General features: G+C 45.4%; 2 protein-coding genes across 2 annotated transcripts; one reads left to right on the top strand and one right to left on the bottom strand.

The window, feature by feature from the left end:
* Positions 1 to 84,638: 84,638 nt before the first annotated feature.
* Positions 84,639 to 198,051, top strand: TMPRSS9 (transmembrane serine protease 9). Its single transcript, XM_073545109.1, has 19 exons — positions 84,639 to 84,783; positions 96,600 to 96,727; positions 103,714 to 103,781; positions 115,608 to 115,780; positions 125,645 to 125,686; positions 142,722 to 142,835; positions 143,499 to 143,670; positions 152,208 to 152,482; positions 154,434 to 154,570; positions 158,598 to 158,934; positions 159,396 to 159,567; positions 160,163 to 160,434; positions 160,648 to 160,784; positions 160,861 to 161,290; positions 167,739 to 167,852; positions 175,374 to 175,545; positions 175,706 to 175,971; positions 178,539 to 178,675; positions 196,751 to 198,051. Exons 1-19 carry the CDS (start codon positions 84,639 to 84,641, stop codon positions 196,910 to 196,912), a joined length of 3,453 nt encoding a protein of 1,150 aa, XP_073401210.1. The 3' UTR covers positions 196,913 to 198,051.
* On the bottom strand, positions 197,614 to 211,165 carry TIMM13 (translocase of inner mitochondrial membrane 13). The gene is made up of 3 exons (XM_073545121.1): positions 210,980 to 211,165; positions 203,686 to 203,754; positions 197,614 to 198,432 (listed from the first exon to the last, which is right to left on the bottom strand). The coding sequence occupies exons 1-3, from the start codon at positions 211,106 to 211,108 to the stop codon at positions 198,334 to 198,336; spliced, it is 297 nt and encodes a 98-aa protein (XP_073401222.1). The 5' UTR covers positions 211,109 to 211,165; the 3' UTR covers positions 197,614 to 198,333.
* Positions 211,166 to 288,358: the final 77,193 nt, after the last annotated feature.

Raw genomic sequence — 288,358 nt, 5'->3', positions numbered from 1 at the left:
ACAGAGAAAAAAACAATGTTACCAACATGCAAAAATTTTGGCAATGCATTACAACAGAGTACACAGTATCAGTAACTCTTTCTTCCCTTTATGGGAGGCACTTTACTTGAATGTTACAAATATCTACTTCCTAAATACAACTTTAATAAAATCATTACCTATCTAGAATGGTACTAACAATAAAACTTTTCTATCAGGTGCCATTTACCATCTGTAAATATGAAAAATAGCTTTATCATTGACATAAACTTTCTGAGACATGAATTATAACATTACTAGCAATAAAACTTTTCCTATCTAGTGCAATAGAGTTTAGTGTATTCCTGAACTGAGGTAGTCTTTGTCTTTTCTCACGTGCAATATGGGGGAACCCATCTCAAACCCCCAACGTAGGCCCTGGGATTGGCTACAGGGCATAAGTGGTCTCCTCTTTGGACGACGTTTTTGGCCACGCCAGACGGTTTTTGTTCTTTGGTAAAGTGCAAAGGATAGAGTGCCATCACCGCACTCTAGAGGTTTTGTGTAAACCCAATAAGGAGCACCTTAAGAAGTGCTAACTATTTACAAGGAAGTTCTGATCACTCACTGTCCATGATCTCAATATCTATTAATTTCAATAAGGAGCGAAACCTAACCAGATAAATTTAACTATATACAGTTACATTCGGCCACTTATTTACTTTCTTATTGCTACAGCTTTTTCCAGGGTAGTACCAGGGACATAAGTTCAGGTTGTAGCGGAACTGCCAGTAGGTTCCCAGTGTCTGTTATCCGGTCCCAGACTACATCTATTATTACCTGTCCGGGTTGTAGGGTCAGCGGTGGTTCTAGGGGCCCCACTTGGGACTCCGCTGCTAACTGGGAAGTGTCCATACCTGCTCCTCCAGTGCCGGTCTTCTCCTCCTTAACCTCTGGGGTCAGGGACGCTGGTCGCTGGATGGAACGCGGCTCCTCTAACTTCCTCTTCTGCAGCAGGGCCGCTTTCCATTTGCTCACCGTGGCCAGCTGCGTGTTCAGAAACTGACGGCTCAGCTCCTCCACTTGAGCTCCAAGGAACTCTGGATCTATGGCGGTCAGCTGGTCCGGGTCCTCATCCTGTCAGCTGGGGGAGTCATTGGCTGCCACCCCACACTCCAGGTCGCCACAGCTCGCCATCTTGTTTTCCGGGTTCCTAGCAGCACCTGCGTGTTGTTCCTGCTCTCTCCTTCGTGGGTGGGCCTTCTTCTTCTTGTTGTTCCCGCCATTCCAGATCAGGGGGCAGATCTCTTTCCTAATGGACATGTTCTCGTTGTATAGAAGTATCTGTAGTGATTTTTCGCGCCCTGCAGTCAGATTCCGCACACGACGACACACCTTTCTCTTCCTGCGCGCCGTGGGTCATAGACATACACTACCGTTTAAAAGTTTAGGGTCACTTAGAAATTTCCTTATTTTTGAAAGAAAAGCACAGTTTTTTACCAATGAAGCTAACATTGAATGATTCAGAAATACACTCTATATATTGTTAATGTGTTAAATGACTATTCTAGCTGCAAACGTCTGGTTTGTAATGCAATATGTTCATAGGTGTATAGAGGCCCATTTCCAAAAACCATCACTCCAGTGTTCTTATGGTACTTTGTGTTTGCTAACTGTGTAAGAAGGCTAATGGATGGTTAGAATACCCTTGAAAACCCTTGTGCAAGTATGTTAGCACAACTGAAAACAGTTTGGCTGATTAGAGAAGCTATAAACCTGACCTTCGTTTGAGCTAGTTGAGAATCTGGAGCATTACCTTTGTTGGTTCCATTAAACTCTCAAAATGGCCAGAAAAAAAGAACTTTCATGTGAAACTCGACAGTCTATTCTTGTTCTTAGAAATGAAGGCTATTCCATGTGAGAAATTGCCAAGAAACTGGAAATTTCCTACAGCGGTGTGTACTACTCCCTTCAGAGGAAAGCACAAACAGGCTCTAACCAGAGCAGAAAGAGAAGTGGGAGGCCCCGATGCACAACTTAGCAACAAGACAAGTACATTAGAGTCTGTAGTTTGGGAAATCGATGCCTCACAGGTTCTCAACTGGCAGCTTCATTAAATAGTACACGCAAAACGCCAGTGTCAACGTCTACAATGAAGAGGCAGCTCCGGGATGCTGGCCTTCAGGGAAGAATGGCAAAGAAAAAGCCATATCTGAGACTGCCTAAAAAAGGAAAAGATTAATATGGAGAAAAGAACACAGACATTGGACAGAGGAAGATTGGAAAAAAGTGTTATGGACAGACGAATCCAAGTTTGAGGTGTTTGGATCACACAGAAGAACATTTCTGAGATGCAGAACAAGTGAAAAGAAGATGGAAGAGTGCCTGTCGCCATCTGTCAAGCATGGTGGAGGTAAGGTGATGGTCTGGGGTTGCTTTGGTGCTGGTAAAGTGGGATATTTGTACAAGGTAAAAGGGATTTTGAATAAGGAAGGCTATCACTCCATTTTGCAACGTGATGCCATATCCTGTGGACAGCGCTTGATTGGAGCCAGTTTCATCCTACAACAAGACAATGACCCAAGCACACCTCCAAATTATGCAAGAACTATTTAGGGAAGAAGAAGGCAGCTGGTATTCTATCTGAAATGGAGTGGCCAGCGCAGCGACCAGATATCAACCCCATTGAGCTGTTGTGGGAGCAGCTTGACCGTATGGTACGCAAAAAGTGCCCATCAAGCCAAACGAACTTGTGGGAGGGGCTTCTGGAAGCATGAGGTGAAATTTCTCTGGATTACCTCAGCAAATTAACTGCTAGAATGCCAAAGGTCTGCAATGCTGTAATTGCTGCAAAGGGAGCATTCTTTGATGAAAGCAAAGTTTGAAGGTGAAATTTATTATTTCAAATAAAAATCTTTTTTTGAACCTTGTCAATATCTAGACTAGATTTTAAATTAATTTGGCAACTCATTTGATTAATAAAAGTATGAGTTTTCATGGAAAACACAAAATTGTCTGGGTGACCCCAAACTTTTGAACGGTAGTGTATGACCGGGATCTAGACTGATGGAGCATCTTGCACATTTGAGGCTTAATTACTGGACTTACACAGCATTGGTTGACAATTGCAGAGGCTTTGAGGTTAAATTTTTTTTAAAAAAAGAAAAGATGACCAGTGGCAAAACTAGAGCACCATGGGCTTCGGTGTGAAATTTGGAACTGGGCTCCCACCTCCATGTTGATCAGAGGTAAGGGCCTTTGTAGTGTTCCAGATCCTCTAAAGTTATATGTGTAATAGTATCCTCAATATGACACCTTCCTGTAATAATGTCTCCCATCCTGGTCCCTTTCTGTAATAATGTCCCTATCCTGTTATCTTTCCATAATATTGGTCCATCGGCCCCTTTCTTTAGTAATGTCCCAAGTCCCAGCCTTTTTCTGTAATAATGTCCCCCATCTTGGCCTCCATCCTGTAATAATGTCTCTCATCCTGGTCCTCTTCCTTGTATAATGACACAGCATTTTATCTTAATTAACCTTACATCTATTTTCAGTAAGCTAAGAGTCATTGACTGTTACCTATATGTTGAATGTTTGAATTTATGTGTTTTTTCTTCAGTTGGTCAAGAGACTGAAATGTTGACTCTTCTTGTAGGTTAAATTGATATTTTTGAATGGCTAAAGTTTGCATCTAATATTAGCTCCCACAACATATTGTCTGCTATCTTTGTAAAACAGTCATGCAGGGTCATTGAACAATGATATTTGCTGATATGTTGATTACACATTTTCCAGGGCAGCCAGTTTGTTGACTTGCAAATTAGAGGAGGAAAAATTATGCAAATAGATTAAGTAAAAAATACATCAACAAACTGGAGCAAGTTCAGAAAAGAGCAACCAGAATGGTGACCGGTCTGCAAACCCTGTCTTATGAGGAAAGGTTGCAGGATTTGGGATTGTTTAGTTTGCAAAAGAGAAGACTGAGAGGAGACTTAATAGCTGTCTACAAATATCTAAAGGGCTGTCACATTGTAGAAGGATCAACTTTATTCTCATTTGCACAAGGAAAGGCTAGAAGCAATGGGATGAAACTGAATGGGAGGAGAAACAGATTAGATATTAGAAAAAACTTTTTGACAGTTAGAGTGATCAATGAGTGGAACAAGCTGCCATGAGAAGTGGTGAGTTCTCCTTCAATGGAAGTCTTCAAACAGAGGCTGGACAGACATCTGACTGGGATGATTTAGCGAATCCTGCTTAGAGCAGGGGTTTGGATCAGATGGCCCAGGAGGTCCCTTCCAACTCTACGATTCTATGATTCTATGATAATTAAACAATGCGTGTTGATTTCCGCACCATTTTTCCTCTTTACCTGTAGATACTTGCTTGAAGGACAGTTGTTAACTATAAAAAGAGGATATGCATCTCTGTAACATGATTCAGCCAAGTCATCCAGACAACCAAATATCCAAACAACCAGAGACTCTTTACAAAACCACAGCCAGGAACATTCTGCAGGGTAGATGTCAGATCATGGCTCAATTTCCAGGGACACAGATTTGACATTCTACAGGATGTCAGCTTAGGAGACTACTGACCCAGCTGAAAGAATACAGATCTGCTCTATTGACCATCGCTGAATCATTGATACGTTTGGGGTAGTCAGGATTTGAGCTTACTGGTCACCTGAGCCCCATGGTTACTTTTGTTAAAGCCAGGAATGGGACCCACCGATCTCCAGGCTCCATGGAGATGTTTGGAGAAGCCAGTTTGTGTACCTTCAGTCAACTGGCCTTGTTCCTCAATGGACTGTCATCTTCCTAAGCTTGTCGATACCTCCTTTCTGTGTGTGCCACAGGGGGGTTAGTCGGCCCTGGAAGCTATGAAGTCACAGCTGTTCTTATCCAGGCAAGTCAGCGAAAGGGTGAGATTCTGCACTGTTTCACCATTTTGAGAATTGTTCTGCGACTGCTCTACGTGTTATTTGCCTGTTTTGTGGTTCAATAAAGTACTGCCACACTGCTTAACCTTCACCCTGTTGTCTGAGTAGTATTATGCCCACGGTAAAGCGAGAGCGGGTGTTCAGTGGAATGATCCCTAGTCATGTAGTTTCAGGTAGTGGACTAGGGGACCCGCTGATCCCCATGTCTCCAAAAACCTCCATCATGGTCCCCTTCTTGGAATAATGTCTGTTCTGTTTTACAAAACAAAATTAAAATAAACGAGTATTCTCATCTTCCTCCGGTCCCACGACTTGCGGCGTCCTCTTCTGTAGCCGGCAGCTGACTTCAGGGTGCCAACATATGCAGCACATGACGTCATTGCCATACACCTCTAATGACTGGCTTACCAACGTCAGCTGCCAGCCTTGAACTGGCCAGCAGCATGTATTGCAGCACAGGGAGCCAAAGGGTCCTTGCGTTGCAATCCATTTTAGCTGAATATGTGTCCTCGAATGCACATCCAGCTTAAGAAGGTGCTGGCTTCGGTTATATTCCACTGTATCTGTATCCAACAAGACCTCCTGGGATATTGTGACAGCTCTCCAAGTCTATAGCATGTTACAAGTCATGGTTTGGCACAGTAACATACAGCATACCATTATAACCTTGTAAGCAGGTAAGAATATGTGACTGTGCTTTACTCTTCTTTGGATTGAGATATTTCTGATGGTAGCCCTGCTGAACTTGCTACAGATTCTGATGGGTTTCTTAGTGGTCTGGGGGCCACCATGAACAACGTGTATTTTCATTTTTGATAATCTGGATTAGTTCATAGCATGTTTCACTTAGAACTGAACATTCTCTGCTGCACATAAAATGAACAAGATGTACAAGGATTAGCATTTTCAGATGTCCTGTGTTACACTCATAATCCTTAGGTATGCTTTTAGATGTGCCCAGGAACACTGTTTCGGGGATTGAAGTTCATTTTTGCTATGCGACAATTAAGTGTTACGCATAATACTGACAACACTGGTCCACTTTGTCCATTAGACGTGTTGTTTTGGGTACATTACGGGTATATTCATATGTGATTGTTATGCTGCAGATTCTCTGTCCAAATCTTCAGCACATTACTGTAAGACAGTGGGGAACTTCTGGCCCACAGGCCAATGTCCTTTTCTCCACCACTCGGGCAGATTCACGGGGACTGTAGTGACCAGGCCAGTGGCTGTGTAAGAAGAAGGAATGGCGCCGGGTCCGGAACTGTCAGGGCTGTCACCTTTGTTGTCTGGGGGAAAGCTTAGAAACCCGGACCGACCATTCCACTCAACAGCAGGAGGAATAGATAGGCTAAAAAGGGCATAGCGTGCGAAAAAGCAGACAGTCTTGGCGAAAACACGCAGCGCGCAGCATGGGAAGTTTGGTGCTCCATCCTCTGAGCACCGTGGCAGCGCAGGGCCGCGCTATAGAACCCCCGCTGCCACTTACTGAGACTGTGACCAGAGAACTGCCTGTTGCCCGGTGGCTCCCGCAGCTGAAGGTACCCAATGCTCCGGGTCAGTAAATACCGTGTGCGTGCCGCATAAGAAAGATCGGGTGACTTCTGCCGAGCTTCGTCAAGCTCCGGCAGTGTTGGAGACTGCGCTTCACTTTGCAACCTGCATCCTGGACCCAGGACTCTGCACAAGATGTCGAGGACTCACCGTCACTGCCAGGAACTGGATCATCAACGCGCCCAGGACGACACCGGATTCATCACATGCTAACAGCATTGGCACCACCGTTTGAACCCAGGACTCTGCAGTCAGGAAGCTGTAGGACTGATAACTTAACCCTTAATGAACAGTTGCTATACTTATTGCCATTGTTACCTCACTCAGCACCCCTATTGTGCTCATATCGTCTGCCATACCCCTGTCTCTCCTTTCTTCTCCCTGTGTGGAGTATTCCCTTGTTCAAGTAAAATTAACATTAACCCTTGCTCTGCGTCCTGTACGTTACTGCATCCCGCAACCTGCTCACAGTTGTATATGCCTCAGCGTCTCCCGTGATGTACACATGTGGTCAAAATTGTTGGTACCCCTCGTTTAATGACAGAAAAATCCACAATGGTCACAGAAATGACCTGAATCTGACAAATCAAAAATATATGATAATGAACAAATGAAAGTCAGACATTGCTTTTCAATCATACTTCCACGGAATTTTACCGTTTATGCCCTGGAAGTCTTCACATGCAGGACACACATCCGGGGCATAGACTGCACTGGAAAATACTGGCACATGCGCAGTAGCGATTATAGGTTTCGCCCACAGTTGGACAAAGTATACTACGCAGGTGCCGGTGGCCTTTACAATGTGCAAGCGCGGAAACCAACGTTATCTGTGCTATTCACAGATGAAGATTACGTGCAGCAAGTCGAGGGGGGGGGAGAAGATGACGAAACCACGCCCATTGGACCGGACCGCGGCGATTTACATGCATCCCCAGCAACATAAAAAGGTATTTAGCCTCCAAGGTGCAGGGTCGGGGGAGTCAAAAGCGCTAATAGAATCCTTATGGGATGCGCAATTGGGTGATATCTTTACATGATATCAAGAAATATAGGTGACAGATTCCCTTTAAAGCTCTACACCCCAACAGAAAACAATTCCATAGATGAGTCCCTTGTAAAATTCAAAGGAAGACTGCACCTCAAGCAATTTATTCCTGCTAAGGTTTTGAATAAAGCTCTACAAAATGTGCGAGAGTTCAACCGGATACACATCTGCTTTTTGCATTTATCAGGGGAAAGATAGCCAACTAAACCCACCAGGATGCCCTACTTATCTGGGGACATCTGGAAAAATAGTTTGGGAGCTGATAACTCAATTTTTACAAAAAGGCGACAATCTGTATGTTGACAACTACTACACCAGCATACCCCTATTTAAAAGTCTGGTTGAACATAACATAGGGGCTTGTGGGACCATGCGCAAAAAACATCAGAGGGTTCCACAATCATTGGTCAGCGAAACATTCTGAAAGGGGCAGTCAGGGGCTTTGCACAATAGAGAGCTGCTTGTCCATAAGTATAAGGATAAAAAATATATTTTTATCCTGAGCTCGATCCACACAGTTGCCACAAGGGCCACTGCAGATCAACAGTGATCCACTACTCCAAAACCTGTGCATGTCATTGACTACAACAAATATATGGGGGGTGTGTTCCTTGCAGATCAGGTTCTACAGCCATACCAGGCATCAAAAGAATCGTATACCTCGTATAAGAAGTTAGTCATTTATTTGATTCAGGTGGCCACATATAATTCCTTTGTGTTATACAAAAAAGCCAGAAATGCAGATACTTTCCTTGATTATCAGGAAAAGGTAATTGAAAATCTTGTTTTTGAAAATTTTGCCCCCGCCCATCCTTTATAATCTGAAGATGTCAGAAGACTCACTGAGCAACATCCCAGTAACAGGAATAAAAAAAGAACCCCCAGAGAAGATGTTGTGTAGGTTCCAAAAGAGAGACAAGGCATGATACCCACTATTATTGCCCACAATGCCCATCATTGTCAGCCTTATGCCTCCATGACGGCTTTAAAATCTTCCACATAGAACAACGTTTTTAGAACTGTTTTGACATTCAAGCATTTGGTTTATTTAGTGACAGACAAATTTGAGTAGAGCTGACTTAACAATTTCCGGGGGGTAGGTGGGGGGATGTCTCCAGAGACACAAGCTGGGCACAATATATTGGGCACTACAATGACATTTTTGCAATGTTTCCTCTAAAACTTCCACTTTGTTTCTGGAAATCATCCATTTAGTGAAAATGGTCACTATATCCATATTTAAATTCCCAGAAGGGTGTCATTTCCAAAATGGTCTCAATTCAGCAGGAATTCTGTTGTTCTGGCACTTAGCAGCTCTCCAAAGTGCCATAACAACCAAGAATCCCCCCTGAAGTGACCCCATTTTGGAATTCACACCCCTCTGCAAATTCATCTATGGGTGTAGTGATCATTTACCTATCTACCTATTTTCCAATAAAAAATCTGGGGTTAAAACAACATTTTAGTGGTAAAAATGTCATTATTTTTTCTTGACTGCCCAATGGTATAATTTTCTATTGAACATCTGTGGTGTTAGTATGCTGCACCACTAGAAGAATTCATTCAGGGAAGTATTTTGTAAAATTCAGTCACTTTTGGGGGCTTATTCTGTTCTGGCACCTCAGGGGCTCTGACAATTTGACATGTCACCCACAAACAATTCCCACAAAATCTGCTCTCCAATATGGCGCTCCTTTCTTTCTGAGCACTGCCATGCGCCCAAGCAGTGGTTTATGTCCACATATAGGGTGTCAGTATACTCAGGACAAATTGCGCAACAACTTTTGGGGACTAATTTCTCCTGCTACCCTTTGGAAAATTAAAAATTGAGGTCGAAAAGATCATTTCATTGGAGAAAATATGATTTTTGATTTTCACACCCTACGTTATTAACTTCTCTGAAGCACTTGGGGGTTTAAAGTGCTCACCGCACATCTAGATAAGTTCCATGGGGGGTCTAGTTTCCAAAATTGGGTCACTTGTTGAGGATTTCCACTGTTTAGGCACATCAGGAGCTCTCCAAACGCAACATAGTGTCCGCTATCGATTCCAGCCAATTTGGCATTCCAAAGGTCAAATCGTGCTCCTTCCCTTCCGAGTAGAGATGAGCGACTTTGCCTTTTTTTTGGTCGAGTCGGGTTTCATGAAACCCGACTTTCACAAAAATCGGGTCGAACGAAAACGGCCGATTATCGTGAAAAGTCGAAGGCCGACTGAAACACGAAACCCAATACAAGTCAATGGGGAAGCAAAGTCGGCAGGGAGTGGAGGACAGGAAACACACCTACAGTGCCCTTTTGAATGCCAAAAACATCAATTCTGATTACTGAAGCTTGTCAACCTTAATTTACTTCATAATACTAGTTACGCACTGAAAAATGGGAGTTATTTGGCTAAATTTGTGGGGGGATAAGGCTGGCTCCAGGTTTTCATGTACCCTGGGCCAAAGAGCGCCCCTTTAACACATACCACAACTCATGATGCTCCGATACCGCAGAGAAATAGCGGCATAGTACAATGAAAAATACTTCACTTTTTACATCTCATGACTGATATCCATTTTTAATAGCTCCAAAAACGGACAGTATATTACTCCAAACAGTATTATGGCCACCGCATAATGCGCTATACAGAGTAATGAGGCCCATATATTTCTCCATACAGAATCATTGGTCCCAAATAATGTTTGAAACAGTATATGATGAGCTCCACATAATGCTACAGTATATGTTGGTCCCCATGGATGAAGCTCCACTGTTTTATGGGCTCAAATAATGCTCCATATATAATGGGCCCCATTTCTAATGCTCTAGTGTATAATGTGCCCTGTAAATGCTGCTCCAGTGTCTGATGTCCACCTTTGGAATGCTCCAGTGTATGGTGGGCCCCATATATAATTCTCCAGAGTATAGTGCTCCCCAAAAATTGCTGTCCCAACATTGAAAACAATTAAATAAGTCTCCTCGCTATGGAATCCCTGTACTAGTCTGGACTCCTCGTCGTCCCCATTGTCCATCTCACTGCACTTGGCTGTTTAGGCAGAGGGCGTACAGATGTGATGTCATTGCGCTCTCTGATCAGACTATCACTGTCAGGAAACGAGGAAGACGTCATGGCGGTGGAGCAGGGAGAGGTACTGTAAGTATTTCAACTTTGCAAGTGTTGTGATCCTGTGCAAGCAGGGGGGGCCGACTCGTTGGCGACGGCAGTGGCACAGGGCCCCTCTAATAGTACGGCGGTGTGTGGCGGTGTGTCTGACGGTGGGTGGGAGTGGGAGATGTCTGACAGAGACACTTTTGCATACTATGAGGGGCCCTGTGCCAGTGCCGTCGCCCATGAGTATGCCCCCCACCAGCTCAAGGAACCTGCACTTTCATCTGCACCTTCCTCTTTGTCACCGTGTAAGGTGGTATAGTATGCGGGAAGGGGAACCTGAGTTTCCTCTGGGTCAGATTCTGGCTGTGTAGAATGTGAGGGGAATGTAGTGGTCTGGGTCAATGTACCAGCAGAATCATCTAGCAGTGGCTGAGCATCAGTGGACTTGTGGCGTCCCCAGGAGTACGGTCGCCACAGTGGCATTACCTTCCTCCTAGGGAGTGTGATGTCATGCTTGGGAGCAACGAAGGATCTCTCTAGCAGTTAAACCAACACACAACACATTTCCCACTCCACGCCAGCAGGGAGACCTCTGAACATGACTGCTGAGGAGCTGCTCTCTGTGGTCGGGAGGAGGTAAGTTAGGCCATTCTGTGCAGGGAAGGGGAAGTGTGTGGACGTGAGAAGGGGAGCTGGAGGATGAGCAGAGTTAAGGCTCACTCCTAGCTGGAGCGCATGGTCCGGATTCCGGTCTCCAAATTTGTAGGGACACTGACATTCCTGCAGCAGAATCCGGAGGAAGTAGCAGCTGTAAATGCTCTGTACCCAACTGAGGCTCGGAGGCCCCAGCATCGACGTGTGTGAGCCAGAAGGAAAAGGCTATGGCTGACAGCCATACGAGAAAGTTCCAAAAGAGAGTCAACAGGGGGAACTTCATTGAACTCAGCACTGCGAGTACCTCAGATAAGCGCTAGAACGGAGGCCACACTACCTATCTGCAGAGAGAGAAATCCAAATTGGCTTCCAGGCTGACCAACTCCTTCTCCATCTGTACTCTGGGTCCTGGACAGCACCTACCAAGTACAGGTAAAGGAACTGCACGACTGTGTCTGTCATCTTTCTCCTGCGCCTGGCGCACGGCTCAGCTACATCCTGCACTGCACACCATCTCCCAACTCTTTCATCTGCCCTGCGACTACGACCCTACCTGTGCAGGTCTTCTACATCTTAGCTGCACCACAACATCTGTCCCACAGAAGCGACACTGCAGCGCTGGTCAATCTAATCAGAAACCAGAGGTGGCATCACGTATCATTCACCTATAAACGTAATTTACCCCTTTGCATGGACGCCCAGGGCCACGGAACGGGTCACCACCACCGTGACACATCCCTATGAGACACCGGCCTGGTACCGATTAACCCCACTGCCCTGGCTGGCCACCCACACTCCATGTCAGATTCATCTTGGACTGGGGAATTCACGATTTGACTTGATAACCCAGGCATGGTATGATAGAAAGAGCTACATGGACTAATGTGAAGTGTGGCCTGCTGCCTCATTCAGTTTGGGTGGGGGTGCAGGACACAAGGAAAAGGGTTCTTCCTGACCAGGAGCCAGCACTTGACCACTCAGTGCTTGCATTTTTTGAAATTTCAGAAGAGGCGGGCATATTTGATGGAGTCTGTTTCAGCAATGTAAGCCAAAACCAGTTCCTCATGCTCCGCCTTTAAAAGCGGTTAACCTACTCCCAACACCTCCTGCCTTAGCTGCTATTGTGCTTTTGCCACTACCAGCAGATGCACCACCACCATCATCACCAGCTGGCCCCCCCGCACCCACGTCCGCGGCCTCTTCCACCAAAACTTCAAAATTTTGCACAAAATAGACACAAAATAACATCAGATATATGGCACTGTATCAGAAATGTACAGCTCTATTCAGTCAAAGGATAATCGTCAATCTCCATATATATTCCATCAGTCACACAGAGATGCTCACAGGCTCAGTATGGATTAGACAAGAATATAAAAAGTAGACAAAGTGTACAGTATCATCAGATAGCAGGTATATATAGCATAGTTTAAACATTAACAATGTACGTCTATATATCAGGAGTAGTGTTGAGCCACCACGCAAGTGTTTTGGTTTGTCACACAGGAGGCAAGTTCGTCGAATGTTTGTCGAACTCCATTGATAACAATGGCAGGCAAACACAAACACATACAAACACATAGAAAAGAATTACAAAACACCTTAAAAGGTGTCCCAAAGCAGAGAAAATGCTCAGAAGACAAAAATTACATATGGAAAAGGGCAACTACATTTAGAAAAGAGGTGGAGGAGTAAAAGGAGGAGGTGGAGGAGACACAGATATAGGCTTGTCATTCCCTTATGAAGTCAAGAAAGGCTGGAATAAAAATGTAAAATACCAACCAAAAAAAAAAATTCTGAAATCGAGCACGATCATATACCGTCGGACTTCCCACCAATAAATTATGCCAGCTGGCGATCGGGCAGTGTTATTCCCACGAACCTCCAAACAGCATCCATGAAGGCAAAGTGTTTGCTTTCTGGGGGCAGTATGATTGCAAAGCTGAACCTTATAGGAATGTCCAAAAGGGCACCACCAGGAGTGGAGCCTGCGGCTTAATTGGACTCCACCCGGGAAACCACAACCATGCCACCTCAAGAAAAGATGCACATATTGAAAGCTTTGTCGATTGTGTGTGTGTGGTGTGGTATGTCCGTTTGTAGTTGTGCTAGCAATTTGTCAGCTTTATTCCGTTAATGAACGAGACTCCGGCATGCCCCCGCGGTACGCGTCAAGCTTACTAGAGGGATACGCGAGGCTCTGGCACTATCATGGTCTATCATGGCGTTACATGTCCGGGGCTGCATGCGCGCTACACTGAAAGGACCAGCTTTTGTCGCTTACAGGTGCAGATAACCAGCAGAACACCGTTAGTGATGGGGATCTGTGATTCCAATTATTCCCAGCGAACGATGATTTCCCAGTATGTGCAGGTCAACCGCAATTCCTGAATTAGGCCTAACCGGCATTCCTGAAAAAATGCAAAAAATTACGTGTCCAAACCACAGTTGCTGTAGCTTGCTTAACAGCTTGGCTGCTGTTCTCAGGCCCAGTATGGATTCAACAAGCAACAAGACTCTAGAAAGTTGATAAAGGGTACAGTTTCACCGGGTAACACGTATATATGTAGCATAGTTTACACATTAAAAACCTATGTCTATATATCAGGAGGCAGGCTCAGACGGTCTCAGGCCCAGTATGGATTAGACGTGATTGGACAAAGGTGAGAAAGGGTACCGTATCACTGGATAACAGGTATGTATAGCATAGTTTACACATTAAAAACGTAGGTCTATATAACAGGAGGCAGGCTCAGACGGTCTCAGGCACAGTATGGATTAGACGTGATTGGACAAAGGTGAGAAAGGGTACCGTATCACTGGATAACAGGTATGTATAGCATAGTTTACACATTAAAAACGTAGGTCTATATATCAGGAGGCAGGCTCAGACGGTCTCAGGCCCAGTATGGATTAGACGTGATTGGACAAAGGTGAGAAAGGGTAACGTCTCACCGGATTACAGGTATGTATAGCATAGTTTACACATTAAAAACCTATGTCCATAGATCAGGAGGCAGGCTCAGACGGTCTCAGGCCCAGTATGTTTTTGACCAGCTTGTACAAAGTTGAGAAAGGGTACATTATCACTGGATAGCCGGTATATATAGCATAGTTTAAATATTTAAAATCTCCATGTTCTCAGTATGGATTAGACAACAGTCTAAAAAGTAGAAAAAAGGAAATGTATTTGAAGCGTACACCAGTATACACTTTTGGTGGTATTTTTAAATCTTCATATATATTTCTGTCTCAGTAAGACAGTCCAGACTCTCCGCAATAGGAAATGAGATGCATACAATTACTAGCATAAATTCTAGTGATTACAGAAATCTAGGAATTCCTATTCACAGGATAAACTTCCATCACAATTCTCAGAGGTGATGCAGACCCTCAATTAATTAGTGTGTGGAAACAGCGAAAATCTTTCTTTGTGAAGAAAGTGTTGCTGTATCGCAGTACCGTTGATCCCATCGCCATTACTCATATCCATATAATTTTGATCACAGGGAGAGATGTAAACATGGTGCTCACTGCCTATCATGCTCTGTCACGTAACTTTGGAGTGCAAAAGACAGAAGCCACAGGCCGTAGGCGATTCATTTGGATTGGCATGAGAGGGCACATTTAAAAATGTGCGCTGGAATGTCACACGTCTATGGGTAGGAAAACTGTGAAAGCTGATGAACAACCACCAATGCATCTCATTGTGAGTCGACGTCCATAAAAAATGGAAGCCATTGATCATCTGAAGCTAGATCCCGGCCAACAGGACAGGGCATAGCTACGTTTTAACCATCATCTTCTATCAGTTCACCAAATTTGTAGTGGCAGTCCCAGTGAAGGATTAGACAGCCCAGACTACACAGTGGAGGAACAGGGAGAGGTAAACACTGCAAATGTTGGGGCCCTGCCCAAGCAAGGGGGGCCCACTCGTGGGCGTCGGTACTTGCACTGGGACCCTCCTAGTACGGCAGTGTGTCTGACGGCGGGTGTGCACCCCCACCGTCAGAGACACTTAATTGCACTATGAGGGACCCTGTGCCAGTGCCCGCGCCCAAGAGTCGGCCCACCCACCTGTCCAGGGCAACGGCACTCGCACGGTTGCGTGCGCTAGGTGGTGACCCCGGCCATGGGGGGAGGAGGCAGCCCAGTTAGGGAGGTTTACAAAATGGCATATGTTGATGTGGGACATTCACCAGCTGCTAAAGGCGAAATTGGTCAAGTCCCAGGAAGAGGCGGACCAAAGAAAACCATTTTTCTGTCAACCTATGTGTCATCAGGGTAAGGTGTGACAAAATTCTTGGAAACCCATGCATGGTTCATTTTAATGAAGGTTAGATCATCCACATTTTGGGTCGACAGACGCGTCCTTTTTTCTGTCAGGATTGATCCAGCAGCACTGAAGACTCTTTCCGATAGCACACTTGCAGCAGGGCAAGCGAGCTCCTGTAAGGCATATTGTGTCAATTCAGGCCAGGTGTCCAGTTTAGCTGCCCAATAGTCAAATGGGAATGACCTGTGAGGGAGAACATCGATATGGGAGGAAAAGTAGTTTGTAACCATAGTTGACAAGTGCTGTCTCCTGTCACTTTCAATTGATGCAGTATTACCAGTCGTGTGAGCAGGACTTGAAAAATCAGTCCACAACATCGTCATGAAACCCCTGTCTCCAACGGCACTTCTGATGTGTGCACCACCAACACCTCTTCCAAGTTGCCCCCGGCCCCTATGGCTCGTGTGACAACCATCACTGCTGCTGTGTCCTGGGAATGCCTCAACCAACTGGTTTACCAGAGTTGCTTGTTTGATAGCCAATATTAGGTCAAGGTTCTCCTGTGGCATGATGTTTTGGAATTTGCCTTTATAGCATGGATCCAGGATGCTGGCCAACCAGCAGTCATCATCGTTCATCATTTTGGCAATGCGGGGGGTCCCTTTTTAGGATCTGCAAGGCATAATCTGACATGTGGGCCAATGTTCCCGGTGTCAATGATGCACTGCGAGTGCTGGGTGGAGGAGCACTTTCAGGCAAATCCACATCCCTCCAGTCACGCACAAACCCAGTACCAGACCTTGCCATGCCAACATTTTATCTTGCCCCACGAGAAGCATACCTCCTCCCCTAAATAATCATCCCCATTATCATCCTCCTCCTCCTCTTCTTCCTCCACCTCGTCCACGACAGTTCCCCGAACAGACAATGGCTGACTGTCATCAAGGCATCCCTCCTCCTCTTCCTCATCATCCTCGGCTGCAGATGCTTGCTCCTTGATGTGCGTCAAAGTTTGCATGAGCAGACGCATAAGTGGGATGCTCATGCTTATGATGGCGTCGTCTGCGCTTACTAGCCGTGTGCATTCCTCAAAACATTGAAGAACTTTACAGAGGTCTTTCAGCTTTGACCACTGCACACTTGTCAACTCCATGTCTGCCCTCAAAGTGCCTGCCCGTGTATCCTCCCACAAATGCATTACGGCCTGCCTCTGTTCGCACAGCTGCTCAACCATGTGCAGAGTGGATTTCCACCTTGTTGCAACGTCGATAGTTAGGCGGTGCTTGGGAAGGTGAAGCAATCGCTGCAGCTTCTGCATACGACTGGAGTGTACCGGCGACCGGCGGATGTGCGAGCACAGTCTTCGAACCTTATGGAGCAGGCCTGTTAACTCTGGATAATTAGTGAGGAAGCACTGCACCACCAGGTTCAAGGTGTGAGCCAAGCAAGGTATGTGTCTGAGTTTTGAAAGGGCTATGGCTGCCACAAAATTCCGGCCGTTATCACTAATTACCTTGCCTGCCTCAAGATGTAGACTGCCCAGCCATGACTCAGTTTGTCGCTGAAAGTAGTCGGCCAGTACCTCCGCCGTGTGTCTGTCGCCCAAACAGATCATCTGCAACACAGCCTGCTGACGCTTTCCACTAGCTGATCGATAGTGGGTCACATCGTGTGCACCACTGTCAGCTGCGGATGCAGTGCTCGTGCGACTGCACTCTGTGGATGAGCTTTCGCTTCTGCAGGAGGAGGAGGAGGAGGGTCGAATGCCTACAGCCAACTGTTTCCTATACCATGGGCTAGGCAGCACTGTGCTATCACAGCTGTCCCCTGTGGACCCTGCATCCACCACATTAACCCAGTGCGCAGTGATGGACACGTAATGGCCCTGGCCATGCCTACTGGACCATGCATCAGTTGTGAGGTGCACCATTCCACTCACTGAGTGCTTGAGTGCATGGACAATGCAGTCTTTCACATGAAGGTGTAGGGCTGGGATCCCTTTGCGAGAAAAGAAGTGGCGACTGGGTAGGTCATAGCGTGGTACTGCGTAGGCCATGAGTTCGTGGAAAGCTGCGCTTTCAACCAAGCGATAGGGCATCATCTCTAACGAGATTAGTTTGGCAATGTGGGCATTCAAACCCAGTGTACGCAGGTGAGAGTATGTCCTACTCATAGTCTCTGGTAGGGTGAGCTGGACTTGAGAGCTGCATATGGTGGAACTAGCGGTGGACATGGCAGACTGAGAGAGGGTTGATGATGGTGATGGAGTTGGTGTTCTTTCTGATGGCCTAGATTCAGTCTTTTGTTGCAATAGCAGTGTGATTCCCTGACTGATTTGCCCTTGCGACGACAACTCAACATTTGCTGCTGGTGGTGTGCTAACCGGTGGACTTACAGTGGGGGAAACAATGTAGCGTTGCTGACTACCTTCTTTGGGAGCAGTTGCACATGTGGTACGTGAGTTTTTGTAGTCCGTCCACGCTTGCAAGTGCATGGTGGTTAAATGTCTTAGCATGCAACTGGTATTCAAATTTCTCAGATTTTTCCCTCGGCTAAAGGTCTTTGCGCACTTCTTACAGATAACCTTTGCCTGATTATTAGGATTTTGTTCAAAAAAGTGCCACACTGCACTCTTCCTACTATGGAAGACATTTTGAGGCCGTGCACGCTGTGCTATTTTGACCATCTGGCCAAGCTGTCCTGCAACTCTTTTGGTTTTTGTAACCCGTTTTTGGACTGCTCCGGGCCTGCCAGATAACAGCTGTTGCGATGTCGATGCCCGCTGCGGATGCTCCTCCTCCTCTTCTGAGCTATTGGCCGCGGCACCCTCTACCCCCAATGGATGCCAATCTGGGTCAACAACTGGGTCATCCATCACCTCCTCTTCAATGTCATGTGCACCTTCCTCTGTGTCACCGTGTATGGTGGTATAGTATGCGGGAAGGGGCACCTGAGTTTCATCTGGGTCAGATTCTGGCTCAGTACACTGCGAGGACAATGTAGTGCTCTGAGTGAATGTACCAGCAGAATCATCTATCAGTGGCTGTGCATCAGTACACTCCATGTCAGATTCATCTTAGCCTGGGTAATTCACGATTTGACTTGATAACCCAGACATGGTATGTGAAAACAGCTCCATGGAGTAATCTGTAGTGTGGCCTGCCGCATCCTTCAATTTTGGTTGGGGTGAAGGACACAAGCAAAGGTGTGGTTCATGAACATGAGTCTCCAATGATGACTCAGTGCTTTTATTTTTGAAAACTTCAGAAGAGGAGGCGATAGAGCTGGAGGCTGAGTCAGCAATGTAAGACAAAACTTGTTCTTGAAGCTCCGGCTTTAAAAGCGGTTTACCTACTCCCAGAAAAGGGAGCCTTCGAGGCCTTGTGGAGCCAGACGATGACGCAGGCTCAACACCTCCAGCATTACGTGCTATTTTGCTTTTGCCACTTCCAGCAGATCCACCACAAACACTAAGGCTGGTTTCACACTTGCGTTTTTTTTCGCGGGATTTTAGCGCTAAAAAACGCATGCGATTTTTTTTCCTATACTTTGCATGGGATGCGCTTATGTGCGCATACACACGCGTTTGTATGCGTTTTTGCGCGCATGCGTTTTTTTGCGGTATGCGCTCGGGCGCACAAAATGCATCCTGTTGCATTTTTTGGGCGTCCGACTTGCCTCAAAAAAACGCATGCGCGCGCAATGCGTTTTTTTACAGCAAGACACCCATTATAAGTCTATGGGTGCGCATATGTGCGCATTGGCATGCTTATGTATGCGTTTTTTTGCACATGCGTTTTTTTTTGTTAACCATGGAATTTAGGGGTTTGGGTTAGAGTTAGGGTTAGTTAAGGGGGTTTAGGGTTAGGGTTAGGGTCAGGGTTAGGGTTAGGGTCAGGGTAAGGGTTAGTTAGGGTTAAGTATGGTTTGGTTAAGGGTCAGGGTTAGGGTTAGGGTTAGTTAGGGTTTAGGGTTTGGGTTAGGGTTAAGTATGGTTTGGTTAAGGGTTAGGGTCAGGGTTAGGGTCAGGGTCAGGGTTAGGGTTAGGGTTAGGGTCAGGGTTAGGGTTAAGTATGGCTTGGTTAAGGGTTAGGGTCAGGGTTAAGGTTAGGGTCAGGGTTAGGGTTAGGGTCAGGGTTAGGGTTAATAAAGTCATGGTTTGGGTTAGTGTGAGGGGCCACCTAATGTTTGGAAAAAACGCAAACGCGGTAAAAACGCACTAAAAACGCATACAAACGCATGAAAATGCTGCATTTTTTTCATGCATGCTCATAAAAATGCTTGAAAAAAACGCAGCAGTTGTATGCTTTTGTATGCGTTTTTTCAATGCGTTTTTTTGCGGGAAAAACGCGCTGCAAAAAAAAGCAAGTGTGAAATTAGCCTAACACCATCATTACCAGCTGCCAACCCCCGCCCACTTCCACGGACTCTTCCACCACACTTCCTCATTTTTGGGGAAAATGTACCCAAAAAACCACCAACTATATGGCACTGTAAAACAAGGTACAAGGTGTATATAGTAGTGGGGAGAATTGGAATCTCTGTAGACTTCAGGACACAGTTGGATTCTGTCAGGCCCTGTTTATTTTACACCGCAATGTGACAGGCAGATTCTGGATGGTGTAATAAAGGTTGATAGAGGTCTGTGGAGAATTGGAATCTCTGTAGACTTCAGGACACAGTTGGATTCTGTCAGGCCCTGTTTATTTTATACCGCAATGTGACAGGCAGATTCTGGATGTTGTAAGAAAGGTGGATAGAGGACTGTGGAGAATTGGAATCTCTCTACACTTCAGGACACAGTTGGATTCTGTCAGGCCCTGTGCAATGTGACCGTCAGAAATTGCCTAGTGTATGACAAACTACAAGGTGTATATAGAATTGGGCAGAATTGGAATCTCCCCAGAGTGTAGGTCTGTAAGAATGGACAAACTCCTCGGCTTTTCCTTACAGAGTCACACACTTATATAGCTTCAATTTGGCCGTGATAACAGCCTTTTACACGGTACTGAGAGAGGAGTGTGCACATACACCGCTGTACGGTGTATGTAAAATTGTCAAGCTCCGTGTTTTTGTATACGGACTGACACGTTGTCTCTCTCTAGTTTTGAATGTAATCAAACAGCAAATATACTAAACTGTTTGAAAAACAGACAAAACTATAAGGTGTAGGTCTGTAAGAACGGACAATCTCCTCGACTTTTCCTTACAGAGTCACACACGTAGATAGCTTCAATTTGGCCGTGATAACAGCCGTTACACGGTACTGTGTGAGGAGCGTACACAGCTGTACGGTGTGTGAAAAAATGAACGCTCACTACCTCACCAGGACAAAACAATACAATTTGGATTGCTTTTAAAAAAGCAATTTGAACACCAGTGAGCACAAAGCAATGCAGCTAGCCTTAAAAGGCAGGCTAATCACCACCAGCGCTGCTGCACAAAAGCAAAAATCTTCACCTTTCACTGCACAGTAACTACTGTGAAAAGCGCTAGCAGCAGAAACAGTTTTTTTTTCTTTTTGCCTTCATAACGCTCTCCCTACAGAATCAGCAGCTGCACAGCTCTCCCTATTCTGAGATCAGCATGAGTAACATGGCGGTCGGCGTCCCCGCCCTTTTATACCCCCTGTGACGCCACACAAAGCAAGCCAATCACTTGCATGCCCTTCTCCAAGATGGTGGTGACCGCTGCCTATGTCATCACATTGCCCACAGTGTCCGTTCTTCATGATTGGCTGAAAAAGGGCGCTAAAGCATCTTTTGAAACGCGACTTTGGCGCTAAAGTCGCCGACCTCATGCTAAGGTCGGGTTTCGTTTCATGAAAGTCGGCGACTTTTGAATTTTTTCGACCCGTTTCGCTCAACTCTACTTCCGAGCACTGCCATGCGCACAAACCATCGCTTTCCATCACATATGGGGTATCGACGTACTCTGGAGAAAATGTACAACAAATTTTATTGTGTTTTTCCTTTTTTCGCTTGTAAAAATGAAAAATTTGCAGTTGAAGTAAAAGTTTTGTGGGAAAAGTAAAACTTTCATTTTTTCATTCCACATTTCATTAATTCCTGTGAAGCACCCAAAGGGTTAATAAACTTCTTGAATGTGGTTTTGAGTACCTTGAGGGGTGCAGGTTTTAAAATGGTGTCACTTTTGGGTATTTTCTGTCATATAGACCCCTCAAAGTGACTTCATATGTGATGTGGTCCATAAAAAAAACGGTTTTGTTAATTTTGTTGGAAAAATGAGAAATCACTGGTCAACTTTTAACCCTTATAATTTCCTAACAAAAAAAAATGATGTTTCCAAAATTGTGCTGATGAAAAGTAGACGTGTGGGAAATGTTATTTATTAACTATTTTGAGTGATATGACTCTCTGATTTAAGGGAATAAAAATTAAATTTTGAAAATTGCTAAATTTTCAAGATTTTCGCCAAATTTCCATTTTTTCCACAAGCGCAAGTCATATCGAAGAAATTTTACTTCTATCATAAAATACAATATGTCATGAGAAAACATTCTCAGAATCACCGGGATCCGTTTAAGCGTTCCAGAGTTATTACCTCATAAAGTGACACTGGTCAGAATTAGTGATGAGCGCGTATACTAGTTGATCGGGTTTTCCCGAGCATGCTCGGGTGGTCTCCGAGTATTTTGGCGTGCTCGGAGATTTAGTTTTCGGCGTCTCAGCTGCATGATTTGCGACTGCTAGACAGCTTGAATACATGTGTGGAATGCCTTTTTGCTAGGGAATTCCCACATGTATTCAGACTGTCTACAAGTCGCAAATCATGCAGCTGAAACAACGAAATCTAAATCTCTGAGCACGCCAAAATACTCAGAGGACACCGAAAACCCGAGCAACAAGTATACTCGCTCATCACTAGTCAGAATTGAAAAAATTGGCCCGGTCACGAAGGCAAAAATAGGCTCCGGCGCGAAAGGGCTAAATATGTCTGAGCAAAAGGTCTGAATACTTCTGACCATGTGATATTTCAGTTTTTCTTTTTTAATAAACTTGCAGAAATTTCTACATTTCAGTTTTTTTCAGTCAAGATGGGGTGCAGAGTGTACATTAATGAGAAAAAAAAATGAATTTTCTTGAATTTACAAAATGGCTGCAATGAAACAAAAAGTGAAAAATTTAAAGGGGTCTGAATACTTTCTGTACCTACTGTATATACCCCAGTATACCCTCTTGTGTTGTATATGCCCCAGTATCTTCTCTGATGCCTTAGCGTCTACTGTGAGGTATCTACTCCTTCCTCAGTGTCTCCTGTGATGTATATGTCCCAGCTCCAGCATCTCCTATCATGTATGCCTAGTGTGCAGAGCATTGATGTCACTCATAAAAGGAGAAGAATGGCACTTGACACTGGAAAGAACAGCGGTATGTGAGTATAGTAATACACTCACACTACATTACTTACACATATACACACATAAACAGAAATTGTCCCTCCAACATATTCCCTGCACACAGGTGCTCATAGCCATGTGCTAAACAGTGATACAAGACCTGCAGTTTTCCATGCAGTGGGTGGCGCATTGATCTGCATGAAAAATCTTAGGTCGGTTTCACACTACTGTAAAACACAGTCCGAATATGGACGATGACATCAGGATCTGCGAAGCGGACCTACTAAATATTCAGTGTGAACATACCTTTATTGTCACAATCTTCAAACAAAACTTGTCTCTAGTTATAAAGTAACAGACAGCAGCCATTACCCTCCCCACTGTTCTATTTGCATTATGAGACCAAGTAAACTAAAGTGGGTTTTACACATAGCGATATCGCTAGCAATATCGCTATAACATCACTGATTTTGTGACGTTATAGCAATATCGCTAGCGATATCGCTATGTGTGATACTTACCTCCGACCAGCTCCCCCGCTGTCCATCGCTGATCGCGCGAGATCGCGCAGCTCCATTTCTCGTCGGGCACTTCCTGCTGGGCTTCCTGCTGGCACCGACGAGCGACGCGTGGACACGGACGGGAGGACATCAGGATCGCCGCGTCTGAAAGGTAAGTATCGTCCACTGTATCGCTGCTGCATCGCTGTGAGATCTGCCTGTGTGGCAGCTCACTAACGATCATTTAGCGATGCACCAACGATCCTGACCGGGTCGTATCGTGGTCGGGATCGCTGGTGCATCGCTAAATGTAAAAGGGCCTTAAGGCAAGAGTAAGGGCCCTGTCACACACAGCGATCTCGCCAGCAAGATCGCTGATTTTGTGACGCCACAGTGATCTCGCCATTGAGATCGCTGTGTGTGACAGGCATCAGCGACCGGCCCCCCTGCCGGGTATCGCTGATCGTGCTCCATCGTCCTGGGCCGTTTTTTGATCGTTGGTCTCCTGCTGGCCAGCGCGCATCGCTGTGTGTGGCAGCGAGAGACCAGCCATCAGCGACGCTGGGCGCTGGTTTCCAGGGTAACCAGCGCGTATCCAAGGGTCGCACGGCTCTTGGATACCCACTGTTTACATTGGAAACCAGCTTGCTCGCTGGTTCTGATCGCTGGAGGGGCTGTCTATGTGACAGCTCACCAGCGATCAGCATAACGATGTCCCATGTCGGATCATTGGTGGGATCGCTGGGACATAGTTATGTGTAACGGGTCCTTTACTCAGCGACTTTGCAGGCAATATCTATCGCACAGCCAAAGTTTGCAAGGTATCGATGCTAAATTGCAGCACAAGAGTAGGGAATGGGATCACACTGAAGCCCAATGTTACGTTCCCACAATGAGCTTTTGGTGAGTTACTGATGTTGCAGAATGTCTGAAGCATTTCTGTACCTGTTAGGTAAATTTGTAAATGTTCCAAAAAACGCATGTGCATTTTCCGCATCTAATGCAAGTCTATTTGGAAAATTCACACAGAAAACTTGGCACCCAGAATTGTCTCCATGTGTAAATGGTGTTCTAGCTCCGGAGTTCCTGCATGCCACCGCTCACCTCCCGCAACAGATCCACCAACACACTCACCACCCATCTCTGTGGTGCATGGGCACGCCTAGCAGGTCTCCTGGCAGCGTTCTTAGGGCGCTTGTGTGCATCCCCGTTCCTTTGAAGAGATAGTGTGCACTCACGTTTTGTGTCCCCAGCCAATAGTTGAGAGACACTTACTATTTAAGGCACCTTCACCTGTTGGGAGGTGTCTGAGCAACATTCTAGCTAGTGCATTTCTAGCCTGCCTCTTGTTAGGTCCCCTTTGTCTGCATTGTCTGATATTGGTCCAATGTTTGTTAACCTGCATCCTGTCTGCTAGCCTAAGCCATACACTTTGCACCATTACTAAGTGGTTGTCCTGTCTGCTATCTTGAGCTGCACAGTTTGTACCTGTACCAAGTGGCTGTCCTGTCTGAGCCGCACAGTCTGTATCAGTACCAAGTGGCAGTCCTATCCGCTATGCTGAGCTTCACAGTCTGTATCAGTACCATGTGGCCATCCTGTATGCTATTCAGAGCCAGACAGTCTGGACTAGTACCAAGTGGCCGTCCTCTCTCCTATCCAAAGCCGTACAGTCTATACCAGTACCAAGTGGCTGTCCTGTTTGCTACTCAGAGGTGCACAGTCTGTACCTGTTCCAATTGCCCATACTGCCTTGTCTAGGACCTTCTATCTGAACTAATATCTCCGACCCTTGGTATCAGCTGCTACTGCTGGACACTACCCTGGAGTGGTACCTGGCAGCTATCTGCCGCACATGCCTAACCACCATAAGAGGCTCCAGTGAACACCAATTAACTGCTTAGTGACACCCCTCCAGGGTAAGCCCGTAGCGCAGTGGGTCCATTATTCACTAGTGTTATATTTATGCACATGAACGGGCACCACACGGAGCAACTACCATTCTTAGCCAAAGTGACATGCACAGCAATCTGATATAGTTAAACCTGTCAGCAGGATTTTGCTAAGTAAACTACAGATACTGTCAGGTTGGCAGCGTTAAACTAATTAAAGTGATACCTGGGGTGAAGAAAACTGTCTTGTGGTTCTCATGTAATCAGTGTTAGGAGTTTTCAGTTAAGTTTTCAGTTAACGAGATTCTCATGCTTCCAGGTAGGACTGCAGGTAAGAGTCTTATCTTCCAGCTCTCAGCCAGAGAAACCAAGTAGAGACGTGCCCACAGGCCTGCTCCGAAGCACAAACACTCAGTCTCTATGACGAGGAACATGTGCTTTAGGCGGGCCTGTGGGCAGGTCCCGCCTTGGTTTCTCTGTCAGTCCCGCCCCGGAGCACAGGCTTATCATACTTTAAGCTGAAAACTTCTAACACTGGTTACACAAGAACCACAAGAGAGATTTCTTCATCCCAGGTATCATATTAATCAGTATAACAGCGCCAACCTGAAAATGCCTGTAGTTTACTTAGCAAAATCCTTGTGACAGGTTCACTTTATACTCTGGTAGATCAGGGAGCCATAGTCTCCCTACATAACTGCTCTCCATTCTGTATTCTGCAGGTCACTTTAGGAGTGCGGCTAATGGAATTGTGTAAGGAGATAGACCGGAACGTGGGTACCTGCATGCCGGGTCCGGAACTAAAACTGCATCATCTGTCCTCTGCCTTACACTCTGAAAATGAAAACGGTGGAGGCCCACAAAGCAGGAGAAGGCTATAAGAAGATAGCAAAGCGTTTTCAAGTAGCCCTTTCCTAAGATCGAAATGTACAGTAATTGTGACGGAGTCAGCTTTCGCTGAGTCATTTTCAAGAGTGGACCCTCTGGGTCGTGGCACCCACCCACCGAGGGTGAACTAACCTTGTGAGGAACCACCCCCTATACAGGGAGTGTCAGGGGCAAGACCAAGAGGGTGAGCCACCACAACTGCTGGAACCAGACGGCCGGCTCAAGGAGACACAATATGAAGTGTCTGGCGACAAGGGACGTGCAGGAAAAAAGACAAGACAAGGCGTGGGTTCAAGTTATCCTCATTAAGGCGAACTCAGGGTAACAACAGGTGCAAAGCATGATAACAGGAAAACACAGCAAGGTCCATGGCATGGTACGTGCTAGATGGCACACCTAGGTACAAGCAACGCTTGATGGTATTGGACGCCGGACAGCTGGCAACGATCGACAGGATAAGGGCATCAGACTGCGGACATCAGCTCCGGACATCAGGACGCAGTCGTCAGGCTTACGATCTCTGGCAGCGATCGGCAGGTTCCAGGCATCTGGCAGGCAAAGCAGAGTTCAGGCAAGGAGGCACGACAGAGCTCCAGACATGGTGCGTGTTAGGGAACACGCCAAGGTCCAAGGCAAAGTTCAAGGCAGGGTGCGTGCTAGGGCACACCAGGGTCCGAAGCAAGGTGCAAGGCAGGGTGCATGCTAGGGACACGCCAGGGTCCAAGGCAAGGTGCAAGGCAGGGTTCAACACACTAGGCATGGTGCGTGTTTAGGGGACACGCCAGGGTCAGGGTTCAAGGCAAGGTCCTGCACGTGCCGAGGGACATGCCAGGGTCAGGGTTCAAGGCATATTCCTGCATGTGCTGAGGGGCACGCCAGGGTCAGGTTCAAGTCAGGGTGCATGCTAAGAGACACGCCAGGGTTCAGGCTAAGGCAAGGGCCTGCGTGTGCTAGGAGACATGCCAGATCTCAGGCTAAGGCAAGGGCCTGCGCGTGCTAGGAGGCATGCCAGGATACAAGCTAGGGTCTGTGTGTGCAAGAGGGCATGACAGGGTACAAGCTCAGGCCTGTGCATGCAAGAGGGAATGACAGGGTATAGGCTAGGGCCTGTGCATGCTAGAGGGCACGACAGGGTACATGGCAAGAACTGCGCGTACTTTTACAGAAGCATGGGGAGGTTTGCCAAGGGGCAGGCTAGGGCCTGCGCGTGCTATTAGAGAAGCACACAATGCACAGTGCGGGGCAGCGTGGGTGCAAGGAACCACACAGCAAGGCTGGGGCACTGGCTAGCTGGTCGGGCTGAGGCTCAGACCGGCGGCCAAGACTGAGGTGAGCACGGCTGAAGCACAACAGGCGGACACAGCTTAGACACTGGCCGATGAGCACGGCTGAGGCACAGACAGGCAGGCATGTATAGCGTGGCACGGCTGAGGCACAAACAGACGGGGCGAAGGAAGGCGGGGCACGTGCAAAGGGCACGTGAAGAAACAAGGCAAGGCTAGGCAAAGTACAGAACAAGGAGCGAAACGTAGGCAGAAGCACAGAGCCAGGTCAGAGAGAGTATAGGGTTAGCAGTGGAACGTAGGCCGAAGCCCAGAGCCGGGTCAAGGCAGAACCTTGAGACTAGACATGGAATGTGCAGGAAAGCACCATAGGGCAGAGTAAGGAAAACCAGGCAGAGACAGAGAACAAGAGAAGTACTACAAGGCCAAGAATAGCAAAGGCAAGATATGGCGAAAACAGGCAAAGGCAGAGAACATAGAAAGTACTACAAGGCACGGAATAGCAGAGACAAAACATGGCACAAAGGACAACACAAGATATGGCACAAAAGACAACACAAGAAATTGCACTAGACAAGAGACAGAGTACAAGCACAGAGTGTGTGCAGAGATGCACAACAGGGCAGAGTGCAGGGGCACAGAATACAGGGAGACCGAGCAGACCAAGCAGCCATGCAGGGAAGCACCACGATACTCAGGCCCTTACCATAGGAAGGGGCGGTCAGATATAGGGCATTAGAACCTGTACTTCCGGGTTTGGACCAGGAGAGAACTTCCGGTTCAGAACCTACAGGATCATAGAGAGACTAGCTAGATCAGATTCTGCTGGACCATAGAGAGGGTCACATGATCAGGGCCTCCAGGATCATAGAGAGGATCACTGCAGGCAGAGCAGAGACGGGTGGTCACCCAGCAACGGTGTGCAGCCATGAGGTAAAGCACACATGCGCACTGGCAATGACGGGCAGCCATGAGATGAGGCGCATGTGCACACTGCTCCAGGCATCTTGCAGCACAACAGTCACTGTTCCAGGGGTCATGCGGCATAACAGACATAGCGGGCATCACAGTAATTAAGAAATGGCAGTTAACAGAAAAAGTGGAAGTCCAGAAAAGGTCTCCAAGCAAATTTCTGTGAGAGCTGCTCATAGGGATTTCTAGAGAGGCAAATCAGAACTCCTTCTTGACTGCAAAAGACTTTCAGAAAGATTTTGCACTCTGTAGTTGTGGTACATTGTTATACTGTTCAGAGACTCCTACTCAAATGTGGCCTTCATGAAAAAGTCATCAGAAGAAAATCTCTCCTGCATCCTCACCTTAAAATTTAGCGTCAGAAGTATGCAAAAGAATATCTAAACAAGCCTGATGCATTTTGGAAACAAGTCCTGTGGACCGATGAGGTTAAAGTAGAACTCTTTGGCCACAATGATCAAAAGTATGTGTGGAAAAAAAGGGAACAGAATTTCAGGAAAAGAACATGTTCCCAACCATTAAGCATGGGGGTTGGATCAGTCATGCTTTGGGATTGTGTTGCCTGAAACATTTCACGGGTAGAGAGAATAGATTCAATTAAATTTCAACAAATTCTTGATGCGAATATAACACCATCTGTAAAAAAGCTGAAGTTGAAAAGAGGATGGCTCTACAAATGGACAATGATCATAAGCACACAACAAAATCCACAATAGACTACCTCAAAAGGTGCAAGCTGAAGGATTTACAATGGCCCTTAATGTCCCCTGTTCTGAACATCATTAAAAATCTGTGGCTAGACTTCAAAATAGCAGTGCATGCAAGACGACCCAGGAATCTCAGACAACTTGAACAAAATCCCTCAAACAAGAATTGAAAGACTCTTGCATGGCTACAAAAACAGTTTACAAGCTGTGATACTTGCAAAAGGGGGTGCTACTAGGTATTAACTATGCAGGGTGCCCAAACTTTTGCATCAGACCATTTTTTTGTAATTTTGAAAATGAAAAAATATGTTTTTTCATCTAAAATACAAAGGAAATGTGTCATCTTTAATTTTAGCCCTTTTAGAGATCGTTTCATCTTCAACTTGTTTAACTGTTCACAAAAGCAGCAATTTAGACCAGGGGAACCCAAACTCTTCCATGCCACTGTAACTATTGACATTATGCTGACATACATATTCAGTAAAAATAACAACTTATAGGGTATTCCGGAGCAGTGGAACTATTTCGCTTCTGAGTCTAGTCAAACGCTCGCTGCTCAGAAATAAAGAGGACGCTTTGCATGTGGACCAGGTGTAGATGGATGAAGAAAGTACACAGGGTGATACTACCCAGCCCAACCTCATCTCATCTTTTCAGCGTGGATTGAGTGAAAATTAAGAGGAAGAGGTTGAGGAGGAGAAACAGGAAATGGTTGCCTGGGCAACAGAGGGTACTATCCACACCAGCTTTATCCTATCTGTTCAGCGTGGACAGGCTGAAGAGGAGGGGGATGAAGAGAGGGAGGGGAAGGAGGAGATGGAGAGTTCTCCTCTTGGTGGGGACAAGAAAGTCTTCCCTGTTGGGAGTCTGGCACACATGGCTGACTTTATGTCCCACTGTCTTTCCCATGAACCTCGCGGTATACGCATTTTGGCCAACACTGATTAATGATAGTTCACCCGTCTCGATCCACGCTACAAGGAGAACTTTCCATCCTTCCTGTGGTGGAGAGGGCTTGTAAAATGGTGCAATACTTGAACAATTAGTGCAAAAATTCACATTTGACAACGCTGATGGCAGAGATCATAGATCCTTGGGCAACCAAGGAGGAGAGACGAGGGAGAGACACACCAGGTCCTACAGAGGCAGGGGAACACTATCAAAAGTCTGGGACAGTTTCATTAGACCCTCCCAATGCCAGGCTCTGATGCATGGAGTAGTCTGACAAAGAGGGAAAAGTTTCAGAGGATGGCGAAGGAGTACCTAGCCAACCGTATCAGGGTCCTCAGTGACTCCACTGTGCTGCACAACTTTTGGGTTTCTAAACTGGATACATGGAATGAACTGCCCCTCTACGCCTTGCAGATACTGATCTGCCCTGCCGCTAGCGTTTTTTCAGAGCGTGTTTTTAGTGCTGTCGGGAAGAATACCTGAAAGGTGCATTCACCTGTCAAGTGAAAATTCTGACAGGCTGACTCCTATCAAAATAAACAAATCACTCTAAATCTTTATAATGTCATCAGGCAGTCCTCAACTAAAAACTTTTAGAGGGTCATCCATACTCATATATAATATATGTATACCCCCCAGGAGTAAGTAGTTTTCAGCCCTTGTACTTTGTACATAGGCTTTATGAGTCTAGGAGTCCCACTACTTAACAATTTTAACAGAATGGGTATGGGGCCCTCCTTTATGTCCAATACAGGGTGTATCAGAATCCCTCTTCCTTCTACTATTTTGCAGTTCTTGCATTGTCCACACAGGCTTTGTGAATTTGAGTCCTTCCTTCATAAATTAAGCAGGTTGTGTCTGACCATGTGACACACATCACATGCCCAGATAAGGTAATGTTAAAATTGCATTTACCGGTGAATACCTGTTGGTGTAGTTGTATTTCACCCTCGACTATGTCATCTATTGTAGTCATAGGTGACGAGGAAAAATATGAGGAGAGATGGTCCAACTATTAAGGGGTGGAGGAGGCGGATTTTTTTCTTCTCTTTTTAATTTTACCTTATATACAAGTCATTGTACAGGAAATGTTTGATTACATTTTTTCCTGTAAAATCCATTTTATCTTTTGTTTTGTATGTTTTATTGTCAGTTCGTAAAAGTGAAGTAATACTCTGACAACATTGTCCCCGGCATCTACCTGGGAGTCAGAATTGTGTCCAGGCATCTTCCTCATGCTATTCCCATTCCATTTCAGAGCTGTTTCCATCCATTTCAGTGATTTTCCTTCCCTCCTGTTAGGGTCTTCCCATTGACTTGCATTATACTCATTACTTGAGTCGAGCCCGTCCGTGCGTCTAATGTGCTCAATTTGAGTACTCGAGCATTTTAGTCTTCGATCATCAATATTTACCAGGAATTTGTGGACATATTTTCCAAATATTTTTACAAAACTGCGTCACTGGCCCTTTGACTGTGCTATATTTCTTCTTGTTGGGACAGAACCTCCAAAAACCACTCCTGCCAGAGAGAAGCAGCAGTATGAAACGTGTTAACTCGCAGCACTCTTTAAAGTACAGAAGAGTAGACCAGGGCATTGGAGGGCCCCTCAGTACCGGCGCGGCGGCAATGACCCGGTCTGTGGCCCTTGGCGTCCATTAAAATAAATGAGGAGGAAAGTTTATAGGGCTATCCGTGATGTCACCCATGGTGTTCAGCAATAAGGGGATGGCCATCACTGCCTAAGGAGACCACTGGGGGCCGTTGGTGATGCAGCAGATTGTTACAGCTCTCCACCAGTAGAGCTAGGCCCCAGGGCAGTTATAGTTCCAATAAAGGATGGTGACGCTAGGGTGCAGGACTGAGGGAATAATGAATAACTGCAGAAACATGAACTGTAGTTTCCTTTACCTTTACTTGATGGTTTGGAATGCAGACCGGAGCGCTGTTAACAGATGGAAATGGAGTTCCGGACAGCCTGGAAGCAATTTAGGGTCCCATAAGCCAGATAGAGTTGGAGGCCTCCTTGCTGAGCTATCCTCTGAGGTCCTTGCTGCTTAAAGCTATGCTCGAGCATCTGTTCCTTATTGTCCTCGTACTTGTCCGTATGGCAGCCAGCTTGAGCCTATTGTAGGTGTCGCTCCTTTGTGGCGGCTCCTGGCTCTGATATGCTGCTTTGCCCCTAGTGTCTGATGGGCCAGGGGACCTGCAGTTCCCTGCCCTCCAGATTTAGCTGCTGGGACTGTTGGCCCGTGCAGCCACAGACTCCGGCGTCCAGTTCTAGCGCTCTGTTCTGGGGTGAGCTTGGTCACAGCTCCACTCCCCAGCTTTTCCTAGACTTCTCTCTTCCTCTATAACTCTTCTCTGACTCAGACTGCAAATCTCCTCTGGGGACGAGCTCCTCACTCTTCCAGTCCCCATCACTGACTGCCTAACCCCGCCTCCAGGCCAGAACTAATAGGGAAGCTCCCCTAAAACAAGATTTTGAGCTCCCCCTTCTGGTCTGGAACCAGGAAAAGTGTTGAATGCTGATGTTACCTGACCAGAGAACTCCTTCTTGCTTACAAGCATGACATCACCCCCTGTGAGGGAGGCAATGCCACAGTGGCAACCAGACTCATGGGGTGCCACATTATTATCCTGTTTAATGCCATAAGGTCCAAGATCCAAGGAACTTACTTGGATACAGCATACACAAGAAAATAGTAGACAGCGTCCGGCAGGTGAAGAAGTTCAGAACATCTTTAATTAATCTGCTATTCGCCAGATGCAACATTTCTACCTGTCACAGGTCTTTTTCAAGAAATTACAGTATGTCTTCCTATATTAAGAAAAATTTGTAGGGGGTTTTCACCCGAAAATCCACTTTCCTGCACAGGTTTTTTTCTTTATGAAAAACAAGTATGGATCCCTCAGGCTGTGCATCAACTAGTGGAGTTTGATGAAAATCACAGTGAAGGATAATAATTACCATTTACCCCTCATGTCAGAACTGTAATGAAGACAGCATTCAACACCTGTGACCATCATTACGAATATCTAGTAGTGGCTTGGTCTGTGTAGCTCTCCAGGCTCGTTCCAGCTCTTTCAGAATGAGGTTTCCCTAAATATTCTAATCCTGTATGTTCTTGTTTTCCTGGACAACATTTTTTTCCAAAGATTTTAACTTTTATTGCCAGCATATTTCTTCAGCATTACATAGACTGTGACAAAATAATCTGCCTGCAAAACTTGAACATGGCCTGTTTCACATTTATTTGAATGCTAGGAGTTGCCATTTCTGAGATATTTAATTTCCTCTGGAGGAACGTAGACAATGTCGGACTGGGGTGCTAAGGGCCCACCTGTAACTTTGACTTGGGGGGGGGGCATTTTTCACCTGCAAACAAATATTACACTGCCCTCATTCACAAATTTACCTATATCTATATATAACAATAAACTGGGTAGTTTGATAATGAATGATGAGATGCTGCTTTTTTCTGTACAGAGTGAATCAATTGAATTATGCCAAGTACTGCCATACAGTGAGGTTGGGGGCCTAGATCTGCACAGAGGCCCACCGGGCGATTACCCTGTTACCCTATGGGCCAGTCCGAGCTTGAACGTAGATGGATCCTGAGAAAATTTTGGCAATTTTGGACAGGATACAAGCTGTGGGTCTCAAAGCTCTCCAAAGATTCCTTGGCATTGGTAATTTCTGCTGCCAGTTTATCAAGAACTATTCCCAAACACTTTGTCCTTATGATTACGATCCTTACTTGGAAGGACACAAATTCTCAGAACTGGCTTATCCCTGCAGTTTAACCCATTAGCTCATAGATAAAACTCCTTATGGAAAATAATCACTAATTGTGATTAATGAACTCAGTTTCATGTAGGTGAGCATGAACAGGGATCTACAGTGTATAGGAAGTATTGAAAATTATATTTTTTTTGCCAAATGTTGACCTACAAGCATTCAATCACTAAACTACTATAGCATAACGGATTAGATATTTTGGAGTTTCCCTTTACTGTGAAGACACTGATTTTTTTAAGTAGCCAATGACTGTTCTAGAAAGACCAGGTTATGTATTTAAAACGTAAAACTGTTTGTGCATCAATTTTAAAATGTAGCTCCCACTATATTTTTCTTCTGTGAAGTTGGATTCCCCCCCCCTTCCATCTCCTGCCCTGCTTCTCAAGAATTGATGAATCTGCTACAGCCCCCCCACCTTCCCCTCAACCATCACCCTTTTTTCTCAGTCTGTGATAAAAATCAGCAGAGGGAGAAGTCTGGAATTTAGGTATTTCCACTGGACAGCAAAGGTAGACTGAAAATCTAACAAAGAGCCTATTGTAGTACCATATTCTGCGCCTTTGCCATTTTACATTGTAAAAACAGCCTTTTTAATGTACAACAGGGAAGGTCCCACATATGTATGCTGAAAGGAAGCATAAAGATGTATGTAAGAGTGGCTTCAATGAGATTAGATTTTCTTCACTGGTATTTTGCTTTTAATCTGATAGAAAATCTATTATGCAATTTGTACAGGTAATTGTTATAACCTATTTTCATTTGTGAAATACTTTATGCATTGCTGCCATAATATTATTTTATGTCACCAGAAGTATGCACAGAAATGTCACACTGTATTTGATACTGTTAACAAGGTAATCACAACTAGTATAAAATACTTAGATCTATACCTTCATTATAGACAAAAATTAAAGGGAATCTGTCATCTCATTTTTCGCATATAAGCTGCGTCCACCGCCATTAGGGGCTTATCTACAGCATTCTGTAACCTGAAAGATAAGAAAACAAGTTAGATTATACCCAGGGGCAGTCTGGTGCGGTCCAGTTCGATGGGTGATGCAGGTCCAGGTCCGGTGTCTCCCATCTTCATGCGATGACGTCCTCTTCCTTGCTTCTGTCGCGGATCCTGCGCAGGCGTAATTTGCCCTGTTGAGGGCAGAGTAAAGTACTGCAGTGCGCAGGCGCCGGGAAAGGTCAGAGAGGCCTGGCACCTGTGCACTGCAAAACTTTACTCTGCCCTCAACAGGGCAAATCAGTACGCCTGCGCAGGAGCCGCGACAGAAGAAAGGAAGAGGATGTCATTGCATGAAGATGACCTGCGACACCCATCGGACCGGACCACTCCCCCAGGTGAGTAAAATCTAAAGCCCCCATTACACTAAACGATGTCCCAGCGATCCCACCAACGATCCGACATGATGAGATTGCTGGGACATCGTTAGACAGCCCCTCCAGCGATCAGGACCAGCGACGCTGGACGTTGGTTTCTAATGTAAACGTCGGGTATCCAGGAGCAGAGCGGCTCCTGGATACCCACTGTTTACCTTGGAAACTGGTGTACACGCTGGTTTCCAAGGTAAACAGCCTGTATCTAGGAGCTGCGCAACTCCTGGATAACCGCTGTTTACCTTGGGAACCAGCGTGTACGCTGGTTTCCAAGGTAAACAGCGGGTATCCAGGAGCTGCGCTGCTCCTGGATACCCGACGTTTACATTAGAAACCAGCGTCCAGCATCGCTGATCGCTGGTCTCTCGCTGCAACACGCAGCGATGCGTGCTGGGCAGCGGGAGACCAGCAATCGAAAAACGGCCCAGGCCGCTCGAGCACGATCAGCGATAACCGGCAGGGGGGCAGGTCACTGATCCCAGTCACACACAGCGATCTCGCTGGCGAGATCGCTGATGTGTCACAAAATCAGCGATCTCGCTCGTTACGGGACCCTAACTTGTTTTTCTTATCTTTCAGGTTACATCAGGGGCTTATCTACAGCATTACTGAATGCTGTAGATAAGCCCCTAATGGCGGTGGCCGCAACTTATATGCGAAAAATGAGGTGACAGATTCCTGAGTCACTCCATATCTCAAAGTAGTACTGTACCGCCACATATGGGGTATTTCTACATTCAGCAGAAATTGTGGGATAAATTCTGGTGCCATTTTTACCCATTTCCTTAGGTGAAAATGTAAAACTTGGAGCTATCACACAATCTTGGTGGTAAAAATGTATGGTAAATTATTTTTTCTGCACTGACCAATGATGTAAAAGTTTGTGACACACCTGTGGTGTCAATATAATCACTGCACCCCTAGTTGAATTAATTGAAAGGTTTAATTGGTAAAATGCGGTCACTTATGGGGGATTCTGCTGTTCTGGCACCTCAGAAGCTCTGTCACAGTGACAAAGCACCCTCAAACAAGTGCAGCAAAATCTGCACTATAATATGGCGCTACTTCCGTTCTGAGCTTTGCACTGTGTCTTAAAAGTAGTTTTCGACCACATATGGGATGTCAATGAACTCAGGAGAAATTGCACAACAAATTTTGTGATCTATTTTCTCCTTTTACCCTTGTGAAAATACAACACTTGTAGCTAAAACAGATTTTTGTGGGAAAAATGTAATATTTTTGTTTTTATTTTCACAGCTTAACGTTATAAACTTCTGTGAAGCACCTAGGGGTTCAAAGTGCTCAATACATATCTAGATAAGGTCCCAAAGGGGTCTAGTTTCCAAAATGGTGTCACTTGTGGGGGGGTTTCAACTGTTTAGGCACTTCGGGGCACTTCAAACACCAAAACATGACATCCGCTAATTATTCCAGCATATTTTACTTTCAAAAAGTCAAATGGCACTCATTCCCTTCTGAGCCCTACCGTGCGCCCAAACAGTAAATTTCCCCCATATATGGGGTATCGGCGTACTCAGGAGAAATTGCACAACAAAATGTATGGTCCATTTTCTCTTGTTACCCTTGCGAAAGTAAAAAAAAAATAGGTCTAAAGGAAAATTTTTGTGAAAGAAAAGTGTTTATTCTTTCCTTCCAATAAACTTCTTGAATATGGTTTTGAGTACCTTGAGGGGTATAGTTTTTAGTATAGTGTCCTTTTGGGGTATTTTCTGTCATATAGGCCCCTCAAAGTCACTTCAAGTGTGATTTGGTCCCTAAAAAAATGGTTTTGCAAATTTTGTTGTAAAAATGAGAAATCGCTGGTCAAGTTTTCACCCTTATAACTTCCTAAAAAAAAAGATATGTTTCCAAAATTGTGCTGATGTAAAGTAGACATGTGGGAAATGTTATTTATTAACTATTTTGTGTGATATGACTATGATTTTAGAGCATAAAAAAAATTCCAGAGTTAGGCCTGTTTCACACTTGCTTTTTTTTGCAGCGCGTTTTTCCCGCAAAAAAACGCATTGAAAAACGCATACAAAAGCATACAACTGCTGCGTTTTTTTTCAAGCATTTTTATGAGCATGCATGAAAAAAACGCAGCGTTTTTATGCGTTTGTATGCGTTTTTAGTGCGTTTTTACCGCGTTTGCGTTTTTTTCCAACATTAGGTGGCCCCTCACACTAACCCAAACCATGACTTTACTAACCCTAACCCTGACCCTAACCCTAACCCTAACCCTAACCCTGACCCTAACCCTAACCCTAACCCTTAACCAAACCATACTTAACCCTAACCCTGACCCTAACCCTTAACCAAACCATACTTAACCCTAACCCAAACCCTAACTAACCTTAACCCTAACCCTAACCCTGACCCTAACCCTAACCCTAACCCTGACCCTAACCCTAACCCTAACCCTTAACCAAACCATACTTAACCCTAACCCTGACCCTAACCCTTAACCAAACCATACTTAACCCTAACCCAAACCCTAACTAACCTTAACCCTAACCCTAACCCTGACCCTAACACTAACCCTAACCCAAACCCTGACCCTAACCCTTAACCAAACCATACTTAACCCTAACCCTGACCCTAACCCTGACCCTAACCCTTAACCAAACCATACTTAACCCTAACCCTGACCCTAACCCTAACCCTAACCCTAACCCTGACCCTAACCCTAACCCTAACCCTAACCCTTAACCAAACCATACTTAACCCTAACCCTGACCCTAACCCTTAACCAAACCATACTTAACCCTAACCCTAACCCTGACCCTAACCCTAACCCTAACCCTAACCCTGACCCTAACCCTTAACCAAACCATACTTAACCCTAACCCTGACCCTAACCCTAACCCTAACCCTAACCCTGACCCTAACCCTGACCCTAAACCCCCTTAACTAACCCTAACTTTACCCAAACCCCTAAATTCCATTGTCTAAACTAATGGTAAAAAAAAAACCGCATGTGCAAAAAAACGCATACATAAGCATGCCAATGCGCACATATGCTCACCATAGACTTATAATGGGTGTCTTGCTGTAAAAAAACGCATTGCGCGCGCATGCATTTTTTTGAGGCAAATCGGACGCACAAAAAATGCAACAAGTTGCATTGTGTGCGCCCGAGCGCATACCGCAAAAAAACGCATGCACGGTATAACGCGTACAAACGCATGTGTATGCGCACATAAGCACATCCCATGCAAAGTATAGGAAAAAAAAACGCATGCGCTATTTAGCGCTAAATTACCGCGAAAAAAAACGCAAATGTGAAACCAGCCTTATTACCTCATAAAATGACAATGGTCAGAATTGTAAAAATTAGCCTTGTCATGAAGGTGAAAACTGGCTCCGTCTCTAAGGGGTCAAATTTGATAAATCTCAACCCAGTTTTCATATTTAACTTTTTGAGTGTGTCCCTTAATGAAATGCACGCACTGCGCAATAGTTGGCGGTGTATGACTGAAGGATATTGGCTAAGACCCAATGTAGATGTAGATATAACCATATCTGGAATCTGGACCTGTTGAAGCGTGTGTTACTGTCAAACTACTGTGTTTTCTCTTTTTAAATCGTAATGACAACCCAAAACATCCAAATGACCCTGATCAAAAGTTCACATACCCCATTTCTTAATACGGTATATTGCCCCCTCTAACATGAGTGACAGCTTGAAGTCTTTTGTGGTAGTTGTGGATGAGGTTCATTATTTTCTCAGATGGTAAAGCTGCCCACTCTTCTTGGCAAAAGCCTCCAGTTCCTGTAAATTCCTGGGCTGTCTAGTATGAACTGTGTGCTTGAGATCTCCTCAGAATGGCTCAATGATATTGAGGTCAGGAGACTGAGATTGCCATTCCAGAACCTTCAATTTGTTCTGCTGTAGCCAATGACAGGCCGACTTGGCCTTGTGTTTTGGATCATTGCAGGGCTTTTTTTGTAAAAAAATATTTGCCGATACTTTCTTGCACGACGAACAACCGAGCTTCTGTTCACAAACGTACAGCCAATTGTACTTACTGCAGTAATTATTCTTCTGGTCTAGAGTCCAGCATGTTGGCCAGTCGGGAACCTTTGAATCACCAGACGACAGCAGCTTTACGTCATCCGGATCATTAACACTAGCTGATGCAGGTTCGATAGTTGAAGAACCGGTGGCCACGTTCTGCTCTATCATCTGATTTGTTTCTGTCTCCACATCTGTTCGGGGTCTTTTGCATGCCAGAAACCCACCGCCCGAGAAATAGTGCGTTATTTTATCCATCTAAGACAAGTTTCACGAAACAAAACAATGAACTCGTACAAAACTTCATAAAACACTAATATAAACGACGATCTAAATGAATCAAACCAAAACAGACTGGCCCCCCATCAGTGGTATACAGCCCCCCCATCAGTGGTATATAGCCCCCCATCACAGGTTACAGCCCCCCATGCTGCCGCACACCTTAAAATAATGAACCATTCATTCTTACCCTCCGCCACCGCTGCCAGTCCCTGCTTCTTCCTGCTTTCGCCGGCGTCATGTGACAGGCGCAGAAGCGATGACGTCATTGCTGCTGCGCCCGTCATAGTCGGGTACAAGCAGGGACTGGAGGACGGCAGCGGTGACAGAGAGACAGAGGGTAAGAATGAATGCTTTATTATTTTAAGGTGTGCGGCAGCACCTTCAGATTTTCAAGTACGCCATACTGACGTGTACCGGCGCAAAAAAAGCACTGGATCATTGTCATGTTGGATCGTCCAAGTATGTCCCATGCGCAGCTTCTGGGCTGAAGATTGCAAATTTGCCTCTAGTATTTGCTGATAATGTGCCTCATTCATGTTTCCTGCAACTTTGACCAAGTTTCCTGTGTCTTTGTAGCTCACACATCCCCAAAACATCAGTGATCCACCTCCGTGCTTTACAGTAGAAATGGTGTTCCTTTCATCATAGGCCTTCTTGACCTCTCGCCAAATGTAACGTTTATGGTTGTGACCAAAAAATTCAATTTTGGTCTCATCACTTCAAATTACCTTGTTGCAGAAGTTTTGAGGCTTCTCTCTGTGCTGTTTTGTAGGCAAGAAACTTTGTGGCATTTGAGCAGTAATGGCTTTCTTTTGTTGACTCGACCATGCAGCCCATTTTTCTTCAAGTGCCTCCTTATTGTGCATCTTGAAACAGCCACACCGCTAGTTTTCAGAGAGTCCAGTATTTCAGCTCATGTTATTTGTGGGTTTTTCTTTGCTTCCTGAGCAATTTTCCTGGCAGTTGTGGACAAAATATTTGTTGGTCTACCTGACCGTGGTTTTGTTTTTACAGAGCCCCTGATTTTCCATTTGTTAATCACAGTTTGAACGCTGCTGACTGGCATTATCAGTTCCTTGGATATCTTTTTGTATCCCTTTCCTGGTTTATACAGTTCAACTACCTTTTCCCGTAGATCCATTCACAATTGTTTTGCTTTCCTCATGACTCACAATTCAGAAACGTCAGTGGCTGGATGAAAGATGCAAGAGTCTGTCTGGATCCCAGAAACTCACTCAGCCTTTATGCACACACAAAGGTTACAAGCAAACAGGTCACAGATGAGGATGCTAAACCTTTAGTAGCTATTTAAATGTATTTGTGTCGACGTCTGTGCATGTTATCAAAATCACCAGGGTATGTGATCTTTTGATCAGGGTCATTTGGATGTTTTGGGTTGTCATTATGATTTAAAAAGAGAAAACACAGTAGTTTGACAATAACTAGCTTCACCCAACCACTAACCACAAGTGGAGAAAAGGTTTTAGTGTTATCATTCATATTCTCTGAAAAAAAGGCCAAGAAAGCAAAAATTCTGCCTGGGTATGTAAACTTTTTGAGCACATCTGTATGACAAGTAATATATATTTATACAGTGCGCACAATATCAAGGGTGCAGCTAGATCTAGGTGGCAGACATGTAACTAAACTGGGTGCAGGGATTGCTGTTGCACCAGGGCCCTGGAGCCTAGAAGGCAACTTGGAGCCTACAAGGGGCCAAAAAGTTATTTTGGCCCATAAGAGTCAACCAATACTATTAACGCCTTCATGAACAGGCTATTTAGTGTTTTCATTTTTTCTTCTTCCACGACCTATAGCTTTTTTATTTTTTTGTCGACGTAGCCATATGAGGGCTTGTTTTTCAAGCGACAAGTTGAAGTTTTAAATGAAACTGTTCATTTTACCATGTGCTGTACTGGGAAATAAATGTGTGGAGAAATTGCGAAAAAAGTGCAGTTCCACAATTGTTTTTTTTTTTTTTTTTGACAATGTTCAATGTACGGTAAAACTGGAATAAAAAACGGTGAACTGAATATTTGCCCTAGGTGAAAGAAAACCTAGTTCCAACTATGTTCAGTAAATGCTGTAGATTTCATCCCTGACTATTAGTGCTGTGTGGCTGCTTTCCTTGCCGCAGAAGCAGTTATTGGAGGGTACAATTCCAATTCCTGACTAATTGATCTACATTTTTGATACTTTTCCAGCTCATTCCTGTTCCATTATCAACTGGCCTATTAAACTCGGTTTTGTGATGTGAGAAATTCTCTTTAACAATTCCACATCAAGATCTGCTAGTACCTAATGCGCAGATCCAGCTCTTTGGATGCACTTACAGACTAAAACATAAATAGGACCCTATGTTAGGATGATATTCAGGAATAGACAACCTAGGCAGCTGCCCAGGGACCCAATACAAACTGTCACCCTCAAGGTATTTTTCATTTTAAAAAAAAAACTGCTTTTATCTGCTGTCAGAGGCGTAGCAATCTCGGTTTCAGAAGGTGCTACCGTGATCACGTCTGTGCAGAACGGGGGCTTCCTGATCCCAGCGCCTATTTCAGCTAAATGTGCGTCCTCGGACGCTTGGATGCTTGAGTATAATGGAAGTCAATGGGAAACTGAAGCATTTTTCCAGAAGACCCTAACAGGAGAGTTGGGGAGACAGGAAAATCACTGAAATGGCTGGAAACAGTGCTTAAATGGAATGGGAACAGCATGGGGAAAACACGTTGATGCATCTCTAATTCCCAAGTCATTGCTGCGAACAATATTGTCAGAGTATTACTCAACTTTTATGGACTGACAATAAAACATGCAAAACCGAAGATAAAATTGATTTTACAGGAAAAAATGGTAGGATTGCAGCATTTAGGGAACTAAAAAGCTAGCAGCGGTGCAGGCACTGCTCCTGGCTGTGAAAGCTTGGTCTAGGCTATAAGGTAATGCAAGATTCCAGTGGTGATCACATGGACGCAGCTCCTGTGCCCGCACGATCACCATAACGTACCCATACATCAAAGGTCGGACATCCCTTCCCTTCTTTGACATATGGGTTCATCAAAGGTCATGAAAGGGTTAATGATGCAATGTGTTGCTCCCTGACTGAAAAATTTCTGTTTTAATGCATATACAGTACATATGCAAATAACCCTTAAATGCTCATTAAGTGCTCACTATTAGACAAGCAGAGGAAGGTAGGGTTGGGTGTGGAATAGATCCGAGGAGGCAGAGATTGCGAAGTGCTTGCATAAGAAGGGTTACACCAATTAGTATCATGCCATCACGTAAAACCACTTATTAGAATTATGTTGTGATCTGATGTTCATTTTGGATTATTTTGGGATAGTATGGAATCATGCTGTATTTCTGATCATGACCATGTGTGAAGTTTTTTTGTATGCTCTTTATTTGGTATATTTATTACTTCAGGTATAGTCTTCTGCTGACAATTGATGCAAATATTCATATTATCTACATATGATCGTGTCGTAGGCAGTGGTGTAACTAGAGTTCAATGGGCCCTGTACAAAATTTGGTACTTGGCTCCCCACCAACATGTTAGTCCTATGTATGGGCCTGTGAGGTAGCGCTGTCATTTAGGGTTGGGGGACACTCGCTTGCAGCGATCAAAAACACATCCGGCACAGGATTTTCCAACAAATCATAGTCCATGAGGTTTATTCATCCTTCATAAACCTCCAGCAGTAACATGCAACAGTCTTATAGCAGACAGCAGGGTATCTTCACACTGGAGCTCTGCTCCCCTATAGCCCTCATAGTCACACAGGCTGTGCTTCATCTAGCCAGCAGGCTATACAGTCTCTCAGTAGTAGTCCCATCTCCGGGTTACCTTGCATGCTGCTTTACACTGCAAACATTCCTTCCCTCTCCCTGGGAACGGTCAGGTACACATCGCCATTAGTCACAGCGTCCACACGTGCTGTTAGTGAGGAGATCCTTCTCCACACGGGACCTTCCAAACTGGACCAATCAGGTCCCAGCATTCACCCCATGTGACCAGACCTTAGGTACCTTATATGGTCCATAACCACACCCACAGGTGATCACATGGCTATGACCTCACCCAAGGTCCTATTGCACACAGCCACACACAGGCTTCCCTGACACATTGTAACAGAACGTACTACTCAGCAGTACCTCTGCTGATCATTATGATCTTTCAGTATCCTACACCTATCAGGGCAATGGAAATGCTTATACGGCTGTCCTGGGACACCCACACAGCGCCCCCTAGCGGACACACTGCACCACATACCTCCACCCTATGTTCAAACCTGTGGGGTTGAACACACAGCATAACCCCCGACTCTCGAGACTGGGCACTCACTACACCTTGCCCACCAGGTCGAGAGAACCGTCTCCATTTGTCATACGGCCTCATCTCTACGTTAGGCCTCCCCCGCTCCCAGTGGTCATAATACCGGTCATTGTCTTTGACCCTCCAGTCACGGTTTGTCTGCGTCATCAGACACTCTCTAGTCTCCATCTGTCTACAGTACGCTTCGTCACCTGATCTTCCTCTCACTGACCGTCTCTCTCGGTTGGTGCGGTCATAAGTCTTAGTAGAGCCTGCTGTCTGGTCTGAGTCTGACTCGGTCATCGTCTCACAGGAACTATGGTCTTTCAACGTCATCCTGCCAGTCGAACTACCCCTTGCTGACACTCTTCTGCCATCTGCCCTGTCACTTCTTGGAGGAACCGTTCGGGTCCTTACATCTTGAGTTGGAGGCGGCCGCCACCTGGTATTCTGCATTTCTTTATTAATTCGCCGACGGTCCAGCCTCAACTGCTCAATTTCTTGCAGGTACTCCACGAGCATCCGAAAGTCTCTCAAGCTTTCCACGGAGCCAACCACCATGATGGAAATCCTATCCACTTCCCTGGATACCTGGTCATCATCAGGAGGGATCCTCACCCTCACCACACCGGACATATTCACAAGGTCTTGCATTACTTTCCCGGACCTTCCAATGATTCTCCCAATCAGAGCTTTTGGTACCGGAACCACATCTTTCCTCAATCCCAACCGATCCATAGCCTCTCTTGCTATCTCTAGGCGTCGAGCAGCCTTCATATTACTCTGCCTAACCAATTGTTTGACACGTAGACACTGCAAATGCATCTCTTTCAGGACAGCTACTCGGTTTGATGTATCTTCCCTGGCTGATACTATCACCTACTGCCGAGTCTCAGGTGCCCAGTGCACCTCACACGCTTTGACTGCCTCTTTGAAAGCCTCATGTACACCTTCCTCCGCACAGGCTTCTTGCATGTCTTCAGGTACCTCGATCACAGATTTGAAGGTCGTGGTCTTGCTCTCTCCCTGGACAGAAGACTCTGGCTTTGCCACGGACACTTCCCTCACTACAGTTGACCCGACCGGGTGACTGTCTTCTTTGGCTCTTTGTTCACCAACTTCAGGAGATTTTATCTCTTTGCGAGCCTTTGCCAAGATAGGTACCGGCAGTCCCGTCTTGCTATCATTCGAACCCAGCCACTGCACATCTCCGTCGAAGCTCTTCTCCCGCAGAAGACCTTCTACTACTCCTCTGAGTTCCTCCATCTCTTCCTTAAGGCTCTTGTTCACACTTTGCCAGGTGGACATGTGACCTCTGAGCTCCATGACTTCTTTCTCGAGCCCCTCCACCTTGTGCTCGGCCAATTGTCTCAAGATTCTTTCTTGTTTGACATGTTCTTCCACTGTCTCTTTTATTAGTTGTATCTCCTGATCTTGTTCTCTTTTCGCCAGCACGTGTCGCACCACTAATTCTTTAATTATATCGTCAAAGGGTACCACTGAGTCAGTCCTATCAGTCGAGTGAACCCCCCGGTTACCCTCTGACTGTGTTTCTATTCCCGTTATCTTCTCGATCAGGTTACCACCAGTCCTGTCACGAGTTTCAGTCAGCACAGCATTAGATTCTGTCCTAGTGGTGGCTACTGGCAATAACACGTCACAGTCACACCACACCGTACGCTGAACCCCCAAGACACTCTCTATCCATGTGTCAGCTCCGCTCTTTTTGTTTACCACACCATTCTCATTCACACTGTGGTACGCTTCAGGTGACATCAGGTCAGTAAATTCGTCTGACGCAATTCTTTCTCCGGTCGCCCTTACGTCTGGCCTGTTCACGTTAGGAGGCATCAGCGTCTCAGTGTCTGCTAGCCCTACAGTGGAAACGTCTCTATCGCCCTGCCCCACATCTTTAAATATGACAAAGTCCCGGCGCCTCTCAAAGGTATGCACTAAGTTTGGTGGCATACTACCACCTTGGCACTCCCCCTTTGTCATCTCAATCAGGACTCTGTCCACTTTATAATTCACAATGACCCCGTGGACGCAGCGAACTCTGACGTTTTTCTCGGTCAGAGCTAAAACGAGTGGAGTTCCTGTCAGAGTCACCTGACTCTTTGAGTCCAGCCTACCAGGGACTCCTTCCCGGAGCAGCATCACGGTACACACCTGTGGCTCGCCGTTATCAGGAAAAGACACACCGCACTCCTTCCAAGACATGCACTCACCCTGCGGTTCCCCAGACATACCCACTGAGTCACCCAGCGCTGTCATTCCTTCAAATTTGGCCCCTTTCTGGACCACCACCCCACTTTGGGTTGCTGCCCCCTCCCGGGACTCCACCCCTTTTTGGGTTACCACCCCGCTTTGGGTCACCGCCCCCTTCTGGGACTCCACCCCCTTTCGGGATCTCCCCATGTCTGTTATACCGGCCTTCTCTGACCACAGTTCACAAAACACAGTTTATGTCTTAACGATACCACACAAGTCCTTGTTGGCACCACCACAGCTCCTGCTGTCACCGATCACCGACACCACCGGCTGCTGTTCACACACACAGCGGCTGGAGTCCCTGCAGCTCCTGCTGCGCTGTCTTCGTGGACCCGCCGATCCACCGGAAGCCGCTTGTCCCCTTCGTAACCCCGCCGGGTTACCGGAAGCCGCTTGTCACCTTCGAAGATAAAAGAAACCACAAAAGCACACCCATAGGGCCTTACCAGTGCAGGTATAATGGGTATAAAGAAATAATACAGGGTACTCACCCTTAATAGTTGTGTAAAGCCACAACTACTGCATCCGCTTAGTCACATGCAATGAAGCTGCAGCAGGATGGTGTAGACAGACAGCGTCTGCTACCAATGCTCAAAGAGGAGATCCCAAAAAAGGAAAAACACCAGGTCCCTGTGCTGCGAGACCTTCGTGACCCCACTGAGCCACAGCAAGCACCTTCAGGTTTTTTTTGCAGAGGAAAAAGAAAACACATGCACGAAAAAACTCCAAAAAACTCACATATCCTGTCTGTGCGCTATTCAGGACGTACCGTCTCCGCCTGAGACCGTCCAACACACAGGGCACACCGGGTGCTATTCAGGGAGCCGACCCTCCTCCCAGGGTCTCCCAACACACCGGCCTCAACAGGTCCAAGGTCATATCACGTGTTCCAGGGATCCGATTCCTCTCCCAGAACCTCCCAACACTCACCCTCCAGGACCTTGCTCACTGATCCAGGTCAGTACCACAGCGAACACCTGTCTGTTACCTGTGTCAGGCACACAGGTCCTCGGGTACCTCTTATCCGCAGAGGCACCCTAGCAATCACCAGTCTCTTTCACTGAGCTGCTGTCAGTATACGGCTTTCACAACAGTCAGCCCTCCTGGCTCAGCGTTGCCAGCACTGCAACATGTGCTGTTGGAACCGCAGCCCTTAGCAACAAAGTTTTTTTTTTTTGGCAGTCCTTTTCCGTTGCCCCCAGCAACAAGGCTACTATATTGCCCTTAGCAACTCTCCACCATTTGTGAGGTAGCGCTGTCATTCAGGGTTGGGGGACACTCGCTTGCAGCGATCAAAAACACATCCGGCACAGGATTTTCCAACAAATCACAGTCCATGAGGTTTATTCATCCTTCATAAACCTCCAGCAGTAACATGCAACAGTCTTATAGCAGACAGCAGGGTATCTTCACACTGGAGCTCTGCTCCCCTATAGCCCTCCTAGTCATACAGGCTGCGCTTCATCTAGCCAGCAGGCTATACAGTCTCTCAGTAGCAGTCCCATCTCCGGGTTACCTTGCATGCTGCTTTACACTGCAAACATTCCTTCCCTCTCCCTGGGAACGGTCAGGTACACATCGCCATTAGTCACAGCGTCCACACGTGCTGTTAGTGAGGAGATCCTTCTCCACACGGGACCTTCCAAACTGGACCAATCAGGTCCCAGCATTCACCCCATGTGACCAGACCTCAGGTACTTTATATGGTCCATAACCACACCCACAGGTGATCACATGGCTATGACCTCACCCAAGGTCCTATTGCACACAGCCACACACAGGCTTCCCTGACACATTGTAACAGAACGTACTACTCAGCAGTACCTCTGCTGATCATTATGATCTTTCAGTATCCTACACCTATCAGGGCAATGGAAATGCTTATACGGCTGTCCTGGGACACCCATACAGTCACTGCACCACAGGGCCCTTGAAGCTTTCTAGATCCTATAAAGACATCTGGTCATTTCATGTCACCATTAAAAAAGCTACGCATAAAATACACTGCTAAAAAAATAAATTGACCACTTATACAAAACAATGTAGCTCCAAGTCAATCACACTTTTGTGAAATCACCCTTTTCAGTTATGAAGCAACACAGATTGTGAATCAACTTCTCCTGCTGTTGTGCAAATATCACAGACAACAGGTAGAAAAGATAGGCAATTAGCAAGACAACCTCTAAAAAGGAATGGTTTTGCAGGGAGTAACCACATACCATTTTTCTGTCCTTATCCTTTTTGTCTTTTTTTTGGTAGCTTATGCTTTTGCATTTTGTCATTGCTCTCATCCCTAGAGGTACTGTACAGTAGCATGAGGCGATGTCTACAACCCACAGAAGTTGCTCAGCTCATACAGGATGACACATCAATGTGAGCTGTGGCAAGATGGGTAGCTGTGTCTGTCAGCACAATGTCCAGAGCATGGAGCAGATACTAGGAGACAGGCCAGTACATCAGGAAACATGGAGAGGGCAGTATGAGGGCTCCTTTGTGCAAGGAGGAACAGGAATAGCAGTGTCAGAGCCCTCCAAAATGACCTCCAGCAGGCCACTAATATCCATGACCGGTTTGGCAGTGGGTCACTAATGGTGTGAGGAGGCATTACTTTGAAGGGCCTCACAGCCCTCCATGTGCTAGCACGAGGTACCCTGACTGCCATTAAGTATCGGGACGAGATCCCCAGACACACTGACTGTGACACCATATGCAGGTGCTGTGGGCCCTGGGTTCCTTCTGATGCAAGACAATGCACGGCCTCATGTGGCTGAAGTGTGTCAGCAATTCTTGCATGGTGAAGGCATTGGTGCTATGAACTGGCCTGCCCGTTCCCCAGGCCTGAATCCAATCAAGCACATCTTGAACATCATGTCTCGCTCCATCCACCATAGACTATCCAGGAGTTGACTGATACTTTAATCCAGGACTGGGAGGAGATCTCTCAGGAGATCATCTTTCTCCTCCTCAGTAGCATGCCCAGGCATTGTAGGGAGGTCGTACAGGCACATGGAGGTCACACACAGTACTGAGGATCATTTCCTTGTTTTGAGTCATTTCCACTGAAGTTTAATCAGCCTGTAATTTGTTTTTCTACTTTGAATTTGAGTAGCATTCCAAATCCAGACCTCCATAGGATATTAATTTTGATTGAAATTGTTAATTTGTATGTTTCATTGTTGTCAACACAGTCCACTATATATATATATATATATATATATATATATATACAGTGGGGAAAAAAAGTATTTAGTCAGTCAGCAATAGTGCAAGTTCCACCACTTAAAAAGATGAGAGGCGTCTGTAATTTACATCATAGGTAGACCTCAACTATGGGAGACAAACTGAGAAAAAAAAATCCAGAAAATCACATTGTCTGTTTTTTTTTCATTTTATTTGCATATTATGGTGGAAAATAAGTATTTGGTCAGAAACAAGCAATCAAGATTTCTGGCTCTCACAGACCTGTAACTTCTTCTTTAAGAGTCTCCTCTTTCCTCCACTCATTACCTGTAGTAATGGCACCTGTTTAAACTTGTTATCAGTATAAAAAGACACCTGTGCACACCCTCAAACAGGCTGACTCCAAACTCCACTATGGTGAAGACCAAAGAGCTGTCAAAGGACACCAGAAACAAAATTGTAGCCCTGCACCAGGCTGGGAAGACTGAATCTGCAATAGCCAACCAGCTTGGAGTGAAGAAATCAACTGTGGGAGCAATAATTAGAAAATGGAAGACATACAAGACCACTGATAATCTCCCTCGATCTGGTGCTCCACGCAAAATCCCACCCCGTGGGGTCAGAATGATCACAAGAACGGTGAGCAAAAATCCCAGAACCACGCGGGGGGACCTAGTGAATGAACTGCAGAGAGCTGGGACCAATGTAACAAGGCCTACCATAAGTAACACACTACGCCACCATGGACTCAGATCCTGCAGTGCCAGACGTGTCCCACTGCTTAAGCCTGTACATGTCCGGGCCCGTCTGAAGTTTGCTAGAGAGCATTTGGATGATCCAGAGGAGTTTTGGGAGAATGTCCTATGGTCTGATGAAACCAAACTGGAACTGTTTGGTAGAAACACAACTTGTCGTGTTGGGAGGAAAAAGAATACTGAGTTGCATCCATCAAACACCATACCTACTGTAAAGCATGGTGGTGGAAACATCATGCTTTAGGGCTGTTTCTCTGCAAAGGGGCCAGGACGACTGATCCGGGTACATGAAAGAATGAATGGGGCCATGTATCGTGAGATTTTGAGTGCAAACCTCCTTCCATCAGCAAGGGCATTGAAGATGAAACGTGGCTGGGTCTTTCAACATGACAATGATCCAAAGCACACCGCCAGGGCAACGAAGGAGTGGCTTCGTAAGAAGCATTTCAAGGTCCTGGAGTGGCCTAGCCAGTCTCCAGATCTCAACCCTATAGAAAACCTTTGGAGGGAGTTGAAAGTCCGTGTTGCCAAGCGAAAAGCCAAAAACATCACTGCTCTAGAGGAGATCTGCATGGAGGAATGGGCCAACATACCAACAACAGTGTGTGGCAACCTTGTGAAGGCTTACAGAAAACGTTTGACCTCTGTCATTGCCAACAAAGGATATATCACAAAGTATTGAGATGAAATTTTGTTTCTGACCAAATACTTATTTTCCACCATAATATGCAAATAAAATGAAAAAAAAAACAGACAATGTGATTTTCTGGATTTTTTTTTCTCAGTTTGTCTCCCATAGTTGAGGTCTACCTATGATGAAAATTACAGACGCCTCTCATCTTTTTAAGTGGTGGAACTTGCACTATTGCTAACTGACTAAATACTTTTTTTCCCCACTGTATACAGTTGTGGCCAAAAGTATTGACACCCCTGCAATTTTGTCAGATAATACTCAGTTTCTTCCTGAAAATGATTGCAAACACAAATTATTTGGTCTTATTATCTTCATTTAATTTGTCTTAAATGAAAAAACACAATAAGAATTGTCCTAAAGACAAATGGGATATAATTCCACACCAAACATAAAAAAGAGGGTGGACAAAAGTATTGGCACTGTTCGAAAAATCATGTGATGCTTCTCTAATTTGAGTAATTAACAGCACCTGTAACTTACCTGTGGCACCTAACAGGTGTTGGCAATAACTAAATCACACTTGCAGCCAGTTGACATGGATTAAAGTTGACACAACCTCTGTCCTGTGTCCTTGTGTGTACCACATTGAGCATGGAGAAAAGAATGAAGACCAAAGAACTCTCTGAGGACTTGAGAAACCAAATTGTGAGGAAGCATGAGCAATCTCAAGGCTACAGGTCCATCTCCAAAGACCTGAATATTCCTGTGTCTACCGTTCGCAGTGTCATCAAGAAGTTTAAAGCCCATGGCACTGTGGCTAACCTCCCTAGATGTGGACGGAAAAGAAAAATTGACAAGAGATTTCAAGGCAAGATTGTGCGGATGTTGGATAAAGAACCTCGACTAACATCCAAACAAGTTCAAGCTGCCCTGCAGTCCGAGGGTACAACAGTGTCAACCCGTACTATCCGTCGGCGTCTGAATGAAAAGGGACTGTATGGTAGGAGACCCAGGAAGACCCCACTTCTTACCCCGAGCCATAAAAAAGCCAGGCTGGAGTTTGCCAACACTTACCTGAAAAAGCCTAAAATGTTTTGGAAGAATGTTCTCTGGTCAGATGAGACAAAAGTAGAGCTTTTTGGGCAAAGGCATCAACATAGAGTTTACAGGAGAAAAAAAGAGGCATTCAAAGAAAAAAACACGGTCCCTACAGTCAAACATGGCGGAGGTTCCCTGATGTTTTGGGGTTGCTTTGCTGCCTCTGGCACTGGACTGCTTGACCGTGTGCATGGCATTATGAAGTCTGAAGCCTACCAACAAATTTTGCAGCATAATGTAGGGCCCAGTGTGAGAAAGCTGGGTCTCCCTCAAAGGTCATGGGTCTTCCAGCAGGACAATGACCCAAAACACACTTCAAAAAGCACTAGAAAATGGTTTGAGAGAAAGCACTGGAGAGTTCTAAGGTGGCCAGCAATGAGTCCAGACCTGAATCCCATATAACACCTGTGGAGAGATCTAAAAATGGCAGTTTGGAGAAGGCACCCTTCTAATATCAGGGACCTGGAGCAGTTTGCCAAAGAAGAATGGTCTAAAATTCCAGCAGAGCATTGTAAGAAACTCATTGATGGTTACCGGAAGCGGTTGGTCACAGTTATTTTGGCTAAAGGTTGTGCAACCAAGTATTAGGCTGAGGGTGCTAATACTTTTGTCTGGCCCATTTTTGGAGTTTTGTGTGAAATGATAAATGGTTTGCTTTTTGCTTCATTCTCTTTTGTGTTTTTTCATTTAAGACAAATTAAATGAAAATAATAATACCAAAGAATTTGTGTTTGCGATCATTTTCAGGAAGAAACTGAGTATTATCTGACAAAATTGCAGGGGTGTCAATACTTTAGGCCACAACTGTATATATATCTTGCCATTCCTGGACAACCGCTTTTAATAATCAGGTGATCACTTAATGCAGCCTTCAGACTCTTTGGTTCTCCTTAATCTGAATGGATTGATGCAGCATTCAGATATGCCAAAAGCAATAAATCTAGCCAGTTTGCATAATCTTAAAGGGGTTGTTCTGGAATGTGATAAAAATGGACCTTGTCACATTTCAAACTGCAACCCATCCTTGTCACGTGTCAGGACAGGTTTCAGACTGAAGAAACATAGCTAGAGGAAGGTGACAACTGTCAGAGGAACAGCATCATGATCAAACATATGTCAGTCACTGGGCAGGGCTGTGACATCTCCTTGCTGACTGAGCACAGAGGAGAGGGGTTTTTTTTCAAGCCTTATTCCTTCTGCATGCTAAGTCTGTCTCCATTTCTTGCTACAATGCCATTTGGCTGACTGAATAGAATGAGTATGCAAATAAGCACAAAGGCGGATGAAGAAGGAGAAAAAACCACTTATGCTCAGTGTTCTGCCTTCATACACGTTGACACGGTGTGCAATCTAGCATACAGCATAAACCACTTTTCTGTCTTCCAAATAAGAAGACTATTCTCTGTAGTCTAACTTGTTTATTGATGAACAGTATAGAACATGCGGTAAAATTATAAGAATACAAACAACTAGAGTTGAGCGAAACGGGTCGAAAAAATTCAAAAGTCGCCGACTTTTGGCAAAGTCGGGTTTCATGAAACGAAACCCGACCCTAGGATGAGGTCGGCCACGAGGTCGGCGACTTACGCGCCAAAGTCGCGTTTCAAAAGTTTGTTTTGCGCTCTTTTTCAGCCAATCAGGATCCACGGACACTGTGGGCAACGTGATGACATAGGCACGGGTCACCACCATCTTTCAGAAGGGCATGCAAGTGATTGGCTTGCTTTGGTGGGCGTCACAGGGGGTATAAAAGGGCGTGCACGCCGACCGCCATCTTACTTCTGCCGATCTTAGTATAGGGAGAGGTTGCTGCTGATTCTGTAGGGAGAGCGTTAGGCAGGGAAGAAGACAAAAAACTGCTTCTGCTGCTAGCGATTTAGCCTGCACAACACACCAGTCACTGTGTGTGCAGTGCAAGGGGAGGCTATATAGTGGTGTATCAGTGGTGTTGGTTGTTGGGCTGCCTTTTAAGGCTTCCTGACAGGCTGGCATTGCTGTTTACCCACAGCTCCGCAAACTGCTTTTTTAAAAGCAATCCCAATTTTTTTTTTTTGTCCTGCTGAGAAGAAAAAAAAACTGCTTCTGCTGCTAGCAATTTGGCCTGCACAACACACCAGTCACTGTGTGTGCAGTGCAAGGGGAGGCTATATAGTGGTGTATCAGTGGTGTTGGTTGTTGGGCTGCCTTCTAAGGCTTCCTGACAGGCTGGCATTGCTGTTTACCCACTGCTCCGCAAACTGCTTTTTTAAAAGCAATCCAATCTCCCTTATCCTCTAGTCACTTTTGTCACAGCTGTGCCATCGAGCCTGTCACATAGCGCTCAGATATTCATTGGGCCTCACACAATCCAAAAGTGTCCAGTGTCCAAAAGTGTGTGCAGAGATTCAAAATCTCCCTTATCCTCTAGTCACTTTTGTCACAGCAGTGCCATCGAGCCTGTCACATAGCGCTCAGATATCAGTGGGCCTCACACAATCCCAAAGTGTCCAGTGTCCAAAAGTGTGTGCAGATATTCAAAATCTCCCTTATCCTCTAGTCACTTTTGTCACAGCAGTGCCATCGAGCCTGTCACATAGCGCTCAGATATCAGTGGGCCTCACACAATCCAAAAGTGTCCACTGTCCACAAGTGTGTGCAGAAATTCAAAATCTCCCTTATCCTCTAGTCACTTTTGTCACAGCTGTGCCATCGAGCCTGTCACATAGCGCTCAGATATCAGTGGGCCTCACACAATCCAAAAGTGTCCAGTGTCCAAAAGTGTGTGCAGATATTCAAAATCTCCCTTATCCTCTAGTCACTTTTGTCACAGCAGTGCCATCGAGCCTGTCACATAGCGCTCAGATATCAGTGGGCCTCACACAATCCAAAAGTGTCCAGTGTCCAAAAGTGTGTGCAGATATTCAAAATCTCCCTTATCCTCTAGTCACTTTTGTCACAGCAGTGCCATCGAGCCTGTCACATAGCGCTCAGATATCAGTGGGCCTCACACAATCCAAAAGTGTCCACTGTCCACAAGTGTGTGCAGAAATTCAAAATCTCCCTTATCCTCTAGTCACTTTTGTCACAGCTGTGCCATCGAGCCTGTCACATAGCGCTCAGATATCAGTGGGCCTCACACAATCCAAAAGTGTCCTGTGTCCAAAAGTGTGTGCAGATATTCAAAATCTCCCTTATCCTCTAGTCACTTTTGTCACAGCAGTGCCATCGAGCCTGTCACATAGCGCTCAGATATCAGTGGGCCTCACACAATCCAAAAGTGTCCAGTGTCCAAAAGTGTGTGCAGATATTCAAAATCTCCCTTATCCTCTAGTCACTTTTGTCACAGCAGTGCCATCGAGCCTGTCACATAGCGCTCAGATATCAGTGGGCCTCGCACAATCCAAAAGTGTCCACTGTCCACAAGTGTGTGCAGAAATTCAAAATCTCCCTTATCCTCTAGTCACTTTTGTCTCAGCTGTGCCATCGAGCCTGTCACATAGCGCTCAGATATCAGTGGGCCTCACACAATCCAAAAGTGTCCAGTGTCCAAAAGTGTGTGCAGATATTCAAAATCTCCCTTATCCTCTAGTCACTTTTGTCACAGCAGTGCCATCGAGCCTGTCACATAGCGCTCAGATATCAGTGGGCCTCACACAATCCAAAAGTGTCCACTGTCCACAAGTGTGTGCAGAAATTCAAAATCTCCCTTATCCTCTAGTCACTTTTGTCACAGCTGTGCCATCGAGCCTGTCACATAGCGCTCAGATATCAGTGGGCCTCACACAATCCAAAAGTGTCCAGTGTCCAAAAGTGTGTGCAGATATTCAAAATCTCCCTTATCCTCTAGTCACTTTTGTCACAGCAGTGCCAGCGAGCCTGTCACATAGCGCTCAGATATCAGTGGGCCTCACACAATCCCAAAGTGTCCAGTGTCCAAAAGTGTGTGCAGATATTCAAAATCTCCCTTATCCTCTAGTCACTTTTGTCACAGCAGTGCCATCGAGCCTGTCACATAGCGCTCAGATATCAGTGGGCCTCGCACAATCCAAAAGTGTCCACTGTCCACAAGTGTGTGCAGAAATTCAAAATCTCCCTTATCCTCTAGTCACTTTTGTCTCAGCTGTGCCATCGAGCCTGTCACATAGCGCTCAGATATCAGTGGGCCTCACACAATCCAAAAGTGTCCAGTGTCCAAAAGTGTGTGCAGATATTCAAAATCTCCCTTATCCTCTAGTCACTTTTGTCACAGCAGTGCCATCGAGCCTGTCACATAGCGCTCAGATATCAGTGGGCCTCACACAATCCAAAAGTGTCCAGTGTCCAAAAGTGCGTGCAGATATTCAAAATCTCCCTTATCCTCTAGTCACTTTTGTCACAGCAGTGCCATCGAGCCTGTCACATAGCGCTCAGATATCAGTGGGCCTCACACAATCCAAAAGTGTCCAGTGTCCAAAAGTGTGTGCAGATATTCAAAATCTCCCTTATCCTCTAGTCACTTTTGTCACAGCAGTGCCATCGAGCCTGTCACATAGCGCTCAGATATCAGTGGGCCTCACACAATCCAAAAGTGTCCAGTGTCCAAAAGTGTGTGCAGATATTCAAAATCTCCCTTATCCTCTAGTCACTTTTGTCACAGCAGTGCCATCGAGCCTGTCACATAGCGCTCAGATATCAGTGGGCCTCACACAATCCAAAAGTGTCCACTGTCCACAAGTGTGTGCAGAAATTCAAAATCTCCCCTTCCCTATAGACACCTTGTACCTTGTTTTACATTACTATATAGTTTGTTGGATTTTGTCTACATTTCTACCAAAAATGAGGAAGGCTGGTGGAAGAGGCCGTGGAATTGGGCGGGGGTTGGCAGCTGGTAATGATGGTGTTGGTGGTGGATCTGATGGTAGTGGCAAGAGCAAAATAGGACCGAATGCAGGAGGTGCTGACCCTGCGTCATCGTCTGGCTACATAAGGCCTCGAACGCTTAGTTTTCTAGGAGTTGGCAAACCGCTTTTAAAGCCAGAGCATCAGGAAAAAGTTTTGTCTTACATTGCTGACTCAGCCTCCAGCTCTATCGCCTCCTCTTCTTCAGTTGTAAAAAGTAAAAGCACTGAGTCGTCATTGGAGGCTCATGTTCATGAACCACACCTTTCCTTGTGTCCTTCACCCCAACCAAGATTGAAGGATGACGCAGGCCATACTACTGATTACTCCATGGAGCTGTTTTCACATACCATGCCTGGATTATCAAGTCAAATGGTGAATTACCCAGGCCAAGATGAATCTGACATGGAGTGCACTGATGCACAGCCGCTGATGGATGATTCTGCTGGTACATTCACTCAGAGCACTACATTGTCCTCGCAGTGTACAGAGCCAGATTCTGACCCTGATGAGACTCAGGTGCCCCTTCCCGCACACTATACCACCATACACGGTGACATAGAGGAAGGTGCACATGACATAGAAGAGGAGGTGATGGATGACCCAGTTGTTGACCCAGATTGGCATCCATTGGGGGAAGAGGGTGCTGCTTCCAATAGCTCAGATGAGGAGCATCTACAGCAGACATCGACATCGCAACAGCTGTTATCTGGCAGGCCCGGAGCACTCCAAAGACAGGTTCCAAACATCAAAAGAGTTGCTGGACAGCTTGTCCAGAGGGTCAAAAGATCACAGCGTGCTAGGCCGCAAAATGTCTGCCAAAGTAGGAAGAGTGCAGTGTGGCACTTTTTTGAACAAAATCCTCATGATCAGGCCAAGGTTATCTGTAAGAAGTGCGCAAAGACCTTTAGCCGAGGGAAAAATCTGAAAAATTTGAATACCAATTGCATGCTTAGACATTTAACCAGCATGCACTTGCAAGCGTGGACACAACACCAAACCTCAAGTGCCACATGTGCAACTGATCACAACGAAGGTAGTCAGCAACGCTACATTGTTTCCCCCACTGTAAGCCCACCGGTTAGCACAGCAGCAAATGTTGAGGTGTCGTTGCAAGACCACAGCAGTCAGGGAATCCCACTGTTATATCAACGAAATACTGATTCTAGGCCATCAGAAAGAACACCAACTCCATCACCATCATCAACCCTCTCTCAGTCCGCCCTGTCCACCGCTACTTCCACCATATGCAGCTCTCAAGTCCAGCTCACCCTCCCAGACACTATGAGTAGGTCAAGAAAGTACTCAGTCTCTCATCCGCGTACACTGGGTTTGAACGCCCACATTGCCAAACTAATCTCGTTTGAGATGATGCCCTTTCGGTTGGTGGAAAGCACAGCTTTCCGCGAACTCATGGCCTATGCAGTACCACGCTATGACCTACCCAGTCGCCACTTCTTCTCTCGCAAAGCCATCCCAGCCCTCCACCATCATGTGAAAGACCGCATTGTCCATGCACTCAAGCAGTCAGTGAGCGGAAAGGTGCACCTCACAACTGATGCATGGTCCAGTCGGCATGGCCAGGGCCGTTACGTGTCCATCACTGCGCACTGGGTTAATGTGGTGGATGCAGGGTCCACAGGGGACAGCGGTGGTGGGACAGTGCTGCCTAGCCCACGGTATAGGAAACAGTTGCCTGTAGGCGTTCGACCCTCCTCCTCCTCCACCTCCTCCAGAAGCGAAAGCTCGTCCACAGAGCGCAGTCGTACGAGCACTCCATCTGCAGCTGCCACTGTTGCACACGATGTGTCCCCCTATTGAGCAGCTAGTGGAAAGCGTCAGCAGGCTGTGTTGCAGATGATGTGTTTGGGCGACAGACACACCGCCGAGGTGCTGGCCGAGTACTTGAAGCGACAAACTGAGTCATGGCTGGGCAGTGTACATCTTGAGGCAGGCAAGGTAGTTAGTGATAACGACCGTAATTTTGTGGCAGCCATAGCCCTTTCAAAACTCAGCCACATACCTTGCTTGGCTCACACCTTGAACCTGGTGGTGCAGTGCTTCCTCAAAAATTATCCGGAGTTAACAGCCCTGCTCCAGAAGGTGCGAAGACTGTGCGCGCACATCCGCCGGTCGCCTGTACACTCCGTTCGTATGCAGAAGCTGCAGCGATTGCTCCACCTTCCCAACCACCGCCTCATTATCGACATTGCAACAAGGTGGAACTCCACCCTGCACATGGTGGAGCGGCTGTGCGAGCAGAGGCAGGCCATAATGCATTTGTGGGAGGATACACGGCCAGGCACTTTGAGAGCAGACATGGAGTTGACAGGTGTGCAGTGGTCGAAGCTGAAAGACCTTTGTAAAGTCCTTCAGTGTTTTGAGGAATGCACACGGCTGGTAAGCGCAGACGACGCCATCCTAAGCATGAGCATCCCACTTATGCGTCTGCTCATGCAAACTTTGACGCACCTTAAGCAGCAGGCGTCTGCAGCCAATGTTGATGAGGAGGAAGAGGAGGAGGGAATCCTTGATGACATTCAGCCATTGTCAGCTCAGGGACCTCTCCTGGACGAGGTGGAGGAAGAAGAGGAGGAGGAGGAGGATGATGGGGATGATTACTTAGGGGAGGAGAATGCATCTCGTGGGGCAAGTGAAAATGTTGGCGTGGCAAGGTCTGGTACAGGGTTTGTGCGTGACTGGAGGGATGTGGATTTGCCAGAAAGTGCTCCTCCACCCAGCACTCGCAGTGCATCATTGACACCGGGAACATTGGCCCACATGTCAGATTATGCCTTGCGGATCCTAAAAAGGGACCCCCGCATTGCCAAAATGATGAACGATGACGACTACTGGTTGGCCAGCATCCTGGATCCACGCTATAAAGGCAAATTCCAAAACATCATGCCACAGGAGAACCTTGACCTAATATTGGCTAATAAACAAGCAACTCTGGTAAATCGGTTGCTTGAGGCATTCCCAGCACACAGCAGCGGTGATGGTTCTCACACGAGCCGTACGGGCCGGGGGCAGCTTGGCAGAGGTGTTCGTGGTGCACACAGCAGAAGTGGCGTTGGAGACAGGGGTTTCATGACAATGTTGTGGACTGATTTTTCAAATACCGCTCACACAACTGGTAATACTGCATCGATGGAAAGTGACAGGAGACAGCAGTTGTCAACTATGGTAACAAACTACTTTTCCTCCCATATCGATGTTCTCCCACACAGGTCATTCCCCTTTGACTATTGGGCCGCTAAACTGGACACCTGGCCTGAATTGGCCCAATATGCCTTACAGGAGCTCGCTTGCCCAGCTGCAAGTGTGCTATCGGAAAGAGTCTTCAGTGCAGCTGGATCAATCCTGACAGAAAATAGGACCCGTCTGTCAACCCAAAATGTGGATGATCTAACCTTCATTAAAATGAACCACGCATGGGTTTCCAAGGATTTTGTCCCACCTTCCCCTGATGACACATAGGGTGACAGAAAAATGGCTTGCTTTGGTCCACCTCTTCCTGGTACTTCACCTATTTCGCCTTTTGCATCAGCTGAATGTCCAACATCAACATATGCCACTTTCTAAAACTCCCTAACTGTGCTGCCTCCCCCCCATGGCCGGGGTCACCACCTACCGCACGACACCGTGCGAGTGCCGTTGCCCTGGACAGGTGGGTAGGCCGACTCTTGGGCGCGGGCACTGGCACAGGGTCCCTCATAGTGCAATCAAGTGTCTCTGACAGTGGTGGTGCACACCCGCCGTCAGACACACCGCTGTACTATGAGGGGCCCAGTGCCAGTACCGACGCCCATGAGTGGGCCCCCCTTGCTTGGGCAGGGCCCCAGCATTTGCAATCTTTACCTCTCCCTGCTCCTCCGCTGTGTAATCTGGGCCGTCAAATCCATACTGTGCCTGACACCGTCTGAGCCTGCCTCCTGAGACATATATTTTGAATGTGTACGCTATCCATACATGTTATCCAGGGATACGGTACCCTTTCTAACCTTTGTGCAATCACGTGCAATCCATACTGGGCCTAACACCGTCTGAGCCTGCCTCATGCTGTATAGACATATATTTTGAATGTGTACGCTATCCATACATGTTATCCGGGGATACGGTACCCTTTCTAACCTTTGTGCAATCACGTGCAATCCATACTGGGCCTAACACCGTCTGAGCCTGCCTCCTGAGACATATATTTTGTATGTGTACGCTATCCATACATGTTATCCAGGGATACGGTACCCTTTCTAACCTTTGTGCAATCACGTGCAATCCATACTGGGCCTAACACCGTCTGAGCCTGCCTCATGCTGTATAGACATATATTTTGAATGTGTACGCTATCCATACATGTTATCCAGGGATACGGTACCCTTTCTAACCTTTGTGCAATCACGTGCAATCCATACTGGGCCTAACACCGTCTGAGCCTGCCTCCTGAGACATATATTTTGAATGTGTACGCTATCCATACATGTTATCCAGGGATACGGTACCCTTTCTAACCTTTGTGCAATCACGTGCAATCCATACTGGGCCTAACACCGTCTGAGCCTGCCTCATGCTGTATAGACATATATTTTGAATGTGTACGCTATCCATACATGTTATCCGGGGATACGGTACCCTTTCTAACCTTTGTGCAATCACGTGCAATCCATACTGGGCCTAACACCGTCTGAGCCTGCCTCCTGAGACATATATTCTGAATGTGTACGCTATCCATACATGTTATCCAGGGATACGGTACCCTTTCTAACCTTTGTGCAATCACGTGCAATCCATACTGGGCCTAACACCGTCTGAGCCTGCCTCATGCTGTATAGACATATATTTTGAATGTGTACGCTATCCATACATGTTATCCAGGGATATGGTACCCTTTCTAACCTTTGTGCAATCACGTGCAATCCATACTGGGCCTAACACCGTCTGAGCCTGCCTCCTGAGACATATATTTTGAATGTGTACGCTATCCATACATGTTATCCAGGGATACGGTACCCTTTCTAACCTTTGTGCAATCACGTGCAATCCATACTGGGCCTAACACCGTCTGAGCCTGCCTCATGCTGTATAGACATATATTTTGAATGTGTACGCTATCCATACATGTTATCCGGGGATACGGTACCCTTTCTAACCTTTGTGCAATCACGTGCAATCCATACTGGGCCTAACACCGTCTGAGCCTGCCTCCTGAGACATATATTTTGAATGTGTACGCTATCCATACATGTTATCCAGGGATACGGTACCCTTTCTAACCTTTGTGCAATCACGTGCAATCCATACTGGGCCTAACACCGTCTGAGCCTGCCTCATGCTGTATAGACATATATTTTGAATGTGTACGCTATCCATACATGTTATCCAGGGATACGGTACCCTTTCTAACCTTTGTGCAATCACGTGCAATCCATACTGGGCCTAACACCGTCTGAGCCTGCCTCCTGAGACATATATTTTGAATGTGTACGCTATCCATACATGTTATCCAGGGATACGGTACCCTTTCTAACCTTTGTGCAATCACGTGCAATCCATACTGGGCCTAACACCGTCTGAGCCTGCCTCATGCTGTATAGACATATATTTTGAATGTGTACGCTATCCATACATGTTATCCGGGGATACGGTACCCTTTCTAACCTTTGTGCAATCACGTGCAATCCATACTGGGCCTAACACCGTCTGAGCCTGCCTCCTGAGACATATATTTTGAATGTGTACGCTATCCATACATGTTATCTGGGGATACGGTACCCTTTCTCACCTTTGTGCAATCACGTGTAATCCATACTGGGCGTGAGAACAGCTGGCGAGCTGTTAAGCAAGCTACAGCACCTGTCCAGACAAGTACAGGGATTCCCTAGCGAGGAGACTTATTTGATTGTTTTCAATGTTGGGACAGCAATTTTTGGGGAGCACTATACTCTGGTGAATGATAGATGGGGCCCACCATACACTGGAACATTCCAAAGGTGGACATCAGACACTGGAGCAGCATTTACAGGGCCCATTATACACTAGAGCATTAGAAATGGGGCCCATTATGTTTGGAGCATTATTTGGGCCCATAAGACAGTGGAGCTTCATCCATGGGGACCAACATATACTGTAGCATTATGTGGAGCTCATCATATACTGTTTCAAACATTATATGGGACCAATGATTCTGTATGGAGAAATAGATGGGCCTCGTCATGAGATGTAAAAAGTGAGGTATTTTTCATTGTACTATACCGCTATTTCTCTGCCGTATCGGAGCATGATGAGTTGTGGTATGTGTTAAAGGGGCGCTCTTTCGCCCAGGGCACATGAAAACCTGGAGCCAGCCCTCCCCCCCCACAGTTTGTAGCCAAATAACCCCCATTTTTCAGTGCGTAACTTGTATTATGAAGTTAATTAAGGTTGACAAGCTTAAGAAAGAAGAATTGATGCTTTTGGCATTCAAATGGGCACTGTAGGTGTGTTTCCTGTCCTCCTCTCACAGCCAACTTTTATTCCCCATTGACTTACATTGGGTTTCGTGTTTCGGGACGACCCCGACTTTTCCCTATAATCGGACGATCTTGCTCGACCCGACTTTTGGAAAAGTCGGGTTTCACGAAACGAAACGCGACCCTAAAAAACCAAAAGTCACTCAACTCTATAAACAACATGGATCAGTATTGGGCAGATGATCACACAGCTAACACAATTACAGGGAAGTATACAGTGTGATGCAAACTTTACATGGAAATACACAGGTTTCTAATTACATCTACTGTGCACCGGCTGCTATACAGTTAATAACATTGCTGTACAACACTGCATTGCAAGAAAGATATTAATCTTACAAGATATGCTTTACCAGGATAGCAAACTCAAGTTGGGGAGTTACAAGAGGACAAATAAACACGTGTGTCCTATGAAGTACACAGAAGAAAATGGCATCTTCCTCTTCCCAGTATACATTGCTTCAATCCTACAATGCAACACTCTGTCTGCTGTTAAAGACACAGGCTATAAATGCTATTAAAGACACAGGCTATAAATTCAGCCACCACTAGATGGTGCTAACAACAAAAGTAGCACATAATACAAACATTTTGCCCTTTATTCAGAGGACAGAACACTCAGTGTGGAGAAACGGGGGTCAGCGGGTGCTCTAGGCCGCTAGCCGAAACCGCAAAGACCAGGGATCATTCCACCGAACGCCCGCTCTCCTTTTACTGTAGGCATAATACTAATCAGACAAAACTGGGAGAGGTTAAAACCACAAAACAGGCAAAAACACATAGAACAGTCCCAGCAAAATACCCAAGATAGTGCAGTATTACAGAGTCTCACCCTTTCGTTGACTTGACAAGATAAAAGCAGCTGTGATTTCAGAGCTTCCAGGGCTGACTACTCCTACCTGTTACAGAGAGGAGGTAAAGACAAGCTGAAGAAGCTGAGAGTCCATTGAGGTACAAGGCCAGGTGACCAGAGCATCACAGCCTCGCTTCTTCAACATCTCCATGGAGCCAGGTGACCGGTGGGTCCCAATCTTGGCTTTCCCAAACATATCCATGGGGTTAAGGTTACCGCTCAATGGAGCAGATCTGTATTCTTTCAGCCGTGGCCATTCCCTAAGCTGGCATCCTGTAGAATGTCAAATCTGTGTCCCCATGATCTGGCAGCTATCCTGTAGAGTGTTTCTGGCTGTGGTTTTGTAAAGAGTCTCTGGTTCTTTGGATCTCTGGATCTCTTGGTTGGTCTGTTACAGAGGCATATCCCACTAATATAGCTCACAACTGTTGTCCTTCAAGCCAGCATCCAGAGGTCAAGAGAAAAATGTGATGTGATTAACTCACATTGTTTGACTATTTAATCAATTTGCAAAGTTTTTACTCCTAGTTAGCTGTTTTTACAAGCTAGCTGGCCTGGACAATATGTAATCAACATATCAGCAAAAATAATTTTTCAATTTTACCAATGCCTTCAACTTGTGCCAGTCATTACACTGGTTACCCATCCACTCCAGAATCCAGTACAAACCAAACTTATTACTCTCACCCACAAAGCACTCCATGGCTCAGAATCACCATACATCTCCTCCCTTGTCTCAGCATACCACCCTACCCGTGCCCTCCATTCTGCTAATGACCTGAGGTTAACATCCTCAATAATCAGAACCTCCCACTCCCATCTCCAAGACTTTTCCTGTGCTGCACCAATTCTTTGGAATTATCACGATCCATTTCTTGGATCTGTGTCAGATCTGGATTTCCTCACATTTAAGCTTTTTTCCTTTTTGGCCATCGGGGGTTAATGTCAGTTTTTCCCCTCGGTGGCCGCTGGTGTTACTGCAACTTTATTTAGTCTGCTGGTGAGTTTTTCCCCCCTGGTGGCCGCTGGTGTTACTGCATTGTGATTAATTATCCATGCAGGTGGGTGCCACTCCCACCTCCCTTTATAAGGCCACCTGGTGCAGCAGATCACTGTTGGTTATACACTTGCTCTTGGGAGACCAACCAAGCTGGAGTTCAGGAGCTGACAGAGTTCTGTGGTGCATCAGTTGTTTGCTGTTGTCAAGTGGCTAACTCTGCTGTCCAGGAGCATTGCAGCAGAGCAAGCTAAGTGTTGTTTTGCTTTATGCTGTCTGTTGAATCTTTCCTTTGGGTTTTTGGTGCAGTACACTTTTTCCTCCCTGTCTCACCTCCTGGGGAGGGGGTTGGGGGCTTTAGCTCAGGACTAAACAGGAGACAGGGACAGGTCAGGGACTTGGGCCTCACTACTATTAAGTGTACCCCCAAGTTAAGGAGAGTCAGGTCCCTCTCTTAGCCTTGGGGCAGTTCAGGGGCCCTTCTTCCACGTCACCTGTTTTCCCCTTACTGCCCCGTGACACTGCCCCGTGACAGGAATGCACTACCCAGGTTGATACTATTAATCCCCAATCCCCACAGTTTTAAGCATGCCCTAAAAACGCATTTGTTCAGACTGGCCTACCGCCTCAACACATTAACCTAACTATCCCTGTGTTGCCCATTCAAAAATATTTTACCATAAACAGGTTCCTCGTATCATGTTCTCACATGCTGTATGCATTTAATAGCCCTCTGTGTCTGTACTGTTATATACTTAGGCTGTTAACTGGTTCATGCAGCATTACAGGAACACCCGATTCATACACTATGGCTGGTCTGAACAATGAAAGCAATTGTTACCATCTACCTTTCGTGTCTCACCTTTTTCCTCATAGATTGTAAGCTTGCGAGCAGGGTCCTCATTCCTCTTGGTATCTGTTTTAATTTGTGTTTATTGTTATGCTGTAATGTCTATTGTCTGTCCAAGTCCCTCTATAAAGTAAAGTGCTGCGGAATATGTCGGCGCAATAGAAATAAAATTATTATTATTACATTATTATTATTTCAATTACACTGTGTCTTTGTCATCCAGGATAATAACACCATATGTTACAACAAACGTTAACTTTAAAGTCATTATTAGGCCAGGTTCACATAGCGCTAATGCAGTCCGTTCAATACATAGCATTGACGGACTGCATTAACGCTACTCACATAACGTGATCGCAATATGTGAGCCCGCTAGCGCAGATGCTTCATCTGCGCTAGCAGTGAAGGACCCCCGGACGCTGCAGCCCGCGTCTGAGGGTCCGTCACAGAATGACGGCACATCTCAAGCGCATGCCAATTTATGGCATGCACTAGCAATGCGCTCCTAATGGGAGTGAATGGCAGCCTTAACGGATTGCGTTACATCGTGTTATGCCGCGGTGTAATGCAATCCGTTAAACGGACTGCATTAACGCAGTGTGACCCCAGCCTTACAGGCTTATATTAACAAAAATCTGTGTTTTCTTGGCAAACCAAAGAACAAATATATAAATTCAAAAGTTAACATATAGATAACAGTCTGTTCTTCCTGGTTACTGAAAATAGACATCTGGTTGATTAAGATAAAATGCTCTGTCATCACACTCAGTCAGCAGGGAGTAGATTTATCATAGCCCTGCTCTGTGGCTGAGTGAGGAATGTGTTGTTAAGATAATGTACACTAGTCAATTTTATTGCTTCACCATTATCTGCATGCTGTATCACCCCATAACAAGGAGAACCAAGTAGTCTGAAGAAGGCAATAATTAGTCATCACCTGATCATTAATAGTGGTAGTCCAGGACTAAGACATGAAATAGACTAGAGACCTTAACTACTAAATTTAATATACTCTAAGGCTATGGGTACATGACATCTTTTTCAGTAAGGTCTGCCTGAAACTCACCTGAAAAAGCACCCAATAAAAAGAACATTGTGCACATGTTCCAATATATAATTTTATATCACTTATAGTAGACCCTTCTTACTGCAGAAAACCTTCAGGAAATTTGGAACAGGACATCATCAAGGGGAAACGCTGCAGTTACTTACTGAAGTTACTTGCATCACTGGCCTCTGAAGATGTCCTAGATCCATGGAGATAGAAGCTGTGGGTGAGGTGAGTGTAATGCCCAATTCTCTTTCTATCTCCACTACTGCTGTAAGTTTTGTGAAAGAAGATGTCGTCAAGAGGGAGATAGAAGCTTCTAGCTTCGTTTGACGGTGGTGAAAGAAGCCATGGGTCGGCACTGGTGTCACTCAATGCTTTTATTTCGGCCCTTGAGGACATCTCCTTTCACAGAACCTATAGCAGTGGTGGAGATAGAAGCAGAATGCAGACAGCCAGACACTACCTCTCCCACAGCTTCTATCACTATGGATCCAGGACGTCATCAAAGGGCAGAGATGCAAGAAATTGCTTTAAGTAACTGCAGTGCAGTCCCAGCCTCCTGTGACATTGTGTGCTTATGTGGCGCCCCTGAGGCTCAGTCGCCACAGAGGTACTGCACCTTCTCCTAAGGTGTAGTGCCCTACCATCCAGGTAAGGTGGGAACTCCTTTCCACACTCCAACGCTCGCACCCCACACAACAGGGTAGTTCTGCATAACCACATTGCGGCTCCTTGCTCAGAGGGTAGCAGAGCACCTTTGGTGGTTCCCTGCTTGGAACACTGGACGTGCTGGGAGGTGGGTGGAGTTAAGATACATAAAAGAGTGGGAAAGTGTAGGAGGACAGGTCAGTCTGACAGAAGGTCAGTCGGGTAGGAAGTCACTCAGACAGGAGTGAGGATCCCTGGAAGAAGGGATGGAGGAAGGAGTGCTGCAGCTGCCTCAGTGATCTGAGCCAGCTGGCACGGGAAAGGAAAAGAAGGAGAAAGACGTAGAACTGAAATCTAAGCTTCCATAAGAAAGAAAGACAAATACGGAACGAAGGAGTAGAGAGAACAGAGAGGACGTGGGTTAGAGGAGGAACCCTGCCTATAGGTTCTCAGTGCAAGGCCGGGGCCCGGTCCCCGAGGTTCTATGGACACTTATGGTTCTGCAGCAGACACCGGTGGAGTAGTTGGCTGTAAAAGCACTACTCCCATCTAAGACTTGGGGCACAACAGCAAATGCATAGAGAGCCGGGACTCAGGAGAAGGGAGTCCCCGAAGCAGGCTTCAGCTGTCTGCCATACAAGTAGAGTTCTTGGGAACATCTGACAGGAGGAACTCCGGTGTAACTAAGTACTAGGAGATCTTCACACTTTAAGGCGCTATAGAGGAGTCGTTCAGAAAGGTACATGTTGGCGGAGTGTTGGAGGGGAGAATCCTAACTTGCCCGGAGGTTGATTGAGTCTCTGACCCGGAGGACACAGCCCGGAGGCAGGCACCTGTGTGTGTACAACGGACTGTGAGTAAAGCTTTGGAACTACAAGCCCCGGTGTCCTCCATTCATTCTTGCGCCAACCCGCTCAGCACCGCTACATCTGAGTACCATCCTTTACACCGCCTGCGACTCTCCTCATCCATTGCAACTACACGGCCCTGGGGCTACAGCTTCACCTGTGGGGAGCTACACCATCTATGCTGCAACACACCACCAGCTCCAGAGGATCTGCATGCAGCGTCGGCCTAACATCTCACTTGCCGAACACCACAGGTGGCGTCACAAACTATTCCACTTAAACTACATTACAAACTCCCATTGATTTTTGGGCGCCCAGGGCCATGGACCAGGTCACCGCTGCTGTGACACATCCCCCTGATACCGGCCCGGTACCGAGTACCCCACGGCCCTGGGAGGGCAACCTAACTAGCCTCCTCTCAAACAAAACATTACGAGAAGTACGGTAAAAAAAGACATTTAGGGATTAAGTAGATAGAGAGAAGTGTAACGTATCGCTAAAGGGCCTGTCACACTAAGCGATATCGCTAGCAATATCGCTATAACTTGTGACGTTATAGCGATATTGCTAGCGACATCGCTGTGTCTGATACTTACCTACGACCCGCTCCCCCGCTGGTTATCGCTGCTCACTCGAGAACGTCCTGGACCGCTTCTCGTCGTCAGCTTCCTGCGGCGCTTCCTGTGGAGAGACGAGCGACGAGCGTGGAGCCGGGCGGGAGGACGCAGGATCGCCTAATGTGACAGGTAAGTAGCGACCCCCGTCCCCAGCGATGTTGCTGGTGAGATCTGCCTGTGTGGCAGCTCACTAGCGAACACTTAGCGATGTACCAGCGATCCTGACCACGTCATATCGCTGGTCGGGATCGCTGGTACATCGCTAAGTGTGACAGTACCTTAACATTAATATTTTACTATGTCCCTTGTATCATACTTATGCACACACAATGGGTAAAATCATTTAAAATTACACATTAAAAGACAAAAACAGACTGCACCCCACATAACAATGTGAAAGATCCATAAAATGATGTGATACAATAACAATATGAATAACAAAGCACAGTGGATAATGCGCTCATGAGAATTGTATATGGAGCCTCCTACATGTTCCAAATAGGTTTTCTGCATGAAATATCCATATGTTGTGAAGTATAGCGTGGCACTGCTGCAGGGTGCACAAGTAGGTTGCCCAAACCAAGAAGTAATAATGAAAATAACTTGGCACTCAACTTCTAGTATTCATGAGATTGGAGAAGAATTTTATTTAAGCAGGAAATTGACACATCCTTTACTACACTACCGCCTTACCTAATTATCTTAAGCAGTCAGACTGACGAAGGCCAGGTTGTTGGCCGAAACGTTTTTGCAGACTGCCTAAATAAAATTCTTCTCCAATCTCATGAATACTAGAGTTGAGTGCCAAGTTATTTTCATTATGAAATATCCATATGGACACACATTACAACAAGATATAATGGCTAAACTCGAGAGGCACAATAAAATAACATCTGGTAAAGTCAGGTATATAATGCTTATAGCAAACAGTGTTAAATATAACTGTGCAGTTCCCTGTTGTCCCCAGGGAAACAATAAGGTTTCAAGAGGGAGGCTAATAAGACCTGAGCATGTGCAGAACACAAAGAATATGAGAGGGGCCCCTGCCCTACACAACAAGCTACAATACACATTGGAGTAACATACCTATAGGAACCAGAGAGTGCGAAAGAGGGGTGCGGTGTCAGGCCCACGCGTATCTCTGCGAGCTGCTTTGTCAGGAAAAGTGCAGTACAGGAGTCATCTTGAAGCTGTCATCAACAACAAAGTTTTCGTATGCAGTATTAAATAAATTTCAGTAAGCGTGTTCAATAGAGTTGAGCGACTTTGGTTGGATCGGGTTTCATGAAACAACATTTTTTTCAGATGAAACTGGTCCGACTAGGGCAAAAAAAGTCAGAGTTTCGTCCGAAACCCGACTCCAATGCAAGTCAATGGGGAATAAAATTCGGTATTGAGCGGATGACATTCATCCACTCAATGCCGACTTTTATTTCCCATTGACTTGCATTGGGGTCGGATTTCGGACGAAACTCTGATTTTTTTTGCCCTAGTCGGACCAGTTTCATCTGAAGAAAATTTTGTTTCATGAAACCCGATCCGACCAAGGTCGCTCAACTCTAGCCACAAGTACTACACCACATGCCCCCTAGAGGACAGTGGCGGAGTACCAGCACACAGCCAGCAATCACAGAGGGGATTAACACCCTGCGTCACTACTATGCACTATGGGCTAAATGCACATGCCAGCAAACATTCACCATATAAACTGGGTGCCAGATGTCACTAGCAAAATTCGGGCCTTAGGATAAATTTATCTCATATACTTCATACAATATGCAAAAAGGAACATACAACAATCATTGGGAAGAGTTTCTATCCAGGGATTCAACTTTTAAAAATAAAAAAAGAGCATTTAGTCATTATTAAAAAATCAAAAAATAATGAACCAAAATTGGCTCAAATAAATACAAATCATATCAGAGTACAATACAAGAAGAGAGATCTATAAGGGTTTATACGGGAAAAAAAAAATGTAAAAACTTTTTTTTTTTGTATGTACCTTTAGTAAATTTGCACACATTTTATTGCTTACAAATGAAGTCCCTTTGGCAGGTGCACTTTCCATCTTCAGCAGCTCCAAGCTTTTAGTGAATCTGTCACTTCTCCTTCTGAGAAGTTCTGGCAGCTGCCTGACCCATGTTAACATCGGCCATCGCATCATCCTCTCCCCTCCCCCCACCTCTGTACCAGGGATGGAGGCAGCTACAGGGGGGAAGTGGGGAATGGTGTGATAGCTCATGCCAACATCGGTCAGACTGTTCAGGTGACAGAACTGGTCAGAAGGAAGGAGAGTTGTCAGATGTACTGACTGCTCGGAGGATGTTCCCAGCTGCAGTTAGAGGCAGTGAAGAAGCACAGCCATACTTATCAAGCCTGTCGTCCTGCCTGTGCCTGAATGGTGAGAAGTCAAGAGCATGTTTTCACACATTCGCGGTACAAACTTCGGCAAAATTTTTAAAAAAACACAGTGCTTTTTTCAGTCAGACACTGCGGATGGCAGCGAAAAGCACATGGTTTATACGGATTGTCCATAAATTTATGGACAGTTGGCAACCCATGTCAGGTCCTGTTGGGTTGTAAGGGGCTGATGAGCTTCGTCACAATATAAGGCACTAGTGAAATGGTTTCCTCTGATTGTGTAATGTTATTTGATGTGGATGTTTCACACAGACGTCAAATAACCTCAGATGACATTGGAATCCTAGATGTAATGCATGAAATTTGTAAAAAAAAAGAAGGTGAAATTTATAGTCGAGCAGGGAAAAGCCCTGAAATGGAGGTCACTGATGATGCATTGATTCAAGGAGGGGAAGAGGCTGCAGCAATGGCCACAGCGTCTGCTCCCAGCATGCACTGAGATTCTCAAATGAAGCATCATCAAAGAGAAAGTAGTAAAGAAAAAAAGCAGATAGTTTAGTGAGGGAATGGTTAGGACTTTTTAAATTAAAGTATTGTAAGGAGGCTAATGGCTTTGTAGTCAATGGGACGTATGTGTCGTAGAGATGGATGCTCCCTGCGATGCAGCCCAGAGTATTTTGCTTTAGTGCACGTAAGCACTAAGATGTCGTTTAGTCCACCTGGGTCCGGCTTGCAAGTAGCTATGAAAGATGGGCGGGTCTGGATACCCACATACCTCACCTGTGAGTGTGGTTACAGCCTACATAATTGAGGTTGTTGTTTGGCATATGGTCTGTGTGCAGAGTAGGAAAAGCCTTCTTGTGTATGGCTCTCCAGACCGAGCCTGCGTGCTGGACATTGTCCAGCTTGTGTGACCACAGGCCTGAGGGAACAGAACCTGGCTAAGGACTTTTGTGTTGTTTTGTCTGCTCTAAAGGCCGTGTACCCTTTTGTTGCTGCTTAGGGGTTTATGGAGCAAATAAACCCGCACAGACTTTTATTTAAAGAAATGCGCCTCCTGTCTTACTCCTGCAGAACCTGAGTGAGTACGATTCCTATAATTGGTGCTAGACTGCGGCCATCGATCCAGGAGGTACCTGGGAGGATTTCAGCAGGCGGCTTGCTGTGGATTGGCAGGTCCACAAACTCCGGGCGGCTTGCTGTGGATCGGCGGGTCCACGAACTCCGGGCAGCTTGCTGTGGATCAGCGGGTTCACGAACTCTGGGCGGTCTGCTGTGGATCGGCGGGTCCACAAAGTCTGCAGAGTGGAGTTATGCAGAGCTGCACAGAGCCTGGCAGAGCAGTGTGGAGCCTTGCTGTGCAGAGCCTTACGGAGCCGAACAGAGCCATGCAGAGAGGTGCGGAGCCTTGCTGTGAAGGAACTGATAGGGCGGATAGACTGCTGTGCACAGGCGGTGAAAGGGCATAGGGAGTCCACGGCGTGCACCCCAAGGAGGGATGGTTGCCCGAAAAGGGGTGGAGTCCCAAAAGGGGGTTTATCCAAACGGGGATGGTTGCCAAAAAAGGGGTGGAGTCCCAAAAGGGGGTGGTAACCGAAACAGGGATGGTTGTCCAGAAAGGCGTAGTCCCAAAAGGGGGTGGTGACCCAAAAGGGGTGGAGTCTCAAAAGGGGCAGTGTCCCAAATAGGGGTGGTGGCCCAAAAAGGGGCAGCGGTGAATGCGCCAAAGGACTGTTGCCGCGAACAGTGTTCAAACAGCGCGTGTCTGGCATATGTGTCAACTATACATCTGACAAGACGTCACAGAGGTGCTCTGTAGAAGTCAATGGAGAGAGCATGACTGGACTTCTGGACTCAGGGAGCTTGGTGACTCTGGTGAGCGCCACACTCCCTGTCTGTCTGATTCCTGGAAGGAAGATGGGCATCCACTGCGTCCATGGGGTCCCTAGGGATTATCCGGTGTCCAGGGTAATCATTGAGACACCCACAGTTAATACAAGCCATGATGTCCCTTTAGTCCTGGACTTGCTGTATCCTACTGTAATCGGTCAGGACTTTGAATTGTTTTGGGACTTGAATTGTTTTGGGAGGAAATGTGAGTGTCTGATTGCTCAGGGGGAGCCAGAATTACCCTAAGGGTTTAGTGGTTCCTGGTGGTGAGATGTATCAAGAGGAGGAGGTAGCACACCCTAAGGTCGATGTACCAGAATTAAAAGTGACCGGGGAGAAATGTGAGGTGACCAACAGTGTGACCGTTAAAAACGGAGTAGCTCCAAGAAAGGGGTCCAACACCTGTTTAAGTGGGGACTTGTTGTTCCAGGGTGACTACCATGCAGATTGTGACGCAAGGGAAAAAGAGTGCAGTAAAGTGGGCCCTGGTACAGATGGCAAGTCTTCCTCTGGTCACCGGGGACTTGGTGGCAGCAGAAAGACAGGGTCAAGGGCAAACAAAGTTAATGTCCTTGATAAGGAGGTCACTTTACCACTGACAAACCCCAGCACTGACTTAGTCGATGACGTGGGGAACATAAAACTGACCCAGGGTGGTGGTAGGGATCCAACAGCTAAAATCGCAGTTGGAGAACAACTCCAAAAAAAAATTAAGAGCCTGCAGGAGAAGCTGTCTGATTCAACCACTGTCACCCAACAAGGAGAGGATCAAATCGACAAACTGCAAAGGAAATGTGCACGAGGAAAGAGCGAGCCGACAGGTTCCGCCAGGTGGAAGTGCACATCCAAAGCTTGGAGAAAAAGCACGACGATGTCTGTCAATAGCTGGTGAACGAGAGGTTGAAGGTGTCGAGTATGGAAGCCGACAACTCTGCGCAGCAGGATCAGTTGCGTCACCTGGAGTCTGAGCTCTTGGCAGCCAAGGTTCAACTTCGAGAGAAGGAAGGGCAGGAGCAGAAGCTGCTTCATACCACCCGCTCCACCGAGGAGAAGCTGCGCTCTGTTCGGCAGGAGGTCACAGAACACGTGTCCCAGCTGGAAATGACCTGCTGCAACAAAGCACAGGAGCTCCAGGACCTTGCCAAAGAGTTTGTTCGTGAGAAGAAAAAAGTTGCAGATTTGCAGACAGAACTAAAGCATCTGGAAGAGCAGAAGACTGAGGAAAGTGTGGCCTTGGAGTCAAAAATAAGATCAATGTGGAAAGAGAGGACACAACATGAACAAGCCCTCCGGGAACTGTCCGCAGACTTGGAGGAGATGAATGCATACATCAGAAAGGCCAATGAGAAGCATCAGCAGGAGCTTCACCAGAGAGAGGACGAGCATCGCTGTCTGGCAGGGGAGTGGGATAAAGTTCTCCAAGTGCTAAAGATCGAGCAGGAGGCTAAGCAAGAGGCTAAGACCCAGCTCCAGAAATACATGGACGGCTGGAAAAATGAGCTCTCTGTTCTACAGAACGAACTGTCGCTCTCTCCCAATCTGATCGCATTGAAGGGGAATGAGCTGGAGAGACTAACCAAAGAAGTGGCCTCCAGTGAGGAAGAAATCCAGCATGGGAAGTGCCAGGCAGACGGCCTCACAAGGGAGGTCGATGTCTTGAAAAACTGCTCTGACTCTCAGGAAGAGGAGAGCAAACACTATATCCAAAAAGGTAAGACTTTGCTCTTCCAGTGCTTGGTAGAGGTACCCGAGAAAGTGCGAGAAGCGTGTGCCAGTGAGGCCATACATGAGGCATTTAGAAAGGCGGTGTAGGTGTGCAGTGTGAACTGGGTGCCAGAGACTCATAAGTTGGTTATACTGTCGACTAGAGAAGTCACAGTGAAGCGGGTGGCTCTCCTGACTGACATGCACCTACACTGTCTCCCCACGAAACAGATGATCCTGTTGAGGAATAAGGAAGCCGCTCGACGTCTGGAGCATGCAAGGAAGGCTTAAAGTCGGCTGGGGTTTGTGGAAGACATCATTCAAGTGCCCAGAAGTCTGGTGAGGAAAGTCATTGGGAGATTTGGACAAGTGATGCAACAAATTGTGAATAAGTCCGGAGTGGCGAGTGTGAGGATCCCAGCTGACATCAAAGCCCAGGTAGCTGGTGAGGTTGGGATGGTTCCATTCTTCGTTGTCAGATCAATGGAGAGCCTTAAAATATTCAAATACTCCTTGAATATCAGTTGGTGTACCTGCGAGATGTAGAGCAGCTGAGACGGGACAGACTGCAGATTAAGGTACAGCTGCAGGAAATGGAAAGAAGGTGGCGACCACTTCCAACCTGAATTACGCAATCTGAAATTAAAAGGGTTAGAAGTAGTGACTCATCTGTTAACTCAGTGCTCAGTAGCATAGGCAAGGAAACCCTGTAGCAGACGGTGTGACAAAGGGTTGGACTCAGACCAGACAGTATGCTCGACTGTAAGGGAGTCTCGCGGCCACACAAACCAGTGGAGGCAATCAGGGAGAGAATGATCTGGAAAAGGGGCAACTCTACTAGAGGAGGTCACGGAGTCAGATGATATATTGTTCCAAAAAAGTTCAGTGACAGGGCCAAATTTTGACAGCCGGGTGTACTATCAAAGGCGACCGAGAGAGGTCTCTGGTCAGGTAATGGAAGGTGCCAAGCCCCACGGCTTTAGGCAGAGGAGAGAGGTATGTAAGGAGGCTAATGGCAGTGTAGTCAATGGGAAGTATGTGCTCCCTATGATGCAACCCAGAATATTTTGCTTTAGTGCACGTAAGCACTAGGATGTCGTTTAGTGCACCTGGGTCCGAGTTGCAGGTAGCTATGAGAGATAGGAGGTTCTGGCTACCCATATACCTTACCTGTAGGTGTGGCTACAGCCTATATAATGGAGAGGTTGTTGTTTGGCACATAGTCTGTGGGCAGAGATGGAGAAGCCTTCCTGTGTGTGGGGCTCCAGATCAAGCCTGCGTACCATTTTGTTGTTGCTTAGATGTTTATGGAGCAAATAAACACGCACGTACCTTTTTTTTTTAAAGAAATGCGCCACCTGTCTTCCTCCTGCAACACCTGAGTGAGTACAATCCCTACAGTACATTAGATAAGAGATTAGATTTCACAATAAATAGATAGCCATTTAGTATTAAAATTAATCTGTGTTTCGGACAACCCCATTATTTATTCTGTGCCCTGCATCTACACTGCTACTTTCACTTTCCCAACACAAGTGCATAGTGGCTCAATAATTACACATTAACCCCTTAAGAAGTGGACAATTTTTCATTTTTGCGCTTTTGTTTTTTCCTCCCTTTATCCCAAGAGCCATAATTATATTTTTTTGTCGACATAGCCATGTAAATGCTTTATTTTTGCAGGATGTGTTGTACTTTTGAATGATACTATTCATTTTTCATATGATGTACTTGAAACTGGGAAAAAAATGTCAGTGTGGTGAAATAGCAAAACAAATGCAATCCTGCCATTGTTTTTTTATTTTTTTATTTGCAGCATTGATTTTATGTCAAAACTGACCGAGCAATATGATTCTCCAGGTCAGTACAATTACACAGGTACCAAACATGCAAAACTTTTGTTTTATTTAAGTGGTGAAATAATATTCACACATTTTTAAAACAAAATTTGCTTGTTGCCACATTCTGAGAGCCATCAAATACGTAGGTATTTTTTATTTCTTAATTTTTAAGGGGATGATTTGAAATTTTATATTTTTAATTTTTTCATATTTTTTAAATCTTGTTTTTACTTTTCACAGTATTTGTTAGAAACACTTAAAAAACATCAGATGTCAGTCACTAATAACAAAATATGTGCCAAATTAGCATGAGAGAAATAAAAAACATCTGTTGTGCAGGAAAGAATGGCAAACCATTCGGAAATATTAAAACCAAAGAAAAGCCCAAACCAGAAAGGATTAAAGGACAAAATATGGAATAGGTTAAAATACCTTTATTAATGACGGTAAATACTACTATAACACAGAGGTGCCTGCACTAAAAATATCATGACAATCATCAAAATTATGATAAAATTACATTAATAAAAAGAACATCACAACACCAGGAAGGATGATAAATTAATGGAATAATTGTTTAGTAAAGAAGAACCAGTTCCCCATATGCATCAGCCTAAATATACATTAGTACAGTGACTTAAAAGTGAAACGTTGTAAAAAAGATCAATTGATAATTACTGGCATAAGTATAACAATCAGTGAATAGTGCAAACCAACAAAATAAGAAAAAATTAAATAACACACTAAAAAAGTATATATATAAAGTGCTATGTGCAATGATGATAAACAAATAAAAAAATAACACGTCACCATTATAAGGTCTTCAGAAGGGTGTTTCTTTTCTTTCCACACTCTTACAGGGGGTAAGGAGGAACCCTGTCTTTGTGTACAGCTGTAGTGAGGACTAGTTTTTCTGTAGGTCTGGAAATGGCAGTACAGTACAGTCCTCAGTTTGACTGCATTAAATAGTCCAAGACTTCTCTAACTCTTTGTACTGGATCCTCACAAGACAGACGTGCGCCATTTCTTTTGGGGGTCCCCCTGTAAACAAACCAGTAAAGGCTAAGTAATCAGCTGTGAGCTGTTATTAATAGCTTGGGAACATTTAGGGCTAATGGTCCATCTCCCATGGACACACAAATGCCACATAGATGGGACACACTAACAGTGAACAGATACATGGATGTCACATGCGTACATACGGATGGCACACAGACACGGATCATAGATCTCACCAGTACTGGTTTTCCCAGTACAGGAATAACCAATACATGTGAAGAGGGCCTAAAACAGAAAGAAAATCTATCTCTTAGCATATCTATGTATGCAAGTGAGCACAATATATTGCTGAGGTCAATACAGTATATTATGACGCTATCAAAGTACAGATCTATGCAACGTTCTATTATATACGCCATTCCTATTATTTAGAAGTTAAACAACAGTTACTGCCTTTATGTTTTATCTCAATGGAAGTCAATTTCATTACTAGGGCCTTAAGCATCTTATTCTCTTTAAGTGTCTCAGATCGTTACACTAGCCCTAAAAGGGGTTATCTTTATTTCCCGCTAGGCCGAAAGTCCTAAATATATGTGAGTCACGTGGAACACAGTGTGCTTGTTGTTCACTGAAGCACTGCCCCGGCCCACACTCTGTATCGTATGTCTACATTGGAAATAATGGGCCACAGGAGCAGTCCTCCACTACAGGAGGAACGTCTCTCGATCCTGGTTCGGCTCTGGTCATGTTCTTCTATTGGCACGGGTCACGGTCTTCTACTGGCGTGAGTCACTGATCTTCCTCTTAGCTCAAGTCATGGATCTTCCTCTCAGCTCAGACTTTCTGCGGGTTCTGTCCGCTCTCGGACTCTTCTGTGGCGATGGTGGCTGCAGGCCCCTTTGCGGCCACATGGCCTGCCTGGTACAGGTTCTGGCTCAACTGCCCCTTCTCTGTCCAGTCAGGCCATTTATATTTAGTAACTGCCACACAACTATCACTTGACCAGGAATCGTCTACAATCTCCTCTCTATGGGAACATGCACTTCATTCTTGGGTTCTTACTAATACAATTCATTTTCTTTTTACTTTCACTTTTTCTATACCCTCAAGTTGAAGCGCACTTGGGTTATGTAGCAGGACAATGATCCAAAAGACACCAGCAAGTCCACCTATGAATGGCTTCAGAAAAACAAAATTTTTGGACTTTGAAATGACCTAGTCAAAGTCCTGACCGTAATTCGATTGAAATGCCGTGGCATGACCTTTAAAAAGCGGTTCATGCTCAGAAACCCTCCAATGTGACTGAATTACAATAATTCTGCAAAGTTGAGTGGGCCAAAATTCCTCCAGAGCTTTGTAAAAGACTCATTGATACTTATCGCAAACGCTTGATTGCAGTTGTTGGTGCTAAGGGTGGCCCAACTAGTTATTAGGTTTAGGGGCAATTATTTTTTAAACACAGGGCCCTGTGGGTTTTAACCCCTTACCTACAATTGACGTAATATTCCGTCCATGTGACCATGGACCTAATTACCATGGACGGAATATTTCGTCATCGTGATCAGCGGCGCCCACGTGGTGAGCGCCGCTAATCGCGGCCGAGTGTCAGCTAATTATCATAGCTGACACCCGGCACAATGTGTCAGGGGCGGTCACGGACCGCCCCCGACACGTTAACCCCTTGCACACCGCGATCAAACGCGATCGCGGTGTACCGGGGGTTAAAGGGAAGCATCGGCAGGGAGGGGGCTCCCTCCGTGCTTCCCTGAGCCCCCCACGGCAGCGCAATGTGCAGCGCTGCTGCGGGGGGCTCTTTCCCTACAGGCCCCCGGATCCAAGATGGCGACGGGGGCCTGCAGGGAGCTGACTTCCTCACTGCCTGCAAAGCGCAGGCATGAGGAAGTCTGCAGCAGTGCCTGTGACAGATCGCTGATCTGTCACAGTGATCTGTGATGTGACAGTGACAGGACAGTGATGTCCCACCTGGGACAAGGTAATAAAGTAAAAAAAAAAAAAAAAGTGTTAAAAATAATTTTAAAAAAATCGCTAAATAAATCAGTAAAAAAAAAAAAAAATATTCCCCAATAAATCCATTTTTTCAAAATAAAAAAAACAAAAACAATAAAAGTACACATATTTGGTATCGCCGCGTCCGTAATGACCTGCCCTATAAAACTGTCCCATTAGTTAACCCCTTTAGCGAACCCCTTAAAAAATAAAAATAAAAAACGAAGCAAAAAATAATGATTTATTATCATACCACCGAACAAAAAGTGCAATAACGCGCGATCAAAAAGACGCATATAAATATGCATGGTACCGCTGAAAACATCATCTTGTCCCGCAAAAAACGATCCACCATACAGCATCATCCGCAAAAAAATAAAAAAGTTATAGCTCGCAGAATAAAGCGATACAAAAATAATTATTTTTTATATAAAATAGTTTTCATTGCAAAAAACCGACAAAACATAAAAAAACGACCTAAATGAGGTATCGCTGTAACCGTACTGACCCGAAGAATAAAAACGCGTTATCAATTTTACCGCATGCGGAACGGTGTAAACGCACCCCCCAAAAGAAATTCATGAAACGCTGGTTTTTGTTCATTCTGCGTACCAAAAATCGGAATAAAAAGCGATCAAAAAATGTCACGTGCCCGAAAATGGTACCAATAAAAACGTCAACTCGTCCCGCAAAAAATAAGACCTCACATGACTCGGTGGGTCAAAATACGGAAAAATTATAGCTCACAATATGTGGTGATGCAAAAACTATTTTTACAATAAAAAGCGTCTTTTAGCGTGCGACAGCCGCCAAACATAAAAACCGCCATAAATCGTAAATCAAACCCCCCGTTATCACCCCCTTAGTTAGGGAAAAATAATAAAACTAAAAGAAAATGTATTTATTTCCATTTTCCCGCTAGGGTTAGGGTAGGGTTAGGGCTAGGGTTAGGGTTAGGGCTAGGGTTAGGGCTAGGGTTAGGGCTAGGGCTCAGATTAGGGTTAGGGGTGTGTTGAGGTTCGGGTTGGAGTTATAATTGGGGGTTTCCACTGTTTGGGCACATCAGGTGCTCTCCAAAGGCAACATGGCATCTGATCTCAATTCCAGCCAATTCTGCGTTGAAAAAGTCAAATGGTGCTCCTTCCCTTCCAAGCTCTGCCATGTGCCCAAACAGTGTTTTACCCCCACATGTAGGGTATCAGCCTACTCAGGACAAATTACAAAACAACTTTTGGGGTCCAATTTCTCCTGTTACCCTTAGGAAAATAAAAAATTGGGGGCAAAAATATAATTTTGCGGAAAAAAATGTTTTTTTTATTTTCACGCCCAGGCGTTATAAACTTCTGTGAAGCACTTGGGGGTTCAAAGTGCTCTCTACACATCTAGATAAGCTCCGTGGGGGGTCTAGTTTCCAAAATGGGGTCACTTGTGGGGAGTTTCAATAGTTTAGGTACATCAGGGGCTCTCCAAACGCATATGACACCCGCATACCATTCCATCAAAGTCTGCATTCCAAAACGTCACTACTTCCCTTCCGAGCCCCGACGTGTGCCCATACAGTAGTTTTCTCCCACATATGAGGTATCAGCGTACTCAGGACAAATTGGACAACAACTTTTGGGGTCCAATTTCTCCTGTTACCCTTGGGAAAATAAAAAACTGGGGACTAAAAGATGATGTTTGTTGAAAAAATACGATATTTTTATTTTCACGCCCGGTCGTTATAAACTTCTGTGAAGCACTGGGGGGTTCAAAGTGCTCACCACACATCTAGATAAGTTCATTAGGGGGTCTAGTTTCCAAAATGGGGTCACTTGTGGGGGGTTTCCACTGTTTAGGTACATCAGGGGCTCTCCAAACGCAACATGACACCCGCAGACCATTCCATCAAAGTCTGCATTCCAAAACGTCACTACTTCCCTTCCGAGCCCCGACGTGTGCCCATACAGTAGTTTTCTCCCACATATGAGGTATCAGCGTACTCAGGACAAATTGGACAACAACTTTTGGGGTCCAATTTCTCCTGTTACCCTTGGGAAAATAAAAAACTGGGGACTAAAAGATGATGTTTGTTGAAAAAATACGATATTTTTATTTTCACGCCCGGTCGTTATAAACTTCTGTGAAGCACTGGGGGGTTCAAAGTGCTCACCACACATCTAGATAAGTTCATTAGGGGGTCTAGTTTCCAAAATGGGGTCACTTGTGGGGGGTTTCCACTGTTTAGGTACATCAGGGGCTCTCCAAACGCAACATGACACCCGCAGACCATTCCATCAAAGTCTGCATTCCAAAACGTCACTACTTCCCTTCCGAGCCCCGACGTGTGCCCATACAGTAGTTTTCTCCCACATATGAGGTATCAGCGTACTCAGGACAAATTGGACAACAACTTTTGGGGTCCAATTTCTCCTGTTACCCTTGGGAAAATAAAAAAATGGGGACTAAAAGATCATGTTTGTGGAAAAAATACGATTTTTTTATTTTCACGCCCGGACGTTATAAACTTCAGTGAAGCACTGGGGGGTTCAAAGTGCTCACCACACATCTAGATAAGTTCCTTGGGGGGTCTAGTTTCCAAAATGGTGTCATTTGTGGGGGTTTCCACTGTTTTGGTACATCAGGGGTTTTCCAATCGCGACATGGTGTCCGATCTCAATTCTAGCCAAAAACGTCAAATGGCGCTGCTTCCCTTCCGAGCTCTGCTATGCGCCCAAATAGTCATTTACACCCACATATGGGGTATCAGCGTACTCAGGACAAATTGCACAATAACTTTTAGGGTCCTGTTACCCTTGGAAAAATAAAAATTGGGGGTGAAAAGATCATTTTTTGTGGAAAAAATATGATTTTTTAATTGTACCGCTGTACGTTATAAACTTCTGTGAAGCCCTTGTGGGTTCAAAGTTCTCACCACATATCTAGATAAGTTCCTTGGGGGGTCTAGTTTCCAAAATGGGGTCACTTGGGGGGGTTTCCACTGTTTAGATACATCAGGGGCTCGCCAAACGTGACATGGCGTCCGATCTGAATTCCAGCCAATTTTGCGCTCCTTCCATTCTGAGCTCTGCCATGCGCCGAAACAGTGGTTCCCCCCCACATATCAGGTATCAGCGTACTCAGGACAAATTGCACAATAAGTCTTGCAGTCCAATTTCTCCTGTTACCCTTGGTAAAATAAAGAAAATTGAACCTGAAGTATTTTTTTTGTGAAAAAAGTTAAATGTTCATTTTTTTTTTAATATTCAAAAAATTCCTGTGACGCACCTAAAGGGTTAATAAACTTCTTGAATGTGGTTTTAAGCACCTTAAGGGGTGCAGTTTTTAGAATGGTGTCACTTTTGGGTATTTTCTATCATATAGACCCCTCAAAGTGGCTTCAAATGTGAAGTGGTCCCTAAAAATAAAATGGTGTTGCAAAAATGAGAAATCGCTGGTCAATTTTTAACCCTTATAACTTCCTAACAAAAAAAAATTTTGGTTCCAAAACTGTGCTGATGTAAAGTAAACATGTGGGAAATGTTATGTATTAAGTTTTTTGTGTGCCGTATCGCTGTGATTTAAGGGCATAAAAATTCAAAGTTGGAAAATTGCGAAATTTTCTAAATTTTCGCCAAATTTCCGTTTTTTTCACAAATAAACGCAAGTTATTTGAATGCAATTTTACCACTAACATGAAGTACAATATGTCACGAGAAAACAATGTCAGAATCACCGGGATCCATGAAAGCGTTCCAGAGTTATGACCTCATAAAGGTACAGTGGTCAGAATTGTAAAAATTGGCCCGGTAGTTAACGTGCAAACCACCCTTGGTAGTGAAGGGGTTAATTTCTTTTACCCTTAAAAATAAAGACATTCATTTAAAAACTGCATTTTGTGATAACTTATGTTATCTTTGTCTAATATTTACATGTGCTTGGTCATCTGAAACATTTAAGTGTGACAAACAGGCAAAAGATTAGGAAATCAGGAAGGGGGCAAACACTTTTTCACACAACTGTATATTTGTAATGCAGTGTAGTTGTGCAGTCTGCGAGGAAAGCTATACTAACAAGTGCAGGAGAAAAACCTCTCATACATACAGTATATATTAGTCAATGCCACAAAATCATGTCCTCAACACATCTTATAAAATGTACGGTAGATAAACTAGAACATTACTTCAGAGAAAAAAAAATCACATATGTTGTTATTCACTTTGCAAAGTGTTGTTATTATATTTCGGGAAATGATCGAAATAAGAATAAAAGAACAAGTAAAACAAACAAGCATTGCATATAAATGGAATTTTTCTTTGCCAAAAATGCTATTTTCTTGCAGATATAATTGCAGGTAAATAAGATTTAAATCGCGTCTGCTACGCTTACTGGGAGTGGACCACAGGCTGTCAATCAATGTGCAAGGGAGTGATTACAGCGAGCTCCCAGAAGAGTAAGCACTGACTGTAACCGCTTTCTGCTCCCACCTAAATACTGAAAGTGAGCGGCTGCATGGAAAATATAACTTAATTTTCTTCCTGCAGCCGTTGTTTCAGTAAGGCAGCAAGACATGATTTAAATACTAATTACTTACAGATATCTGCAAGTAAATATTTTCTGGAAGTGACAGGATCCCTTTAAGTGTGTGAATTGGAAAGTTTTTATGATAATGCCTTCATAAAAAGTACACCTCTATACTGCTGACCTTAGTGCCCTACAATTTTTTTGGGGGGAAGCATTACTCTCATATTGTGAAAGTGGCATGACACTTGTCTACTCTCTACAGCTCTTTTGTTACAATGGCAGTCCAGCAATGTGATGATACACTGCCTGTTTTAGATGTGGACAAGGTGAATTTCATACACACACGATGCTGCAAATGGATATTGGCCTCAATATTTCTTGGAGGCACGGCCATCAGTCTCACAGCCGGACTATTAATAAGTAAGTGTGCATATTTTTTCTTACCTAAACACTAAAACTCTCTTTAAAAGTGGTATAATAGATGACAGTATTTACTGGAGGAAATCCCACCTAGTTCTTGGTTAAATGAAGCATGTCATGTTGAAAATCTGTATGCATATGAGTCCAGTGGGCAGTCCTATCCATACAAACACCAGAGATTTCAATGAGCAAAATACAAGTTACACTAAACCTTTTCTAACAAAACCATATCTCATTCTGCTCATCTTCTCTATAACAAGCTGTTCACAGATCAGACGGCAAATACATCAAGATAGTTTCCCTTTAAATGCTTGGTGTAGCATGCCTATAGATATGTTCCCCTTTGGCTCTCCACTCAAATTGTTTGCCCCATAATTCTACTAAATATAAGTGCTACTAAAGTAATATGATCAGTTATTATATACAACAAACAAATGAATTCCATTTTGATCAGAATAAATAATTAAAGACCTTTCACTGGATTTTATTATTAACCGTAAATATGACCTGAATATTTTAAATTAAATCTGAATATTTACTCCAATTGCCACCGTTTCACTGATTCTGGAACAATTTGTCTTCTTTTTCTGTGCCCTTCCGTTCCAAAGTTATGCCCCCAGTTATTGTTTTAAAATAATTGGGCGTATAACACAGAACCTCTATGTGGGTGTTTACGATTGCTCTTCTATGATGCTGGCCAATCAAAACAAGGGCCATGTCGTAGATGAAAATTGTTCCAGAATCCGCGATACAGTGCCAATCGGAGGAGGTATTCAGTTTAAAAGGAATCTGTTACCACATTTGACCTATCTAAACTATTAATATGGGCATATGTCCATTGATGAGATGAACACTGAAGAGGAGCATTGGAAGTCAGAATACGCAGGCTTGGGATTTCCAGCCTGACGTCACAGGACAAAGTGATGATGTGGGAGGATAAAGTTAGGATAATGAAGAGACAACAGTATTTTCCGGGCAACATCCTCCCCATAGCATGGGAGAACTCAGTTACATAAAGGGATTAAGGCTGAATTTTCCACAAGACATCTGATATGAGACATACAGGTAGGGCTTTTTTTCAGCAGTCTATAACCTGTATGCCCATATTAATAGGTTAGATAGCTCAAATGTGCTGACAGATTCCCTTTAAATTAAAAAAATCAGTGAAAGATTCTCTATGACTCACTGGTAGCATCTCTTTTAGGACTCGAGAAACTCGAACGAGTCTCGCACGTCAATACCCGGCACTGCCGCTGGCACTCGTTTTGGAGAGTTCAGCTGCATAGAAATACATGCAGCCGCACACTCCGGTCCTGAGTGCTAGGTATTGACGTGCGAGACTCGTCCCAGTTTCTAGCATGTGAGTATGAGCCCTTACTCTTTTAGTCTTGATAAATAATATCGAGTTATCATATTAAGGCAGAAAATATGGCACTCTAGAATGCTTTCATTTGGCGATTTTCAACTTTCATTTAGTGATTTTATCAACATTTTTATAAGTATTAGTGGTGGCAGTAGTAGCAGCTTTTTGTATGGCATAATATGGTGGTAATACATCGTAATAGTTACAGAAGATTGTACAGTTGAAATGAAAGTATACCAATGTATACCAGCACAGCTGATGAAACATAGTTGTCATTCATGTTTAACGTTTATTTTACTTGCTTATATAGCACCATTAACTTCCAGAGCACATTACCGTCACTGTCCCTATTAGGGCTTACAATCTACATTCACTATCAGGATGTCTATGGTGTGTGGGAGGAAACTCACGCAAACACCGGGAGAACAGCCAGCTCCTTGCAGATGTATTTCTTCAACACGGAAATATCAACATTTTTATTAATATTAGTGATGGCAGTAGCAGTTGCATTTTACATGGAAAAATATGGTGGTAATACAGAAGTGGACAAAATTGTTTGCACGCAGCTGTTAAAGTAGGAAAACCCACAATGGTCACTGAAATAACTTGAAGCTGACTAAAGTAATTTTCAATTGAAATTTACTCAATACCAACTAATGAAAATCAGACATTATTTTTTAATTTTGACTCAATAGAAAAACAAGCTTTTTGGGCAATCACTGCAAACAATTTCTATAAGGCCAGGATCACACATGCGTGAAACTTGGCCAAGTTTCACATATTAATACCCGGCACTGCCACCGGCACTCAGGAGCGGAGCATGCGGCTGCATAGAAATACATGCAGCCGCACGCGCCGCTCCCAAGTGCCAGCGGCAGTGTCAGGTATTGAAGTGCGAGACTCGTCCGAGTTTCTCACTTGTGCGATCCTGGCCTAACAGCATGTAAGCCCGCATCAAAGGCAGGGACATGACATATGACATAAGTTTCTGTCATATGTCATGAAGGAGGGGAGTGTGCTGCGGCATGTATTGCTATGCGGCTGAACACTCCGATCCCGAGTGCCAGCGGCAGTGCCGGGTATTAACATGCGAGACTCAGCCGAGTTTCTCGCGTGTGTGTTCCCGGCCTAACCCTAAGACTTCAGCACCTGTCCACAGGTATTCAGATCCACTCCTTGAGAGCAAACTGCTCCAGTTGCCTCAGGATTGAATTGTGTTTTCTCCAGACGGCATGTTTCAGCTCCTTCCACAGATGTTCGATAAGATTTATATCATGACTCATAGAAAATTCACTCCAGAGCGTTGTAAAAGACTTCATTGATAGTTATCGCAAACGCAAAGCCCTACTCTGTGTAGCACAGGCAATCAGACGATTACAGCTTCAAGTCTCATAAGATAACTATTGAAGCAAGTAAAAAAATGCTTTACAAATTATTTAAAAAATGCAAAAAACATAATTCACCCCTTTTGCCCCATGCAGAATAACACAGTTAAAAAATACACATATTTGGTATCACTAACTTCAGAAATGTCCAATCTATCAAAATATAAAGTAAATTCAAAATACCAGAATTACGGACAATAAAAACATCATATCCATGCCAAAACTGTATCAATTAAAACAACAGCTCAGGTCGCAAAAAATAAGCCATCACCCAGCCCCACATCCCAAAAAATAGAGATGCTTCAGGTCTCGGAAAATTTTTGCATTTTTTTCCCCTTACAAAGACTGGATTTTTTTTTACTACTTAAATAAAAAATAACCTATGAATGTTTGGTACCTGCGTACTCGTACTGACCTGGGGAATCATATTGGCAGGTCCGTTTTAGCATTTAGTGAACATGGTAACTAAAAAACCCAAAAAACAATTGTGGAGTTGCACTCTTTTGCATTTTCACAGCACCTGGAATTTTTTTTCCCATTTTCCAGTACACTATATGGTAAAGTCAATGGTGTTGTTTAAAAGTTCAACTTGTCCTGCAATAAATAACCCCTCACATAACCATATTGATGGAAAAATAACAAAGTTATGGCTCTGGGAGGAAGGGGAGCAAAAAACGAAACCGAAAAAGGTTGTGAAGGGGTAAATCTGTTTGGAGGTTGTTCTGGACTCTTTGGTTAATATTTGTATTATCCAGCTGATCAATTTTCCACTTATAACCACATGAGAGGTTGGCTACAGCCCTAGTCACTTTAAACTTTTGAATAACATGCAACTGTAGTAAAAGGAACATAAAGCTATATGGAGATAGTCTTTTAGCCTTCACCTTTAACATGTTTGTCTATAATTTTGTTTAAAATCACCTTAGACAACTCTCTCCTTAGCTTTCTTTGGTCTATGTTCAGTGTGTTTGTGTTAGGCTGGCGTCACACTTGCCGTATGAAAAATCAGTCCAATTTTCTCGGCCGAGAATCGCAGGAGTGTTCTCCGTATGTAATCCGTATGCAAAGCGATGATGTGATTTCCTCGCATCAAGTATCCGTATGAAATCCGTATGCAATCCGTATGCAATGCGATTTTAACATGAGCTTTTACATACAGCAGTTCTCTGTCCTTTACACATCGTTTTAAAACAAAATAATCTTCAAAACATATATATATATATATATATATATATATATACACTGCCTTGCGAAAGTATTCGGTCCCCTGGAACTTTTCAATCTTTTCCCACATATCATGCTTCAAACATAAAGATACCAAATGTAAATTTTTTTGGTGAAGCATCAACAACAAGTGGGACACAATTGTGAAGTTGAACGAAATGTATTGGTTATTTTAAATTTTTGTGGAAAGTCAAATACTGAAAAGTGGTGCATGCAATATTATTCGGCCCCTTTAACTTAATACTTTGTTGTGCCACCTTTTGCTGCAATTACAGGTGCATGTCGCTTGGGGTATGTCTCTATCAGTTTTGTACATCGAGAGACTGAAATTCTTGCCCATTCTTCCTTCGCAAATAGCTCGAGCTCAGTGAGGTTGGATGGAGATCGTTTGTGAACAGCAGTTTTCAGCTCTTTCCACAGATTCTCGATTGGATTCAGGTCTGGACTTTGACTTGGCCATTCTAACACCTGGATACGTTTATTTGTGAACCATTCCACTGTAGATTTTGCTTTATGTTTAGGATCATTGTCTTGTTGGAAGACAAATCTCCGTCCCAGTCTCAGGTCTTTTGCAGACACCAACAGGTTTTCTTCAAGAATGGTCCTGTATTTGACTCCATCCATCTTCCCATCATTTTTAACCAGCTTCCCTGTCCCTGCTGAAGAAAAGCAGCCCCAAACCATGATGCTGCCACCACCATGTTTGACAGTGGGGATGGTGTGTTCAAGGTGATGAGCTGTGTTCGCAAGGCACTGTATGTGTGTGTCACTGACATCTATTTATATATATATATATATATATATATATATATATATATATATATTCTTTGCTAACCTGTCAGTGTGATTTTACTGTACACCGCACATGAATTGCCAGCTTTTCAAAGGACACCGATGCGTATTTCTCGCAAGTCACACGGATGGTCTGTGTGGTGTGCGATTTTTTTCTCACACCCATAGACTGGCATTGGCGAGTCTCGGCCGATATACACAGTATAATATGGCCGAAACAAAAAATGGTGATGAGAGCTGCCCCATAGATTAACAGCGGTCCGAGTGCTATGCAATGTTTTATCGCAAAGCTCTTGTCCATATTCCTCGCTAGTGTGACTCCAGCCTCACACATCATGATGACAAAGAGCACAGTGACTCCTTTTCAACCTTTAAATATGCACTTACTTTTTGTAGACACCTGTGATGCTAATTACAGGACACAAATTAGTTTCACATGTCCCTATGGTCAAATTATTTTCAGGCTTTTTTGTCCAAGCGCGTTTCATTAGTTTATTTTTATTTTTCTGTTGAACCCCAATTTAAAAGCAATGTCTGATTTTCATTAACTGATATTCAGTAAATTTATATTGAAAATTACTTTTGTCAGTTTCAAGATATTTCAGTGACCATTGTGGTTTACTCTTACTTTAACAGAAGGGTGCCAAAAATTTAAATTGTGTCTATATCTGTACATTGTAATAGTTATAAAAATGGTGCAGTAGATGGCTACACTTTTTTATACCGTTGAAAAGTTGGTATACCAATGTATACCTGCACAATTGAAGAAACATTTTTGGCATTCAAATTCATCATTTGTCCCACCAAGGACAACATCTGCAAGGCATTTGTATGTTCTCCCCGTGTTTGCGTGGGTTTCTTCTGGGCACTCCTGTTTCCTCCCACACTCCAAAGACATACTGATAGGGAATTTAGATTGTGAGCCCCATTGGGGACAGCGATGATAATGAGTGCAAACTGTAAAGCGCTGCGGAATATGTTAGCGCTATATAAAAATAAAGATTATTATTATTAAATTCCTTGGTGGAATTTGACCTCAGGACCTAAGAACTATAAGGCTAAAGTGCTAACCACTAAGCCACTTGGACCTAAGAACTGCAAGGCTAACGTGCTAACCACTGAGCGACTTGGACCTAAGAACTGCAAGGCTAAAGTGCTAATCACTAAGTCACTTTGCTGCCCAACATTGGTCTCAAACATTTTACAAACAGATCAATGAATGTGACGTCTGTTACCTATAGACAATGTACTTGTGTATAGGAAGTTGGTGGGATGGTAACAGAGAAGGATTATTGTGGTGACAAAGTGGATTGTGATGGAGGAAATATAACAAGTTCAGTGTAAGTTTAATTTTAGGAATTAGAAAGATATAAAAAAGGAATTGGTTGACAGACAGTCAGGAACAAAAGCTAGTGGGGTGTGATTTTCTGGATTTTATTTTTGATATTCTATCTCTCAATGTTAAAATTAACCTACCCTTAATATTTTAGACTGTTCATGTCTTTGTCAGTGGACAAACTTACAAAATCAGGAAGGGATCAAATACTTATTCTCCCCACTGTATGCAATTGGCTAACGTGTGATGGACGAGACCGTGGCTGCTTCCACTACTTGGCTGGTTATTGCGGAACTGTGAGTGTATGGAATATACACCTCTGATTCCAAAACATGGAATATATTTATATACCCTCCTTACAGTCTTTACTGGTTTGCTTTATTTTTCACATGATGTTCTGTATTTAAAAAAATAATTAGAAATCGTGACATTTTCACACTGACTACTGGGACTATTTTATACTCATACTTCTTGCTCTTAAAAAAATACTTTTCAGGAGTTTCATTATCATCACAGATAGGATTACAATGAAAAGTACGGTAACTCCTTTATATACAATAGATAACACGAGATACACCATTTGCAGCAGATGCTGTCACATTCCTGCTCCCCTACACTTCACATCTTTAGTTGCTTTTCAATACAGTGAACATGGTGTGGGCTACAATATTGTTGCTAAGGTTCATGTGGATTTTCTGAAAGAACAGGAACAACAAGTCTAGAAAGTGTGAATATTGTTAATATAGATTTTGATATGAAAAATAGAAAAGAATTAACAAAAATGTTTTAACCCCTTAACGACCAGGGGTATTTTTGGTTTTACATTTTCATTTTTCCCTCCCCTTCTTTCCAGAGCCATAACTTTTATATTTTTCCGTTTATATGGCCATGTGAGGGCTTATTTTTTGCGGGACGAGTTGTACTTTTAAATGACATCATTGCTTTTACCATATCGTGTACTCGAAAATGGGAAAAAAATTCCAAGTGCGGTGAAATTGCAAAAAAAGTGCAATCCCACACTTGTTTTTTGCTTGGCTTTTTTGTTAGGTTCACTAGATGCTAAATCTGACCTGCCATTATGGTTCTCCAGGTCATTATGAGTTCATAGACACCAAACATGTCTATGTCCTCTTTTATCTAAGTGGTGAAAAAAAATTCCAAAGTTTGCTAAAAAAAAAAAAAATTTGCGCAATTTTCCAAGACCCGTAGCGTCTCCATTTTTCATGATCTGGGGTCGGGTGAGGGCTTATTTTTTCTGTGGCGGACTGATGTTTTTAATGATACCACATTTGTGCAGATACGTTCTTTTCATCGCCCGTTATTGCATTTTAATGCAATGTCTTGGTGACCAAAAAAAACGTAATTCTGGCGTTTTTAATTTTTTTCTCGCTACGCCGTTTAGCGATCGGGTTAATGTTTTTTTTTATTGATAGATCGGGCGATTCTGAACGCGGCGATATCTAATATGTGTATGTAGGATTTTTTTTTTTACTGTTTTATTTTGATTGGGGCGAAAGGGGGGTGATTTGAACTTTTAGGTTTTTTTAATTTTTTTTTATTTTTAAACATTTTTTTTTTTTACTTTTGGCATGCTTCAATAGCCTCCATAGGAGGCTAGAAGCTTGCGCAACCCGATCGGCTCTGCTACATATGGGCGATGAGCAGATCGCCCATATGTAGCAGATTTACTGGTGTGCTTTCAGTGCCGACCACCGGGTGGCGCTGAAAGCCATATGCCTGGAACAACCATAGAGGTCTCATAGAGACCTCTGGTTGTCCAGGCAACATGACGCCGACCCCCGATCATGTGACGGGGGTCGGCGATGAGGTCATTTCCGGCCCGGCGGCCGGAAATGCTATTTAAATGCCCGCTGTCAGCTTTGACAGCGGCATTTAACTAGTTAATAGGCGCGGGCGGACGGCGATTCCGCTCGCGCCTATTGCGGGCACATGTCAGCTGTTCATAACAGCTGACATGTCCCGGCTTTGATGCGGGCTCAGCGCCGGAGCCCTCATCAAAGCAGGGGAGATGTCTTATGACATACTGTGCACGTCATTGGACATTACAATACATGTACATACATGTAACATAAAAGCCTGATTTAGGAAGTAGGTCATTTTTTGATGACACTTTCATTTTAAAGGAGATCTTTCACCAAATTTTTCATGCTGAACTGGACACACAATGTAATAATGGCTGTAGAGCAGAATATTCCTGGAGTGTAACTAGGTGTTATCAGAGACATTCTGAGGGAGTATACGTCTTCCTTCTGTTTCAAGTTGACCAATCATAAACAGGCAGCAACATACAGGAGAAAAAGAACATGCCCCACAATAGCTTAGATCAAGTTTCTCAGTGTGTAAGGTACAATGACAGAGAGTCTTGATTAGAGATGAGCAAATTTGTTCGGATTTTGGCCCCGAATCTGATTTTGACATATTCGGACCATATTCGAACACTATTCGTGCCGAATGTATGTCTTATGATCGATTCCAAACATATTCGGTTATTTCTCCTCCCATTGACTCTAATGACCTTCGGCTGTGTTCGAGGACTATTGCAAAAACAATATTCGACTCCGATCGTATTCGGAACCAAATCCGAACAAATTTCCTCATCTCTAGTCCTGATCTCTTGGTCTTGCATGATATTACTGGAAATAGAGCATATATGACTAACCCCTTTCAGATAAGGGGCAGCCTAACTGAGTTTAGCCATGTCACATTACAAACCTTTCTATTAGCTCTTTTTTCATAGTATGGTCATATCTGCTATACTGTCCTGTCCAGAGTTGAAAGTTCAAAGGTGTCAGCAATCACACTTATGACTATGGTGCTCACAGAAACTTGGCAATTTGTACTTAGCAGACAGTAAGCGCAAAGCATGGTGGGGCATGTTTTTCTCCCATGTGTTACTGCCTGCTTATGATCGGGCAATATCATACAGGGGAAAGAAATTCACACCCCAGTGAAAACTCTCTGATAAAGCCTACTTGGACTTAATGAACATTAACTCAGTAGATGCCAAATACTTTGATTACTAATATTGCCGCATCAGAGATGCAAAATAAAATAAATATTTTCTCGCGCTCTGCAGCCGCGGTCACATTGTGTGTCCAGTTCAACATAAAAACTGGTGGCAGGTCCTCTAAAGATCAGTGTTGTGTTAGTATTAACACAGCACCTAAGGCAGCGTGCCCACCAACAGGAGTAGCAGCATTTTGGATGCAGCATTCTACATTACAACCACAGAACCAAGAGAATTACAAAGGAGTTTGCAGTCCATAATAATATAAAAATATCAATTTATTTAACATATATACCAAAATAAGTAACAATACACATATAAATAAACGAAGGATGAGATAGTGATGTAGTGATGGCTAAGGTCACTCATCAGAAATCATATAAAGTGCTAAAGTGCCAACATTATATATACAATTATGGGGATACAGTAATAGATATCATGCCAGCACAATCATATGCACGTGCGCCCAAATATAGGCTGGCATAAATCAAATAGTACATAAAATATACGCTAAGTGCTTACCCATAATATGTACACACTGGATCAAAGCCCCTCGCCACCGATGCACGTTTCGCTGCTCTTTTTCAAGCTGCGATACACCTTTTTGGTGGATCTCTAAATCCTCTTCTTGTGCTGTATTTGACATATCCACTTTAATCACATCTTGCCACGTTTATTAAAGTAATTGTCACTTGGAGAGTGTAATGAGCAAAATATTAATCTACCTGAGCTAAAGGGAATCTGTCACCCCATTTTCGGCCTATCAGCTGCCGACACTGCCATCAGGGGCTTATCTACAGCATTCTGTAATGCTGTAGATAAGCCCCCGATGTAACCTGAAAGATAAGAAAAAAGAGTTAAGGTCCCGTTACATTTAGCGATGCACCAGCGATCCCGACAACGATACGACCCGGTCAGGATCGCTGGTGCATCGCTAAATGGTCGCTAGTGAGCTGTCAAACAGGCAGATCTCACCAGCGACGCAGCGATGCTCGGCGGTCGTTACTTACCTGTCACACGCAGCGATGATGACGTCTTCCTCCTGCGTCCATCTGTCTCTCGTCAGCGCCAGCAGGACGCCAGCGAGAAGAAAACGGCCCAGGACGTTCTTGCGTGATCAGCGATATCCAGCGGGGGGCCGGTCGGAGGTAAGTGTCACATGTAGCAAGATCGCTAGTGATATCGCTGTTGCGTCACAAAATCGGTGACGCTTTAGCGATATCGCTAGCGATATCGGTATGTGTAATAGACCCTTTAGATTATACTCACCCTGGCGTTCGGTCCGGTGCGATGGGTGTTGCTGTCCGGTCTGGAGCCTCCCATCTTCATACGATGCTGTTCTCCTCCTTACTTCTCCCTCAGCTCCTGCGCAGGCGTACTTTCTCTGTCCTGTTGAAGGCAGAGTAAAGTACTGCAGTGCACAGGCGCCGGATCTCTCTGACCTTTCCCGGCGCCTGTGCACTGCAGTACTTTACTCTGCCCTCAATAGGGCAGATAAAGTACGCCTGCGAAGGAGCCGCGGCAGAAGTAAGAAGGAGGACGTCATCTCTAGAAGATGGGAGGCGCCGGACTGGACTGCGACATCCACCGCACCCAACCTCGCCCCCCAGTTAGTATAATCTAACTCTTTTTCTTATCTTTCAGGTTACATCGGGGGCTTATCTACAGCATTGCAGAATGCTGTAGATAAGCCCCTGATGGCGATGCCGCAGGTGATAGGGCTAAAATCGGGTGACAGATCCCCTTTAACACAGCCTCTCTATGTAAGTAGCGACGGCATACTACAGATGGATTTCAAGTATATCCTAACTTGCAGTGTACCTAGAAGTGCCCCCACTAAAACTAGGAATTATGTCCAGTACACAATGCCCATTTAAATAAAATTGTTACACTAGAAAACCCATATACACACAGTGAAGGAAATAATTATTTGATCTCTTGCTGATTTTGTAAGTTTTCCCACTAACAAAGACATGAACAGTCTATAATTTTAAGGGTGGGTTAATTTTAACATTGAGAAATAGAATATCAAAAATAAAATCCAGAGAATCACATTGTATAAATTATATAAATGTATTTTCACTTTCATATATACAGGGTGGTCCAAAAGTAGGTGGACAGCAAATAATACCATTTATTTTGATTTATATGTAAAATTATATTTACTAACACAAGCATAACATTGACAATTAAATTTTATTCTGAACGATAATACAAAAGCCCTTAAATTTTATCAACGCCAGTGCTCAAACTGTTTTCCATCACAATTTGCACAGCTTTGAAGTCTGCCTCTTACGCTTTGACAAAAATTTTTGCACAATTTGGGTATTAATTTCTTGAAATGCATCTCTTATGTAATTTTTCAAATCACTGACACTTTTTGGTTTTCGACTATGTGAAGAATGAAAAATGGAATCTGACTGGTTGCTAAGGGCAGCTGAGTCAGTTTCACTTTACACCATGTTTGATAAACCTCCCCCTTCGTAACCCTATTACACATACTGTCCACCTACTTTTGGACCACCGTATATATATATATATATATATTAAGATATAAACGCTAGACTTTAACTCATTAACTCAGACTGTAATAAATATTGTAAGTTGCATGAGATGCTCTTATACTTGTCACTTGTCTGTGTTTGATTAGTCTGCAAATAAATGTCTGCAAAATGTTTTTTTCTCTAGTGTATTTAACAACACACAGCCTCACTGTGGTACATACGTTGGAATTACAAGGCCTTCAGTACAACCCTAGTTTACAAAATAGCTCCTCTTTGTACTACAAATCTATAACCACTACGTTACAGAGAATGGTAAGTCTATTACTGTCCAACACTGTCCTCTTGATTGAAAAACTAAACCATAAAAGGTTCTAAAACTGTGACAATATCAATACCAACAACAATTTTCTCCTTTCAAGCTTATTTTGAAAGCTATCTATGGTTTTCGTGTGACATTCAGTACAAAAAAAAAACAAAACACAAAATTGTGAGGGAAAATGAAAGATTTAGACTGAGGACACACAACCGTATATTCTCCTGTATATCTGAGAGAATGGGGTCGATTAGGCAAATCACACTCTGATCACACTCTGATGATTATACTGTTATTCGGTTACCTTGGATGAGGAGAAAATGGAGAAAAAATGTCTCCATCTTCTCCATTGTCAGTCCATGGAAATCAGACTGCACTCAATCATCCCAGTGCAGTCCAATGTTTTCCATGGACTCATTGACCAAATAGATCAAACCCGGGCATATTGTAATTTCTTTTCCCTGGATCAGCTCTGTGTGAGTAAAAAATCAGACGTGTACATGGCCTCACAACATAACATTGTTCCGGGTTTGAACCAATGTTTTATAGGATCGCACTCATAATGACAATACGGTTGCCTGCACGAGCCCCAAGCATAGTTTTACACACAGTGAGGCTGATTTACTAATGCTGTCTAACTTTCAGACAGTTCAAGCTTAGAGAGTTAGGGTATGTGTAGATGACATCTATTTTAGGCAGACTACACTCTGAAACCCGCCTGAAAATGCGCTAACTAATCTCTCAAAAGAATAAACATAAGTAATATGTAAAAACAAATTGCTATTCCTATTCTGACTCTTCAAGGCAGTATGAGTCTCTAAATCCTTTGCCATCAATCCTTTAGATAACTGCATGATTGTTGTACTCCATGCCAGGCATCCTCAGATAGCGCCAACTCAGCCAGCACTGATTTGTAATAAGAGTCCAGGAGAAACAGAGTTGATATTCTCTCAAATCTTGTATTTAGTACAATGCAGCAGGTGGTAAGAGTAATCCCAAACAGAGAAGTATACATGTGCATCCAAAGATGGCTACAGCAAACTGATAATGAAGAAGGGAGGAGCAAGGACTAACATCATCAACTACAGAAGGGAAGAAGGGACAAACTTCAAATAGCAGGGTTTCTCCCTAGCAACAATAGAATGCAATGCATAACACAGAAATACATAACAAGTTGTTCCCATTTATGGGACACAACACTCCCCATCTGAAATCTTCAGATTTCACAATGTCTCTGTATGACGTGATGAGTCATTGCTGTCCAACGCTGACATAGAACCTGAAAAGAGGAGAGAGAAGAAAACACTATGCAACAATAATGCAACAATTCAAGTCCATACTTAAGTGACGACACGTAGTTCTTGAAAAAAGAAATAAAAAATTAATATGAGTTCAGTAGAAAAAAACATCTTTTGGTTGATGAAGCCGCAACAAGCCAAATCTTCCACCAACCCAACAATCCAATAGTAACATTTAATCCACGGGGAAGTGTTCAAGTCCAGTTGCACGCAGATCGTTTTATGTCCTAACATGGCTGGGTTATGAAGGAATATGCTCCCTGCTGTGACAGAGTCTAGCAACAATGTTCAGTTCATGTGACGTCCTCCTTCAGTAAAAGTAGCACAATTCAGCGACTGGGAGAAAGAAGATTCAAGTTGAACCCCCTTTTGTCACCTTGATTTCTACCTTCCAAGTCTTTCCATCATTACTGGGCACAACCTTGGTGATAAGGCCCATCGGCCAGTGGTTACGATGAGCCTCTTTGTCTTTTAAAAGAACGAGATCTCCTTCTTGTTGGTTAGGAGTTGGTCTGATTTCCATGTCAGATTCTGGGTCCAACAGCTCATATGCGTTGCTGACGTAGTTATCGTAGGTATCCTCGTGAAAGATACTCGGAGGTGTGAGCCACATGTTCTCACCGAGCTTGGATGCAGCTGTGAGTCTCGTTCCATGGTTAGGTGGATTTAGATCAGACGGGATTTGATGCCACTGCTCAGGAGTAGCAAAATGTCTAATGCGCTCTACTCTATTACTCACGTAGTCATAAAATTGTTTTGTATTGTTATAGATATATCCGAGTACCACTCTACTATTTGTGTAGAATGTAAAGGAATCTATTGCGATGTCCATTTCATCTCTCATGACTTCAGCTATTTCTACCGCCAATACTGTGGCACAAAGTTCAAGCCTTGGTACTGAGTGTGCAGGTTTAGGGGTTAGCTTGGCTTTACCCAGAACAAAACCACAGTGCACTTCATTTTGCGCTCCCAAGGTCTTCAGATAAGCTACTGTGGCTATGGCTTCTGTAGACGCGTCGGAGAATATGTTGACTTCTCTTCTGGTGGCAACTGAAGAAGATTTTACAGAATAACAACATGGGACTTGGAGTTGTTCTAGGACCTTCAGTGACTTCTTCCAGGCCTCCCATCTTTGTTGTTCTGGGATGGCAGCAGAGGATCCCAATCGGTATTTTCGGCAGTGAGCTGTCTTAGCAAAATCTTGCCTTGAATGGTGATGGTTGAGATGAATTCAAGAGAATCGTAGGTACTGTTTATGACAGATAGGACTCCTCATTTGGTGAATCGTTTTTGTCACATTGTGACACTTGAAAAGTAAATGCATCCTGTTTAATATCCTATAGCAGACCGAGGCTGCATTGCGTGGGAGGGACATCGGAACCTAAATCGAGGTCTCTTAAGCTTGTGGCATAGTCTTCGGATGGAAATGCTTCCATTACCTCTTGACTGCTAGGGCTCATACTCACTTGTGAGTAGCGTTAACGCAGCCCATTTAACGCATGCATTGAACGGACTGCATTAATGCTATGTGAACCTGGCCTAAGGGAGGAGCAAGGGCTAACATCATCAACTACAGAAGGGAAGAAGGGACAAACGTCAAAGAGCAGGGCTTCTCCCTAGCAATAACAGAGTGCAATGCATAACATAGAAATACATAGCAAGTTGTTCCCATTCATGGGACACAACAATTCCTATGTTCAGTCTTTTGAGTGACTTTAAACCGCTTAACATTTACAAAGATGCTAAGAAGTAACCTGTCCATTCTTCTGGCGTTTACTGCCCAAGGATGCTCTATATTTTATAAAAGAAGTCAAGGTATAGCCTCCAAAGAATTTCGGAAGATGCCATGGCATCTTTTTAAGTAAAAAAAGAAAAGAGCCAGCACTGCCAGTGGTCAGAACGCATAACATGAGGTGCATATGCACATATCTTACTGCATTCAAAATGAGACATTTAGCAAAATATTGATCAATATATTGAGCCACCCCGCCACGCCAAGGCAATCTCATATGGGGGGTCCTACTCTACATTTTTATTTATTCACTGTGCCATTGCGGCCTCCTAAATGTTTTAAAAGCAAGACCATATCAAATGCAATCCATACCTGAAGCATATCTGCATCACTCCCGTGCAGCCAGATGGAGCAGGTGCAGATGAAGGCCAACCAGGTCTGAACACAGACATCTCAGGTTTGACCTCCACACACTGCCTGACCAGCAAACACAGATGAAGAGCAATGCAGGCTCAGACATGGATGCAAAAATAAATAAAGCCTGGGGCAGGGCGGGGCTGCCGTGAGTGTGCACAGCAGCCTAGATCAATCACAATAAACACAGAAAAGATGGCGAACATGACCCAGCGTGCACGGCAACAGTGGTGGTCAGACCTGGTTGGCCTTCATCTGCACTTGCTTCATCTGGCTTCATGGGAGCGATCCAGCAATGTTCAGGTACAGATTGCACTTGTTGTGGTCATGCTCTAAGTGTATTTAGGAGGCCGTAATGGCACAGCATTTATTAAAAATATATAGAGTAGGACCCCCCCATATGAGATTGCCTTGGCGCGGCGGGGTGGCTCAATTGAATTGATCAATTTTTTTGCTAAATATCTCATTTTTGAATACAGCTAGACATTATGTGCATATGCACTCCAATTTATGCGTTCTAACCTTAAGCAGTGCTGGCTTCCCCCTCTATTTTCTTGTTGTTGGTTTGTGGCTCACCACCACTGTTGCCATGCACGCTTGGATATGTCCGCCATAATTTTTCTGTGTTCATTGTGATGGATTAGGCTGCTGTGCACACACACGGCAGCCCCACCCTGCCCCAAGCTTTATTTAATTGTGCACCTGTGTCTGGACCAACATCGCCCTTCATCTATGTTTGCTGGTCAGGCAATGTGTGGAGGCCATTCCTGATATGTCTGTGTTCAGACCTGGTTGGCCTTCATCTGCACTTGCTTCATCTGGCTTCATGGGAGCGATCCAGCAATGTTCAGGTACAGATTGCACTTGATGTGGTCATGCTCTAAGTGTATTTAGGAGGCCGTAATGGCACAGCATTTATTAAAAATATATAGAGTAGGACCCCCCCATATGAGATTGCCTTGGCGCGGCGGGGTGGCTCAATTGAATTGATCAATTTTTTTGCTAAATATCTCATTTTTGAATACAGCTAGACATTATGTGCATATGCACTCCAATTTATGCGTTCTAACCTTAAGCAGTGCTGGCTTCCCCCTCTATTTTCATCTTTTTAAGTGTTTTGACACCTTTTTTGCTTCAAAAACTGCTAGTAATTTTTTTCATTATTGAATAGAGTTAAAAATAATATGTCCAGATGATGCCAGTGCAAAAGAAACCCCAAAAATGTGGGAAAAATTGCTGACATTCAAAATGTTGAAAAAGCACTCAAGAAATTACATAAAAACGCTAAAGAAAATGCCCCTTCAGGAAACAAAAACGCTGGCATTTCCTGAAGTCTCTACCTCTTGAAAAACTTATCAGGTTTTACCCATCTGACAAAAATGTTGTGTGAATATACCCTTAAAAGAATTGTCCTGCACTAGTTTATTGCTACTAAAATGCTACATTGCCCCACAATAAAATAAGAAAAACTCATACTCACCTTCCAGGACCAGTACTGTGTCTCCACGCAGTCTCATGACATTGCAGCCTTCCCATTCCAGCCTCACTGGCATCGTTAGAATGGCGCCTGTCCAGGAGGTGAATGTGTTTTTTTATTTTATCTGATAATCTGTGTTAAGTGTGGACAACCCCTGTAGTATTTAAGTAGTGGACAACCCCTTTAAAAGATGCTTATCATAATAGCTCAAGATGTTTTATATATTTTGTGTGTCTTTAGACTGTCTAGTTTAAATTTACACCACTTATTATTTGGCGTACTTTAGTGGGTCCTTGGTGTTTTTTTTAAAAGCAGGTTGATTGCATTTTTTATCTGTTTTCCTATAGCATCAAGAATTTTAAAATGCAGGTAAAAAAACTATGGGTCTAATTAATCAAGATCGGCGTTGTCCACACTGGTCTCGATGAGGGGGTGTGGTGGAGTCAGATGCTTCTGATGCATGATTAGGTGCGTGCCTCCAGGCGCCACACCAAAGATCTTACACCAGTCAGGAACTGGAGTGAGATTACTGATGTAGGAAACATTACAGCTTATCATGAATTAGGCGAGATGTGGCGACATGTCCCCGCCATGCACCACCCATTTTGACAGAGCAGGGAGAAACTGATGTGAGAATGCCAAAAGCCACAAAATGTTGGCGCAACGCCGAGTTGCACCTATATTTTGCAACTTCTAAGAGCTTTTACACCACAATTTTATTGTGAAACTTGGATGAATTGGGCCCAATGAATAAAAAAGTCAGCCAAAAAATGCTTGTAAAAATGCATGAAACTAATGGTGCTTTTTATGAGCTAAAAACACTGCAAAATCACAGACACGTGTGAGTATTCCATGTTGTATTAAGCAGGGTATAATATTTTTCCTGGATCTATTGCTATAGTTGAGAACATTTTCTTCATACCGTATATGTTGGTGCATATTACTGTGTTTGTTGCACAGTTTCTTCCAGAGCAAACAAACATGGGTACCTGTACATAAAATCAGGTACACAGGTGTAAGAGGAAGCAGTGATACCCCTGAAGAGCCCTTACGGGATGTGACCATAGTGAGAAAAGACTGCCATCTGCTGGCCGGGTACAATCAGGTGGAATCAATTTGGGGAACAGCGCTGTGTGGGGACCTGGTCAGGTGACTCGCAGGACAGAGTCCTGGGATATAAAAGCCTTTCACGCCAAACTGCAGGGAGAGTTGACGCCAAGAGAGAGAGAGGAGCAGACGAGGAACAGGGATGGTGCTGAGGTCAGCATGACATGCCTCAGTAGGAAGTCTGCACAACCAGGGCATGGTGCCGATCACGGCCTGAAAAGGTTCAAACTATGTCCGGGAAGACCCAGAGTTCCTACTGCGCTGGTCAACACCCAGAGACCAGAAGTCGCCTGCAAGAGCCCCTGTCCTCTCTGCTCCAGGCCCAGATGTTTACCGATGTTCAAGCAGCGAAGATCCGCAAGGAGACAACGCGAGTGAGCAGGGCCATCACTTCCAGTTTTAACATACGGTACTGGAGTTAGCCAGGTTCAGGACAGCAGGTTAAGAGGTGGCTGATTGTTGCGTGGGAGGCTCAATGCGCTTTAATAGACTTCATCAGAAAGACTTGTTGCCCAACGGGAAAACTCGGTGACCCCTGCTAGGGCCAGAGATAAAGAGAGAACCTACGTGTGAACTCCTTCATGAAGAGGACATTAGTGTTATATAGTGAAGAACTTTCATAGCTATTTCACTCGTATCGTTATTTGGTTTATTATTGATTTGCCTTGTTATTATCACCAACTGTTTAGAAGTACTATAAATCACTACTGCATTTAAACAGAATTCTATCAGTCACTGACTGTTCTTGCCTTGCGTTATCTGTGCATTGCATCCAGTCACCTGCATTACACAGGTACATTAGGGCTCATAGCAGTCTATGAATGTTAAAATAACAGATCCATACAACATAGGTCTGTAATATTACCTTATGCATAAGGTCTGAGCTAAATATTGGTTTGTGGTTAGTATCAGCTCGGTGTAATTTATACAGTTTGCTTATTTGCATGTTTCACTTAGTTGAAATCCAGTTTCAAAGATTCTGTTCTAGAAGATAGCTACACTGGATTAACAGTTTTACATTACAGGTAAGCAATTTATATTTTCTGACTTGTGAAATGAACAGTTATAGAGGGGGTTACTCCACTACTTTTCTATTGATGACCAGGCACCCCCACCAATCAGATCTTCTCAGTGTCCTGGCAGGGGTTGGTCTTCAGTAGTTGCCTACCTGAATAGGACAGCTCCATCAAGAACCCAAAATAATACAGGGTCTTATATTATCTTTTCATCCAAAAGATGGATTAGGGCTTATTCTCAGGGGATATCTGTCATGGTTTACTGAGGCTCCAGGTTAAGCGGTGCAGAATCTGGGAAGCCTCTCTATGGATCTGAGGAGGGTTCTTATAGCCTCATGGAGGAGCCGTCCCCTGTCGTTTATACTCCTATCTGAGTGTGCCTGACCCTGTTCTGTCTGTGCTTCAAGCCTGTCTTCGGATGCTTGCCTGATGTTTGATTCGGTCCTATCACAGTTAACGTCTCTTGTATTCTGACTCTGTACCTCTATGCCCGCCCTGTGTATGACCCATGGCTACGTATTGACCTTTCTGTGAGTATCCCTCCTGTACCTTGCTGCCTGCTCTGTGATTGACCCCTGGCTACGTATTGACCTTTCTGTGATTATCCCTCCTGTACTTCACTGCCCGCTCTGTGTATGACCTCCTGGCTTGCCTGACCTGAGTTCCCCTCTCTACTTCAGCATTCCTGTAGCGGGTATACTACATCATCTGCAGTAGTAGGACGCTAAGCCCCGCCCCCCTGCGGTCACATGATCATAGGTCCTGTGCGCACCTAGCTCTTCATCGTTGCTCCACCTCCCGCAGGTCCTCAAGCTACTCTGCTCCTACCCACATTAGACGCCAGGACTCCTGTGGCTGCGGGTAAGAGTCCTCCACGTGCACTCTACAGTGTCTACAAGTAGTATTCAACCCCCTGCAGATTTAGCAGGTTTACACATTCGGAATTAACTTGGCATTGTGACATTTGGACTGTAGATCAGCCTGGAAGTGTGAAATGCACTGCAGCAAAAAAGAATGTTATTTCTTTGTTTAATTTTTTTTTAAATTGTGAAAAGTTTATTCAGAGGGTCATTTATTATTCAACCCCTTAAACCACCAGAATTCTGTTTGGTTCCCCTAAAGTATTAAGAAGTATTTCAGGCACAAAGAACAATGAGCTTCACATGTTTGGATTAATTATCTCTTTTTCCAGCCTTTTCTGACTATTTAAGACCCTCCCCAAACTTGTGAACAGCACTCATACATGGTCAACATAGGACAGACAAAGGAGCATTCCAAGGCCATCAGAGACAAGATCGTGGAGGGTCACAAGGCTAGCAAGGGGTACAAAACCATTTCCAAGGAGTTGGGCCTACCTGTCTCCACTGTTGGGAGCATCATCCGGAAGTGGAAGGCTTATGGAACTACTGTTAGCCTTCCACGGCCAGGACAGCCTTTGAAAGTTTCCTCCCGTGCCGAGACCAGGCTTGTCCGAAGAGTCAAGGCTAACTGTTGTGAATTCATTTTCCCCTCCGTCACTGAGGCCTGGTGAACTCCCTGTTCTAGTGAAGGAAGGTAGTGAGCCTGATTATCAGGCAACTGGGACTAATGAAGACGATTGGCTGAGTGGAGTCACTGACTGGATTTAAGGCAGCCTACGCCCTTTCTGCCCTGCGGGTGATTTCTCTGTGGACTCTTGGACACCAGTCTGATTCCTGCTCTCCTAAAGCTAAGTTTTCTGTTTTGCCTTTTTGCATTTAAGATTTGTTTTTGTTTTTCTTGCTTTTTGGATTCTGCCACTCCCTGCTGGAGTGTGCAGTGTTCCGTTAGCTCTGTCTTCTGAAAGTACCTGAGTGCTCATTTAGTTTTTGAAGCTTAGTTGCTTCAGGGCCATTTTTATATCAGCTTGTTGGCTTTTGTCTCTGATAGGGTTTTGGCAGATTGCAGACAGCAGCCTTCCTATCCGTTCCTATCTAGGTAGTTTTTGGGCCCCGTCTTTGCTCAGCCTGTCTTTCTGTCTGTGTAAGTGTTTTCATCTTGCTTCACCGTCATTATATGTGGGGGGCTGCCTATTGCTTTGGGGTCTGCTCTGGGGCAGTTAGATTTCCCCTTTCCTTCTTTAGGCCTATGTATCTCTCCGGCTGTGATCGAGGGGTCTAGGTCATCGTAGGAACCCCCCACGGCTACTGCTAGTTGTGTTGATAGGTTCAGGGGTCTGCAATCTGATAGTTGCCAACTTCTCTGGTTTTCTGGACTTAGCTAGCATTTCTGTTTTTGCCACCTACGGTGACTCAATCATAACAGAATCACCCGCCCAAACCGCAGATCCTGGGGTACTCAATAGCAGGAAAGAATTGTGTTTTAAAAAAAAAAAAAAAAAAGTGTGTATATTCTTTCCTCTATATCTCTGAGGCCGTAGGGGGAATTTTTTTTTCTCTCAATGGAGATAAAGCAAGTGTCTGATCGTGTGGAGCAGCTCGCTGCTGAAGTGCGAGGAATTTCCGCCTATCTTGCTCGTTCACATGCTGTTGAACCAAAGATCCCCACACCTGATGTATTTTTTGGGGATCGATCTAAATTTTTGAGTTTCAAAAATAATTGTAAATTATTTTTTGCTTTGAAGCCTAACTCGTCAGGGAGCCCCGCGCAGCAGGTTAAAATTGTCATCTCTTTGCTGCGCGGCGATCCCCAGGATTGGGCGTTTTCTTTGAAACCAGATGACCCTATTCTGACTAATGTGAACGCATTTTTTCAAGCCTTGAGGTTGCTGTACGACGAACCTAATGCTATTGATCAGGCTGAAAAGACCCTGTTAGCATTGAACCAGGGTCGAGAATCTGCAGAGTTGTACTGTCAAAAGTTCCGAAAGTGGGCGGTCCTTACTACCTGGAATGATAGTGCCTTGGCTGCTCTCTTTCGGAAGGGTTTGTCAGAAGCCGTAAAAGATACTATGGTGGGATTTCCTGTTCCCTCTGGTCTGGACGATTCTATGTCTTTAGCCATTCAGGTTGATCGGCGTTTACGTGAACGCAGGATTACACGAGAGGTGTTGCCACCGGTTGAACAGATGTCTGAACCTATGCAATGTGATAGAGTCTAAGGCGCAACGTCAGGAATTCAGAAGGCGCAATAAGCTGTGTTTTTTCTGTGGAGATGCCTCACATATTATTTCTGTTTGTCCTAAACGTGAGAAACGCTTTGCACACACGTTTTCTGTTGGTGGGGTTCAGCCTAAGTTTCTTTTGGCGATTACTCTGATCTGTTCCCTGTCCACATTTTCCACCAAGGCTTTTGTGGATTCGGGAGCAGCGCTAAACCTAATGGACTTGGATTTTGCTAAACGTTGTGGATTTCCGTTGACACCTCTGCAGACGCCTATCCCTTTGAGGGGGATTGATGCTACCCCTCTGGCTAAAAATAAACCTCAGTTTAGGACCCAGTTGGTCATGCGGGTCGCCCCAGACCACCAAGAAAAGTGCAGATTTTTGGTGTTGCATGGTCTGCATGATGCCGTTGTTCTGGGGTTTCCCTGGTTGCAGATTCATAATCCAGTTTTGGATTGGAAGTCTGTGTCTGTGGTGAGTTGGGGTTGCCGGTGTACCTTTAGTGAGGCTCCGTTTTTTTCCACCTCTTCTCAGTCGCATGAGGTTCCTGACTATTTGGCGGACTTCTATGATGTATTTAGTGAGAATGAGTCTGCGTCCTTGCCTCCTCATAGGAGTTATGACTGTGCAATTGAACTAAGCCCGGGGTGTAAATTTCCTAAGGGTCGGCTCTTCAATTTATCTGTACCCGAGCACGAGGCTATGCGGTCCTATATTAAGGAGGCGTTGGAGAAGGGTCATATTAGACCATCCTCTTCACCCTTAGGTGCCGGGTTTTTTTTTGTGGCCAAGAAGGATGGTTCTTTAAGGCCTTGTATTGATTATCGTGCCCTCAATAAAATTACTATTAAATATCAGTATCCATTACCCCTGATTTCGGATCTATTCTCTAGAGTCAGAGGTGCTTGCTGGTTTACCAAGCTTGACCTCAGGGGGGCGTATAATCTTATCCGCATTAAGCAGGGGGATGAATGGAAGACGGCGTTTAATACTCCGGAGGGACATTTTGAGTACCTGGTGATGCCTTTTGGGCTCACTAATGCCCCTTCTGTTTTCCAGTGCTTCATGAACGATATTTTCCGAGACTTTGTCGATAAAGTTTTGATTATCTATCTGGACGATATTTTGATCTTTTCCAAGGATTGGGATGCTCATGTGGAACATATTCGGACTGTGTTCCGGATCTTGAGAGAGAATTCTCTGTATGTCAAAGGATCAAAATGCCTTTTTGGAGTACAGAGGATTTCTTTTTTGGGATTTATTTTGTCTCCGTCAACTATTGAAATGGACCTGGCCAAGGTACAGGCCATTTATGATTGGGTTCAGCCCACTTCTTTGAAGGCCCTCCAGAAGTTTTTGGGTTTTGCTAATTTTTATCGGAAATTTATAGCAAAATTTTCTAGTATTGCCAAACCATTGACTGACCTGACCAGGAAGGGTGCGGATGTGTTGAATTGGTCTCCGGAGGCGGTTGCTTCCTTTCAGGAGCTGAAGCGTAGATTTACCTCCGCCCCGGTTCTGCGGCAACCTGATGTCTCACTCCCGTTTCAGGTAGAGGTGGATGCTTCTGAGATTGGTGCAGGAGCAGTGTTGTCCCAAAAGGATCCGGTAACATCTAAAATGAATCCCTGTGCTTTCTTTTCCCGAAAGTTCTCTTCATCTGAACGTAACTATGATGTGGGGAATCAGGAACTGTTGGCCATGAAATGGGCATTTGAGGAGTGGAGACATTGGTTGGAGGGAGCCAAACATCAAGTTGTGGTCCTCACTGACCACAAAAATTTGATTTACCTAGAGTCGGCTAAACGCTTGAACCCCAGACAGGCTAGGTGGGCCTTGTTTTTTACACATTTTGATTTAGTGGTCTCTTTCCTTCCTGGAACTAAGAATGTCAAGGCAGACGCCCTCTCTAGGAGTTTCTTTGCTGATTCTCCTGTGGTGACCAAGCCTGCTACCATCTTAGGCGAAGGGGTAGTTCTTTCTGCCATCTCGCCCGATTTGAGACTTGCTCTGCAAGAGTTCCAGGAGGACAAACCTGAGCATTGTCCCAGTGGAAAGTTGTATGTTCCTGACCAGTGGAAGAAGAGAGTGATGTCTGAAGTTCATTGCTCTGCATTGGCTGGTCATCCGGGTATTTTTGGTACTAGAGATCTGGTGAGTCGTTCTTTTTGGTGGCCCACCTTGTCTCATGATGTCAGGAATTTTGTGCAGTCCTGTGGGACTTGCTCCCGGTCTAAATCTTGTTCTCGCTCTAGTGGGTTGTTGATGCCTTTGCCGGTCCCCAGGAGGCCATGGACCCATATTTCAATGGATTTCATCTCTGATATGCCGGTCTCTCAAAGAATGACTGTTATTTGGGTGATTTGTGATAGGTTCTCTAAGATGGTTCATCTTGTACCACTCCCTAAGTTGCCATCTTCCTCTGAGTTGGTGCCCCTGTTTTTGCAACAGGTGGTTCGCTTGCACGGGATTCCTGAGAACATTGTATCTGACAGAGGAGTTCAATTTGTGTCTAAATTTTGGAGGACGTTCTGTTCCAAGTTGGGAATTCAGTTGTCCTTCTCCTCTGCTTTTCACCCTCAGACCAATGGGCAGACAGAGAGAACAAACCAGACCTTGGAGTCGTATTTGAGATGTTTTATTTCCGCTGATCAGGATGATTGGGTTTCATTTTTGCCCTTGGCCGAATTTGCTTTAAATAATAGAGCTAGTTCTGCCACTTTGATGTCACCTTTTTTTTGTAACTTTGGGTTTCATCCTCGATTTTCTTCAGGGCAGGTGGAGCCCTCTGCCTGCCCAGGTGTTGACACTGTGGTGGAGAGAATGCACCAGATCTGGGACCAAGTGGTGGATAAGTTATCTCTCTCCCAGGAAAAGGCCCAGCGGTTTTCCAATCGACATAGGACCATTGGTCCCCAGTTTAAGATTGGTGATATGGTGTGGTTATCATCAAAAAATATTGCTATGAAGGTGGCTTCTCCGAAGTTTAAGCCTAGATTTATTGGACCTTACAAGATTTAGGAGATTATTAATCCGGTCTCTTTTCGTTTGGCTCTTCCTGTCACATTTAAGATCCATAATGTGTTCCATAAGTCCTTGTTGAAGAGGTTTGTTGAGCCAGTTGTGCCTGAGGTGGCACCTCCGGACCCTGTATTGGTTGAAGGTAACTTGGAATATGAGGTAGAGAAAATTCTGGATTCCCGTCTGGCTAGACGGAGACTCCAGTATTTGGCTAAGTGGAAGGGTTATGGTCAGGAGGATAATTCCTGGGTCTCTGCCTCTGATATTCATGCCAAAAGATTGGTGCGTGCCTTTCATCGGGCTCACCCTGATCGCCCTGGTAGCGTGGTTGAGGGTTCGGTGACCCCTCCTCAAGGGGGGGTACTGTTGTGAGTTCATTTTCCCCTCCGTCACTGAGGCCTGGTGAACTCCCTGTTCTAGTGAAGGAAGGTAGTGAGCCTGATTATCAGGCACCTGGGACTAATGAAGACGATTGGCTGAGTGGAGTCACTGACTGGATTTAAGGCAGCCTACGCCCTTTCTGCCCTGCCGGTGATTTCTCTGTGGACTCTTGGACACCAGTCTGATTCCTGCTCTCCTAAAGCTAAGTTTTCTGTTTTGCCTTTTTGCATTTAAGATTTGTTTTTGTTTTTCTTGCTTTTTGGATTCTGCCACTCCCTGCTGGAGTGTGCAGTGTTCCGTTAGCTCTGTCTTCTGAAAGTACCTGAGTGCTGATTTAGTTTTTGAAGCTTAGTTGCTTCAGAGCCATTTTTATATCAGCTTGTTGGCTTTTGTCTCTGATAGGGTTTTGGCAGATTGCAGACAGCAGCCTTCCTATCCGTTCCTATCTAGGTAGTTTTTGGGCCCCGTCTTTGCTCAGCCTGTCTTTCTGTCTGTGTAAGTGTTTTCATCTTGCTTCACCGTCATTATATGTGGGGGGCTGCCTATTGCTTTGGGGTCTGCTCTGGGGCAGTTAGATTTCCCCTTTCCTTCTTTAGGCCTATGTATCTCTCCGGCTGTGATCGAGGGGTCTAGGTCATCGTAGGAACCCCCCACGGCTACTGCTAGTTGTGTTGATAGGTTCAGGGGTCTGCAATCTGATAGTTGCCAACTTCTCTGGTTTTCTGGACTTAGCTAGCATTTCTGTTTTTGCCTCCTACGGTGACTCAATCATAACAGCTAACCCAAGGACAACAAGGAAGGAGCTCCGGGAAGATCTCATGGCAGTGGGGACATTGGTTTCAGTCAATACCATAAGTAACGTACTCCACCGCAATGGTCTCCGTTCCAGACGAGCCCGTAAGGTACCTTTACTTTCAAAGCATCATGTCAAGGCTCGTCTACAGTTTGCTCATGATCACTTGGAGGACTCTGAGACAGACTGGTTGAAGGTTCTCTGGTCTGATGAGACCAAGATCGAGATCTTTGGTGCCAACCACACACGTGACGTTTGGAGACTGGATGGCACTGCATATGACCCCAAGAATACCATCCCTACAGTCAAGCATGGTGGTGGCAGCATAATGCTGTGGGGCTGTTTCTCAGCCAAGGGGCCTGGCCATCTGGTCCGCATCCATGGGAAGATGGATCGCACGGCCTACCTGGAGATTTTGGCCAAGAACCTCCGCTCCTCCATCAAGGATCTTAAGATGGGTCGTCATTTCATCTTCCAACAAGACAACGACCCAAAGCACACAGCCAAGAAAACCAAGGCCTGGTTCAAGAGGGAAAAAATCAAGGTGTTGGAGTGGCCTAGTCAGTCTCCTGACCTTAACCCAATTGAAAACTTGTGGAAGGAGCTCAAGATTAAAGTCCACATGAGACACCCAAAGAACCTAGATAACTTGGAGAAGATCTGCATGGAGGAGTGGGCCAAGATAACTCCAGAGACCTGTGCCGGCCTGATCAGGTCTTATAAAAGATGATTATTAGCTGTAATTGCAAACAAGGGTTATTCCACAAAATATTAAACCTAGGGGTTGAATAATAATTGACCCACACTTTTATGTTTAAAATTTATTAAAATTTAACTGAGCAACATAACTTTTTTGGTTTGTAAGATTTATGCATCTGTTAATAAATCCTGCTCTTGTGTGAAGTTTGAAGGCTCTAACTTATTTGCATCTTATCAAACCTGCTAAATCTGCAGGGGGTTGAATACTACTTGTAGGCACTGTATCTGTGTCCTTGTTACGTGAGGTGGCGGTGCTGCTGAAGCACCCCTGACAAAATCCTATTTTTTTCAAGCCTAAGGCACATGTGCAATAAGCGTGCTGTCTAATGGGCATCTAGATATGCCACTCACTGCACATACATACACATGTGTACAGTATATACACACTGCACATACATTAGTGTATATACACACACTCTGCACATACATACACATGTATATACACACACTGCACATACATACACATGTATATACACACACTGCACATACATACACATGTATATACACACACTGCACATACATAAACATGTATATACACACACTGCACATAGTGAACATACCAATCTAGTTCCTTTAGACTCCTGCAGTTAAAGGATCTTTGGTGACATCATGGTCACATGGCTGAGGTCCTTAAGCAGTCTTAACCTCAGAATAGAAGCACTGGGGACACCTAAGAGAGTGAGGGCCCTGAAAAATTACTCAGTTTGCCTCCCCCTTCCCTCCAACACCAGCCCTGCATACCAACCTGTCTCCTCTTCAGTTCATCTAGACTCCCACGGTTAAAGGATCTTTGGTCACATCATGGTCTCATGACCACGATGTCACCAAAGGTCCTCAAGCAGTCTTAACCTAGGAATAGAAACACTGGGGGCCCCTAAGAGTGGGGGACCAGGGCAATTACTCAGTCCCCTCTCCATAATACCAACACTGTCTGTACCTGGGGCTTATTTTTGGAGTAGGGCTCAAATTTCAAGCATATTCTAAAAATCATGTAAAATCATGATTTGCATTTAGAAAAATATTCAAAATTGAGAGTCCTCAGTGGTTGACACCTTTTAATGGCTAACTGAAAAGATGGTAACACATTGCAAGCTTTCGAGACTACTCAGGTCTCTTCATCAGGCATAGACTAATACAAAATCTGAAGAGTCACATATTTATGCACAATACAGCACAGAAAAAATGCAATAGATGAGACAAGTGACGTGAAGCAGAATTATGATTATGGGAGAGGGAGAAACATAAATATTGCTCCAGTTCATAGATAAGGAGTCTGGATGTTTTATTGTCCTCTGATTGGGGTCTCCTAATGTATTGTTATGCCCCCACAAGGTCTTAGGAGCAAATTCCTTAATTGATGTAAAAAGACATAAATCCATGTGACACATTCATTCCAGCATTGAGAGTGTCAAAGGTCATCATAAATTTATACTCACAGACTCTTCTCTCTCTCTCTGAGATGTGAAGTTACCTTTCAATACCAGTAATTTCATATCCATGTTGCTGTGATCAGGCGTACAAAAATGTTTTGCCACAGGTAGATCCATTCTATTTTCTCTGATTGTGTGACGATGAGCATTCATCCTTGTTCTAAGCTTTTGCCCTGTCTCCCCTACATACAGACCCCCTGTTGGACATTTAGTACAAATAATTAAGTACCCCACATTAGATGTAATGCAGCTGAAAGTACCTGGGATCTTGTAGTCCTGATGTGAATTGGGGATCTTTATCGTGTCCGTGGTCATTATAAATGGACAGGTTTTACATTTTTTCTGGTTGCAAGGAAAGGTTCCTCCAGCTGTTGGAGAGGACAGGGAGCTTCTGACAATGATGCTTCTTAGATTTGGGGGCTGCCTAAAGCACAGTAGTGGGGGATCTGGAAAAATGGATTGTAATTGGGCATCTTTTTGTAGTAAAGGTTGTAATTTCCGTGCAGCTCCCCTTAGCACTTCCAGATTTGGGTTGTAGGTGACTACTAGAGGCACTCGGTTATTTTCTTCTTTAGCTTTGTAATTTAGCAGGTGATTCCTTGACAATCTGGTGGCTCTTGTAATTTGGTTTTCAATTGTTCTTGGATGGTAACCCTGATTCAAAAAGGTCTTTTTGAGGCGACCAAGGTGTTTGTCTCTATCCATGGGGTTGGAACATATACGTTTGTATCTGATGGCTTGGCTATAGATAATAGAGTTCTTTATGTGTTTTGGATGGAAACTGTCCCATTTAAGGTATGTTGGACGGTCGATTGGCTTCTGATACAGGGATGTCTCTATTTCATTATTTTTTAGCTTAATGATGGTGTCCAAAAAGTTAATCTCAGTGCTGGAGCAGTTGAGTGTTAAATTGATGGTGGGATGAAATTGATTAAACTGTTCGTGGAACGTCTTTAGCTGTTGCTTGTTGTTTGTATTTATTTATTTTACTCATTTATATAGCGCTATTAATTCCACAACGCTTTACAGACATTATTGGCACTGAACCCAATGGGGCACACAATCTAGAATCCCTATAAGTATGTCTTTGGAGTGTGGGAGGAAGCCGGAGAACCTGGAGGAAACTCATGTAAACACGGGGAGAACATACAAACTCCTTGCAGAAGTTGACCTTGGTGGGATTGGAACCCATGACCCCTGTGCTGCAAGCCACCATGCTGCCCATGATAGTGCTTATTTTCAGGATAGATCTTATCTTCGGGAACTATGGTATATAGCAACAACTGAAGTTTATGGAGCAACTATGCTATTGAACTAGACAACTGCTAACTTCCGACTGCTGCCGACACTGAGAAAAGCTGATCACAGAGTGTGTCAGGTGTCGGACCCACCGATCTAATATTGATGACCTATTATAGGATGTTTAATCTATGTAAAAGCTAATGTTAAAATCATATTGCATATGGATTGCATTTGCATGTCATTAGGTTATAAAAATTGTATTGTACTTGCATGAAAATCGCGTGTCACTTGCATGACACTCGTCCGACTTTTCAGGAAAAACTTTGGACCATTTTTTTAATGTTAGTGTGACTAAAGCCTTAAAGGAACATTCATGGAAGATGTAGCAGGAAAGCACTACTGCATTAATCCCCACCACCACCAGCACTGCTAACGACCTGCCTGTTCTATCCAGCGCTGGTTCAGAGCGATCACTAACTGCTCTTGTCGGCGATTCTACTGCTTCATGTCTCTTCCTTAACTGGACTGATTTGTTGACTGCAGATTGACAGCCAGCTCCTAGCAGATATAAAGCAGGAAGCCAACTGTCAATCAACATGACATCGACAGTCACACCCCATCAACAGAGCAGAGAGGATGAGAAGCAGCTGCTCTGTCACTTTGGAGGCCATAGAATCGCTGACAGAAGTGGTCTGTGACAGCTCTGAGCCGGCAGAGGTAGGCGCCAGACACAACAGGCAACAAGACAGCAACTACCTGCCATTAAGTTTTTAGGGCCATAAGAAAAAAAATAAAATAGTCCCAAATAATTCCTTTAAATTTATTTTAAATGAGTGTTGCAAAGATGAGTAAACATAATTGGCAGCTGCAGCAATTTCTTATTCTTATCCTTCAGAGTTTTAAATGTCATACAGCAAATACAATACTTCCATCAGCAGACCAGTCTACTTTTTACTTGTTCAGTATTTTTATTTTAGTTTCTATTGATCATTTAGCTAGCCAAACTATTTTTATCTGAATAATAATACAGATATTACACACACACATGCGTGCACATTAGATGATGAAATTGATATTTTTAAAAAAAAACTAAACTGTTCCTATTTTGTGCTGAATGTACTCACAGCAGAGGGAATGCGAGCATCATTGCCCATCTCAAGATGCAGTTTATGTCATCGGTCTTCACAGACGATCAGGAGCAGATTGAAGACATTCTCAGACAAGGTCTGGCATCCTCGCTCAGTGACCAGCCCATTCCAGTATACACATATGGGAATATCTCTTCTGCCGTACTTGCTGGTAAGTCTCCTTGTACTGCTCCCTTACATCCTACTAGCAGTAAAATAGTAGGGTAATACTGCCTTTGTGGACTGGTATCCTCCTGGCTTCTCAGCACATGCGATGCGTTGCATTGTGCTGCCTTTTTAGCGGGTCTGATGCTTAGTCAGGATATGTGTGGTATGAGTGTCCAAACTTAGTGTGTTCCTGCAAATTGCCTAATTCCAAAGGGGCATTCAGACACTTCCCGTTCACTACCCTACCCTTTGGAATCACCTCAGCTACTCACACTTTTATGAAGGTTGTCATACAGCATCTTTATCAACTGGTCTCAGAACCATTGCAGGGATAGAGCTGGCGCCGAGCAAGACAAGTGACACCCATCAGACCAGATTGCACCATATGTGGGGATTATAAATGGTATTTTTTGGGGATATGCAGAGGGGTTGAGTGCTTATATACGGATTGCTGGAAAGTGGAAAAAAGATGTTTAAGGTGGTGGCTTTAGTTGGGAAAACCTAGTAACATAGTAACATAGTTATTAAGGTTGAAGGGAGACTTTAAGTCCATCTAGTTCAACCCATATCCTATCCTAACTTGCCCTAACATGTTGATCCAGAGGAAGGCAAAAAAAACCCATGTGGCAACAGTAAGCTTCACATTGGGGAAAAAAATTCCTTCCCGACTCCACATACGGCAATCAGACTAGCTCCCTGGATCAACGCAATATTAAGGAGACTAGTGTATATACCCTGTAATATTATACTTTTCAAGAAAGGCATCCAGTCCCTTCTTAAATTTTAGTAGTGAATCACTCATTACAACATCATATGGCAGAGAGTTCCATAGTCTCACTGCTCTTACAGTAAAGAATCCGCGTCTGTGAGTATGCTTAAACCTTCTTTCCTCCAGACGTAGAGGATGCCCCCTTGTCCCCGTCACAGGTCTAAGAGTAAAAAGATCATTAGAAAGGTCTTTGTATTGTCCCCACATATATTTATACATTGTAATAAGATCACCCCTAAGCCTTCGATTCTCCAAACTAAATAACCCCAAGTGTAATAACCTGTCTTGGTATTGCAGACCCCCTAGTTCCCTAATAACCTTGGTCGCTCTTCTCTGCACCCGCTCCAGTTCAGCTATGTCTTTCTTATACACCGGAGACCAGAACTGTACACAGTATTCTAAGTGTGGTCGCACTAGTGACTTATATAGAGGTAAAATTATGTTCTCCTCATGAGCATCTATGCCTCTTTTAATGCATCCCATTATTTTATTTGCCTTTGCAGCAGCTGCTTGACTCTGGCCACTAAATGTGAGTTTGTCGTCCACCCATACACCCAGGTCTTTTTCAGTGACTGTTTTGCCCAGTGTTTTACAATTAAGCACATAATTATACAACTTGTTCGTTCTACCCAAGTGCATGACCTTACATTTATCCCCATTAAAGCTCATTTGCCATTTATCAGCCCAAGCTTCTAGTTTACATAAATCCTCCTGTAATATAAAATTGTCCTCCTCTGTATTAATTACCCTGCAGAGTTTAGTGTCATCTGCAAATATTGAAATTCTACTCTCTATGCCCCCTACAAGGTCATTAATAAATATGTTAAAAAGAAGCAGTTGGCCAATATTTATATGGCAGTTTTCTTCTATGTTACATACAAACATGAGTTACTTTCTAGTGACAGGTTCCCTTTAAGATTTCTTATCAAAATCGTACTAAAGTCTATCTCCTTTTGATTTTGTGAAGACTCATTCCATTAGAGCGGCACTTTATGATCTGTGAGAAGTTTGATCCCATTGGATCAAATTTGCATTGCAGCTACCTGGAACCCAGACAATGCTTTCATAAGTCACTCTAGACTGGACTCTCGGTTTTCAGAAGACGTGTCCCTGAGGCATTTTCCAAAATGACCCTCCCTCATCTCGGTCTAAGGAAAAAAATCTGACATCTGCACGGCCCGATAGTATAACATTGGTCCGGGAGCGTTCCGATGTTTTGTCTGATCACACTCAGACTACTAATATGACCATGTGCACAAGCCCTTAGAGTAAAACATAGTGCGTGGGGATAGGCCAGTATCTATAGTTATCGGGAAGTTTCTTAATTAATTGAATATTTCATCTGTCCTATCAGCCTATTATTGTGCTGTTGATATGACTAATGAAAAATAGATTAACATTAAAAATCATAACTTGGGCTTCGATTACCAAAATTGGAAACCTTATCTTGTTCATCGCAAGCAATCAGAGCCCAGATTTCATTTCTTTGCTCTGAAAGAATGAAAACTGTGCTGGGATTTACTGTGCAGACTGGGATCTTTCTGTCCTGGTTATGTGATGGAAACACAAGCGATCAACTCTTTAAAGTACCATCTCCTACCGAGATGTGACCACAATACATATTTAAACTGGGTTCACTTGTTCCAGCACACATCCATGTGTCATGGTCCCAGCACAGACAGGGATTTACAGAGCAACTGCCGGTCTCATATATGTTGTAGTGCAGCTGGGTTGGTGCAGTGCAATAGATAGGTAGGGACCACATAAAAGTTCAAAGCACATGTCTTTTAATGTCCAAAGAACTCACAACTGGAAAACAAATGGTATCCTCCGGATTGCAGCCGGGGCGTCAAGACAGTCCATATCTGAGACCAGTTTCCGTGGACGACTGCACCACCGTGTAACGCTGACGTGGGACCAAGTGTTTGCTTCCCTTAGCTCTGTTTTACTGCACACCTAAGCCGGATCTTGCAGAGCCACCTGCTCTGCAGTTTACAAACCAACACTGACACACCCAACCCTTTGCTGCAGCGTTTTTCAATGGAATCTTTGGCCATGGGCCACTTATAAGACCTGGCGTGGAGGGAGTGAACCACCCCACTACCATCCTATAGTTTACTCCAAAAATAAAAGCCCATACCAGGTTTTCTTAAATCTGCCTTGGACAAATAGCTTGTCCAAGACCAAACTCACTTTTATTCTGCATTGCAGCCACAGCTATATCTGTGACTGTATGGCTGTGTGCACACGTTGCGGATTTTGATGCGTTTCCGCAGCATTTTTGGACACGCGGAATTGCATCAAATCCATAGTGTAGTGCACAGCCAATGTTAATGTTTGTGAAATTAAGAATTGTTGTGCACATGCTGGGGAAAAATCCGTGCAGATTTGCAGCGATTTTTTTTCCACAGCATGTCAAATCTATTTGTGGATCTGCAGTGTTTCTGCACCCATTGACTTCCAATGAGTCAGGCATATCCGCAGCAAAACTGCAGGTGTAAAATAATTTGCGGATTTGCTGTGGATGTGGGTGCGAGAAACTCTGCAGATCGGGAGGAGGAAGAGTGTGTGGGCAAAGTGTTGGCGGAGACTATGTGCGTGTCTGTGTGCGGGGGTCTACATGTATGCGTGTGTACAGGTCTGTGTGTGTGTGTCCCTGTGTATGTGCTGGTGTGTGCGTGTCTGTGTAGGCAGCCATTGTCTGATGGGACTACTGCTCCCATCCGGCTATGAATGCTGTCACATATGACAGTGACAGCACTAGCTGATGATGGGACAGTAGTCCCATCAGACAATGGCTGTGTTCAATTGTAAAAAACACAAAAAAAACAGACAGTACATACATATACACATACAGTACAAACAACATATAACATACAGTACATACTCACAAATCACCTAGTCCCCGACGCCCTCGATCCCCTGTAATAAAAATAAAATAATAAACCAACCTATACTTACCTGCCATAGTCCAGTTAATAACAAGTGTCCCACGACGATCTCCCGTGTAGAACAGTGACATCGGGCGATGCACTGACAGGCAGAGGTAATCCTCTGCATTGTATCCCTCTGCCGCCGGGAGAGAGGTCACCTGAGTTCATTCTTTCACCGGCAACACTGTGTGAGAAAATTCTCATGCAGCATTGCCATAAAGTGAGAGCCTGAACTCAGGTAACCTCCTCAGTGATGCACTGTAGGAGCCATTATCTCCTGTCAGTGCATCATGGGAGGCCCTGTAGAGCAGTGACATCACCAGTTGTCACAGTTCTTCGTGGGACACTTTTTATTAATTGGATTACGTCAGACAGGGAGTATTTGTGTTTATTTATTTATTTTTTTGCAGGAGATCAATGGCGTCGCATGGATTAGGTGTATAACAAAGATGGTAAACTGTGTGTGGTGTTTAATTTCATTAAAATACTTTTTTCTGGCTGTGTTTTTTTAAACCTATTACCAACTATAGGATTAGTAATGGATAGGCGTCTTATTGACGCCTCTTTACTACTAACCGGGCTTGATGTGACCTTACAATAGAAAGGTGACATCAACCCCCTATTACCCCACATGCTACCGCTACAGGGCAGTGGGAAGAGAGAGGCTAAGCGCTGGAATTGGCGCATCCTCGGGTTCCACGCCCGGAATAACATTTACCCTGGGAAGGGTTAACCCTGGTTTCCCACAGGGACCAGAAAAATGGCAAATCTCTTCCCAACACAGTCCCATATGAAAGGGTCTTCACCACTCCCACCACATGTTTTATGTCTCCACACGGTGTGGAAAAAGTAACCTCCGCAGTCGGGTACTCTGAGTTCCCTATGTATACACACTTTTCGTCCATTGGGGTTGTCCCCAGCAACAACTGACCCTTGGACCAGAGTCACTAAGCTCCCTAAGTCTAAGAGAGCTTTCATTTGGTAATCGTTGATGAGTACCTGGCACAGATGGGGTTCGCTGCCTGCAGTGATTGTAGTGGCGGGGCAGACTGGCTGAGCGTACATCAAGTCTCTGCGCGTAATCCCGCAGTTCATAGGTTTAGCCTTTCAAAGGGCATTTGGCAGCCACATGTCTGGGCCCTTGGCACCACCAGCACATACAGTTGTGGCCAAAAGTATTGACACCCCTGCAATTCTGTCAGATAATACTCAGTTTCTTCCTGAAAATGATTGCAAACACAAATTCTTTGGTATTATTATCTTCATTTAATTTGTCTTAAATGAAAAAACACAAAAAGAATTGTCCTAAAGCCAAATTGGATATAATTCCACACCAAACATAAAAAAGAGCGTGGACAAAAGTATTGGCACTGTTCGAAAAATCATGTGATGCTTCTCTAATTTGTGTAATTAACAGCACCTGTAACTTACCTGTGGCACCTAACAGGTGTTGGCAATAACTAAATCACACTTGCAGCCAGTTGACATGGATTAAAGTTGACTCAACCTCTGTCCTGTGTCCTTGTGTGTACCACATTGAGCATGTAGAAAAGAATGAAGACCAAAGAACTGTCAGAGAACTTGAGAAACCAAATTGTGAGGAAGCATGAGCAATCTCAAGGCTACAAGTCCATCTCCAAAGACCTGAATGTTCCTGTGGATACCGTGCCCAGTGTCATCAAGAAGTTTTAAGCCCATGGCACTGTGGCTAACCTCCCTAGATGTGGACGGAAAAGAAAAATTGACAAGAGATTTCAACGCAAGAGTCTGCGGATGTTGGATAAAGAACCTCGACTAACATCCAAACAAGTTCAAGCTGCCCTGCAGTCCGAGGGTACAACAGTGTCAACCCGTACTATCCGTCAGCGTCTGATTGAAAAGGGATTGTATGGCAGTAGACCCAGGAAGACCCCATTTCTTACCCCGAGACATAAAAAAGACAGGCTGGAGTTTGCCAAAACTTAACTGAAAAAGCATAAAATGTTTTGGAAGAATGTTCCCTGGTCAGATGAGACAAAAGTAGAGCTTTTTGGGCAAAGGCATCAACATAGAGTTTACAGGAGAAAAAAAGAGGCATTCAAAGAAAAAAACACGGTCCCTACAGTCAAACATGGCGGCGGTTCCCTGATGTTTTGGGGGTGCTTTGCTGCCTCTGGCACTGGACTGCTTGACCGTGTGCATGGCATTATGAAGTCTGAAGACTACCAACAAATTTTGCAGCATAATGTAGGGCCCAGTGTGAGAAAGCTGGGTCTCCCTCAGAGGTCATGGGTCTTCCAGCAGGACAATGACCCAAAACACACTTCAAAAAGCACTAGAAAATGGTTTGAGAGAAAGCACTGGAGACTTCTAAGGTGGCCAGCAATGAGTCCAGACCCGAATCCCATAGAACACCTGTGGAGAGATCTAAAAATGGCAGTTTGGAGAAGGCACCCTTCAAATATCAGGGACCTGGAGCAGTTTGCCAAAGAAGAATGGTCTAAAATTCCAGCAGAGCATTGTAAGAAACTCATTGATCGTTACCGGAAGCGGTTGGTCGCAGTTATTTTGGCTAAAGGTTATGCAACCAAGTATTAGGCTGAGGGTGCCAATACTTTTGTCTGGCCCATTTTTGGAGTTTTCTGTGAAATGATCAATGTTTTGCTTTTTGCTTCATTCTCTTTTGTGTTTTTTTCATTTAAGACAAATTAAATGAAGATAATAATACCAAAGAATTTGTGTTTGCAATCATTTTCAGGAAGAAACTGAGTATTATCTGACAGAATTGCAGGGGTGTCAATACTTTTGGCCACAACTGTAATAGCGGTGGCACAACTAAACCTCGGGACCAGTTTAGGGGAAACGGGACTTTTGGCACCCTCACTTTGGGGTACCCCCTCAGAATGGGCTCGGTTCTGATTAGCCCCACCAGAGGGCCGGGGATTTTTCCCAGGGTCCTGTGCTGTCGGTGCCCAACGTGACAGCCAAAGTGGAGCAGTGTCCCATATATAGTCCTGAGTGGCCGTATACCGCTCAACCAGTCCAACCACCTGATCCAGAGTGCCTGGGTTCTCTTGCCCCATCCAAAGCTGTATGGCTGCTGGCAGAGCCCTCACCAGCCGGTCAACCATCACCCACTCTACCATCTGGAAAGGTGTTAAGGATGACAAGGGATTTGTGAATGCCGCCTAAAGGGTGGTATTGCGCTGTGTGTCCGAGAACAGTGTGGCGAAACCACATAAAGTTAATGTTAATTGCCATGGTTTTGTGTAATATTCAGATGGAGCACATAAAAACAATAAAGGTTCCAATTGAATGACAACAAGCCCAAATCTTGAAAGACATAATTTATATAATAGGTATTTTGGAAAATCGTATAGCCTATCATTACACATTGACTAACCTGTATTTTCTGAAAATACTCACTTTCTGTTGAAATTATCAAAGTTTCTTTTTCCAAATGCCATGCCTTTGTGTATTATTATTAATATTATTATTATTATATATTATTTATATTATATATGATATATATCTATTATATATGATGATAGTGGATAATTCAGTAGCTTCTCACAAATGACCTTTCTATAGAATTAAAAATAAATGGCTTCATACATCTAACAATTTGCTGTATAATAAGCTAAAAATGTCTAAAAGCTGGAATGGACGGAGCAGGAATAGAAAAGGTGTTGAATGTCTGCCAACTTTGGACTGTAATCTGAGCAACGCCAGAGGAAAGCATGTGCTTTTTACAGATGCCAAGAACGATTGAAGTAAATGAAAAAATATATAAAAAAAAGTTAAAAAAAAATTACAGCAAGATGATTACAGAGCTGCACACGTGCAATTTTAAAGGGAGAGCAATAACTTTTTCTAGGAACAGAAACCTGTGTACTTGATGCCTCAAGTCTGAATATAAAGTTTAGTATAGCTTATTTTACTGATATATTGTCACTACTGCTCTTAAAAAGTTATTTCTCCTAACGTGTGATCCGGAGCGTGATTTTGCAGCATACTGTATGGGAATAAATAAAACATACTGATTGCAAACCCCCCAAAAATAACTTAATGGGGCTCCTTTCCTCTCCTGAATGACGCCTCCACTCCTCATACTTTCCTGGGCACACTGCATGATATGGAGTGACTTTTACGGTGTAAGTCGATGGAGTATCAGAACTAGGCCTTATATTGTAAAAGATACTTCCGGCTCACGCATAGAGCAAAGAGTGACCTGGACAGTCTAAGGAGTGATGACCTCACTGAGAAGAGGAGCAGAATGGTGCTGGATTCTGGAGAAAACTGCCGTAGGAGAGTATATTAATACAGCCACACTACCGTACATACACATATACACAGGTTTAGGGGAGAAAAAATAATGAGGGGGCTTCTTTAATGATGGATGTGCAGGAATAAGATGAGCCTAATACATTGAGAAGCAGATGCGACTTAATGAATTATGTCTACAAGAGCAAATAAAGCAGGCACCAATATTATAGCACTGTGGTGCACAAAAATGGCATAAAAACACCTGACAAAATCCATGAAAAGTAACACAACACATTCATTTGCAATATACAAAAATATTACATTTTCTTATACAAAAAAACAAGGGAAAAAGCAAATAAAAAATAATTAAAAACCCAAAACAGGGAAATAACTGCACAATGATAGTCCAGAATAAAGCTGCCTCTAGTCTAGTCTATACCAATACCAAGAGATGAAATACACACAGTAAGATACCATCAATACACATCAAATCAAGAACAACAAACCATTATTAAAATTAAAATGGAGTAAGAACAATTCCCAAAATAGAAAGGAGAATAACTGCAAAAACTCAAATAATCACACAAAATATCAATGAAAAATAAAGCAGCAACCTAATGAAAAATACATGAATTGATTAAATAAGTGGTATCTATATAATAACAAAAATATAAGTCATAATGCTGCCTTATTAAGGAAAAATATGTATCAAATAGCGAGAACTGCTAATGTATGGTAAATAGAACAATGCAACATCAAGACAGCGAGGTACCAAAAAAAAAATTAAGAAAATCCTCAGATATAAAGTTTTGATCTTATCAAATCATAGGGAGAAGTGAGTCCCAATGCCTATCACCGGGTATACCAGCTTCCTCAGGGGTTAACATGTAGGCAAAAATGGGACACGTTAAATACCCATGTAGGTGTAGAAATACCTCGGGTATTTAACGTGCTCCATTTTTGACTACATATTATACCCTGAGGAAGGCGGTGTACTCATCCACCATGAATCACATGGTCGTGGCTTATCTATCCTCCCAACAAAATGACCAAGCAATTACATTCCAACCTTCCATTCCTCATACCCCCACACTGCCGAGGGACAGTTGTGAGGATCCCATTTGCTTTAGATGATTAGACGATCTCACGATTGTTACCCAATGTGTTATGGGGGCCTTTAGGGCGCGCAGTGTGAATGTATCTCTTAGGCTACTTTCACACATCAGGTTTTTCTGACAGGCAGGATCCGGATATTTTTAGAAAAACCGGATCTGGCGTAAATTGTGGAAAACTGATTAAACGGATCCGTTTTTACGCAGGATCCGTCTAGCCTCACTGGCAATGTTTATATCTGTTTCCTGGGGGCTGGCCAATTGGATCTGAGCTTGCTCAGACTTAAAAAATTGGATCCCGTGGCCAGATCCCTCTTTTTCGGGATCCGGCACATTCCAGCGCCCATAGACTTGCATTGTAGCAAAAATCCGGAAGTGCCGGATCCGGCACTGTCCGTTTTTTCGCCGCAGACAAAAAAACGTTACTTGAGGCATTTTTTCCAGACGCTGGAATCAAAATTTTAGCCGGATCCGGCAACAAACGGAAGAAACAGACGGCCATGCGGCGCGATCCAGCGATAATACAATTCAATGGGAGAAAACCGGATCCGGCGGCAGATTTCACAGGACCGGGTTTTTTAAAAATAGCCGGATCCTGCCTGTCAGAAAAAAACCCGATGTGTGAAAGTAGCCTTACATGTCCCAAATTATGGTCACCAATGTAAGCATTCATTTGTTGCAAAATCTCTGTGTTTAAAACATATTATGATCACATAAGTTTATATAATTGACTGTAGATGCTAATTACTAACTATAATGATCTTTTGTTTTTTCCTTTTCTTTCTAACTTGACGGGATTCTAAATGCAGACAATAATGGGCTAGCCTTCTACTCCATTGGTCTGAAGTCAGGTAAGACAAAATATTTCTCGACATTGTTATTGAGTAGTTCTCAGTGATTCCTGTGTGTCCACCACATCAAGTTAAAAATATTCATGAATTTAATATATTGAAATTGTGAGCAATTGATAATGTATCCCATTGTTTTTCATACTAATTGCTTTGGGTTGGGAGAATTATTAACCCTTACTGTCATCAGACCAAAAACTACAATAGTAATTGTGTGAAAATATGTGTTAAAACAACAGTCGGGCTTGTAATAGTCTTCCAATTTCTAAAAGGGTATGTTTACAAAGAGTTGTTTTTTTTACATAGACATTTCTGGTTGAAAAATCCATGCCTAATAAATGCATCTAAAAGAAATGTGGTTTTATAGAAACATGTCTGGATTTTAGCGTTTTTTCTGATGCATTTTTAATTCTAAAATAGGAAATATCAATATGGTTTGTTTTGGTGTTAAACTGTAAAGTCTTTGTTAAAAACTGCATTAAAAAGGCGATTTTTGCCTTGACATACATGTGGATAATGTGACGAAGAATTGACATGATGCTTTTTTTTAACCTGCATTAAAAATGGAAGGTAAATGTGGATTTTTGCACAGAATCCACAACAACAAAAAGCATGTCAAAAACGTCAGTGTGAACATATCCTTAGAGTATATTTTCATGGAGTTTTTTTTTTCCTGGATTTTGGCGCAGATTCTGCTGCAAAGCCCACATCAAAATCACTTCCACATACTGTTTAAATAAGCTTCCTAATAGGTTTAATAGTAACATGTGCCTCTAATGCGCAAGGAATTATATTTTTCCATGTGTAAACGGAAGTAACATGTCAATTCTTGAGGCATTTTTGCTTGAAAAACCACACCAAATTTGACCACCCAACAAATATAAGTAGACAAAAAGGCACTACATACACAAAAATATAATGAAAAAAATTTTCTTTTGTCTGTGGTTTTTGGACAAGGATTTTGCAAGCAGAAAAATCCACGCCAAAAATCTCTCCCAGTTACAGTATGATTCCATGTACCAGTTGCTACGTAGTGGACACGGTTTTCATACAACCATGCAGTAAGTAATAATGAAGTCATCCAAGCGCAAAGTGCAGCCTGATGTTTTCTACGCACTCATAGACTAGAATGGGCAAGTCTCATCCGAGTTACGCATCAAATCCCAGCATGCTGAAATTTTTTTTCATGTTGAATCGTTATGAGAAAAAAAAGTTGATCAGCACTACCCCATTACATATCATTGATAAAAAATTGGATAGCACTTGTCCAATTAATAAGGTGGTGTGAGCGAGCCTTATCTATCATGAGCTGCGTTGCAGGCATGCGTTTTTGGCATGCAGTGGCCTCTTCATGAGACCCAGCTCCAAATGTCACCACAGCTCCAAAGTAGGCTACGGCCCCCACTATCAGGCTGCGTTCACACGTTGTGTTTTTTTTGCGGCAGTTTTTAACGCGCGATTTTGCCACGAAAACGCAAAGAACAGTATCCCATGCAATCCTGTGCCCACCATGCGAAAAGTAAGCAGAACATTTGAGGATGGTACCTACGGGCTGGAGGAGAGGAGACTGTCCTCTGGGCTATGGGTACCATATCCCTGTAAAAAAATAGAATTGAAATATAAAAATCGGGTTATATTCACCTTCCGACGTCCCGCGCAGCCTTACCGATGCTCCCACCAACTCCCGTTCCCAGTTATGCCTTGCGGCAAGGACCTGTGATGACGTAGCAGTCTCGCGAGACCACTACAGTATTGCGAGACCGCGACATCATCAAAGGTCTCGCAAAGCATTACTGGGACCGGGAGCATCGCGAGGATCGGGAACGCTGTGCGGGATGTCGGAAGGTGAGAAAAACACCATTTTTTATTTTTTTAACATTAGATCTTTTTACTACTGATGCTGCATAGGCAGCCTCAATAGTAAAAAGTTGGTCACACTTGTCAAACACTAAAGTATGTTTGACGAGTGTGACCAACCTGTCAATCAGTCCTCCAAGCCATGCTACAGATCGCTTGGAAAACGCTAGCATTCTGCAAGCTAATTACGCTTGCAAATCGCTAGTTTTTCAGTGGGAAAATCGCGGGAATTTAAAATGCGGTTTTCCTGCGGAATGGAATTCCGGAATTCCTGCAGTAACTTCCGCAGGAGTTCTGCAACGTGTGCACTTAGCCTCAGTGTTTGGTCAGTATTTTACATCAGTATTTGTAAACCAAAACCAGGAGAGGAGAGAGGAACAATTGAAGGGCTCATACTCACATGTGAGAAACTCTGACTGACGAGTCTTGCACGTCAATATCCGACACTGCCGCCGGCACTCGGATCGGAGCGTTCAGCTGCATGTATTTCTATGCAACTGAGCGCTCCGGTCCGAGTGCCAGTGGCAGTGTCGGATATTGACGTGCAAGACTTGTGTGAGTTTCTCGCATGTGAGCATGAGCCCTAAGGCTGGTTTCACACTGTTCCCCGGTGGCAGGTGCTGATCGCGGCTTTCATCCATTCTCTCCTGCTCTGTAGTGATTAGCGAAAGCAGAGGAGAATGAATGAATGAATGAATGAATGAATGAAAAACTGACCTGCTGTGACCTCAGGACCGTGGGAGAATGCAAGTGATGAGGTCATGGCAGTTCAAGCTCTGTCACCGTGACCTCATTACTTGCATTCTCTCACGGTCCTGAGGTCACTGGAGTTCATGCCAGCAGCGAGCACAGACTCAGTGACATCACCGCTAGTTAAGGCCCCGTTACACGCAACGATATTGTGAACGATATCGTTGCAACGTCACCAGTTTGGTGACGTTGCAGCAATGTCGAAACGACATCGGTGCGTATGACACGTAGCAACGATCAACGATCAGTTGGCTGATCGTTAATCGTTGCCTAATGGTCTGGGCCATAAATCTATCGTTGGTCTCCCGCTGGGCAGCACACATCGCTGCGTGTGACAGCGAGAGACCAACGATCAGCGAGCTCCCAGCACCATACAGCAGATGCTGGGAGCTGGTATCCAGGGTAAACAGCAGGTAACTAAGCGCCGCACGGCGCTTAGTTACCCGCTGTTTACCCTGGATACCAGCGTGCTTGTTGGTCTTGATCGCTGGTGAATCTGCCTATGTGACAGCTCACCAGCGATCAGCTAACTATGTCCCAGCGATCCCATCCACGTCGGATCGTTGGTGGGATCACTGGGACATTGAAGCGTGTAACGGGGCCTTTACTGAGCCTGCGCCCGCTGCTTCTCATTCATTCCCCAGTAGTTTACAGCCAGAGCGGTCGCTTTAGCAAAATTGCAACATCAAGGATGAAAAAAATCTTGGAATTATGAAAATTACATGATTGATAGACATGTTAATAATGTAGAAAATATGGAAGCAGGAATACATACACTTACACTTCTTGGCATGCCACCAATGAGGTTATTAATGGTTGTCTGCAGAAAGTTTTGCCACACTGAATGGAACTGTAATTCAAGAGACCCAATTAAAATAAAAAGGGTCCCTGGAAGAAGCCAGTGGTGAAACGCGTGTTGGGGTGAGAAGACTCTACTCCAAAGTCCAGATTCCAAGGTGAATCAGTTTCCTATAATTTCCGGGCACTGTACTCGATATGGTTCATGGCCACTTGTCTCTCCCCTTTTCTATAATATCTATTACCATATAGCCTGTTGGGTCACAACCTGGACCCACTGTTGCTATGATTTGATTGACAAGGTTTCTGTATTCACTGGACACTTTTATTTTTACGGAGTAGGCATATCTGTGTACTAATTAAGGTTATTTGCTCCCCTCCTCACTAATAGGCATTACTATATATACTTTTGGGTTATTAATCCGGACCTAGCACCTCTATTTATTGTATTCTAAGGATTAGGATAGTGTAAACACCCACATATTCCCTCCCAGGGGTAAACTGCAGTACAAGATGGGCATATATTGATTTTGGGCATTGCAATATATTTATGATGAAGTTAATACCCTCACCTTCCTAGTGGAGGGAATATATGTAGAATTAAATTGGAACATATTGATTCTGGGCATTGCAATTATCAAGCACTAGGCACTTTATTTTTTTCTTGTATGGCCTTATTATTGCCTTGTCATTATTTATATGCTAGGTCAGTTGTCTTGATTTGCTTGCTATTGATCTACGGTAATTCCTATTATTTATATACATACTATATCATTATAGAGTGTTATCTTCTGGTAGTCTGGACCACATTGAAGCACATTGGTTTTTTATTATATTTTGTATATCTTGATTTTATTTATTAATAAAAGTTAATTTTTAATTAATGGATCTCTTCATTCCCCCCCCTTTTTATTTTAACACCTTAACCCTCAGAGCTTTTTTCGGTTTTGCGTTTTCATATGAACTTTTATATTTTTTTTACATTTTTTAATATTTTTTAAAAACATTTTTCTTTAACTTTTGGCATGCTTCAATAGTCTCCATGGGAGACTAGAAGCTGCCATAGCCCGATCAGCTCTGCTACATAGAGGCGATGGTCAGATCGCCTCTATGTAGTAGTATTGCTGACTTGCTATGAGCGCCGACCACTGGGTGGCGCTCACAGCAATCCAGCACTGTCAACCATAGAGGTCTCCAGGAGACCTCCGGTTGTCATGCCAACACACCGGTGACCTGCGATCACGTGACGTGAGTCACCAGTGTGCGTATTTCTGGAAGCACTTGTTAAATGCCGCTGTCAGAGTTTGACAGCAGCATTTAAATGGTTAATAGCCACGGGTGGAACATGCGGCTATTGCGGGCACATGTCAGCTGTTCAAAACAGCTGACATGTCCCAGGAAAGATGTGGGCTCACCGCCAGAGCCCATATCAAAGGGAGGGAGTCCGACATCGGCGTAAATGTACACCTGATGTCAGAAACGGGGTTAAGATAATCCTTTAATCGTCCCACCATGGGGAAATTCAGAGCATTACAGCAGCAAGGCAGGAACAAGTACAGATACAGATGCATAAAGGCATTACATTGACAGTAGGTAGGTACATATACGGGGAAAAAAAAAAAATGTAACCGGACTGTCACAACTTTGGATCTATCAGTTCACTGTTTGGGTCGTTCTCTGTTTTGGACAGTGCTGGTTATACAGCCTAACTGCAGCAGGAAGGAAGGACTTTCGATAGCGCTCCCTCTCACATTTAGGATGAAGTAGCCGGTCACTGACAGTACTGCACATCTTTGTCATGGTCTCATGCATGGGATGGGAATCATTCTGCCCCATGTAGCTCAACTTGGCCAGTATCCTCCTGTCGCCTACTTCCTGAACTGGGTCAAGGGGGCATCCCAGGACAGAGCTGGCCCTTCTAATCAGTTTGTCCAGCCTATTCCTATCCCTGGTTGATATGCCACTACCCCAGCACGCCACACCAAAGAAGATGACTGATGCCACAACAGAGTTGAAGAAGGATGCAATTGAGGCTCTTGAATTATATATTGTAATGAAGTGCCATTGTCCACTGACATTTGGACACCTTTTTAGATAAACTGAATGGTATTGGCCAGGCAAATCATCAAGAGCCACTGCTGTCAGTTGTCATTGAAATTGCTGAACAATAACATCCCAGATGTGCTCAATGGGAGACAAGCGCAAAAATGCTGCAGGCCACGGTAACATGTTTAAGCAATGCAGGCTGCTCTCAGTAGCTCAAGCAATATGCGGCCTGGTGTTGTGTTGAAAAATAGCTACTGAGACACTTTCACATTCCTTGGGAAAGCCTCATGGCATTGCCCACATTGTTTTCTGCCTATTATTGCATCCAAGACAAAAGCGAGACTCATCCCTGAAGTAGATAGAATCTCCACTCCAGCCTCAATTGCCATCTTGCTCTGCACCATGATAGCCTTCTACTATATCTGATGGTTTGTGTAGGTTTGATTGATGCTTTAGGCTTGGTATGTGACATCTAATTTAAGTTGCAATACAGAATGTATCGTTACGCACCATACTTCCACTCTAACAAGACCATGTGGGCAACACCATGAAGAGCCCTTCAAGAGAGAAAGTCACACCAGTATTACTCTTTTGATTATGGTGTGAGGTGGCATAATATACGTTAACTGGATCCCTCCAGTCTTCATTCCAGATTCACTAACAGCTCAGCCTTACATTGACTTTGTCGTGGAACTAGTAGTGAGGACTAGAGTTGAGCGAAACATGTAGGTCAGATTCAAAAGTCGCCGACTTTCGCCAAAGTCGGGTTTCATGAAACGAAACCTGACCACAGTGTGAAGTCGACCATGCAGTCGGCGACCCAAGCGCCAAAGTCGGGTTCCGCCGAATGCTTGCACATGACTTTTTTCAGCCAATGAGAGAAGCGGAGCGTAGCATATCAGGAGCGTAGCTGGAGTGGGAGTGGGAGAGAGAGAGAGGGAGAAGGAGAGGGAGAGAAGAGAGAGAGATCTCGCCGCCTCTAGGGTTAAAATTAATGCCAGGTGTGTTTACAGTCCTTCACTCACTGCCGACTTTTCTCCCCATTGACTTGCATTGGGTTTCATGTTTCACGACTTTTCATGACTTTTCCCTATAGTCGGCCGATTTTCTCCGACTCGACTTTTTAGAAAGTCGGGTTTCATGAAACCCGACTCGACCCTAAAAAAGGCAAAGTTGCTCATCTCTAGTGAGGACTATTTATCCAATGTGTCCCATGAGCTGTTTGTTAACATGATAACACCAAGACTCATACTAATGCTCTGGTTAGCAGCCTACATGGTTTAAAAATGCTACCATGGCCTGCAGTGTCAGCGGACTGATCTCCCATCGAGCATATCTGGGACATCCTTGATCAGCAATTGCAAAAGGAGCAGCTAGCAGCGAATCTTTGTCACAATCATGGTCTGTGGAACCACTGTGTCATGGACCGAAGATAGCCTGGAAGGGCGTGACTAAGTGATCACCTGAATATTCACTAGAGCCTCTGATGGTGAGGTTAGACTTGGCTCCCAATGAACGCCAGGTGCCACTCCAGGACAGACCAACGGTTGCGCCGTAGCTGGACCCAGAAGGATAGGCTTGATGGAGCAGCAGGCAGAGCTTGCATCAGAATGCAGCTGACCAAGATTGTATCCGAGTGCAGCAGACAGTTTGTGTCAGAGTGCAGCAGACAGGATTTGCACTAGAGAGCGGCAGGCCGGATTTGCACTTAGAGTGCAGCACGCAGGAGTTACACTTAGAGTGCAGCAGGCAAAATTTGCATCAGAGTGCAGCAGGCAGGGTTTGCATCTGAGTACAGCAAGCAGGATTTGCACTAGAGTATAGCAAACAGGACTTGTACTGGTATGCGACCTTACACAACTTAGACTGAAACAGGAAGGCTGCTCAGGCACCTCCTCAGTGAGGAGGAAGCAATATATACCTAATGTCGCACAGCTATTGGCTGGGGGAGGATATAGCAAGTGTACACGTTGACCCTTTAAGAGGACAAGAGTGCCCGCGCGCGTGCCTTAAGAACATGGCTAGAGGACCGGCTGGAAGCATGCATAGCATGGGGAACTGACTGCAGTACGGGTGAGTGGAGAGACACGCCGGAGACCCCGCCTCTCAGAGCAGGACTCCGGCGTGGTGCTAACAATCTTTATGATTTGTGTAATTAAGTGCATTCAGCATGACAGAACTTTAACCAGACAACCATTATTAACCTTATTGATAGCATGTTGAGGCGTTTAAGTGCAGAGATTTCTGAGCATAGCACTGATACTCAATACTGAAAAATTTAGATGTCTTGAAAGTTTTGATTCTATGTTTTTCATCATCATTTGCAAATCATTAACATGTCTACTGATCCTATGATTTCCATAACTCTACAACTTTTCCTTCTTAGTGATTCAATTTCAAAATTGAGGAGTATATATGAAATCTACAATATACTGTCTGTTTTAAGTAAGCAGAACTTGGGTATAAGGGATAACGTTACTCCTTGTGTTGGAAAGTGACATGCCAAGCCAGGCATGTCAGAGTGAGGAGACTTACCGTATATACTCGAGTATAAGTCGACCCAAGTATAAGCCGAGGCATCTAATTTTGCCACGAAAAACTGGGTAAACTTATTGACTCAAGTATAAGCCAGGTATGCATTGTCCCCTCATCCCTGTCCTGGTATGCATTGTCCCCTTATCCCTATCCTGGTATGCACGGCTCCCCGGTCCCTGTCCTGGTATGCATGGCTCCCCGGTCCCTGTCCTTGTATACATGGCTCCCCGTCGCTGTCCTTGTATGCATGGCTCACCCGTCCCGTCCTTGTATTCATGGTTCCTTATCCCCTATCATTGTATGCATGGCTCCTTATTCCCTATCCTGGTATGCATGGTTCCTATAAAAAGAAAATATCCTACTTACCTTGCCTGCGCGCCCTGGCTGCATCTCGTTCTGGTGCCAGCAGCTCTTCCTGCTGAGCGATCATGTGGCCCTGCTCATTAAGATAATGAATATTCACTCCACACCAATGGGAGTGGAGAGGAGTGAATATTCATTAGTTTAATGAGCGGGGTCATGTGATCGCTCGGCCGGAAACTCGCCTGAAAAAGTGCAAAATATATGCTAAAAAGGAATAGCTCATGCACTGCATTGTAAAAATGACTGACTGTTCATATGTACAGTTGTGGCCAAAAGTATTGACACCCCTGCAATTCTGTCAGATAATACTCAGTTTCTTCCTGAAAATGATTGCAAACACAAATTCTTTGGTATTATTATCTTCATTTAATTTGTCTTAAATGAAAAAACACAAAAAGAATTGTCCTAAAGGCAAATTGGATATAATTCCACACCAAACATAAAAAAGAGGATGGACAAAAGTATTGGCACTGTTCGAAAAATCATGTGATGCTTCTCTAATTTGTGTAATTAACAGCACCTGTAACTTACCTGTGGCATCTAACAGGTGTTGGCAATAACTAAATCACACTTGCAGCCAGTTGACATGGATTAAAGTTGACTCAACCTCTGTCCTGTGTCCTTGTGTGTACCACATTGAGCATGGAGAAAAGAAAGAAGACCAAAGAACTGTCTGAGGACTTGAGAAACCAAATTGTGAGGAAGCATGAGCAATCTCAAGGCTACAAGTCCATCTCCAAAGACCTGAATGTTCCTGTGTCTACCGTGCGCAGTGTCATCAAGAAGTTTAAAGCCCATGGCACTGTGGCTAACCTCCCTAGATGTTTATGGAAAAGAAAAATTGACAAGAGATTTCAACGCAAGATTGTTCGGATGTTGGATAAAGAACCTCGACTAACATCCAAACAAGTTCAAGCTGCCCTGCAGTCCAAGGGTACAACAGTGCCAACCCATACTATCCGTCGGCATCTGAATGAAAAGGGACTGTATGGTAGGAGACCCAGGAAGACCCCACTTCTTACCCCGAGACATAAAAAAGCCAGGCTGGAGTTTGCCAAAACTTACCTGAAAAAGCCTAAAACGTTTTGGAAGAATGTTCTCTGGTCATATGAGACAAAAGTAGAGCTTTTTGGGCAAAGGCATCAACATAGAGTTTACAGGAGAAAAAAGAGGCATTCAAAGAAAAGAACACGGTCCCTACAGTCAAACATGGCGGAGGTTCCCTGATGTTTTGGGGTTGCTTTGCTGCCTCTGGCACTGGACTGCTTGACCGTGTGCATGGCATTATGAAGTCAGAAGACTACCAACAAATTTTGCAGCATAATGTAGGGCCCAGTGTGAGAAAGCTTGGTCTCCCTCAGAGGTCATGGGTCTTCCAGCAGGACAATGACCCAAAACACACTTCAAAAAGCACTAGAAAATGGTTTGAGAGAAAGCACCGGAGACTTCTAAGGTGGCCAGCAATGAGTCCAGACCTGAATCCCATAGAACACCTGTGGAGAGATCTAAAAATGGCAGTTTGGAGAAGGCACCCTTCAAATATCAGGGACCTGGAGCAGTTTGCCAAAGAAGAATGGTCTAAAATTCCAGCAGAGCATTGTAAGAAACTCATTGATGATTACCGGAAGCGGTTGGTCGCAGTTATTTTGGCTAAAGGTTGTGCAACCAAGTATTAGGCTGAGGGTGCCAATACTTTTGTCTGGCCCATTTTTGGAGTTTTGTGTGAAATGATCAGTGTTTTGCTTTTTGCTTCATTCTCTTTTGTGTTTTTTCATTTAAGACAAATTAAATGAAGATAATACCAAAGAATTTGTGTTTGCAATCATTTTCAGGAAGAAACTGAGTATTATCTGACAGAATTGCAGGGGTGTCAATACTTTTGGCCACAACTGTACAGTGTTTTCAGATTTTTTAACCACTTCATGTTTCCTAAGACATGAAGGAGCTAAAAGAAGTGACGGGTCCATTTAAAAAAATAAATAAACAAAAATTGATAGTAAAAGATGTTGGAAAAGACGACCAAAAAAAAAAAAAGTTACTTAGGGACAAAATGACAATAATGTGTGCTTAATAGAGATTGGTGGACACCTGGATGTTCAGTTCTGGCAGGTTCAGCCAAACAATTACAAAAAGATCAGGTTTGGGTGCCAGAACAGTACCAATACCTGAACCCGGAAGTGAATGGGGGGCCCGAACACCTAGTGTTTGCCAAGCAGTCATGTGTATGACATTGTGACAAACACCGCTTCTTATTGGTGGTAAAATCATCCCCGCCGGTCAGAGAGCCGCAGTTCCCATGCTCTCAAAAGAGAGCGTGTGCACCAGCTGTGATCAGAGGTATAAAGTTTACCTCTGGTCACTGGTGTCAGCTGATTGGACTACTGCTCCCATCACCCGACACCTGCTGCCGCTAATAATAGTGAGAGCAGGAGCGGCTGATGGGAGTATTTACTTGTTCGATTGACATACCGTTACAAGAGATAAGCGAACCCGAACAGTAAAGTTTGGTGTCCGTACCGAACACCTACTGTTTGAGCACGGACACCGAACATGGACTTCACCAGGAAGTCCATGTTACTGTTCGGGTTTGGCCCCCCAAACACTGGGTGTTTGTCGCACTGTCAGGTGCATGGCAGCGCGGCAAACATTGCTTCTGATCAGCGGGAAAATCAACACAGCCAGTCAGAGAGATGCGGTTCCCACACTGTCCAAAGACAACGTGAGCGCGCAATTGTGATTGGAGGTATAAAGTTCACCTCTGGTCACTGGTGTCAGCTGATTGGACTACTGCTCCCATCAGCCGACACCTGGTGCCACTAATAACAGTGAGAGTAGGAGCGGCTGATAGGAGTATTTATCAGCTGGCGCCTGCGCTGTAAATAAATAATTTTAAAAAACGGCATGAGTTCCCCCCGTATTTTTGATAATCAGCCATGCAAAACTCACAGGTGAGGGCTGTTATCAAGAATAGAGGTGTTCCCATTCCGTATTTTTACATTTTTTAACACATGGGCTGTCAGTATATACCCACCTTTTCTGAAAGGACACAGAGGCTGCCACACCATTAAATTAAGAGGTACCACTAACTAAACAACACAATGAAGACAAAGGAGATCTCCAAAGTCAGGGATAGAGTTGTTGAGAAGTGCTGGCCAGGAAGGCAATTAATCAGAGAAGCAGCTTAGAGACCAAAAGTAACACTGGAGGAGCTGCAGAGTTCCCAAGCAGAGTATCTGTTCATACGACCACTATAAGCCGTACACTCCATAGAGATTGTCTTTATGGAGAGTGGGCAGAAAAAAGCCTTTACTTGCACACAAGAATTGTAAGGCTCATTTTGAGTTTGCAAAAAGACATGTGGGAGACTCCCCAAATGTATGGAGGAAGGTGATGTGGTCAGATGAGACCAAAATTTAACTTTCTGGCCAACAAGGTAAACGTTACATTTGGTGCCAAACCAACACAGTTCATCACCCCAAGAACACCATCCCTACAGTGAAACATGGTGGTGGCAGCATCATGCTGTAGCGATGTTTTTCGTCTGCAGAGACAGGGAAAATGATCTGATTTGAGCGGAAAATGAATAGTGTGAAATGCAGGGATATTCTTGAGCAAAGTCTGTTTCAGTCTGTCAGTGATTTGAGACTGGTACAGAGGTTCACCCTTCCAACAAGACAATGACCCAAAGCATACTACCAAAGCAATACTTAAGTGGTTAAAGGGTAAACATGCAAATGTTTTGGAGTGGCCTAGTCAAAGACCAAATCTTAATCCAATAGAAAATCTGTGGTCAGGCTTGAAGATGGCTCTTCACCAGAGGAAACCATCTAACTTGAAGGAACTGGAGCAGTGTTGCCTTGAGGAATGGTCAAAAATCCCAATGGCAAGATGTGTAAATAGAGACATCCAAAGTGACTTGCAGCTGTAATTGCCGCAAAAGTAGGCTCTACAAAGTACTGACATTAGGGGGTGGATAGTTATGCGCACTGAAGTTTTCAGTTATTTTATCGTATTTGTTGTTTGCTTCACAATAAAAGGAAAACCAAATGTTCACAGTTGTAGGCATGCATTTTACATGAACTGATGCAAACAAAAAATGCTAAGGGGGTGAATACTTTTGCAAGTAACTGTATGCCCTAGAAGAAGCCACCGAAGAGGTGAAACCTGTATTGGTCAGAAAGTTGAACATGCTAATGTTTTTATTTCAATATTCGCATTTTTATTTGTAGCACAAGTATGAGTGATACATTTATTCTCACATTCTACTTGTAACTAATGTGAACTAAGTCTGCTTGTTGACGCTATGCAAAATCCATGCTTGTGAGAAATTGTAGAAATCGCTGAGAATGCCATAAACAGGCCCGCCATCAGGGAATTACTGCCCTTACTGGCGTATGGGGCCTGATGAGCAGAGGGGGCCCGCAGCTGACGTCATATGCCGAAATGACGCTGAGTGCCTCTGCCGAATCGTAGGTGAGGCCAGGTAAGGAAAAACTTTTTTTTTGTAAAGCCGCGGCATGGGGCTTATTATACAAGTATGGGGGTGCATTATACTTCTATGGGGGAAGGGAAAAGGGATGCATTATAATATGGTGTGCATTATACTATGGGGCTGCTGCATTATACTGCTATGGGGCTGGTGCATTATACTATGGGTACATTATACTGCTATGGGGTTTTTGCATTATACTATGGGGTACATTATAGTCCTATGGGTGCATTATACTATGGGCTGCTGCATAATACTATGGGGCTGCATTATACTCCTATGGGTGCATTATACTATAGGGCTGCTGCATAATACTATGGGGCTGCTGCATTATACTATGGGTGCATTATACTATGGGGCTGCTGCATTATACTATTTATTTATTTTACTCATTTATATAGCGCCATTAATTCCACAGCATTTTATAGACATTATTGGCACTGTCCCCGATGGGGCTCACAGTCTAAATTCCCTATCAGTATGTCTTTGGAATGTGGGAGGAAACCAGAGTACCAGGAGGAAACCCACGCAAACACAGGGAGAACATACAAACTAAGGGTTTATTATACTGTTTTGGGGCTGCTGCATTATACTATGGGTGCATTATACTATGGGGCTGCTGCATTATACTATGAGGATGCTGCATTATTCTATAGGTGTATTATAATGCTATGGGGCTGCTGCATTATACTATGGGTGCATTATACTATGGGGCTGCTGCATTTTACTCCTATGGGGCTGCTGCATTATACTCCTATGGGGCTGCTGTATTATACTCCTATGGGGCTGCTGCATTATAGTGCTATGGGGGTGCATTATAGTGCTATGGGGTGCATTATAGTACTATAGGGTGCATTGTACTGCTATGTGGGTGCATTATACTATATATGACTATGGTGTACATTATACTACTATCGGGGTGCATTATACTGCTATATACAGTTGTGGCCAAAAGTATTGACACCCCTGCAATTCTGTCAGATAATACTCAGTTTCTTCCTGAAAATGATTGCAAACACAAATTCTTTGGTATTATTATCTTCATTTAATTTGTCTTAAATGAAAAAACACAAAAAGAATTGTCCTAAAGCCAAATTGGATATAATTCCACACCAAACATAAAAAAGAAGGTGGACAAAGGTATTGGCACTGTTCGAAAAATCATGTGATGCTTCTCTAATTTGTGTAATTAACAGCACCTGTAACTTACCTGTGGCACCTAACAGGTGTTGGCAATAACTAAATCACACTTGCAGCCAATTGACATAGATTAAAGTTGACTCAACCTCTGTCCTGTGTCCTTGTGTGTACCACATTGAGCATGGAGAAAAGAAAGAAGACCAAAGAACTGTCTGAGGACTTGAGAAACCAAATTGTGAGGAAGCATGAGCAATCTCAAGGCTACAAGTCCATCTCTAAAGACCTGAATGTTCCTGTGTCTACTGTGCGCAGTGTCATCAAGAAGTTTAAAGCCCATGGCACTGTGGTTAACCTCCCTAGATGTGGACGGAAAAGAAAAATTGACAAGAGATTTCAACGCAAGATTGTGCGGATGTTGGATAAAGAACCTCGACTAACATCCAAACAAGTTCAAGCTGCCCTGCAGTCCGAGGGTACAACAGTGTCAACCCGTACTATCTGTCGGCATCTGAATGAAAAGGGACTGTATGGTAGGAGACCCAGGAAGACCCCACTTCTTACCCTGAGACATAAAAATGCAACGCTGGAGTTTGCCAATACTTACCTGAAAAAGCCTAAAACATTTTGGAAGAATGTTCTCTGGTCAGATGAGACAAAAGTAGAGCTTTTTGGGCAAAGGCATCAGCATAGAGTTTACAGGAGAAAAAAAAGAGGCAAAGAAAAGAACACGGTCCCTACAGTTAAACATGGCGGAGGTTCCCTGATGTTTTGGGGTTGCTTTGCTGCCTCTGGCACTGGACTGCTTGACCGTGCATGCATGGCATTATGAAGTCTGAAGATTACCAACAAATTTTGCAGCATAATGTAGGGCCCAGTGTGAGAAAGCTGGGTCTTCCTCAGAGGTCATGGGTCTTCCAGCAGGACAATGACCCAAAACACACTTCAAAAAGCACTAGAAAATGGTTTGAGAGAAAGCACTGGAGACTTCTAAGGTGGCCAGCAATGAGTCCAGACCTGAATCCCATAGAACACCTGTGGAGAGATCTAAAAATGGCAGTTTGGAGAAGGCACCCTTCTAATATCAGGGACCTGGAGCAGTTTGCCAAAGAAGAATGGTCTAAAATTCCAGCAGAGCATTGTAAGAAACTCATTGATGGTTACCGGAAGCGGTTGGTCGCAGTTATTTTGGCTAAAGGTTGTGCAACCAAGTATTAGGCTGAGGGTGCTAATACATTTGCCTGGCCCATTTTTGGAGTTTTGTGTGAAATGATCAATGTTTTGCTTCATTCTATTTTGTGTTTTTTCATTTAAGACAAATTAAATGAAGATAATAATACCAAAGAATTTGTGTTTGCAATCATTTTCAGGAAGAAACTGAGTATTATCTGACAGAATTGCAGGGGTGTCAATACTTTTGGCTACAACTGTATGACTATGGGGTACATTATACTATTATGGATGACTATGGGGGCAATATGGAGAGACACAGGGGAAGTATAGAGAGACATGAGGCAGAATGGGAGGACACATTGGGTCCTGAATGTGGGATATTATTACTGTAGGGGCGAATTAAAGGATATTATTTTTGAGGATACTGTTTTCAGTGTGGGGTAGGAGATGTCCTGTTACTGTGCAGGGTGACACGGTCGCTTTTTTCTTCATCTGGCGTAGTGTAGAGGTTGGGGAAAAATTGGGGCATGTGCTCCAGATAAATGTGTTATTTTTTGCAGAGACAAATCCTGGCTGGAAGAAGTGATGGCGGTGTGCTCTGGATGAGGATGAAAAGCAAAGATTAAGGACTTCAACTACCGACGTCACCAGAGAGTCAGTGTGTTACCTGTACACTGACACTATACACTGTACACTATAAACAGAACTACTGTGTATAATGTAACTGGTGATCACTGTATTATCTGTACACCGACAGCACATACAGAGCTCCTGTGTATAATGTCACCGGTGATCACTGTATTACCTGTACACTGACACAATATACAGACCTCCTATGTATAATGTCACCCGCAATCACTGTATTACCTGTACACTGACACTATATACAGAGCTCCTGTATATCATGTCACCAGTGATCACTGTATTACCTGTACACTATACTATATACAGAGCTCCTGTGTATAATGGCACTTATGGTGATATTTGTATTGTTTTTTTTATTAATGATCAGTATTGCAGAATTCGATCACTATGTTGTGGTAATATGTGATCTGATCATGGTGTGGCGGTATTTGTTCCTTGTATGTGCTATTATTCGGTCACTGTGGTGGTAATATGTGGTTTGTTCTTGGTGTGGCAGCTTTTGTTACATGCATGTGGTATTATTTGATCGCTATATGGTGGTAATATGTGGTCTGGTCATGATGTGGTGGTATTTGTACCTTGTTTGTGATATTATTGGTCATTTTAAAAATTTTAAATAAATAAAGATATACCTAAATACCTAAATTGTATTGGATATTTTAACAACTGTTTAGTAAGTTACAGTAGAGTAGAGCCTGCTCAAAAGAGTCTACCTTGTCTTAGTGGCGGGTTAAGAAATCTTTTGGCCAAAACAAAAGCTGCTGGTTATGTATTTGGTTATGGGAACTGTAAAAGTGTGATTGGCGAGGATGTAGTGCAGAAGTGGAGTTTTTCCAAGAGAGGGCGGTGGGACTGTGGATGGTTCGAGGGGTGTAGGCGGGGCTAGGATGGAGCCTGGGCGGACTCTCAAGGAGGCCCCTAAAATTTTGCCACTATGGAGCCCCGAAATTCCTAGCAGCAGCCCTGGCCACAAATGAATTTGGTGAATAAAGTGGCAACACATAAACCATGGAAGTTTAAACATTGCATTTTTCTCATAAAAAGTTGTGAGTGAAGAAGTTTGGATAATTGTTCTGTTACTTTGAACAGAAGCAGGACATTAGTGTCTTTATTTCAAATCAGGTAGTTGATGCTTCCAAAGTTGGTGGGCTTTGATGTGTTTGGGTGACTTAACCCTTACCTAATCCGAGTAGACCCCCTTTGATTTGATATTCAGTTGCTACTGTCTTGTTGCTCCCACTACAGGAAATTGCCCACCTCAAGTATTTGCCTGCAAGAACAGTCAATGCATCGTAAAGCAAAACCCAGAATGTGACAGCGTTCGCGACTGCAAGGATGGATCAGATGAGAAGAACTGCAGTGAGTTTGCATGTCAAAATTAATAGTAAAGTTGACACAATAAAAATTAAAATTTTTAAAAAACACGTTTTTATGATTGTTAAAGCTTATTTACACCACATCTCAAGGAATTTATGGCCCATCTTATGTAGTGTATATGTATGCCATACAGTTGCAAGTTTGACAGATTAAGAAGTGTCATGTTCGGCGTCTGTGCTGCGGGAATGAAGGAGCTTTGGCCTATAGAACAAAGTTTTTATTAATAACTAATGCGTTTTGGTGCCGTTTTCAAGATGAGAAAAAACACAAATATTTCCAAGATTTCCTCGTACAGTTGTAAATGTCACTTACTAACTTCCATTGTAAAACATTTATTGTATGTTTTTGTTTCTGACTGATATTCTGCACTAAAAAAGTCTAAAGAGAAGACAAACACAACACAAATCTTTTTAGATGAAATCGGATTTCAGATTGTGACACAGGGGAGTGAGGAAACATTCCCCTATACGTCCCTAGAGACTTTTTTGTGTCTCCTTCTGCCTGGATCCATTACTCCTTTTTATGTAAAAAGATGCATGGGAGTGACTGTCTCCTGAATGTGATGTGCAGGGGTCTTTACTCATTTGACTATTAGTTATTCAATGGTGACTGCTTATTATGCCCTCCTTCTTACTGTTCCTTTAGACTGTGGTACTCGACCTGCGATGCAAAAAGCCAACAGAATAGTTGGCGGGTCAGATGCTTCAAAAGGAGAGTTTCCATGGCAGGTTAGCCTCAGAGAGAACAATGAACACTTCTGTGGAGCCACCATAATAAGTGCTAAGTGGCTGGTGTCAGCAGCTCACTGCTTCAATGAGTAAGTATAGCTGGAGTTTAGAGCTAATTCCAGTATTCATTTATTTCAAAGAGTGCAAGTCATAAATTGCAACTGTATGATAAGTGTATATGTTCTGGTAAGGGTATGTTCCTAATGGTGATTAGGTTCTGTTCCCTTGCTTTCGACAGTAATGAAACCTACTTTGGGAGAATGTTGTGGGCATTCTCCTTGAGAAGTACAGAAGTGTGGATGCATAGATATATCATTCATTATCAATCATGAAAAAAATCTACTGTAGGCATCGAACATGGCACCTACAGGATGATATTGCTCACTACTTTAGAATAAGTCTGCAGTTTTTTTTGTTATGTAATCTGAAAGCAACCTGAGGTAGGGACAGAGACCCCAATACCAGCAATGTATCACTTAGTTTCCTCGGTACAGTAGTTATGATAGAGCCACAGTTTTCTCTTTGGGGTATGTTTCCACGGTCAGTATTGGCAGCGCTTTGGATGCAACACATGTCCGTTCCGTCCAAAGCGATGCCGGTTTTGGAACGCAGGTGATTTCGCATGTGTTCATTAAACCATGCGGAATCACTGCATCCTATACATTGTATGGGTGACTTTATTTTGCGGAGATGGAGCATCTCCGCAAGATAAATAGACATGCTGCGGTCTGGAAACATTGATGGATCGTGATTCCACTCGCAGCTGTTAGTGGCACATGACGGCTGATCAGATCAGCCGTCATGTGCATGAAAAGATGCAGGCTCAGTCCCTGAGTCGGCATCAAAGAGGATGAGGCAACCTATGACATACCCATACATCATTAATTGCAAAGGGGTTAAAGAATAACTCCCATCAAAATGTTTATCCTCTTAATATATTGCAATCATCATATTATATAGCACTGTGTCCTTACAATTCCTCATTTTGGCTTTCTACCCTGTCAATTCTTCTCTTTTCACTTGTCCATGTATAACAACTTGTACAGTGATGGCTGAAAGTGTTGGCACCCTTAAAGTTGTTCTAGAAAAAGTAAGTATTTCTCCAAGAAAATAATTAAAATGATTTGTTATACACTTATTTCCTTTGGTGTATTTGAACAGCACAAAAAAAAACAGAGTAAAAACATGTAAATTTAACATAATTTCACACAAAACGCCAAAAATGGGCTGGACAAAATTTTTGGCACAATCAACTTAATTTTTGGTAGCACACCTTTTGAAATAAATAACTGCAATCAACCGCTTCCTATAACCATCGACAAGCTTCTTATACTTCTCAACTGGAATTTTTGTTCACTCTTCTTTTGCAAACTGCTCCAGGCCTCTCATATTTGGAGGGTGCATTGTCCCAACAGCAATTTTTAGATATCTCCACAGTTGTTCAATAGGATTTAGATCCAAAGTCATTGCTGGCCACTTCAGAACTCTCTAGAGCTTTGTTTCCATACATTTCTGGATGCTTTTTGAAGTATGTTTGGGGTCATTGTCCTGCTGGAAGATAAATGACCTAGAACGCAAACCCAGAACACTGGGCACTCCATTGCAACCCAAAACTCTTTGGTAATTTTCAATTTCATGATGCCTTGCACACAGTCAAGGCACTCAGTGCAATGGCAGCAAAACAGACCCAACACATCTTTAAACCTCCACCATTTATGACTCTAGGTACTGTGATCTTTTCTTTGTAGGCCTCATTCTGTTTTCAGTAAACAGTAGAATGATATGCTTTACCAAAAAGCTTTATATTGGTCTCATCTGCCCACAAGACACTTTTCCAGAACGATTTTGGCTTCATTTTGACAAACTGAAGTCTATATTTTTTATGTCATTGAGTCAGCAGTGGGGTCCTCCTTAGTCTCCTGCCATAGCATTTCATTTTATCCAAAAGTCAACAGATAGTTTGCGCGGACGCTAATGCACCCTGAGCCTGCAGGACAGCTTGAATTTCTTTGGAACTAGATTGGGACTGCTTACCCACCATCCAGACTATTCTGTGTTGCAAACTATCTTCAATTTTTCTTTGCGTCCACATCAAGACAGATTAGCTACAGTGCAATGGGTTGTAAAGTTCTTGACTATGTTGTGCACCGTGGACAAAGGAACATCAAGATCTCTTAAGATGGACTTGTATCCTTGAGATTTTTTATATTTTTTATTAATTTTGGTTCTCAAGTCCTTAGACAGTTCTCTTCAGCTCTTTCTGTTCTCCATGCTTATTGTGGCACCCACACACACACAATGGAAAAGATTGAATCAACTTATCATCTTTCTATCTAGTTTCAGGGGTGATCTTAATATTGCCAACACTTTTTAGTTGCCATAGGTGATTTTGAATGATAATCACATGCTTGGAGAAAAGTTATTTTCCTGCAATTTTGGAAAAGTTCTAACAATTTTGTCTGGCCCATTAGTGGGTATTTTTTGTGAAATTATGTCGAATTTGCATTTTATGGGGTTTTTTTGTGTTGTTCTAGTATACATAAAAGAAATAAAAATGTGTAAAGCAAAACATGTATAATTGCAATAATTTTCTTGGAGAAATACTTCAATTTCTGGAACAACTTTAAGGGTGCCAACACTTTCGGCCAGGACTGTATGTGCACCAGTACTTACTTGCATTCTGTTTCTTTGATAAAAGGTAGCGATTGCTTCTTTGACTTTTTGTGCCATTTACATTTCTGTCATTCAGTGTGCCAACCTCCTTGGCTAACCATGCATGGACAATATGATCAATCACCAGTTTAGGGCATCACTATATAATTGAACTCTGATAATTACAGTAATGATGTTTAACCCCTTAAAGAATGCCGATACACATTAAAACAGCAGCCATTAAGGATACTTATTCCAAGGGTAGACGAGACCCTGGAGAACAGGATCAGGGCCAGATTTTCCAGTCATGTGATCGCCATTATTCAATGAATAATGGTGATTGCAAAAAAGTGAGTGCGCAGTTACAATTATTTCTGTTGCTTCTGACATGATATATCCCGAGAACCTCTGATACCTCCACCATCCCCAGGACCTCCTGATCCGTCCCTTGGACCGGCATCATCTTCCTGGTAAAAAAAATGTCGGTCGCAAGCGCAGTGCGCCTGCCGAGATCTGCCGGCCGGTACCCAGCTACAATAGGCAATTTTTCCTATTGGTTCATTTTGATCCCTGTGCTAGACCTTATCACAGGGATCAAAAGAAAAAAATTGTCAAATCCCTCTTTGTCACTCCACTTAGTTAAAAATTAGGGTTGTGTTAGGGATAGGGTTGGTGTTAGGATTGTGTTAGGGTTGGGATTGGAGTTAGAAATGGTTTTTTTTCAAAAGTATAAAAAAATAACGAAATGATGGCTAGTGTTCAGTGCAAGTGATCGCTACTTGAGTATCCATCGGGTGCTCGGGTATGCAAGGAGTATGGTGAAACATATGGAGCAGGGACTCGAGCATGTCACTCGATCACCCGCAATACTCGGTGCATACCCGAGCACCCGATGCAAACTGGAGTAGCGATCACTTGCGCTCAACACTAATTACAGCATATTCAATATGACGACCTAATGATATAAAATTCTGTGTCACACCTGTGGGCTCAAAATACTCACTATACCCCTGGATAAAATCTTTGAGGGGTGTGGTTTCGAAAATGGGGTCACTTGTGGGTGGTTGTGGTGTCCAAAATGGGGTCACTTGTGAGTGGTTTCCACTAATGATTCCAGCAAATTTCACATTCAAAAAGTCAAATTTTTCACTTCCGAGCCCTGCCGTGCGCCCACACACAAATAAGGTATTGGCGTGCTCAGGAGAAATTGCACAACAAATTTTGATGTCCATTTTCTCCTGTTACCTTTGTGAAAATAAAAACGTTTGTGTAAAGTGCATTTTTGGTGAAAAAAATTAAATATTCATTTTTTCTTTCCACATCCTGTGAAGCACCTGAAGGGTTAATAAACTTCTTGAATGTGGTTTTGAGCACCTTGAAGGGTGCAGTTTTTAGAATGGTGTCACTTTTGGGTACTTTCTGTCATATGGGCCACTCAAAGTCACTTCAAATGTGATGTGGTCCCTAAACAAAATGGTTTTTGTAAATTTTGTTGGAAAAATGAGAAATCGCTGGTCAACGTTTAACCCTTCTATCTTTCTAACAAAAAAATCATGTTTCAGAAATTGTGCTGATGTAAATTAGACATGTGGACATGTGGGAAATGCTATTTATTAACTATTTTGTTTCACATATCTCTCTGATTTAAGGGCATAAACATTAAAATTGCTAAATTTTCAAATTTTTGCCAAATTTCTTTTTTTTTAGAAATAAACACAAGCAATGTCAAATAAATTTTATTACTATCATGAAGTACAATATGTCATGAAAAAATAGTCTCAGAATCAGTGGGACATGTTGAAGCTTTCCACTTTATCACTCATAAAGTGATAGTGGTCAGAATTGTAAAATTTGGCTTGGTCTTTAAGGTCAAAATTGGCTCGGTCATTAAGGGGTTAAAGGGAACCTGTATGTCAATTCATGCTGCACAAACCACAGACAGTATGATGCATACTGTCTGTGGATTGGGCAGCATGAATAGCCTTTCAGGTTCCCTTTAAATAGGACATACAACTCTGTCTCACCCTTGTTGCTACTGAACTTTAAACATTTCTTGCTGATAGTGTCTTTTTTACCTTCATGGCTATTTTCCTACAACATACAGTATGATGCTTTATTCAAGAGGTTTAGTACATATTTTAATGAGTTTTCAAAAAAGTCAGGATTGAGATGGGGATAACATTTTGCCTACCATAAATGTTTAACCCAACAAACCAAGTCATTTTGCTGAGTTCACTTTAAAGTGTACTTCTAACTATATAAAATACTAGCTGAAGAGCCCGGCGCTGACCGGGCATAGTAACTAACCACAGTAAGTTATAACAAATTATAATGATTATATCTATATATATAAAGCCAAGTGTATAGCCCCGCCCACTCCGCATAGCCACATTCACTATAATATCCCACACATCCCGTCAGCCAGAGCTACCAGACTACTACCCCTAATATCCCACATTGTCCCGTCAGCCAGAGCCACCAGACTTCTACCCCTAATATCCCACATCATCCGTTCAGCCAGAGCTACCGTCATACTACCCCTAATATCCCACAACGTCCCGTCAGCCAGAGCCACCGGACAACTACCACTAATATCCCACATCATCTCTTCAAAGCCACCGGATTACTGCCCCTAATATCCCACATCATCCCATCAGCCATAGCCACCGGACAACTACCACTAATATCCCACATCATCCCATCACAGCCGCCGGACTACTATCCCTAATATCCCACATCATCCCGTCAGCCAGAGCCACCGGACTACTACCCCTAATATCCCAGCCTGGGGTCAGAACTAGAGCACTGAGTGGAATGGCCCTAACTTCCATACCGGGGATCCCTTTAAGAGAGGCCTGGCGTCAGAACCATAGTGCTGAATAGATTTGCCCTGATTTCCATACCAATGATCCCTTTAATAGAAGCCTGGGGTGAGAATCAGAGCACTGAGGGATTTACCCTAACTTCCATACCGGAGATCCCTTTAAGAAAGGCCTGGGGTCAGTACCAAAGCGCAGAGTAGATTTGCCCTCACTTCCATACTGGGGATCCCTTTACGAGAGCCTGGGATCACAACCAGAGTGCTGATACCAATGATCCTTTTAATAGAATCCTGGGGTCAGATTCAGAGCGCTGAGGGGTTTGCCCTAACTTCCATACAGGAGATCCCTTTAAGAGAGCCTGGGGTCAGTACCAGAGCATTTGAAGGCAATTGCCCTGACTTCCATATCGGGGATCCCTTTAAGAGAGCCTGGGGTCAGAACAAGAAAGCTGAGTGGAATTGCCCTAACTTCCATACCGGGGATCCCTTTAACAGAGGCCTGGGGTTAGAACCAAAGGGCTGGATGGATTTTGCCCTGATATCCATAACAATGATCCCTTAAATAGAAGCCTGGGGTCAGAATTAGAGCGCTGAGGGATTTGCCCTAACTTCCATACTGGAGATCCCTTTAAGAGAGGCCTGGGGTCAGTACCAAAGTGCAGAGTGGATTTGCCCTCACTTCCATACTGGGGATCCCTTTAAGAGGGGCCTGGGGTCAGAACCAGGGTGGTTAGTGGAATTGCCCTAACTTCCATTCCAAAGATTCCTTTAAGAGACCCTGGGGTCAGAATCACAGAGCAGATTGGAACAGTCCTAACTTCCATACCGGGGATCCCTTTAAAAGACCCTGGGGTTAAAACCAAAGCACTGGATGGATTTGGCCTGACTTCCATACCGGAGATCCCTTTAAGAGGGAAGATGTGCCTATGGGATGGAGGATGTGTATTGGGTATATGGGCACGAGAAGGGGGATTTATTTCTGTCATGTGCCCTCTGCTGCTTTCTGGGGGGCAGACAATGGCTGGGAGCTTATGTTCCCGGGGATGCTAGATTTCTCCCACCTGGTCACTGTCTGCTGAGGTGTTTTCTGGAGTAGGAAAACTGTTGCTCATAGCAACCAATCACAGCTCACCTTCTTTTAAACAGCTCTGGTGAAATGAAAGATGCTTAGTGATTGGTTGCAAGGAAAACTGTTGCTCATAGCAACCAATCACAGCTCAGCTTCTTTTAAACAGCTCTGGTGAAATGAAAGATGCTTCATGATTGGTCGGTGATACACACACACACACACACACACACATACATTCAATTTTATATATATATATATATATATATATATACATAGATTAAAGCCTCATTCAGACATCCATTTTTCATGTGTGTGTTCTGTGTTTTTCACAGATAAAACATGAACACATTATTGTCTATGAGGCTGTTCACATGTCCGATTTTGAACAGAGGCACGGATGAAAATCACCTATACCACCGTATAGTTCAGAGAACATCATGGACAGCACTCGTTTCCATTCATGGGCAATTCATGTGCTTGTAAGGGTGGTGGACAATAGCTATCGCGTTCCTACCACTGAAGACACGAATTGCGTTGTTGTAGGGTAGTGTGGATAATGTCTTGCGTCTTATGTAAATATTGTGTAATGTAAATTGTAATGTATTGTGACATAATGTGGAGTTTGTCGGTAGGATCATTTGGAGTTAATGTTTGGGACTAACCCACAATGAGAGGGGAAAGTGTTAGGGAGAGTGACTGCTTCCTGCTGGGAAGACAGATAGTGCCTGAAAGTGCTGTGTGAGTGGACTTAGAGGTCCATGGTGAATAGTGCCGCATTCGAGGGTGACCCTAAAAGATAGGAGACTGAAGAGATAGGGAGATTCTGAGGATAAGTAACAGAGAGACAGAATGGCCTTCCGGAGACAGGTCCCAGAAAAGTATGCCAAACCACGAGACCTTGATCTTGTAACCCTGAAAAGTAATGGTCCTAAACAGGACTTAGTGACTAGGACTAGTGAAGTGCCCTGATCAGGAGTTCCAGGGTGCCAGTAGTGGAAGAAATAGAATGCAGAACCACTGAACAAGTAAAGGAGACTTGTTAATCAGGACTGTAGAGTTAAAGCTGGCTTGTGAAGTAGGAAAAAACTGTGGACATACTGTAAATGCACTGGAGTAGACTACAGAGGAAGGATACTGTGTGGAAGATGCGTCGCACTGTAAAGGAAATGTCCATAAGACTGTGTACCCACTATCCCTTGTATATAGCCCTTATCAAGTTATTGTTCAGTATAGAGTTTATTTTTTAATAGTGGTCTCCCTCATTGAACTGTGGAACATCTGGTCCTGGCAAACCTGCAACAATGGTTACATGAGGCCTGCATGGGCCAAAGGCTCTCACAATACAGCTCTGCACACCCAGCCAGGGCCTCCACTTTCATGTAACTTGCAGGCGACGGTTCATGCTCTCCATGATTAACATTGCAATGGTTAGTAGAAGCTTTACAATTTTATTTTCATTCGAGAAAATCACTTATGATTGACTGATGGTCAAACGTGACACACTGACCAAACCCTGATGAAAATTTTTTATTATTATTATTATTTTTGCTTATCAGGAACCTCACTGACATCTGAATGAGGCCTAAAACATTGTAGGAGTGAGCTCAATAATTGTTCTGTAACAGATTCTGCCTCTAAAAAGTAGTTTGTTATCCACATTTCGGGCTGGTTAAATTTATGTACTAAAAGACAGGGGGCGATTCATCAAACCTTTTTTGACAGATTTTTGGCAAAAAAAAAAGCAAATGCGAAGTTACACAAAGAATGTGACTTTTGGCTTGTTCACGCCATTCTCACCACAGCTCCAACAAAGTAGGCAGAGCTAAGGCGGACTGGGGGCCACATTGGGGTGTGGAGAACCCTGCTCATTAATTCATGATGAGCGATGGCATTCCATGGAGTAAGATTTGTGACAAGGCGTACACCAACACGTGCCCTGTTTACTCCAAAACGCCCCCTCATTAAGACCACTGCCGATCTTGATTGGCCCCCAGAGTGTCTATTGGTTGTATATGTTTGGAGGCTGTTTGATGTGAACTTTTCTCCTTACACTTCTAACTATGCTCTTTAAATGTTTTCTCAAGTTTTCAGGATCCAGCTGTGTGGGTGGCTTACATAGGATCCACATCTTTAAGTGGCTCAGACAGCAGCACAGTAAAAGCCTCCATTAAAAGCATTGTAAAGCACCCTTCTTACGACCCGGACACTGCGGATTATGATGTGGCTGTACTGGAACTGGAGTCTGAATTACGCTTCAACAAATACACCCAACCAATCTGCCTACCAGCTTCCACTCACGTCTTCCCCATGGGCAAGAAGTGCATTATTACTGGATGGGGCTACCTCAAAGAGGACAACTGTAAGACATGCAATATGATGACATTTTCACTGATTAGGGTAAAAGTATTCCTTTATTATTCTGTACAAGCATCACCAGGTGCTTGAAATAAGTGACATAAAGAGCTTGCGGATGAAGAGGTAATGTTTCGACCAGCATCACATACCAGGCGGACGAGTCACGCTTCATCACACACAAGTTTACCCGGGACTTACCCTCCCACGAATACTTCTATTTTTCCTCTCCAAAAGTGAGGTTTGAAAAGAGACCAATCCTGGTCGAAACGTTACCTCTTCGTCCGCAAGCTCTTTTTGTCACTTATTTCATGCACCTGGTGATGCTTGTACAGAATAATGAAGGAATACCTATATTTGCACTATCATCTACCATTTGAGTGCGGCTGATTCTATTTTGTGTATTGGACTTTGCGTTCATCCAGCACCATTTTTCCTGATAGACAGAGTGCACATCATTCTCTCGATATTAGGGCAAAAGTATATTAATATTTTCTGGTATGTTTCAAACCCTTAAACGCATAGGGGCCAAGACTGTTTTTTTTTTACAACACTCTGGATCCAGAGTGCACTGGAGTATGATGCACCATATTCATTGAGAGGCATGCGCTTCCTAATGCATTTAGTCTTACAGCACTATGAGAAATGTATGGGGCTGTGTTAGACCACGCCTCCGCAAAAGTTTTTGGAACTAGCGAAAAAACATCAGAAGTAATAGTTGCTGAAAAATGTTATGATTTTTCAATCAGTTTAAACCGGATTTCTGACGCAAACTGTTTAATGAATAGGCTCCATTGTCTATTCAGGGTGGTTTTAGGCAACTTTCTTTCACATCATAAATTAAGCAAGCTGTAGCTTTAAAACACCAACAATAAATAAATTAGATCACGTGATGGCAATGTGAGAGAGCTAAAAATGAATGAATCTGATATAAAAGTGCACAATATGACTTACAATGTAATTATGATTAAGTGCAGAGTGCACGCCAAAATATCAGAGGAGATATGCATGGAAAGATGAATCGTAATGATGCGAAGAAAGCAAATATATGTAGAATGTGAGATAAAGTATAGAACATGATGGTATCACATATATGAACCTCAGGTATAGATCACATTGTAAGAGTAATAAAGGTATATGCAGACAGAAATGTACTGTATATGTTAAAGAGTAAAGTGTTTTCCTGGACTGGACCTTAAGGCCACATTCATACGTTCAGTATTTTGGTCAGGATTTTACCTCAGTATCTGTAAGCAAAAACTAGAAGTGGAACAATCAGAGGAAAAGTATAATAGAAAAACGTCACCACTTCTGGATTTATCACCCACTCCTGGTTTTGGCTTACACATACTGACCAAATACTGATGTGTGCCTGTGACTTGAAAGGGAACCTGCACGTGAAAAAATACTATTAACCTGCAGATATGTGGTCAATCTGTAGGTTAATAGTATTCTAAATTTGCACGGTGCCGGCACTTAGACCCCCAATACCGGGAGGAAATTAACTGTATTCCTCCAGGTAGCGTTTGGGTTTTAGTCATGGGGTTGGCACCAGCACACTCTATGTATAGAGAACAGCGGCTGTAACCGCACCCCCAGGCCTGACTGACAGCAGCGCATCATTAGAGCCAGCTGTCAGTCAGTGCTGAGGGGCGGTTACAGCTGCTGTTCTCTATACACAGAGCAGTGACTGAACCCACCCTGCCCCGTGACTGAAAACAAAACTACCGGGTTCTAGGTGGCGGCACCGGACAGGTTTAGAAAACTTGTAACCTGCCTATTAACCCCATATCTGCAGGTTAATAGTGTTTTTTCACATGACAGATTCCCTTTAACAAACTCTTCAAATTACAAACTAGTCGATATCCTAAATTCACAAAAAAAAGGTCAATATCTATATCCAAGTTCTAACTATTATCAATGAGAACAAAATAAGTCTTCAACATTTGTAATTTCAGTGGTGAAACCTGAAGTGCTGCAAAAAGCTACAGTGGCCTTGATGGATCAAACTCTCTGCAATAGCCTCTACAGCAACGTGGTCACAGACAGGATGGTGTGTGCTGGTTATTTGGAGGGCAAGATCGATTCCTGCCAGGTAATCGAACATTAGGTGTTCCATATATTTTGCATATGTGTCAAAGGGAATTACTGATAAGTTTAGAAATAGTTTGCACCAAAACAATTTGCTCCCTGTAAGATTTAGAAATAATTAGAGAGATTATGAATTGTTATTACAGATTTACGACACGAAATGTTCACCACTAAAAAAATAACATAACATGTAAATTAGGGATAGGTGATGTGATAAATGTGAAACTTTTATTACAATATTAAATTAATACCTATATATGGTTTCGTTATATTTCATGACCTACCTAGGGTCTCTTTGGTCTCATGGTCTTTATTTCTTGCAGTAAGATAGTTTATTGTCTAATGTTGTATTCTAAGTTATTCTAGATTTTGGCTGGTTCTTAGCTATAATATATGCATATGCTTTGCTACATTACATAATTGCTTTTTATGTGTTTTGTTTGTATTATATTGGCCAGGGCCTTTTGTTTACAGGAGGTATGGGATAGTTCTAGCCACTTATGGTGGGCTAGTTCTGTTTGGAGCACAATAATTAATTTTTTAAAGGGGCACGCTCATCAGAAAATGACCTATTGTTTAAAATCAGATTTTTTGTGTTACATTTATTTTTATAAAAATGTTGCCTGTTTTTTTTTTTTCAATCTCACGATTTTTATAAAAAAAAAAAAATTAAAATTAGTAACATTATCTTTGGAATTTTCTAACCACCAGCACTGGTGCTTTTTTCGACTCATACTTCTCATCCTTATAGGAAGAGTTCACAGAAGTTTTCTTATCATCTCAGGCAGGATTACAATGACAGGCAACATCCTATCCACAGCTGATAACACCGGATCCACCAATCACGGAGTAGGTGATATCATGGCTGATCCTGCTCCTCCTCTCTTCACAATGACCTTTGCACAAGCTGACTACACTTCAGCACAAAAGATTTCCTAAAACAACAGAAGTTAGAGTCTAAAGGTACTGTCACACTTAGCGATGCACCAGCGATCCTGACCAGCGATATGACGCGGTCAGGATCGCTGGTACATCGCTAAGTGGTCGCTAGTGAGCTGCCACACAGGCAGATCTCACTAGCGACATCGCAGGGGACGGGGGTCGCTACTTACCTGTCACACCAGGCGATCCTGCGTCCTCCCGCCCGTCTCCACGCTCGTCTCTCCACAGGAAGCGCCGCAGGAAGCTGACGATGAGAAACGGTCCAGGACGTTCTCGCGCGATCAGCGATAACCAGCGGGGGAGCGGGTCGTAGGTAAGTATCACACATAGCGATATCGCTAGCAATATCGCTATAACGTCACAAGTTATAGCGATATTGCTAGCGATATCTCTTAGTGTGACAGGCCCTTAAAATATGTGTCAGGGTCAACCAAAATAAAAAATATAAAGAACCCTTAAAAGACAAATTTTATTAGACATGATTAAAACCAACCATGACAAATAAACCGACCAAAGCTAAAAAAAAGCAGGAGAGTGACCATGGTCCCCATGGCTGAGTGTCATGTAGCGCCTGGCAGCACCATAGTCTCCGAATATCCCTAAACTGATATCCTATATGCAATTAATACCTTGCCGTGGGGATTTGCACCCTAAAGGATAAATGATAATGGTGCCCCTGCTCAAATGGTGGCTGTCTCTAAATTACCCTAAATTCCCCTATAAATAACCCCGAGGGTCATTCAAGGACTTTAGTGCTGCCAGGTGCTTCCTTACATCAAGCGTCAGGGCCGATAGTCAATCTCCTGCTGTTTTTAGCTTTTGCCTGTTTATTTGTCACACAGTTGGTTTTAATGCATATCTAATAAAATTTGTCTTGTAAGGGCTCCACAGATTGTGCTACGTAAAAAAAGACATTGGCAAACATTTTTTAAAAATACACTTAGAGCTTTCTTCAAACGTCTATTTTTTTGTGTCCGTATGCGGTCTATTTTTTAAGGGTCACAAATATGGACACACGCACACACATTGTATTTAATGGTGGTGTGCACATGTCAGGTTTTTCACACAGACACATGTCAGTTTTGTTTTGTTTTGTTTGCGCATCACGGACAAAATGCATGCTGCACACGTGAACACTAATGACAAACCAGCAAAGGCTAAACAGATAGCTGTGGGTTGATAGTAATAGCAAAAATAAAGTCCTTTATTTGAAATAAAAATTAACACCCTGTTCTACACATCACGTCATTTTTTTCCTGGGGTCCCACCAGTAAAATCACCAGGAAAAGCTAAGCAAACAGTTGTGAGCTGTTATTAATAGCCTGGGAACCTTATGGAGTATTGTCCCTTGTCCCAGATTATTAACATTAGTCCCCAGCCATGAGCTTTCACTTTGCTGGCTCTGAAAATTGCACGGTAGCCCACGCCATTTTTTTTCATTCTTTCATTGCCTCCTAGCCATGCTGATCTGAGGGAAACCAAGTGACAATGATGGGGCTATTTTCAGCAGTCCGGCGCCTGGGATCAGTGTCTACTGTACTGGTTCTCAGGTGTCGGTACATCTTACACTGATGTAACACACAAACACACTGACACAAGGACAGCAAACACGGACAGCCCACGGATGTCACATATGTACTCACGGACCATGGATCTTACCAGTACTGGTTTTTCCTGCACAGGAATCACCAGGACATGTGAAGGAGGCCTAATACAGAGTTTTCTGATGATAGCTCCCCCTTTAAGTGTTGTAACCATTTGTGTTGTTTCTTTGTGTTTTGTATTTGAGATTTAATAAAATTGCATTTTTCATTATACCTACTAGTTTGCATTGCCATTATTTGTATAAGGCCACATTCACATGTTCAGTATTTGGTCAGCATTTTATATCAGTATTTGTAAGCCAAAACCAGGAGTGGTGAAAAATACAGAAGTGGTGACGTGTTTCTATTATACTTTTCCTCTGATTGCCCCACTCCTGGTTTTGTCTTACAAATACTGAGGTAAAATACTGACCAAAATATCAAATGTGTTAGCGTGTCCTAAAGGCCCCGTCTCACATAGCGAGATCTCTAGCGAGATCGCTGAAGCGTCACCCATTTTGTGATGCAACAGCGATCTCGCTACATGTGACACATAGCGGCGACCGGCCGCCCTGCTGGATATCGCTGATTGTGCCCGAATATCCTGGGCCATTTTTTCATCTTGGGCATCCCACTGGCCAGCATGTATCGCTGTGTTTGACGCCGACGAGCGACCTCGTTGGCGACGCAGAACTCAGGGACGCAGGCTGGAATCGTTCAGAATAGCTGCTGTGTGACAAGATACCATCGACCACCGAGGTCATTATTCGGATCGCCGGATCGTTGCTGCGTCATTGGAGATCTACCTGTGTGGCAGCTTACTAGCGACCATGTAGCGACGCACCAGCGATCCTTACCAGGTCGTATCGTTGTCGGGATCGCTGGTGCGTCGCTATGTGAAAAGGGACCCTAACTCTTGGTTATTCCTAGGCGCGCTTTTCTTTGTTTGTGTCATGAGAAGGCAGATTTAGCAAGGATTTATATGCCAATGAGTACAACATTGTACATAAGATGGTATATTTTGCAGTCATTTAGTGCAAATCCTTATTCCAAAATGTAAGGACGCTTAGTGGAATGTGTCAGGTATTAGGAAGAATAGAAGAAGTAATTACAAGAGGTTTGGAAATAACGTGAGACGAAGGAGAACATAAAAAGGATATGTGAGAGTTTCGGTTAGAGTAGTAGAAGGACAAATAGTGATTTGTACATTCAGCCAACGACAGCAGGATTAGGTGTGAATGGGACTGTAAAACAAGCAGGGCCTGCCCTGGAACCCTGATCTATGTGCACCAGTCCATGAACAATGGAGGAGGATCAGGCACTGCTGGGAGTTCTCTTTCATATAACTGGGGATGGAAAACCACCAAGACATATCTCATCACATATGACCTTTCTATGTTACGACAAACCAAACAAATTGTACATACTGCAATAATATAATAGAAATTGTTTGCCAATTTTAATCTGTAGTCAACTATTAATTCCTATTGAAATATTTCCTTACAGGGTGACTCTGGGGGCCCTCTGGTTTGCGAGGAAGCATCCGGGCGATTCTTTTTGGCAGGTATTGTCAGTTGGGGAGTGGGCTGTGCTGAAGCTAGAAGACCTGGGGTCTATGTGAGAGTGAGCAAAGTCCGGAACTGGATTCAAGATGCTATTTCAGCCCCCATGGAACAACATACAAGTTTGATTACTACCACCAGTAACATAAAAAAGACGACTAACCCAAAAGTTACAACTGCCCGGCCATTAACTAAACATTCCACAACAAAAGCTAAGCCAGGGAGCAGTACTATGCCGGCGAAACCAACCCAGAAACCTCTCAGTACGCCTAAACCTCAAGGTATGTAGTCTCCGAAAGAGGAAAAAAAAAGCAAGCTGAAGATCTGGTGTCTAACAAATATGAGCTGAGGTCTGTAAGGTTACTCCCTGAGAAGTCAGCCATGCAGACTGAAAGGCAGCAGCCTTTTGATATTTGGAGACAGAGGGACAATAGAAGACATTGTTAGCCAGCGGAAAGTAGTCTGAGACAATCGCTAGAAAATTGTATCTAACACATTGTGTTGTTATCTGACAACGGTAAATGTTCCGGTATTCACACTTCACATTCTACATGTTTGATTCTACTGTGAGAATTAAGCACTGACACTCCATAGATCGCTCTATTTCCTATAAGTACAGGTGGATTTCTGTGGGAAAATAAGAGAAGGTTACCATGTATTCCAATTGAAATACAATGAAGATAGATGAAAATGCTTCCGGTATTTTGAATAATTTCGTTTAAAACAAGTATTATGGTTTCAGAATGCGGTAGCCGTCCCGGCCTAACAAAGCCCAACAAAATAGTTGGAGGTTTCGATGCGGTCAGAGGTGAAGTACCATGGCAAGCAAGCCTAAAGGAGGGCCCACATCACTTCTGTGGGGCCACAATAATTGGGGATCGATGGTTGGTGTCTGCTGCTCATTGCTTCAACCAGTGAGTGTTCTTCTGTATAAATTGTGGCTATGTATCAAAGGCGGTTAGCTTAAGGACTCTCCATTTTAAAGAGTAGCCGTCATTTTATTGTTTATGTCATAAATCAACAGTACACATGAAAATAAGCAACTTTGATATTTATCTGCTTATTTCTCCTCCTGGATTGATTTTTCACTTTCAATGAATGGCTAAAATCAGTATTCCGTGAATACATATTTTCCCATAACTGTGATAGGAGATGACAGTTGGTGGGCCTCCTCTCCTAGACATTCTGCTGCACGTTCTCCAGAAATGACAGGCACAATCCTCCATGGAATTTTACAAGCACTCACTGTCATCTCCTATCTCAGTAATGGTAAAATCTGTGAAGACTGATTTAACCATAAATTGAGAATGTTGCGAACGAATGATCAGTCCAGGAGGAGATAGAAGCATATTTCTCAAATAAGACATAATTCATAGTTTTTCATTTCTGTGTGTACTATTGATTTATGAAAACAAATAAAACAATGGTTACAATTAAAATCACATGTTTTGTATTTTGCTCTGTCCCAAGATAAAAAAATACAGTATTAAAATCTGCTCTTCTCTCCAGAACAAAGTTGGACCAAATTACTGCTCACATGGGTTCCACGGCTCTAAGTGGAGCTGACACAATGGCTGTAAAGGTCAGCTTGAAGAGAGTAATCCAACATCCTCAATTCAATCCACTGACCCTGGACTTTGATGTAGCTGTGATAGAACTATCAAATGCTCTGACTTTTAACAAGTATGTGCAGCCTGTGTGTCTCCCTTCTGCCCTGCAGAAGTTTCCCGCTGGTTGGAAGTGCATGATATCAGGATGGGGCAACATCAAAGAAGGCAACGGTAGGAATTTGGGAAAGACCATCCCGTTGTGTATTAATCATCATTGTGCTTGCATCTTGGAAGATGAGTTAAATACATACTCTATTTAGAATGAATGTTATAGAAAAAATGTTTGTGGGCATGCTCATCAAAAAGCAATACATTATAGTAAATCTGTGTGGTCTCTACATCATATAAGAACAATAAAAATGATGAATTCTAATTTCTATGCAGTGTCTAAGCCTGAGGTTCTACAAAAAGCGTCTGTGGGTATCATTGACCAGAAAATCTGCAGTGTCCTTTATAATTTCTCAATAACAGAACGGATGATCTGTGCGGGGTTTCTAGATGGGAAGGTGGACTCCTGTCAGGTATGGCTGAAAGAAAAACAAAGCTCATAATTGGGGAACCAATAACTTGTCTACTGACTCAAACTTTGTTTCAAAGGGAGATTCTGGAGGACCGCTGGCATGCGAAGAGAGTCCAGGTGTTTTCTTCTTGGCTGGCATTGTGAGTTGGGGCATTGGTTGCGCTCAAGCCAAAAAACCAGGAGTTTACAGTAGAGTAACAAAACTTAAAGATTGGATCCTGGACACAGTGGCTCCTGTATTAAGGACTACAGATAGTGGTATGAACCTGCCCAAGTCAACTATGCCTCCTACATCTTCAATGACCACTATTAGGCCAGCTACTGTAAGACCACCAACTTCCACGGGACGAAGGACAACCACAGTTTCTAGGACTACTATGTCTCAAATCAAACCTACAAAAAGTACGCCAAAATCAACGACAGCTAAAATCACAAGCAAGAGGACAACTCTTGCTAAAACAAGCACAACAAGGATCACAGAACCACACAGACCCACCCAAAGACCAGGTAAGTGGAAACTACATCAATTCCAGGCTGGTGGAATGCTATTTTTGGTCTGTAATGGAGTATATAAAAGTAAACTATACTGTACAGCATACTACACACCCTAGTGCTAATGTGGTAAGGTGTGCAACATGCATTGAAGCTTAGATTTATATTTTAGTGGACTATGCATGCATTTATAAGCGCATTCGCATATGGCAGCATGTATAGAACCATTGAAATTGAGTAAAAATGAACCCCAAAAAGAGTTACCGGTAATAATAATAATCAGTGATGAGCGAGTATGGTCATTACTCGAGCTTTCCGAGCATGCTCGGGTGTACTCAGAGTAGTTTGGGTGTGCTCGGAGATTTATTTTGTGACACCGCAGCTGCATAATATGTGGCTGCTAGACAGCCTGAATACATGTGGGGATTTACTAACAAACAGGCAATCCCCACATGTATTCAGGCTGTCTAGCAGCCGCATATCTTGCAGCTGCAGCTACACAGACTAAATCTCCGAGCACACGTAAACTACTCAGAGATCACCCGAGCATGCTTGGAAATCTCTAGTGCCGAGCGTACTCGCTCATCACCAATAATAATCGAATGTATTAATATGTCATAGAGAAGGGATTTTCAACTACAATGACATTGATGACCTACCCGTAGGAGAGCCAGTTGGTGGAGGTCCCCACCAATCTAATTTTAATAACAAAATGCACCACTTAAAAGGGAACCTGTCACCAAAAATAGCGCTGTTAACTTGCAGATTAACCGCATATCTGCAGGTTAACAGTTATGATGCTACCCTGCGCCTGTTGCATGTAGCCGAATGCAGTGGGGAGAAAATGATCTTTATTCTCCCCGCCAGCATTCGGTTTCAGTCATGGGGCGGTGCCGGCGCTAGTTCGGTCACTGCTCTGAGTATATAGAGCGGTGCTGTATGGGCGCCCCCGACACTGACTGACATTGGCTCTACATAGGGGCGGGCTGTCAGTCAGGGCCGTGGGCATGGTTACAGTGGGCACTCTGTATACTTAGCGCGTGACTGAACAAGAGCCGGCACCGCGCCCATGACTGAATATCGAATGCTGGCTGGAGAATAAAGATCATTTTCTCCAAGCTGCATTCGGCTACATGCAGGCGCCGGGCAGCATAATAACGCTGTTAACCTGCAGATTAACCCCATATCTGTAAGTTAATAGCATTATTCCTGGTGACTGGTTCACTTTAAATGTGGAGCGTATACACAGGGGCGGACACAGACAGCTTGGGGCCCCTGTGAAAGAAATGTGTCTGGGCCCCCTCCCTGCCCGGTACGTTGCTTATGATGAGGGCAATCTGGCAATGGAACCCCTGGAGCCTCGGGCTCCAAGAAACAAGCCACATTGCCCTCATTATTACTGCCCTGCAAGCAAGGGCATACATAGCAATCACAAGGCTGCCTAGCAAAAGTTCTACTTAGACCCCCTACACCTCTAATATATATATATATATATATATATAGTACAGGCCAAAAGTTTGGAAACACCTTCTCATTCAAAGAGTTTTCTTTATTTTCATGACTATGAAAATTGTAGATTCACTCTGAAGGCATCAAAACTATGAATTAACACATGTGGAATTTGTCATGATCCAGGCTGGATCTGACAGTTTAAATGGACAAAGTTGAACATTTTTTCCTTTGGCTAGGTGCTAAAGTGATGTGATTGCCCCCGGTGGCCATTAGAATTATTACACGTGGTGTTTCATTCTAAGTTGCCCGGTGGTGGTGAGTGGTATCGCACTTTAGTTCTTTGGTTACGTGCACGTGATTAGGTAACAGGTGTGAATGCTCTATAAATGAGTGTCAGGTGTATCATTCACTGTTGGTGATATTGTGTGTTAGTCATTCACAAGGAAGCCTGGGTGAATGAAGGAGCTGAACATGAGTCCTGCGCAGCCCAGCCAGAGGGGACGAGTGGCAGCTAGGTGGTCTGCAAGAAGGGCTGGCATGGCGTGGTGGAGTTCCAGTTTATGGTGTTGGCAGGAAGTGCTTGCATGGCTTCGTGGAGTGACGACTATGGAGAGAGTTGCACTCAGCATGCGGGACTTGGTTGCTGAGAGCTGGACTCAAGCATGCTTGACTTTTTGGGCAGGAGTTGAACTCATCTTTGGGACTCTGTTACTGGGAAGCTGCAACTGGTGGTGGACTCTGCTCCAAGGCTGCACTATGGTGAAGGATCCAGTTATGGTGATGGATCCGGGTGGAGGAGAAGATGCACACAGGTGGTGGGCTCTGTTGCTAGGAGCATACGCAACAGAGCAAAGCTAAGTGGTGTTTCCCCTGTATTGTCATTTTCCCTCATGTGTGTTTAGTGCAGTGGTGGGATTAGTTTCCGCACCGACCAATTCCCTAGTGAGGGTTTAGGTCAGGACGAGCTAGGGTTTTTAGGTTCCTGTTGCGCGCCCGGTGCGGAACTGGCATAGAGAATGTTAGGAGTGCAGGGACACTGGCTCAGGGGAGCTCAGGAGGTCTCCACTTCCCTATTTCCTATCGCAGGGCCCACCACTGTTAATGTTTCCCAGGTTTCCCTTATTGTTTAAATTCGCCTTACTGGAGGCGGGGTTTCCAGACTTGTATATACGTGTAATGTCTAAATTCGCCAGTTGGAGGCGGTGTATCCAGCTGCACGTGTTTATTATTTAAATTCACCCCACTGGAGGCGGTGTATCCAGGGTCACGTGCGTCACATGGGTTCGCCTTGCGGTACTCGCTGCGTCCAGACACGTGTGACCGTGACAGAATTATATAATTAACAAAAAAGTGTGAAACAACTGAAAATAAGTCTTATATTCTAGGTTCTTCAAAGTAGCCACCTTCTGCTTTGATTACTGCTTTGCACACTCTTGGCATTCTCTTGATGAGTTTCAAGAGGTAGTCACCGGAAATGGTCTTCCAACAGTCTTGGAGGAGTTCCCAGAGATGCTTAGCACTTGTTGGCCCTTTTGACTTCACTCTGCGGTCCAGCTGACCCCAAACCATCTCGATTGGGTTCAGGTCTGGTGACTCTGGAGGCCAGGTCATCTGGCATAGCACCCCATCACTCTCCTTCTTGGTCAAATAGCCCTTACACAGCCTGGAGGTGTGTTTGGGGTCATTGTCCTGTTGAAAAATAAATGATGGTCCAACTAAACGCAAACCGGATGGAATAGCATGCCGCTGCAAGATGCTGTGGTAGCCATGCTGGTTCAGTATGCCTTCAATTTTGAATAAATCCCCAACAGTGTCACCAGCAAAGCACCCCCACACGATCACACCTCCTCCTCCATGCTTCACGGTGGGAACCAGGCATGTAGAGTCCATCCGTTCACCTTTTCTGTGTCGCACAAAGACACGGTGGTTGGAACCAAAGATCTCAAATTTGAACTCATCAGACTAAAGCATAGATTTCCACTGGTCTAATGTCCATTCCTTCTGTTCTTTAGCTCAAACAAGTCTCTTCTGCTTGTTGCCTGTCCTTGGTTTCCTAGCAGCTATTTTACCATGAAGGCCTGCTGCACAAAGTCTCCTCTTAACAGTTGTTGTAGAGATGTGTCTGCTGCTAGAACTCTGTGTGGCATTGACCTGGTCTCTAATCTGAGCTGCTGTTAACCTGCGATTTCTGAGGCTGGTGACTCGGATGAACTTATTCTCCGCAGCAGAGCTAACTCTTGGTCTTCCTTTCCTGGGGTGGTCCTCATGTGAGCCAGTTTCTTTGTAGCGCTTGATTGTTTTTGCCACTGCACTTGGGGACACTTTCAAAGTTTTCCCAATTTTTCGGACTGACTGACCTTCATTTCTTAAAGTAATGATGGCCACTCGTTTTTCTTTCTTAGCTGCTTTTTTCTTGCCATAATACAAATTCTAACAGTCTATTCAGTAGGACTATCAGCTGTGTATCCACCAGACTTCTGCACTGCACAACACAACTGATGGTCCCAAGCCCATTTATAAGGCAAGAACTCCCATTTATTAAACCTGACAGGGCACACCTGTGAAGTGAAAACCATTTCTGGTGACTACCTCTGAAAGCTCATCAACAGAATGCCAAGAGTATGCAAAGCAGTAATCAAAGCAAAAGGTGGATACTTTGAAGAACCTAGAATATATTTTTGTTAATTATATAATTTCACATGTGCTATTTCATAGTTTTGATGCCTTCAGAGTGAATCTACAATTTTCATAGTCATGAAAATAAAGAAAATTCTTTGAATGAGGTGTGTCCAAGCATTTGGTCTGTACTGTATATATATATATATATATACATATATACACTGTACATATATACTGTATGTGTGAGTGTAATAAATAAATAAATATATATATATATACACACACATCCATTATCATTCAGTTCTGCTGGTTCCAGTGTAGTCAGAGTTGCAGTCAGGTGACAACTAGTGTCCACTGTCAGTGAATAGAACACTGCAGACGCAGCTGACTCTCTAGTTGGCACATGACAGCAAATGTACAGAGAAACGGCAGAGCCCGACTGTGTATATATTATATTACATAATATGCCTGGTGTCTGTATCATCTGGTATCTGCTCTATTCATTGTCTATGGAACTGATGGAAATAGCCGAGCGCAGTGCTCAGCAGCTCTACAGATAATGAAGAGAGCATAGGCCGAGTATGCACAACTCTGCTCTATCCAGGGCGTGACTGCAGACCCCTGTTCTCAGAATATCTGGGGGGCCCAGTGGTCAAATCCCCAGTGATCAGCAAGTTGTTCACTTTCCGATGGATCACACATCTTGTACATCGTACATATACCATACAATCATACATACATATACATCGTACATATTCACACCATACATACCTATACCGTACATACACACATGTACATACATATACCGTACATACACACATAAACTGTACATACACACAGATATACATACATATACAGTACATACATACACCATACATACAGATACTGTACATACGTATATTGTACATACACACACAGATACAAACACACACATACAGTATACCGTACATACACACACATACACATACCATACATATATACACACATACACCATACATACACACACACTTATATACAAATATATTATGCACATACCCTACACACATATACTGTACATACACATATACCGTATATACACATACATGCATACACAAATGTACAGAAACATACATACACACACATAGATACCCACATATACTATACATAGATACACACACATACATATATACACACATATACATATACTGTACATACATACACACACATAGATACACATACACATATTCACACACAGATGTACATACATATACTGTACATACACACATATGTACATATACAAACACACACATACTAATTTGTGACCTCAGGTGTTCAGATGAGCCGTGGAGGAGGTCGGCCACATAGTCCAGAGATCAGCTAGAGAGGGCTGCTGAACCCACTGGGGGATGAGGACAGTGTCAGACTGGAGTGCTAAGGGCCCACCAGTAACATTGACGTTGGGGGGCCCACTTTTCACCTGCATACAAATATTACACTACCCTCCTTCTCAAATTTACCCATATCTCTATATAATAATAAACTGGGTACTTTGGTTAATGAATGATGATATGCTGTTTTTTCTGTACAGAGTGAATCAAGTGAATTATGCAAAGTACTGCCCATACAGTGGGGTTGGGGGGCCCACATTGCACAGGGGCCCACCGGAGGATTCCCCTGTTACCCTATGGGCCAGTCCAAGCCTGGATGAGGACACATCAGGGAGGACTGATAGCAGCCCCCTGTTGCTGCCATGCTGTCCCGTACAGTGAGCTCCCTCCCCCGACCTCTTCTCTGTGAGATGCTGCTGAGAATAGAACAGTGGAGGGAGCAGAAGACCCCCTGTAAGTCCTGCTCATCTTCCACTGTTGTCCCTGGCTGTGTGCTGTGCGGCTCCCTGACTACAGGTAAGTATTCGCCAGTCACCATTGGGACGCGCCATACTGGAGGACAGATACTGCAGCCAGTGAGCGCTTTCCTCAGTCTAGTGAGGAAAGAGCTCATTAGTCAGCGCCTCTCCATGCATGACACGCCCCCTTTTCGAGCTCCTGTACTCTGCGCGCCACTCTCTCCCCGACTCTGGGTACACACATGATTATGGGAGGGAGTGAGAGGGGCCTGATGCTGCATAACACCGGGTTCTTTTCACTCTCGCCCGTAATCTTCACACAGTGGCCTCATAGTGGCTGCATACTGTGCCGCTATGGGCAGTACGCCCCTGCCTGCGCGGTGCCCCCCTCCACCTTCGGGCCCCGGTGCAGTTGCACCAGCTGCACTGTTGGTATGTCCGCTCCTGCGTGTATGTATATATATATATATATATATATATACAGTATATATATATGGTTAATAAAATAATAAAGCAAAAAAAATTTAAAACTTAATTGGTGCCTAAAAGATTTGTACATTTCCTTAGTTCCATGCACTGCTTCCACCTACAAATGCTCCAACAGACTCTGCATCGGCAAAACTAATCCTGAGTGTGATGGAGTCCCTGACTGCTATAATGGCTCTGATGAACAAAACTGCGGTGAGTACATAAAAAAGAACAGTCGTGTCCATTTAACCTTTCATGTTCTTTTAAATGGAAAAGAATGCGTTTTGATGTTAGTGTTCATTTTTTGTATCATCGTGTCACAATCCACATGAAGGGTAACGTTTCTCCTTGTGGAGAGTGACAAGACAGGCCTGGCATGTTAGCGTGAGGAGACTTATAGGGCAAGTATGCTCCTCTGGGAAATCAAATATGCAAATTGCCTCTTCAGAGAGGAAGAGGACTTGAACTCTAGTGCCACCTAGTGGAAGTAGCAATCCTAAGGCTGGGATCACACATGCGAGAAACTCGGAAGAGTCTTGCATCTTAATACTCAGCATTGCCGCCGGCACTCGGAAGCGGAGCGTGTGGCTGCATAGAAATACATGTAGCCGCACGCTCCGCTCCCAAGTGCCGGCGGCAGTGTCGGTTATTGAAGTGCGAGACTCGTCCGAGTTTCTCACTTGTGCGATCCTGGCCTAACCGCATGTAAGCCCGCATCAAAGGCAGGGACATGACATATGGCGTAAGTTTCTGTCATATGTCATGAAGGTGTTAACCCCTTCGCACCCGAGCCTGTTTTTGCCTTCGTGACCGGGCCAATTTTTTCAATTCTGACCAGTGTCACTTTATGAGGTCATAACTCTAGAACGCTTCAACGGATCCTACTGATTCTGACATTGTTTTCTCATGACATATTGTACTTCATGATGGTGGTAAAATTTTTTAGATATGATCTGCGCTTACTTGTTAAAAAAATCAAAATTTGGCGAAAATTTAGAAAATTTTGCAATTTTCAAACTTTTAATTTTTATGCCCTTAAATCAGAGAGTGATATCGCACAAAATAGTTAATAAATAACATTTCCCACATGTCTAGTTTACATCTGCACAATTTTGGAAACATAATTTTATTTTTTAGGAAGTTATAAGGAAGGTTAAAAGTTGACCAGCGATTTCTCATTTTTACAACAAAATTTGCAACACCATTTTTTTTAGGGACCACCTCACATTTGAAGTGAGTTTGGGGGGTCAATATGACAGAAAATACCCAAAAGTGACACCATTCTAAAAACTGCACCTCTCAATGTACTCAAAATCACATTCAAGAAGTTTATTAACCCTTCAGGTGCTTCACATGAATGAATGGAATATGGAAGGAAAAAATAAACATTTAACTTTTTTTCACAAACATTTTACTTCAAAACCATTTTTTTTTATTTTCACAAGTGTAAAAAGAGAAAATGAACCACAAAATTTTTTGTGCAATTTCTCCCAAATACGCCAATACCCCGTATGTGGGGCTAAACCACTGTTTGAGCACACGGCAGAGCTCAGAACGGAAGGAGTGCCGTTTGACTTTTTCAATGCAGAATTGGCTGGAATTGAGATCGGATGCCATGTCGCATTTGGAGAGCCCCTGATGTACCTAAACAGTGGAAACCCCCCACAAGTGACCCCATTTTGGAAATTAGACCCCCCAAAAGGACTTATCTAGATGTGTGGTGAGCACTTTGAACCCCCAAGTGTTTCACTAAAGTTTATAATGTAGAGCCGTGAAAATAAAAAAAATCATTTTTTTTCCACAAAAATGATCTTTTAGCCTCCAATTTTTATTTTCCTAAGGGTAACAGGAGAAATTGGACCCCAAAAGTTGTTGTCTAATTTGTCCTGAGTACGTTGGTACCCTATATGTGGGAGAAAACTACTGTTTGGGCACATGGCGGGGCTCGGAAGGGAAGTAGTGACGTTCTGAAATGCAGACTTTGATGGAATGGTCTGCGGGTGTCATGTCGCGCTTGCAGAGCCCCTGATGTACCTAAACAGTGGAAATCCCCCACAAGTGACCCCATTTTGGAAACGACCCCCCAAGGAACTTATCTAGATGTGTGGTGAGAACTTTGAACCCCCAAGTGTTTCAGTAAAGTTTATAATGTAGAGGCGTGAAAATAAAAAAATCATTTTTTTCCACAAAAATGATCTTTTAGCCCCCAATTTTTATTTTCCCAAGGGTAACAGGAGAAATTGGACCCTAAGAGTTGTTGTCCAATTTGTCCTGAGTACGCTGGTACCCCATATGTGGGAGAAAACTACTGTTTGGGCACACGGTGGGGCTCGGAAGGGAAGTAGTGACGTTCTGAAATGCAGACTTTGATGGAATGGTCTGCGGGCATCATATTGCATTTACAGAGCCCCTGATGTACCTAAACAGTGGAAACCCCCAACTCTAATTCCAACCCTAACCCCAACACACCCCTAACCCTAATCTCAGCCCTAACCATAACCCTAACCACAAACCTAACATCAACACACCCATAACCTTAATCCCAGCCCTAGCCCTAGCCCTAACCCTAACCCTAGCCCTAACCCTAGCCCTAACCCTAACCCTAGCCCTAGCCCTAACCTGTGTACCTGCTTTTTTTTTCTTTACTTTTTTTTATTTTTGTGACAAGATCGCTGCCCTGCGATCTGACTCATAGTAACTCCACTTCTCCTCTGATCTCACACTGACAGATGATCAGAGGTGAAGCAGCGTTACTATGTGACAAGATCGCTGCCTGGCACATAACGCAACTTCTCCTCTGATCTCACAATGACAGATGATCAGAGGTGAAGCAGCGTTACTGTGTGACAAGATCGCTGCCTGGCACAGCTGTGCCAGGCAGCGATCTAGTCACACAGTAACGCTGCTTCACCTCTGATCATCTGTCAGAGGAGAAGCCGCGTTACAATGAGTGAGATTGCCGGGAAACAAGCAGCTTTCCCAGCGATCGCTCCCATTGGCTGCTGTGACGCTGACGTCATCAGGACCTGAACCAATCAGGTCTCGATGACGTCGGGGGTCCCAGCATGCATTGTGCACCGGGATCCCCGTGTTGTAAGGTATGTGGGGGTCCCGGGGGGCACAAAACCGCCGACAGTAGATAAACGTCGGCGCTGCACAAAGCCCAGCAAGCGCCAACGTTTATCTACTGTGGGCGGTCGGGAAGAGGTTAAACTAAATGTGCCAAGATATTGACTCGCTTTACACATAAAAAACTTTTACATCTTATGATCTAGATTTATTATGTCTTTTGTAGACTTTCTATGTCCCATTAGATAATTTTAAAAAGCATTTGAAAAGAAGACGCAGCTTAGAATGCAGCAAAATCGGACCGAATTTTCAACCAATCCAGCTTCCAACTATATATCTCTTACTGGGCTGTTTCCTGCAGTTTTGACAAACAAACTAAACTTACAAAAGACAAAATGAGAAAAACCCTGCTGTAATTAAATAATTAAAACGTAAAAGTGCATTTAAATAATTCAGAGTTCTTAGTAATACTGTATTTGATCAAATATAGCATAAAGGCCATCCCACCATTGACAAGGTGACCCTTATCGGGACGGTCCTACACTGTCTAATATTAAAAACCTTATCATGTGTCAAAGTTGACATCAGTGGGTGAATAACGGCAGACAAAGGACTAGGTCCAAACCAGTGGATGCCAGTCAGGGGAAGCCTTTATATACAATTTCCAGCTCAGGAGGGGAAGACCACATGCCGGTTTGCACAAAATGCAAAAATACAAAGGAAAAAACACAAAAATTGAGCTTGGTTTGAGTTGGTATACATGCAGCACTTAAACGCATGTTCACATTGGCCATAAAGCATACGAAACCTACAAAATTTGCAGAATGGGCAAAACAGAAATTGGAACAGGGACCCTCTGTTTACACAGAACATTATGTTCAGTGATGAAGCAAACTTTTTTGGGTGGGCCATTTATATGAATACACCTAAATAAGATGGGAATGGTGACAGTTTTCTTGCGTAGGGTGTCTTGCCTTGAAATATGCATTGACCCGGGTACTGTGTTCACCAGACATCAACACAATTTTTATCAGCTCCTCGTGTGTTAACCTCTGCAACATGTCAAATGGCTGTAAATAAAGAGAAACTTGTAAATAACTCATGAAAGAATAAAGTTACATTAAAACCAATCACACCATTGTTTTTATTGTGAAATTCTCAATAAGTTTAATGAGTCACATGACCCTCTTCCCATTGGAAAAAATAAAGTTGGATCCAAAATGGCCACCTTCAAAATGACCGCCATGGTCACCACCAATCTTGAAAAGTTTTTCCCCTCCCATATACTAATGTGCCACAAACAGAAAGTTGATATCACCAACCATTCCCATTTTATTTAGGTGTATCCATATACATGGCCCACCCTGTACTTTGTGCCACCCCCACCTCATTGTAGATTGTAAGCTCTTACGAGCAGGGTCGTCATTATTTTTGCTTTAATTGTTGGATTATTGTTAACTTTGTAACTTATGCCTGTTTTATACGAACTGCTGACTTGTAAAGCGCTGCGGAATATGTCTGCGCTATATAAATATAGGTTATTATTATTAATAGATTGAATATGATGAAGTTCAAGCTCTTAGCTTTGCCATGTGTAGGAGGGAACTATCTTTTACGTGACCACAAGTGCACAAATGAGGACTGGTTTCTGTGATGACAGGGTGAACACGACAAACTGTTGGACTGTGAGTGAGTTGCAGGCATGGTTGTTATGGTGAATTAAGAAAGATTTGATGGACTCAGTGTCAGAGATCGGAAAAACAGCAGACATGTCTACTTCCGTAACAGATGACGGGCTCTCACTCACCAGAACTGTTGCGGGTATACAAGTGGAGGTTCTGTGGATAAAGAACTGTGCGGGAACACTTTCCACATTGACGGAGCAGAAAGAAGCAGCAGATGTGGTTATGTGGGGGTAAACCACTGTTTGGGCGCATGGCAGAACTCGGAAGGGAAGGAGCACCATTTAACATTTTCAACGCAGAATTGGCTGGAATTGAGATTGAGCGCAATGTTGGGCCCCTGATTTGCCTAAACAGTGGAAACCCCCCCAATTTCAATTCCAACCCTAACCCCAACACACCCCTAACCCTAATCTCAACCCTAACCATAATCCTAACCACAACCCTAACACCAACACACTCCTAACCCTAATCCCAACCATAACCCTAATCACAACCCTAACCCCATCAGACCCCTTACCCTAATCCCAACCCTAACATTAACCATAACACTAACCACAAAAATAACCCTAACACACCCCTAATCCCAACCCTAAACCCAACCCTAATTTTAGCCTAACCCTAACTTTAGACTAACACTAGCCCTAACTTTAGCCTAACACTAACCCTAACTTTAGCCTAACTGTTGTGAACTCATTTTCTGGTCTGCCTCTGGTTTCTGGTGAGGGAGCTGGTTGTGCTGACAGAGGAGTTGTGAGTTCTCTTTCCAGGCTCCCTCTGGTGGTGGCAGGAGGTAATAAAGCTGATCTAATTAACAGAGACCTGCCACCTGATAATGAGGATGAGGATTGGACATCTGGAGTCTCAGACTGGATTTAAGATAGCCGACTCCCTATTCCCATGCTGGTGATTTTTTCCTGCCTCTTGAGGTCTTAGCTTCCAGCTCAGTTCCTGCCTTCTCAAGCTAAGTTGCCTCTGCTAATGTTCACATTTCATTTGGTTTGGTCTATTCAGTTTTTTGTGTGGTCAGCCAGCCCCGGCTGGGGCTGTGCTGAATTTCCACTCTTTTGTCACTGTATGTGCCAGTTTGCTTTTTGTCCCTTATTAGATTGGCCTCTTTTTGCTCTGTTCTCAGAAAATGCCAGAGTGCTGATATAGTGGGTGATGTCTAGTGACTTCAGGGTTTTTTCTTGCTATCAGAAGTGTTGGACATTTTTGCAGGGTTTTTGGCGTGATTGCAGACAGTATATTTCCTTTGCTGTCCATTCTAGTTAGTGTGGGCCCCATCATTTGCTCAGCCTATTTTCCTACCTGTGTTTGTGCTTTCATCTTGTTTCACCGTCAATACATGTGTGGGGGCTGTCTATTCCTTTGGGGTCTGCTCTAGGGCAGTTTAGATTTCCCCTTTTCTTGCTTTAGGCTTATTTAGTCTTCCGGCTGTGACGAGGCGTCTAGAATCATCGTAGGTATGCTCCACGGCTGCTGTTGTGTGTTAGGATCAGAGGTCTGCAGTCCGCGTAGTTACCAACCTCTCTGGTGTTCTGTGACTTAGCTTGGTTTTGTTTTCCTCCTCGGTGACCCAATCATAACACCTAACCCTAACACTAACTGTAGCCTAACCCTAACTTTAGCCTAACACTAACCCTAGCTTTAGCCTAACAATAACCCTAACTTTAGCCTAACAGTAACCCTAACCCTTACAGTAACCATAACAGTAACCCTAACGGTAACCCTAACTTTAGCCTAACAGTAACCCTAACTTTTGCCTAACAGTAACCCTCACAGTAACAGTATCCCTAACTTTAGTCTAACAGTAACCCTAACAGTAACCCTAACTTTAGCCTAACAGTAACCTTAACGCTAACGGTAGCCCTAACTTTAGCCTAACACTAACCCTAATTATAGCACTAGCTGTTGCCAGGAGCACTTGCCACACTGTTTCTCCTTTGATCTCTCACTGACAGGAGATCAGAGGAGAAACAGTGTTACTATGAGGCAGATCACCGGGAAAGTCCATTGCTACAACAAACATTCCCAGTGATCTGTCTCATTGGCTGGTGTGACGCTGACGTCATCAGGACCTGAACTAATCAGGTCTCGATGAGTTCGGGGGTAACAGGAAGCATTGTGCGCCAGGATCCCCTCCTTATAAGGTATGTGGGGGTCCCGATCAGCACAAATCCGCCGATCGTAGACAAATGGCTCTGCACAAAGCCCTGCTAGCGCCGACGTTTATCTACTGTCGGCAGTCATGAAGCGGCTAACAACTGATAGAACTATTCGCGGTTGGAGACTACAGATAATCTATTACTATTTCACTATTGAGACCTGCCGCCTCACTAATATTTTCAGAGTGTATTTAGCCCATACCAATTTTTTTTTTTCTAACATGGTTTAATATATTTTTTTAACTAAAGGTATTTTTTATCCTTCAAAACGTTATCTTTATTTTTTTTGTTTCTTATGCACTATTTTCAATATGAGCAGCAGAAAACTACCAATCAGTGGTGGGGGCGGGGTTATACAGTGCTCATGAATATGGAGGACTACATGGCAAGTTTACTAGTCCTCTAATGATAATCTCCTGCTGATAAACCAGTGATTTTTATCAAAACTACAGTAAGTGGCACATTGCTGGAATCAGGTTATCTGTCTCTGCGTCATGCTGCTCTCAGATTAGGTGGCAAAAACTTGGTGACAGATTCCCTTTAAGATTAAACCAGTAGTAATAAATCTGCCATTTTATCTAATTAATTAAATCAAATCAAATACACAAAACTTTTTTTATTGCAATTAGACCTGTGTGATAAGGAAATAGCATGGCCTGACTGACAGCCTGATTGCTGGGGATATGCTGCCAAATCAGTAGACTATGCATTAATTACACTGTGCTGTTCATTTTTGTCTCTTGCCAAATTAATACTATTTTTTGTAAAAAAAATTAAATAAAATAACCCATTACAATTATGTTTCTTTGTTTCAGATTGTGGCTCTGCCCCTGTAGTACCTTTCAACAAGATAGTTGGAGGCAGTGGTTCCTTGCGAGGGGAATGGCCTTGGCAAGTTAGTCTGTGGCTAAGAAGAAAGGAGCACAAATGTGGAGCTGTTCTGATCTCGGACCGTTGGATGCTTTCGGCTGCCCACTGCTTTGACATGTAGTTATTGACAGGGCCATACTGTGCGGGGTACTGTGATAGAAGAAGGGATGTGTGGGGGCTGGGGACTGAATATTTGCAGAATCATATGAGAAAAAGGAAAGTAATTATTGATTAGTGTTTGACTACATCGTCATTTTTCTTTTTATGACACTAACAGTTACAATGACCCCAAAGTGTGGGCAGCATACCTGGGAACCCCCTTCCTCAATGGGGTAGAGGGAAGAGTGGAGAAGATTTTCCGAATCCATAAACATCCCTTCTACAATGTGTACACCCTGGATAACGACGTGGCTTTGCTGGAGCTGCCTTCACCTCTCTCATTTACAAATCTAATAAAGCCTATCTGCCTCCCCGACACCAGCCATAGCTTCATAGAGGGAACAAAATGCTACATTACAGGCTGGGGCTCTACTAAGGAAGGAGGTAATCAGACTGCAAGTGGAGACGCTACGGGTATCTTTGGAAGGTGTGGGAGTGTTAGGATTTGGACCAGCGTTCATATTGTAGTGAAACCTCCACCAGGGGGAGCTGGTGAGGGAAGAGAGATTACACACTAAGTAGCAACACTGAGCTACAGCACAGGTGTGACAGGTAACGAGAGAGAATGGTCAGACGAACCAAGTCAGAAACTAGCAGGAGCCGACGTACCAGAAGGAGCAGCAATACACGTAGTCAAAATACCAAGCCGAGGGTCAGAAAGCCAAAACATGAGCACGGGGTCCAAAAACGTGAGGTGAAATACGTGGTTGGGGTAGAAGCCGGGGAGTGAAATGCCAGACAGGGAATGTAGCAGCAGAGACGAATACCAAGAGACGGGGTCAGAGATCAGTCCGGGTCATACACGTGGATACCAGTCAAAGGCAGGAGTATCACCAAGGTACAAGGGTCAGAGGCTCTAAACTGGAAGCTTGAGCTATCACTAACACTGGTCAGCAGGCTGTGAGAGACTGAAATAGCCCAGCCAGCTCCAGAACGAGGCTGAGATTAACTTCCGCATGACCAGTCCGGAGTGAAGACAGCAGAAAATAAACTCCGGACTGGACCATGACACATATCATGGATACGGCTGTTGTACACATCCCCAACTGCTAGGGTCAGGGTTAGTGGGCAGACATCCAGACAATTTGCTCTTCACAGGGGGACCAGACAGGGGTGTCCACTGTGCCCACTGCTTTTTGTGTTAGCGGTGGAGCCCCTGGCACAGACAATTAGAAAGGCAGCCTCGGTCAGGGGGTTTAAATATGAACCTATAGAGGAAAAAATAGCTTTATATGCAGATGATGTGCTGCTTTTCCTGGAAGACCCTGATGAAACCTTGCGGGGTGTGATGAGCATCATTGGGAGATTTGGGGCTATGTCGGGCCTGGAAATCAATCGGGAGAAATCCAATATTCTAGCTGTGGACTGTAGTGGTGAAGATCTTAGAATAGAGGGGGATGGTAGTAGGCTGGCGGTTGTATGGCAGTTCAAGTATCTGGGCATTCGGATAACACTCCCGCTCTCGAGTTATATAGACTTAAATCTGATCCCGCTATTGGGTAAGTTCAGAAGCAAAGTGAGAGCGTGGTGTAGATCTATTAGTGGTAGGAAGGACAAATCTGATTAAAATGGTACTGATGCCCCAGGTGTTGTACGTGCTGCACAATGCCCCCATATGGTTACCTAAGCGGCAGTTTCGTACAATCAATCCTTTAGGGATCTTGTGTGGGGGAAAAAACATCAGAGGATTAGAATGGAAATATCACAGAGGCCTAAAGAAGAGGGGGGGGAGGCACTCCAGAGCCCATGGATTTATTATCTAGCAGCTCAGGGGATGGAGAGAGACAGAGGGCAGGGGTTCAGTGTGGCAGATATTGACTCAGGTGCGGGGGAGAGACTCATTGGTTCAAGGACTGGAGGCAGGTAGCTTTAGGAAACTGGGACTGTCATGCCCCACTCTGGCTCTGGTACGCAAGGTGTGGTAGGAGATTAAAAGGATTAGGGGAATGGAGGCCCTGACAAATTATTCCCCTATATGGCAAAATGAAAAACTGCCGGACTTTGACATAATGGGGGAATTTAAAAACTGGGCGAGGAAAGGAATTCAATACATGGCCCAATTACAGGACTCACAAGGACTAGTGACTTTTGAGAAACTACAGGAGGAATATGAGTTATCTGAGATCTGTGGGTTCCAGTATAGACAGCTCTGTCACACTTACATAGCCAGAGTAAGACAGTTTCTATGAGGGTCCAAAGAGACATATGGGTGGACTGTGTGTGTAGTGATGGGGGAACAAAAGGAGTTATGTCAGGTATTTATAAGGACTTAATGCACACCTTTTTAACTAATTACCCGATTAAGGTTAAAGAGAAAAATGTATCTGATTCAAAAATAGAAAAAGGTGAGGACTATGAAAAATAGATATTATTCGTAGGTAAGCAAATAAGGAATCACTGTGCATGAAATGTCACTGTGCATTTGTATTTGCTTGCTTAGCAATAAAGAATATCAAAATCAAAATAGAGAAATGTACCTCGTGTTTAAAAGAATTGTCCAAGCATTCATATTCTCTAGAGTCTAGACCATGTGCTATTAAGTAGGGGTGCCGAACCACTACCGATCTGATATTGATGACCTATCAACATGAGATAGCCAAACAACAAGAAAAATTTAAAAAAAAAATAGAAACCATATTGCCCAGTTCTATTAAACAATTCTGGAGATACTGTTACATTCCTAATCCCAAGAGCTACAAAGACGAGCAATTCTCCTCTTTTGATACAGCCAAATCAGATCTTCTAATTTGCACCGAGGAGTGGCAACACCTCAAAACACGTGTCTGTAAATTGAGATTCTGGTTTAGCTTATCCCAAGTCATGTGCCAAGGCTCGTTAATGGGTCGACATTGACATTTAGGATTTCTACTTCCAATAGGTGGCACTAAAGTTCAAGTCCTCTTCCTCACTGAAATCTATGAAATACTGTTACTTTTTTGTGTACATTTCAGGTCCAATGTCCAGACAGCTACAGAAGGCCTCAGTCACCCTTGTAGGAGATCAAACCTGTAAAAAATTCTACCCCATCCAGATTAGCCCCAGAATGATGTGTGCCGGTTTCATGCAGGGCGGTGTGGACAGTTGCTCTGTAAGTACTCTTTTTCTAATCCTATCTTACCTCATCCCACCTTTGCTGACGTGTTTATCTGAGCCCTCACCACCACTACTTCTTGCAAACATGCAACCATAAGGCCGGGGTCACACTAACCGACGCAAAATACGGTCAGTATTTTACATGCGTAATACGGATGAATGGCCCCTAAACAGTGCTCCGTATGTCATCCGTAATCAAGGTGTGGTCGCGTATTTTGCGCATGTAAGCATCCGTATGGCATCCGTATAGCGAGATTTTCTCGCAGGCTTGCAAACTGGACATATAATGGAGCCCTATGACAGGGTTTATAACAGAAACCAAAGAATAGATATAGACACATAGAATGCATATATATATATATATATATATATATATATATACAGTGGGGAAAAAAAGTATTTAGTCAGTCAGCAATAGTGCAAGTTCCACCACTTAAAAAGATGAGAGGCGTCTGTAATTTACATCATAGGTAGACCTCAACTATGGGAGACAAACTGAGAAAAAAAAATCCAGAAAATCACATTGTCTGTTTTTTTTTCATTTTATTTGCATATTATGGTGGAAAATAAGTATTTGGTCAGAAACAAGCAATCAAGATTTCTGGCTCTCACAGACCTGTAACTTATTCTTTAAGAGTCTCCTCTTTCCTCCACTCCTTACCTGTAGTAATGGCACCTGTTTAAACTTGTTATCAGTATAAAAAGACACCTGTGCACACCCTCAAACAGTCTGACTCCAAACTCCACTATGGTGGAGACCAAAGAGCTGTCAAAGGACATCAGAAACAAAATTGTAGCCCTGCACCAGGCTGGGAAGACTGAATTTGCAATAGCCAACCAGCTTGGAGTGAAGAAATCAACTGTGGGAGCAATAATTAGAAAATGGAAGACATACAAGACCACTGATAATCTCCCTCGATCTGGTGCTCCACGCAAAATCCCACCCCGTGGGGTCAGAATGATCACAAGAACGGTGAGCAAAAATCCCAGAACCACGCGGGGGGACCTAGTGAATGAACTGCAGAGAGCTGGGACCAATGTAACAAGGCCTACCATAAGTAACACACTACGCCACCATGGACTCAGATCCTGCAGTGCCAGACGTGTCCCACTGCTTAAGCCTGTACATGTCCGGGCCCGTCTGAAGTTTGCTAGAGAGCATTTGGATGATCCAGAGGAGTTTTGGGAGAATGTCCTATGGTCTGATGAAACCAAACTGGAACTGTTTGGTAGAAACACAACTTGTCGTGTTTGGAGGAAAAAGAATACCGAGTTGCATCCATCAAACACCATACCTACTGTAAAGCATAGTGGTGGAAACATCATGTTTTGGGGCTGTTTCTCTGCAAAGGGGCCAGGACGACTGATCCGGGTACATGAAAGAATGAATGGGGCCATGTATCGTGAGATTTTGAGTGCAAACCTCCTTCCATCAGCAAGGGCATTGAAGATGAAACGTGGCTGGGTCTTTCAACATGACAATGATCCAAAGCACACCGCCAGGGCAACGAAGGAGTGGCTTCGTAAGAAGCATTTCAAGGTCCTGGAGTGGCCTAGCCAGTCTCCAGATCTCAACCCTATAGAAAACCTTTGGAGGGAGTTGAAAGTCCGTGTTGCCAAGCGAAAAGCCAAAAACATCACTGCTCTAGAGGAGATCTGCATGGAGGAATGGGCCAACATACCAACAACAGTGTGTGGCAACCTTGTGAAGACTTACAGAAAACGTTTGACCTCTGTCATTGCCAACAAAGGATATATCACAAAGTATTGAGATGAAATTTTGTTTCTGACCAAATACTTATTTTCCACCATAATATGCAAATAAAATGAAAAAAAAACAGACAATGTGATTTTCTGGATTTTTTTTTCTCAGTTTGTCTCCCATAGTTGAGGTCTACCTATGATGTAAATTACAGACGCCTCTCATCTTTTTAAGTGGTGGAACTTGCACTATTGCTGACTGACTAAATACTTTTTTTCCCCACTATATATGTGTATTCTATGTGTCTATATCTATTCTTTCTTTCTTTATTAAACCTGTCAGTGTGAGTTTACTGTATAGCGCACTGAATTGCCGGCTTTGCTAAAAGACACCGGGTGCGTATTTCTCGCAAGTCACATGTGTGGTCCGTGTGTAATCCGTATTTTTTGCGCACCCATAGACTTGCATTGGCGTACTACGGCCGTAGTACGCTGACAATCGCAGCATGCTGCGATTGGCACGGAGCGTAGAATACGGATGAGAAATATACGCCTGGTGCGAGGGACCCCATAGAGAATCATTTGTCCGTGTCTAATGCGTGCTTTTAGCGCCTCTCACTCGGCCGTATTCCTCGCCAGTGTGACCCCGGCCTAACACACATTCTTAAAGCACTCCCATCAACATTGTTATCATCATCAATCTATATTGCAGTCATTATATTATATATAATATATAAGCTCCTTCTAAGCACCATGTAGAAACAGGAGGTCAATTTTCCCTGTATGAGTCATAAGTCAGTGCAACGTCCCTGGCAGTGGGGAGTAGAGAAGGTTGGTCAGGGGTTGTAGAGGGGAATGATAAACGCAGGGACAAGACACTGTTTCTTAGAGTAGAGAAAAAAGAATTAAAGGGGTCTCCCCATGAACAAAAGTTGATTTATTCACTAGATCTTGAAACAGGGATTTTTGTGATAACCCACCGTAAAATCCTTTTCTCCGAGACACTCATTGTGGGACACAGGACTGTGGGTGTATGTTACTGCCACCAGGAGGCTGACACTAAGTGAATGAAAAAAAGGTTAGCTCCTCCTCTGCAGTATATACCCTTGCCCTGATTGCCAGCGAGACCAGTTCGGTGCAAAAGCAGTAGATGAAAAACACAGGCTAAATAAACCTTAATGCAGGTAACAACATGTCTGGAAAGAGACACCTTTTATCATAAATACATATTAACAAACAAAAAAAGAGCCAATTGGCTACAGGGTGGGTGCTGTGTCCCCCAATGAGCATCTCAGAGAAAAGGATTTTACGGTGAGTTATCACAAAAATCCCTGTTTCTCCTTCGCCTCATTGGGGGACACAGGACTGTGGGACGTGATAAAGCAGTCCCTGGGTGGGAAGTTGACTCACCGGTCCAAGCTATACGCACCTCCTATATAAAGGTGCACCACCACTGCTTGGAGAATCATTCTACCCAGGCTCGCGTATGCTGAAGCCTGAGTATGGATATTGTAGTGCTTCCAGAATGTGTGTAGACTGGAGCAGGTTGTTGACCTGCTTCGCCAAAGCCTGGTGCTGAAGAGCCCAAGAGACGACCACCGCCCGAGCAGAGTGTGTTCTGATCCCCGCTGGAATAGGTGCGCCTCTGATGCGGTAAGACTCCCGCATAGCCAAACGAATCCACCTGGTTATGGTCGATCCTGAGGCAGTGAGTCTCTTCCTGCGACCCTCGGGAAGCACGAACAATGTGTCTGTCTAACGAAAGGGTGCCGGCCGTGACACGTACCTCCTGAGAGCTCTCACCAGATCCCGCATATGCAGCGCCTTTTCCACCCAGTGTACCAGTGCTGGGCAGAAAAAAGGGCAAGACAATATCCTAAATAAAGTGAGATGAACAAACGACCTTTGGCAGAAAAAAGGAGGAGTCGGCCTGAGAACCACCTTATCCTTGTGGAAAATCAGATACAGGGCTCGACAGGATAGAGCCGCCAGCTCCGAGACCCATCTAACTGACGTTATAGCCAGGAGGAACACCACCATCCAGGAAAGGTATGACAAAGAGACACCATGTAGTGGTTCAAACAGAGCTTCCTGCCGACCGCTTAGGACAAGGTTAAGGCCCCAGGCGTCCTAGGGACCCTATAGGGGGGAATCAAGCAGGAGACCCCCTGGCTGAGGGTCTTTACCTGCAGATTGGGTAGCAATCCTACGCTGAAAAAGGGCGGATAAGGCCGTAATCTGTCTCCTGAGGGATCTTGGAGCTAAACCTGAGTATAGTCCAGACTGGAGAAGAGCTACAAATGTTAAGAATGGAGAATCTCAGTGGAGGATAACTGCGGTCCCTACACCGTGAGAAGAAAACTTCCCAGGCGTGGTGGTAAACACGTGCTGAGGTGGGCTCCCGGGCACTAACCATTGCAGCCACCACCTTCCGGCCAAACCCGACCTGGGCCAGGATCCAAGATTCAGCGGCTAAGCCGCCAAACACAGGGCCTCTGGTTTCTGGTGGTAGAACGGGCCCTGGGAAAGTAGGTCTGGGGGCTATGGCAGCCGCCAGTGGATGTCGACGAGTAGCTGCATTAAATCTGCGTACCCTGTCCGACGAGGCCAATCTGGGGCAATCAGTATTACTGGAACCCCCTATGCCTTGAACTTTCTTAGACTTTCGGAAGCAGTGGAAGCGGAGGACACAGGTACAAGAGGTGAAAACTGGTTCCATGTAAGGACCAACACGTCCACGGCGATTGCCTGTGGGTCCCGGGACCGAGCGACAACCCTGGGCATCTTGGCATTTAGCCTGGAAGTCATCAGGTCCACTTTTGGGGTTCCCCAATGTTGGAAAATCTGTTGGAAAAAACTCGGGATGGAGTGGCCATACCCCGGATGCGAGACCCTGCCGGCTGAGAAAGATCGCCGCCCAGTTCTCCACGCCCAGAATGTGAACTGCCGAGATCACAGAGTGAGTTCTCTCAGCCCAGCAAAAGGATATGCTTTGCCTCGAGCATGGCCGTCCTGCTGCGGCTGCCCCCCCTGATGATCTATGTAAGCCCCTGCCGTGGCATTGTCTGATTGAATTCGGACAGGGCGTCCTGCCAGGAGATGATGAAAAGTGCTGCAAAGCCAGCCGAATCGCCCGAATTTCTAAAAGGTTGATCGGGAGGCGTGATTCCCGAGGTGACAACATCCTTGATCTGTGTGGTGGCAAAATACTGCTGCCCATCCGAGGAGACTGGCGTTGGTCGTGACCATCAAGTAATGGTTCGAAGGAAAAGGCTTCACCTGCAGAAGGGAGGGACTCATCGTCCACCATCTGCGAGCCTGTCTGACCGCTGCGGACAACCGACACTGGTGGTCGAGGAGGAACAGGCTTGTCCCAAGCTGCCAAGAGGGCGTGCTGCAAGGAACGAAGATGGGGCTGGGCAAATGGAACAGCCTCTATTGCTGCCACCATTTTCACTAATACCTTCATGCCAAACCGGATGGTACGGGAGACTGGCTGGCGAAGTGCCCAGGTTCCCTGACGGAGCGCTAGGGCCTTGTCCCGAGGGAGATTTTCCAACCCTCGGGAAGTGTCGAAGATCATCAATAGAAAGGAAATTGTGTGAGTTGGAATAGGGGAAAACTTCAGAACTTCAAATTCACCAGCCACCATAGGCGGAGACGTGTATCCAGCGTGATGTTGACGCTCTCTTCGCAAGACTGAAAAGATGGGCCCTTGACCAGGACGTCGTCCAGATAAGGCCAGATGATTATGCCCTGGGCATGCAGGATGGACATGACGGCCATGACCCTTGTGAATACCCTGGGGGCATGGCTAGCCCAAAGGGTACGGCTGTGATGCAGGTTGCTGATGGCAACTGTAAGAGCCTTTGATGCGAGGAAAAAAATGGGGATGTGCTGGTAGGCACCTTGGATGTCGCTAGAGGCCACATATTCTCCCCCTTTTCCATGGCAGGTATGACCGGGCGGAGAGACTCCATCCGGAAATGTCTGATCTTGACAAAAACCTGTTCAGAAGCTTCAGGTACAGAATGAGCCTTACGGTCCCGTTCCATTTTTTTTTGGGGGGGGACTGCAAACAGGTTGGAATAGAAACCCTGAAATCTCTCTTTTTCCGGCAGGGATGATCACTCCACTGCGCCTGAGAGATTTGACGGCTTCGAATAAGGCACTTGCACGGGTTCAGATTGGGAGGACGAGACAGGAAAAATCGTTTGGGTGTGGCTGATAAATATTATCTTGTACCCTGAAGACACCAGCTCTCCTACCCACGCGTCTTGTACGACGGTGAGCCAGACATGATGAAACCAGAGCAGGCGCCCGCCTACTCTGCAGGTGTAGACCGGAAATTCCACCAGTCATTCAGCCTTGAACCTGTGGGACCTTGATCCCCCTGATTTCGGCTGGTTGGAATGCATCCTGTTGTGAGTTCATTTTCCCCTTCACTACTGAGGCCCGAGGAACTCCCTCTTCTGGTGAAGAAAGGTAGTGAGCCTGATTGTCAAACACCTGGGGCTGATGATGATGACTGGCTGAGTGGAGTTAATGACTGGATATAAGGCTGCCGACGCCCTTCTGGCCTGCGGGTGATTTCTCTGTGGACTTCTAGGAAACCAGTCTGATTCCTGCTCATCTAAAGCTAAGATTTCTGCTTTGCCTTTTTGCATTAGTGTTTTGTTTTCCTTGCTTTTCTGGATTCTGCCATTCCCTGCTGGGGTGAGCTGAATCTCCTTTTGCCTGTTGCTCTGTCTTCAGAATATTCCTGAGTACTGACATAGCCTTTTTTGAAGCCTAGCGTCTTCAGGGCCTTTTTTACTGTCAGTTTGTTGGCTCTTATTTTCATAGGGTTTTTCACGGATTGCAGACAGCAGCCTTCCTATCCTTTCCTATCTAAGCTAGCTTGGGCCCCATCTTTGCTCAGTCTATCTTTCTGTCTGTGTTTTGTTCTTTCTTCTTGCTTCACCGTCATTATATGTGGGGGGCTGCCTTTTGCTTTGGGGTCTGCTCTGGGGCAGTTTAGATTTCCCTTTCTGTCTTTAGGCTATGTAGTCCTCCGGCTGTGATCGAGGGGCCTAGGGCACTGTAGGAGCCCCCCACGGCTACTGCTAGTTGTGTTGATAGGTTCAGGGGTCTGCAATCCGATAGCTGCCAACTTCTCTGGTTTTCTGGACTTAGCTAGGATTTCTATTTTTGCCTCCTACGGTGACTCAATCATAACAGAATCACCCGCCATACCGCAGATCCTAGGGTACTCAATAGCAGGAAAGAATTGAAAAAAAAAAAAAGTGTATATTTTTTCCTCTATATCTCTGAGGCCGTAGGGGGAATTTTTTTTTTCTCTCAATGGAGATAAAGCAATTGTCTGATCGTGTCGCTGCGGAAGTGCGGGGAATTTCCGCCTACCTTGCTCATTCACATGCTGCTGAACCAAAGATTCCTACACCTGATGTATTTTTTGGGGATCGGTCTAAATTTTTGAATTTCAAAAATAATTGTAAATTATTTTTTGCCTTGAAGCCTAACTCGTCAGGGATCTCCGCGTAGCAGGTTAAAATTGTCATCTCTTTGCTGCGTGGCGATCCCCAGGATTGGGCATTTTCTTTGAAACCAGATGATCCTATTCTGACTAATGTGAACGCATTTTTTCAGGCCTAGGGGTTGTTGTATGACGAACCTAATGCCATTGATCAGGCTGAAAAGACCCTGCTGGCATTGAACCAGGGTCGTGATTCTGCAGAATTGTAGTGTCAAAAATTCCGAAAGTGGGCAGTACTTACTACCTGGAATGATAATGCCTTGGCTGCTCTCTTTCGGAAGGGGTTGTCAGAAGCCGTAAAAGATACTATGGTGGGATTTCCTGTTCCCTCTGGTCTTGATGATTCTATGTCTTTAGCCATTCAGGTTGATCGGCGTATGGGAGAACGCAGAGCTGCACGAGAGGTGTTGCCACCTGTTGAACAGATGTCTGAACCTATGCAATGTGATAGAGTTTTTTCCAGAGAGCAGCATCAGGAGTTCAGAAGGCGTAATAAGTTGTGTTTTTTCTGTGGAGATGCCTCGCATATTATTTCTGTCTGTCCTAAACGCGAGAAACGCCTTGCACACACGTTTTCTGTTGGTGGTGTTCAACCTAAGTTTCTTCTGGCTATTACTCTGATCTGCTCCCTGTCCACATTTTCTGCCAAGGCTTTTGTGGATTCGGGAGCAGCTCTAAACCTAATGGACTTGGATTTTGCTAAACGATGTGGATTTCCGATGACACCTCTGCAGACGCCTATCCCTTTGAGGGGGATTGATGCTACTCCTTTGGCTTAAAATAAACCTCAGTTTTGGACCCAGGTGGTAATGCGGGTCGCCCCAGACCATCAAGAAAATTGCAGGTTTTTGGTGTTACATAATCTGCATGATACTATTGTTCTGGGGTTTCCCTGGTTACAAATTCATAATCCAGTTTTGGATTGGAAATCTGTTTCTGTGGTGAGTTGGGGTTGTCGGTGTGCCTTTAGTGAGGCTCCGGTGTTTTCCACCTCTCCTCAGTCGCATGATGTTCCTGATTATTTGGCGGACTTTTATGATGTATTTAGTGAGAATGAGTCTGCGTCTCTGCCTCCTTATAGGAGTTATGACTGTGCAATTGAACTGAGCCCGGGGTGTAAATTTTCCAAGGGTCGGCTCTTCAATTTATCTGTACCCGAGCACGAGGCTATGCGATCCTATATTAAGGAGGCGTTGGAGAAGGGTCATATTAGACCATCCTCGTCACCCTTAGGTGCCGTTTTTTTTTTTGTAGCCAAAAAGGATGGATCATTAAGACCTTGTATTGATTATCGTGCTCTCAACAAAATTACTGTTAAATATCAGTATCCGTTACCCCTGATTTCTGATCTATTCTCCAGAGTTAAAGGTGCTTGCTGGTTTACCAAGCTTGACCTCAGGGGGCGTATAATCTTATTCGCATTAAGCATGGGGATGAATGGAAGACGGCGTTTAATACTCCGGAGGGACATTTTGAGTACCTGGTGATGCCTTTTGGGCTCACTAATGCCCCTTCTGTCTTCCAGTGCTTCATGAACGATATTTTCCGAGATTTTGTCGATAAATTTTTGATTATCTATCTGGATGATATTTTGATCTTCTCCAAGGATTGGGATTCTCGTGTGGAACATATTCGGACTGTGTTCCGGATCTTGAGGGAGAATTCCCTGTATGTCAAAGGATCTAAATGCCTTTTTGGAGTACAGAGGATTTCTTTTTTGGGATTTATTTTGTCCCCGTCAACTATTGAAATGGACCCGGCCAAGGTACAGGCCATTTACGATTGGGTTCAGCCCACTTCTTTGAAGGCCCTCCAGAAGTTTTTGGGTTTTGCTAATTTTTATCGGAAATTTATAGCAAAATTTTCTAGTATTGCCAAGCCATTGACTGATTTGACTGAGAAGGGTGCTGATGTGTTAAATTGGTCTCCGGAGGCTGTTTCTTCCTTTCAGGAGCTGAAGCGAAGATTCACCTCCGCCCCGGTTTTGCGGCAACCTGATGTCTCACTTCCGTTCCAGGTAGAGGTGGATGCTTCTGAGATTGGTGCAGGAGCTGTTTTGTCCCAAAAGGATCCTGTAACATCTAAAATGAATCCCTGTGCTTTCTTTTCCCGAAAGTTCTCTCCATCTGAACGTAACTATGATGTGGGGAATCGGGAACTGTTAGCCATGAAATGGGCATTTGAGGAGTGGAGACATTGGTTGGAGGGAGCTAAGCATCAAGTCGTGGTCCTCACTGACAACAAGAATTTGATTTACCTAGAGTCGGCTTAGCGCTTGAACCCTAGACAGGCTAGGTGGGCCTTGTTTTTTACACGTTTTGATTTTGTGGTTTCTTTTCTTCCTGGAACTAAGAATGTCAAGGCTGACGCCCTCTCTAGGAGCTTCTTTGCTGATTCTCCTGTGGTGACCAAGCCTGCTACCATCTTAGGCGAAGGGGTAGTTCTTTCTGCCATCTCGCCCGATTTGAGACGTGCTCTGGAAGAGTTCCAGGAGGACAAACCTGAGCGTTGTCCCAGTGGAAAGTTGTATGTTCCTGACCAGTGGAAGAAGAGAGTGATGTCTGAAGTTCATTGCTCTGCTTTGGCTGGTCATCCAGGTATTTTTGGTACTAGAGATCTGGTGAGTCTATCTTTTTGGTGGCCCTCCTTGTCTCGTGATGTCAGGAATTTTGTGCAGTCCTGTGGGACGTGCTCCCGGTCTAAATCGTGTTCTCGCTCTAGTGGGTTGTTGATGCCTTTGCCTGTCCCCAAGAGGCCATGGACCCATATTTCAATGGATTTCATCTCTGATATGCCTGTCTCTCAAAGGATGACTGTTATTTGGGTGATTTGTGATAGGTTCTCTAAGATGGTTCATCTTGTACCACTCCCTAAGTTGCCGTCTTCCTCTGAATTGGTGCCCCTGTTTTTACAACAGGTGGTTCGCTTGCACGGGATTCCTGAGAACATTGTATCTGACAGAGGAGTCCAGTTTGTGTCTAGATTTTGGAGAACTTTCTGTTCCAAGCTGGGAATTCAGTTGTCCTTCTCCTCTGCTTTTCACCCTCAGACCAATGGGCAGACAGAGAGAAAAAAACAGACCTTGGAGTCATATTTGAGATGTTTCATTTCTGCTGATCAGGATGATTGGGTTTCATTTTTGCCCTTGGCCGAATTTGCTTTAAATAATAGAGCTAGTTCTGCCACTTTGATGTCACCTTTTTTTTGTAACTTTGGTTTTCATCCTCGATTTTCTTCAGGGCAGGTGGAGCCCTCTGCCTGCCCAGGTGTTGACACTGTGGTGGAGAGAATGCACCAGATCTGGGACCAAGTGGTGGGTAAGTTCTCTCTCTCCCAGGAAAAGGCCCAGCGGTTTTCCAACCGACATAGGACCATTGGTCCCCAGTTTAAGGTTGGTGATATGGTGTGGTTATCATCAAAAAATATTGCTATGAAGGTGGCTTCTCCTAAGTTTAAGCCTAGATTTATTGGACCTTACAAGATTTTGGAGATTATTAATCCGGTCTCTTTTCGTTTGGCTCTTCCTGTCACATTTAAAATCCATAATGTGTTCCATAAATCTTTGTTGAAGAGGTTTGTTGAACCTGTTGTTCCGGGGTTGCACCTCCAGACCCTGTATTGGTTGAAGGTAACATGGAATATGAGGTAGAGAAAGTACTGGATTCCCGTCTGGCTAGACGGAGACTCCAGTATTTGGTTAAGCGGAAGGGTTATGGTAAGGAGGATAATTCCTGGGTCTCTGCCTCTGATATTCATGCCAAAAGATTGAAAGGCACGCACCATCGGGCTCACCCTGATCGCCCTGGTGGCGTGGTTGAGGGTTCGGTGACCCCTCCTCAAGGGGGAGGTACTGTTGTGAGTTCATTTTCCCCTTCACTACTGAGGCCCGAGGAACTCCCTCTTCTGGTGAAGAAAGGTAGTGAGCCTGATTGTCAAACACCTGGGGCTGATGATGATGACTGGCTGAGTGGAGTTAATGACTGGATATAAGGCTGCCGACGCCCTTCTGGCCTGCGGGTGATTTCTCTGTGGACTTCTAGGAAACCAGTCTGATTCCTGCTCATCTAAAGCTAAGATTTCTGCTTTGCCTTTTTGCATTAGTGTTTTGTTTTCCTTGCTTTTCTGGATTCTGCCATTCCCTGCTGGGGTGAGCTGAATCTCCTTTTGCCTGTTGCTCTGTCTTCAGAATATTCCTGAGTACTGACATAGCCTTTTTTGAAGCCTAGCGTCTTCAGGGCCTTTTTTACTGTCAGTTTGTTGGCTCTTATTTTCATAGGGTTTTTCACGGATTGCAGACAGCAGCCTTCCTATCCTTTCCTAGCTAAGCTAGCTTGGGCCCCATCTTTGCTCAGTCTATCTTTCTGTCTGTGTTTTGTTCTTTCTTCTTGCTTCACCGTCATTATATGTGGGGGGGCTGCCTTTTGCTTTGGGGTCTGCTCTGGGGCAGCTTAGATTTCCCTTTCTCTTTAGGCTATGTAGTCCTCCGGCTGTGATCGAGGGGCCTAGGGCATCGTATAAGCCCCCCACGGCTACTGCTAGTTGTGTTGATAGGTTCAGGGGTCTGCAATCCGATAGCTGCCAACTTCTCTGGTTTTCTGGACTTAGCTAGCATTTCTATTTTTGCCTCCTACGGTGACTCAATCATAACAGCATCCTTCCTAATGGGTTGGTTCTATATGAGATCTGATAATCTCTGCCCTAATTGGGCCGACCTGAACTGGCGGTGAAAACCGTGTTTGAAGCTGGTGACGGAATGGCTGCTAAGCCCCCTGTTGTGGGAGAAAGTTGCTTTTCCCCCCTGTGGTGTCGGAGATAAGCTGATCTAGCTTCTCACCAAACACTCTGCTGCTCTGATAGGGTAAAGTTAGGGATGTCTTGGAAGTTGGATAGGCTCGCCATGTTCTCAACCATAGGGCTCCCCTGATGCAAATCGCATTTGTGGCACCCAGTGCTGCACAGTTAGCTGCATTCAAGGTTGCGTTAATCAAATAGCCTCTTGCCAGGACTATCTGATTCGCGATCTCAGCTACCTCTGACGGTAGGTCCAGGTTCTGCAAAGCTGCATTTGATGACTCAGACCAGGAAATCATGGCCTTGGCTACCCAAGTTGCCGTGCAAGAGGGAGAGAGGGCTGATACTAAGGCCTCAAACACCAAGCGAGCCCGGCTCTCTACTGAGACGGTCAGTGGGATCCTTATTAGAAGAACCATTAGGTAGGGATAATCGGGTTCTTCATACCAACCGTGATACGGGTGGATCTACCGATGGGGGCTCTGCCCACTTTTCATGGAGTTCAGAGGCAAAAGGTTATCTTGCATCCAGTGCCCCCTGTCCTGCGAAGCATTTGTTTGGCCGCTCCCTGTGACATTGCACTATGTCCTCAAACTCTGGGTGAGTCTATGAGGCTGTTTGACCCATTTGAATGACACCATATGACCTGAGGACAAGGTGGATTCATTGTCAATACCCAGGGTTTGGTTGACGGCCTCAATGAGACTGTCAACTGATTCCTGGCAAACAGGTGCATCCAAAATGAGGGGCCCCTCGGAATCATAATCCATGTTTTGCCTGCTGTCACCCCCTGGAAAAGGGGAGGGAGAAGCAGGGCTCATAGATGCTGAGGCACCAGTCGGGCTGGGTGACCCTGTGTGGGTTTGTTTCCCCCGAGTCTGCCTAGAGTGAGAGTGGCCCCTGCAGGCCGGCGGCTTCTGTAAGGTCAAGGATTTCTCCAAGACAGGCGAGCCTTTGTCCCTGCCCCTCTCTGGGGCCTAAAGGGACTCAATTGCCCTCATTAGTGATGCCACAGACTGCGAGAAAGACAGAGCCCATCCGGGGGCTTGGTCGCAGGGGAGGGCTCCTGGGCGCGTTAGGAATTGCAGACTTCAAGCTGCTTAGCGGCTGACACCTGACAAGCGCAGTCACACTCAGCCTAGAAGGGCCGGTGGCACCATAACTCTCTGCGCCTGTGGAAAAGCAGGCTGACAGAAGGTGCATGCGACAATTAGCACCGCATGAGGCTTGGTCCTCTGGACCTGCGTGCCCGGGTTTCCCTGCTGGCTGGCTTGGCCTGCGGCAGTGACGCCATTAGTAAAGCTGCCCAGCTGGAGGGGTAGCTGTTATGAATGAGTCACTGAGGAGGAAAAACAAAAACAAGCTAAGCCACAGAAAACCAGAGAGGTTGGTGACTAAGCTGATTGCAGACCCCTGATCCTATCCACACAACTAGCAGTAGCCGTGGAGCGTACCTACGATGATCCTAGACGCCTCGTCACAGCCGCAGAACTAAATAAGCCTAAAGCAAGAAAAGAGGAAATCTAAACTGCCCCAGAGCAGACCCCAAAGCAATAGCCAGCCCCCAAACATGTATTGTCGGTGAGACAAGATGAAAACACAAACACAGCTAGAAAAATAGTTTGGGCCCCATCGTTTGCTCAGCCTAACTAGAAAGGACAGGAAAGTAAAGATGCTGTCTGCAATCACGCACAAAACCCTGCCAAAAAATGTCCAACACTTTCTGATAACAAAAACCCTGAAGTCGCTAGACTTCAATTCCCTATATCAGTACTCTGGTATATTCTGAAGACAGAGCAAAAAGAGACCAATCTGATCAGGGACAAAAAGCAAACTGGCATAAACAGAGACATAAGAATGGAAATTCAGCACAGCCCCAGCAGGGGCTGGCTGACCACAAAAACTGAGTAAACCAGACCAAATCTCACGTGAAAAAATAGCAGAGCAAACTTAGCTTGAGAAGGGAGGAACAGAACTGGAAACCAGAACCTCAGGGCAGGAAAATCACCAGCACAAAATTAGGGAGTCGGCTGTCTTAAATCCAGTCAGAGACTCCTGATGTCCACTCACAGTCCTCCTCCTCAGGTGGCAGGTCTCTGCCATTTAGATCAGCTTCATTACCTACTGTCACCACTAGAGGGAGCCCGGATGGAGAACTCACGACTCCTCTGTCAACACAGCCAGCTCCACACCCTCACCAGAAGCCAGAGGTAAACCAGAAAATGAGTTCACAACAGGTAGCACTTACCCACAGTCCTGCGCCCCTGAGCATCCTGAAGTGCAGGAGGGGTCTGGCTGCTCCTAACTTCAAAATTCGCGCCTTGCGAGTGGGCGGGCCCCCCGGATGTTGGCGTGTCTGGGGGGCATGACGTCCGGCCGTGGCCTAGCACAGGCCAAAGCCGGGGTCAAAATTTACAGCGCCGGCCCGAGGACACGGGGGGGCGGGCTGCCGGAAAATGCGCATCAGTGGGCGGGACTTCCGCCCGTGGCCTAGGCAAACTAGGAGCCAGGGAAAAAAGGTCCGGCGACGGCCGGCTATGAAGAGGCAGCGCCGTGCTACAGAAACTGGTGCTAATCTTGCAGCGGAAGCTACGCCACAGAGAAGCAGGACCTCCACAGGAGCCCTCCCAGCCCACCCTCATTCCTTGCCCCGTCCTGATCGCATGGAGCGCTTCAGCTGCCAGCCTGTCAGGTGTGTGTGGGGGGAGAGGGGTGCTATGACGGTGCAAGCACCCTGGCTCCATCGTTCCTTACAGGGAAGATGAAAGGGTCCGCCTCCTTCCATCACTGCAGTCTAGCATTGGTGATGCAGTGGGGGCTGCACGGACTGTACTTGTGCCTCTGTACAGCCTAGGGTTTCAATACCTCAGGGTGGTCAGGGCTGAGTCCGGCATCATGTCCCACGTTGCGGGAGAGGATACGTGGAGGCGACACTCGCACGTTGATGGGTTTGGGGAGATCGGACCCTTTCAATAGGGTCTGTCGCCCCTGTCTCATCTTCATGGAAAGTAAAAAAAGAAAGTCTGGGGAAAAAGACCAGACGTGTGCCTCCTACGGACACTAAGCATGAACTGCTCTCGCCGGTAATCAGGGCGAGGGTGTATACTGCGGAGGAGGAGCTAACCTTTTTTTCATTCACTTAGTGTCAGCCTCCTGGCTACAGTAGCATACACCCACAGTTCTGTGTCCCCCAATGAGGCGAAGAAATAAAAATAAGATTCATAATTGAATGTGTATAGCAAAAATGTTCCTGTGCTGAGATAATCTTATAAATGTGTCCCTGCTGTGTACGGTGTAATGGCTGTGTCTGACTGTACAGGGACATGGTCTGATCAGAACACATCTCCTGGACAGGGGAGGAAGAAAAGGAGTATACAGACAGGACAGCAGTGAATTTAAGAAAAGGTTGTTTAATTAGTGGATTGTCCGCCACTAGTCAACCCAAACCTACTCATTTCAGGAGTCCAAATAAAATCTAAACAGCGCATACTCACTTCCTGCAGCGGTGCCGTTCCAGCAATGTCTGTGCCTCTGTTCCTGGCGGTGACGTGACATTGTAGAGTCACTTTCAGGGTGCAGTCAATGTGCTGCTGCTCTTTGGCTACAGATAGTCACTATTCCATTGGGGCAGGCATCCGCTCTGATGAAATATTAAAGGCTGCGGCCTGCTCATGAAAAGTTATTGGGAACGACGCCAACATCGCTGGAACGGCGCCGCAGCAGGTGAGTATACACCATTTTTATTTTAAATGGGCTCCTGAAATAGTAAAACTGTGGTTGTCTAGTAGTGGAGAACCAATTTAACCTGTCCTCTTTATGCTATTGCCCCATCTCTCTACTCTTTTTACCTCAAAACTCCTTGAACACCATGTCCACCTTGATCTGTCCTACCACCAGTTATCAAAAATGCCCCACCTAGACAACATCCTTCTTTGCGCCCTCCAAATTAAAACTTTTACGCCTTTCAAATCCACCCTCAATTTTGATGCCCAATAAATCCACCCTCTCTTTGTGAATTTCTGCACTACCAATAACCCAGCAAGTTCAATCCAAAATACTAACAATGACTCATCTACAAGGCTGTCCATATCCCGTCTCCTCCATAATTCACCCACCTAATCTCCTGCTACCTCTCCACACTGATCATGAGAATTTGGCATTTTTTGTCACCTGTTCACCCCTGGGCACAAGACTGTACCCACAAAGAATTAAATAGAGTGACAAGTCTCACCTTCCCAGACAAGACCACCCACTTCATTCAACTCCTACTGTCTGGAGTCAAGCTGTGATCCAAAGGCATGATCCCCAATTATCCAATAATCATTACCTATCTAGTTGTTATTCTGAAGTTATTGGTTGCTAAAATACTCGTAGATGTAGAGGATCCTGAAATTAATGATGTTTTAAAAAAAATATTTGCATGCAATTGGACCAATTAATATTGCTTCTGCACATGCATAATTTGAGTCATTTCTACTTAAATGGGTTGTCTAGCACCAAGATATTGATGACCTGTTCATTGGATAGGTCATCAATAAGAGAGCAGTGGTGGTCTGACCCCTGTCACCTGCAGTAAAAAGCTAACATTTGCTCCAACACGAGGCAGATGTATTGCACTAAACACTCCCGCTCTGTTCATTGCTTAGTAGGCGCTGATTGGTGAGGGTGCTGGATGACCTTGAGATGCTAGTTCCAAACAACTACTTTAAAGTGTACAGTAATTGTCTCTATAGGGGACTTCTAACAATAAGTTAAGAATAACCGTAGTTCTGGCCACTACATGACTCTACTTGTAGTATAATCGGCTTTCTTTCCTACTTTTGCTCCCCCCTTTTCTCCATAGACTTTTATGGACAGCTGTAATCTGATGCTTTAGCAAAAACTGAATTTAAGACAGATTCAAGCAGATTTTAAGAGTAAATGATCTTTGCAGCAGATATGGAAACAAGTGACTGATAAATGTGAAAATAGGCATTTTTCTCTAGTAAAATATACTATTAATTTATTTAAAAACAATGAACACATTAAAATGCATAATTAGAAGGTATTGGGTCTATGTTGCCCATAGCATCTGAGCATCCACTTCCTAGAATCACATGTATTTGAGAATTAACAAGGAAAATCTGCAGCGGAAAAAGCTACTTCCATTCCAATGCAAAAAAAAAAACGATGATAAACACACTGATCGCAGTGACATGCAAACTCCTTGCAGATGTCCTTGGTGGGATTTGAACCCAGGATCCAAAGACTGCAATGCTAACCACTGAGCCACAGTGTTGCCCACAGATCATGGAATAATAAGTTTCACAATTTGAGGTGTTAAATTTTTTTTCCAAAGTAGAGATAATCTTATAAATGTTCACCTGTAGTGTGTAACGGCTATATCGGAGCATGTAGAACTGCTCCAGTACATAACACAGCATCCAGCCAGGGGATCAAAGCATAAGTCACTTATCAACAAAGGCTCACAGCTGGTGCTTTCAGAGGTAACATCTCCCTGCCTGAGGTACCACAGGAGTGTTTCTGGCTCATCTCCAGCCCTCTGAGCTCATCATAAATCAAGTCAGTGAGCTAGGAGTTGCAGTGGCCGCTGAGCTTATGCCTCTGGTTTGATTTATGATAAGCTTTACAGGACCAATGACAGGGCAGAAATTCTTCATGTGGTAAAACATATAGAGAAAAGAGTGTTGCTTCAAAAAGAAGCAGCTGTGAGCCCCTAATGTTTAATTCGAATACTCACTTATCATAAGTGATTTAAGATTCCTCCTCTAGCCAGGTGGTGCGAGATGCACGGACCATGAACTGGAGCAGCTCTGCACGGTAGGACACAGCCATTACACAGTACATAGCAGGGGTACATTTACATAAAAGATTATCCCAGCAGAGGAACTTTTTTTTAATACAAATTATGGAACTTATTATTACAAGATCTATTAATTAAAATATGTTTTGTACATGGGAACATCCCTTTAAAACAAGCACAAAACTTTATTTTGTTTTAACATTGGGTACACAAAGTAACTTTTTGCCTCTTCCTTTTAGGGGGATGCTGGTGGACCTCTAGCTTGTAGAGAACCATCTGGCCGATGGTTTCTCGCTGGAATAACAAGCTGGGGCTATGGCTGTGCAAGACCATACTTTCCAGGAGTTTACACCAGAATAACATCTGTCCGTAACTGGATTGGGCAGACTTTACGATTATGAGGGTTACAACTCAGGGAACGGCGTGAAAAAAAATGCAGGGCTTAACTTCATGCCATGGAGCTTAAAAGAACCACAAAAGGACTTTCTCATGCCCTGATCATTCATACACCTCGGACAGAAAATGTAAACTATATATTCTATTAATAAATGTGACTTGCTTTTATCAAAACAAAATGTCAAATCACAAAATGAGATTCTGAGCCTATGCCATTTACTACATTATAGATAAGGGATATTTATTTTGGATGACTGTAATAATGAAGATATTCCAAAACAGCAATTTTTTATAGAGTAAAAAAAACAAAAAGTGACTATTTAGCAAATTCCAAAACTATTAACCATTTCATGGTGGTAGAAAAGAGAACAAAGGGAAGATAATAGTGTCTGGTTTGATATGAGAGAGACTTTGATATCATACATAGAATAATGGCAAGCAATACCAAATGTACCACTGGCCGGATATATTAGGGGAAGTTGTTTTGTTCAATGAACAAATATGCATGAAGTGCAGCCTAGGAACTGTGAAGCTTAAGACGCCCGCAAAATATCTGCTTCTACCATATGTATGTGATTGCCATATTATAAGCCACATATATGCATGTAAATATTCATAGAAGCAAATTATGCATGTGACTGATGGTATCTCGTTCTTGCCAGATGCACAATTTGTCTAGATGCCCAGAATGAACGTTCACACCCAATTCAATGAAAATCATTTTATCCATCCACATCTGCTTCCATTAAGATCACAAGGAACTAAAATATGAATGATTCACTTCAATACAGAGAGATGAGGCATTCTGACAGTCTGTAACAGCGTTGCAGTCAGTGCATACAATGTCTATGATCACGTGTGTAACCAGTAAAATATACGATTAAACAGCAAGTGTCTCAAGTCAGTGTGGTCTTATGTTCAGCCTCCCTGAAATTCACATTACGAAGGCTCCTGATGGCGTACGACGTGCTCGTCTCGATAAGTATAAATGAAGTTAGGCACAATGAATCAGTTGTATGGTCCAATTAGAAGTGATCCATGACCCACATGTACATTCTGCATGCATAACCCAAAAATGAGCACAAACCACAGCCTAACGTAATCCTGAGAAATAGCCTTTCAAAAAGGAAGTTCTGAAATAGGCCAGCACAAAATCAGTTAATACAGATGCGGGAGACATAACACAATACGTAGTTCAGTAGGGATCGTCCAAGAAGACAAAAACAAAAATGCCATTTAAAATTCTAAATTTGGGAAAATAGTTCAGTGGATTAATGAGCCAGACAGTTTATCAATGGCATAGCCATTAGGTTTATCCATTTCAACCAATCACTGCCTCTTGTTACGCCATGTAGGTTGATCTTCCGGGTTCTAATCTATTATGGGGAGCAGCAGTTCTGTCGGATGTTTGTTGGCTCGGCTCCTCTCACATCTTGGCTCGCTCTCTCTGCAATCTGGAGTTGTAGGCTCTGGAGACAGTATTCCAGGCATCCATGTATCTGTCCATACACATTGCAATGCATTTCTGAGGAGAAAAAGGATTCTCAAAGTCAGTTTAGTTACAAGCATCTGCAGCACTACAGGGATTAAAGAGGAACTAAACAGAGCCTTTGTAAAGATGGGGTTCTTTGTAAAATACAACACCTGTGCCAGAGTTCTCACCCGCATAAGTGACCAATTACAATACGTTACATTGATCATCGTTTTCACATGTAATTTGAAACAGACATTTCGGGTAACAGCTATGTTGGAGACTTAAAACTGGGTGAGGAACAGAAATTGTGCTACAACTGGGAGGTTGTCGCAGACCGTTTCATCAAGCATTCTTACGTTGCAGCATTTTTCCCACACCTGCCGAAAACTTTTGCCTTCATTCCATTATTTTCCTTCTTTCTATCTTTAAAGAGGGGGGGGGGGGGTGCGTTTTCAGTAAGGTGGTCACCAAAGTACATAAAACAATCAGCCCCCCGCCGCAGGTTCACACCGGGCATCCCACTACCGCTGCAGCCACTCACCCAACTCAGTGGCACCTGCTGTCAACCTCAGCCCAAGCACGGAGTTGTGGCTGGAGCGGCGACCTGCGCCCTTGACATTGGCGGCACCACTCTAGTAGCGGGGAGCCAGGACTGGACCCTGGGAGGGCACGCACCTTACGAGTTTGTTATTTTATGTATTCTACATACTTTTGGGTACTACTCTATGTGTCATCCTTCGAGGTAGTACTGCATTACACTGTACGGAAGCGCTACTAGACATTAACGAATGGGATTTAGATAACAGTGGTTAAACGATTGTGGGGAAATGACTAGCGAGCGGGAGGTTTTGGAAAGTAACAGAAAACACCGGTAACCTTAAACTGCCCAAATTAATTACCAAAAATATAAATAAAAATTACACACAATTAAAAAGCTGAAGCAAAGGGGGTAGGTCTGTACTGTGAACAAAAAGTGGTAATTAACCATATGTATACCTTATTAAATATTACATGACAATCATGTTATAGTATCAATCTGTTATACCTTCCATGGAGGGATACAGTAACGAAAACTAAATGAGAATTCAAACTCTTTAGTATACGGTATGAGGTCTCCGCCTAGTGGCTGAAGCTGCACATTACTTGTAGTAGCCTGGTCAGTCAGTTTTAATCCTAGTCAGTACATTGCCTTTCGGTGAAGGATATACAAGCTCCACCTAGTGGCTATGGAGTAAGATAACAGCACACAAGGAAGGCAGATGTCCCTAATGAATCTTTAGCAGCCAAGTTTAGCCATTTAAACTAGTGCACATTAGATCAGAGATCTAATCAAAACAGTAGTAGTAAATAGTGATGAGCGAGTAAGCTCGTTGCTCGGGTCTCCCCGAGCATGCTTGGGTGGTCTCCAAATACTTGGGCGTGCTCGGAGATTTAGTTTCTGTTGCCACAGCTGCATGATTTGCGACTGCTAGACAGCCTGAATACATGTGGGGGTTGCCTGTTTGTTAGCGAACTCCCACATGTATTCAGGCTGTCTAGCAGTCGCAAATCATGCAGCTGCGGCAACAGGAACAATCTCCGAGCACGCCAAAGTACTCGGAGGACACCCAAGCATGCTCAGGAAAACCCGAGCAACGAGCATACTTGCTCATCACTAGATGTAAGTAGTGCAAAACGTGTTCCTTTTTATTGTTATAGTTATTAAAGATTGATATGTTTATTAATTCATTTGAGCACTTTCACCCCTTACGACCAATAACTAATCTATCCATAGTTGGACGCCTCCCCGTTTGGTGAGGGCTCCGGCGATGAGCCAACACATGACAGCTGATCTGATCAGCTGACATGTGCCGCTAACAGCCGTAGGCGGAATCGCGATCCTCCTGTGGCTGTTAATCCATTAAATGCTGCTGTCACACGCTGACAGCGGCATTTAACATGCATTTCCGGCAATCGCGCTGGAAACCTGCTCATCACCCCCCATCACATGATCACGGGTCACTGATGGGTTGGCATGACAACCAGAGGTCTTCTGGAGACCTCTATGGTTGTCACTGACAGATTGCTATGAGCACCACCCGGTGGTCGGCGCTCATAGCAAGTGAGGTATTCTGCTGCATACAGGTGATCTGATCATCGCCTCTGTGTAGCAGAGCCAATCGGGTTATGGCAGTTTTTAGTCTCCCATGGAGACTATTGAAGCATGACAAAAGTGAAAAAAATGTTTTTAAAAATAAAAATATAAAAGTTAAATCACCCACACTTTTGCCCCATTAAAAAAAAAAAAAATTCACATACACAGATCCATTGGTATCGTCACGTTCAGAATCACCCAATCCATCAATAAAAAAAAGTTAACCTGATCGCTAAACGGCGTAGCAAGGGAAAAAAAAAAAAAAAAAAAGTCAAAACGCCAGAATTACGTTTTTTTAGTCACCACAACATTGCACTAAAATGCAATAATGGCCGATAAAAAGAACGTATCTGCACAAAAGTGGTATCATTAAAAACGTCAGCTTGGCGCTCAAAAAATAAGCCCTCACCCAACCCGAGATCACGAAAAATGGAGACGATACGAGTACCGGAAAATGGCACAATTTTTTTTTTTAATCAAAGTTTGGAATCTTGTCACCACTTAAATAAAAAAAAGAACCTAGACATGTTTGGTGTCTATGAACTCGTAATGATCTGGAGAATCATAATGGCAGGTCAGTTTTAGTATATAATGGTACCTAGTAAAAAAGCCAAACAAAAAAATAGTTTGAGGGATTGCATTTTTGCAATGTCACCGCACTTGGAATTTTTTTTCCCCCGTTTTCCAGTACATAACATGTTAAAATCAATTGGATCATTCAAAAGTACAACCCGTCCCGCAAAAAACAAGCCCTCACATGGCCATATTAACGGAAAAATAAAAAAAGTTATGGCTCTGGGAAGGGAGCAAAAAACAAAACCCCAAAATACCTCCGGTCATGAAGGGGTTAATCTCTGCAGGTGTCTTAGAGAACAGCAGTTCACCAGTGAAATGCTCAGAGTGACGCAAGACTAATGGGCTGCAGTGTTCAGAAAAGCATCATGCCACCCTGCCCACACTGATGCCACCTCTGGACCCTCCAGGTCTCACAAGACAGTTGCCTGTTTAGATCACATTTCGGTGTGCAATTTGACAAGGCGTCATATCATTCAGCTGTTTGTGGCTTTTAGGAAGTCCACGTACCAGATAATTTGGAGGGTGTGGAAGCGTCAGGAAACGCAGCATGCTGACGAACCCTAACTTTGTATGACGCATGAACATTGGGATTCAGCTCCGCTTGTCGATTCCAGCGGCTGTCATGTGACCATAGTTTGCCATTTCTATACCTGCTAGGGCCTTAATCTCTTCACTCAATGTTCTACTGAGCGAGGCGGAGGAGACCACAAGTATACAAATCACATAACTACAGTGCCTTGATAAAGTATTCGGCCCCTTCGAACTTTTCAACCTTTTCCCACAAATCATACTTCAAACAAAGATACCAAATGTAAATTTGTGGTGGAGAATCAACAACAAGTGGGACACAACTGTGAAGTTGAATGAAATTTATTGGTTATTTAAAATTTTTGTGGAAAGTCAAATACTGAAAAGTGGGGCGTGCAATATTATTCGGCCCCTTTAACTTAATACTTTGTTGCGCCACCTTTTGCTGCGATTACAGCTGCAAGTCGCTTGGGGTATGTCTCTATCAATTTTGTACATCGAGAGACTGAAATTCTTGCCCATTCTTCCTTGGCAAACAGCTCGAGCTCAGTGAGGTTTGATGGAGATCGTTTGTGAACAGCAGCTTTCAGCTCTTTCCACAGATTCTCGATTGGATTCAGGTCTGGACTTTGACTTGGCCATTCTAACACCTGGATACGTTTATTTGTGAACCATTCCATTGTAGATTTTGCTTTATGTTTGGGATCATTGTCTTGTCAGAAGACAAATCTCCGTCCCAGTCTCAGTCTTTTGCAGACTCCAACAGGTTTTCTTCAAGAATGGTCCTGTATTTGGCTCCATCCATCTTCCCTTCAATTTTAACCAGCTTCCCTGTCCCTGCTGAAGAAAAGCAGGCCCAAACCATGATGCTGCCACCACCATGTTTGACAGTGGGGGTGGTGTGCTCAGGGTGATGAGCTGCATTACCTTTACGCCAAACATATCATTTGTTGCCAAAAAGTTCGATTTTTGTTTCATCTGACCAGAGCACCTTCTTCCACATGTTTGGTGTGTCTCCCAGGTGGCTTGTTGCGAACTTTAAACACTTTTTATGGATATCTTTGAGAAAAGCCTTTCTTCTTGCCACTCTTCCATAAAGGCCAGATTTGTGCAGTGTATGACTGATTGTTGTCCTATGGACAGACTGTCCCACCTCAGCTGTAGATCTCTGCAGTTCCTCCAGAGTGATCATGGGCCTCTTGGCTGCATCTCTGATCTGTCTTCTCCTTGTTTGAGATGAAAGTTTAGAGGGACGGCCGGGTCTTGGTAGATTTGCAGTGGTATGATACTCCTTCCATTTCAATATGATCTCTTACACAGTGCTCCTTGGGATGTTTAAAGTTTTGGAAATCATTTTCTATCCAAATCCAGCTTTAAACTTCTCCACAACAGTATCACGGACCTGCCTGTAGTGTTCCTTGGTCTTCATGATGCTCTCTGTGCTTCAAACAGAACCCTGAGACTATCACAGAGCAGGTGCATTTATACAGAGACTTGATTACACACAGGTGGATTATATTTATCATCATTAGTCATTTAGGACAACATTGGATCATTCAGAGATCCACAATGAAGTTCTGGAGTGAGTTTGCTGCACTGAAAGTAAAGGGGCCGAATAATATTGCACGCCCCACTTTTCAGTTTTTTGAATTTCCACAAAAATTTAAAATAACCAATAAATTTCGTTCAACTTCACAATTGTGTCCCACTTGTTGTTGATTCTTCACCAAAAATTTACATTTGGTATCTTTATGTTTGAAGCATGATATGTGGGAAAAGGTTGAAAAGTTCCAGGGGGCCAAATACTTTCGCAAGGCACTGTACATTCACGTGATGACTGCTGCAAGCAGAGCAGTGCACACCATCAGGATGTGGCAAGCTGCAGCGCTCGCCTAAGGTTTCACCAGGAGTGACCGATCCCTTTATGACTTGTCCAGCATTTTCCATGGCAGGCCTGATACCTATATAGTGCTTGCTCATCTCCCTGCTGTTGGGGCTTGTCCTGCATACTCTTCTGGGTGCACTGGTAGCAGCTGGTACATAACTAGATAATGGGGGTCACGTACCTGCTCTGAGTTGTCCAATGATCCTCCGGGTTTCACAATACATTTTCGAAAACATTTATCAGTCATCCGCTGTCAAAATGAGAACGTTGTTAGTGAAAGTCTACAGCATTGCAAGGAATATTCATATAGACTATTTACAGAGTTAGTGTTAACCACCCGCAGTGGCCAACATTGTGGGTTCAGGTTGGGCTGTGTGCGGTCAGCCACCCCTGTGGTTTCTTCATTACTTATGGTACACATGTAAAGCCTCACAGCCCACCTGGGTGGTGTCATCAGAAAAGCATACAGGTAACAAAAGCTTAGCGTTCACTCACTGATTTTTCATCATCTAATGGGCGTGCCACGTTCCACTACGATGGGAAAAGGCAGCAATTATTCTTGAGTTATCCGAAGCTATTCGCTCATCTCTAATCACGATCCCAGATCTCCCACTGCTAACAAATGTGTAACAGAGGTGATGGAGCTCTGCAGGCAGATTCTCGTGCAGATCTGTGCTCGGCCCATAGATCTTAACATCTCATTTACAGGCAAGAAAAACGTGGATTTCTCTGGAATAAGACATCAGATCGCAGATATCAAGGTATCACTTTATTCAGCTTCCTTTGACCTACATACCCATATAGACGGCATAGGAGGGGCGATTCAAACTGACAGGTAATTGTTATCAAATGACAGATGCCAGCAGTTAAGACAAACATATCGCTATGTTCATATCTATTAAGGGTTCACACAGCGAAAGAACAGTTCATGCAAATGGAATATATCTTATTCCAAAACATTGAGTCAATTGCCATAAGAGGAAATACTCTCCCACAGGATCAGTCCTGAAATGTATGCCATTCACAATTGAAGAGGCATAAAGAAAAGGAGATCTGCAGCAATAGGTAGCAGGCACTACACAGCGTACAGAAGAGGAGCTGATCTGCAGCAATAGGTAGCAGGCACTACACAGCGTACAGAAGAGGAGCTGATCTGCAGCAATAGGTAGCAGGCACTACACAGCGTACAGAAGAGGAGCAGATCTGCAGCAATAGGTAGCAGGCACTACACAGCGTACAGAAGAGGAGCAGATCTGCAGCAACAGGTAGCAGGCACTACACAGCGTACAGAAGAGGAGCTGATCTGCAGCAACAGGTAGCAGGCACTACACAGCGTACAGAAGAGGAGCAGATCTGCAGCAACAGGTAGCAGGCACTACACAGCGTATAGAAGAGGAGCAGATCTGCAGCAACAGGTAGCAGGCACTACACAGCGTACAGAAGAGGAGCTGATCTGCAGCAACAGGTAGCAGGCACTACACAGCGTATAGAAGAGGAGCTGATCTGTGTGGAGTCAGGAGGGGTTTATAGGGTGGATGGAGCGGAGCCGCGTGTGTACGGAGCGGAGCCGCGTGTGTACGGAGCGGAGCCGCGTGTGTACGGAGCGGAGCCGCGTGTGTACGGAGCGGAGCCGCGTGTGTACGGAGCGTGCTGAGTGGAGATGTGCGTGTATTTTGGCATGGCACCAGGGCCCATAACTTTGTAGTTACGCCACTGCTCACGCTAGAGGAGAGGAGTGCGCCGCTCAGTAGTGGCTGTGGCCCTTCGTGATGACATCTCACCAGCACACAGAGAGCGGATGCGTGACTTTCCACCCATTGCGGGATTTTGCAGGTGACTGTGGCTGTGCGTGTACAGAGTGAGATGATAGCGCCGGCTCACATGCAGAGCTGATACTATCATCCACTGAGGTTAAGGCCTAGCCAGATCGCTGATTTTGTGACGCCACAGCGATCTCGCCAGCAAGATCGCTGTGTGTGACAGGGATCAGCGACTGGTCCCCCCCTGCCGGTTATCGCTGACCGTGCAGCATCGGCCTGGGCCATTTTTCGATCGCTGGTCTCCCGCTGCCCAGCACGCATCGCTGCGTGCGGGAGCCAACGATCAGCGACGCTGAATGCTGGTTTCTAATGTAAACATCGGGTATCCAGGAGTCGCGTGGCTCTTCAATACCCGATGTTTACATTAGAAACCAGCGTGTACACCAGTTTCCAAGATAAACAGTGGGTATCCAGGAGTCGCGCGGCTCCTGGATACCTGATGTTTACATTAGAAACCAGCGTCGCTGGTCCTGATCGCTGGGGCTGTCTTGTCACAGCTCACCAGCGATCAGCCTAACGATGTCCCAGCGATCCCATCATGTCGGATCGTTGGGACATCGTTATGTGTAACGAGGGCTTAAGCTGTATATCACAGCTGACAACCTGTTTAAACGGCCATGATCGGTATTAGCACCGTTTAAACCCTTAGATACCGCTATCAATTGTGATTGTATTAAGTTTGAAAGGAATGCGGCCCGCCAGCTTAAATTTTTTTTTTATGTGCGGCCCATTTACTCTGCCGAGTTTGAGACCCCTGCACTACACAGTGTATAGAAGAGGAGCTGATCTGCAGTACTCGGTAGCAGGCACTACACAGCGTATAGAAGAGGAGCTGATCTGCAGTACTCGGTAGCAGGCACTACACAGCGTATAGAAGAGGAGCTGATCTGCAGTACTCGGTAGCAGGCACTACACAGCGTATAGAAGAGGAGCTGATCTGCAGTACTCGGTAGCAGGCACTACACAGCGTATAGAAGAGGAGCTGATCTGCAGTACTCGGTAGCAGGCACTACACAGCGTATAGAAGAGGAGCTGATCTGCAGTACTCGGTAGCAGGCACTACACAGCGTATAGAAGAGGAGCTGATCTGCAGTACTCGGTAGCAGGCACTACACAGCGTATAGAAGAGGAGCTGATCTGCAGTACTCGGTAGCAGGCACTACACAGCGTATAGAAGAGGAGCTGATCTGCAGTACTCGGTAGCAGGCACTACACAGCGTATAGAAGAGGAGCTGATCTGCAGTACTCGGTAGCAGGCACTACCAGGGTGGATAAAAATCTTGATTTTTTTTTAAAAATCAAAAAAATCAGATTTTTTTGATTTAAATCAGATTTTTTTGATTTAAATCATTTGATTTAAATCAGATTTTTTAATCAAGTTGTACACAAGCAAAACTTTTGTCTTTTTGCAAATCTAATTGTTTTACACAAATAAAAATATTAAAACAGTTGATTATGAAACCTAATAATTTTTATTTGCACTATTAAACACTCAGAATTGAACTACAGAGAGTAAGTACTTTTTAACAATAGCCTATCTCTAACGTTTGAAGTAAGCAAACATCTTCAGTGAATACATCAGTCCTTTAAGCCTACTGTTTATTTAGGACTTTTAATAGGAAAACCAGTTGTCCTGCTTTAGCAGTTCTATCCTAAGCGGTTTCGGACTGTTGTGTGCACAAAACCAAATGAAGAAAACAATCTCTCTACTCCTGCGGATGAAGCCGATGCAGTCAGTAGCTGAGTAGCTAGATTTATTATCTTTGCTGGAAGAACAAGTGATTGCGACTTCCACCAGTCCAGTGGTTTTAGTTCATTAACGACGTTATCTGCAAACATGTATTTTTGAAATGGTGCAGATTCACACTTCAATTTCAGCACAGTTGCCACAATGTCATGGTTAGTATTGGCGAGCCACTCCATTACAGAGTTGATTTCCGCCTCAGATAATTTTTTCCCTCTGTAGATGGGATGCAAGATATTGGCTAAATAGTGTTCTTCTTTTAATGCTTGGTCCTTGCGGTGCTGTATTGCAACCTTTACATTGTTTGAGAGGTTCAAGAGATCTAGAGAACCTTCTAAATCTTTCCAAACTTCTGTGGCATCAGCTATGGTTGCAGTATCTTTCTGCATTTTATCCAACGCAATCGATATTGGCTTTAACCTTTCCAAAAGGTCCTCGGCATTTCTCTTCACACCCTTAACATAAATTTAAATTCTATACTCCAGAACTACCAGTGCTAGAAATTTTTCTTTTCATAGACTTTAACCATCCCAGTAAAATGTCTGTTAAAAAAATAGGTTGTAAATTAATTGCCAGACTTACCACTAGTACTAGGCTCCTGGTGCATAAGAAGCTGTGGGGGTTCATTGACATTAGTTGTATCACTATCAACATCTTCATTTCCCTTCTGGTTGCAGTTTTCATAATGTGATTTCAAACGGCAAACAAGTCCTTGGATATCCTTTTGACAGTATTTGCACTTTGCTCTTGCACCTTTCTTTCCAAGATCTGCTGCTGGCATCTCAACAAAATGAACCCAAATAGGGTCTCTCTTACGACCTGCTGCCATGGCTCACACAGATCACTTATGAAGTTTGATTGTTACTACAGCCTGAGCCAAGCACTGCTGATGTTACTACAGCCTGAGCCAAGTACTGCTGACTATCCAACAAGTTTGGGCATGTCAACTGAATGCAGGGAAAAAGAAACTAAACCAAAACTGAAACCAAGCTAGAAGTGTGGAATTAAAGGGGCAGTATGAACAAAATGTGGAGGCTATTAATAGTTTATACAATTAAGACATGCTGCTTTTAAACACCTACCTATTGCCATATAGTAAAACAAAAAAGATTTTTACTTACTTTGGGGTCCCCCCCTCACCCTGGCGTTAGATCGTTGCCCCTAGTTTCGTCCGTGTAACTATGGGCGCACATGCACACTGCTCTCACTTCTCATTTTAATCGTGATTTATATTAAAAAAAAACCTTTTGATTTAAATCAGTGATTTAAATCATGATTAAAATCATGATTTAAATCGATCCGATTTAAATAGAAAAAAATCTTTTGATTTAAATCGTGATTTAAATCATGATTTAAATCGGCGTGATTTAAATCAATCCACCCTGGGCACTACACAGCATATAGAAGAGGAGCTGATCTGCAGTACTCGGTAGCAGGCACTACACAGCGTATAGAAGAGGAGCTGATCTGCAGTACTCGGTAGCAGGCACTACACAGCGTATAGAAGAGGAGCTGATCTGCAGTACTCGGTAGCAGGCACTACACAGCGTATAGAAGAGGAGCTGATCTGCAGTACTCGGTAGCAGGCACTACACAGCGTATAGAAGAGGAGCTGATCTGCAGTACTCGGTAGCAGGCACTACACAGCGTATAGAAGAGGAGCTGATCTGCAGTACTCGGTAGCAGGCACTACACAGCGTATAGAAGAGGAGCTGATCTGTAGTACTCGGTAGCAGGCACTACAAAGCGTATAGAAGAGGAGCTGATCTGCAGTACTCGGTAGCAGGCACTACACAGCGTATAGAAGAGGAGCTGATCTGCAGTACTCGGTAGCAGGCACTACACAGCGTATAGAAGAGGAGCTGATCTGCAGTACTCGGTAGCAGGCACTACACAGCGTATAGAAGAGGAGCTGATCTGCAGTACTCGGTAGCAGGCACTACACAGCGCATAGAAGAGGAGCTGATCTGTAGTACTCGGTAGCAGGCACTACACAGCGCATAGAAGAGGAGCTGATCTGTAGTACTCGGTAGCAGGCACTACACAGCGCATAGAAGAGGAGCTGATCTGTAGTACTCGGTAGCAGGCACTACACAGCGCATAGAAGAGGAGCTGATCTGTAGTACTCGGTAGCAGGCGCTACACAGCGCATAGAAGAGGAGCTGATCTGTAGTACTCGGTAGCAGGCGCTACACAGCGTATAGAAGAGGAGCTGATCTGTAGTACTCGGTAGCAGGCGCTACACAGCGTATAGAAGAGGAGCTGATCTGTAGTACTCGGTAGCAGGCGCTACACAGCGTATAGAAGAGGAGCTGATCTGTAGTACTCGGTAGCAGGCACTACACAGCGTATAGAAGAGGAGCTGATCTGTAGTACTCGGTAGCAGGCACTACACAGTGTATAGAATAGATGCTTTCAAGTTCTGCAGCTGTGTAAATCCATCTCTCACTAACGAACAGGTGATATTTTGAGGTGTTGGACTCCATCAATCGTAAGGGCCCGTTACACATAGCGATATCGCTATATCATCACTGGTTTTGTGACGCAGCAGCGATATTGCTAGCGATATCGCTATGTCTGATATTTACCTCCGACCGGCTCCCCCGCAATGATCGCGCGAGAACGGCCTGGGCCATTTCTCGTCGCCAGCTTCCTGTGGCGCCGACGAGCGGGCGGGGGGACGTCAGGATCGCCTCGTCTGACAGGTAACGACCCCCGACCACTGTGTGGCAGCTCACTAGCGACCACTTAGCGATGCACCAGCTATCCATATCGTTGTCGGGATCGCTGGTGCATCGCTAAGTGTAACGGTACCCTTATATTAATGACCTACCCTAAAGGTCGACACCCCTAGACACTAGATAAAAGTTCACTACACCAGCTTATTTCAGAAGACCATCTAAAGGGTGTGAGGGTCTTCAGACTGGAGGACTGAGGATACTTAAAGTGAACCTGTCAGCTGTTTTGGCCGCTATAAGATGCGGCTGCTGCCTTTCAAGGCTTATCTATAGAATTCTATAATGCTGTACATAAGCCCCCGATCCAACCTGAATGATAAGAAAAATACGTTTTATTATACTCACCCGAGGGGGTGGTCCGATGGATGTCGCAGATGCGGAACCTCTCATCTTCTTCTGACGCCACCCTCCTGCTTGCTTCATCGCTCCCCGGCATCGTGCTCCAGCGCAGGCGTACTTCAGAGTACTGCAGAGCGCAAGTGTCGGGAAAGGTCAGAGAGGTCCAGCGCCTGCACACTACAATACTTTGCTCTGCCCTCAACAGGAGACAGAGAAGTACGCCTGCGCTGGAGTGTGATGCCAGGAGTGAGGAAGCAAGTAGGAGGATGGCATCTCAAGAAGATGGGAGGCCCCGGACCTGCGACACCCATCGGACCGCCCCCCAGGTGCGTATAATAAAACGTATTTTACTTCTCTTGCAAGTCGGACTGGGGGCTTATGTACAGCATTATAGAATGCTGTAGATAAGCCCTGAAAGGCGGTGGCTGCATCATACAGCGGCCAAAACAGGTGACAGGTTCACTTTAAAGTTGTGTCCTAGGGGGCACAAAATGCCCATATTGTAGTAGAAACTTACCAATACCAGGGATGCCCTGATCCCTCAAACTGAAGGGTAGTCACCCAAACTATGGGGCTTAGACTTTCAGCCCGTGGATTTAAGGGGGCTGGGATATTTCACAAGTGGACGAGACAGAAGGACGCAGGCTCAGAAGCCGCTCCATGTGATCATGTGCTACAGCTGTCACCAATCTCCTGGGATCACAGGCTGCTCCTCCGTTGGGGCAGCGTTAGAAGGTCCTGCTTCTGCGCCTCAATACAAGCAGCGCACTGCTCTGCAGCACAAGGTGAGCGTTGAGGTCAGTCACCTGACGCCGTCTGCAGCCACTCACTGACCTGCAGCAGCTCCTGAGCATTGGCCACCGCGATTTGCACCTTCACTTGTTCCATGATGGCGCCGGTGTCTAACTTGCCGGAGCCTGCAGCAGAAGCGGCCGGGGAAAAATCGGAGCTGAAACCGTCCATGTCTTCTCCGAGAAGTAACTGCTCAAAGTCACACACACACGAGCCGGCTACTTCCGGCAGGAATGCGGAAACGGATGCAGTAGATAGGCGGCCGGGCAAAGCATTGTGGGAGTTGTAGTTGTAGGAGCCTGTGTCGCTGCTGCTTTAGTGATGGGAAGTTCGGCTCTTTTTGGTGATCCGGCTCATTCGGCTCCGCTCACCATAAAGAGCCGGCTCTTTAAACGGCTCTTTTTTAAATAGAAATCCGTTTTCCACAGTCATCGTTCTAGGTCTTTGCCTGTGAAGTGAGGGCCTCATTCTCCACCTGTGTGGCGCAGTGTAGACTGTTAGGCTGGTTTCACACTTGCTTTTTTTTGCAGCGCGTTTTCCCGCAAAAAAACGCATTGAAAAAACGCATACAAAAGCATACAACTGCTGCGTTTTTTTCAAGCATTTTTATGAGCATGCATGAAAAAAACGCAGCGTTTTTATGCGTTTGTATGCGTTTTTAGTGCGTTTTTACCGCGTTTGCGGTTTTTTCCAACATTAGGTGGCCCCTCACACTAACCCAAACCATGACTTTACTAACCCTGACCCTAACCCTGACCCTGACCCTGACCCTAACCCTTAACCAAACCATACTTAACCCTAACCCAAACCCTAAACCCTAACTAACCCTAACCCTGACCCTAAACCTAACCCTAACCCTAACCCTGACCCTAACCCTGACCCTAACCCTAACCCTGACCCTAACCCTTAACCAAACCATACTTAACCCTAACCCTGACCCTAACCCTAACCCTAACCCTGACCCTGACCCTAACCCTTAACTAAACCATACTTAACCCTAACCCAAACCCTAAACCATAACTAACCCTAACCCTGACCCAAAACCTAACCCTGACCCTAACCCTAACCCTAAACCCCCTTAACTAACCCTAACTCTAACCCAAACCCCTAAATTCCATGGTTAACAAAAAAAAACGCATGTGCAAAAAAACGCATATATAAGCATGCCAATGCGCACATATGCGCACCCATAGACTATAATGGGTGTCTTGCTGTAAAAAAAACGCATTGCGCGCGCATGCGTTTTTTTGAGGCAAGTCAGACGCACCAAAAAATGCAACAGGTTGCATTTTGTGCGCCCGAGCGCATACCGCAAAAAAACGCATGCGCGGTAAAACGCGTACAAACGAATGTGTATGCGCACATAAGCGCATCCCATGCAAAGTATAGGGAAAAAAAACGCATGCGCTATTTAGCGCTAAAATACCGCGAAAAAAAACGCAAGTGTGAAACCAGCCTTAGGCTAGTTTCACATTTGCGCTTTATAGCGCAGCGACGGCCTGCGCACGGCACCGCTAAGCCCCGCCCCCTGCCGCTCCCTGCCCGCCCCATCTCGTCATCGCCGCCTACTAGCGCACATGGGCGCTTGCGATCTGCGCACCCTATCTTTAGCATAAGGTGCGCAGATCGTGCGCTGGCCGTGCGCTCGCTAGCAGGATTTTGGTGTGCGCTGGGCACTTTTGAAGGTGCGCCCGTGTGTGCCAAACGCAGCATGTTGCATTTCGGCGCACACGGGCGCACCTTCAAAAGTGCGCAGCGCACACCAAAATCCTACTAGCGCACCCTATGCTAAAGATAGGGTGCGCAGATCGCAAGCGCCCATGTGCGATAGTAGGCGGCGATGACCGGATGGGGTGGGCAGGGAGCCGGCAGGGGGCAGGGCTTAGCGGTGCCGTGCGCAGGCCGTCGCTGCGCTATTAAGCGCAAATGTGAATCTGGCCTTATTCAGCATTGCTGCTTCCTCAGATTGTCAGCTCTTGTGATCAGGCCCCGTCTCCTCCTTGGTTGTAGTCTTAGCATGTATTGTGGCATTTTTTGTTAATGTCCTTTGTGAATTAGTAAGTGCTGTGATATGTGTTGGTGCACCTGATGCATCCTGATCCTGATGCAAACGCAGGTCCGTGCGTCCCTATGTTAAGTATAGGGATCTAAGGGTGGTTTCACATTAGCGCTTTTTAAGCGCACGCACGGCCGGGGGTAGCTCCGCCCCCGAGCCGGCTCTCTGCCCGGCGTGCCCGCCCCTTGCTTGTAGCGCCGCCTCCTAGCGCACAGCGACGCCTGCGATCGGCGCACCCTATCTTTAGCATAGGGTGCGCAGATCGTGCGCAGGCTGTGTGCTAGTTGCGCTTTGACCTGCACTGCGCACTTTTGACGGTGCGCCGTGCGCGCCAAAATCAAACTTTTCGGATTTCGGCGTGCTCGGCGCACCGTCAAAAGTGCGCAGCACAGGTCAAAGCGCAACTAGCGCACGGCCTGCGCACGATCTGCGCACCCTATGCTAAAGATAGGGTGCGCCGATCGCAGGCGCCGCTGTGCGCTAGGAGGCGGCGCTACAAGCAAGGGGTGGGCACGCCGGGCAGAGAGCCGGCTCGGGGGCGGAGCTACCCCCGGCTGTGCGTGCGCTTAAAAAGCGCTAATGTGAAACCAGCCTAAGGCTAGTTTCACACTAGCGTTTATGAGCGCAGCGACGGCCTGCGCACGGCCGCCGCTAAGCCCCGCCCCCTGCCGCACCTCCGCCGGTAGCTCCGCCCACCGGCGCATGACGCTGCATGCGCCCTGTGTCCCCGATCTTTATCACAAGGGGCGCAGGCCGTGCGCAGTATGCGTTTGGCGGCGCATGCGCTTTTTTGACGGTGCGCCGACGCAACCAAACTGCAGCAGGTTGCATTTGGCGCAGGTCGGAGCACCGTCAAAAGGACGCATGCGCCGCCAAACGCATACTGCGCACGGCCTACGCCCCCTGTGATAAAGATCGGGGACGCAGGGCGCATGCAGCGTCATGCGCCGGTGGGCGGAGCTACCGGCGGAGGCGCGGCAGGGGCGGGACTTAGCGGCGGCCGTGCACAGGCCGTCGGTGCGCTCATAAACGCTAGTGTGAAACTAGCCTTATCTGGATCAGGATACATCAGGATTGCTACACATCACAACGCACCGTACCAAAACACTAGTGGGCTGTATCATACCATGCTGGGGTGCTAAATACAATGATGGGGGGCAATATACCAAGCTGTTCTGTATTATACTATGCTGGGAGGGCTATATACCATGCTGGGCTGTAGTATACCGTGCTGGGGGGGCTAAATACCATGCTGGGCTGTATTATACCATGCTGGGGGGCTATATACAATAAATGGGGGGCTATATACCAAGCTGTGCTGTATTATACCATGCTGAGGGGCTATATACCGTGCTGTATTATACCATGCTGGGGGGGCTATATACCAAGCTGTGCTGTATTATACCATGCTGGGGGGCTATATACCATGCTGGGCTGTATTATACCATGCTGGGGGGGCTATACACCATGCTGGGGGGGCTATATACAATGATGGGGGGCTATATACCAAGCTGTGCTGTATTATACCATGCTGAGGGGGCTATATACCATGCTGGGCTGTATTATACCATACTGGGGGGGCTATATACCATGCTGGGCTGTATCATACCATGCTGGGGGGGCTATATACCATGCTGGGGGGGGCTATATACCAAGCTGTGCTGTATTATACCATTCTGAGTGGGCTATATACCATGCTGGGCTGTATTATACAATGCTGGGGGGCTATATACCATGCTGGGCTGTATTATACCATGCTGGGGGGGCGATATACCATGCTGGGCTGTATTATACCATGCTGGGGGGGCTATATACCATGCTGGGCTGTATTATACCATGATGGAGGGCTATATACCATGCTGGGGGGCTATATACAATGATGGGGGCTATATACCAAGCTGTGCTGTATTATACCATGCTGGGGGGGGCTATATACCATGCTGGGCTGTATCATACCATGCTGGGGGGGCTATATACCATGCTGGGCTGTATTATACCATGCTGGGGGGCTATATACCATGCTGGGGGGGCTATATACAATGATGGGGGGCTATATACCAAGCTGTGCTGTATTATACCATGCTGGGGGGCTATATACCATGCTGGGATGTATTATACCATGCTGGGGGGGCTATATACCATGCTGGGGGGCTATATACCATGCTGGGCTGTATTATACCATGCTGGGGGGGCTATATACCATGCTGGGCTGTATTATACCATGATGGAGGGCTATATACCATGCTGGGGGGCTATATACAATGATGGGGGCTATATACCAAGCTGTGCTGTATTATACCATGCTGGGGGGGCTATATACCATGCTGGGCTGTATCATACCATGCTGGGGGGGCTATATACCATGCTGGGCTGTATTATACCATGCTGGGGGGGCTATATACCATGCTGGGGGGCTATATACAATGATGGGGGGCTATATACCAAGCTGTGCTGTATTATACCATGCTGGGGGGCTATATACCATGCTGGGCTGTATTATACCATGCTGGGGGGCTATATACCATGCTGGGGGGCTATATACCATGCTGGGCTGTATTATACCATGCTGGGGGGCTATATACCATGCTGGGGGGGCTATATACAATGATGGGGGGCTATATACCAAGCTGTGCTGTATTATACCATTCTGGGGGGCTATATACCATGCTGGGCTGTATTATACCATGCTGGGGGGCTATATACCATGCTGGGCTGTATTATACCATGCTGGGGGGCTATATACCATGCTGGGCTGTATTATACCATGCTGGGGGGGCTATATACCATGCTGGGCTGTATTATACCATGATGGAGGGCTATTTACCATGCTGGGGGGCTATATACAATGATGGGGGGCTATATACCAAGCTGTGCTGTATTATACCATGCTGGGGGGGCTATATACCATGCTGGGCTGTATCATACCATGCTGGGGGGGCTATATACCATACTGGGCTGTATTATACCATGCTGGGGGGCTATATACCATGCTGGGCTGTATTATACCATGCTGGGGGGGCTATATACAATGATGGGGGGCTATATACCAAGCTGTGCTGTATTATACCATGCTGGGGGGCTATATACCATGCTGGGCTGTATTATACCATGCTGGGGGGGCTATATACCATGCTGGGCTGTATCATACCATGCTGGGGGGCTATATACCAAGCTGTGCTGTATTATACCATGCTGGGGGGCTATATACCATGCTGGGCTGTATTATACCATGCTGGGGGGGCTATATACCAAGCTGTGCTGTATTATACCATGCTGGGGGGCTATATACCATGCTGGGCTGTATTATACCATGCTGGGGGGCTATATACCATGCTGGTCTGTGTTATACCTTGCTGGGGGGGCTATATACCATTATATACCATGCTGGGGGGGCTATATTCAATGATGGAGGGCTATATACCAAGCTGTGCTGTATTATACCATGCTGGGGGGGGCTATATACCATGCTTGGCTGTATCATACCATGCTGGGGGGCTATATACCATGCTGGGCTGTAATATACCATGTAAGGGGGGGCTATATACCATGCTGGGCTGTATTATACCATGCTGGGGGGTCTATGTACCATGCTGGGCTGTATTATACCATGCTGGAGGGCTATATACAATGATGGGGGGCTATATACCAAGCTGTGCTGTATTATACCATGCTGGGGGGCTATATACCATGCTGGGCTGTATTATAACATGCTGGGGGCTATATACCATAATGGGCTGTATTTTACCATGCTGGGGGGTCTATATACCATGCTGGGCTGTATTATACCATGCGGGGGGCTATATACCATGCTGGGCTGTATTATACCATGCTGGGGGGCTATATACCATGCTGGGCTGTATTATACCATGCTGGGGGGGCTATATACCATGCTGGGCTGTATTATACCATGATGGAGGACTATATACCATGCTGGGGGGCTATATACAATGATGGGGGGCTATATATCAAGCTGTGCTGTATTATACCATGCTGGGGGGGTCTTTATACCTTGCTGGGCTGTATCATACCATGCTGGGGGGGCTATATACCATGCTGGGCTGTATTATACCATGCTGGGGGGGTCTATATACCATGCTGGGCTGTATTATACCATGCTGGGGGGGCTATATACCATGCTGGGCTGTATTATACCATGATGGAGGGCTATATACCATGCTGGGGGGCTATATACAATGATGGGGGCTATATACCAAGCTGTGCTGTATTATACCATGCTGGGGGGGCTATATACCATGCTGGGCTGTATCTTACCATGCTGGGGGGGCTATATACCATGCTGGGCTGTATTATACCATGCTGGGGGGCTATATACCATGCTGGGCTGTATTATACCATGCTGGGGGGGCTATATACCATGCTGGGGGGGCTATATACAATGATGGGGGGCTATATACCAAGCTGTGCTGTATTATACCATGCTGGGGGGCTATATACCATGCTGGGCTGTATTATACCATGCTGGGGGGGCTATATACCATGCTGGGGGGGCTATATACCAAGCTGTGCTGTATTATACCATTCTGGGGGGGCTATATACCATGCTGGGCTGTATTATACCATGCTGGGGGGCTATATACCATGCTGGGCTGTATTATACCATGCTGGGGGGCTATATACCATGCTGGGCTGTATTATACCATGCTGGGGGGGCTATATACCATGCTGGGCTGTATTATACCATGATGGAGGGCTATTTACCATGCTGGGGGGCTATATATAATGATGGGGGGATATATACCAAGCTGTGCTGTATTATACCATGCTGGGGGGGCTATATACCATGCTGGGCTGTATCATACCATGCTGGGGGGGCTATATACCATACTGGGCTGTATTATACCATGCTGGGGGGCTATATACCATGCTGGGCTGTATTATACCATGCTGGGGGGGCTATATACAATGATGGGGGGCTATATACCAAGCTGTGCTGTATTATACCATGCTGGGGGGCTATATACCATGCTGGGCTGTATTATACCATGCTGGGGGGGCTATATACCATGCTGGGCTGCATCATACCATGCTGGGGGGCTATATACCAAGCTGTGCTGTATTATACCATGCTGGGGGGCTATATACCATGCTGGGCTGTATTATACCATGCTGGGGGGGCTATATACCAAGCTGTGCTGTATTATACCATGATGGGGGGCTATATACCATGCTGGGCTGTATTATACCGTGCTGGGGGGCTATATACCATGCTGGTCTGTGTTATACCTTGCTGGGGGGGCTATATACCATGCTGGGGGGGCTATATTCAATAATGGAGGGCTATATACCAAGCTGTGCTGTATTATACCATGCTGGGGGGGGCTATATACCATGCTTGGCTGTATCATACCATGCTAGGGGGCTATATACCATGCTGGGCTGTAATATACCATGTAAGGGGGGCTATATACCATGCTGGGCTGTATTATACCATGCTGGGGGGTCTATATACCATGCTGGGCTGTATTATACCATGCTGGAGGGCTATATACAATGATGGGGGGCTATATACCAAGCTGTGCTGTATTATACCATGCTGGGGGGCTATATACCATGCTGGGCTGTATTATAACATGCTGGGGGGGGCTATGTACCAAGCTGTGCTGTATTATACCATGCTGGGGGGCTATATACCATGCTGGGCTGTATTATACCATGCTGGGGGGGCTATATACCATGCTGGGGGGGCTATATACAATGATGGGGGGGCTATATACCATGCTGGGGGGCTATATACCAAGCTGTGCTGTATTATACCATGCTGGGGGGCTATATACCATGCTGGGCTGCATTATACCATGCTGGGGTGGCTACATAGCAAGCTGTGCTGTATTATACCATGCTGGGGGGGCTATATACCATGCTGGGGGGGCTATATACCATGCTGGGCTGTATCATACCATGCTGGGGGGCTATATACCATTCTGGGCTGTATTATACCATGCTGGGGGGGATATATACCATGCTGGGGGGGGTATATACAATGATGGGGGCTATATACCAAGCTGTGCTGTATTATACCATGCTGGGGGGGCTATATACCATGCTGGGCTGTATTATACCATGCTGGGGGGGCTATATACAATGATGGTGGCTATATACCAAGCTGTGCTGTATTATACTATGCTGGGGGGGCTATATACCATGCTGGGCTGTATCATACCATGCTGGGGGGGGCTATATACCATGCTGGGCTGTATTATACCATGCTGGGGGGCTATATGCCATGCTGGGCTGTATTATACCATGCTGGGGGGGCTATATACTATGCTGGGGTGGCTACATACAATGATGGGGGGCTATATACCAAGCTGTGCTGTATTATACCATGCTGGGGGGCTATATACCATGCTGGGCTGTATTATACCATGCTGGGGGGGCTATATACCATGCTGGGCTGTATTATGCCATGCCGGGGGACTATATACCATGCTGGGCTGTATTATACCATGCTGGGGGGCTATATACCATGCTGGGCTGTATTATACCATGCTGGGGGAGCTATATATCATGCTAGGCTGTATTATACCATGCTGTGGGGCTATATACCATGCTGGGCTGTATTATACCATGCTGGGGGGCTATATACCATTCTGGGCTGTATTTTACCATGCTGGGGTGCTATATACCATGCTGAGGGGCTATATACCATGCTGGGCTGTATTATACCATGCTGGGGGGCTATGTACCATGCTGGGCTGTATTATACCATGCTGGGGGGCTATATACCATGCTGGGCTGTATTATACCATGCTGGGGGGATATATACCATGCTGGGCTGTATCATACCATGCTGGGGGGGGTATACACCATGCTGGGCTGTATTATACCATGCTGGGGGGCTATATACCATGCTGGTCTGTATTATACCATGCTGGGGGGCTATATACCATGTTGGGCTGTATTATACCATGCTGGGGGGGGCTATATACCATGCTGGGCTGTATTATACCATGCTGGGGGGCTATATACAATGCTGAACTGTATTATACCATGCCTGGGGGGCTATATACCATGCTGGGCTGTATCATACCATGCTGGGGGGGCTATACACCATGCTGGGCTTTATTATACCATGCTGGGGGGCTATATACCATGCTGGTCTGTATTATACCATGCTGGGGGGCTATATACCATGCTGGGCTGTATTATACCATGCTGGGGGGGCTATATACCATGCTGGGCTGTATTATGCCATGCTGGGGGACTATATACCATGCTGGGCTGTATTATACCATGCTGGGGGGCTATATACCATGCTGGGCTGTATTATACCATGCTGGGGGAGCTATATATCATGCTAGGCTGTATTATACCATGCTGTGGGGCTATATACCATGCTGGGCTGTATTATACCATGCTGGGGGGCTATATACCATTCTGGGCTGTATTTTACCATGCTGGGGTGCTATATACCATGCTGAGGGGCTATATACCATGCTGGGCTGTATTATACCATGCTGGGGGGCTATGTACCATGCTGGGCTGTATTATACCATGCTGGGGGGCTATATACCATGCTGGGCTGTATTATACCATGCTGGGGGGATATATACCATGCTGGGCTGTATCATACCATGCTGGGGGGGTATACACCATGCTGGGCTGTATTATACCATGCTGGGGGGCTATATACCATGCTGGTCTGTATTATACCATGCTGGGGGGGCTATATACCATGTTGGGCTGTATTATACCATGCTGGGGGGGGCTATATACCATGCTGGGCTGTATTATACCATGCTGGGGGGCTATATACAATGCTGGACTGTATTATACCATGCCTGGGGGGCTATATACCATGCTGGGCTGTATCATACCATGCTGGGGGGGCTATACACCATGCTGGGCTTTATTATACCATGCTGGGGGGCTATATACCATGCTGGTCTGTATTATACCATGCTGGGGGGCTATATACCAAGCTGTGCTGTATTATACCATGCTGAGGGGGCTATATACCATGCTGGGCTGTATTATACCATACTGGGGGGGCTATATACCATGCTGGGCTGTATCATACCATGCTGGGGGGGCTATATACCATGCTGGGGGGGGCTATATACCAAGCTGTGCTGTATTATACCATTCTGGGTGGGCTATATACCATGCTGGGCTGTATTATACAATGCTGGGGGGCTATATACCATGCTGGGCTGTATTATACCATGCTGGGGGGTTGATATACCATGCTGGGCTGTATTATACCATGCTGGGGGGGCTATATACCATGCTGGGCTGTATTATACCATGATGGAGGGCTATATACCATGCTGGGGGGCTATATACAATGATGGGGGCTATATACCAAGCTGTGCTGTATTATACCATGCTGGGGGGGGCTATATACCATGCTGGGCTGTATCATACCATGCTGGGGGGGCTATATACCATGCTGGGCTGTATTATACCATGCTGGGGGGCTATATACCATGCTGGGGGGGCTATATACAATGATGGGGGGCTATATACCAAGCTGTGCTGTATTATACCATGCTGGGGGGCTATATACCATGCTGGGATGTATTATACCATGCTGGGGGGGCTATATACCATGCTGGGGGGCTATATACCATGCTGGGCTGTATTATACCATGCTGGGGGGGCTATATACCATGCTGGGCTGTATTATACCATGATGGAGGGCTATATACCATGCTGGGGGGCTATATACAATGATGGGGGCTATATACCAAGCTGTGCTGTATTATACCATGCTGGGGGGGCTATATACCATGCTGGGCTGTATCATACCATGCTGGGGGGGCTATATACCATGCTGGGCTGTATTATACCATGCTGGGGGGGCTATATACCATGCTGGGGGGCTATATACAATGATGGGGGGCTATATACCAAGCTGTGCTGTATTATACCATGCTGGGGGGCTATATACCATGCTGGGCTGTATTATACCATGCTGGGGGGCTATATACCATGCTGGGCTGTATTATACCATGCTGGGGGGGCTATATACCATGCTGGGCTGTATTATACCATGATGGAGGACTATATACCATGCTGGGGGGCTATATACAATGATGGGGGGCTATATATCAAGCTGTGCTGTATTATACCATGCTGGGGGGGTCTTTATACCTTGCTGGGCTGTATCATACCATGCTGGGGGGGCTATATACCATGCTGGGCTGTATTATACCATGCTGGGGGGGTCTATATACCATGCTGGGCTGTATTATACCATGCTGGGGGGGCTATATACCATGCTGGGCTGTATTATACCATGATGGAGGGCTATATACCATGCTGGGGGGCTATATACAATGATGGGGGCTATATACCAAGCTGTGCTGTATTATACCATGCTGGGGGGGCTATATACCATGCTGGGCTGTATCATACCATGCTGGGGGGGCTATATACCATGCTGGGCTGTATTATACCATGCTGGGGGGCTATATACCATGCTGGGCTGTATTATACCATGCTGAGGGGGCTATATACCATGCTGGGGGGGCTATATACAATGATGGGGGGCTATATACCAAGCTGTGCTGTATTATACCATGCTGGGGGGCTATATACCATGCTGGGCTGTATTATACCATGCTGGGGGGGCTATATACCATGCTGGGGGGGCTAGATACCAAGCTGTGCTGTATTATACCATTCTGGGGGGGCTATATACCATGCTGGGCTGTATTATACCATGCTGGGGGGCTATATACCATGCTGGGCTGTATTATACCATGCTGGGGGGCTATATACCATGCTGGGCTGTATTATACCATGCTGGGGGGGCTATATACCATGCTGGGCTGTATTATACCATGATGGAGGGCTATTTACCATGCTGGGGGGCTATATATAATGATGGGGGGATATATACCAAGCTGTGCTGTATTATACCATGCTGGGGGGGCTATATACCATGCTGGGCTGTATCATACCATGCTGGGGGGGCTATATACCATACTGGGCTGTATTATACCATGCTGGGGGGCTATATACCATGCTGGGCTGTATTATACCATGCTGGGGGGGCTATATACAATGATGGGGGGCTATATACCAAGCTGTGCTGTATTATACCATGCTGGGGGGCTATATACCATGCTGGGCTGTATTATACCATGCTGGGGGGGCTATATACCATGCTGGGCTGCATCATACCATGCTGGGGGGCTATATACCAAGCTATGCTGTATTATACCATGCTGGGGGGCTATATACCATGCTGGGCTGTATTATACCATGCTGGGGGGGCTATATACCAAGCTGTGCTGTATTATACCATGATGGGGGGCTATATACCATGCTGGGCTGTATTATACCGTGCTGGGGGGCTATATACCATGCTGGTCTGTGTTATACCTTGCTGGGGGGGCTATATACCATGCTGGGGGGGCTATATTCAATAATGGAGGGCTATATACCAAGCTGTGCTGTATTATACCATGCTGGGGGGGGCTATATACCATGCTTGGCTGTATCATACCATGCTAGGGGGCTATATACCATGCTGGGCTGTAATATACCATGTAAGGGGGGCTATATACCATGCTGGGCTGTATTATACCATGCTGGGGGGTCTATATACCATGCTGGGCTGTATTATACCATGCTGGAGGGCTATATACAATGATGGGGGGCTATATACCAAGCTGTGCTGTATTATACCATGCTGGGGGGCTATATACCATGCTGGGCTGTATTATAACATGCTGGGGGGGGCTATGTACCAAGCTGTGCTGTATTATACCATGCTGGGGGGCTATATACCATGCTGGGCTGTATTATACCATGCTGGGGGGGCTATATACCATGCTGGGGGGGCTATATACAATGATGGGGGGGCTATATACCATGCTGGGGGGCTATATACCAAGCTGTGCTGTATTATACCATGCTGGGGGGCTATATACCATGCTGGGCTGCATTATACCATGCTGGGGTGGCTACATAGCAAGCTGTGCTGTATTATACAATGCTGGGGGGGCTATATACCATGCTGGGGGGGCTATATACCATGCTGGGGGGGCTATATACCATGCTGGGCTGTATTATACCATGCTGGGGGGCTATATACCATGCTGGGCTGTATTATACCATGCTGGGGGGCTATATACCATGCTGGGCTGTGTTATACCTTGCTGGGGGGGCTATATACCATGCTGGGGGGGCTATATTCAATGATGAGGGCTATATACCAAGCTGTGCTGTATTATACCATGCTGGGGGACTATAAACCATGCTTGACTGTATCATACCATGCTGGGGGGCTGTATACCATGCTGGGCTGTATTATACCATGTTAGGAGGGGCTATATACCATGCTGGGCTGTATTATACCATGCTGGGGGGGCTATATACCATGCTGGGCTGTATTATACCATGCTGGAGGGCTATATACCATGCTGGGGGGCTATATACAATGATGGGGGGCTATATACCAAGCTGTGCTGTATTATACCATGCTGGGGGGGCTAAATACCATGCTGGGCTGTATCATACCATGCTGGGGGGCTATATACCATGCTGGGCTGTATTATACCATGCTGGGCTGTATTATACCATGCTGGGGGGGGCTATATACCATGCTGGGGGGGCTATATACCATGCTGGGGGGGCTATATACAATGATGGGGGGCTATATACCAAGCTGTGATGTATTATACCATGCTGGGGGGGGCTATATACCATGCTGGGCTGTATTATACCATGCTGGGGGGCTATATACAATGTTGGAGTGCTATATACCAAGCTGTGCTGTATTATACTATGCTGGAGGGGCTATATACCATGCTGGGCTGCATTATACCATGCTGGGGCGGCTATATACCATGCTGGGCTGTATTATACCATGCTGGAGGGCTATATACCATGCTGGGGGGCTATATACAATGATGGGGGGCTATATACCAAGCTGTGCTGTATTATATCATGCTGGGGGGGGCTATATACCATGCTGGGCTGTATGATACCATGCTGGGGGGGCTATACACCATGCTGGGCTGTATTTTACCATGCTGGGGGGCTATATACCATTCTGGGCTGTATTATACCATGCTGGGGGGGATATATACCATGCTGGGGGGGTATATACAATGATGGGGGCTATATACCAAGCTGTGCTGTATTATACCATGCTGGGGGGGCTATATACCATGCTGGGCTGTATTATACCATGCTGGGGGGGCTATATACAATGATGGGGGCTATATACCAAGCTGTGCTGTATTATACTATGCTGGGGGGGCTATATACCATGCTGGGCTGTATCATACCATGCTGGGGGGGCTATATACCATGCTGGGCTGTATTATACCATGCTGGGGGGCTATATGCCATGCTGGGCTGTATTATACCATGCTGGGGGGGCTATATACTATGCTGGGGTGGCTACATACAATGATGGGGGGCTATATACCAAGCTGTGCTGTATTATACCATGCTGGGGGGCTATATACCATGCTGGGCTGTATTATACCATGCTGGGGGGGCTATATACCATGCTGGGCTGTATTATGCCATGCTGGGGGACTATATACCATGCTGGGCTGTATTATACCATGCTGGGGGGCTATATACCATGCTGGGCTGTATTATACCATGCTGGGGGAGCTATATATCATGCTAGGCTGTATTATACCATGCTGTGGGGCTATATACCATGCTGGGCTGTATTATACCATGCTGGGGGGCTATATACCATTCTGGGCTGTATTTTACCATGCTGGGGAGCTATATACCATGCTGAGGGGCTATATACCATGCTGGGCTGTATTATACCATGCTGGGGGGCTATGTACCATGCTGGGCTGTATTATACCATGCTGGGGGGCTATATACCATGCTGGGCTGTATTATACCATGCTGGGGGGATATATACCATGCTGGGCTGTATCATACCATGCTGGGGGGGTATACACCATGCTGGGCTGTATTATACCATGCTGGGGGGCTATATACCATGCTGGTCTGTATTATACCATGCTGGGGGGGCTATATACCATGTTGGGCTGTATTATACCATGCTGGGGGGGCTATATACCATGCTGGGCTGTATTATACCATGCTGGGGGGCTATATACAATGCTGGACTGTATTATACCATGCCTGGGGGGCTATATACCATGCTGGGCTGTATCATACCATGCTGGGGGGGCTATACACCATGCTGGGCTTTATTATACCATGCTGGGGGGCTATATACCATGCTGGTCTGTATTATACCATGCTGGGGGGCTATATACCATGCTGGGCTGTATTATACCATGCTGGGGGGGCTATATACCATGCTGGGCTGTATAATGCCATGCTGGGGGACTATATACCATGCTGGGCTGTATTATACCATGCTGGGGGGCTATATACCATGCTGGGCTGTATTATACCATGCTGGGGGAGCTATATATCATGCTAGGCTGTATTATACCATGCTGTGGGGCTATATACCATGCTGGGCTGTATTATACCATGCTGGGGGGCTATATACCATTCTGGGCTGTATTTTACCATGCTGGGGTGCTATATACCATGCTGAGGGGCTATATACCATGCTGGGCTGTATTATACCATGCTGGGGGGCTATGTACCATGCTGGGCTGTATTATACCATGCTGGGGGGCTATATACCATGCTGGGCTGTATTATACCATGCTGGGGGGATATATACCATGCTGGGCTGTATCATACCATGCTGGGGGGGTATACACCATGCTGGGCTGTATTATACCATGCTGGGGGGCTATATACCATGCTGGTCTGTATTATACCATGCTGGGGGGCTATATACCATGTTGGGCTGTATTATACCATGCTGGGGGGGGCTATATACCATGCTGGGCTGTATTATACCATGCTGGGGGGCTATATACAATCCTGGACTGTATTATACCATGCCTGGGGGGCTATATACCATGCTGGGCTGTATCATACCATGCTCGGGGGCTATACACCATGCTGGGCTTTATTATACCATGCTGGGGGGCTATATACCATGCTGGTCTGTATTATACCATGCTGGGGGGCTATATACCAAGCTGTGCTGTATTATACCATGCTGAGGGGGCTATATACCATGCTGGGCTGTATTATACCATACTGGGGGGGCTATATACCATGCTGGGCTGTATCATACCATGCTGGGGGGCTATATACCATGCTGGGTGGGCTATATACCAAGCTGTGCTGTATTATACCATTCTGGGTGGGCTATATACCATGCTGGGCTGTATTATACAATGCTGGGGGGCTATATACCATGCTGGGCTGTATTATACCATGCTGGGGGGCGATATACCATGCTGGGCTGTATTATACCATGCTGGGGGGGCTATATACCATGCTGGGCTGTATTATACCATGATGGAGGGCTATATACCATGCTGGGGGGCTATATACAATGATGGGGGCTATATACCAAGCTGTGCTGTATTATACCATGCTGGGGGGGCTATATACCATGCTGGGCTGTATCATACCATGCTGGGGGGGCTATATACCATGCTGGGCTGTATTATACCATGCTGGGGGGCTATATACCATGCTGGGGGGGGCTATATACAATGATGGGGGGCTATATACCAAGCTGTGCTGTATTATACCATGCTGGGGGGCTATATACCATGCTGGGCTGTATTATACCATGCTGGGGGGGCTATATACCATGCTGGGGGGCTATATACCATGCTGGGCTGTATTATACCATGCTGGGGGGGCTATATACCATGCTGGGCTGTATTATACCATGATGGAGGGCTATATACCATGCTGGGGGGCTATATACAATGATGGGGGCTATATACCAAGCTGTGCTGTATTATACCATGCTGGGGGGGCTATATACCATGCTGGGCTGTATCATACCATGCTAGGGGGGCTATATACCATGCTGGGCTGTATTATACCATGCTGGGGGGGCTATATACCATGCTGGGGGGGCTATATACAATGATGGGGGGCTATATACCAAGCTGTGCTGTATTATACCATGCTGGGGGGCTATATACCATGCTGGGCTGTATTATACCATGCTGGGGGGCTATATACCATGCTGGGGGGCTATATACCATGCTGGGCTGTATTATACCATGCTGGGGGGCTATATACCATGCTGGGGGGCTATATACAATGATGGGGGGCTATATACCAAGCTGTGCTGTATTATACCATTCTGGGGGGCTATATACCATGCTGGGCTGTATTATACCATGCTGGGGGGCTATATACCATGCTGGGCTGTATTATACCATGCTGGGGGGCTATATACCATGCTGGGCTGTATTATACCATGCTGGGGGGGCTATATACCATGCTGGGCTGTATTATACCATGATGGAGGGCTATTTACCCTGCTGGGGGGCTATATACAATGATGGGGGGCTATATACCAAGCTGTGCTGTATTATACCATGCTGGGGGGGCTATATACCATGCTGGGCTGTATCATACCATGCTGGGGGGGCTATATACCATACTGGGCTGTATAATACCATGCTGGGGGGCTATATACCATGCTGGGCTGTATTATACCATGCTGGGGGGGCTATATACAATGATGGGGGGCTATATACCAAGCTGTGCTGTATTATACCATGCTGGGGGGCTATATACCATGCTGGGCTGTATTATACCATGCTGGGGGGGCTATATACCATGCTGGGCTGTATCATACCATGCTGGGGGGCTATATACCAAGCTGTGCTGTATTATACCATGCTGGGGGGCTATATACCATGCTGGGCTGTATTATACCATGCTGGGGGGGCTATATACCAAGCTGTGCTGTATTATACCATGCTGGGGGGCTATATACCATGCTGGGCTGTATTATACCATGCTGGGGGGCTATATACCATGCTGGTCTGTGTTATACCTTGCTGGGGGGGCTATATACCATTATATACCATGCTGGGGGGGCTATATTCAATGATGGAGGGCTATATACCAAGCTGTGCTGTATTATACCATGCTGGGGGGGGTATATACCATAATGGGCTGTATTTTACCATGCTGGGGGGTCTATATACCATGCTGGGCTGTATTATACCATGCGGGGGGCTATATACCATGCTGGGCTGTATTATACCATGCTGGGGGGCTATATACCATGCTGGGCTGTATTATACCATGCTGGGGGGGCTATATACCATGCTGGGCTGTATTATACCATGATGGAGGACTATATACCATGCTGGGGGGCTATATACAATGATGGGGGGCTATATATCAAGCTGTGCTGTATTATACCATGCTGGGGGGGTCTTTATACCTTGCTGGGCTGTATCATACCATGCTGGGGGGGCTATATACCATGCTGGGCTGTATTATACCATGCTGGGGGGGTCTATATACCATGCTGGGCTGTATTATACCATGCTGGGGGGGCTATATACCATGCTGGGCTGTATTATACCATGATGGAGGGCTATATACCATGCTGGGGGGCTATATACAATGATGGGGGCTATATACCAAGCTGTGCTGTATTATACCATGCTGGGGGGGGCTATATACCATGCTGGGCTGTATCATACCATGCTGGGGGGGCTATATACCATGCTGGGCTGTATTATACCATGCTGGGGGGCTATATACCATGCTGGGCTGTATTATACCATGCTGGGGGGGCTATATACCATGCTGGGGGGGCTATATACAATGATGGGGGGCTATATACCAAGCTGTGCTGTATTATACCATGCTGGGGGGCTATATACCATGCTGGGCTGTATTATACCATGCTGGGGGGCTATATACCATGCTGGGGGGGCTATATACCAAGCTGTGCTGTAATATACCATTCTGGGGGGGCTATATACCATGCTGGGCTGTATTATACCATGCTGGGGGGCTATATACCATGCTGGGCTGTATTATACCATGCTGGGGGGCTATATACCATGCTGGGCTGTATTATACCATGCTGGGGGGGCTATATACCATGCTGGGCTGTATTATACCATGATGGAGGGCTATTTACCATGCTGGGGGGCTATATACAATGATGGGGGGATATATACCAAGCTGTGCTGTATTATACCATGCTGGGGGGGCTATATACCATGCTGGGCTGTATCATACCATGCTGGGGGGGCTATATACCATACTGGGCTGTATTATACCATGCTGGGGGGCTATATAACATGCTGGGCTGTATTATACCATGCTGGGTGGGCTATATACAATGATGGGGGGCTATATACCAAGCTGTGCTGTATTATACCATGCTGGGGGGCTATATACCATGCTGGGCTGTATTATACCATGCTGGGGGGGCTATATACCATGCTGGGCTGTATCATACCATGCTGGGGGGCTATATACCAAGCTGTGCTGTATTATACCATGCTGGGGGGCTATATACCATGCTGGGCTGTATTATACCATGATGGGGGGGCTATATACCAAGCTGTGCTGTATTATACCATGATGGGGGGCTATATACCATGCTGGGCTGTATTATACCGTGCTGGGGGGCTATATACCATGCTGGTCTGTGTTATACCTTGCTGGGGGGGCTATATACCATGCTGGGGGGGCTATATTCAATAATGGAGGGCTATATACCAAGCTGTGCTGTATTATACCATGCTGGGGGGGGCTATATACCATGCTTGGCTGTATCATACCATGCTGGGGGGCTATATACCATGCTGGGCTGTATTATACCATGTTAGGGGGGGCTATATACCATGCTGGGCTGTATTATACCATGCTGGGGGGTCTATATACCATGCTGGGCTGTATTATACCATGCTAGAGGGCTATATACAATTATGGGGGGCTATATACCAAGCTGTGCTGTATTATACCATGCTGGGGGGCTATATACCATGCTGGGCTGTATTATACCATGCTGGGGGGGGCTATGTACCAAGCTGTGCTGTATTATACCATGCTGGGGGGCTATATACCATGCTGGGCTGTATTATACCATGCTGGGGGGGCTATATACCATGCTGGGGGGGCTATATACAATGATGGGGGGGCTATATACCATGCTGGGGGGCTATATACCAAGCTGTGCTGTATTATACCATGCTGGGGGGCTATATACCATGCTGGGCTGCATTATACCATGCTGGGGTGGCTACATAGCAAGCTGTGCTGTATTATACCATGCTGGGGGGGCTATATACCATGCTGGGGGGCTATATACCATGCTGGGGGGGCTATATACCATGCTGGGCTGTATTATACCATGTTAGGAGGGGCTATATACCATGCTGGGCTGTATTATACCATGCTGGGGGGCTATATACCATGCTGGGCTGTATTATACCATGCTGGAGGGCTATATACCATGCTGGGGGGCTATATACAATGATGGGGGGCTATATACCAAGCTGTGCTGTATTATACCATGCTGGGGGGGCTAAATACCATGCTGGGCTGTATCATACCATGCTGGGGGGCTATATACCATGCTGGGCTGTATTATACCATGCTGGGCTGTATTATACCATGCTGGGGGGCTATATACCATGCTGGGGGGGCTATATACCATGCTGGGGGGGCTATATACAATGATGGGGGGCTATATACCAAGCTGTGCTGTATTATACCATGCTGGGGGGGGCTATATACCATGCTGGGCTGTATTATACCATGCTGGGGGGCTATATACAATGATGGGGGGCTATATACCAAGCTGTGCTGTATTATACTATGCTGGAGGGGCTATATACCATGCTGGGCTGCATTATACCATGCTGGGGCGGCTATATACCATGCTGGGCTGTATTATACCATGCTGGAGGGCTATATACCATGCTGGGGGGCTATATACAATGATGGGGGGCTATATACCAAGCTGTGCTGTATTATATCATGCTGGGGGGGGCTATATACCATGCTGGGCTGTATCATACCATGCTGGGGGGGCTATACACCATGCTGGGCTGTATTATACCATGCTGGGGGGCTATATACCATTCTGGGCTGTATTATACCATGCTGGGGGGGATATATACCATGCTGGGGGGGTATATACAATGATGGGGGCTATATACCAAGCTGTGCTGTATTATACCATGCTGGGGGGGCTATATACCATGCTGGGCTGTATTATACCATGCTGGGGGGGCTATATACAATGATGGGGGCTATATACCAAGCTGTGCTGTATTATACTATGCTGGGGGGGCTATATACCATGCTGGGCTGTATCATACCATGCTGGGGGGGCTATATACCATGTTGGGCTGTATTATACCATGCTGGGGGGCTATATGCCATGCTGGGCTGTATTATACCATGCTGGGGGGGCTATATACTATGCTGGGGTGGCTACATACAATGATGGGGGGCTATATACCAAGCTGTGCTGTATTATACCATGCTGGGGGGCTATATACCATGCTGGGTTGTATTATACCATTCTGGGGGGGCTATATACCATGCTGGGCTGTATTATGCCATGCTGGGGGACTATATACCATGCTGGGCTGTATTATACCATGCTGGGGGGCTATATACCATGCTGGGCTGTATTATACCATGCTGGGGGAGCTATATATCATGCTAGGCTGTATTATACCATGCTGTGGGGCTATATACCATGCTGGGCTGTATTATACCATGCTGGGGGGCTATATACCATTCTGGGCTGTATTTTACCATGCTGGGGTGCTATATACCATGCTGAGGGGCTATATACCATGCTGGGCTGTATTATACCATGCTGGGGGGCTATGTACCATGCTGGGCTGTATTATACCATGCTGGGGGGCTATATACCATGCTGGGCTGTATTATACCATGCTGGGGGGATATATACCATGCTGGGCTGTATCATACCATGCTGGGGGGGTATACACCATGCTGGGCTGTATTATACCATGCTGGGGGGCTATATACCATGCTGGTCTGTATTATACCATACTGGGGGGGCTATATACCATGTTGGGCTGTATTATACCATGCTGGGGGGGGCTATATACCATGCTGGGCTGTATTATACCATGCTGGGGGGCTATATACAATGCTGGACTGTATTATACCATGCCTGGGGGGCTATATACCATGCTGGGCTGTATCATACCATGCTGGGGGGGCTATACACCATGCTGGGCTTTATTATACCATGCTGGGGGGCTATATACCATGCTGGTCTGTATTATACCATGCTGGGGGGCTATATACCATACTGGGCTGTATTATACCATGCTGGAGGGGCTATATACCATGCTGGGCTGTATTACACCATTCTGGGGGGGGGCTATTTACCATGCTGGGCTGCATTATACCATGCTGGGGGGCTATATACCATGCTGGGCTGTATTATACCATGCTGGGGGGGCTATATATCATGCTGGGCTGTATTATAACATGCTGGGGGCTATATACCATGCTGGGCTGTATTTTACCATGCTGGGGGGGTCTATATACCATGCTGGGCTGTATTATACCATGTGGGGGGGCTATATACCATGCTGGGCTGTATTATACCATGCTGGGGGGCTATATACCATGCTGGGCTGTATTATACCATGCTGGGGGGGCTATATACCATGCTGGGCTGTATTATACCATGATGGAGGACTATATACCATGCTGGGGGGCTATATACAATGATGGGGGGCTATATATCAAGCTGTGCTGTATTATACCATGCTGGGGGGGTCTATATACCTTGCTGGGCTGTATCATACCATGCTGGGGGGGCTATATACCATGCTGGGCTGTATTATACCATGCTGGGGGGGTCTATATACCATGCTGGGCTGTATTATATCATGCTGGAGGGCTATATACAATGATGGGGGGCTATATACCAAGCTGTGCTGTATTATACCATGCTGGGGGGCTATATACCATGCAGGGCTGTATTATACCATGCTGGGGGGGCTATATACCAAGCTGTGCTGTATTATACCATGCTGAGGGGTGATATACCATGCTGGGCTGTATTATACCATGCTGGGGGGGCTATATACCATGCTGGGGGGGCTATATACAATGATGGGGGGGCTATATACCATGCTGGGGGGCTATATACCAAGCTGTGATGTATTATACCATGCTGGGGGGCTATATACCATGCTGGGCTGCATTATACCATGCTGGGGTGGCTATATAGCAAGCTGTGCTGTATTATACCATGCTGGGGGCTATATACCATGCTGGGCTGTATTTTACCATGCTGGGGGGTCTATATACCATGCTGGGCTGTATTATACCATGCGGGGGGGCTATATACCATGCTGTGCTGTATTATACCATGCTGGGGGGGGCTATATACCATGCTGGGCTGTATTATACCATGCTGGGGGGCTATATACCATGCTGGGCTGTATTATACTATGCTGGGGGGCTATATACCATGCTGGGGGGCTATATACAATGATGGGGGGCTATATATCAAGCTGTGCTGTATTATGCCATGCTGGGGGGGCTATATACCTTGCTGGGCTGTATCATACCATGCTGGGGGGGCTATATACCATGTTGGGCTGTATTATACCATGCTGTGGGGGTCTATATACCATGCTGGGCTGTATTATACCATGCTGGAGGGCTATATACAATGATGGGGGGCTATATACCAAGCTGTGCTGTATTATACCATGCTGGGGGGCTATATACCATGCTGGGCTGTATTATACCATGCTGGGGGGGCTATATACCAAGCTGTGCTGTATTATACCATGCTGGGGGGCTATATACCATGCTGGGCTGTATTATACCATGCTGGGGGGGCTATATACTATGCTGGGGGGGCTATATACAATGATGGGGGGCTATATACCATGCTGGGGGGGCTATATACCAAGCTGTGCTGTATTATACCATGCTGGGGGGCTATATACCATGCTGGGCTGCATTATACCATGCTGGGGTGGCTATATAGCAAGCTGTGCTGTATTATACCATGCTGGGGGGGGCTATATACCATGATGGGGGGCTATATACCAAGCTGTGCTGTATTATACCATCCTGGGGGGGCTATATACCATGCTGGGCTGTATTATACCATGCTGTGGGGCTATATACCATGCTGGGCTGTATTATACCATGCTGGGGGGCTATATACCATGCTGGGCTGTGTTATACCTTGCTGGGGGGCTATATACCATGCTGGGGGAGCTATATTCAATGATAGAGGGCTATATACCAAGCTGTGCTGTATTATACCATGCTGGGGGGCTATATACCATGCTGGGCTGTATTATACCATACTGGGGGGGTATATACCAAGCTGTGCTGTATTATACCATGCTGGGGGGTGATATACCATGCTGGGCTGTATTATACCATGCTGGGGGGGCTATATACCATGCTGGGGGGCTATATACAATGATGGGGGGGCTATATACCATGCTGGGGGGCTATATACCAAGCTGTGATGTATTATACCATGCAGGGGGCTATATACCATGCTGGGCTGTATTATACCATGCTGGGGGGGCTATATACCAAGCTGTGCTGTATTATACCATGCTGGGGGGCTATATACCATGCTGGGCTGTATTATACCATGCTGGGGGGGCTATATACTATGCTGGGGGGGCTATATACAATGATGGGGGGCTATATACCATGCTGGGGGGGCTATATACCAAGCTGTGCTGTATTATACCATGCTGGGGGGCTATATACCATGCTGGGCTGCATTATACCATGCTGGGGTGGCTATATAGCAAGCTGTGCTGTATTATACCATGCTGGGGGGGGGCTATATACCATGCTGGGGGGGCTATATACCAAGCTGTGCTGTATTATACCATCCTGGGGGGGCTATATACCATGCTGGGCTGTATTATACCATGCTGTGGGGCTATATACCATGCTGGGCTGTATTATACCATGCTGGGGGGCTATATACCATGCTGGGCTGTGTTATACCTTGCTGGGGGGCTATATACCATGCTGGGGGAGCTATATTCAATGATGGAGGGCTATATACCAAGCTGTGCTGTATTATACCATGCTGGGGGGGCTATATACCAAGCTTGGCTGTATCATACCATGCTGGGGGGCTATATACCATGCTGGGCTGTATTATACCATGCTGGGGGCGGCTATATACCATGCTGGGCTGTATTATACCATGCTGGAGGGCTATATACAATGATGGGGGGCTATATACCAAGCTGTGCTGTATTATACCATGCTGGGGGGCTATATACCGTGCTGGACTGTATTATACCATGCTGGGGGGGCTATATACCAAGCTGTGCTGTATTATACCATGCTGGGGGGCTATATACCATGCTGGGCTGTATTATACCATGCTGGGGGGGGCTATATACCATGCTGGGGGGGCTATATACAATGATGGGGGGCTATATACCATGCTGGGGGGCTATGTACCAAGCTGTGCTGTATTATACCATGCTGGGGGGGCTATATACCATGCTGGGCTGTATTATACCATGCTGGGGGGGCTATATACCAAGCTGTGCTGTATTATACCATGCTGGGGGGGCTATATACCAAGCTGTGCTGTATTATACCATGCTGGGGGGGGCTATATACCATGCTGGGCTGTATTATACCTTGCTGGGTGGCTATATACCATGCTGGGCTGTATTATACCATGCTGGGGGGCTATATACCATGCTGGGCTGTATCATACCATGCTGGGGGGGCTATACACCATGCTGGGCTTTATTATACCATGCTGGGGGGCTATATACCATGCTGGTCTGTATTATACCATGTTGGGGGGCTATATACCATGCTGGGCTGTATTATACCATGCTGGAGGGGCTATATACCATGCTGGGCTGTATTATACCATTCTGGGGAGGGCTATTTACTATGCTGGGCTGCATTATACCATGCTGGGGGGGCTATATACCATGCTGGGCTGTATTATACCATGCTGGGGGGGCTATATACCATGCTGGGCTGTATTATAACATGCTGGGGGCTATATAACATGCTGGGCTGTATTTTACCATGCTGGGGGGTCTATATACCATGCTGGGCTGTATTATACCATGCGTGGGGGCTATATACCATGCTGGGCTGTATTATACCATGCTGGGGGGCTATATACCATGCTGGGCTGTATTATACCATGCTAGGGGGGTGATATACCATGCTGGGCTGTATTATACCATGATGGAGGACTATATACCATGCTGGGGGGCTATATACAATGATGGGGGGCTATATATCAAGCTGTGCTGTATTATATCATGCTGGGGGGGCTATATACCTTGCTGGGCTGTATCATACCATGCTGGGGGGGATATATACCATGCTGGGCTGTATTATACCATGCTGGGGGGTCTATATACCATGCTGGGCTGTATTATACCATGCTGGAGGGCTATATACAATGATGGGGGGCTATATACCAAGCTGTGCTGTATTATACCATGCTGGGGGGATATATACCATGCTGGGCTGTATTATACCATGCTGGGGGGGCTATATACCAAGCTGTGCTGTATTATACCATGCTGGGGGGCTATATACCATGCTGGGCTGTATTATACCATGCTGGGGGGCTATATACCATGCTGGGGGGGCTATATACAATGATGGGGGGCTATATACCATGCTGGGGGGGCTATATACCAAGCTGTGCTGTATTATACCATGCTGGGGGGTGATATACCATGCTGGGTTGCATTGTACCATGCTGGGGTGGCTATATAGCAAGCTGTGCTGTATTATACCATGCTGGGGGGGGGCTATATACCATGATGGGGGGGCTATATACCAAGCTGTGCTGTATTATACCATCCTGGGGGGGCTATATACCATGCTGGGCTGTATTATACCATGCTGTGGGGCTATATACCATGCTGGGCTGTATTATACCATGCTGGGGGGCTATATACCATGCTGGGCTGTGTTATACCTTGCTGGGGGGCTATATACCATGCTGGGGGAGCTATATTCAATGATAGAGGGCTATATACCAAGCTGTGCTGTATTATACCATGCTGGGGGGGCTATATACCAAGCTTGGCTGTATCATACCATGCTGGGGGGCTATATACCATGATGGGCTGTATTATACCATGTTAGGGGGGGCTATATACCATGCTGGGCTGTATTATACCATGCTGGGGTCGGCTATATACCATGCTGGGCTGTATTATACCATGCTGGAGGGCTATATACAATGATGGGGGGATATATACCAAGCTGTGCTGTATTATACCATGCTGGGGAGAAATATACCGTGCTGGACTGTATTATACCATGCTGGGGGGGCTATATACCATGCTGGGCTGTATTATACCATGCTGGGGGGGGCTATATACCATGCTGGGGGGCTATATACAATGATGGGGGGCTATATACCATGCTGGGGGGCTATGTACCAAGCTGTGCTGTATTATACCATGCTGGGGGGGCTATATACCATGCTGGGCTGTATTATACCATGCTGGGGGGGCTATATACCATGCTGTGCTGTATTATACCATGCTGGGGGGGGCTATATACCAAGCTGTGCTGTATTATACCATGCTGGGGGGGGCTATATACCATGCTGGGCTGTATTATACCATGCTGGGGGGCTATATACCATGCTGGGCTGTATTATACCATGTTGGGGGGCTATATACCATGCTGGGCTGTGTTATACCTTGCTGGGGGGGCTATATACCATGCTGGGGGGGGCTATATTCAATTATGGAGGGCAATATACCAAGCTGTGCTGTATTATACCATGCTGGGGGTGCTATATACCATGCTTGGCTGTATCATACCATGCTGGGGGGCTATATACCATGCTGGGCTGTATTATACCATGTTAGGAGGGGCTATATACCATGCTGGGCTGTATTATACCATGCTGGGGGGTTATATACCATTCTGGGCTGTATTATACCATGCTGGGGGGGCTGTATACCATGCTGGGGGGTATATACAATGATGGGGGATATATACCAGGCTGTGCTGTATTATACCATGCTGGGGGGGCTATATACCGTGCTGGGCTGTATTATACCATGCTGGGGGGGCTATATACAATGATGGGGGGCTATATACCAAGCTGTGCTGTATTATACTATGCTGGGGTTGGCTATATACCATGCTGGGCTGTATCATACCATTCTGGGGGGGCTATATACCATGCTGGGCTGTATTATACCATGCTGGGGGGCTATATGCCATGCTGGGCTGTATTATACCATGCTGGGGGGCTATATACTATGCTGGGGGGGCTATATACAATGATGGGGGGCTATATACCAAGCTGTGCTGTATTATACCATGCTGGGGGGCTATATACCATGCTGGGCTGTATTATACCATGCTGGGGGGGCTAGATACCATGCTGGGCTGTATTATACCATGCTGGGGGACTATATACCATGCTGGGCTGTATTATACCATGCTGGGGGGGCTATATACCATGCTGGGCTGTATTATACCATGCTGGGGGAGCTATATACCATGCTAGGCTGTATTATACAATGCTGGGGGGCTATATACCATGCTGGGCTGTATTTTACCATGCTGGGGTGCTATATACCATGCTGAGGGGCTATATACCTTGCTGGGCTGTATTATACCATGCTGGGGGGCTATATACCATGCTGGGCTGTATTATACCATGCTGGGGGGCTATGTACCATGCGGGGCTGTATTATACCATGCTGGGGGGCTATATACCATGCTGGGCTGTATTATACCATGCTCTGGGGGCTATATACCATGTTGGGCTGTATTATACCTTGCTGGGGGCTATATAGCATGCTGGGCTGTATTATACCATTCTGGGGGGCTATATACAATGCTGGACTGTATTATACCATGCTGGGGGGCTATATACCATTCTGGGCTGTATTATACCATGCTGGGGGGGCTACATGCCATGCTGGGGGGGATATACAATGATGGGGGATATATACCAGGCTGTGCTGTATTTTACCATGCTGGGGGGGCTGTATACCGTGCTGGGATGTATTATACCATGCTGGGGGGGCTATATACGATGATTGGGGGCTATATACCAAGCTGTGCTGTAGTATACTATGCTGGGGGGGGCTATATACCATGCTGGGCTGTATCATACCATTCTGGGGGGGCTATATACCATGCTGGGCTGTATTATACCATGCTGGGGGGCTATATGCCATGCTGGGCTGTATTATACCATGCTGGGGGGGCTATATACTATGCTGGGGGGCTATATACAATGATGGGGGCTATATACCAAGCTGTGCTGTGTTATACCATGCTGGGGGGCTATATACCATGCTGGGCTGTATTATACCATGCTGGGGGGGCTATATACCATGCTGGGCTGTATTATACCATGCTGGGGAACTATATACCATGCTGGGCTGTATTATACCATGCTGTGGGGGCTATATACCATGCTGGGCTGTATTATACCATGCTGGGGGAGCTATATACCATACTAGGCTGTATTATACCATGCTGGGGGGCTATATACCATGCTGGGCTGCATTATACCATGCTGGGGGGCTATATACCATTCTGGGCTGGATTTTACCATGCTGCGGTGCTATATACCATGCTGAGGGGCTATGTACCATGCTGGGCTGTATTATACCATGCTGGGGGGCTATATACCATGCTGGGCTGTATTATACTATGCTGGGGGCTATGTACCATGCGGGGCTGTATTATACCATGCTGGGGGGCTATATACCATGCTAGGCTGTATTATACCATGCTGGGGGGGCTATATACCATGTTGGGTTGTATTATACCATGCTGGGGGGGGCTATATACCATGCTGGGCTGTATTATACCATGCTGGGGGGCTATATGCAATCCTGGACTGTATTATACCATGCTGGGGGGCTATATACCATGCTGGGCTGTATCATACCATGCTGGGGGGCTATACACCATGCTGGGCTGTATCATACCATGCTGGGGGGCTATATACCATGCTGGTCTGTATTATACCATGCTGGGGGGCTATATACCATGCTGGGCTGTATTATACCATGCTGGAGGGGCTATATACCATGCTGGGCTGTATTATACCATTCTGGGGGGGGGCTATTTACCATGCTGGGCTGCATTATACCATGCTGGGGGGGCTATATACCAAGCTGGACTGTATTATAACATGCTGGGGGCTATATACCATGCTGGGCTGTATTTTACCATGCTGGGGGGCTATATACCATGCTGGGCTGTATTATACCATGCTGGGTGGCTATATACCATGCTGGGCTGTATTATACCATGCTGGGGGCTATATACCATGCTGGGCTGTATTATACCATGATGGAGGACTATATACCATGCTGGGGGGCTATATACAATGATGGTGGGCTATATACCAAGCTGTGCTGTATTATACCATGCTGGGGGGGCTATATACCATGCTGGGCTGTATCATACCATGCTGGGGGGCTATATACCATGCTGGGCTGTATTATACCATGCTGGGGGGCTATATACCATGCTGGGCTGTATTATACAGTGCTGGGGGGGCTATATACCATGCTGGGGGGGTATATACAATGATGCGGGGCTATATACGAAGCTGTGCTGTATTATACCATGCTGGGGGGTTTTATACCATGCTGGGCTGTATTATACCATGCTGGTGGGGCTATATACCATGCTGGGGGGGCTATATACCAAGCTGTGCTGTATTATACCATTCTGGGGGGGCTATATACCATGCTGGGCTGTATTATACCATACTGGGGGGCTATATACCATGCTGGGCTGTATTATACCATGCTGGGGGGCTATATACCATGCTGGGATGTATTATACCATGCTGGTGGGGCTATATACCATGCTGGGCTGTAGTATACCATGATGGAGGGCTATATACCATGCTGGGGGGCTATATGCAATGATGGGGGGCTATATACCAAGCTGTGCTGTATTATACCATGCTGGGGGGGATATATACCATGCTGGGTTGTATCATACCATGCTGGGGGGCTATATACCATGCTGGGCTGTATTATACCATGCTGGGGGGCTATATACCATGCTGGGCTGTATTATACCATGCTGGGGGGGCTATATACCATGCTGGGCTGTATCATACCATGCTGGGGGGCTATATACCAAGCTGTGCTGTATCATACCATGCTGGGGGGCTATATACCATGCTGGGCTGTATTATACCATGCTTGGGGTGCTATATACCAAGCTGTGCTGTATTATACCATGCTGGGGGGCTATATACCATGCTGGGCTGTATTATACCATGCTGGGGGGCTATATACCATGCTGGGCTGTGTTATACCTTGCTGGGGGGGCTATATACCATGCTAGGGGGGCTATATTCAATGATGGAGGGCTATATACCAAGCTGTGCTGTATTATACCATGCTGGGGGGGCTATATACCATGCTTGGCTGTATCATACCATGCTGGGGGGCTATATACCATGCTGGGCTGTATTATACCATGTTAGGGGGGGCTATATACCATGCTGGGCTGTATTATACCATGCTGGGGGGGTCTATATACCATGCTGGGCTGTATTATACCATGCTGGAGATGCTATATACAATGATGGGGGGCTATATACCAAGCTGTGCTGTATTATACCATGCTGGGGGGCTATATACCGTGCTGGGCTGTATTATACCATGCTGGGGGGGCTATATACCAAGCTGTGCTGTATTATAACATGCTGGGGGGCTATATAACATTCTGGGCTGTATTATACCTTGCTGGGGGGCTATATACCATGCTGGGGGGGCTATATACAATGATGGGGCGCTATATACCATGCTGTGCTGTATTATACCATGCTGGGGGGGCTATATACCATGCTGGGCTGTATTATACCATGCTGGGGGGCTATATACCATGCTGGGCTCTATTATACCATGCTGGGGGGCTATATACCATGCTGGGCTGTGTTATACCTTGCTGGGGGGGTTATATACCATGCTGGGGGGGCTATATACAATGATGGGGGGCTATATACCATGCTGGGCTGTATTATACCATGCTGAGGGGGCTATATACCATGCTGGGCTGTATTATACCATGCTGGAGGGCTATATACCATGCTGGGCTGTATTATACCATGCTGGGTGGCTATGTACCATGCGGGGCTGTATTATACCATGCTGGAGGGCTATATACCATGCTGGGCTGTATTATACCATGCTGGGGGGGCTATATACCATGTTGGGCTGTATTATACCATGCTGGGGGGGCTATATACCATGCTGGGCTGTATTATACCATGCTGGGGGGCTATATACAATGCTGGACTGTATTATACCTTGCCGGGGGGCTATATACCATGCTGGGCTGTATCATACCATGCTGGGAGGGCTATACACCATGCTGGGCTGTATTTTACCATGCTGGGGGGCTATATACCATGCTGGTCTGTATTATACCATTCTGGGGGGCTATATACCATGCTGGGCTGTATTATACCATGCTGGAGGGGCTATATACCATGCTGGGCTGTATTATACCATTCTGGGGGGGCTATTTACCATGCTGGGCTGCATTATACCATGCTGGGGGGGCTATATACCATGCTGGGCTGTATTATACCATGCTGGGGGGGCTATATACCATGCTGGGCTGTATTATAACATGCTGGGGGCTATATACCATGCTGGGCTGTATTTTATCATGCTGGGGGGTCTATATACCATGCTGGGCTGTATTATACCATGCTGGGGGGCTATATACCATGCTGGGCTGTATTATACCATGCTGGGGGGCTATATACCATGCTGGGCTGTATTATACCATGCTGGGGGGCTATATATCATGCTGGGCTGTATTATACCATGCTGGGGGGCTATATACCATGCTGGGCTGTATTATACCATGATGGAGGACTATATACCATGCTGGGGGGCTATATACAATGATGGGGGGCTATATACCAAGCTGTGCTGTATTATACAATGCGGGGGGGACTATATACCATGCTGGGCTGTATCATACCATACTGGGGGGGCTATATACCATGCTGGGCTGTATTATACCATGCTGGGGAGCTATATACCATGCTTGGCTGTATTATACCATGCTGGGGGGCTATATACCATGCTGGGGGGGTATATACAATGATGGGGGGCTATATACGAAGCTGTGCTGTATTATACCATGCTGGGGGGTTATATACTATGCTGGGCTGTATTATACCATGCTGGGGGGGCTATATACCATGCTGGGGGGGCTATATACCAAGCTGTGCTGTATTATACCATTCTGGGGGGGCTATATACCATGCTGGGCTGTATTATGCCATGCTGGGGGGCTATATACCATGCTGGGCTGTATTATACCATGCTGGGGGGCTATATACCATGCTGGGCTGTATTATACCATGCTGGGGGGGCTATATACCATGCTGGACTGTATTATACCATGATGGAGGGCTATATACCATGCTGGGGGGCTATATGCAATGATGGGGGGCTATATACCAAGCTGTGATGTATTATACCATGCTGGGGGGCTATATACCGTGCTGGGCTGTATTATACCATGCTGGGGGGGCTATATACCAAGCTGTGCTGTATTATAACATGCTGGGGGGCTATATACCATGCTGGGCTGTATTATACCTTGCTGGGGGGGCTATATACCATGCTGGGGGGCTATATACAATGATGGGGGCTATATACCATGCTGTGCTGTATTATACCATGCTGGGGGGGATATATACCATGCTGGGCTGTATTATACCATGCTGGGGGGCTATATACCATACTGGGCTGTGTTATACCTTGCTGGGGAGGCTATATACCATGCTGGGGGGGATATATACAATGATGGAGGGCTATATACCAAGCTGTGCTGTATTATACCATGCTGGGGGGCTATATACCATGCTGGGCTTTATTATACCATGTTAGGAGGGGCTATATACCATGCTGGGCTGTATTATACCATGCTGGGGTGGGCTATATACCATGCTGGGCTGTATTATACAATGCTGGAGGGCTATATACCATGCTGGGCTGTATTATACCATGCTGGGGGGCTATGTACCATGCGGGGCTGTATTATACCATGCTGGAGGGCTATATACCATGCTGGGCTGTATTATACCATGCTGGGGGGGCTATATACCATGTTGGGCTGTATTATACCATGCTGGGGTGGGGCTATATACCATGCTGGGCTGTATTATACCATGCTGGGGGGCTATATACAATGCTGGACTGTATTATACCATGCTGGGGGGCTATATACCATGCTGGGCTGTATCATACCATGCTGGGAGGGCTATACACCATACTGGGCTCTATTATACCATGCTGGGGGGCTATATACCATGCTGGTCTGTATTATACCATGCTGGGGGGCTATATACCATGCTGGGCTGTATTATACCATGCTGGAGGGGCTATATACCATGCTGGGCTGTATTATACCATTCTGGGGGGCTATATACCATGCTGGGCTGTATTATACCATGCTGGGGGGGCTATATACCATGCTGGGCTGTATTATAACATGCTGGGGGCTATATACCATGCTGGGCTGTATTTTACCATGCTGGGGAGTCTATATACCATGCTGGGCTGTATCATACCATGCTGGGGGGCTATTTACCATGCTGGGCTGCATTATACCATGCTGGGTGGGCTATATACCATGCTGGGCTGTATTATACCATGCTGGGGGGGGCTATATACCATGCTGGGCTGTATTAAAACATGCTGGGGGCTATATACCATGCTGGGCTGTATTTTACCATGCTGGGGGGTCTATATACCATGCTGGGCTGTATTATACCATGCTGGGGGGCTATATACCATGCTGGGCTGTATTATACCATGCTGGGGGGCTATATACCATGCTGGGCTGTATTATACCATGCTGGGGGGCTATATATCATGCTGAGCTGTATTATACCATGCTGGGGGGGCTATATACCATGCTGGGCTGTATTATACCATGATGGAGGACTATATACCATGCTGGGGGGCTATATACAATGATGGGGGGCTATATACCAAGCTGTGCTGTATAATGACATGCAGGGGGGGCTATATACCATGCTGGGCTGTATCATACCATGCTTGGGGGGCTATATACCATGCTGGGCTGTATTATACCATGCTGGGGGGCTATATACCATGCTGGGCTGTATTATACCATGCTGGGGGGGCTATATACCATGCTGGGGGGGTATAAACAATGATGGTGGCTATATACGAAGCTCTGCTGTATTATACCATGCTGGGGGGTTATATATTATGCTGGGCTGTATTATACCATGCTGGGGGGGCTATATACCATGCTGGTGGGGCTATATACCAAGCTGTGCTGTATTATACCATTCTGGGGGGGCTATATACCATGCTGGGCTGTATTATACCATGCTTGGGGGTTATATACCATGCTGGGCTGTATTATTCCATGCTGGGGGGCTATATACCATGATGGGGGGCTATATACCAAGCTGTGCTGTATTTTACCATGCTGGGGGGCTATATACCGTGCTGGACTGTATTATACCATGCTGGGGGGGCTATATACCAAGCTGTGCTGTATTATACCATGCTGGGGGGCTATATACCATGCTGGGCTGTATTATACCATGCTGGGGGGGGCTATATACCATGCTGGGGGGGCTATATACAATGATGGGGGGCTATATACCATGCTGGGGGGCTATGTACCAAGCTGTGCTGTATTATACCATGCTGGGGGCGCTATATACCATGCTGGGCTGTATTATACCATGCTGGGGGGGCTATATGCCAAGCTGTGCTGTATTATACCATGCTGGGGGGGGCTATATACCATGCTGGGCTGTATTATACCATGCTGGGGGGCTATATACCATGCTGGGCTGTATTATATCATGCTGGGGGGTTTATACCATGCTGGGCTGTATCATACCATGCTGGGAGGGCTATACACCATGCTGGGCTTTATTATACCATGCTGGGGGGATATATACCTTGCTGGTCTTTATTATACCATGCTGGGGGGCTATATACCATGCTGGGCTGTATTATACCATGCTGGAGGGGCTATATACCATGCTGGGCTGTATTATACCATTCTGGGGGGGGCTATTTACCATGCTGGGCTGCATTATACCATGCTGGGGGGGCTATATACCATGCTGGGCTGTATTATACCATGCTGGGGGGGCTATATACCATGCTGGGCTGTATTATAACATGCTGGGGGCTATATAACATGCTGGGCTGTATTTTACCATGCTGGGGGGTCTGTATACCATGCTAGGCTGTATTATACCATGCGGGGGGGCTATATACCATGCTGGGCTGTATTATACCATGCTGGGGGGCTATATACCATGCTGGGCTGTATTATACCATGCTGGGGGGGCTATATACCATGCTGGGCTGTATTATACCATGATGGAGGACTATATACCATGCTGGGGGGCTATATACAATGATGGGGGGCTATATATCAAGCTGTGCTGTATTATACCATGCTGGGGGGGGCTATATACCTTGCTGGGCTGTATTATACCATGCTGGGGGGGCTATATACCATGCTGGGCTGTATTATACCATGCTGGGGGGGTCTATATACCATGCTGGGCTGTATTATACCATGCTGGAGGGCTATATACAATGATGGGGGGCTATATACCAAGCTGTGCTGTATTATACCATGCTGGGGGGCTATATACCATGCTGGGCTGTATTATACCATGCTGGGGGGGCTATATACCAAGCTGTGCTGTATTATACCATGCTGGGGGGCAATATACCATGCTGGGCTGTATTATACCATGCTGGGGGGGCTATATACCATGCTGGGGGTGCTATATACAATGATGGGGGGCTATATACCATGCTGGGGGGGCTATATACCAAGCTGTGCTGTATTATACCATGCTGGGGGGCTATATACCATGCTGGGCTGCATTATACCATTATACCATGCTGGGGTGGCTATATAGCAAGCTGTGCTGTATTATACCATGCTGGGGGGGGCTATATACCATGCTGGGGGGGCTATATACCAAGCTGTGCTGGATTATACCATCCTGGGGGGGCTATATACCATGCTGGGCTGTATTATACCATGCTGTGGGGCTATATACCATGCTGGGCTGTATTATACCATGCTGGGGGGCTATATACCATGCTGGGCTGTGTTATACCTTGCTGGGGGGCTATATACCATGCTGGGGGAGCTATATTCAATGATAGAGGGCTATATACCAAGCTGTGCTGTATTATACCATGCTGGGGGGGACTATATACCAAGCTTGGCTGTATCATACCATGCTGGGGGGCTATATACCATGCTGGGCTGTATTATACCATGTTAGGGGGGGATATATACCATGCTGGGCTGTATTATACCATGCTGGGGGGGCTATATACCATGCTGGGCTGTATTATACCATGCTGGGGGGGGCTATATACCATGCTGGGGGGCTATATACAATGATGGGGGGCTATATACCATGCTGGGGGGCTATGTACCAAGCTGTGCTGTATTATACCATGCTGGGGGGGCTATATACCATGCTGGGCTGTATTATACCATGCTGGGGGGGCTATATACCATGCTGTGCTGTATTATACCATGCTGGGGGGGCTATATACCAAGCTGTGCTGTATTATACCATGCTGGGGGGGCTATATACCATGCTGGGCTGTATTATACCATGCTGGGGGGCTATATACCATGCTGGGCTGTATTATACCATGTTGGGGGGCTATATACCATGCTGGGCTGTGTTATACCTTGCTGGGGGGGGCTATATACCATGCTGGGGGGGGGCTATATTCAATGATGGAGGGCTATATACCAAGCTGTGCTGTATTATACCATGCTGGGGGTGCTATATACCATGCTTGGCTGTATCATACCATGCTGGGGGGCTATATACCATGCTGGGGTGGCTACATAGCAAGCTGTGCTGTATTATACCATGCTTGGGGGCTATATACCATGCTGGGCTGTATTATACCATGCTGGGGGGCTATATACCATGCTGGGCTGTATTATACCATGCTGGGGGGGCTATATACCATGCTGGGCTGTATTATACCATGATGGAGAGCTATATACCATGCTGGGGGGCTATATGCAATGATGGGGGGCTATATACCAAGCTGTGCTGTATTATACCATGCTGGGGGAGGCTATATACCATGCTGGGTTGTATCATACCATGCTGGGGGGCTATATACCATGCTGGGCTGTATTATACCATGCTGGGGGGCTATATACCATGCTGGGCTGTAATATACCATGCTGGGGGGGCTATATACCATGTTGGGCTGTATCATACCATGCTGGAGGGCTATATACCAAGCTGTGCTGTATCATACCATGCTGGGGGGCTATATACCATGCTGGGCTGTATTATACCATGCTGGGGGGGCTATATACCAAGCTGTGCTGTATTATACCATGCTGGGGGCTATATACCATGCTGGACTGTATTATACCATGCTGGGGGGCTATATACCATGCTGGGCTGTGTTATACCTTGCTGGGGGGGCTATATACCATGCTGGGGGGGCTATATTCAATGATGGAGGGCTATATACCAAGATGTGCTGTATTATACCATGCTGGGGGGGGCTACATACCATGCTTGGCTGTATCATACCATGCTGGGGGGCTATATACCATGCTGGGCTGTATTATACCATGTTAGGGGGGGCTATATACCTTGCTGGGCTGTATTATACCATGCTGGGGGGTCTATATACCATGCTGGGCTGTATTATACCATGCTGGAGGGCTATATACAATGATGGGGGGCTAAATACCAATCTGTGCTGTATTATACCATGCTGGGGGGGCTATATACCGTGCTGCGCTGTATTATACCATGCTGGGGGGGCTATATACCAAGCTGTGCTGTATTATAACATGCTGGGGGGCTATATAACATGCTGGGCTGTATTATACCTTGCTGGGGGGCTATATACCATGCTGGGGGGGTTATACAATGATGGGGGGCTATATACCATGCTGTGCTGTATTATACCATGCTGGGGGGGCTATATACCATGCTGGGCTGTATTATACCATGCTGGGGGGCTATATACCATGCTTGGCTGTATTATACCATGCTGAGGGGCTATATACCATGCTGGGCTGTGTTATACCTTGCTGGGGGGGCTATATACCATGCTGGGGGGGGCTATATTCAATGATGGAGGGCTATATACCAAGCTGTGCTGTATTATACCATGCTGGGGGGGCTATATACCATGCTTGGCTGTATCATACCATGCTGGGGGGCTATATACCATGCTGGGCTGTATTATTCCATGTTAGGAGGGGCTATATTCCATGCTGGGCTGTATTATACCATGCTGGCGGGGGCTATATACCATGCTGGGCTGTATTATACCATGCTGGAGGGCTATATACCATGCTGGGGGGGCTATATACAATGATGGGGGGCTATATACCAAGCTGTGCTGTATTATACCATGCTGGGGGGGCTATATACCATGCTGGGCTGTATCATACCATGCTGGGCTGTATTATACCATGCTGGGGGGCTATATACCATGCTGGGGGACTATATACCATGCTGGGGGGGGTTTATACCATGCTGGGGGGCTATATACCAAGCTGTGCTGTATTATACCATGCTGGGGGGGCTATATACCATGCTGGGCTGTATTATACCATGCTGGGGGGGCTATATACAATGATGGGGGGCTATATACCAAGCTGTGCTGTATTATACTATGCTGGGGGGGCTATATACCATACTGGGCTGCATTATACCATGCTGGGGGGGCTATATACCATGCTGGGCTTTATTATACCATGCTGGAGGGCTATATACCATGCTGGGGGGCTATATACAATGATGGGGGGCTATATACCAAGCTGTGCTGTATTATACCATGCTGAGGGGGGGGCTATATGCCATGCTGGGCTGTATCATACCATGCTGGGGGGGGCTATACACCATGCTGGGCTGTATTATACCATGCTGGGGGGCTATATACCATTCTGGGCTGTATTACACCATGCTGGGGGGGCTATATACAATGCTTGGGGGGGTATATACAATGATGGGGGCTATATACCAAGCTGTGCTGTATTATACCATGCTGGGGGGACTATATACCATGCTGGGCTGTATTATACCATGCTGGGGGGGCTATATACGATGGTGGGGGGCTATATACCAAGCTGTGCTGTAGTATACTATGCTGGGGGGGCTATATACCATGCTGGGCTGTATCATACCATGCTGGGGGGGCTATATACCATGCTGGGCTGTATTATACCATGCTAGGGGGCTATATGCCATGCTGGGCTGTATTATACCATGCTGGGGGGGCTATATACTATGCTGGGGGGCTATATACAATGATGGGGGGCTATATACCAAGCTGTGCTGTATTATACCATGCTGGGGGGCTATATACCATGCTGGGCTGTATTATACCATGCTGTGGGGGCTATATACCATGCTGGGCTGCATTATACCATGCTGGGGCACTATATACCATGCTGGGCTGTATTATACCATGCTGGGGGGGCTATATACCATGCTGGGCTGTATTATACCATGCTGGGGGAGCTATATACCATGCTAGGCTGTATTATACCATGCTGGAGGGCTATATACTATGCTGGGCTGTGTTATACCATGCTGGGGGGCTATATACCATTCTGGGCTGTATTTTACCATGCTGGGGTGCTATATACCATGCTGAGGGGCTATATACCATACTGGGCTGTATTATACCATGCTGGGGGGCTATATACCATGCTGGGCTGTATTATACCATGCTGGGGGGCTATGTACCATGCGGGGCTGTATTATACCATGCTGGGGGGGCTATATACCATGTTGGGCTGTATTATACCATGCTGGGGGGGGCTATATACCATGCTGGGCTGCATTATACCATGCTGGGGTGCTATATACAATGCTGGACTGTATTATACCATGCTGGGGGGCTATATACCATGCTGGGCTGTATCATACCATGCTGGGGGGGGCTATACACCATGCTGGGCTGTATTATACCATGCTGGGGGGCTATATACCATGCTGGTCTGTATTATACCATGCTGGGGGGCTATATACCATGCTGGGCTGTATTATACCATGCTGGAGGGGATATATACCATGCTGGGCTGTATTATACCATTCTGGGGGGGCTATTTACCATGCTGGGCTGCATTATACCATGCTGGGGGGGCTATATACCATGCTGTGCTGTATTATACCATGCTGGGGGGCTATATACCATGCTGGGCTGTATCATAACATGCTGGGGGCTATATACCATGCTGGGCTGTATCATACCATGCTGGGGGGGCTATATACCATGCTGGGCTGTATTATACCATGCTGGGGGGCTATATACCATGCTGGGCTGTATTATACTATGCTGGGGGGGCTATATACCATGCTGGGGGGGTATATACAATGATGGGGGGCTATACATGAAGCTTTGCTGTATTATACCATACTGGGGGGTTATATACTATGCTGGGCTGTATTATACCATGCTGGGGGGGCTATATACCAAGCTGTGCTGTATTATACCATTCTGGGGGGGCTATATACCATGCTGGGCTGTATTATACCATGCTGGGGGGCTATATACCATGCTGGGCTGTATTATACCATGCTGGGGGGCTATATACCATGCTGGGCTGTATTATACCATGCTGGGGGGCTATATACCATGCTGGGCTGTATTATACCATGATGGAGGGCTATATAACATGCTGGGCGGCTATATGCAATGATGGGGGGCTATATACCAAGCTGTGCTGTATTATACCATGCTGGGGGGGCTATATACCATGCTGGGTTGTATCATACCATGCTGGGAGGGCTATATACCATGCTGGGCTGTATTATACCATGCTGGGGGGCTATATACCATGCTGGGCTGTATTATACCATGCTGGGGGGCTATATACCATGCTGGGCTGTATCATACCATGCTGGGGGGGCTATATACCAAGCTGTGCTGTATTATACCATGCTGGGGCGCTATATACCATGCTGGGCTGTATTATACCATGCTGGGGGGCTATATACCATGCTGGGCTGTGTTATACCTTGCTGGGGGGCTATATTCCATGCTGGGGGGGCTATATTCAATGATGGAGGGCTATATACCAAGCTGTGCTGTATTATACCATGCTGGGGGGGCTATATACCATGCTTGGCTGTATCATACCATGCTGAGGGGCTATATACCATGCTGGGCTGTATTATACCATTTTAGGGGGGGCTATATACCATGCTGGGCTGTATTATACCATGCTGGGGGTGTCTATATACCATGCTGGGCTGTATTATACCATGCTGGATGGCTATATACAATGATGGGGGGCTATATACCAAGCTGTGCTGTATTATACCATGCTGTGGGGCTATATACCATGCTGGGCTGTATTATACCATGCTGGGGGGGCTATATACCAAGCTGTGCTGTATTATAACATGCTGGGGGGCTATATACCATGCTGGGCTGTATTATACCTTGCTGGGGGGGCTATATACCATGCTGGGGGGGCTATATACAATGATGGGAGCTATATACCATGCTGGGGGGCTATATACCAAGCTGTGCTGTATTATACCATGCTGGGGGGCTATATACCATGCTGGGCTGTATTATACCATGCTGGGGTGGCTATATACCAAGCTGTGCTGTATTATACCATGCTGGGGGGGCTATATACCATGCTGGGGGGGCTATATACCAAGCTGTGCTGTATTATGCCATGCTGGGGGGGCTATATACCATGTTGGGCTGTATTATACCATGCAGGGGGGCTATATACCATGCTGGGCTGTATTATACAATGCAGGGTGGCTATATACCATGCTTGGCTGTATCTTACCATGCTGGGGGGCTATATACCATGCTGGGCTGTATTATACCATGTTAGGGGGGGCTATATACAATGCTGGGCTGTATTATACCATACTGGGGGGGCTATATACCATGCTGGGCTGTATTATACCATGCTGGAGGGCTATATACAATGATGGGGGGCTATATACCAAGTTGTGCTGTATTATACCATGCTGCGGGGCTATATACCGTGCTGGACTGTATTATACCATGCTGGGGGGGCTATATACCAAGCTGTGCTGTATTATACCAGGCTGTGGGGCTATATACCATGCTGGGCTTTATTATACCATGCTGGGGGGGGCTATATATCATGCTGGCGGGGCTATATACAATGATGGGGGGCTATATACCATACTGGGGGGGCTATATACCAAGCTGTGCTGTATTATACCATGCTGGGGGGGCTATATACCATGCTGGGCTGTATTATACCATGCTGGGGGGGCTATATACCAAGCTGTGCTGTATTATACCATGCTGGGGGGGCTATATACCAAGCTGTGCTGTATTATACCACGCTGGGGGGGGCTATATACCATGCTGGACTGTATTATACCATGCTGGGGGGCTATATACCATGCTGGACTGTATTATAACATGCTGGGGGGCTATGTACCATGCTGGGCTGTGTTATACCTTGCTGGGGGGGCTATATACCATGCTTGGGGGGCTATATTCAATGATGGAGGGCTATATACCAAGCTGTGCTGTATTATACCATGCTGGGGTTCTATATACCATGCTGGGCTGTATTATACCATGCTGGGGGGGCTATATACCATGCTGGGTTGTATTATACCATGCTGGGGGACTATATACCATGCTGGGCTGTATTATACCATGCTGGGGGGGCTATATACCATGCTGGGCTGTATTATACCATGCTGGGGGAGCTATATACCATGCTAGGCTGTATTATACCATGCTGGGGGGCTATATACCATGCTGGGCTGTATTATACCATGCTGGGGGGCTATATACCATTCTGGGCTGTATTTTACCATGCTGGGGTGCTATATACCATGCTCAGGGGCTATATACCATGCTGGGCTGTATTATACCATGCTGGGGGGCTATATACCATGCTGGGCTGTATTATACCATGCTGGGGGGCTATGTACCATGCTGGGCTGTATTATACTATGCTGGGGGGCTATATACCATGCTGGGCTGTATTATACCTTGCTGGGGGGCTATATACCATGCTGGTCTGTATTATACCATGCTGGGGGGCTATATACCATGCTGGGCTGTATTATACCATGCTGGAGGGGCTATATACCATGCTGGGCTGTATTATACCATTCTGGGGGGTCTATTTACCATGCTGGGCTGCATTATACCATGCTGGGGGGGGCTATATACCATGCTGGGCTGTATTATACCGTACTGGGGGGGCTATATACCATGCTGGGCTGTATTATAACATGCTGGGGGGCTATATAGCATGCTGGGCTGTATTTTACCATGCTGGTGGGGCTATATACCAGGCTGGGCTGTATTATACCATGCTGGGGGGCTATATACCATGCTGGGCTGTATCATACCATGCTGGGGGGCTATATACCATGTTGGTCTGTATTATACCATGCTGGGGGGCTATATACCATGCTGGGCTGTATTATACCATGCTGGAGGGGCTATATACCAAGCTGTGCTGTATTATACCATGCTGGGGGGCTATATACCATGCTGGGGGGCTATATACCATTCTGGGCTGTATTATACCATGCTGGGGGGCTATATACCATGCTGGGCTGTATTATAACATGCTGGGGGGCTATATACCATGCTGGGCTGTATTTTACCATGCTGGGGGGGCTATATACCATGCTGGGCTGTATTATACCATGCTGGGGGGGCTATATACCATGCTGGGCTGTATTATACCATGTTGGGGGGCTATATAAAAAAACACAACAAAAATTTATTTTTAGGATCAAGGAAAATAGAAAACCAAGGTAGCAACAAGAAAATGACCCTTAAAACTTTACTTTTATTCAATAATTAAAACCTGGACAATCCCAGTTCGTAGGGTACAGGGTGATAATTAACACAAACAGTCGACAAAGAATAATAAATACTCAGCGCCACTACACTCGCCCTAAGGCTGTGTTCACACACAGTGTTTTTTAGCGGTTTTTACCGCGGTTTTGGCTATATTCGGTCTGTCACTGTATGCAGCATAAGCCTTTTTTACTACGAGATAAGTCATTGAAAGCTGCAAGACAAAGCATTTTTTACTACGAGATAAAATTAGGGTGGGCTTATATGCCCTATTAGGGCGAGTGTAGTGGCCCTGAGTATTTATTATTCTTTGTCTAGTGTTTGTGTTAATTATCAGGGGTCAGGCGTATTGCTTCTGTTTTTTTCGCGTTAAAAAAAAAATAGATGAAATTAGGGCGTGCGGCCTTTTTTCTCACACCGACCATTGGGTCATATGGAAAAACGTTCATACAGAATCCAGCAGTGATAAGAGGAAATCTGTGCTAACTCTGAGCTAAACAAAACCTAAGCTTCCCAGAGGCGCCCTGATATCACTGCTGGCCCTGAGAACATGGCAGACATGTCAGCGCAAGGCAGAGCGCCATCGCGCCAAGCAGCATAGTAATGTGTCGTTCGTGAACGATCCGATACAAAGAGCCGGCTCCCTGCTGTGAACGAAATGAGCCGGCTCTGCAGGGTGAACAAGCCGTTTTTTTTTTTTCTGGCGCCTGGAAGCTGTGAATCCTGACTGTGACTCATCTGGGGGGAGGAGTAATCAGGAGAGGAGGAGATGTGAATAAATGCACGAGAGTTATGAAAATGTGTAAAAATATTTTTTTTTAAAATCGCCAAATAAATTAGAAAAAAAAAATATTCCCCCAATAAATTCATTTTTTGGAAATAATAAAAAAAAAACAATAAAAGTACACATATTAGGTATCGCTGCGTCCGTAACGACCCGCCCTATAAAACTGTCCCAATAGTTAACCCCTTTAGTGAACCCCTTAAAAAATAAAAATAAAAAACGAAGCAAAAAATAATGATTTATTATCATACCGCCAAACAAAAAGTGCAATAACGCGCGATCAAAAAGACGCATATAAATATCCATGGTACCGCTGAAAACGTCATCTTGTCCCGCAAAAAACGAGCTGCCATACAGCGTCATCAGCAAAAAAATAAAAAAGTTATATCTCGCAGAATAAAGCGATGCAAAAATAATTATTTTTTATATAAAATGGTTTTCATTGCAAAAAACCGACAAAACATAAAAAAACGACATAAATGAGGTATCACTGTAACCGTACTGACCCGAAGAATAAAACCGCTTTATCAATTTTACTGCACGCGGAACGGTGTAAACGCACTACCCCAAAAGAAATTCATGATGCAAAAACTATTTTTACGATAAAAAGCGTCTTTTAGCGTGCGACAGCTGGCAAACATAAAAACCGCCATAAATAGTAAATCAAACCCCCCGTTATCACCCCCTTAGTTAGGGAAAAATAATAAAATTAAAAAAATGTATTTATTTCCATTTTCCCATTAGGGTTAGGGTTAGGGTTAGGGCCAGGGCTAGGGCTAGGGTTAGGGCTGAGATTAGGGTTAGGGGTGTGTTGGGGTTAGGGTTGGAGTTAGAATTGGGGGGGTTTCCACTGTTTGGGCACATCAGGTGCTCTCCAAATGCAACATGGCGTCTAATCTCAATTCCAGCCAATTCTGAGTTGAAAAAGTCAAATGATGCTCCTTCCCTTCCCAGCTCTGCCATGCACCCAAACAGTGTTTTACCCCCACATGTAGGGTATCAGCCTACTCAGGACAAATTGCAAAACAACTTTGGGGGTCCAATTTCTCCTGTTACCCTTAGGAAAATAAAAAATTGGGGGCAAAAATATCATTTCTGTGGAAAAAAATGATTTTTTTATTTTCACGTCCGGGCGTTATAAACTTCTGTGAAGCACTTGGGGGTTCAAAGTGCTCACCACACATCTAGATAAGTTCCTTAGGGGGTCTAGTTTCCAAAATGGGGTCACTTGTGGGGAGTTTCAATAGTTTAGGTACATCAGGGGCTTTCCAAACGCACATGACACCCGCAGACCATTCCATCAAAGTCTGCATTCCAAAACGTCACTACTTCCCTTCCGAGACCCGACGTGTGCCCATACAGTAGTTTTCTCCCACATATGGGGTATCATCGTACTCAGGACAAATTGGACAATAACTTTTGTGGTCCAATTTCTCCTGGTACCCTTGGGAAAATAAAAAAATTGGTGACTAAAAGATCATGTTTTGTGGAAAAAATACGATTTTTTTATTTTCACGCCCGGGCGTTATAAACTTCTGTGAAGCACTGGAGGGGTCAAAGTGCTCACCACACATCTAGATAAGTTCCTTGGGGGGTCTACTTTCCAAAATGGTGTCATTTGTGGGGGGTTTTCACTGTTTTGGTACATCAGGGGATCTCCAAACGCGACATGGTGTCCGATCTCAATTCCAGCCAAAAACGTCAAATGGTGCTGCTTCCCTTCCGAGCTCTGCCATGCGCCCAAATAGTGGTCTACCCCCACATGTGGGGTATCAGCGTACTCAGGACAAATTGCACAATAACTTTTAGGGTTCTGTTACCCTTTGAAAAATAAGAATTGAGGGTGAAAAGATCATTTTTGTGGAAAAAATATGATTTTTTAATTGTACAGCTGTATGTTATAAACTTCTGTGAAGCCCTGGGGGGTTCAAAGTTCTCACCACACATCTAGATAAGTTCCTTGGGGGGTCTAGTTTCCAAAATGGGGTCATTTGTGGGGGGTTTCTACTGTTTTGGTACATCAGGGGCTCTCCAAACGTGACATGGCGTCCGATCTGAATTCCAGCCAATTTTGCATTGAAAAAGTCAAACGGCGCTCCTTCCCTTCTGAGCTCAGCCATACGCCGAAACAGTAGTTCCCCCCCACATATCAGGTATCTGCGTACTCAGGACAAATTGCACAATAAATTTTGCAGTCCAATTTCTCCTGTTACCTTTGGTAAATTAAAAAAAATTGAACCTGAAGTATTTTTTTTGTGAAAAAAAGATAAATATTCATTTTTTTAAATATTCAAATTCCTGTGACGCACCTAAAGGGTTAATAAACTTCTTGAATGTGGTTATGAGCACCTTAAGGGGTGCAGTTTTTAGAATGGTATCACTTTTGGGTATTTTCTATCATATAGACCACTCAATGTGGCTTCAAATGTGATGTGGTTCGTAAAAATAAAATGGTGTTGCAAAAATGAGAAATCGCTGGTCAATTTTTAACCCTTATAACTTCCTAACAAAAAAAAATTTTGGTTCCAAAATTGTGTTGATGTAAAGTAAACATGTGGGAAATGTTACTTATCAAGTTTTTTGTGTGCCGTATCTCTGTGATTTAAAGGGAATCTGTCACCCCTTTTTTGAGATATCATATAATGATATCATTCAATTGTGTGTCACATATGGATTCTCTTAGTACTTTTGCTTCCCCCTGACCCCGCACCTTCATGCATAAATACCTTTTTTATATCGGTTCAGATGTATGTAAACTGCCGCTGTCCGGTCCGCTGGGCGGGGCTTATTCACCTGCTCCTCCCCCTCCCTGTCTTGCTCTATGCATTTCTTCTTGTGTAGATCAAGACAGGGAGGGGGGAGAAGTTGAATATGCCCCACCCATCGGACCGGACCATGGCAGTTTACATACATCTGAACCGATATAAAAAGGTATTTAGGTATGAAAGGTGTGGGGTCAGGGGGAAGCAAAAGTACTAAGAGAATCCTTATGTGACACACAATTGAATGATATCATTATATGATATCTCAAAAAAGGGGTGACAGATTCCCTTTAACCCCTTCCTGACATCCGACGTACTATCCAGTCCACGGTACCCGGGCCCGTATGACCGTGGACGGGATAGTACGTCTACCGCGATCAGCGGCGCCCACGTGGTGAGCGCCACTGATCGCGGCCGGGTGTCAGCTGATTATCACAGCTGACACCCGGCACAATGTGTCAGGGGCGGTCACGGACCGCCCCCGACACGTTAACCCCTTGCACACCGCGATCAAACATGATCGCGGTGTACCGGGAGTTAAAGGGAAGCATCGGCAGGGAGGGGGCTCCCTCCGTGCTTCCCTGAGCCCCCCATGGCAGCGCAATGTGCAGCGCTGCTGCGGGGGGCTCCTTTCCTCCAGGCCCCCGAATCCAAGATGGTGACGGGGGCCTTCGGGGGCCTGCAGGAAGCTGGCTTCCTCAGTGCCTGCAAAGCACAGGCATGAGGAAGCCTTCGGCACTGCCTGTGACAGATCGCTGATCTGTCACAGTGATGTGACAGATCAGCGATCTGTCACAGGACAGTGATGTCCCACCTGGGACTATGTAATAAAGTAAAAAAAAATTAAAAAAAAGTGTAAAAATAAATTTAAAAAAATCGCCAAATAAATTAGTAAAAAAATAAAAAAATATTCCCCAATAAATTCATTTTTTGAAAATAATAAAAAAAAAAACAATAAAAGTACACATATTAGGTATCGCCGCATCCATAACGACCTGCCCTATAAAACTGTCCCATTAGTTAACCCCTTTAGCGAACCCATTAAAAAATAAAAATAAAAAACGAAGCAAAAAATAATGATTTATTATACCGCCAAACAAAAAGTGTAATAACGCACGATCAAAAAGACGCATATAAATATCCATGGTACCGCTGAAAACGTCATCTTGTCCCGCAAAAAACGAGCCGCCACACAGCATCATCAGCGAAAAAATAAAAAAGTTATAGCTCGCAGAATAAATCGATGCAAAAATAATTATTTTTTATATAAAATAGTTTTCATTGCATAAAACCGACAAAACATAAAAAAACGACCTAAATGAGGTATCGCTGTAACCGTACTGACCCAAAGAATAAAACCGCTTTATCAATTTTACTGCACGCGGAATGGTGTAAACGAACCCCCCCAAAAGAAATTCATGAAACGCTGGTTTTTGTTCATTCTGCGTCCCAAAAATCGGAATAAAAAGCGATCAAAAAATGTCACGTGCCCGAAAATGGTACCGATAAAAACGTCAACTCGTCCCGCAAAAAATAAGACCTCACATGACTTGGTGGGTCAAAATACGCAAAAATTATAGCTCTCAATATGTGGTGATGCAAAAACTATTTTTACAATAAAAAGCGTCTTTTAGCGTGCGACAGCTGCCAAACATAAAAACTGCCATAAATAGTAAATCAAACCCCCCGTTATCACCCCCTTAGTTAGGGAAAAATAATAAAATAAAAAAAAATGTATTTATTTCCATTTTTCCATTAGGGCTAGGGTTAGGGCTAGGGTTAGGGTTAGGGTTAGGGCTAGGGTTAGGGCTTGGGTTAGGGCTAGGGTTAGGGTTAGGGCTAGGGTTAGGGCTAGGGCTGAGATTAGGGTTAGGGGTGTGTTGGGGTTCGGGTTGGAGTTAGAATTGGGGGGGTTTCCACTGTCTGGGCACATCAGGGGCTCTCCAAATGCAACATTGCGTCTGATCTCAATTCCAGCCAATTCTGAGTTGAAAAAGTCATATGGTGCTCCTTCCCTTCCAAGCTCTGCAATGCGCCCAAACAGTGTTTTACCACCACATGTAGGGTATCAGCCTACTCAGGACAAATTGCAAAACAATTTTTGGGGTCCAATTTCTCCTGTTACCCTTAGAAAAATAAAAAATTGGGGGCAAAAATATCATTTTTGTGGAAAAAAATGATTTTTTTATTTTCACGTCCGAGCGTTATAAACTTCTGTGAAGCACTTGGGGGTTCAAAGTGCTCACCACACATCTAGATAAGTTCCGTGCTGGGTTCTAGTGTCCAAAATGGGGTCACTTGTGGGGAGTTTCAATAGTTTAGGTACATCAGGGGCACTCCAAACGCACATGATACCCGCAGACCATTCCATCAAAGTCTGCATTCCAAAACGTCACTGCTTCCCTTCCGAGCCCCGACGTGTGTCCATACAGTAGTTTTCTCCCACATATGGGGTGTCAGCGTACTCATGACAAATTGGACAACAACTTTTGGGGTCCAATTTCTCCTGTTACCCTTGGGAAAATGAAAAAATTGGGGACTAATTGATCATGTTTGTGGAAAAAATACGATTTTTTTATTTTCATGCCCGGGCATTATAAACTTCTGTGAAGCCCTTGGGGGTTCAAAGTGCTCACCTCACATCTAGATAAGTTCCTTAGGGGGTCTAGTTTTCAAAATGGGGTCATTTGTGGGGGGTTTCCACTGTTTAGGTACATTAGGGGCTCTCCAAAGGCAACATGACACCCGCAGACCATTCCATCAATGTCTGCATTCCAAAACGTCACTACTTCCCTTCCGAGCCCTGACGTGTGTCCATACAGTAGTTTTCTCCCACATATGGGGTGTCAGCGTACTCAGGACAAATTGGACAACAACTTTTGGGGTTCAATTTCTCCTGTTACCCTTGGGAAAATAAAAAAATGGTGACTAAAAGATCATGTTTGTGGAAAAAATACGAATTTTTTATTTTCACGCCCGGGCGTTATAAACTTCTGTGAAGCACTGGGGGGTTCAAAGTGCTCACCACACATCTAGATAAGTTCCTTGGGGGGTCTAGTTTACAAAATGGTGTCATTTGTGGGGGGTTTCCACTGTTTAGGTACATCAGGGGTTTTCCAATCGCGACATGGTGTCCGATCTCAATTCCAGCCAAAAACGTCAAATGGCGCTGCTTCCCTTCCGAGCTCTGCCATGCGCCCAAATAGTGGTTTACCCCCACATGTGGGGTATCAGCGTACTCAGGACAAATTGCACAATAACTTTTAGGGTGCTGTTACCCTTGGAAAAATAAGAATTGAGGGTGAAAAGATCATTTTTGCGGAAAAAATATAATTTTTTAATTGTACGGCTTTATGTTATAAACTTCTGTGAAGCCCTTGGGGGTTCAAAGTTCTCACCACATATCTAGATAAGTTCCTTGGGGGGTCTAGTTTCCAAAATGGGTTCACTTGTAGGGGGTTTCCACTGTTTAGGTACATCAGGGACTCTCCAAACGTGACATGGCGTCCGATCTGAATTCCAGCCAATTTTGCACTGAAAAAGTCAAACGGCGCTCCTTCCATTCTGAGCTCTGCCATGCGCCGAAACAGTCGTTCCCCCCCACAAATCAGGTATCAGCGTACTCAGGACAAATTGCACAATAACTTTTGCAGTCCAATTTCTCCTGTTACCCTTGGTAAAATAAAAAAAATTGAACCTGAAGTATTTTTTTTGTGAAAAAAAGTTAGATGTTCATTTCTTTTTAAACATTCAAAAAAATTCCTGTGACGCACCTAATGGGTTAATAAACTTCTTGAATGTGGTTTTGAGCACCTTCAGGGGTTCAGTTTTTAGAATGGTGTCACTTTTGGGTATTTTCTATCATATAGACCCCTCAAAGTGGCTTCAAATGTGATGTGGTCCTAAAAATAAAATGGTGTTGTAAAAATGAGAAATCGCTGGTCAACTTTTAACCCTTATAACTTCCTAACAAAAAAAAAATTTTGGTTCCAAAATTGTGCTGATGTAAAGTAAACGTGGTATATGTTAGTTATCAAGTTTTTTGTGTGCCGTATCTCTGTGATTTAAGGGCATAAAAATTCAAAGTTGGAAAATTGCTAAATTTTCAAAATTTTTGCCAAATTTCCGTTTTTTTCACAAATAAACGCAAGTTATTTGAATGAAATTTTACCACTAACATGAAGTACAATATGTCACGAGAAAACAATGTCAGAATCACCGGGATCCATGGAAGAGTTCCAGAGTTATGACCTCATAAATGTACAGTGGTCAGAATTGTAAAAATTGGCCCGGTCATGAACGTGCAAACCACCCTTGGGGGTGAAGGGGTTAAGGGCATAAAAATTCAAAGTTGGAAAATTGCGAAATTTTCAAAATTTTTGCCAAATTTCCGTTTTTTTCACAAATAAATGCAAGTTATATGAATGAAATTTTACCACTAACATGAAGCACAATATGTCACGAGAAAACAATGTCAGAATCACAGGGATCCATGGAAGCGTTTCAGAGTTATTACCTCAGCATAGGGATGAGGGCGATCATTCCTGCCAGGCCAGGGATGAGGAGGCATGCATACCATGATAGGGATGAGAGCCATGCATTCCAGGATAGGGATGAGGGAGCCATGCATACCAGAATAGGGATGAGGGAGCCTTGCATACCAGGATGGGGATGAGGGGACCATATTTACCAGGATAGGGATATTAAGTACAGAATTGACCACATTTTTTGCTTCAGTTTTTTCCCCCAATTTCCTCCTCTAAAACCTAGGTGCATCTTATAGTCCGAAAAATACGGTGTATATATTGGAAAACCCAGTTATATGGATTATGCCAAGTAATCCCGTATCATGAGACCTCTGTAGTACCTCGGGGTCCGACCTCTAGAACCCCCATGATCCCGAGAACCGGCGCTCTAAAGAAGTGGTTGATCATGTGCACCGCGGTGGCATTCACACAGGGCTCTTCAAATAACGCCTTTAAGAGGAGTGTTGAAGGGCACGACAAAATGTAGCAAAATCCACTGATCGGGTGTGGGGGCAGTGTTATAGTATGAGGGCTGGTGGAATTTGTGCGGCAGGGCTTCTTTTTTGTCCCAGTCCAGCCTTGCTTGTGGGGGGTATTCCACTGTTTAGGCACATCAGGAGCCCTCCAAATGCGACATGGCGTCCGATCTCAATTCCAGCCAATTTTGGATTGAAAAAGTCAAATGGCACTCCTTTCCTTCCAAGCCCTACTGTGCGCCTAAACAGTCATTTTCCCCTACATATGCGGTATAGGCGTACTCAGGAGAAATTGCACAACAACTTTATCTGTACATTTTCTCTTTTTACCCTTGTGAAAATAAAAAAAGTTGCTAAAAGATCATTTTTGTGACTAAAAATGTAAATGTTCATTTTGTTCCTTCCACGTTGCTTCTGCACCTGTAAAACACCTGAAGGGTTAATAAACTTCTTGAATGTGGTTTTGAGCACCTTGAGGGGTGCAGTTTTTAGAATGGTGTCACTTTTTGTCCTTTTCTGCCATATAGACCTTTCAAAGTGACATCTAATGTGATGTGGTCCCTAAAAAAATGGTTTTGTAAATTTTGTTGAAAAAAATCAGAAATCGCTGGTCAACTTTTAAAAAATCAAAGTTTCAAAATTGCAAAATTATCAAAATTTTTGCCAAATTTCCGTTTTTTACACAAACTCAAGTTATATCGAAGAAATTTTACCACTAACGTGAAGTACAATCTGTCATGAAAGAACAATCTCAGAATCAACAAGTTCCGTTGAAGTGTTCCAGAGTTATTACCTCATAAAGGTACAGTGGTCAGAATTGTAAAAATTGGCCCTGTCATGAACGTGCAAACCACCCTTGGGGCTTAAGGGGTTAATTTATCTGTTCCTTGTTACAAGGCAAAAAAAACAACCGATAATAAGTGTGCAAATAGATTTATACAAAGTGCATGTGGCTACAGGTAGATATATTCTGCCCTAATGAAAGCCAAGTGACTGCAATGTATAATCTGGCAAAAACCGACAGATGGCACATGGGTGGCTATAGATCATGTGTAGGCGCAAGTTCGGCTCCAGGTTTTCGTAGGCCCCGGGTGAAAGAGTCCCAGTGGCACCTGTAACACATACCAGAATTTATGATGCACAGATACAGCAGAGAAATATAGATACAGGACAATGTCAAAGATTTTGCTCACTTCTTACCTTACATGAGTGATATCTATTGTAAATTCTACAATAGCTCAGAAACCGGACAGTATATTCCTCCATACGGTATTATGGCCACCACATAGTGCGCCATACAGAATAATGAGCCCCATATATTGCTCCATACAGTATTATGGGCACCACATAGTACTCCATACAGAATAATTAGCCCCACATATTGTTGCATACAGAATAATGAGCCCCATATATTGCTCCATACAGAATAATGAGCCTCATATATTGTTCCATACAGAATAATGAGCCCCATATATTGCTCCATACATTATTATGGGCACCACATACACATAATGCTCCATACAGAATAATGACCCCATATATTGCTCCATACAGTATTATGGGCACCGCATGGCACTCCATACAGAATAATGAGCCCCATATATTGTTCCATACAGAATAATGAGCCCCAAATATTGCTCCAGACAGTATTATGGGCACCACATAGTGCTCTATACAGAATAATGAGCCCCATATATTGCTCCATACAGTATTATGAGCACCACATGGCACTTCCTACAGAATGATGAGCCCAATTAATTGCTCCATACAGAATAATGAGTCCCATATATTGCTCCATACAGAATAATGAGCCCCATATATTGCTCCATACAGAATAATGAGCCCCATATATTGTTCCATACAGAATAATGAGCCCTATATATTGCGCCATACTTAATTATGGGCACCACATGGCACTCCATACAGAATGATGAGCCCAATTTATTGCTCCATACAGAATAATGAGCCCCATATATTGCTCCATACAGAATAATGAGCCCCATTTATTGCTCCATAGAGAATAATGAGCCCCATATATTGCTCCATTGCTTCATCAGAACACAGGACATGTCTCCAAAAACTAAGGTCTTTGTTCCTGTGTGCATTTGCAAACATTAGTCTTATTTTTTTATATTTCTTTTGGAGTAATGGCTTCTTCCTGGCAGAGTGGCCTTTCAGCTCACATTGATACAGTACTCATTTCACTATGGATATTGACACAATCTTACCAGCTTCCGCCATCATCTTCACAAGGTCTTTTACTTTTGTCCTTGGGTTGATATTCACATGTTGGACCAAAGCAAGTTCATCTCTGGGACACAGAACCCTACTCCTTCCTGAGCGGTGTGATGGTTGGACATTCCCATCTTGTTTGTACTTGCATATACTCGTGTATAAGCCGAGACTTTTCAGCACATTTTTTTGTGCTGAAAACGCCCCCCTCGGCTTATACACTAGTCAATTGTCCCATAAAGCCATCGGAGAAGGGAGAGCAGCGGGTCACAGAGGCAGGAGCCGGTGGGGAGGGGGGATCGGCAGAGCAGTGGGTCACAGAGGCAGGATCCAGTGGTGGAGGGGGAAGCAGCGGGTCACAGAGGTAGGAGCCAGAAGCTGTGGCTAAAGCCTGTGCCGCTGCTTATAGCACGCACAGTTACAGCCACAGCCGCCAACTTAACACAATGGCACACATTTACTCACCTTCCTGCGTACCCTCGCAGCAAGTTGTTCGTTATGGTGCCCGAAGCATTTCCGGCCGAGTGATCACATGACCCCACTCATTAAGGTAATGTATATGCACGCCTCTCCACTCCCATAGGCGTGGATTGAATATTCATTACCTTAATGAGCGGGACCATGTGATCACTCGGCCACAGGACCTTCCGGCGCCGGAATGAGATGCTGCGAGGGCACACAGGAAGGTGAGTAGGATGTTAGTTTTTTTTTTAATTGGAACCATGTGTAAGGGGGTGAGATATTGTTAGGCGTCGGGTTCCTGCGGTGGCACAACAGGAATCCAGAGCCTCACATTCTGCGGTCTCCCATTCTCTATCGACCACAGAGGAGCTTGCTCAGCAGCCCTGTTGTTCCCGACGCTCTGCCCAGACCTGCTCTGTGGGTCTGGCTGTTGCTGCCACCTTTTGGTCTGCAATAGCAATGCAGGCTGCTCAGCAGCAAACCGCTCCAGAGGCTAATTCCTTCCGTCGCTCCACTGAGCATGCTCACTAGACGATCTCCCATTGGAGATCGGGAGTCACATGCACAGGTCCTTCTCCAGATCTGATTGGTCCATCTCAGGGATCTGGAAGCTTCCGGAAGGTCCAGGCTATAAAAGGTTTGCATGGCCGCTCGGCCATGCGCTAGTATAGACTCTAGTTGCTAACTGTGTGAATGACGATGGATTTGCAAATGACTCATTAAGATTCCCCTCCCTCTGATATTACGAATGTGTATATGGAACTAGTGATAGAGTCAGCGCCAGTCAGTGGCAAGCTACTGGCCACAATACGCATCCTCCACAGTGCTAGCGTCCGACAGTGCGCCTGCTACCGGGCATTTTTGTATTGCGGCAGTGTCTGTCACCGCGCTGCAGTCAGCAGATCTCCTTGGCGTCCGCTGTTGCGACGCCGTACACACGGTAGGTCTAGACGGACCTGGACTTTGTGTCTCAGGCCAAGTCTTGTGACCATATACCGTGCGTGCATTCCTCTGAGCCCTGCAACGTCAACAGGCTCAGCCTTTGTGTTTAACACTTCGGCGTCTCTGTGAAGGAACAGAGATCGCCCAGCGCACTCCGGGTGACGTTCAACAGGCGTGCGTTACACCGCCATATAGTGTGTCTGCCATTACATAGCAGCAGTGTAACACCTTCTGCACGGTGGACCCCGGGCGGCGAACGCACTTTCTATTATTTATTATTTAGTGCGTTCCATCATCCCTAACATTATACTAGCGCCAGGGTCTGGCTTGTAATGGCGGACCAGCAACAGCTACAGCGGTACATTCTTCAGCTGGAGGGCAGGTTGGTGGCGAATGCTGCTGCGGTCGCTGCCCAGACAGTCGCAGAAGCTGTCTCTCGTGCATCCATATCCACTCCTACGCCGACAATCTCCTGCTCCTGCTCTGGTGACAGCGCCACCTGTAGGGGTTTCGTGAGCCAGTGCTCTATCCAGCTCGAGTTACTGGCCACGCGATTCCCTACAGAGCGGGCTAAGGTGGGGTTTATCGTCTCCCTCCTGTCGGGCAGGGAGTTAGAATGGGCCACGCCACTGTAGGAGCGTGATGACCCCGTGCTTCTGAGCGCTGCTCAGTTTCTAATGTACCTAAAGCAGGTCTTTCTGGGACCGCGGGTCACTCACAACACCTCTCTCCAGTTACTTGCATTAACACAGGGATCCCTGTCGGTAAGTCAGTACGCCGTCCGTTTCCATACACTGGCTTCCGAGCTGGACTGGCCTGATAAGACACTTGTCCCTGTGTTCTGGAGAGGTTTGGCGGAGCATGTTAAGGATGCTCTATCCACCAGGGAGGTTCCCGTATGTCTGGAAGAGTTGATTGCCATTTCCACCCGCATTGATCTCCATGTTTCAGAGCGCGGGCTGGAGCGAGCTCAATCCAGACGGAGGGTTAGCTTGGCTCCCAACCTCTTTGAACCTCTTGAACCACCCGAACTGGAGAGTTTACCTCCAGAGCCCATGGAGGTGTCCTGCACCGCTCCCAAGCCGCGTCCGGCACAAAGCTCCAGACACTGTTACCAGTGTCGACAATCTGGTCACATGGCTAACAGGTGTCTGCAGCGGTCGAAAAAAGATCGCGTCCAGTTGTAATTGGTCGGGGTCTATTTGCTACGGAGACCTTCTCCCCCAATCCGGTATTCCGAGGGACGTTAGACAGTGGTGCTTCCTCCTGGGAGGTAGAGGTCACAGTGGACTCCGGGGAAGAAGGGAACTTTATGTCCTCGGCCTTCGTCCAACAGCACGCTATCCCGTTGGTGCCACTTCCTCACCCTGTGCCCATCAGGGTGGTCAACGGTTCAACCGTATCATCCCAGATTACCCAAAAGACAGCACCCCTTAGGCTCTCAATTCCACCATCTCACCATGAGACGCAGTCCCTGCTCATTATGCCAGAGGGCATCGACCAATGGCTGGATATCCTTAAAGACAAAAATGTCCAGGAAGGATGGGAAATCTTGAAAAATGAAATTCTCAAAGCACAATTGTTAACAATTCCAAAAAGAGGGAAGAATAGGAAGCATTTAAGGAAGCCAGGATGGCAGGGTCGGACTGGGGTGTCTAGGGCCCACCAAGGGAATTAATTTTAGGGGCCCACCTACAGTAATGTACAACTCAACATTTAGGCTTTGAGACCGCGGAATTACACCATGGGTTCTTTTGCCATATATCCCACGCCAAATCTGCATCATTTCAGCATCCTAATTCTACTAAAAGCTGCACCGTTGTTCATATGCTGCAGATCTTTCCGCACTACAATTCATTTAATCCTTTAAGGACGCAGGCCTGTTTTCACCTTAATGCCCAGGCCATTTTTTGCAAATCTGACCTGTGTTACTTTGAAGTTAAAAAGTGACCCTATTTTGGAATCTACACCCCCAAGGATTGACGTAGGGGGTATAGAGATCACTTTGTCCCAACAAGAGTTCCATGGTAGATGCTACACAGCCCAGCCAATCGAAGCGTTCGTATCTGCAGGGGGGGGCTAAAATTCGCCCGGACCAGCCAGGCAGCGTTGCTGCCTGCCGGTCTTAGCGGCGAAAGCCTCCCGGTACCCGTGCGATTAGCTGCCCCAATAGGCAGCATTGGTCCCTATAGGCAGCACAGGTTCCCAATAGGCAGCACAACTCCCCAATAGGCAGCACACGTCCCCAATAGGTAGCACACGTCCCCAATAGGCAGCACAGGTCCCCAATAGGCAGCATTGGTCCCTATAGGCAGCACAGGTTCCCAATAGGCAGCACAGGTCCCCAATAGGCAGCACAGGTCCCCAAAAGGCAGCACAGGTCCCCAATAGGCAGCACAGGTCCCCAATAGGCAGCACAGGTCCCCAATAGGCAGCATTGGTCCCCAATAGGCAGCACTGGTCCCCAATAGGCAGCACAGGTCCCCAATAGGCAGCATTGGTCCCCAATAGGCAGCATTGGTCCCCAATAGGCAGCACAGGTCCCCAATAGGCAGCACAGGTCCCAATAGGCAGCACAGGTCCCCAATAGGTAGCATTGTACCCAATAGGCAGGACAGGTCCCCAATAGGCAGCACAGGTCCCCAATAGGCAGCACAGGTCCCCAATAGGCAGCACAGGTCCCCAATAGGCAGCCACAGGTCCCTAATAGGCAGCATTGTTCCCTAATAGGCAGCACAGGTCCCTAATAGGCAGGCACAGGTCCCTAGTAGGCAGCACAGGTCCCCAATAGGCAGGCACAGGTCCCTAATAGGCAGAACAGGTCCCCAATAGGCAGGCAGAGGTCCCTAGTAGGCAGCACAGGTCCCCAATACGCAGCACATACAGACAGTAACTCACTGACCCGGCGTTGGCCTGTGTACCAGATACACAGGCGACAGGCTGCGATGCGTCTGACTCTGAAGAAGAAGAAGACTGTCACTGTAATCCCGCGGCCGCGGTTGAGGCCTCCTGGATGGCCAGGCCCCGCACCGCCCATCCTGCTCCTCCGGCCTCCGGGTGTGCGCAAATCACCGGTCCGTCACGCTGCCTGGGCTCAGCTCACATTGACTTGACAAGTCTGGGCAGTGGCGGTGACTCCTCCAGCGAGCTCCAGTTACCCGCCAATGCCGCACTGCACGCAGGAATCAGTGAGCGGGGCGGGGGCCTCCGGGGTGTGCTGTGCTCTGTCCAGTAGTCACAGACAGAGCAGAGAACGACCCGACGTATCAATGCGCGGTATCCGGCGCGGCGGGCGGGACTAGGAAGCAGAGCAAGAGTCCTCCTCTGCTCCTGCTCCTTGCTGGCTGCACTGCAGGAACATCAAAGTACCGGATCGCGGCTGTGAATCTCCCCGGTTCGGGGAACTGGCTGCTTTTTTAACAACCGGTTCCACCGAACTGGGGAGAGCCCGCTGAATCCCACCCCTGGGCAGGGCCGGCTCCAGGTTTTTGAGGGCCCCGGGCGAAAAAGTCTCAGTTGGCCCCCCCTTAACACATATCACGACTCATGCCGTGTGACATCCGTGGTGACGGCCAAAAACGGACTTCTCTCTGTGTGGATCACACGGACACGCATGTGATCCATACGGACACTCGCTCTGTGGCAAAACACGTTCATGTGATGGAGGCTACTGATTAGTAGTGTACGCATGAAAGAAAGAAGAGAGGGGAAATAAAGAACAGAGAAAGAAAGAGAGAATGGAAGGAAGAACAGAGAAAGATACAGAGAGAGAAAGAAAGAACATAGAAAGAACAAACAGAGAACGAAAGAAAGAAAGAAAGAAAGAAAGAAAGAAAGAAAATAAAGAACAGAGAGAAAGAAAGGAAGAACAGAGAGAGAAAGAAAAGAACAGAGAGAAAGAGAAAGAAAGAGGGTAAAGAAAGAAAGAACAGATAAAGAAAGAGGGGAAAGAAAGAACAGAGAGAAAGAAGAAAGAAAGAAAAAGAACAAAGAGAAAGAAAGAGTGGACAGAAAAAAAGAACAGAGAGAGAAAGAAAGAAAGAGAGAAAGAGGGGAATAAAGAACAGAGAGGGAGAGAAAAAAGGGGAAAGAAAGAACGGAGAGAGAAAAAGAGTTGACAGAAAAAAAGAACAGGGAGAGAGAGAAAAAGAAGGAGGGGAAAGAAAGAACAGAGAGGTAGAGAGAAAAAGAAAGAGGGGAAAGAACAGAGGAAGAGGGGAAAGAAAGAACAGAGAGAGAGAAAGAAAGAGAGGAAAGAGAGAACAGACAGAGAGAAAGAACAGAGACAGAAAGAAAGAAAGAGAACAGAGAGCGAAAGAACAGAGAGAGAGAGAAAAAAAAGATTAGAGAGAAAGAACAGAGAGAGAAAGAAACAGAGAAAGAAAAATTCTATAAAGATACTATAGCAGCCCAGCTCCCATTGTAGTGCCTACCTGAGCCTCCTGGTGCAGGACATATCATGATCCGCTCACATGGCCGACATCCCCGATTCCAAGGCGATCTCGCTGTCCGCTGTCAGAGGAGGACACTGTGATGGATCTGAAGCATTCCCTGAAGTGCCTCCATGGTTCCGTCACAATCTCCTACTGAAATGACCTAATTTCTGGTCAGCTTCCAGCCTGTCACTTCCGGTAGAACGTTATGTGCAAGTTTTAAATTGCTCCTTGGGGCTCTGCTGTGTACTCCTGTGTCCCGCGGGGAAAGTAAGCTCCCGGCTGGGGCAGTCTCTCTCTCAAAATCGGGACTGTCTCGCTGGATCCAGGACAGTTGGGACTCGGGAGGTATAAATGCTCCCCACCATACACCTCGTACACGCACGGCTCCGCTTTGAATGCCTCGTACACACACGGCTCCGCTCCGTACACCTTGTACACACGCAGCTTAACTCCGTACACCCCCGGCTCTGCTCCGCTCCATAAACACACGGCTCAGCTCCGTACACACAGGGCTCCGTTCCGTACATCTCGTACACACACGGCTCTGCTCAATACACCTCGTACACACACGGCTTCGCTCCGTACACCTCGTACACACACGGCTCTGCTCCGTACACCTCGTACACACACGGCTCTGCTCCGTACAACTTGTAAACCCCTCCTGACCCCACCCAAGAACACACACGGCTCTGCTACATCCACCTTGTTAAACCCCTCCCTGACCCCACACAAGTACACACACGGCTCTGCTACATCCACCTTGTAAAACCCCTCCCTGACCCCACACAAGTACACACACGGCTCTGCTACATCCACCTTGTAAACCCCTCCTGACCCCACACAAGTACACACACGGCTCTGCTACATCCACCTTGTTAAACCCCTCCCTGACCCCACACAAGTACACACACGGCTCTGCTACATCCACCTTGTAAAACCCCTCCTGACCCCACACAAGTACACACACGGCTCTGCTACATCCACCTTGTAAACCCCTCCTGACCCCACACAAGTACACACACGGCTCTGCTACATCCACCTTGTTAAACCCCTCCTGACCCCACACAAAGTACACACACGGCTCTGCTACATCCACCTTGAAAACCCCTCCTGACCCCACACAAGTACACACACGGCTCTGCTACATCCACCTTGTTAAACCCCTCCCTGACCCCAGACAAGTACACACACGGCTCTGCTACATCCACCTTGTTAAACCCCTCCCTGACCCCACTGTCCCACACATAAACGTTACCTCATCCATCCAGACCAGCACCATAATGAAAAGCCACCAGCACAGCAGAGTCCTGCAGCCACACTGATCATGTGACCCGACTCCTCCCCTCCTGTGACCTCATCACAGGTCCTGTACTGGCACCGCACACAAGATTACAGCCGAAGGAAGGAAGCGATGATCATTGCTGGCTGTAAGGGGCTGCGTCACTGCGTGGATCCCTCGCGGAGGGCGCAGGATGGGGTCAGTACATGGGGGGCGTGGCGGCGGCCGACGGGTATCCCAGACAGCGTGAGTGGGCCCTCCCATCTCGCCAGGGCCCCGGCACTTGCCCGGGTGCGCCGGGTGCTGACGCCGGCCCTGCCCCTGGGTACGAGCGACCAGTGAGTGACAGTGACATTCGGGGGCGGGGCCCACCGAGGGATCCAACAGTACCTCAGTGGGCCAGTCCGAGCCTGCAGGATGGATGAACGCAGAACTTAAGCACATGCTAAAAAGGAAGAAAAAAATGTTTATAAAATGGAAAGAGGGAGGCATATCTAAAGAAGAATATAATGATGTCTGCAGAACCTGCAGGGCACAAATCAGATTATCTAAAGCTGACAATGAATTGAGGCTTACAAGAGATGTCAAAAGCAATAATAAAGGATTTTGGGGATATGTCAAAAGTAAAAGAAAAGTCAAAGATGCTATAGGATTTTTACAGGATGAAAATGATGAAATGGTAAGACAGGATGTTGAGAAGGCCGAACTTTTAAATTCCTATTTTGCATCTGTTTTCTCTCAGAAAGGAAATGTAAAATCAACTGTTCTTCACTGTCATATTAATAGAATAGAAGAATCCAGGATATCTATAAACAGAAATATAGTGAGGAAACACTTAGCTAACCTAAATGAATTCAAGTCTCCAGGTCCAGATGAATTACACCCCAGAGTACTGAAGGAGACAGCAGAAGAAATTTTTGAACCCCTCTCCATAATCTTTGAAAATTCTTGGAGAACAGGAGAAGTCCCAGAAGACTGGAGAAGAGCAAATGTTGTTCCTATCTTCAAAAAGGGGAAGAAGGTGGACCCAGGCAACTATAGGCCGGTGAGTCTGACTTCTATACCAGGAAAGATCTTTGAACAAATTATTAAACAACATGTATGTCAGTACCTGGATAAGAATTAAGTGATTAAACAGAGTCAGCATGGGTTTGTAACTAATAAGTCATGTCAGACTAACTTAATTTCCTTCTATGACTGAATCACTGATTGGTTGGATCAAGGAAATGCTGTAGATATAGTATATCTTGACTTCAGCAAAGCATTTGACAAAGTATCTCATACAATTCTTATTGAAAAAATCACTAAGTATGGAATGGACAAGGCAACTGTTAGGTGGATTCATAACTGGCTTAGTGATCGGACCCAAAGAGTGGTCGTAAATGGCTGCACATCCAGTTGGAAGAATGTCTCAAGTGGGGTACCACAGGGCTCTGTCCTGGGCCCTGTATTGTTCAACATCTTTATCAATGATTTAGATGAAGGAATTGAGGGTAAACTGATTAAATTTGCCGATGACACAAAGCTAGGAGGGATAGCTAATACTAGAGAAGAGAGAGAGAGGATTCAAAAAGATATAAATAAATTGGAGAAGTGGGCAGCAACTAACAGAATGATTTTTAACAGGGAAAAATGCAAAGTACTACATCTGGGCAATAAAAATGAAAAAAGCATAACAGAATGGAAGGAATAGGCCTAAGCAACAGCACATGTGAGAAAGACTTGGGTATACTAATAGATCACAAACTGAATATGAGTCAACAGTGTGATGCAGCAGCAAAAAAGGCAAATGCAATTCTAGGATGTATTAACAGAAGCATACAGTCTAGATCACGTGAAGTCATTATTTCCCTCTACTCCTCTTTGGTCAGACCTCATCTGGAATATTGTGTCCAGTTTTGGGCACCACATTTTAAAAAAGACATCAACAAACTGGAGCAAGTTCAGAAAAGAGCAACCAGAATGGTGACCGGTCTGCAAACCCTGTCTTATGAGGAAAGGTTGCAGGATTTGGGATTGTTTAGTTTGCAAAAGAGAAGACTGAGAGGAGACTTAATAGCTGTCTACAAATATCTAAAGGGCTGTCACATTGTAGAAGGATCAACTTTATTCTCATTTGCACAAGGAAAGACTAGAAGCAATGGGATGAAACTGAATGGGAGGAGACACAGATTAGATATTAGAAAAAACTTTTTGACAGTTAGAGTGATCAATGAGTGGAACAAGCTGCCACGAGAAGTGGTGAGTTCTCCTTCAATGGAAGTCTTCAGACAGAGGCTGGACAGACATCTAACTGGGATGATTTAGCGAATCCTGCTTTGAGCAGGGGGTTGGACCAGATGGCCCAGGAGGTCCCTTCCAACTCTACGATTCTATGATTCTATGACCAGGTGCTCCTTGGGGGTTCCCTGGCTCCGTTGCCATTCCCCTCATATAGAGTGTTCCCCGGGGAGAATACTGGGATGGAGCAAGGGCTGTGTGGGAAGGTGCATGGGGGGCAGCGTCCAAGTAGCCTCTGTGGAGGTACCCGCGGATCTTTCCGCGCCCCCCACTGGGAATCTGAGGACCATGGCTCCGGTCGCCCTCAAGTCAGTGCCGCCGGGCAAGACCTTTGTCCCGCCTCACCTGCGGCCCAAGGTTCTCGCGTGGGCACATGCGTCAAGGGTGGGTGGTCACGTTGGCTACAAGCGGACCACAGAACTCCTGGCAAGGTCTTATTGGTGGCCGCACAGGTTTTGGGACACTAAAGAATACATTCAGGCATGCGCCTCTTGTGCCTGGAACAGGTCCTCTAAGCAGAGGTCGGCTGGGATACTGTATCCCTTGCTGGTGGCAGACCGGGCAATGGAGGTTCGCGACAGTTAGGATCGCACCCCGCATGCCGTTCTAGCCTCTAAGGAGAGAATGAAGGCGCCGGCCGACACACATCGGCGTTCCGCTCCAACTTTTGCCCCTGGCGACTTAGTGTGGCTCTCTGCCCGAAATATCAGGCTGCAGGTCAAGTTCACCAAGTTCGCGCCGCGATACATTGGCCCCTTCAAAATCATCGAGCGGATCAGCTCGATGGTCTATCGTCTGGCTCTTCCACCACACTTGGCCATCTCTGATACCTTCCACGTGTCCCTCCTCAGGCCTGTTCATATGTCCCGGTTTTCCGGGTCATCTGCCGGGACATCAGACTTGTCTTCTGACAAAACCAGACAGGCCTAAATACATCTGCACTCACCAGGGTGCAGCGGACCCAAGTAAAATGGCAACTGCACAGGTGCTATAATACGAAATGAAATAGCCAGTCTACAATCAGGGATTGGCCATGTGGTGCACCAGTGCAAAAAAATCATCCGCATGTGGCAGTGTTCACGCAGGGAATGCAGAGCTTCTGGTTCACAGCCTCTTACTAACACCATATAGGGGGCTGCCCAGTGCTAACTAGAATGCATCCCGTGTGAACAGAGGCCACAGTAAGCAGAAACATTTGGGCCCAACTGCACCCTGAAAAAATATACAGTGCACAAAAACATATCAATATATGTAAGGTATTGGCTGATATTATGGCCATAATACGGAAGCTGGCAAACTGCGTCAAAGTTCCTTACACTTGCCAGTCCTACTCTAACATGAAAACCTCAGAAAGAGGAAAAAATCCTTAAAAAAAAAATCAAGATAAAACCAGACAGGCCTAAATATATCTTCACTCACCAGGGTGCAGCGGACCCAAGTAAAATGGCAACTGCACAGGTGCAATAATACCAAATGAAATAGCCAGCCTACAATCAGGGATTGGCCATGTGGTACACCAGTGCAAAAAAATCATCCGCATGTGGCAGTGTTCACACAGGGAATGCAGAGCTTCTGGTTCACAGTCTCTTACTAACACCATATAGGGGGCTGCCCAGTGCTAACTAGAATGCATCCCGTGTGAACAGAGGCCACAGTAAGCAGAAACATTTGGGCCCAACTGCACCCTGAAAAAATATACAGTGCACAAAAACATATCAATATATGTAAGGTATTGGTTGATATTATGGCCATAATACGGAAGCTGGCAAACTGCGTCAAAGTTCCTTACACTTGCCAGTCCTACTCTAACATGAAAACCTCAGAAAGAGGAAAAAATCCTCCTAAAAAAAATCAAGATAAAACCAGACAGGCCTAAATGCATCTGCACTCACCAGGGTGCAGCAGACCCAAGTAAAATGGCAACTGCACAGGTGCAATAATACCAAATGAAATAGCCAGCCTACAATCAGGGATTGGCCATGTGGTACACCAGTACAAAAAAATAATCCGCATGTGACAGTGTTCACACAGGAAATGCAGAGCTTCTGGTTCACAGCCTCTTAGTAACACCATATAGGGGGGCTGCCCAGTGCTAGCTAGAATGCATCCCGTGTGAACAGAGGCCACAGTAAGCAGAACCATTTGGGCCCAACTGCACCCTGAAAAAATGTACAGTGCACAAAAACATATCAATATATGTAAGGTATTGTGTTGTGAGTTCATTTTCTGGCCCACCAGTTGTGAGTTCTTCCAGGCTCCCTCTGGTGGTAGCAGGAGGTAGTGAGGCTGATTTAATCAGTGGAGATCTGCCACCTGATAAGGAGGATGACGATTGGACCTCAGGCATCTCAGACTGGATTTAAGACAGCCGACGCCCTATTCTGGTGCTGGTGATTCCTTCTGGCTTGTCAGGTCTTGGTTTTCAGCTCTGTTCCAGTCATCTAAAGCTAAGTTTTTCTGCTAATGTTCACACTTGATTTTGTTGGTCTATTCAGTTTTTTGTGTGGTCAGCCAGCCCCAGCTGGGGCTGTGCTGAATTTTCACTCTTATTTACCTGTATTTGCCAATTTGCTTTTTGTCCCTTATTAGATTGGCCTCTTTTTGCTCTGTCTCAGAATATTTCAGAGTGCTGATATAGTGGGAGAAGTCTAGTGACTTCAGGGTTAATTTTGCTATCAGAAGTGTTGGACATTATTTTTGTAGCTTTTTTTGCAGATTGCAGACAGTGTCTTTCCTTTCCTATCCTTTCTAGTTAGTTTGGGCCCCATCGTTTGCTCAGCCTATTTTCCTGCCTGTGTTTGTGCTTTCATCTTGTTTCATCGTCAATACATGTGTGAGGGCTGTCTTTCCTTTGGGGTCTGCTCTGGGGCAGTTGGTTTTCCCCTTGCCTTGCTTCAGGCTTATGTAGTTCTCCAGCTGTGACGAAGCGTCTAGGATCATCATAGGTACGCTCCACGACTGCTGCTAGTTGTGTTGTTAGGATTAGGGATCTGCAATCTGCATAGTCACCAACCTCTCTGGTTTTCTGTGACTTAGCTTGTTTTGTTTTTTTCTCCTCGGTGACCCATTCATAACAGTATTGGTTGATATTATGGCCATAATACGGAAGCTGGCAAACTGCGTCAAAGTTCCTTACACTTGCCAGTCCTACTCTAACATGAAAACCTCAGAAAGAGGAAAAAATCCTCCTAAAAAAATAATCAAGATAAAACCAGACAGGCCTAAATACATCTGCACTCACCAGGGTGCAGCGGACCCAAGTAAAATAGCAACTGCACAGGTGCAATAATACCCAATGAAATAGCCAGCCTACAATCAGGGATTGGCCATGTGGTACACCAGTGCAAAAAAATAATCTGCATGTGGCAGTGTTCACACAGGGAATGCAGAGCTGGTTTTATCTTGATTTTTTTTTTTGGAGGACTTTGTCTTCGGACGAGTCTGAGGTCAGTGCCATTGTGGGACGCAGGGTGGTACGTGGCAAAAAACTTTGGTGGATTGGAAGGCTCGGGGGGGAGGGGGCGGGTAATGTTAGGCGTCGGGTTCCTGCAGCGGCACAACAGGAATCCAGAGCCTCACATTCTGCGGTCTCCCATTCTCTATCAACCGCAGAGGACCTCGCTCAGCAGGCCTGTCGTTCCTGATGCTCTGCCCAGACCTGCTCTGTGGGTCTGGCTGTTGCTGCCACCTTTGGGTCTGCAATAGCAATGCAGGCTGCTCAGCAGCAAACCGCTCCAGAGGCTAAGTCCTTCCGTCAATCCACTGAGATTGCTCACGAGACGATCTCCCATTGGAGATCGGGAGTCACATGCACAGATCCTTGTCCAGTTCTGATTGGTCCATCTCAGGGATCTGGAAGCTTCCGGAAGGTCCTGGCTATAAAAGGTTCGCATGGCTGCTCAGCCATGCGCTAGTATAGACTCTAGTTGCTAACTGTGTGAATGATGATGGATGTATGGATTTGCAAATGACTCATTAAGATTCCCCTCCCTCTGATATGACGAGCGTGTATAGGGAACTAGTGATAGAGTCAGCGCCAGTCAGTGGCATACTACTGGCCACAATACGCATCCTCCATAGTGCTAGCGTCCGACAGTGCGTCTGCTACCGGGCATTGTCATATTGCGGCAGTGCCTTTCGCCGCGCTGCAGTCAGCAGCTCTCCTTGGCATCCGCTGTTGCAACGCCGCACACACGGTAGGTCTAGACGGACCTGGACTTTGTGTCTTGGGCCAAGTCCTGTGACCATATACCGTGCGTGCATCCCTCTGAGCCCTGTGACGTCAACAGGCACAGCCTTTTTGTTTAACACTTCGGCGTCTCTGTGAAGGAACAGAGATCGCCAAGCGCACTCCAGGTGACGTTCAACCGGTGTGCGTTAAACTGCCATATAGTGTGTCTGCCATTACATAGCAGCAGTGTAACACCTTCTGCACGGTGGACCCCGGGCGGCGAACGCACTTTCTATTATTCATTATTTAGTGTGTTCCGTCGTCCCTAACAGATATAATGCCCTTCTTGCTTCCCTTCCTCTAATTGCTGTTGATTTGTTAATGTTTACGTATTGCTAATATTGATAATGTATATGTTGAATGCTTGCGGTACTGCTACATATGAAAATGTATTACCGCTCACTTTACTCGTACTGCCACATTTGTGTACAGGTATGTGTTACCATGCTCTTGAGTCTGCGTTTCTTAATGTTATAATGTATATATTGTAAAGTAATGTACATTGATATTTATGTACAGTATAGGGTAAGTCAGTGCATCCTTTTTTGGGGGACATTAGAGGAGGGCACTTTAGTAGATAGTTCTTATACATAGGGTAAGTGTAGTTCTGTTGTGGGCCATGTAAGGTAGCGCTGTCAGTCGGGTAGGGGATACTTGCTTGGCAGCCAATAAATCACATTCGGCACAGGTTTTCCATAAAATCAAAACAGTCCATGCGGTTTATTCAGGCATCATAAACCACAGCAGCAACAGTTCATATAAACAGCTTAATAAAGGAAAGATGTATATCTTTGTACCGTGTTAGCCATCTTTTCAGTTAGCCATTAAAAGGTATCAACCACTGAGGACTCTCAATTCTAAATATTTTTCTATAAACAGCTTAGCGTCCATGACAGAGCTTTACTCTGTCCAGCCTGTGGTCACACAGGGTCAGTGTTTCATACGCAGGCTCTTCAGCCTCACAGTTATCTCACCCGTCAGGATTCCCTCATGGATGTTTCTCCATACTGCCGATGTCCTTTCCCTCCAGGGAACTATCAGGCACGTGCAGCCATTAACACAGCATTCACTTGCTGTCAGGAAGACAGCCCCATCTCTGTCAGACAGGACCTTCCAAAACGGACCAACCAGGTCCCAGCATTCACCTCGTGTGACCTACTCTGGCCACCTTATATGGTCAGTAGCCACGCCCACCAGGTCACATGCTATGACCTCATTACAGGTCCTTCACACACTCACATAGTCTTTTATTACAGGCGTTTTCCATTCACACCCCTGGGTGGATTTGTAGGAAGCTAGTCCCGACCAATTCTCCAGCTACCTGAAGGCTTCTCCCTAACACATTGGCACGAAAGATCAGCTCTGCTGATCAGCACATAATCAAGCCTTCATCTCAAGGCCACCCACCTTGAGATACATTACGATCATTCAGCATCCTACTCCTATCAGGACAGTGGAAATGCTTATATGCCTGTCCTGTGACACCCTCACAGCGCCCCCTAGTGGACAAAGTGGTCACTTCACCACATACCTCCCCCTCTGTTCAAACTTGTGGGGTTGAACACAACATTACACCAGGATCTCGAGACCGGGCACTCATTACACCTTGCCCCACAGGTCGAGAGAACCGTCTCCATCACTCATACGGCCTCATCCCTACGTTAGGCCTCCCCCTGCCCCCAGCGGTCAGAGTATCGGTCGTTGTCTTTGACCCTCCAGTCACGGTCTGTCTGCGTCATCAGACACTGTTTAGTCAACATCCTCTCTCTATCTAAGCATCTTGTAACAAATGGTACCCCACCACTTCTAAGTTTGCTTTTCAGCGCATTAACCTCACGGTTCATTGCACCTGCTGTCTCTGTAGCATCCTCCAGTTCACACTGTAATCTACGGTGCAACGTATTGGCACGTTGAGCCTCTTTCTCTGCTTCTTCCTCCTGGAATTTTAGCTGTTTCAGACGCACATTATTTCCCTCCGTCAGGTCTTTGTACTGCTCAGAACTATGCCTTTCATCATCCATTTGCCTTAGTACAACCTTCAGTTTTTCTCTGTACGACGTACTTGTTTGCTTGCAGATTGTCGCACTTTAATTTCTGCATCAAGCTGTTCCTCCAGTAGTGCAACCTTTGCTTCTAACGCCTTATTCTGGCAAACTAATTGCTGACGGGCACTCTCATTCTTCTGAGTATTACTACGTTCTGTCTTCAAATCAGCATTCATCTGGTCAACTTGAAGTGTGGCCTTTCTCAGCCTGTCATTGGCTATTCAACGTTGCCATGTTCTTCCTCCATTTCTTCTTCAAGCTGAGCAATGCGAGACTCTAACCGCCTCTTTTCTTCCAAAGCCAGAACATCTTTACCACTGTTATTGGCAACTAAATCAGCCAGTTCATCTCTTTCCTGCTGTGCTTGCCTTTTAGCACACTCTGCAGCAGCAAGCTCCTTCTGCATATGGATCATCTCTGCTTCCATACTTCCCAGTTTTTTCTTGTCTTCACACTGTTCCTCACTCAGGCCTGGCCGCTGTAAGTCTTCGTCCCACTTACAGATTCTGCTAGTACTCCTACTTCCTCTCTGAGGGATGTATTCAGACCTTGCCACGATGCCAGGTGACCTTTGAGCTCGGATACTTCTTTCTCTAGCACTTCTAGTCTCTCAGAGCCACAGTCACCCCCAGAGTCTGAGTCACGCCGATCATCCAAGACAACCCTCCAGTTACCCTCTGACCGTGTGTCCACTCCAGTCATCTCATTTCCCAGCCCACCATCTGTCTTGTCACGAGACTTCAGGTCCGTCAGTTGGGCAGATGTACCCCTTCTTCTGGTCATTTCTACCACTGACCTGTCCACTTTAGCAGGTGTCACCATCACACTGTCTGCTAACCCAACAGTAGCAACGTCTCCACCTCCTGCCACATATCATCAAACAAGACAAAGTCCCTGCCCTTCTCAAAGGCATACGCTAAGTCAGGTGGTACCCTTCCACCTTGGCATTCACTATTTTTGAACCCCTCAAACATTACTCTGTCTACCGCATAGTTCGCCGTGACCCCATGTTTACAGCGAAACTGGACCATTTTCTCGGTCAGACAGAAAATGAGAGGAGTTCCCGTTAGAGTCACGTGACTCTTTAATCCAGCCGACACGAGACCCCTTTCTGGTGTAGCATCACGGTACACACCTGTGGCCCGTCATTATCTGTAAAGAATGTCCCACATTCCTCAAAACTCATACAGACACACGGCGGATCCCCAGACATATCCACTGAGGTACCCAGTGCTGCCCCTTTTAAAATCTCGGCCCCTATCTGGACCACCATCCCAATTTGGGTCACCGCCCCCCTGGGACTCCACCCCCTTTAAGGCTACCACCCCGATCTGGGCCACCGCCCCCTTTCGGGATCTCCCCATGTTCGTTCTACAGGTCTTCTCAGACCACAGTTCACACAACACAGTTTATGTCTTTTTTACGATACCACACAAGTCCTTGCTGGCACCATCACAGCTCCTGCTGTCACCAATCACCGACACCTCCGGCTGCCATTCACACACAGCTGTTGGTGTCACCTTCGTAACCCCACCGAGTTACAGGAAGCCGCTTGTCCCCTTCGTAACCCCGCCGAGTTACAGCAAGCCGCTTGTCACCTTCGTAACCCTGCCGAGTTACAGCAAGCCGCTTGTCACCTTCTTGACTCCCACTGAGCCACCGCAGGCTAAGTTGAGAAAAGAAAAAAAAAGAACACCACACAAAACTCACGTGTCCTGTCTGTGTGCTATTCAGGACGTTCTGTCTCCGCCTGAGACCGTGCAACACACAGGGCGCACCGGGTGCTATTCAGAGAGCGACCCTCCTCCCAGGGTTTCCCAACACACCGGCCTCACCAGGTCCAGGGGCTCAGCGGGTGCTCTTCAGGACATCCGTCTCCGCCTGAGACTGCCCAACACTCACGCCTCACCAGGTCCAAGGTCATACCACGTGCTCCAGGGATCTGATTCTTCTCCTAGAATCTCCCAACACTGATCCTCCAGGACCTTGCTCACTGAACCCTCCAGGTACACAGTCTTACTCACTGACCCAGGTCAGTACAACACGAACACCTGTCCATTACCTGTGTCGGCCACACAGGTCCTTGGGTACCTCATATCCACAGAGGCACCCTATAGCAATCACCAGTCTCTTTCTCACTGACCCCGGTCAGTACAACATGGCTTTCACAACCGTCACCTGCTGGCCGCACAGGTTCTCGGACCCCTCTACCGCAGAGGTGTCCTATAAGTAACCACCGATCGACCAAACCGCTGCATGACCAGCTCTACCCTCGCCTACTGTATTTTCACCCATCCCTTGTAGATTGTGAGCCTTCGCGGGCAGGGTCCTCTCTCCTCCTGTACCAGTTATGACTTGTATTGTTCAACATTATTGTACTTGTTTTTATGTATACCCCTCCCTACATGTAAAGCGCCATGGAATAAATGGCGCTATAACAATAAACAATAATAATAATAATAAGTCTCTTCCACTGACCCTAGTCAGCATATCACATGGCTTTCACGACCGTCAGCCCTCCTGGCTTAGCGTTGCCATCATTGCAACATGTGCTGTTGGAAACCATTGCCCTTAGCAACCAAATCTTGCAGTCCTCTTCCGTTGCTCCTAGCAACAAGGCTACAACATTGCCTGCATTCTCCACCAATTGTAAGGTAGCGCTGTCAGTCGGGCAGGGGATACTCGCTTGCAGCCAATAAAGCACATCCGGCACAGGTTTTCCATAAAACCAAAACAGTCCATGCGGTTTATTCAGGCATCATAAACCACAGCAGCAACATAAAATTCATATAAACAGCTTAGCGCCCATGACAGAGCTTTACTCTGTCCAGCCTGTGGTCACACAGGGTATGCAGTGTTCCATACGCAGGCTCTTCAGCCTCACAGTTATCTCACCCGTCAGGGTTCCCTCATGGATGTTTCTCCATACTGCCGATGGGACTATCAGGCACGTGCAGCCATTAACATAGCATTCACTTGCTGTCAGGAAGACAGCCCCATCTCTCTCAGACGGGACCTTCCAAAACGGACCAACCAGGTCCCAGCATTCACCTCATATGACCTACCCTGGCCACCTTATATGGTCTGTAGCCATGCCCACCGGGTCACATGGCTATGAACTCATCACAGGTCCTTCACACATTCACATAGTCTTTTATTAAAGGTGTTTTCAGACACATCCCTGGGTGGATTTGTAGGAAGCTAGTCCTGCCCAGTTCTCCAGCTACCTGAAGGCTTCTCCCTACACATTGGCACAAAAGATCAGCTCTGCTGATCAGCACATAATCAAGCCTTCATCTCAAGGCTTGATTATGAGATACATTACGATCATTCAGCATCCTACTCCTATCAGGACACTGGAAATGCTTATACGCCTGTCCTGGGACACCCACACAGCGCCCCGTAGCGGACACAGTGGTCACTACACCACAGCCACTAGATGGCGGCATACTAGTGGGCATTATAGGTATTATAGGTATAGCTGATAGAATGTTTATAGAGGGTTAATTGTAGGAGGGGCTGCCAGGTTGTAAGAGAGAAGTTTTTAGGAAGTTAAAGCAGACAGGGCCAGGGTGCCCTAGTGTCTACATGGGCTTTAGGCCCAGACAGCTTGGCAGCCACGCAATGTTAAAGTGCTGCAGCCCACATTACCCACGGCCACTGTATGTCATAGCAGTGGGCCAGAACAAGAAAGGAAAGATGTGGCGACTTATTGCCTGGGCAGATGCTTTTAGGGCAGGAGTTGGTTGGACTGAGGAGATGAAGGAAGTTGGAGCTTCGAAGAGATTGGTACAGACGGGCCGGATGCTTTACCAGATGCAACCAAACATGGTGACTGATGATTTCAAGTCTGGGGTGAAACAGGCAGAAGGAATTGTCATTATGGCGAGGTCAGGCCAAGAAGGAACTGGGGAGCAGTCTAGGACGGTTCGGTCCAGGTGTGTACTGCACAGAAGCGACAGCCAGAAAGGGAAAGATGAGGAAACAAGTAAATGTCACGATGTACCAACTGTGTATGTAACATGTGAAGTATTCAGTAAAGACAATGTTGACGTTAACTTGGACTGTGTCTCCATTGCTGGAAGAGGGACCATCATTGCCTGGGAAGTGCCCAGAGGAAGCTGAATTTGGAGATGCAGGTATGCTGAAGAGAAGAGTACAGTTTTCTGTAGAGGAAGGACTGAACATAGATATTGCAGTAATTCAGGTCATGACTACCGTCCTGTCCCTCCCTTACACATGCATACAAGGATAGGGGATAAGGGGCCATGCATGCAAGGACGGGACAGGGGGGGCATGCATACAAGGATGGGAGGGGGAAGCCATGCATACAATAGATAAATCTCCGGGTCCGGATGGCATACACCCACGAGTACTAAGAGAACTAAATAATGTAATAGACAAACCATTATCTAATATATAAAGCTCAAAGTGTGTATGTATGTATGTGTCTGTGTATGTCCGGGATAGGCATCCGCACCGTCACAGCTACAGCCACAAAATTTGGCAGTCACATGTCTGGACCCCGAGAGCGTCCTAAGCTATGTTGTGAGGCGAATTTTAACCCCGCGCGTTCCAATTCACCAAACAATTTTGCCCCTACCTACATACTGGGGAAAAAGTGTGTGCGCGTCAAGCCCCGGCCCTCATTATGACGTCATAATGCCCCTATCTACATAATGGGGAAACAGTGTGTGCGTATCAGGCCCCGCCCTTCATTATGATGTCACAATGGTTGCCATGGTGATGCTGATGTCATCATAGGTTGCAAGCCCCGCCGCTCATTATGATGTCATAATGGTTGACTATGAGATGGAGGATGTGTGATGGGTATATGGGCACTGGACTATGGGATGGAGGATATGTATGATAGGTATATGGGCATGGGACTATGGGATCGAGGATGTGTGATGGGTATATGGGCACGGGACTATGGGATGGAGGATATGTATGATGGGTATATGGGCACGGGACTATGGGATGGAGGATATGTATGATGGGTATATGGGCACGGGACTATGGGATGGAGGATATGTATGATGGGTATATGTGCATTGGACTATGAGATGAAGGATGTGTGATGGGTATATGGGCACTCGTCTATGGGATGGCGAATATGTATGATGGGTATATGGGCATGGGACTATGGGATAGAGGATGTGTGATGGGTATATGGGCACTCGACTATGGGATGGAGGATATGTATGATGGGTATATGGGCACGGGCCTATGGGATCGTGGATATGTATGATGGGTATATGGGCACGGGACTATGGGATGGAGGATAATTATAATTTGCTATAACTAACCACAGTTAGTTACTATGCCCGGACAGTGCTGGGCTCTTCAGCTAGTTTCTTATATTTAGTGACTCTATAGCGACGGGGTCTGTTCCACAGGACTGGCGCATAGCAATGAATGATGCGAGCTCCTTCACCCCAATACTTGCTTCGCACTAGCTTCTTCCGGAAGAAGCTAGTGTGAAACACGTGTTGGGGTGAAGGAGGTCGCATCATTCACACTCACCAGAGACCTGGCATCAGCGTTTTCATACCTTTCATACCGTTTTTTACCTTTATTTTGAACCTTTGTGGATTTATGCAGCAATCCTCTAGTACTTTCTCAGCCGTGATATTATTTAATTGTGCTGACATTGAGGTCATTTACTTTTACCTGCAGCATATATCAGACTGGGTTACCTTCACTCAGGTGCGATTTAATGTGGGTCTCTTTTACATTCAGAGTGAGTTGCCTGTAGTGTTGCCACAGATTATTTCCACATGGTATTTTTTTTTTTCAGTCACAATATATTCAGTTATTTTGACACTGAGGTTATTTAATTAAGTTACATATATCAGGCCTGATTTATATTCAATATATTTTTTTTAATACTGTGGTGTGAATATTCTCTACATTTATAGAGATATTATACTCTTGTTGGAAAATATTTATAATTACTTATGTGCAAGGATTCACCTTTGTCTGTGTGACTATAATAACTAATGGCATGAATGTTTTGAGCGCCTCTTGCTGGGTATTTTTGTAATTTTATAATATTTTTAATGTTTTTTCAATAAAATTTGATATTTTATTCTCATACTGGATCTCTTCATGATTTTTGGTGCCGTCATGGTATATTGGCCCAAAAATGTTTTTTTCTGATATTTTGAAGTGCC

This window comes from Dendrobates tinctorius, unplaced genomic scaffold (assembly GCF_039654945.1).
Source record: "Dendrobates tinctorius isolate UK_male_01 unplaced genomic scaffold, ASM3965494v1 ptg000011l, whole genome shotgun sequence".
Taxonomy (NCBI): domain Eukaryota; kingdom Metazoa; phylum Chordata; class Amphibia; order Anura; family Dendrobatidae; genus Dendrobates; species Dendrobates tinctorius.
The sequence above is the reverse complement of the archived record's forward strand: the minus strand, read 5'-3'. Positions and strand labels throughout refer to the sequence as shown.

What these genes read in the sequence shown, in the direction of transcription:
- TMPRSS9 (XM_073545109.1), top strand. Translation starts at nt 84,639, where the DNA reads ATGGCAGTCCAGCAATGTGATGATACACTGCCTGTTTTAGATGTGGAC. An exon ending in CAGTACGCCTAAACCTCAAG is followed by an intron (nt 158,935 to 159,395) that starts GTATGTAGTCTC and finishes TTATGGTTTCAG; the next exon opens with AATGCGGTAGCCGTCCCGGC. An exon ending in GGAAGGTGGACTCCTGTCAG is followed by an intron (nt 160,785 to 160,860) that starts GTATGGCTGAAA and finishes TTTGTTTCAAAG; the next exon opens with GGAGATTCTGGAGGACCGCT.
- TIMM13 (XM_073545121.1), bottom strand. Translation starts at nt 211,108, where the DNA reads ATGGACGGTTTCAGCTCCGATTTTTCCCCGGCCGCTTCTGCTGCAGGC. An exon ending in ATGCTCAGGAGCTGCTGCAG is followed by an intron (nt 203,755 to 210,979) that starts GTCAGTGAGTGG and finishes TCATTTTGACAG; the next exon opens with CGGATGACTGATAAATGTTT. An exon ending in CATTGGACAACTCAGAGCAG is followed by an intron (nt 198,433 to 203,685) that starts GTACGTGACCCC and finishes TTTTCTCCTCAG; the next exon opens with AAATGCATTGCAATGTGTAT.